This window comes from Stenella coeruleoalba (assembly GCF_951394435.1).
Source record: "Stenella coeruleoalba genome assembly, chromosome: 7".
Lineage (NCBI taxonomy): Eukaryota > Metazoa > Chordata > Mammalia > Artiodactyla > Delphinidae > Stenella > Stenella coeruleoalba.
The window spans coordinates 47,947,641-48,235,998 of NC_137153.1; the positions used below are offsets into that span (position 1 = coordinate 47,947,641).

The 288,358-nt window shown below is 42.7% G+C and overlaps 4 protein-coding genes across 13 annotated transcripts in view; 3 read left to right on the plus strand and 1 right to left on the minus strand.

Moving 5' to 3' along the window:
• Positions 1-34,137: 34,137 nt before the first annotated feature.
• On the plus strand, positions 34,138-188,201 carry MOB3B (MOB kinase activator 3B). Of its 2 annotated transcripts, none has more exons than XM_079927936.1 (3): positions 34,138-34,720; positions 126,985-127,187; positions 188,100-188,201. In XM_079927936.1, exons 1-3 carry the CDS (start codon positions 34,303-34,305, stop codon positions 188,109-188,111), a joined length of 633 nt encoding a protein of 210 aa, XP_079784062.1. In that variant the 5' UTR covers positions 34,138-34,302; the 3' UTR covers positions 188,112-188,201. The 2 variants fall into 2 exon arrangements, with proteins under 2 accessions (XP_079784062.1, XP_079784061.1); XM_079927935.1 differs by lacking the exon at positions 188,100-188,201 and adding an exon at positions 159,061-159,420.
• Positions 188,202-189,463: 1,262 nt separating this feature from the next.
• On the plus strand, positions 189,464-199,708 carry EQTN (equatorin; the record flags this gene model as incomplete). The annotated part of the gene is given in 5 exon segments (XM_079926556.1): positions 189,464-189,491; positions 193,640-193,732; positions 198,790-198,943; positions 199,421-199,566; positions 199,569-199,708. Coding segments are annotated over 5 exon segments (561 nt in total).
• A 1,194-nt stretch (positions 199,709-200,902) lies between these two features.
• On the plus strand, positions 200,903-247,389 carry LOC307188542 (uncharacterized protein). 9 transcript variants are annotated; one of them, XR_013828971.1, is made up of 14 exons: positions 200,903-201,370; positions 204,150-205,315; positions 205,743-205,832; positions 208,169-208,376; positions 208,855-208,973; positions 226,883-226,979; positions 231,896-231,996; positions 236,631-236,746; positions 239,284-239,422; positions 242,030-242,150; positions 244,204-244,424; positions 244,906-245,078; positions 245,436-245,605; positions 247,318-247,389. XR_013828971.1 is itself a non-coding variant. In XM_079925809.1 (11 exons), the coding sequence occupies exons 1-11, from the start codon at positions 201,190-201,192 to the stop codon at positions 244,278-244,280; spliced, it is 2,415 nt and encodes an 804-aa protein (XP_079781935.1). In that variant the 5' UTR covers positions 200,903-201,189; the 3' UTR covers positions 244,281-244,893. The 9 variants fall into 9 exon arrangements, 2 of the variants coding, with proteins under 2 accessions (XP_079781935.1, XP_079781936.1); XR_013828972.1 differs by having other exon boundaries at positions 244,910-245,078; XR_013828974.1 differs by lacking the exon at positions 200,903-201,370 and adding an exon at positions 202,532-202,600.
• TEK (TEK receptor tyrosine kinase) overlaps positions 245,951-288,358 on the minus strand; it is a 103,847-nt gene continuing 61,439 nt past the window's right edge. The window contains exons 8-23 of the mRNA XM_079925808.1: positions 287,495-287,646; positions 285,386-285,530; positions 280,548-280,709; positions 278,606-278,740; positions 274,597-274,884; positions 272,520-272,819; positions 264,368-264,522; positions 262,622-262,832; positions 260,212-260,322; positions 257,709-257,899; positions 257,046-257,159; positions 251,948-252,018; positions 250,946-250,986; positions 249,973-250,069; positions 248,320-248,419; positions 245,951-247,477 (exon numbers count right to left, since the gene is read on the minus strand). Coding sequence (XP_079781934.1) covers positions 247,403-247,477; positions 248,320-248,419; positions 249,973-250,069; positions 250,946-250,986; positions 251,948-252,018; positions 257,046-257,159; positions 257,709-257,899; positions 260,212-260,322; positions 262,622-262,832; positions 264,368-264,522; positions 272,520-272,819; positions 274,597-274,884; positions 278,606-278,740; positions 280,548-280,709; positions 285,386-285,530; positions 287,495-287,646 — 2,348 coding nt within the window. The 3' untranslated portion in view covers positions 245,951-247,402. The remainder of the gene's footprint in view (positions 247,478-248,319; positions 248,420-249,972; positions 250,070-250,945; positions 250,987-251,947; positions 252,019-257,045; positions 257,160-257,708; positions 257,900-260,211; positions 260,323-262,621; positions 262,833-264,367; positions 264,523-272,519; positions 272,820-274,596; positions 274,885-278,605; positions 278,741-280,547; positions 280,710-285,385; positions 285,531-287,494; positions 287,647-288,358) is intronic.

The following is a 288,358-nucleotide window of genomic DNA, read 5'->3' on the forward strand; positions in this document are numbered from 1 at the left end:
ATGAAGAAAACAATAGCAAAGATCAATAAAACTAAAAGCTGGTTCTTTGAGAAGATAAACAAAATTGGTAAACACTTAGCCAGACTCCTCAAGAAAAGATGGGAGAGGATGCAAATCAATAAAATTAGAAATGAAAAAGGAGGAATCACAACTGACACTGCAGAAACACAAAGGATTATAAGAGACTGCTACAAACAACTATATGCCAATAAAATGGACAACCACAAAGAAATGGACAAATTCTTGGAAAGGTAGAATTTTCCAAGACTGAACCAGGAAGAATTATAAAATATAAACAGACCTATCACAACTAATGAAATTGAAACTATAATTAAAAATCTACCAATAGACAGAAGTCCATGACAAGATGGCTTCACAGGCGAATTCTATCAAACATTTAGAGAAGAGTTAACACCAATCCTTCTCAGACTCTTCCAAAAATTTGCAGAGGGAGAAACACTCCCAAATTCATTCTATGAAGCCACCATCACCCTGATACCAAAACCAAAAAAAGATATCACAAAAAAAGAAAATTATAGACCAATATCACCAATGAACATAGATGCAAAAATCCTGAACAAAATACTAGCAAACAGAATCCAACAACACATTAAAAGGATCATACACCATAATCAAGTGGGATTTATCCCAAGTATGCAAGGATTCTTCAATATATGCAAATCAATCAATGTGATACACCACATTAATAAATTAAGGAATAAAAATCATGTGATCATCTCAATAGAGGCAGAAAAAGCTTTTGACAAAATTCAACACCCATTTATGATAAAAATGCTCCATTTGTTTATTTTTGTTTTTATTTCCGTTACTCTAGGAGGTGGGTCAAAAAAGATCTTGCTGTGATTTATGTCAAAGAGTGTTTTTCTTATATTTTCCTCTAAGATTTTTATAGTATCTGGTCTTACATTTAAGTCTTTAATCCATTTGGAGTTTAGTTTTGTGTATGGTGTTAGGTAGTGTTCTAATTTCATTCTTCTACATGTAGCTGTCCAGTTTTCCCAGCACCACTATTGAAGAGGCTGTCTTTTCTCCATTGTATGTTCTTGCCTCCTTTGTCGTAAATTAGGTGCCCATATGTGCATGGGTTTATCTCTGGGCATTCTATCCTGTACCATTGATCTATATTTCTGTTTTTGTTTCAGTGCCATTCTGTCTTGATTACTGTAGCTTTGTGGTATAGTTTGAAGTCAGGGAGCCTGATTCCTCCAACTTTGTTTTTCTTTCTCAAGATTGCTTTGCTATTCGGTGTCTTTTGTCTTTCCATACGAATTGTAAAATTTTTTGTTCTAATTCTGTGAAGAATGCCATTGGTAGTTTGATAGGGATTGCATTGAATCTGTGGATCCTAAATAATTTTTGAAACAGATGTGTGCCTACTTCTGTCTTTTGTTCTCTATTACATTTCAGTGAATGTGATTTCATGACTTTCTCTATCAGTCTCATCTTCCAGAGCGTAACGGGAGGTGTGTAATTTGGGGAATGCCACTGTACAATCCTCGTTTCTCATGTTTTAATTATTTATGTCTTGAAGTATTTCAAACAAACCAAAATATGCAGAAAATAATATGGTACACACCTAAATGCACACAGCCTACATCTACAGACGTAAACAGTTTGCTGCAAAAGCTTAGATCTCTCTTTTTATTAAAGAAATGAACCATTACAGATACATCTAAAGCTGCACCCCCATTCTTTATTACTCCTCTCCAGAGTAGCAACTCTTGCACTTGGTAAGCATCGATCCCCTGCATTTTTTTTTTTTTTTTTTACTTTTACTGTATATATGAATGAGTCCATAAACAACATAAAATCAAGTTTTATATATTTTTTTTAATTTTCATGATTGTTTTGGAGATACATCTGTGTTGATAGTATAGAGAATCTAGTTTGTGTATTCTTTTACAGGTGGACATTACTCTTACGATATTGAGCCTTAATGCCTTCATGGACAAAGGGGAAATAGATTCTCATCTGGTGTGGCGTTGTTCCCTCTCCAGGGCCTGTTCCCAGCTAGGGAAATGTATGCTTTTACCTGCAGCTCTGGCACCCTGCAAAGAACCCTCCAACTCCCACCCCACCCACACATGCCCTTTGCATGTATCTGCTGATTAGGGAAATCCATGCCACCTCCAACGTAAGCAGTGTTCTGTACCAGCGGCATAGTCTTTCTCCTCCCGTGGTGAGAGAAATGAGCTTAGTGTTTTTGGAAAATTTCGAGGCAAGAGTGGCCTGAGATCAAGATGAGAGAGTTAACCTCCAGCACACTTGGTTTTGACGGAAGTCCATTTTACTGCTTTTAAAAAAGAGTGAGAGCCCAGGATTAGCAGCTGCTGGGTATAGGTCTAAGGTCCAACCGAAGCCTCTGCAGGGGCACCTGTTGCTTTCAGAACTGCCTGGGAGGGAGGGAATCCCCACACACAAAAGGCTTCTGTTGGGTTTCTGTGCGTAGCTGAGAAAGCTTAAATGACAAGGGAGGAAACTCACAAGTGAAAGAGGAGGACAGACCAGGAGGAGTAAAAGGGAATACTGTTGACAAAAGGCTGTGCTAGGGCAGAAAGATACATGTGAGTGTGAAACAGCAGAGAAGAACTGAAAAACACGCCCAAGATGGCTGGAAAGAAAACCTGGTGGCAGCATCTAAATTTTCCAAAATGAAGATGGGAATCAAAATTATCTGAAATCCCCACCAGACGTTTGAAACATCATGGCTCGCCCCTTTAGTCTGTGCAAGTTACCAGTCTTTCCAGAATAAGTAGGAATGATTTTGAGCCCCTGCCATAGGATGGCTACGACCCTAGGCCAGTCCTCCTCCTAACCCTGGCGCGAGTAAGCGGACACAGGCAGCCTTGAAACGTGCGTTCTGTAAGCTGGGCTTCCCCCAGTGTGCCCACCACGATGTCATGCAGTTCTGCTGGGTATGCAAAAGAGCGCCCTGTGTGATTAAGTCAGTGCCACTCAGTGGGTGTATTATGAACTCTCTGTAGATGTGACAGCAATCTTGAATCTCTGTGTAAAAAATCATGTTTGCACGGTACCCTGATAACTGCTGGGCTGAATGTTGAGCCGAGTTAGGTGGGATGGTTAGGATCCTGTAAGAACTAAATTCAGGAAGACTTTGTCTTTATTCTACCTGATGCTCTCCCTCCTCTCCTCCCATGCTTACAACATAATAGGAAACCAGTTGGTAAGGAACTTTGGGAAAGTCATTTGCAGACTTCCAGCCCCAGGGGTGATACAGAGCAGAGTAAAGGAGGGCGGTTGTGAGGCTGAAAGACAACAGATAAATAATCATCCCCTGACTCAAGGGGAGCCAGTTTGCATATTAACAGACCTATGGACTGGCCTGGCTTGAAAATCTCTGTCCCATCAGAGACAGGTTGGCGCAAGAGGTTATTTTCCTCAGGAATTTGACCTTGGAAATGAAGATTATCAGACAGCAGTGAAAGCTGAAAGGATGCACCTAAAAGGCCATAAGCAAACCAAATCAGAGAAGACAGAAACCGTGATTTGGCAGAAACCACGTTATAAGGCAGAGAAAAGATACACAGCATCGAAGTGAGAAAGATGTACGTGGAGAACCTGTGGAAATAGTTGAGTCATCAACAGCAAACACAAGAGTGGAGATCTTCAAACTCGTGCTCCTAAGGGTCAAGAGACCAAAAAGTCCCTAAGTAGCAGACTAGAGAGGGGAGCTACTAGATCACGAGCATCTAGGTAGTTGACGACTCGTGGTCCCTCAGGCAGTGTGAACTTCCTGTTCACATGAGTTCCCCTTGCCCCTCAGGTCCCATGGGGGTGATGCGGATGTGGGCCCAGGTGGGTGCTGTGCACACAGGGGCCTATTCCCCAGCTCAGCAGCACTGAACTTAGGAAACCCCCAATTTTATAGGGGGACCCACCCATCCTCCCCTCCAGAGACAGTGCCATTATCTTTATTACCCTGGAGTGTAGACAGATCTTCTCTGGGCTGGGGTTGTTCCCCGTCTTTACTCTGCTGATCAGGAAACAAATGTGCCCTCTGATCTGCAGGGGGACACTGTCTCTAGCTTCCTAGGTCGTTTGCTAAGGGGAACATTCCAGAAGAGATAGTCTGGGGATCAGACGTGCAGAAACAACATGGAGAATTGTCTCCCTACACTGAGGACTCTCAAGCTGCCTTGGCTCTCATTCCAATTCAAACAGACCAAGTGCTACGTTTTCCTTACTGCTGTTATATTCTTAAAAGCACCACTCCCCTCTTCCACTAGCCCCGTTGGCTTTCTACTCCTCGCCTTTAGAACTGCAGAACCGGCACAAAACTGGAAAACTAGGTTGTAGTCAGAACGTGGGACCTTGAAGGCCAGGTGAAAGGTATAATCAAACATGAAACCCTGATGCTTGGATGCCAGGGGACTAGCATCAATTATGCTTGATCCAGTTCTGCTTCTGTTCCTCTGGGACGTGACTGCCCATGATACAGGAAATTATTTCTCTTCATTGCTTCCAGGATGCTTAGTGGAGCATTGACTTGGAAACCAGAGTTCTAGGCCCAGCATCTAAACTAGCCCTTGCCCCACTGTACTCTCTTGTAACACTTGCTCTGCTATTCTTAGCACACAGCACAAGTTGTAATTATATATCGTGTGTGTGTGTGTGTGTGTGTGTGTGTGTGTTTAATGGCTTTTCCCTCACCAGATTATAAGCTCCATTAAGATAAGAATTATGTTTGTTTTGTTCACCCCAGCAAACCCAGCCTGACGTAGCAGGTGCTCAAGAAATACTGATTAGACAGGTTAAGTGTAGGTTTTGGACCCTTTTATTGTAAAGAGGCTTGAATAACAGCTCAGGGAGTTTGTACTTTTATGGTTAACAATAGTTAATAATATAGAGTAAGTGATATATAGGAGTATTGACTATGGTCCTTATTGTTATTGGCATGTTATCAACATGCGGACTGGATGCCAACGAGACATCCCGCTGAAACTGTCCACCTGGCAATGGAAAATGCCAGTCTAGAGCTTGGATGAGTGTTCTGTTCAAAAACACAGCAGCAAGGCTGACTTTCCAGGGTGGTTCATGTGTTGTTAAAGGCTGAGTCAAGTTTTCATGGGCTGAGGTGTATGGTCACTGTCACTGTATGTCTCAGAGTCCCAGGCTAGCCCTTCCAAGGTGGGCACCTGGACCTGGCTGTGTGGATGTATTGATAGGGGACCACCTGGCTGGTCCCCTCGTGAGCCCAGTACCTGGATATGAGTGCCTGCAGACAAAGCCCCAGGATGCATGGGATCCTGAGTTCTGAGAGAGCAAGAGAAGAAATGTATGGACGGGGCATAGGGATTGATTTGTGCAGGTATCGAGCCCACAGGGCAGGTACAGGGCTCAGGAGGTGGGCAGGCCTGAAATGCAGCAGGAACAACCTCTGGACCAAACAAAAGGGAATCCTCCTGGGACTGCTGCAGGGGAGCCTTTAGGGTGGCCCTTTAATGTGGATGGGTTAGAGTGACTTCGAAGTTGGAGGCTGACAGCAAATAGTTTCCAAGTTCTTTATGTTTTTTATTTAAAGTAAAAATAAGCTCACAATAATGGACTTTAGTCTACTCTGTTTTCTGCTTCCCACCCATCAGCTTTGCACAGGGAGAAACATGCACTTCCTATGGTTTCCTGCCCCACCCAGGTTTTTTGTTCCACTTTGGTTTTAATATTGGTCCATTCTAACTGGAAACATGAAGGCCGCCTCCTCAGCCCGCACCTGGTAGGCAGCAGGCCTCCGTGGAAGCCCTGGGAGACCTTGTTGGATCAAGAGCTTCTCTGCTGTCTAGCCCCTCCCCCTTCTCTCTTCATTAGCTTGACTCTGAAGGTGAGCCCTTATGAAGGACGCCTGATCACTTTTATTTCCAATCTGTCTTTAGCACCAGACAATCTTGACTGGTGGCGCTTTTTCAGAAGAGCGTCCATCATGAAATGCAGGTAACATGTCTCATTGGAGCACTCCTGCCCCTCAAAGGCTTAGGGGGAACTTGGCCTGAACCCCAGTTCCTGGTACTGTGAGTTCAACATGGCCCTTCACCGCTGCTCTGGCCCCCCTTTTCCTTCTCTGCCCCCCCTCACCCCTCCTCTGCCCCCTCTTTTCCTTCTCTGCCCCCCTCACCCCTGCTCTGGCCCCCTTTTCCTTCTCTGCCCCCCTCACCCCTCCTCTGCCCCCCCTTTTCCTTCTCTGCCCCTGTTGCTGAATCATGCAGGCTCCTCACTTTTACCCAGAATCCTACCTGGATTCTGAGCCTTACCCTTGTTCCATTTCTGCAAGAAATCCAATGGAAATCAGCATTTTCCTGGGCCTGTAGTTTTATTAATGATTTCATGAGAGGTGGGGGGCAGAGGAGGGACCCACCTCAGCCATGACCAGCCCTCTGCCATGCCCCCTGCCCTGCTTCATGTCCCATCAGCCCTCCGCGTCCCTTCCAACTGTGCACGGGACCAGGTCTTCATGGCCTTCTTTCTGAGGCCCTGAGTCCTCTTCTGCCCATACACATGCCGAACATTTCAACGTGTGCCCACAGCCCACGTTAAGTGTAGTTTCTGCTGCAAGAAATGAAAAGCGTTCTTATAATTTGGCTTTTGAAGCTGACTATAATTAAGTCATTCAATTCATGATTGCTCTGATTTCTCAGGAGTTACGCATTCACGTGTTTTTAAAAAGTGAGACAATGGGGCTTCCCTGGTGGCGCAGTGGTTGAGAGTCCGCCTGCCGATGCAGGGGACACTTGTTCATGCCCTGGTCCAGGAAGATCCCACATGCCACGGAGCGGCTGGGCCCGTGAGCCATGGCCGCTGAGCCTGCGCATACAGAGCCTGTGCTCCACAAGGGGAGGGACCACAACAGTGAGGGGCCTGCGTACCGCAAAAAAAAAAAAAAAAGTGAGACAATGTAATTTACCAAATAGAATAAAGTATCTTTGAATATTTGATTTAAAAATTAACAACTAAAAATCATATATTTATAGACATTTACTTAAGCATTTGCTAATTTGTATGCTTTTCTTTTTGTATTCTCTCTTTTTTTTTATTTAGGTCTTGGTGAATTTCTATCTATCTATCTATTTTTTTTGGCTGCGTTGGGTCTTCATTGCTGCACATGGGCTTTCTCTAGTTGCAGCGAGCGGGGGCTACTCTTCGTTGTGGTGCGCAGGCTCAGTAGTTGTGGCGCACGGGCTTAGTTGCTCTGTGGCATGTGGGATCTTCCCGGACTAGGGATCGAACCCGCGTCCCCTGCATTGGCAGGCGGATTCTTAACCACTGCGCCATGAGGGAAGGCCTGTATTCTCTTCTAAGCCTTAGAATATTTAGGTACAGCCCATAGAGATTAGACCATAGGCACTGTAGCTCTGCTTTCCGGTTGGTGAGACAGCTTCAGCAGGAGGCCTGTCCACAGGCAAGAACCTCCAGGAAAAGAGTCCAGTCCCAACCGTAGCGGCATCCCTTGCTGGGAGCAGCCCCATCAGGCCAATGCATTTACCCTCAGGCCTTCTGGAATTATGATGAACACAATTGTCTTTGTCTCATTCCACATATTTTTGCAGAGCCCGACTAAGTTTAAAAATAGCCATGAGGGGCTTCCCTGGTGGTACAGTGGTTGAGAGTCCGCCTGCCGATGCAGGGGACGCGGGTTCGTGACCCGGTACGGGAGGATCCCGCATGCCGCGGGGCGGCTGGGCCCGTGAGCCATGGCCGCTGAGCCTGCGCGTCCGGAGCCTGTGCTCCGCAACGGGAGAGGCCACAGCAGTGAGAGGCCCGCGTACCGCAAAAAAAAAAAAAAAAAATAGCCATGCGATGTATTCCTCATGCAGGGATTTCATCAGGCACCTTAAGCAACCTTTAGAGAATGCTTCACTTGGGAGTGGGTTTGGTCTGATGTGTGAACGGGGAGACTACAGGAATCCTGGCAGGGGCAGCAGCCTGGGCAGAGGTGTGGAGACAGGGGCTGCAATAAGCCAGGTCTGAAAGGCCTTGGAAGCCACGCTGGACATTTGGGCCCTTACCTCACAGGCCATGGGGAAGAACTGACATTCCAGGAACTGGTTCAAATAGCAGACTCAGAGTCACATAAGGTGAACGTCCTTGATTCTTCTTTTCCCTTCTCTGCTTCCTCCTCCATCCTTTCAGGTATCTTTTAACATCACTATTTTTATTAACAGATAGATGAGCCCAGGTATCCAGTAAGCCCCAGAGGAGACTTGGTGTAAGCAGAACTGATGGAATAAACATCTAGACATTATTTGGAGTTTTCAGTCACCACTGGTGCTCCGTGTACTTTATGTTTGGATTATTCAGTGTTTTTCCCATCCTTTAATGTTAGGTCTCTTCAGCCAAATGATAAGGTTGAACAGGATGGAAATTACAGGGTGTGGATCACAGTGGGTGTTTAGTAGAAGCCATCACTTCCATTTGTGCTGCAAAGGCTTCCGGAGGTGGCCCTTTTTTTCTTTTGTTTTATGTTTTTGTTTCTTCATTTTATTTATTGTGCTTTTTCTTTGCTTGGTTGCTTGTTTCATTTTATTTCCTGTTCTTCCATTCACTGAATTAATAGGATATTCTTTTTTTTTTCAAGGATTGCTTTGTTAAAAAAGTAATAGCCTATGTTTAAAAATCAGATTTCCCATAAAACTCAGAATTTCCAGCTTTGTTTGAAAGTTGACATACATAGCACTGGGCTATATTCCCACATGGCAGCAATCCGGGAGAACAGCCTTCTTCAGACAGATATTCTCTCACCAGTTTACCGCAGGCCCTACTATACTCTGTTGTCTCCCCTGCCCTGAGGAGGTATCAGTTACCCTTTCATTTGAGCTGTGGCTTTCCTGTACCTGCTGTTTACTCATTTATGTGACTTCGCCTGCCCCAGGAGTTATTCAAATTTACCATTTTTTTAACTGGAAAATGTAATGGCCTTGCATTTGTCGTCGTTACTGATATATTTTAATTCATGTCTGCCAGAGTCTTTTGTGCTTTCTATTTGTCCCCCAAGTTCTATGTTTCTTTTCTCTTTTCCAGTCTTCTTTTGGGTTGACTGAGTTTGTTGTCTCACTCCACTTTTTTTTTTTTCTGTACCACTTTGAAAATTATACCATCTGTTTTTTATCCTTTTAGTGGTTAACCTAGTAATTATAGCTTGTATCTTTTACTTACCAAAATCTAAAGCGATCAGTACTCTGAACAACACCTTTCCCATTTCTGCCCCCTTATATGCTAGTTGTTTTGTATATTTTGAGTCTATATATTTCTTTTCTTTTAAAAATCCCACAAGGTATTGCTTCTTTTATTCTTCTATAGAGTCAATGCTTGTATCGATTTGCCTATATATTGACCACTTTCTGTCCTCTTAACTTCCTTATAGCTTGGGATCTTATATCTTGTATCTTCTTGTATCCGCTCAGTTCCTTCTTCTAGCTTCTTTTATGTCTTTCATCTGTGATCAATCTCCTTGGCTTGAACTACAGTCTTTAAATTTCCTTTAATGAGGATCTGCCCATGGCAAGTTCTTTCTGATTTTATGTATCTGTACACATCTCATATGAGTGTTCTTTTTTTTCCTTTTCCTCCCCACTTTTACTTTGGAAGTTATACATTACATTTCTTCTTCCCCATCCCCACTCTCATCTCCCCTAAAATTATAATCTGATGCTTAGCTTTAAAATCTTTTATTCTTCAAAATTGCTATTCTTCTACCAAACAACACAAGGACCTTAAAATACTTTAAGGTAACCATACTTCCATATGATTGCTATCTAATATTTTAGTTCCAAGGTGTTTATAACTTCTCTCCTCCATTAATCTTTAAAAAATTTAAATAGTATGGGTGTTTATAAATTTATTATTATTTTTATTATCTTCTTTGCTCATTGTTTATCTTACTTTGTTCTTAGTTTAATTTACTTTAAATTGAAATGTATTATTATTATTTAATATTTTCTTTCAGGGAGCCTCTGTGAATTGGATATTCTTTTCTTTGTATAGATATGTCTTTATTTCACCCCCATTTTTGAGCAGGAATTTAGTTATAGAATATTAGTTTGGTATTTATTTTCTTTTGCCACTTTGAGTATGTTATTCCAGTATCTTCTTGCTTCTGTGTCACTGATGAAAACTCCTGTGCTAATCTAATTGCCATTATTAGGTTGGTAACCTCTTTTTCTATCTGGCTGCTTTCATGACTTTCTCTTTGGTTCTGAGGTGTGTGTGTGTGTATGCGTGTGTGTGTTTCTTTTGAATCCTACCTGGGACTTGTGATGGTTCCAATGAACATCACATGTATTACTTTTTCTATTAAATTCCCAGCCATTATCTTTTTAATATTGCCTATCCTACTTCTTCTTCCTGGAACTCCAATTAAAAGGATATTTTATTTTCTCAAATAAAATGCTCTCCATGTCTTATACTCCCCATGTCTTATTACTCTCTTTCACATTTTTCTATTTCTTTTTTTTCTCTCTCTACTACATTATCAGTACTTTCCTCAGACCCATCTTCCATGATACTGGTTCTCTTTTTAGCTGTAACTAACATTCAACCTAGCAGTGTATTTTTCATTTTAAAAATTCTATTTAGGGGCTTCCCTGGTGGCGCAGTGGCTGAGAGTCCGCCTACCGATGCAGGGGACGCAGGTTCATGCCCCGGTCTGGGAAGATCCCACATGCTGCGGAGCGGCTGGGCCCGTGAGCCATGGCCACTGAGCCTGCGTGTCTGGAGCCTGGGCTCCGCAACGGGAGAGGCCACAACAGTGAGAGGCCCGTGTACCGCAAAAAAAAAAAAAAAAAAAAAAAAAAATTCTATTTAGTTCTTTTTTTTCCCCAAAGCTGTCCTTTCTTTTTTCATAGAGGCTGGTTCTTTCAGTATAGTTTTTATTCCTTCTTTTACTTTAAAAATACCTTTAAACGTATTTAGTTTATAGTTCCATCAGATTATTCTATTACCATCAGTTCTTGAGGTGCTAATCATTCTGCTTGTTATGTATGTGGCCTCTCCCTCTGACTGGTTTGTTTCTTTGTCTGGTTTGTTCATCAGGACTTGTTTATTCTGAAGGAATCTTACGAGTCCTGAGTTATGAAGACATTTCTACAGGGCAATTTGAGTTTGCTCCTGCAAAGGTTTCTCTGGTCCTGGGAACATTTTTATCGTAATTTATCAGCTCAGGATTCTTGCACGATTTAAACAGTGTATATCTGGGTAGCACACTTGTACATGGCACACGCTTGATGTTTTGTTTTTTCATGAGATATGTTTTTTTCACCCTGAGACTAGGGCAGAATACACACTTACTGGCCTCTTTCCTGAGTTACTAGGGAGTGGTGGTAGTTTTTCTGCTCCTACTTTCATGTAGAGGCAGGTTTTCAAGAATTCTGACTGTATGCAGTTATGTCGGTTCCAGTCCCTTACCTTGCTTGGGCCCAGGCCACATTACCTGTCCTCACCTGAGCATTAAAATTCCAGCCCCAGGCCCCTATGCAGCTATATCCAGATTCAGCCCCCCTATGGGTGAGTGCAGCATTTGCTCTCATGCCTCCTGCTTTGGCTTCGGATTCTCTCTTCATTTATGGCCTGTGTTTTTAAAAAGTTATATTTTATAGGTCTGTGAAGTACATTCTCAAGATGGTCGCACTAGGTTATATTTTATATATGTTTGGAACTGAAAGAAGATCTAGGTGATTTTTATATGATTTTTAAACTCTATTAATTTATCACAAACAATTTTGGCTACTATTATGAGCCTGGCTTTGTTATAGGTGTTGGGGTACAACACTAAACAAAACAAGTCTTTGTGTGGTTTACATTCTCAAGGGGAAGACAAAACAAACAATAAATAAGAAGATACAGTAAAATCAGAGGGAGCTATGAAGAAAATAAAAGCAGGATAATGAGAGAGAAAGAGAGACTGGGTTGGGTGGAGTGTGCTATATTTAGGACAGCAAAGGAAGCCTCTCTGAGGAGGTGACATTTGAGCAGAGGCTTACATGAAGTGGTAAAGAGTCATGCTGATATCTGGGGTGTCAGTCTGGGTCCTCCAAGAAGTAGACACTAACACAGGATTAGCCGTGCAAGAGATTTATTAAAGCAACCCCTGTGAACAAGACCAGTGTCCAGTACAAAGTGCAAATGTGAGTCTTCTTTTTCAAAAACTAACTGATTAAGGATTTCAAGTCAGGTACAGCAAAGCATTCAGTCAAGTTCAGGGCCTTTCTGAGCGCTCTGTTCAGACTAGGAGGGAAAATGGGGAGAGCCCTGGCAAGAATCTGGGAGCGCTGTCAGATTATGATGCAAGTCTGAGACCAGGTGTCAGATTATGATGCAAGTCTGAGACCAGGGAGGACAGAAGGTTGAGGGGAAGCCTCCTAGAGTTCTATGCTGTTCTGAGAGAGTTTGGCAAGGCTGGGGGAGAGCGCTTGATCCAAAGTCCCCTATCAGGTGAATTTTTCATCTCCCAGGAATAGGCTTGCCTTGGCAATCTTGCCCTGCCCAGTCACGGACCAGGAGTAGCTTGTGGACAGTATGACTTTATCACAAATGCAGAGATGGATTTCAGAGCATGGTAGCCATGACTCCTGGTCAGTTATGCTCCTTGTAATTTGGATGGCTGTGAAGCACGTCCTCATGGCAACCACACTGAATAAAGAGCTTTCCAGGAAAAGGGAACAGCGATTGCAAAGGCTCTTTGTTATGGGTTGAATTGTATGCTCCCAAAACTCATATGTAGAAGTTCTAAGCCCCCAGCACCTCAGAATGTGTCCTACTTTGGAAATAAAGTCATTGCTGATACAGTTGGTTAAGATGAGGTCATACTGGACTAGGGTGGGCCCCTACTTCATTAAGACTGGTGTCCTCATAAAAAGAGGAAATTTGGAGACAGACACGCCCATGACAAGAACACCATGTGAAGGTGAAGGCAGAGATCGGAGTGATGGTGTCTGCAAGCCATGGACCACCAAAGATTGCCAGCAAACCATAGAAGAAAGGAGAGGGGCATAGATGAGACCCTTCCCTAGTGCCTTCAAAAGGAGCATGGCCCTGCCAACGTCTGGATTTCAGACTTCTAGCCTCCAAACCCATGAGACAATAAATTTCTGTTATTTAAGCCATCCAGCTTGTGGTACTCTGTTATGGCAGCCCTAGCCAACTAATACAGCCCTGAAATGAACTTGGTGTGTTGTAGGAACATCAAGGATGCCAGTGGGGACCCAGCAGATAAGTGAGAGGGAGACTTGTAGAGGAAGGAGAAATATCCAGGGCCCAGATCTGTAGATCATGACTTTGTGAACCAACATAGCAACTCTGGTTTTTATTTTGACTGTGATAGGGAACTTTACAGGCTTCAGAGAGGGGAGTGGCCTAATGTCATTCATCTTTTTTAAGTATCACTCTGGCTATTATCTGGAAATAGATTGCAGAAGAGCAAGGGCTACGAGTCAGGTCCATTGCAGCTGCCTGAGAAAGAGAGGATGGTGGCTTGGATGGGAGAAGTCACTGTGGAGGTGGTGAGAAGTGTGGGAGGGGTGGAAATTTGAAGGTAAACTGTGTAATTTACTGATGGATTAGATAAGCAGTTAGAGGGAAAGAGAAGAGTCAAGAATGATCTCGCCTTTCTTTTTTGCTTTTGTTTGTTTGCCTATAGCGACTAGATAACTACAGTTGTTATTTTCTGAGATGGGAACACTGCATGAGGAGCTTGTCTGGAGATTCCAGGAATCAAAATCTAGATCTCTGCTATGTTTTAAAAGTTCCATGTTGTTTTGCAACTTGCTTTTTCCTTTTCGTGGACTTCTTTCCATTTCAATACAGATATATTGCCTCATTACATTTTGAGGGCTGCCCAGTATTTCTTGTATGGATGTTTCATTCTTGACTGAACTAGCTCCCTCAGGATGGACTTTTGGGTTGTTTCCCTTTTTTGTGTGTGATTGTAAACGGTGATGCTTAAAAGTCATATTATTTATCTCTTGCCGCGTAACAAGACACCCCATAACTTGGTGGCTTAAAAACAACTACGTATATTATCTCCCAGTATATCTGGGTCAGGAGTCAGAGCACAGCCTAGCTGAGCTCTCCAGTTCAAGATGTCTCTCAAGGCTGTAAGCAAGGTGTAGGCTGGGGCTAGTCATCTCAAGGATACACTGGGGAACGATCTGCTTCTCCGCTGACTCAGTGGTTGTGGGGAGGATTCAGTTCCTGATGGAATGTTGGCCTGAGGGCCTTCACTCCTCACTGGCTATTGACTGGAAGCCACCCTCAGTTCCTTGCCTTGTGGTCCTCTCCAAAAGAGAGCTCACAGCATGGCAGCTGGCTTCGTCAAGGTAGGCAGGCAGAAGAGAGTGGAAGAATTTGCAAGCAAGACGGAAGTCACAGTCTTTTATAACCTAATCTCAGCAGCATTCCCCATCCCTTTTGCTGTATTCTATTCACTAGAAGTAAGTCAGTAGGTCCCTTACTCAGGCAAAGAGGATTATTCAAGTGCTGTGGATACCATGAGGCTTACTTAGATCGTTGGGGGCCACCTTAGAAGTCTGCCTACCGCAACAGCCCCCATATTTGTCTTTTGAAAGATTGTTAAAGGTGGGTTTGCTGAATGAAGAAGTATGCATATTTTAAAATTCCAAGTATAGGGAGTTCCCTGGTGACCTAGTGGTTAGGATTCCAGGCTTCCACTGCCGTGGCCGGGGTCGATCCCTGGTCGGGTAATGAGATTCCTGCAAGCCGCATGGCGTGGCCAAAAATAATAATAAAAATAAAATAAAATAAAATTCCAAAACACTATAAGATTTCTTTTCAAAAGTGTTACTCCAAAGTTCATTTTGATGGGACTATTTGCTATTGCCTGAGAGGGACAGGTTGTAAATCCTCAAAGAGCCTTTGCCAGATTTTGTCAGGAGTCTCTCTTCCCTTCCTGTCTTCCTTTTTCTCACCCCTCCAAAATTTCCCACAACAGGAAATAGCTGTGTGTCTTGTCACATAAATGATAGGAAGGTTCTAACCAGCAGATACATGCCATTCTCATCATCATGGCAACTAGTCTAGGGTATGCTGACCTGGGTATGCTGCCATTGAGAAACGTCATTGCCTTCACTTGTTTGCTGGCTTGAGTGAGGTTTTTTCAGCCAGCCTTGGTGAGAGAGATGAAAGAGTGATAGACCAGGGGAGGGTAGATGGGGCCAATGAGGACTACGGAAACTCCACTTGAATCATTTCTTCTAAATCCTCTGTCCTCAGGAGTTTCTGGTAGGCCATGGAATGATGATGTGTACATTTATTTCTTCATTAGTCCGAAAGCACCTTTACTTAAAAGGACCCTCGGGCTTCCCTGGTGGCGCAGTGGTTGAGAGTCCACCTGCCGATGCAGGGGACGCGGGTTCGTTCCCTGGTCCGGGAGGATCCCACATGCCGCGGAGTGGCTGGGCCCGTGAGCCATGGCCGCTGAGCCTGCGCGTCCGGAGCCTGTGCTCCGCAACGGGAGAGGCCACAGCAGTGAGAGGCCCGCGTACCGCAAAAAAAAAAAAAAAAAAAAGGGACCCTCATGTTTACTTGGATAGGTTGGAGGGAAAGCCGATATCAGGAGAATTGCTTTATCTCCTTCCCACACAATTTTAGCTGGCTTTATAAAATTAAGTACATTCTAAATTGAGACTATTATAAAGACCAAACAAAGGTGTGCCAAGTGTGGATGGCTGCCATCAGGGCGGGTGCCCCCGCGGAAAGCTTAGGCTCTCTTGACAGCTTCCCAAATGCAGGCGCAGGTGCCTTCCTCCTGTGAGCAGGGTGGGCTTGGGTGCGGAGCTGGGGGGAGTACCAGACCTCTGATGATGTTAGGGAACATCTTGATGGGGCCGTCATTGACCTTCCCTGTTTGTGGCTAGCCCCTTGGCTGGAGAAGGGACTGGAATTCCCCATGCTCCGGCCTGATTTTCCACTTTCAGGTCCCCACAAGCCACGAGGCCCTCTTTGGATGTAGAACAGTTTAGGGGCCTAGCTCTCAGGGCAGCAACTCCACCTCTGCTTGTGCTGCCCGCTTGGAAAGCTTCTCATACTGGACAAATTGAGAGCCAAGGCCCTGCCTCCTTCCTGTCTGGGCCCTCCTGCGAGTCCGGTGCTGCATGAGCAAAGCTTAACAAACTTGGAGTGATTCCTCGTGCTGGGGCAACACTGCCCTGCCCCTCTGCCCTCCCCTCAGGCGCCTGCGCAGACTGTGATCACATTTCACAAGATCACTCCGCTAGATGAGAAAAACGTGTGGCTGACTCGGTACAGCGAGCCCAGTCCTGTGGATTGCACTCCCTGCAGAAATGAGAACCCGAGTGGAGCGGCCTTTCAAACTGCAGTAAATCAGGGCTCCTTGGCCATCCTTGCCCTGCTCTGTCAGGTTTTGTCTTTTTCTAGAAACCCTGCCGGGTTCAGGCAAATTAGGGGAGAGGAAATTCGGTCCGGCTCATTGCATAATCACTCTCAATTTCTAGGGTCTGGGACCAGCCATCTTGTGATTTAAAATATAAATACTTGCAAACGGTTTCTATCTTGATCAGTTATGTAAAAATCTGCGTTTAAGATGTGCTGAAGTGGCTATCAGATGTGTTTCCTTTTTTAATGTGACAGTCTTCTTTTTGTGGAACTCTGTTTTTCAGTCTTTGACTATATATATTTATATATATATATATTTAACATCTTTATTAGAGTATAATTGCTTTACAATGGTGTGTTACTTTCTGCTTTACAACAAAGTGAATCAGTTATACATATACATATATCCCCATATCTCTTCCCTCTTGTGTCTCCCTCCCACCCTCCCTATCCCACCCCTCTAGGTGGTCACAAAGCACCGAGCTGATCTCCCTGTGCTATGCAGCTGCTTCCCACTAGCTATCTGTTTTACATTTGGTAGTGTGTATATGTCCATGCCACTCTCTCACTTCATCCTAGCTTAACCTTCCACCTCCTCGTGTCCTCAAGTCCATTCTCTACATCTGTGTCTTTATTCCTGTCCTGCCCCTAGGTTCATCAGAACCTTTTTTTTTTAGATTCTAGATATATGTGTTAGCATATGGTATTTATTTTTCTGTTTCTGACTTACTTCACTCTGTATGACAGACTCTATGTCCATCCGCCTCACTACAAATAACTCAATTTCGTTTCTTTTTATGGCTGAGTAATATTCCATTGTATACATGTGCCACATCTTCTTTATCCATTCATCTGTGGATGGGCACTTAGGTTGCTTCCGTGTCCTGGCTATTGTAAATAGAGCTACAATGAAGATTGTGGTACATGACTCTTTTTGAATTATGGTTTTCTCAGGGTATATGCCCAGTAGTGGGATTGCTGGGTCATATGGTAGTTCTATTTTTAGTTTTTTGAGGAACCTCCATACTGTTCTCCGTAGTGACTGTATCAATTTACATTCCTACCAACAGTGCAAGAGGGTTCCCTTTTCTCCACACCCTCTCCAGCATGTATTGTTTCTAAATTTTTTGATGATGGCCGTTCTGACCAGTGTGAGATGATATCTCATTGTAGTTTTGATTTGCATTTCTCTAATGATTAATGATGTTGAGCATTCTTTCATGTGTTTGTTGGCAATCTGTATGTCTTCTTTGGAGAAATGTCTATTTAGGTCTTCTGCCCATTTTTGGATTGGGTTTTTTGTTTTTTTGGTATTGAGCTCCATGAGCTGCTTGTAAATTTTGGAGGTTAATCCTTTGTCAGTTGCTTTATTTGCAAATATTTTCTCCCATTCTGAGGGTTGTCTTTTCGTCTTGTTTTTGGTTTCCTTTGCTGTGCAAAAGCTTTGAAGTTTCATTAGGTCCCATTTGTCTTTTTTGTTTTTTTTTTTATTTCCATTTCTCTAGGAGGTGGGTCAAAAAGGATCTTGCTGTGATTTATGTCATAGGGTGTTCTGCCTATGTTTTCCTCTAAGAGTTTTATCGTGTCTGGCTTTATTTAGGTCTTTAATCCATTTTGAGTTTATTTTTGTGTAAGGTGTTAGGGAGTGTTCTAATTTCATTGTTTTACATGTAGCTGTCCAGTTTTCCCAGCACCACTTATTGAAGAGGATTCAAGACTTACTATATATTTTTTAATTGGCTAAAATTGGTGGGAGAAATGTTTGTGGTTATGCTTATCAGGGTTTTTATAGATTGCTACATCACCTTCTTCCAAAAGGAATTTGAGTCATTTAGCTCTTATGTAAAATCAAAAACTGTTTAAACTCAGGGAGTTGCTTTCGACTGTTTTTTTTTTTTTTTTCCTTAAGTATAAAACGCAGTTTAAAGAAAATAAAATGCAGTCTAAGGCAATAGTATCAAACACCTGTTTTGGTCTCTTGCAGGGCGGTAGGCGGGTGCTGTTTTTCTAGGAGTGGTGGCTGTGTTTCTGTTTTCCTCTTCTTTCTTTGAACAAATAGAGGAAATCTCTAATGGAGGGTTTCTCAACGAGACATACTGGTGAATGTAGAATCTTAAATGAAAAAGGAGTCAGTGGATGTGGCTTCTTGGCCTCTGTGCTTGGACCAGAAATAAAGCAAGTCCTCACCGCAGGCATTTGGCTGAAGGCCTTTGTTTTCCGCCGTTGGCCTGAGCAGCACACGTCTCAGAGCAAAAGTTCCCCCACGCCTTTGGAGGTTTTTAAGGGCTTTTTTTTTTTTTTTTAAATCTGCGCTTTCATTGTTTTTAAGAAGAGTGGTGTCACCCTCACTTGTCATTAAAGAATAGTGTGGGATAAATAAATAAACCTACCCAAAAAATAAAACCGGAAGAACAAAAACCACTCCCCTAAATGAATGAAAAAATTTATACCCGTCACCCTTTTGTGGGGTAAATGTTTCCATGCAAGTTGGTTTAGAAACTTCAAGAAGATTTTTTTCTTTTGAGTTTTTTTTGGGTTGTCTTCTATTTTTATATTGTTGGCAAGTCTACACATTGTGGTTACATAAGAAAGTCAGAATTAAGATATTTGGTATTGAAACAGCACCCCTGGACTCAGGATGAGTTTTTCTGGTACTGCCCTGAGAGAGTTCGAATTCCTATCATAATAGGCATAAATGTCCAATCAACACAGGCTTTCTGGCCGCTTTTCTCCATGTGGTCCCTGGAGAAGCCTCCTGAACAGGGCTCCTGCCCTCCTGAAAGGCTCCTGTGCCTAGTGAGTGGAAGGAGGTGTCAGAGCATCAGACCCGAGGAGGAAGTTCCTGCTGTTCCTCGCTTCCAGAACTGGTCGAGGTAGGTCAGCCTCTTCAACAGCCACTGCCATTACTGAGAGCCTACGGTGTGCTAGACCCACTGCCGACATCTTTTCACCTCCTGTCTTATTCCATTACCACCGCGATCCTTCGAGGTGTAATCTAGTAAGAGTGTGTTTATAAGAGAAGGAAGGTGGAAAGGCTATGGAGTTTGCTGTCCAGAAGTGGGGACACATGTCTATATGAATAAGGTCAAGAAAGCGTTATGTTAATGATAAGAATTAAAAGCTAGTACTTATTACAAACTTACCTGGTGCTGGGTCAAATGCTTTCTTTGGATAATGTCATTTAGCTCTCATAACAACACTAAGAGATAGATAATTTTATGAAACTAAAGTTTAGCAATGTTATATAATAAGTTCAAGAGCCCTGGGAGTCAAACCCAGCAGTCTGATCTCAGACTCACTGACTTCACCACCATTCTGCACCATACGGGGGCCCACAGACACAGAACACAGGAGGTGGTGAATCTAACCAGGCTCGCCATCAGTGGTGTAGCTGGTGGACCAGTCAGGGGGAGGGCCGCACTCTCCATGCTCAGTGTGATTTCAGCTAGCCCTCCTTTCCCCTAAGGACTTTTTCTGTCGTTCTTATTGCTGGACCTTCAGTGCTTCAGGTGAACACATTTCTGTCCTACCCATTCTCCTCAATAAATGGCTGTTGACCCATGTGGACTCCATGGTAAGCCAGGCCTAGTGTGTGAAACTCTCCAGTTCAGGGAGTTCTCAAACACTGAAGTGCATCAGTCAGTATATGCAAAGTGAGGGGTGGGACCCCAGGGTCTGCATTTTAAACAAGCACCCAGGGTTATTTTGGTCTTCCTGTTTTTTTTTTCCGAGGGTGCCCAGGAGGCCCAGGGAGAACTGAATAGTCAGTGGACAGACGGTTCTGGGCAAGTAGGGGTCGTATTTTCTTCTTCAGCAGTCACCCACCTCTACCAGAGTCCCCAGGGCTCAAGAGGGGAAAAATGAAAGAGAAAAAGAACAAATGGGAGGCAGTGCAGGGGGACAGTGGAGAATACAGAAAAGCCAGTCAAATCCATAAACATTTGTTGAGAATCAAGTGTTCAAAATGAGCGCAATCGAGGGGGAGGGGCAATACAGAGGGAGGGGAGTAAGAGGTACAAATTATTAGGTATAAAATAAGCTATAAGGATATATTGTACCACATGGGGAATATAGCCAATATTTTATAATAACTATAAATGGAGTATAACCCTTAAAAATTGTGAATCACTATTTTATACATCTGTAACTTATGTAATATTGTACAGCAACTTTACTTCAATAAAAAATAAATACATAAATAAAGGGAAAAAAATTCCCACAGCAAAAGAAAAAGGATGAGCAGAAACAAAAGTCAGATCTGGGAAGGGTCAGGAGAGCAGGCAAAGGGGTGGGCTGAGCCTTCCCTGGCGTGGCAGCTTGGGTTTGAAACTTGTCTTGATGAACCTGCAGGGGCTGCCAGATGGATGGGTGGGCCCTCATGGTAGATGGGCGGGGAGGTGGGGGTGAGGTGTGAGAATAAAGAATGGTCCAGACCGTTTGGCACAGAGGAACAGTTACACATTCAAAGCTTTGGGAGCAAAGGAGTTACAACAGTCAGTTCTAACAGCATAGTCAGGAGAGGCTGCTTGGAGGGGTGACAGATGTCCGGGCCTTGCAGGCTGAAGGCTGACTGCAGGTGGGCAAGCCTAGGAGAGGCCTGGGGCAGAAATTTAGTCCCTGACAAGTGCGGTGGGCCTTAGGGGTCAGGTGAGTCATCTGATTCATAGAGCCACACCTGAAGGTCCTTCAGCGCCTGTTGAGGGTGGGTAGACTAAGAGTGAGGGCCCTTTTCCCTGCTTCAGCTGAAGAAGAGAGAGTTTTTCTCTATTTTTATATAATTGTGTCCTGCATAAGACTTCATGTGGGGAAAAACGTCTATGTTGCTAAAGAAAACAAAAAAAGACTTAATAACTACCAGGGGAATTAAAAAAACTGTATAATATATACATACACATGTATATATTATATATACACACATGTATATATACTTTCTATACATAAAAGCATATACACGTGTGTGGGTATATATGTATATATAATATGTGTGTGTGTATATATATATATATATGGTTTGTGTTGAAGTGTTGAAAGAGATAGTTATTGTGAACTTGGGGGCAGTTTGGAAGGGCAGCTAGGTGTCAGGTCTGCATAAACATTTAAGAGATTCCTGCCTTAGTGGAAAGAACCCTGGCACCTTTCTGGGCATTAGGTGTGTTTGTTTCTGTTTCTGTGTTTAATACATTAAGAGGTTGAATTGAGTTAAGTGGTTTTCGAGACTTCTTCCCGCTATGAAACCTCCCAGCAGTGATCTCGCTCGCAGGCCTCCCCAGCATATGCGTGGGGTGGGTGGCAGGGTCATGGCTTGAGGAGCGTGAGTTTAAGGTATTGTGCAGGATGATCTAAGGAGACAGTTTAGGGGCCAGGATGCCTGCTTCCACGTCCCGCTGGGAAGGGCAGCAAAGGGTGGATGCAGCAGAGGCAGAAGCTTGGGGATGGTCACCAAAGTCACAGAAGTAGAGTTGGCACTAAAGGAGGTGATGTGATACGTTTTCTTCTTATATTTAAAAAAAAAAATTCCCCAAGCTGCTTGCTCTCCTCTCTTCCCCATTATTTTTCCTTTGAGGTATATTTTTTAAACTTAGTTTTTAAACAAAGCACACAGGTAAAGGACTTTGCAGCACCATGCAAAGATGGTTACAGAGATCTACAATGAGTTTTGAAACATTCTTTTAAGGCTGGGCATCCTTCCAAAGGAGCTGACTTTTCAGTAGATGCTGGAAAATGAAAACGTGGGCACAGTTTAGATTGGCCTGGGGAACTGCACATCTGGTAGCTGCTATTGATCTTCGAATGAAGTATCTGTTTTCTGAAAAGGTTTCTCATGTTGATCATCCTCTCATCATGATTCTGGGAGCGTGGCCCTCTCACCTGGAGAAGGAACTGTTGTATCTGTGCACCATTCGATTAGCAATAATTTAGACACACAGTTCAACCGCACAACTTACTGAGTTTCTGTTTGTGCCCCGTCCTGCGCTAGGTCCTCGTGCTGTGATGAAGTCTAGGGTGGGATCCCAGCCCTCCCAGACCGATGGAGGGGCCAGATGTGTGAGCACAGGGAGGCAGTGTAGTGTGAGGTTACCGTGTGAGTGTGAGAGAGAGGTGGGTACAAGATGCAGAAGTCACAGGACAGAGATGGTGAGCCGTCCCTTTCTTCCTTCCTCTCTACCTCTTTCCCTTTACTATACCAGAGGTTGAAGTTAATCCAGAGAGAAGCTTGAGGCCATGAGGCTGGACAAGGGAGAAGCCTTATCTGGGTGGAGGTGTTTAGATTCCCGGTGGAGAAGGCTGGCCGTATACTGTTCCTGGATGGTAGCCACCTTCGACCTGGGGCTGTCGCGCCGGGTACTCACTGACTGTTGTGGAATGTTTAGAAACACCTTGCAGTTGAGAGGTTCCTCTGTTAGCATTCTCACTGTCCACAGCTGTGGCTGCACAGTATGTGGGAGAGATGAGCCCTGTGATGGGTGGTCTCTTGTCTGAGTCAACCCTTGAGGAGGCTGTGGATGCCTGGTGTGCAGACACAGACCTTCTGCAGATAAATAAGGTACGTCTTAAACAGGGCCGTCCTTGAATTGATGTCGTAGTGCAGCTCTACTAAAAAACAGCTACGTTTGCATAGGCAAGCCTGTGGGCACAACATGACATTGGGATCTCCATAAGGGCCCTCGAAACAAATAATACCAGTCTTCTCTAAATGGCTTCTGCAGAAATTGATTGAAGTAACAACAGATCAGCCTTACTGCTTATAGGACGTAGCTGTAGGTCTGTTAGTGAACTTTGTTTGCTCACATCAAAACCCTAGATTTACCCCCCTTTTCCCATGCAGCACTGGAGACAAGGGGCTTTGGGGAAGCAGTAAATAGCACACTCCCTGAGGGCAGGCATCTCTCAGGAGGGAAGGCTGAGCCAGCTGAGCATGTGGCCGGTTGATTCTTCTCAAATTCACCAGTTACATGAGTTAGTACCTCCACTTCCCCTGGGGTAACGTTAGTACAAGGACAGAGAAAGGCCAGTTGTATCCTTAGGGGAACTTCTTCCTGATAAAAACCAAGAATGGGGAAATGGATCTCTCCTTCAAACTTTCCAAGATTTTGTACAGTTTTGAGGGTCACGTCTTATGGAGAAGATGTCAAAGAACAGCCCAGGTTATACTTGGGACCCCTATTGATCATGAAGCCACTTGAAATCCAATACTATGAGAAATCTGGGTTAATAAATGTAACATTTGAAATTTGTCTATCTTTACTCACACTGTCTCACTTATCCCCCAAACACACTGTGATATTGCGTTAGTACCCTCATTTAACCAAAGAAGAAATTGAAGCTCAAAGAGGGAGGGTTTAGCCCAGGAGAGTAACTCGTTAAGGGGCAGAGTCTGGACTCAAGCCCACCTCTTTCTGACTCTAAAGGTAGGGCTCTGTGCCGTCCTCCAGGTGGCCACATCGTTTACAATTACTTGTTTGATTCAGTTTTATTTCCAGCCTCTTTTTTAGCTGTGGATGTGTTCAAGAACGTAGAGAGGATAGCATCATTAATTATTTGTCTCAGTTTTATCGCAGCATTATCCTCCTGTCCATCTGTTTCCCCTCTCGAGTTGAAAAGCTCCCAGGTAGATGTTTGTCTTTTCCCTCTCGAGAGTTTCAGGGGATGCAGCCTAAATCCTCCAGCTGGATCACTGTTTGATAACAAGAGTAACGTTCTAATCAGTTGAGAAAGTTATTCTGTTACCAACACAGAGATGATAGCTGGGTTAAAACCAAACGTATTGTATTAAATGTAAAGCATTTAAAAATTTTAAATGAGAAGCTTTTATATTCCATTCAAAACAAGTGTTTGAGAGATTACTGGGAGGGCATGCAGCATGTAATTTGCCCTGGTATATCAAAATTCATGAAATAATATTGCACTAAATTTTATTACATGCAGAAATACAAGAACTTCTTCACAATATTAAGCTAAGTGTGTTATAAGTATTAGGGAATCTTTTTTTAATGTTTTATTTGTTTTATTTTTGGCTGCGTCGGGTCTCCTTAGCTGTGCACGGCTTGCTTCTAGTTGCAGCGAGCGGGGGCTGCCCTTCGTTGCGGTGCACAGTCTTCTCATTGCAGTAGCTTTTCTTGTTGCAGAGCACGGGGTCTAGGTGCGCGGGCTTCAGTAGTTGTGGCTTGGGGGCTCTAGAGCGCAGGCTCAGTAGTTGTGGTGCACAACTTTATTTTTTTTAATTTATTTTATTTATTGACTTTTGGCTGCGTTGGGTCTTCGTTGCTGTGCGCCGGCTTTCTTTAGTTGCCACGAGCGGGGGCTACTCTTTGTTGCGGCTCGCGGGCTTCTCATTGCGGTGGCTTCTCTTGTTGCGGAGAACGGGTTCTAGGCGTGCGGGCTTCAGTAGGTGCAGCGTGTGGGCTCAGTAGTTGTGGCTTGAGGGCTCTAGAGCGCAGGATCCGTAGTTGTGGTGCACAGGCTTAGTTGCTCTGTGGCATGTGGGATCTTCCCAGACCAGGGCTCGAACCCATGTCCGCTGTATTGGCAGGCGGATTCTTAACCACTGCGCCACCAGGGAAGCCCTTACCTTTATTTTTAAAGAAAACAAAACTGAGGTTCATAAAGGGTGTCTTGTCCAAAGATGTAGCCAGTCAGAGTCATTGCCAGGACCTGACTCCAGACCACAAAAGTTCAAGAAATATGTATCATTGGGGTTGGCACATGACCGTTTACATAGGGCTAGGTCTGTGTTTCTCCCATCCTCTTCCCTAACCCCTTAGATGTGCCGTAGAAGTTCCTCTGGTCTTTTTTGTGAGCTACCTGTCTAGAGAGGCAGTCTAAATTAGGGTTGAGAGTTTTGGAGTCAGCTTGGCCACTTACTGTTTCTATGACCTGGGACAAGTTTTACTCTCACTGTATCTCAAGTTTCCCTGAGTATAAAATGGGGACAATAATACCTAACTCATAATTTTCTATTTAAATAAATTGCACAATAAATAAATGTTAGTTATTGTTACTCTTACGTAATTAGGTTGAGTAGAATTTTAACCATTCTAACATTCTCATTGGCTGTTTGCTATCTCTAGAATCTGACTCTCTGTTAAAACTTGAGTCATAATATGATTCAAAGGATGATGACGATGATAGCAGCAACCACGTTACTCAGTGCCTGCTGTGTTCCAAACATTTAACTAATGTGCCCTCTGGAATTCCCACAGCAACCCTGCAGATGCTATGTTCTTAGCTACTGGGCTATATTGCCTCCAAATTTTGCCTGCAGTTGGTGTTAGTTTTACCCATCCCACCAAGCTTAAAATAGTATTCTTTTGAAAATTAGAAATGGATTTTCCAATTTCCAGTCTTCTAGCGCATTTTGTGTTCTCTAACCCCCTTCAAAGATCTCTTGCAGTGGTTCCAGATGGCATACATAAATTTCCATAGTGCCAGGGATAAAAATTTTCCAGACCCTGAGACTCAAATTCACTTAGAGTGCCTAAAAGTAAATAAGTCTGTTGATAGTTACAGGAACCAACTTCCTTGAATTTGAATGTTTTTCCTTTAAAACAAGACTTTTCCAAGAAAGAATTGGCATATCCTGTCTCAAAGAGAAAGAAGGAAATGGTAATTGACAATGACCTTTATCCCAGTATCCGATGGAGGTTCTGAGTGACATCACACCAGCTGGTATACACCTTTGCTTTACAAAGTAAAAATACATGTTTTATCTGCCTTATTTTTTTACTTCAGCAATTAAATTAACTCTATCTGTAGTTACGGCCTCATCCTCCATTTCTCTACTGCCACCTGCCTAAGTATTATGGTCTCAAATCATAAGATTTTTTTTCTAACCACAAAAGTATTCTCTAGCTAGCCGAAAGATTTGGAAATAATAGAGAGCAAGTGGTTACTAACTTGGAGAAGTTTTTTTCTTTAAAAATTATTAAAATAATTAGGATGCCTTTCATGAATATTAAATGGGTCAACTGAGCATTTATCTTGCAATAATTTTGCTTTCACTATTTATTTTTAAAACTGTGGTAAAATTGAATCAACCCTATGCAAGGTAGAACCAGAGATTTGCCATCTCCCTCATTACTGGGAATCTAAGCCAGTCTCTGCTGGGCTCAGGAAGGACTTTATTTAAGAGACCTTTATTCTCTTTAAGAAAATATATTTTTAAAAGTCTGTCTTTTCTTCAGCACAGTGTGAGTATATGGTAAATTTAACCACACCAAGTAAACCCCACCCTTTTCTTCTCTTTCTTTCTTTTTTTTTTTAAAAAACTGTGAACTAAGCAAATAGGTCTTTCTTTTTTCTTTTTTAGAAGTTTATTTATTTATTTTTGGCTGCGTTGGGTCTTAATTGCTGTGCACAGTCTTTCTCTAGCTGCAGCAAGCGGAGACTACTCTTTGTTGCAGTGCGCGGGCTTCCCATTGTGGTGGCTTCTCCTGTTGCAGCGCACGGGATCTAGGTACGCAGGCTTAAGTAGTTGTGGCGCACGGGCTTAGTTGCTCCTCAGCATGTGGGATCTTCCCGGACCAGGGCTTGAGCCCATGTCCCCTGCTTTGGCAGGTGAATTCTTAACCACTGCACCACCGGGAAATTCCCTAAATCCCACCCTTTTCTATCCTTCCACTCTTTTTACTCTTTCTTACCACCAAATGTCCTCTTCTGAATGGTGATGTTTCTGAGTCTGTGAAATGAAGAATCCTTGTGGGTCTCTGCTGTAAACACCTGTGCATTGATCAATCACTGTTGTTGCTGCCACTGCAGTATACCAGCTGCATGCAATATTTTCATCTTTGGAATATTTACTACTATTTTTAATGCTAGACTGTCCACCCTGGTGACTAAAATATGCAAATGAAACAATGAGAATGCAACTTGAATGGATATTGAAGAGCTAGAAATTGATGGGGAGTGATGGTTATGCAACAGACTTCTGTAAGGCTGCACCTGTTTGTACTGATTTCTTCTGTGTTCAGAAATAACCTGGGCATTTTAAAGCTCTGAAATCATACATGCCTTTGAAGTTTAAAATGAGGCAGCGCTATCTCTCCCAACTAGTCTAAAATGCAACAGTACGGCAGCTCAAAGTTGAGGAAGTAGATTAGTTGGACCAAAAAAAGGAAAAAGGCAAGACGGCTTCTCAGGCAGGAATCTCTCCAATTTTTGGATTGTTTTGTGAGCAAAGACAGTACCTAATGACTAGGAAGGAGTAAAACACTACATAAAGGTTGATAGAGTCACTTTTTAGGCACAGTCCTTTTATTGGAGCCTGAGAAGGTTAGATGATATTGAATTTATTTTCACACACACACATACACACACACTCCTCTAAAATAAAAACCTAATCTACTTTTATTCAATATTTGGAGTGTGAGAGGAGGGTTCCATGGACTATTCTAGCCATAAAGAGAAAAAAATAGTGGGAAGATAATAAATCAGGTGAGTTATTCTTTAATTCTGAAGAGCTGGAATTTTAGGTAACACATGGGAAAGAACAGCCCATTTGAGAGAGAAGTTGGACAGATGTCTTGACTTTTCAGGACAGCCCAGCAGTTGGTAATATCTGACCTCAGTGCGTAGGCAGTGAACTTACAGTTTGAGGTGGAGTCCCCAAATAATGAAAGGTAGGAGGTCCAATGTGGTTTCACTTTGTCCTTTCACTTTGATGCAAAGGGTTCTTCATTCACTGTCATTTATTCATTCATTCAGCAAACATTCAGTGAAGTCGGCTCTGTTCCAGGCACCATCCTAGCTCCTGGGACCCCAGCAATGAAGATGGCATGGACTGCCTCATGTGGGGTCCTTCTGGGGCCCCCATTTTCCTCATGGCCTTCCTGTAGTGAATTGCCCTGCCAGGAGGAGTGCTTCATCCCACAGAGGAGACATTAAACCTCCTTTCCCCCACTAATATCTCTCTGGGCCCTCTACTTTCTGTCCTGCCTGCCCTTCTGTACCTCCAACGTCTCTAGAGGTGGTCACAGCTGAAGAGGACGCACCTCTCAGGAGTGGATGGGAGAGCTGTTTCATTTCTTCCTTATCCTTGGTGAGGAGTCTTTGATTTTTCAACTAATAAGTCAGAAGACATCAGTAGGAAAAGAAAAATAAGAACTTTTCTTGCCAGTGTTGCTTAGTTACCTTGTCAACATTCCCTTGCAGCCCAGCTGAATGCTTTCTGCATATTTTTATAGTGCACATGTTTTATTGCTATAATTGATCTATTTAGCAGAAAATATGGAGAACACATGGAGCGCCTGTCAATTTTATGCTGTTTATTTGAATAAATGTATGCTGTTTACTTGAAATCTAAGAGAATTTTTCTCTTCACTGTCTTTTTCATTCCTAACCTGAGTAATACCGTGAAGGAATCCCATCATGATCCATGTTGGGGCATTTAATTTTGCAGCTAAAAAAGCAAAAGCCCATGAACTGACCTCAAAACTAGACAGCAAGCTGTGGGCTTTTCAAAGGCAGGGCCCAAGTTTTAATTAACTTTGTGTCCTTGGTGCCTGGCCCTTTAGTGAAGGTTTATTGGTTGAATGAGCAGTTAGCTTCAAACATTTCTTAAGAACCAGCATTGTAGTGGGTGTTATTCATAACATAGAATTTGCTATAGTTTTTAGCCACAGGGCAAAGCTGGTGACTTGTTCTTTTCTTTCTGGAGACTGGACAAAGACAGAGAATAACGACAGTGCCGTTGCTAGTCCCACGTTTTCTTTAGCCAAAGCAGCTTTTGTGCCTGAGGCTGCCATGGCAGGAGCAGCAGCCACAGTTCACCTGGCATTTATGACAAGGTCTTCGCTGGGAAGCTCCTGGGTTCTGGGGCTGTGCTCTCCAAATCAATGCAGATCAAGAGACCTGGTCACTGTCACTATCTGTCAAGGCAATTGTATTCAAAACACTGAGTCTCTCATTGTTTTTGTCACATACACGCAGGCACACTCAGCTGATAACTAGGTTTATGAAGCAAACTGTTGACAAAACAACAAACGGAAGTTTATTTAGTCATCCCCTTTCCCAGCCAGTAGGGCAGCCCACTAACCCAGTACTCCTTAAAGCATATACTTCTGAGATTTTGTTGAAATTCAGGTTCAGATGTACTAGGTTTCGGGAGAAGCCTGAGAGTCTGCATTTCTAGCAAGCTCTCTTAGTTAGATCAGGCCTTGATACTTAAAGTGTCATCCGTGGGCCAATAGATTTGGCATCACTTGGGAACTTGTTAGGCCCGCAGACTCTTAGGCGCCACTCCAGACCTACTGGACCAGAACCTGCATTTTAACAAGATCCCATGTTCACATTTGAGAAGCACTGCTCTAACCATGTAATAAGCCTACAGTGTCAATTATGGGCAAGGGTCCTGCTGGGGCTCTGGGTTGAAAGTAAGGTTAGATGGATTTCTTTTTTTTTTTTAAACATCTTTATTGGAATATAATTGCTTTACAATGTTGTGTTAGTTTCTGTTGTATGACAAAGTGAATCAGCTATATGTATACGTATATATCCCCGTATAGATGGATTTCTTGTTGCCTTTTTACTTCAAAACTCTTTTGTGTACCTGCCTCAGTAGAGCATCTGACGCTCAGATAAAGACATGGACAGATGCCTCTTTGTTCAGTCATTCAGTGGTGTGATGAATTTGTTTTTATCCATCCTGGAGTGCCATTGTCTTTAAACACAGGGGCCCACTGACCAACCTATCCCTTCTCCAGAAAACTTTATTCTAGACAGAAAAGTTTGACCGGGAGAGACGTGTCTGAGCATGTTAGAATGATGAACACATTGGGGACAGCGTTAGGAGATGGGAGTTTCTGTTTCCTCATCTGTAAAATGCAGATAATAATACCACCTGTTCTAGCTTCCTTTACAGGCTTGTGAGGGGCTTTGAAAACATAAGGATGTTCATGAGATTTTAAAGCAACTTTAGTGAGAAAAAAATCATATATATTTCAGTACTGGAGAGGTCTGGATTCAACACTTAGCCTTACCATCTACTAATTTTGTGATTTCTGCAAAATTATTTCATATGATTGAGCCTCAATTTCTTTTTATATAAAACGGTCATAAAATCATCCGTCATGCAAAGTTGTAGTGAGGATTAAAATGTTAATAATATACGTAAAAATCTGGTGCATAGTAGAGTTTAATAAATGGTAGCCAAGAGCAGCACATTAAGGGACTTTGTTGAGAAGTAAACTTACAAAGATAACTGTTCCCTCAGGTAAGCCTGTTATACAGGAGCAAAAAGGAAGAGTGACTTTAAAGCTGGTTAAAAGTTTGAATAAACACCCATCCATCTCAAGAGATTGATGTCTTGAAGTTTGTTTTCTAAGTATCTCTGGAAGAAAAATTCCCAAAGCTCAAACAAGGTTTTTTTTACATTTAAATATTAGTGAGTACCAGCCACTGGTGGGTTTTGGGATTAGGGGGATTTGCTATGATTATCTGTCTCATTCACACGCTCTCAACAGAGGTGCCAGAGGGACTTGGTAGTGTCCATGAGAGCCTGGCACTGGTACAGAGGAAGGTTTCCACTTTGGTGTCTGTGCACCCAGACATGCCAGGTCCCGGGGAAACAGCAGAATTAGTGATAACGAGGGTCATGTAAGGTGATGAGATTGCTCTGAGCACCGTGGGAATTGATTGATGGTACCCTCATTATCAGAATAACAGAACAGCAAGTCTTATTTACTGGAGACATGAGGGGGTGGCTGTTGGGTAATTAAACATTTGCGATACAGAGGGACTTGTCTCTTTTAAAAGAAAATAAACGTTCTCGTCCTCCTTTCCCTATCTTCCCAACCTCTAGCTTATATTTTTATTTTGGAAATGCTCTTTGAAGGCCCTCGGCTTTCTTAAGTCTCTTTTCAGGCAGGCTAAGGCTTTGGGATGGTATTCTTTTTTTTTTTTTTTTTTTTGCGGTACGCGGGCCTCTCACTGTTGTGGCCTCTCCTGTTGCGGAGCACAGGCTCCGGACGCGCAGGCTCAGTGGCCATGGCTCACGGGCCCAGCCGCTTCTCGGCATGTGGGATCTTCCCGGACCGAGGCACGAACCCGTGTCCCCTGGATCGGCAGGCGGACTCTCAACCACTGCGCCACCAGGGAAGCCCCTGGGATGGTATTCTTTTGAAGAAGAGATTGCTACAGTGTGCAGAGTTTGTGTGGTGATAACCTTCCTGGTGATCTTCTGAAGTACCATGAATGTGATTTCACAGACAGCCAAAGGCAGGGTGTCACATGACCCGCTTTTCCGATCTCTTTGAGAGGGTGTGTACACTCGAGGCCAGGTGAGGAGGGACAAGAACACCTCACTGATAATATGGCCTTGCAGTGAAAACCTAATAGGAAGAAGGGTGGGCTTAAGAGGGAGGGAGGGAGCCGACCAAGGCTGCCGGGAGTGGCCAGAAGAGGCATTCAGCTGAATAATCAGCAGTTCTGAGTGAAGCGCAGAGCCTGTGAGAGGCAGTCGGAATGTCTTAGCTGGTTTTGGTTTTTGTTTTGCCGGAATAACTTAAGGTTGAATGCGTCACTGAGCCGTGTCTGAGTGTGGCGTAGCAGAGGAGTGGATCAGTGGATCCTGCTTCAAGTCCATTTTAACTGATGCCACGATGGACTCTTCTGACTCCGGCCACAGCTGTTGGCTCATTTTGCTAGGGTTTGACCCATGAATGGATCAGTGATCTCCTCTCTGTTTCCAGGCCACAGGACATCGTCTGCACTTCCAGCCAGTCGATAATTGTGGTCTTTGGGGAATACGTGGATGGAAGCTGTAGGTAAAGGGGCTTCATGAACCAGCAGGAGGGACAGGTTGAAGAGCATCACTTTTTAGAACGTAAGGCTATGTGGAAAGAGCATTTGCTAGCAATCAAAAAGTGAATTTCGATCCTAGCCGTGTCCCTACTCACTATGGGACCTTGTTCAGCAAGTAATTTTATCTCTTGGAGACCCAGGGATAATGATACCTACTACAAATCTACTACACCTATTCTGAATCTGCTATAAATCACACCAGAATTTTAAAAGGGTCAAATGAGGTGATGGAGAAGAGAGCACTGAAGACTTCAAAGCTGCCCTGTCCAGTATAGTAGCCACTAGCTGCATGTGGCTTTTTGGATTATTAATTAATTAAGTCAATCAATTATTTAATTAATTAGAATGAAATAAAATGAAAAATTCAGTTTCTCAGTCACACTAGCCACCCTTTAAGTACTCAGTAGCCACATGTGGCTAGCGGGTACCATACTGGACAAAAAAGATGCAGAACATTTGCGTTATCACAGAAAGTTGTATCAGATAGTGCCTCAAAGCACTATTTAGGATGTAAAGGATGGCACGTTGTAAGGGTGATAAGTGCTGTCATAGTTAGGGGTTCTTAGAAAGAAACAACCCACTCAAGTTAGCTGGAGTAAAATGAGATATTTGACTAATTCAAGAAAAATGTATATGTCCCAAGGGTTGGAAACACATCTAGGCTTCAAGAGGAAATGGAACCAGTTCCTATAAGGCTATCAAGAATAAAAGAAGCTACTCTCTCCCCACTGTCTCTCTTTCTCTTGTCTTCCTCTGCCTGTGGTCACTTGTGCCCTTGGCTCTGTTCCTCTGTCTGTGCATACGGCATCTTTCTTTCTCTCCTCTTCCTCCTTCACTTCTTCCCCCTCTTCTCCTCAACACCTCCCCCTTTCCTCCCTCCCCTCTCTGCAGACCAGCTTTCTCAACTGTACTACACATGGTCCAAATAGGGCTCAAGCAGACCCAATTTTGTAAAAAATTTGTTTAAGTATCATTGATTTACAATGTTGTATTAGTTTCTGGTGTACAGCAAAGTGATTCAGTTATACATGTATAATAGTTAGCATTTGTTAATCCCAAACTCCCAATCCCATCCCTCCTCCCCCTTGGCAACCACAAGTCTGCTGTCTATGTCTGTGAGTCTGTTTCTGTTTTGTAAATAAGTTCATTTGTGTCATATTTTAGATTCCACATATAAGTGATATCATATGGTATTTGTCTTTCTCTGTCTGACTGACTTCCGTTGGTACAATAAACTCCAGGTCCATCCATGTTGCTGCAAATGGCATTATTTCATTCTTTTTTATGGCTGAGTAATATTCCATTGTATATATGTGTATATGTGTATATCACATTTTCTTTATCCATTCATCTGTCGATAGACATTTAGGTTGTTTCCGTGTCTCCATGTCTTGGCTATTGCAAATAGCGTCAGGCAGACCCAGTTTTCATCACTTCTCAGGGATAAAGCCTAACAAAGGCTGGATCCTGATTTGAAATTCCCGGGGAAGCCTGCTGGGTGTGATAGCCACCCCTGCTCCAATCAGCTGTATCCAGGAGGATGGGGGTAGTGTCCTTATGCTTACTCAATAGGGGCAAGTGGCAGGGTGGGGCAGATGCTCTAAAAAGGAGCATATGGGGATGTGTCATTGACTAACATGCTCATCCTTAACACCTTGGAGCAGTCCATTGAAACTATGATCACACAGGGAAAAGTTCCAGAGATTTGATCAAGGCCATGAAGAAAAAGGGTGTGATACTTTTCCTCCTTTGGCTATTTGGTCATATGATTTGATCACCAATCGGATTCTCAGGGGTTTGGCTTCACTTCCATGTCCTTATACCTGGATGGAAGTGGGCACAGCCAGAAGTGAGATGGAAGTCAGGTCTAAGCCTTTGTCATTTCTTAAATGCAAACGGGACACTAATGAGACCCTTTTCTCTCCTGCCTTTAGGAAGAAACATGAGGTTCCCCTGGAAATCATTCAAGAGGAAGATGGAAGGGGCTGTCTAAAAAGAGATTGAAAGCTGCAGACCGCAAGACTGGGGCCAGAGGGCTGGCAGTGGAAAACCCTGTTGGGTTGTGATCTCTCATTGAAAAGTCCCAGTTGCCTTTTTGCTTCCTGCAGGGGGAAGGAAGAGAAGGAGAAGGCCATGTCCATAGCCTTGAAGCAGGTGTTCAACAAGGACAAGACCTTCCGGCCGAAGAGGAAATTTGAACCTGGCACGCAGAGGTTTGAACTCCACAAACGGGCTCAGGCATCCCTCAACTCAGGCGTGGACCTGAGGGCAGCTGTGCAGCTGCCCAGCGGGGAGGACCAGAATGACTGGGTGGCGGTGCACGTGGTGGACTTCTTCAATCGGATCAACCTCATCTACGGTACCATCTGTGAGTTCTGCACTGAGCGGACCTGCCCTGTGATGTCAGGGGGCCCCAAATACGAGTATCGGTGGCAGGATGACCTCAAGTACAAGAAGCCGACTGCACTGCCAGCCCCCCAGTACATGAACCTTCTCATGGATTGGATTGAAGTCCAGATCAACAATGAGGACATATTTCCAACGTGTGTGGGTAAGTCCATGACCAGCTTCCTGGTTATTTTGTCACTTCCCACCCAAGCTTGGAAGGTTTGCAGGGGCTTCTTCTGGGACTGCCTTTGAATGCCGGATAGCACCTATATCAGTGTTTCCCTAAATTCCATCACTCACATAGCAGCAATTTCCTTTTCTGGATCTAAGGACCTTATTGAAAAAAAAAAATCATTCGTAGACCACTTAGAATTATTTTGTAGACCTAAATAGTGGGAAACACTGGCTTGATGAAAAGTTGGATTTGATCTTATTGGCTTCATTAGGATTAGACTCCAAACCCACCCAGAGCTCCTGGTAAAATTTTTAATTTGGAGCTAATTAACTAGCTAGTTACATTAACTCTGGTGCAATTATTGGTACTCGTCTCTCAGGGTAAGAAATCCCAGTGTGAGAATCCATGGATTTGTTTGGGAATCAAGCAAACAGGCAGTTAGCATTTTGGAGAAATAAGATCCTGGCATTCTTTTCTCCCCTCTCCTGATCATAGGTATTAATTTCAGTCTGTACTATTAACTCTGGACCCTTGTGTAGCTGATAGACCAACCCGGACACCTGAAATGCAAATGCTTTTGTTTGCTTTGTGCTCTGAGCCATAAAATTCTTCAAGGGGAGAGACCAGACCTTTCCTATCTCTTATATTTCTTTATGCTGCTGATCATTGAATCTGCAAGCCTGGCAGGTTGAATTCAGAATTCAGTTTTTAGGGCCTTAGGTTCACTAAGGGTGAGCATTCTCTTCTTTGCACTGATGTACCTGTGATACCTAGCATGGTGCCCTGGAACCTTCTAGGCACTCAGGAACTATTTGTGGAATGGTTGAAAAAATACTTATGCTGCTGGAAAATATTATTGAAAAGCTCTGAGATAGTTGGGGTATTAAAAGAAAGAAGCGTTTGAAACACATTGGTGAAATCACCTTTAGATGGGGCATGTGTGTCCCCATGTGGCATATGGAAAGTTGAAGTGGGCTGTATGGAAGTAATTATGTTTATACCAGAAAAAAAATGTATATAAATTGATTAGGGCAGTAAGTCCATCTTGAAACATTCAGCACACAAACCAATCTGCTCAGAATCCTCGTGTTGACTTGTCCAGTTTCCTCACATACTTTCTGCTGCCCTTGTTAGGGCAGGGACTGGGGTGTATGGCCGCACAACCCCCCTTGGTTGGCTCACCAGCATATGAGGAAGAAGGAAGGTTTCAGAAACTCCCCTGGCTGTATAATTGGCGCCTTGGAGGAGTAGCAGTTTCCTAGGTTCATGTCTTTTTGCACTTTCATTGACTGTCAGAGGCTTCTTCTGGAGCTGGGAGGAATTTGTCTTTTCCAAAAGCATTACAGGCAACTGCCAATGACTCTGCAGAACATACGACGGCAGTAAAGGTAAATAAATGTGGGCAAGGATCCCTCCTTGCTGCCCTTCCCCTTCTGTTTCTTTGACGCTTTGAACTCTGGGCACTTCTGTTCTCTCTGGCAGTTGTGGTTACCACATAGAGTTGCTGACCAGAAATAACATCACAGAGCCTGGTGTGTTACTTAAGAGTGAGGAAGCTTCTGGCCATCTCCCTGGAAAATAGAACATCATAGGTGATTTTAGACTTCGCTTGGAGGAAATCACGGGATGCCGCCAGATCCCCCAGAGCGATTGACTTTGCTTTCTTTTTCTAGGTGGTTTCCTTAGCCATTCAGCGTGCTTGGGGAACACTCACCTGATCAGAATCCTCTATTTCAGCTCTTCCCAATCTGTGCCGCACAGTACAAAAGTGTTTTGGGAGCTCTTACTAGGTGCACTGTGATTTTCTTTTTTCTCCCATGGAAAAATAAATTTGGGAAATGCAGAGTGAAATTGATTTCTTTACTGCAGGACTTTAAATATACTAACGTGCATTATACATCTCCAAGAAAAGAATATGTTAGTAAGTAGTGTATCTTAATTTGAACCTGGTACCTTCTTCTTCTGTTCTTTTTTAATGGAACACTATTAGCATCTTTTGGGAAATGTTCATCTATATAGAGTTGTCAAACTTTTCTTTGTATCGGAATTACTTGGACCTTCTTCTTAAAATGCAGATTCCTTGGTCCTCCCCCTCAACAACTAAATCAGAATCTCTTAGGTGAGGCCTAAGAATCTGTACTTTTGGTAAGCTCCTCCCACCCCTCTTGTTTATTGTAACCACCCAGAATGCTTTTCATCCTCCCCAGGAACAGTTTGTTTCTTACCTCTCCGGTTTTATCCATGTCATTCTCTCCTTTGGAAGCCCCTTCTAGTGAATTCTTATGCGTGCTTTATACCATCTCAGACTTCCCTGGTGGTCCTGTGGTTAAGACTCCTCCGTGCTTCCAATGCAGGAGGCGCGAGTTCGATCCCTGGTTAGGGAACTAAGATCCCACATGCTGTGTGGCATGACCAAAAATTTTTTTTAAAAAATGAACTTTATACCATCTCCTCTGTGAAGACTGTCATCTTTTAGAATATAAGCCCCTTCAAATTATAGAATATGTCTTATGCATTTGAATATCCCAGCACTAAGTCCAGTCCTGGTGCCTTATAAGTTGTTGGATGGATGGATGGATGGATGGATGGATGGATGGAAAAATAATCTTTATAAAGTGTATGGTGCTGGTGATCAAAGTGAAGTTAAACAAATGTCTCTGAATCTCTTTATCACCATTCCTGGGTATTTCCCGTACCTTGCCTTCCACAGGGTTTAATTTTGTCTGTTTAACTTTTCCAAGGTTAAAATGTTAGGGGTCAGTAAAAACCACCACCATCCACCATCACCCTGAGGGTCTTCATTCGTATCCTGCTCACCTCTGCTATTCGTCCTCAGACAATAATACTGTTGCTGTCTTTGCAAGAACTTGCCTTGTAGGAGCCGCTTTCTCTATGAGAATTCATTTCCTCCTCTTCTTCCTCCCCCTGATTCCAGCCTACTTTCCTTCTTTTTGATCTTCCTGCTGCCATGAGTCATTATCATGGAAATGATCAAGATGTCTGTCAGGATAAAGTAAAAGAGGAATTCCCAGCCAACAGCAGACCCTGGGTGGATGAGAAATTTGGGAGTTCTGCTTCACATTACGGCGTTGAATCCTGGGCATATTTCTGTCTTCTTGCCTGGGAATTGGGAGGGTTTGAAACTTCCCCTCCTCCCCACTGTGATCCGAGGAACTAGAACCGGAAAATACAGACAGATGTGAAGGCTTCACCCTTAGTTAGGTATTAAAGGATATAAACAGCTGTTGATCTCTACCATTGAAACATGGAGGAAAGAAAAACTTTCATCTGTTTCTGGATTCTGGTTTAACTCGGATACCCGGGCTATTTCAGAAGTCGAGCCTTCTCAGTTGGGAGAATACCAAACAGATGTGGCTCCCTCGTGAACCAGAGTCTCCTCCAGTCTCCCTTGATCCTTCCCAGCTTCCTTTGTTAAAAAGCCAACAGATGTTCCTGCAAAAGCTCCCAAGACAGCAGTAACTTCAGAAGCAAGGGCCACCTCCTCTTTGATTGTATCTCTTTAGCCACTTTTAGAGGTAACGTTTGAAAAATAGAAAGCACAGCCACCCACTTTTTCAAATTCCATTGCCTGTCTAATTACAATAATTTTTATGTTCTAGCCCCCAGGTTCCCTGTTTTTCTGTTATATAATAGGACTTAAATCTCACATCTGACAGAAAAAAAGGAGTGGAAAACTTAGCGCTCCTCCAACTCATGTTTTTAAAAAGTCTTTGAGCAGGAGGAATTTAAAAAATAATGACATGATCTCACCTACCTCTATGGTTTTAGAATAAATGGGTGTCAGGGAAGGGGAGAGCAAGCAGAGGAAGCAAAGGAAGGGAGAGAAGCCAGGAGGGAACTCACATGTATTGAGTTTGCTAAGTGCCAGGCGCTATACATGCTACTGTTAATCTTTCTTAATTCTTATAATAACTGAATGAATTAAATATGCCATTTTACCAGTTAGGAAGCTGACATTTAAACAAGCAAAGCATTTCCCAAGGTTGTACAGCTAATCAGTCATTTAGAAGTCAGGGTTTGAGCTCAAGTGGCCAAAAATCTATGCCCTTGTCACCCACTACCATTTATAGCATGAATCGGTATTCTGCAAATTTCCTTCACGTGGTGAAAGGCTTCTCAATCATGGTTTTAGGAGGTTGTCTAGGGTGGGAAAAAATTCAGAAAAGCTGATTTTCGGTATAAATTTTAAAGAACTGATTCTTTTCTTTGTTTCTGTTTGTCCCTATTTTATTATTTTTTTTAAATAAGATTCTTTTTTAAAATAAATTTATTTATTTATTTATTTTTGGCTGTGTTGGGTCTTTGTTGCTGTACGTGGGCTTTCTCTAGTTGCGGTGAGCGGGGGCTACTCTTCGTTGTGGTACGCACGCTTCTCATTGCGGTGGCTTCTCTTGTTGTGGAGCACGGGCTCTAGGGGCATGGGCTTCAGTAGTTGCGGCACGTGGGCTTCAGTAGTTGTGGCTCGCGGGCTCTAGAGTGCAGGCTCAGCAGTTGTGGCGCACGGGCTTAGTTGCTCTGCAGCATGTAGGATCTTCTGGGACCAGGGCTTGAACCCTTGTCCCCTGCATTGGCAGGCGGATTCTTAACCACTGGGCCACCAGGGAAGCCCTGCCCCTATTTTAAATAATCACCCCTGAAATGCCTGAGGAGTGTGTCCATGAGACTACAGCTGAGTTTCATCCTCTCAAAATATTGTGGCAGGAAACATAAGGCTATAAAAATGTCCATAGGGATGAGCTTTTCAGACATGGGATGTTGGGGAACCGAGTCTATAATTAGCCTTTAAATTTTAACTTTTTTTTTCTATTGTCTCCCTCCTGGTTTTTTATTTTTATATAAATCTATGTAACACTGGTAAGGCAGCATGTACGTCAACAAAATATATTTACAGTGTGGTAGGACTAGCCCTGGGCTTGTAGACAGAGACTAGCTCTGCTATTACAAGATACTGTGTGACATTGGTAAACACGTAACCTCTGAGCTTGCGTTTCTCTGTGTAAAGATTCTGATCTCACAGGACTGTTGTAAAGATTAAATGAGGCAGTGTGAGTAAAAACACCCAGCCCAGAGCCATAAGCCCCTATAAGAGGTGCTAAAAAACAAACGTGTGTCAGCTGCCTCTCTCTGCATACGTTTCTACTTAACTGTCAACCAAAACTCTTGGATCCCACTAGATGATTTCTGAACGGTATCCCCAGAAAAAAGCAAGACACATTGTAAGAGAATCAACATGATTTTTAAAAAATCGTTGCTGAATTGCTCTCTGAGGGGGGTCATAAATACCTTCCAAGACTTTGGGAAATTTCAGTGTTTCTCTAGGAGCTAGACCAACTCCTGGTGTCAGGGATGAACACTTAACCCTTTAGACAGAAAGCTACTGGGAAGGATCGTTTTGCTTGGTTTTCAGAAGACTGCGTACTGAATGTGCCCACGTCCAGTGTCAGTCCGGCAAACCTCAGCAGAGACTGGGTGCAGGTTAGCTGGGGAAGAGGGGAGAGAGCTTACTAGTCACATCTGACACAAGCCATTCATTAAAATCAGTGCTGGGTGAGCTGCCCTGGATTTGACCTCTCAAGAGGTTGGGGAAATAGTTCTCAGTGCCCAGGAATGAAGCCTCCAAGATCGCCTTTTGAACTGGCAAGTTTTTCTAAGACTCTGGAAACATGTTTTGCCTTTGGGATCTGATAAACTGGCCCCCTAAGAATTTACTCGTTGGGAAGGCATCATAATAAAGCTACAATTTTCTGAATACATACTACCCTCCACGCTTTACCTGCATCATATCGTTTAATCTGTAAGATAACCCCGTAAGGCAGGTATTATGAGGTCCATTTCGCAGATGAAAAAGATGAAGTAACGTGCCTAGGGTCACACAAGCAGAGCTAGGGTTCAGACCCAAAGTAGCCCAACTCTACAGGCTGTGCTCTCAGCTACTCCAACATCTTGTGTCTGTGATGTTCTTCGCTCAGAATCAACAATACCCTTGATTTACCCCTACCTGTTGCATCACATGTTAAATCTTCTTTAGGAAATGTCCTACGATAAACCCAGCATTCACAGGGAAGGATGTGAAAACAGGGCGGTGCATCCGATGCAAACTGGGTCCTTACTGATGGGAACTCTTTTTTTGTTTGTTTGTTTTTTGTTTTTTGCGGTACGTGGGCTTCTCACTGTTGTGGCCTCTCCCGTTGCGGAGCACAGCCTCCGGACGCGCAGGCTCAGCGGCCATGGCTCACGGGCCCAGCCGCTCTGCGGCATGTGGGATCCTCCCGGACCGAGGCACGAACCCGTGTCCCCTGCATCGGCAGGCGGACTCCCAACCACTGCGCCACCAGGGAAGCCCTGATGGGAACTCTTAAAGTTCTGCTCGCGGTAAGAACTTGCCTTCTCTAGATTCTGATGCTACCCTAGTGTATTCAGTCGTCTATTCATGGAAACCATGCAGAAACAGCTGATTCCACTCTTCCTCAGCCCCGCTGGCCGCCGGCGAATTGATGGTCTTGTGGAGGGACACAGTTCCCTACTTCCGCCTTGTTAACCCAATACTGCAGTGACTTGGTGGCTGAGTTAATAAGAACACTGGTAAATAACCACCCCACTCAACAAATCCCAAGAGGTACCTCTGGAAAATGGTGAGGGCCACCAGTGTGCTAAGAAGCAGTAGAGAAAAGGAGTGGAGAGGGGAGCCCAGAGGGCCTAGAGACTGCCCTGTAAGTTAAGGCTAGTTACCTGCTGTCCCCACCTGCACTGAGGTCTCCATTACTCGTGCTGTGTAATTTTAATGAGCCATATCTCAAATGACAAGTCGTTACATCTCAGCATCAGCTGGGAAGGGAACTGGGCTATATGATACTCAGTGGAAAACAGAGATGAAAAATAAAGGCTGTAATGGGGGTTGGGGGGTATATGCTGCTTTCTCTCGGTTGGTGCTTGTGGACATGGTGCCCTACCTTAGTCAACGAAGGCTGCCTTGCGGAGGTCAGTGCTGCGTGGATAGGCAAGCCTTAGGGGATGTGGAAACGCATCCGGCAATGCAGTGGGATGGAGAAAAATGAGTTAACCAGAACTGTTGTCCAGAACAGACATGGAGTTGGAAGGAACAGTTGCATAAGCCACTTGAAGTGAGGATGAGATGCCCAAGATCACTGACGTGCCAGCTGACATTTAAAGAGCACAGGTTTTTGTTTATCTGAGTAGGGCGTATCAGCACGGCCCTGACACCAGAGGCCTTCTCTCTCTGCCCTCCCCACCAGTCTCTGCCTCTCCTCTAGATAGAGAAGGTACCCTTAAACAGTGTCATTTTGAAGAGAGGTTGAGTTTTTGTCCTGCCCTAGATCTCCACGTGTGGAGAGTGAATCTCAAGCTTTTCTTTTAAAAGACCTTTGTAGGTTTTAGGACATGTAGTATCTGTTAAGGCCTCTGCCTATAAGAACGTTTTGGTGTTTCATCTTAAAAAAACTCATGCTAAATTCATATTCTGAATGATAATTCTATCCATGTTTTCCTTCATGTAATCATGTCTTTCTCTTAAGTCTTCTGGTGAAATGGATGCTGTGGGAAGATGAGCCAGTTTGGGAAGGTGGGGTGTTGGTAAAAAGGATCAAAAGCATTAGTCTCTGTTAGACCTGAGTTTGAATCCCAGTTATCAACTTTTAGTAGAAAATTTTCACTCTCTGGGCCCGTTTGCTCACCTGTACAATGCATATAAAAGGATCTACTTCATAGGACTGTTGAGATAATTAAATAACGTGCTACATTTAAAATACTTAGCACAGTGTGGAGACAGAGACTAGGTATGCTTTCGATGTTATCCCCTCAGTATCACATGGTATCAGTGTGATGAATTAGACTCGTCAGGTGAATTAAGGTAAGAAAGGAAAGAAGGTAGGATGAAAACCCATACTTCTTTCAAGTATTTGGCTGTGGAGTCGATTCACATGCCCTTCATCTTCTGCTATATCTTATGGAACCTTTAGAAGAAATAGTAAACATTCATGGGATGTTTAGCTTGGCCTTGACGGCTGGAACCAGGTGGGTCCCGGATGGAACTTGAGAAGATGTTCACATGAACAGCATATGAGGCCTGCACAAAGCCAATCCCACCTTCTTGTTTCTGCTACGGGGTGCAGCACCCGGCATAACGCTCTGCATCAAGTAGACACATGCTGAACTAATTACTACTACGTAAGTGTAAATTGATTGACTCATGCTGTATAGTTCATATTACAGAACAGAAGCTTCCTGAAAATTGTGAGGCAGTTGAATTTCTGTCATTTGGCTGATATTTTCATTTCTCAGAATTTTAAAGACAGCTTGGCAAAGAATCCTTTTAGTGTGTGAATACCTCCTTAGTGATATGTCTAATTGATCTTTAGAGCAGGCCTTTGGAAGTTAAAATGTTTGTCTTCATGGAGAGACGAACTGGAGTTGTTAGTTCTCTCTCAGGGAAAGGAAACATTCTTCACATTAAGCAATAGGTTTTCAGTGTTTCTATATTGTCTGGCCCGGGATCCTAGGACTGGAGAGCAGTGGTGAATTAAGGGAGAATCTCCAGTTGATAGTCAAGCGTTCATTCTGCCGTCACCCCCGGGATTCTGCCAGCAACAGCTGGCTCCTGCCTGGTTTCTGGGCCAGCTGAAGCGAGAGAGCCCTAATGCCTGGTGTGGCAGTGCAATGGAACCTCAGCATCTTAGGACCACCAAGAATTACTTGTGGGTGACTTCCTTCAACATTTCTGGGTCGCCTGGCCCAGCCAGGGAATCCTACCATGGCCTCCGGGAACAGAGGGAAGGAAGTTGTTGAACATTGGGGATTTACCAGTTTCAGCCTTCAGATAAACCATTCATATTTCACCATCCCGAAGTGGGGGGTGGGGGCAAGCCTACAGCTGAGGGCATCTGTCTTTCTGTGTCTTTGAAAAGAAGTGTGAGCAAATATGTTAATGATATGTACCAGAGTCCCTGTGAGCAGTAACTGTCACAACACATGGACTGTGTTACGATGGCTTTATTTTGCTTTCTAAAAATAGTATACAGGTAAGGTTTCATCATCAGCCTGGGTTCAAATCTGTTCCTCTCATGGCTTTGGGACCTTGGGAAGCCCTGACCCTCTCTGAGCCTGTCTCCTCATGTGGAAAGTAGGGGTATTAATAGTTATACCCACTTTGTAATGTTGTGAGAATTAAGTGTCATAATGCACACAAGGCTCTTAGTGAGTTCCTGGTCGAGAATTAAGTGCTGAATACATTTGGGCTTTATTACTTTTCATGGTGATATAAAAAGGGAAGACCACTGATTTATTGCAGTTTGTAATGCTTCATGACATAGGAGAATTTCTCCTGCAGTATTCGCTGTAAATTTCTTTTCCAACTGGAATAAAAATTGAGAAAAGCTATTGATCATGTCATAATTACAGTAGTTATCTTGGAAAAAGAATAATCTTTCACATCCATTAGAATGCCAGTTAATAATCAAGACTTGAATACCTCGCTGAGATCAACAGATTCCATATTTTATGTCAGGCAGTAATTCCGAAGTTTAAGTACAGTAATAATAATAACATTAGCTAACGTTTATTACCTATTCTGGGCCCAACAGCATGCGAGGTCTTTTATGTGTTTTTCTTTTTTTTTGGCCGCACTGTGCAGCTTGCGGGATCTTAGTTCCCCGACCAGGGACTGAACCTGGGCCCTGGAAGTGAAAGCACCGATTCCTAACCACTGGACTCTGAGGGCATTCCCTGTGTGTATGTTATTTCTAATCCCCAAAGCAGCCCCAGTCGACATTATCATTTTCCCTATTTTCAAATGAAGAAACTGAGGTAAGTTCCTTTCCCCAAAGTGTGGGGAGAGCTGAAATGTCAAAGTGGGATGGTGAGGTACCAGTGTAATCGCAAGAGCTGCAAGCTCCTACTCCCTAGGATTGGACAGACCAAGTGAGGGGAGGAGATGACTAGCACCTGGGAGCTGGGGCTGTGCCGCAGGAGCTGGGAGCATGGCCTGTTCAGCAGAATTGGAACCAAGGAGAAGATGCAGCACTGCTGGAGGCCAAGGAGGACCATGGGAGAAATACCTGGGTGTCTGCTTCCCTCCTCCAGTCTCCTGCCGGGGTAAAGGGGCCTGGGAAACCTATGTAGGGAATGGATCTGAGAGCAAATAAGTGAATGACTGGCATATGGAGAAAACAGATAAATAACAAACGTATGAAATAATTTTAGGTAGTGATGAGTTCTGTAAAGACAACGTTGGGAAAGGGAATTGGGATGCTGTAAGATTTAAGTAAGATAGATGTAGAATAGTGGCCTCAAATTTTTTTGGCCTTTGAACTCCTTCATACTCTTAAACATTATTGAAAATTCTAAAGATCTTTTGTTTTATGTGGGTTATAGCTATCAATTGTTATCATATTAGAAATTAAAACTAGGGAAGTTTTAAAATATTTATTAATTCATTAAAAAATAATAAATGCACCACATATTAACATAAATAACATTTTAATGAGAAATAACTGTTTCCCAAAACAAACAAAAAAATGAGTAAGAAGAGTGGCATTGTTTTACTCTTTGCAAATCTCTTTATTTATTTATTTATTTTTAAAATTAATTAATTTGTTTTTTTGGCTGCGTTGGGTCTTCATTGCTGCGTGCGGGCTTTCTCTAGTTGCGGTGAGCGGGGACTGCTCTTCGTTGCGGTGCAAGAGCTTCTCATCATGGTGGCTTCTCTTGTTGCGGAGCACAGGCTCTAGGCACGTGGGCTTCAGTAGTTATGACATGTGGGCTCGGTGGTTGTGGCATATGGGCCTAGTTGCTCCGCGGCACGTGGGATCTAAGTAATAATGTAAGGTAGCTGTTACGAAAAACAAAGCAAATAAATGATTTAGACAGTAGTTGCTCTTTTGGATTATCTGTGATTCTGCTCTTTCCATCAGTGTGAATAATTGAATTCAGCATTAACTGAGCTCCATGACAAGGGACACTGATGGAGATGACCACCCGTCAGCTTTAGATGGACATGGCCACATTGCTTCGACCCCCAATGGACAGATATAATTACCCTCCGTGGACAGACTAGTTTTTGAATGGGGTTTATACAACATCTTAGGCCAAATGAAATGTGTTTTTATTGCTGATTGTCAGAGGCAAATCTCATACCTGCCTTTCTGAGCAAATTATATCGTATCCTGCTTTGATATTATGCAGTTGATGTAATAATGATGTCTACCATTTACTGAGTATCTATAATATGTTAGGTGCATTACAACCACTTTAGAAAGGTGTTTTTTGCCTCTTTTCCAAAGGAGGAAACTGAGTCTCAGAGAGGTCCAGGTCATATAGCTTATAAAGACCTGTAGCAAGTCTTTCTGACTCCACTGTGTTTTTTCCCTACACCAGGGACCTCTGAGATATCACATTCTAGGCATGTGCATGCATGTCTTTGCATAAACACAAAGACAAATATATTCAAAGACTGAGTGAGAGAGGAGAAAAACAAAAGGATAAATTGGAAGAAGGAAAACGTTTGACTTCTGTATGACACCAATGCATGAGACCTTTGCAGAAGAAATCCTGGCTGGATGAAATAAGATATTTCAAGTCATGGCTTTGTTCCTTTCTCATTGTGCCTTAAATATGTGGGTTTGACTCATGGTCTGCTGAAACTAGGGAGGCTGTCACTGGGACAAACACTCCCATTAATAAGGTGAGACAGGGACTTCCCTGGTGGCGCAGTGGTTAAGAATCCGCCTGCCAATGCAGGGGACATGGGTTTGAGCCCATGGTCCGGGAAGATCCCACATGCCCCAGAGTAACTAGGCCCATGCACCTACTACTGAGCCTGTGCTCTAGAGCCCGCGAGCCACAGCTACGGAGCCTGCGTGCCACAACTACTGAAGCCCACGCGCCTAGAGCCTGTGCTCCGCAACAAGAGAAGCCACCACAATGAGAAGCCTGTGCACTGCAATGAAGAGTAGCCCCTGCTTGCCACAATTAGAGAAAGCCCATGTGTAGCCAAAAAAAATGAAATAAGGTGAGACAGATAAGGTGGTTCAATAATTTTCATGTGTGTAGTGAGGACTGATTGTGTGTGTGTGTGTGTGTGTGTGCGCCCAAGGTGAAAATCTCACTGGTTAGGAAGAAAAGAAGGAAAAAATAAAAGAATATGAGGGTATGCCTGCTAGCTACCTATAATGCCCTACGGTTCCACATTGAGAAAATGAGCAGAACAATATAATTGTCTTCAACTTTTACCTTTCAGTCCAGTGTGCAGTCCCTCTGACCCTTTTTACTGCCTTCCCTTTCCACTCCTTGGTCTGTTAACCCTATTTCTCTCCTGTAACACCACGAGACCTAGGTCATAAGGTTGCTGTGAGGACTCAGTAATACATGGGGCTCGGCATGTCGAAAACGTTTGATTAATATCAGCTAACATGATTACTAACAATATTGTCAATACTGTATTTCTGCATAGTAGTTACTATGTTTTTTCTCCCATATGAGAAGCTGCACATACCAGTAAGTGACTGAGGTTCTCAGAAATTAGGACCCTGGAGGCCCTGAGCCCTCGACAGGCAGGGTCAGAGGCAGGTTTCTGGACTTGCTGCAGGGGTGGACTTTTCAGCCATGGTTTCTCTGCCATCCCTCAGACAGTTGACACTTTGGGGCCCATGAAATTGTTTTAGCTGTAAAACATGTTGACTCTTAAAATAGTCATGGAATCTGGCTGCCCTTATCAGTCTGTGATGACTCACAGGGTTGACTGGGCTCAATGTTGTTTCAGGTGCCACAGGTGTACATTTCACCTCTTCCCCGCCGTGTTCCCCAGCAGCTGGCCTTTGAGGAAGGCCCATGGGGCACTGTCGGCTCGCGAGAAATACGGCCAAATGTGGGGCTCAAGTTTTTCAGATAAAACAGTGTCACCTTTTCCAGGACAGTTTGAAAAGGGGATGTTATCAAAGTGAACCTTTTTTTTTTTTTTTTTTTTTTTTTTTTTTTTTTTTTTTGCGGTACGCGGGCCTCTCACTGCTGTGGCCTCTCCCGTTGCGGAGCACAGGCTCCGGACGCGCAGGCTCAGCAGCCATGGCTCACAGGCCCAGCCGCTCTGCGGCATGTGGGATCTTCCCGGACCGGGGCACGAACCCATGTCCCCTGCATCGGCAGGCGAACTCTCAACCACTGCGCCACCAGGGAAGCCCCAAAGTGAACCTTTTTAATGACCCAATAAATAGATTCATAAGGATGAGTTTCTTGAAAAAGCTACGTTTCAGAACTAAGTTCGGGCTTATAATGCAATAACTACTTATTAAGCATCTGCCTATTCCAAGTACTGTATTAAGGGGTGGGATACAAAGACTGGTCTGCCTGGTCCTTGTGCCTGCCCCTTGGGGGCCCCTCCACACCCCTCAGAGTGCTCTGCTCCCACAGCTGGAGTGTTTAACCCCATCCACAGGCTCGGACCCACCAGAGGCTCTGACCTTCTTCACAGGTTTTAGTGGCAAGATGGACTCTCCCAGTATTATTTATTGGGCCAACCCCATACCCCGAATTCCAAGACTGGGAAGTGGATTCTTACCTAGGGCTCTGCCTGGTATCCCAATATTTGTAAACTGGTGTCCCACGTTGTCGCCCAGCTGTGCCGTATTAGAGTCTTACTTCTGGTGTCCAGACCAGGAACAGCGTCCCCACTATTTGATCCTAGCCCCTTCCATGCAGACCATTTGCCAGCCCCTAATTCCTCTTGCAGTCCCCCTCTTGCCCCAGCACCCTGCCATCTGCCAGGGCTCCCTGGGTTACCTCCTCCTGAGTTTGCCTCAAGCGCCTGCCTCGTCTCCGTGGGTCTATCAGTGCTCCTCAACCTCCTGCCACTGAAGAGGGCCTCCTCCCACCAACGCAGCAGCAGAAGTTCTGCAGCTGCAGCCTCCGGCTGGGAGGCTTTTAGCAGGGAGCAAGTGAGGGCTCCCAGACTCCAGCAGGAAGAGGGCTTTGAATCCCATTCCCTTCTAGCCACTAATGCCCTGAACTTACTGCTTAGGTGTTTTCTAAGGTTAATGGCCTGCTCCTTTGCCCAAACTGAAGCGGAGTCAAAAGGCTGAGGGACTAAGAGTTGGTGCCTTAAAAGCACCAACTTAAAAGAATTTTCAGTGCTCTTGGCTATGTACTCAGTTACTGCTAACTGCTGTCTATGGATGTGGCTTCTAGAAGGTAAACTGACTTGCATCACAATGTCTTAATGGTGTTGCAACTAAATAAGAAAAGGAGAATGCATCTGGTATATCTTTCATCTTATCAAGAGGCCCCTATTCATCTGGTCCAGCAGGCCATCTCCTTAATTTAAGAAACAGACTTGTGACTTCTGTTCTTCCATAGCTTCTAGATGTGTTTTTATTTCCAGTAGGATTTAGCAGAGTCATTATCCCACGCTTTAAGAAGGCTCCGGACTAAAACTACCTCAATACATTTTTTTTAATGACATAAGAAAACAGAAATCTTCTTTTTCCTTGGAGAGAAGCAGTTTCAAATATAAGACTGGCAGATGTGTCCCTAAGGATGACTCTCACTTCTATTGCATAGATCACTGCTCATAAATAATGAGTGTGACAAATGTCAGATGCATCGGTGAATTTCAGAAGGAAGGCTCTGGTGACAATATTACGTACTTTGTAGCCGTTGAAGGGAGATGTTTATCAGAAATGAGCCTACTGTTTTTTTTTTTCTTTTTAAGTGTCCATCAAACGGATCATATTTATCAATGATTAGTAAATAAATAGATCTCATGTTAATAAACAAACAGACTTGATAAGAGTTATGGCCCCTTAACTGGCTAATGTCCAGTAAAATGAGAGACTTGTCCCCTTGCTGGAGGTGAGGACTTGAAACTCACCAAAAAGGACTAAAGTCAACATATACCTTTTAAATTATGTAATAATCCCAAATGAAGTCAGATTTGTGAACAGCAAAACAATTTTATTTTTTCCTATAGTGGTCTTTGGTCTTCTAAGAGGTCTTAATGCCAAGAGGGCCAAAAGTATTTGGCCTGTTTTTCACATAGCAGAGGGTCATTTTCTCAAAAACCATAAATCAGATCATGTTTATTGTCTGCTTTAAAAACCCCGATATTGGGCTTCCCTGGTGGCGCAGTGGTTGAGAGTCCACCTGCCGATGCAGGGGACGCGGGTTCGTGCCCCGGTCCAGGAAGATCCCACATGCCACAGAGCGGCTGGGCCCGTGAGCCATGGCTGCTGAGCCTGCGCGTCCGGACCCTGTGCTCCGCAACGGGAGAGGCCACAACAGTGAGAGGCCCGCGTACCACAAAACAAACATACAAACAAACAAAAACCCCGGATATCTCCCCACTGAAACCACAAAAAAGTCCTAAATCATTGCTTTGTGAGCAGGCTTCTGACCACCTCCTCTTGCACCATTTACCCTGCCCACTGGACTCCAGCCATCCTAGCTTTTCTTAACTTTATTTTCATTCTGAAATAATTTGTCTTATTCATTTATTCATTTATGTTGGTTAACAGGAATAAGAGAACCAATAATTTTTTACTAAAAATAAAATGATACAATGAAAACCATCACGATAAATCTGAAATATTACCTTTTTCTGTGGACATGATTGCTTGAATGAACTTGTCTGATTCAACATGTATTTGTTTACTATGTGCCCAGTAGTATCTTCAGTAAGCCAATCCGACAGTTGGCTAATGTCTACTGAATATTCACATGACAGTGTGCTAGTGTGCTGAACACTGGAACATAGCGGCCAGCAAAACAAGCATGACCTTCTCCTGGAGGAACTAAAACTCACATAGTGGAGGGAAACATTACAAAGGATGGAAGCTCCCTGAGTGCAGGAATCCCTCCCATTCTATGCTGCAACCCCAGTGCCTACAACAGTGCCTGGCACAAGCAGGGACGCTGTGTAAGTTGATGAATGAACGAGTGAAATGAATCATTACAAGTGTGAAAGTTTGGCAGAGGGAAATGCAGTGTGCCAAATATACAAAATACGAAGGCATACAAATACTCTCGAACACACATACGGCATCTCTAACGGGGGAGCTGTTAGAGGGAGGGGGCATTTAAGATGGGACTGGAGGGGTGAGTGGGACTCAGCAAGGTGGAAAGGGCAGGGTAGGGAGGTGGTGTGGGCAGAAGGAGAGAGCAACACGTGCAAAGGCTCTGAGGTGAGAAAAGCCTGGTATCTCTGAAGAACTGAAAGAAGGGAAATGTGAGGGCTGCCCAGTGAGTGAGGCAGGAGTGACACGTGATGAGTTCACATAGGTAGTGGGGCCTTGGAGACCATGCAAGAAATCATGGAGGTCCCGAGAAGAACTCTGGACTTCATTTTACTGATGTAGGAAGCCTCTGAAGTCAGCTGAGTGACGTGGTAAGACTCAAAATTTCAAAGTAGTGAACGAGGGAGGGGCAGAATGGATGTAGAGAAACCGGCCAGGAGCTCATTGCAGCGGTCCAGATAAGAGATGGTGAGGGCTTAAACGCAAGTGTGAGGTTATATGGATTGGAGAGGTGTAGGAGGGAGAATGGGTGATGGAGGCAAAGCAGGGAACAGGAGCAATAGAGGGTAACTCCTAGGTTTCTGGCTTGAACAACTAAGTAGAGCCGTTTTCTGAGTGGAGAATGTTGGACGAGGAGTTTTGAGGGGCTGGGAAGTTTGGCTGAGTTGATTCTGAGGTGCCTCTGAGACATCCAAGTAGGAATATGGACCAGGCAAGTTGGATGTACAGGTCTGGAACTTAGGAAAGAGGTGAAGCAAGTAAAGGGCACTGAAGCTGTAGGTGTGGCTGAGATCACTTAGGGCGGGGAGTCTAAAGTCTAAAGAGCAAAGGTCTAGGACAGTGCCCTGAGGGACATCACACTCAGTGGGGGGGCATGTTGATAAAGGAGTCTGGGGAGAAGTCAGCGTTAGGAGGGAAATCCGGAGAGAGTGGTGTCACAGGAGCAGAGGAAAGAGAGTGCTGCAGAGAGTAGGGTGTTGAAAGGCTAAGTGAGTTCAGCACAGAAAAGACAAACACTTCGTAGATCAACGTAGTGAGAGGCGCAGGCCACAGTCCAGGGGAGTCAGAAACACTTGTAAGGCAGCATTGTCCTCCCACAGACATTCAGATCTACGTCTGGGCCCACGGAGCCCAGCCAGCTCCCATGATTCCTAGTTCCCAAAGCAGAGAAGGTCGGAGTCGACAAAAATTTAATCAGTCGATCTAAGAAAGAAATAGAAAATTGTATTGGAGCCCAATTGGGGATTATAACCCAGGAACAGCTTCTCAGAAAGCCCCGAGAACTGTTCTGCCTGTTAGAGGTCAAAGCACAGTTAGCTACATAGGTTTTTGAGACAGAGGGCTGTGCATTAAATGACACAGATAGTTTGCACAATCCAGGTCTATGTGTACAAAGTAAGTAGTGAGTCTTGGGTCATCGTGGCTCCTTACTAGATTATGAAAGGTTCCCTTCTAAGGAGTTATCTTGGTGGTGCTACGAGAAGGTTGTTCTTTATGGCTGAGCAGGTGTTTCTGCCAGTGGGGGGGGGTCCGGTCAATGCATAATGCAGACACACATGGCACAGTTGAGGGGAGAGAGGAGGCCAAAGGGCAGAGAAAAATTTTTATGTTTTACATTTTCCTGGACTCGCCTTAGAATAGGAATTTTTATTTCATCATCCGTCTACAGAAGGAGAAGGAGCGAGCAGACGGGAAGCTACCATGCGTCTTCAGAGAGGGTGGATCAATCTTACGGGCCTTGGGCTTCCCTGGTGGCGCGGTGGTTAAGAATCCGCCTGCCAATGCATGGGACATGGGTTCGAGCCCTGGTCCGGGAAGATCCCACATGCCGCGGAGCAACTAAGCCTGTGCGCCACAACTACTGCGCCTGCGCTCTAGAGCCCGTGAGCCACAACTACTGAGCCCACGTGCCGCAACTACTGAAGCGTGCGCGCCTAGAGCCGGTGCTCTGCAACAAGAGAAGCCACCGCAATGAGAAGCCGGCGCACCTCAACAAAGAGTAGCCCCCGCTCCCTGCAATTAGAGGAAGCCCGCGTGCAGCAACGAAGACCCAACGCAGCCAAAAGCAAATAAATAAATTTATTTACAAAAGAAAACACTATGGGCTTTGACTTGCCAGTTCCATTGCCGTTCCCTCGTGATGCTGGATGACATTTCCTGCCCTTGTTTCCTTCCATCAAACTGCCTGCATTAGTTTGTGCTCATTCAAGTGGTTTTCTTTTGTGTTCAACGAAAAGAGCCTTGGGAAGCCAAGAACTCTTTGCCTCGCAGAGAAAAGACTGCCTGACCTCTGGAGGCTCCAGTAAAGGTCACCTTTGGCAGTGATTCAGTAGCGTAGTAGGCTTACTGCTGTAGTACAGCCTGCAACTCCTAAACCATAAATTAAGAACCCCGTGCACCTTCAACATGCGCAGAACGGCTTCATTCTCCCCTGTAAATCACAGGAATTCTAAAGCCCTTGACAATTCATAGTGCAACCTCCCTTAGTTGTTCTGCTTCCAGGAATTTTTTCAGACTTGATTAACTGGAAGGGTGGAGATGGGGCTTTGCAGGCTTTTTTTGGTATCCTTGGCTGTATGATGAAGTGAGAGGAATGATTCTCTTTTTTTAAGGCAGAAGGCATAAGGTTGGTTTTTCTGAGAGACTTTTCGCATCTCTGACTTCTGTGACAGTCAGTGGGCTTTGCACCCCCATTCCCACTGAACAGCTGACAGAGATTTCACCGCTATGTGTCCAGATGTATGGCTGCCTCTCAGTTTAAAATCATCTTGCCGCTCAAGACAGGTGAGGGGCACAGCAATGGGATAGACGTGGGTGGAAAATGCGTTTAGAGCTAGAAAAGAAGGGAGCGAGGGACTGGAACCATTTCTGATTTAAAATTTTGGAGAAGCCTGGTTGAAAAATCAGCAAATCTGATTTTTTTTTAATTTTATTTATCTATTTTTTTATTGAAGTGTAGTTGATTTACAATGATGTGTTAGTTTCAGGTGTGCAGCAAAGTGATTCAGTTATACATATATATATATATTTTTTTTTCAGATTCTTTTCCCTTATAGGTTATTACAAAATATTCAGTGTAGTTCCCTGTGCTATACAGTAGGTCCTTATTGTTTATCTATTTTATATATAGTAGTGTATATATGTTAATCCCAAACCCTTTGGTAACCATCGCTTTGTTTTCTATGTCTGTAGAGCAAATGTGACTTAGAAAAAAAAATTCTGAAAGGAAAGGAAAGTGTTGATTTTTCTTAAAGGAAAGATAATATTCTCAGAGAAGAGAAAAGGATGTCCCTGGTCCTGTTCCCTAGCATTATTCTCTGTCTCCCAGATGAATTGAGCATTCGTTATAATCGGGAATTTTTTTTGCGTTTTGGGCACAGGTTGGAAACTAGCCTCCTTTCTCCTTTTCCTCCCTCATCTCCTTGAAGCCTTAATTGGAGATACCCCCTTTTCCTGCACAAAAGAGTATAAAGTCAAGAGGGCGGAGGAAGGTTATCCTCCAGGGACAACAGTTAATGCATAGCTTAGAATTGAATCCCACCCTTATTTAAAAGTTGGGAACTCTGCATTTTTCTCAGTATTGTTAGGTAGAAAGGGATGAAACTAGACGACTTCCAGGGTCCTCTCAAGTGCTGACATTCGATTATGGAAAAGGATTGCCAATCACAGTGCCTGCTCTGAGGGCATGACAAGGGTCAGGGGTGTGCAACCCTGGCTGGGATTCAGTTCATTTCAAAAGAGGCATTGAATGCCTACGATGGGCCGGGCCCGGGTGAGGCATTGCAGGGCACAGACAGAACTGCCCCAAGCGCTCCCTGCCCTTGAACTTAACCACCTCAAAGTGAAAATTAAAAATAAAAGCTGTACCAATATGACAATACTAAATAGAACTCTTCGGTGTACAGGTTATTCTAGTATATCATGAGGCAACAATCCTGTTATGCAATTATGACTCCCTCTGCATTACAGGGGAAGAAATTCAGTTCACAGAGAGAAAGAAATCTTATAGAATTGCAACGGAAGGAGGGCTCCTATCTGGCTGGTTGATCAAAATAAGTTTTACAGAAATGACTGGGAGTAAAAACTTCGTTCCACTGCTTTCTTCTGGGACCGGTTTTTATGAATAGACTGCCTTCCACCCTTAATTAATTTCTCTCTTAGCTGTGCAAGTCCTAGCATTATTTTTCTGAAAACGGCAGCTGATTGCCTGATGTCTTTTGCTTTTGTGAAGCACATTACCTAAAGGATGTTGGACTGTTCCTAATGTTACCTTTTCTTTCCAGTCTAGGGCTCATTTATTCCAGTCCTAAAAAACTGATTTAGCTCGGTTTTAAACTGCCCTGCACTATGATGCCCAAAGACTCATCTCTTCTGTGTGTGTGACACATGCCTGGTACCCTAGAGAGTTGGGGGGAATTTTGTGCATGTTTTGGGTCTCTTGGTACATGGAACTGTGTTTCTCTCTCATGTTGATCGGTTGTGTACAGTTTTGAATGGGAAAAGCCTGACTTTACTGACCTTTTCCGAGCAAATAAATTGACTTCAGGCTGCTTGGTGTCATTTGGAAAAGAATGTTCTTTCTCTTCCTCTGGGGCTGCCTCAAGAGTTTTGCATTTCAAAATCACTACATTTCCAGCTTCACACCTCCCCCAGTCACCGCCACGAATGTCACCAGACTAGAAGGGGGCCCGAGAGAAGACGCGAGTGGGGAGGAGAGGCCCAGGGGCTGTGTGGCTGTCAGTCATTGGTGTTGCACTTTGGTGTGCAAGGAAGATTTACATCACTAGCCCTCATGTTCTCTCCACAGTAGTCAGCTCCTGTTGCCACTCGAGGTCAAGCTTTCCTTCCCAAGGGAAGTCTTGTCTTTCTAGAAAGTACTGTCCTCTTTACGGGGTTGCACTCCCTCTGAATTCTGTGAAGCCTGGGGAAGGAGCGGCCAGGAGGATTAATCTGTCCCCTTCCCCGTCTCCATGTTCTTTCTGGGATCTCTCTGCAAACGTGGTGATTAAATCACTTAGATCTCTAAGGAGATCAGGAGTTCGATTTCACAACTGAAATAAAACCACAAATCTCTAGTAAAGTGAGGAAAATAATGTTGTTTGTTTAACTTTTGATTCTTTGGACGTGATTCCTGGCATTTGTTTGTTTATCTTCTCATTGTTGGGTGATCCAGCATCTCCTCCTTTGGGAATATAGAGAATGTCCTTTCCGGGGTGGAAAAGTCATCTTAAAAAATGAAAATTTCTCTCTTTAAAAAAAAAGTTGAATTTTCCCCTTATCCCGGAAGTCAGTTTTGCTAGCCATGCACAAAATCCCAGCCATTTTCAACTGGAGGAACCTATTGAAGAAATGACTGCTGAATTAGCAGGGGCCAAATTCTTGGGGCCTAAGAGTCTCAGGTGAAATCTGATCTTTGGGAAATTTTTTTTTCTGGCAGGCAGGACGGCAGCTTAACAAACTGTGGGACAGAACCCATGTGGTTACTGTTCTGAAGTGGGGAGGGGTTCCGAAAGCTAACATTATCGTGGCAGGAACCAGGAGTCATTGTGCCTACTTTCACACAAAATACTTAAGAACAGCTACCACAAAACCCCTCACTTAATAGGCAAAATCATTGGTCCAATGAGCTTTTGTAATTAGTGATGACCTCTTGTAGACATTTTCCATCTCCTTTGAATTCCACCTTGGACCCACTTTGCTTTTGTCTTGACTTCAACCCTTTAGTTGTTGTAACTACAAAACATATGGTGTGATGTTACTGATAGGGACACACCGTTTTCTTGGTTTCAAGCCTTTTTATATTTTTCAAACCAACCAACAAAAGGCCTTGAACCTTAAATAAGATGAGTAAAATTGGATCTGCGTTGGCTGCCGTGGTGGGTGAAAGGCTCAGAGTCTCACCCCCACTCCTCCAAGATGAAGTAGCTTCTTTCACTCATGAAGTGGAACCTTAAAGCTTCAAGAAACACAGTTTGAAATGCTCCGTAAACACTTGCCGCCTATAATTTCCCCTAGGGCCTGCTTTCCTTCTTGTTGTTTGGGAGTCAGGAAGGAGTCACAGACCAAGAGAGGCTGCTTGAGAAGGAAAGAAGAGGCCGGGGGTGGGGGGGGGCTCAGATCCAGCCCTTCATGGTCTGTGGTCTCAGCACGTTCTCCAAGCCTCACCATCTACCCTGAGAAGGTGTGCCTGGCTGAAGATGAGGATGGTGAGGGTACCTAGTCAGGGAGTAAGTAGGGATGTTTCCCTACAGCCAGAAAGGTTGATCAGGTGGGGTAGTTTAAGGAACAGCTCTGCAGAGCTCCTACAAGTCAAGTGACACTCTTGGGGCCCCGCAGGGAATCCTGTTGCAGCGAAGGGGCAACACTGGTGAGCTGGCTTAAGCTTGAATCCATGAAACAGACACCACATCCATCTGAGTGCACCTTTTCCCAGAGTCCTAACCCTCCAGAGCCAGCCCTCTCCTGCCCTTAACAGACTGCCACGGCGGACTGAGAAAACGGATCATGTTCTGGCTGCCAAGAGTATGTTTTCTGTTGGTTTTCATTGTTTTAAGATATATCGTTCTCTTAACTGTTTCCCGTTCTGAATTGCTCTGAGTGGGCTTAGAATATTACAGAAGAGTTTCCCCCCTTATTTGCCTCTCCGATGACTTCAGAGACCAGGTTTCAGCGGATGTCTACAGTGACCAGAATGACTGCTGGTCATTCTGTGTATACCACCTCCTCCCATGGGGGTATTTTCAAAGATCTCACATCTCATTGAGGGCCTATGCAGTTCATTGGTGTGTTGACCTCTGTGTCGAGCTGGACTTTCCAAGTGGTTCATTTTAGAACGTTGTTCTGAAGTTGTAAACTCAACCAAGACCTGTTAGTTGAAGGGAGTGTAGCAGAGGTGTTCCTAGGGCTGGTGAGAATCACTCAGAGTGTTACTCTGGGCCTTTCCCTTTGTGCCCTGGCATCCGTAGTGTGAACCTAAAGCCAGAGTGTCTCCTAACGGCTTATGGTGTCACCTACAGATTAAACCATTTTGAATTCCTTAAACTTCTGAAGTGTGTGTGAATCACAGACTTCAGTGTGAATGGAGTATCCATGGAATGTCATGTTTATTTTCCTTAATTTAATTATATCTGAGTACAGTCCCCGTTCTACCAGGTGGTGGGAAACCTAGCCGCAGACATTCTTGAGACTTTCTATCCTTCCTCAGAGCTTGGCAAAGCTTCCAGGATTTGACTCAGGGCCAAAGTCAGCCCAGCCAGTCCTTTATCTACCCTGCTATGCCCATTGTCCCAGCACACACAGCCCTTGAGTATGCTACATATGTGGCAATACTGGGGCACAGGAATCTTCGGCAGGGCCGGGAGCCCTGGAGCCTACGACCCAGTCATTTTAGACATGCCCCGAAGCCATTACCTTTGATAGGTTGCATCTCCCCTGACAATAAGTCATATCGATAAATCATCTTGAAACACTTCCTTCTGTTCAGCCTTTAGGACTGCAGTGAATGGAAACTGGACATTTTTACTTTATCTTTTGCCTCTGCCACCCCTCATTTCCCCACACAGACCAAACCCATCTATTTCGGGCCAACTCCTATTCATCCCCTGAATCTCAGCTGCAATATCACTGACCAAGTTAGAGGTATCCATGTGGGCACCCCCTCTGCCTGCCCATTCACTTTCCTGTTACCTTGTATTCCAAGTATGATTTGCTTTGGGGTCACGTGGGAACTCGTTAAAAATGCAGAATCTCAGACCCCATCCCATATCAAATTGCTAGAACAGAATCTTCATTTTCACAATATCCCCAGGTGGCTCCTGTGCACGTCAAAGAGTGAGAGGCACAGACCTACTGGACCATGAGCTCCTTGATCACAAGGTCACTGTTTCTCCATCATGATGTCTCCTTTCACAGTGCCTACTCTATGGCCCCCTCAATAAATAGCTGCTGAATGCATAGATAGCCCTTAAGAAGGATAGAGACCAAACGTTCAGTTTGCAGTGGCTGCTATTAAAGGATGGATTTTACCTAAAGTGTGACATGGAGCTACTAAACTGGAGGTGGGTTGGGGTACGACTCTGTGAGCCAGAAATGGTGGGCTGGGCTAAGGCTAGGTGGCCACACCCACAGATGTAATAACCAACTTATTAGGCCACATGGGGCCAGGTGGGCTAGGTTGGGAAGCCCGCTGGAGAGCCTGACCCCAGGAGGGAGGGCAAAGACTGAACCAACGAAGCAGAAGAGTGGGTAGGGCAACCTCTGTGAGTGTTCCTGAAAGGCATGACGGGAAATAAGTTTGGACAGGTAGATTGAAATTCCAGTGGCATTCATTTCCCACCCAGTGTTGGAACACAGATTCCCAACTAGATCAAAGACAAGGCAAAAAATATGAACAGAATCTTTATTGTTCTCTGCATTCCTTTTATGCATTTGAACTTGAGGGTAGAGGGATAAGAGCCAGCAAATGGATTAAATTCATCTCTCAAGTTAGCTAGGAAACCTGAGATTTTATTAGCGACTTTTTTTTTGGCTGCGTTGGGTCTTCGTTGCTGCACACGGCCTTTCTCTAGTTGTGGCTAGTGGGGGGCTACTCTTTGTTGCGTTGCGCAGGCTTCTCATTGCGGTGGCTTCTCGTGGTGGAGCATGGGCTCCTGCCCTGTGAAGCGCAGGCTTCAGTAGTTGCAGCACGTGGGCTCAGTAGTTGTGGCCTGCGGGCTCTAGAGCGCAGGCTCAGTAGTTGCATCGCACGGGCTTAGTTGCTCTGCAGCATGTGGGATCTTCCCGGACCAGGGCTCAAACCCGGGTCCCCTGCATTGGCAGGCGGATTCTTAACCACTGCACCACCAGGGAAGTCCCTATTAGTGTCTTTTACACACCTAATTATGGAAGACACGACTCCTAGACTGACGTTAAGGCACCATTTGAGGAGCTGGGGCAGAAAGGCAGCTGCCTGTGAAAAGGTCATGCTTGTCTGTGTAGACATCTCTCTTCAAATCAGTCACTCTGAGGGAATGTCTGACGCTGGCCACCTAGGAACTGTCTGGCAGGTGAGGTGTTCACTCTTACTGGCGTTTTCTTTTACCTAGGAGATAACCAGGTGCTCTTTTGGGATGCTGGCACATTGGTGCCTTATCAGTTACTGAAGTTTCTTCTTTTGTGGAACATGAAGTCTGTGGATTGTACCAAAGAGGCTTAGCTTTGGATCTAGGAAAAAAAAAAAGGAAGCAGCAATGTCTCAGGGCTGCATCAAGTGACCTTGAACTCCACCACTCCTTGCCCTACCCACTCTTCCAGATGGGCAAGAAGTCAAACCTTGGAGGCTTTCTGCTCTCCTTGCCCTGGAATGCCCAGATGTGCTTGTAGGGGAGCATGTAGCACTCACTCTGCCCTTGCTTGTGGCAAACTTGGATACTCCTCTGCTGAAATTGGCATCTAGGATAATCCAGTGTGTGCTTGCAGATTCTGTCTTGCCTACACAGGCATGGGATTCTGCAAGAAAAATCAAGTGTCCCTGCCCATTCCCCTCCACCTCTCTGAGCTTGTAATGAACTTGGAGAGCTTGTTTCCAAAGCACTCTTGGGGGAGGGGAGACTATTCTGATTGAAGCCAGGCCTCCCTTCTAGGTGTAGGAGGCTGCAGAAGAGGAAATAGTGCACGCTGGGAAATGAATCTTAGGGATCCTGGAGCAGCTCATTTTCCCCTTGAATTCTGAGTTGGGAGTGGAAAGTGTCATGTATTATTCTGAGATCGGAATTCAGCTGAGCCTGGATTTCTTTTGAAGAAGCAGCAGCTGTTGCCTAGACATGAACTAGAGGTCCGTGATGGGCAATGGCATTGATGTTCTCAAGTCAGCTTCACGAACCCCGCAGGAGTGGAATTATGTGCCCAAATGAGAGATTCACTTCACAGCATCCTGGTCACCTGCCTGGATCTCTGTGCACAAGTGCTGCCAGTATATGTGGTATCTCAACCAATGAGGGTTTGAAAAACTATTTCTCCATGAGATTCCTCCCCACCTATGAACACACACACACACACACACACACACACACACACACACACACCTTCCTGTCCTGTTCATACCAAGCAAAAATGAAAACAAAACAACAACAAAGCATATGACTCTTCTTTCCTCCCTAAGTGATGCTTGTAACTGAGGAAACTGGATTTGAGTACCCACTCAGTGTAGATGACTTTATTTACACAACATTAAACAGATGATGAGTGTGGGATCCGGTGTCCACACAGTCTAGGTTGGAATCCCAGTTCTGCCGCTTACAGGCAAGTTATTTAAACTTACTAAGTCACTGTGTCCTCACAGATCACATGGGGTAATAATAACACCTACCCCCTAAAATTTACTGAACAGATGAAATGAGACTTTATATTTAAGGGCTTAACGTGGTCCTTTGCTACGGTAAGCACTGAGTAAATATCAGACTTCTGAAAAATGTTCATAAAGAAACAGCTCAGCCTCTTCCTCCTGCTGGAGGTACCAGTGCTCTGCTGTCTAATGGACAAGTCAGTTTCCCATCAGTCTTCCTTCCTTATTCTGTGCCTTTTCTAGTCCCACATTTTGAGCTGCAGTTTGACTGATGAACAGATGGTAAGATATATGCTTGAAATCCATCAAGTTTGAGAATACCTTGGGGGGAGGATGCTGAGGAAAGGGAAATGAAGTGAGGAGAGGGCTGATGAAAAAGCCCACAGGCTTTCTGACAGACACACTGAACCCTGTCTTCCACTCCACCCTGACCACTTCCAGGTTTGTAAAGCCCACTGTATTGGACTTCGGGTTATAAATATGGGTCTACAACCCATTATCAGCCATTCTGGAATCCAGAAAAGGTCTGAAAACCACAAGTGTTTTCATCTGGCATGAGGCTACTTATATTCTTTATTTATTTAACTTAGCATGAACATTCTTATGTTTCACTGTGAAGATATTAACATGTTTGATTCCAAGATGCTGTCCCTGGCCCTGCCGGGGGTGTTATGTAACAGGCAGTATAGGTACCATGTTACCATTCTAAATTCTGAGAAATTTTGACTTCTAGGACCAAATCTGTCCCCAGTGACTTTGAATAGGGATTTTTTTTTTTTTTTTTGTAACAAGAAACACTATCCTGAAGCAGTTTAAGCCAACAAACAATAAGTTGGAGGTGGTGGGGGAGAAATTTATTTCAAGGCTGGTGAGCAGAACCTCAGGGCAGAAATGCAGCTGTAGTGAGAAGCGCGGCAGGAAGCAGGCCTGGGAAGCCTAGGATGCCCTCTCTAGAATTCTGGTTCTCATGGGCATGAACATGGATGGCTGCCATGGATATACCAGTTATAACCCTGGAGGCCCAATCTGTGGCAAGTGGTAGGAACTTAACATGTACGTATCAATTCACAGATTGGCTTTCCAGTCTGATATGTGCCTTGCTTGGTGGCCTACCCAGATTGCACGTTCTTACTAAGCCCATAATCAGAATTTGACTTTTGTAGGTTTCCATATGATGATCTTCCAAGACTCTGCTGTGCTCCCAGCCTTCTGAGCTGCAGTCCTGGGTTCCAAAGCAGTTTGTGACCAATCCCTGGTGGTTCCTTCTGTGGGTTTGGCAATGGCAGAAATCACTCGGAGTTCATCTTCCTAGAGTTGTAGGGTTTGATTCACATCAGAATCTATGAGAAATGAAGCAGAATGGGAGAAAGATGGCAAAAAGCCATTTGAAAGAAGGACTCACTCAGGACTTAACATGTTCCTCAGTATTGTTTTTGGACCTTCAGTTTAAGCTCACCCCACATTAACTGTCTTTCCCTGGCCATCATGCCCTGGGACCTGGCTTTACATGGTCATGACTGTTTGGGATGAAGCTCTAAATCAGCCTACTCATTTTCCTTTAGTCTTAGCGTCTTTGATAAGCCACAAAAACCTTTCTAAATGTTCTTTTCCCATTTTCCTTCTCTTATCTAAGAGGACATTCATACATAGACATAGGGAATGTCAAGAGGCTAAATCAATGTGGGTGATGATCAGCTGTCAGGAAGCTGGAGCTTTGAGACACATACACAGACAGTGTCCACAGACATTCACCCTGTATCAGTGCAGTGAGTAAAGCGTACAGATTCTGGAAGCAGCCTTCTAGATCTGTGTCCTAGTTCTACCACTTACTAGCTATAGGACGTTAGGAAAGTTACTTAACCTCTCTGGGTCCTCACTTCTTCACCTGTAAAGTGGCCATCCTGGCACGTACTTCATATATTTGTTGTAAGGATTAAGTGAGTTAATATATACAAAAACACTTAGAAAGTAGGTGGCATGTAGTAAGTTCTAGATTCATATTTGATACTTTCCTTTTATAAGCACAGAGTCTGAGTTAGATTCTTACTCATTCGTTAAACAAGTATTTATTGTGTGTATTTTGTGTCTACCTTGTGAAGCCCCTGTGTTTGAGCTGGTGAACAATTCACGTATCTTCTAGTCTCAGTGGTGAAGACAGATGTTAAACAAGATATTACACATGTGATGAATATTATGACCCAAGCATTATGCTTTCTAAAAAGAAGAACAGAAATCAGTAATAATAAATCCAACTTTATTGTCTTTTCTCTTTAAATATTGCGTACTAAGTACTTCATATATTCTCCAAAGATCAGGGCATAAGTAGAGGTGAGAGTGTCTTCAAGCAATAGTCAGATCAATTGTTGCTTGCTTGGAACACGAAGTGATTTAAATCTATGATAAACCAAAACAAAAAAGAAAAGAAAAAAAAATTATTGTCCTTACTATCTTATGTGTAAGAACCAAAGATATCTACAGAACAGGTGAAATTGTTGTATTTACTTGCAATCATAATAATAACAACAACAACAGCCAGAAGACTTGTCATGCTTAGCAGTTCCTTCTTCTTGATTCTCATCACTAAGATGTAGTCAGTAGAGCAGGATTTACGCCCAATCTACAGATGAGGAAACTGCCCACAGCAGTAAAATGACTGACCCCAAGTCACAGGCAGGGTCAGTGCCTGACACGTGATTAACTCCCGTAATACTTGTTGGACTGAATGGCATCCAGGCATTCTGACTCCCTATGTTGTCTCTCTGGTTCTATGCAGAACACAAGCAAGACCTCAACTCTGTAGTATTTTCAGATTTCATGCTTATTTAGTAGTATTAGGATTATTTATACTACTTCTTTGCAGATGGTAATTGAACAGCACTGTTTTCTTGACCCTGTCAACACCCAGCAGCAGTTTACCTCCATCTTTTTTCTATCTAGAGATTCAAGACATAGAAAACTAATTTTCAAGGTACATCTTTTAAAATTTTATAAGTACATTTAATAATTTTTAAAAAATCATGTACAGTGTTTCTTGACAAATTGTTTCTGTAACTGCAATTTACAGGCAAAGTAGAATTAGTGAAGTCCTCGGTTGAATCCTAGGACTTCAACCAGTCCTAGGATTATCTCTTCTAGATCCAATCTTTTCAAAGCTATTAATATTCATCAGAGGCTGATCTCACAAGGATTGTCATACAAAAAGCTTAAGAAGTGCATCACTCCCCCTGAATTTTTTGGCAAAATATAAAACTACATATTGCAAAAGCGTGAAAACAAAAAGATAAAATCTGTCTTCAGCTGTCTTGATTAAATATGATGCCTTGGTTCTATTCCACCAATATCTTTAACTTCTCAGGGTGCCCAATTTTAACCTAGGTCAGACTACATCAGCAGAATTAGAGAAACGACACCAAGATAAGTGTGCAGCGTATTTCTCATTCACCAAATACCTCTGTTGTAAAAGTCTCTATAAGTAAGTAGTAGAGTTGGACTGAATTTAATTTATGCGTGAAATGACGGGCACTTGATTTATTTTAATGCAGAAAAGATTAAATGAATGAACTCAGGAAATGTTGGGAAATGAAAGCTAAGTGTAAATCACTCAGCCAGCCGTCTATTTGGAGAGCAGGCTCAGGCTTAGGTTTTTGAAGCTGAATTGAATATTCAGTCCCACCATTTTCCATTTGTAACTTACTGCCCCGAGGAGAGGTAGCGTTCATTCACTGATTTATGCATTTATTCATTCAATCACTCGGCAGATATTGATTGAGCCCCTGTCAGGTTCCAGGCACTTTTTTGACTTTTACTGGGGATGTTACCGACCTGGGTTCTTGGACTCTTTAATCAATAGAAATTGATAAAAGGCCAAATGAGGAATTCAGACAAGGCTTTGTTGAGACTCATGCTGCAGCAGGAGGGAGTGAAAACGTGTAACGGGTTCCCTTGCTCACTCCCGGAGCTGGGGTGAGCTGGTGCCTTAAATGGGGTTGGGGGTGGCGCGGATCAATGGGTAAGACTGGAGGGGTGGCTTGGTGGTCTGCTCACCCCCCTGGTGGTGCTGTGTACAGGGATCGTGCGTGGTACCCGGCTTTTCTCCTGGCACCTCAGAAGTGGCAGTTGGATTTTGGCCTTTTTGTATCTTGTTCATAATTTGGCCCAACTGTGCATGCGTGCAGTTATTTCTATGCCCTTACAGTTTCTTTGCATTCTGTTGCTCGAGGGGACATTTATCCAGGTGCAAGCACTGCAGTAAAGGGTCCCATGAGACTTCCCCGGTGGTCTGGTGGTTAAGACTCCGCGCTTCCCAATGCAAGAGGCCTGGGTTCGATCCCCGGTCAGAAAACTAGATCTCGCATGTGACAGCGAAGATCCCTCGTGCCGTAACTAAGACCTTGGCGCAGCTAAATAAATAAATAAATATTCAGAGAATAATGAACACTAAGTTTTCACTCTCCTTGAGCTTATAGCTGAGTGGAAGAGAGAGGCACACTGTAATCACATTTATAATATGTCAGCTGGTGATCAGTGCTGTGAAGAACAGTAACTAGAGAGTGACAGAATGCTGCTTTATAATGGCAGAAGGGCCACTCCGAGAAAGTGATATTGGAACAACATCTGAATGGCATGAGAGACAGAGTCCTTGGACATTGGGGAAAGCACGCTCCAAGCAGGGGGAAGAGCAAGTGCCCAGGCCCTGAGGTGGGACCATGCTTGGAAAGTTTGAGGAACAGCAAGAAGGTGTGGCTACAGTGACGAGATGGGGAGAGTTGAAGGAAGTCAGATTATCTAAGGCCTCAGTAAGGTTTTCGAATTTTATTCTAAGGGCAATGGGGAGTCAGTGAAGGGTTTTAAGCAGAGATGTGAAGTAATCTCCCTTGATTTTTAAAAGAACCACTCCAGCTGCTGCGTGGGGAACAAGCATGTTTTGAGAGGAGCAGTGGATGTGAGCAAAAAGATGGGCGTGATTTCTGCTGCTCTCAACTAGCTCTTTGACTGCAATCTCAACTTCTCACCTATAAAATGGAGCTGAGAATACCTCTAGTTCCTGTGAAGGGAAAATGGGTGCAAGGTTACCCCTCATGTATGGTAAAGGCCTCCCAGAATAGATGAGATTATTATTGTCGTCAGGCTCTGGGTCAGTGGTGTATGTTGTTGACCTTCCTATTTTCTCTCCCCAAAGGGTCTGTGTAAGGATCACAGGAGATCATATATGCGAAGTGCCTGGCTGGAGCTCAGTACACATGGCTCCCTTCACCATCTCTTTAATAGTAAAGAGAGTCCAAAGTACTGGCTTCTTCCTTCTCACTGGGGACTCTGAGAAGGAGTCTAGAGGCTTAGAGGGTGTTTTGTAAATTCCCAAAGAAAAGAGCTATTGGGTCCTGGAGCCTGGGGTACAAGGCTTTCAGCAGAGGAGCTGCAATCAGATCAGTCAAACCTAACTTTATCATTTCATTCCAAAGAGGGTCTCTCTCTCCCTCCCTCCCTCCCTCCAACCTCCACCCACCCCTCCTTCCCTGCTTCACTCCTTCATTTCCTGCTTTTGTGTTTCAAAAGTAATATGTCCTGGTACTAATAAGTTAACCAATAGCAGTGTCTAAAGTTCCAGTAAAATTAAGTTTCTTTCTTTCTCTCCAACCCACCCCAATCCCAAACTCCAGATGTAACTGAAGATAACAATTTAGTGTATATCTTTCTTTAGTTTTCCCTTGCCTATTCAGTCAAAAACACATTTACAGATTTATGGTGGTGCTTGTCTTTTGTTTTGTTTTGCAAAAATAAAGAAAAAAAATACTCCATGGGTTCCACAAACCCCTCCAAATTATATTCAAAGTGTTTAAGAATGCACTTTCTAGGTAGAATGTCTATAGCTTTATCAGATTGTCAAAGAAGTCTAGTAACCTACACCAGCCCCAGATTTTCAGCATCCGTCATTTAAATTTCCTAAAATCCCCAAACATGGAGATTAGACCAAATGTTCTCTGAGGTCCCTCTGTTATTGCCATTTCACCAAATTTGCTTGTATTCAAGTCCAAGAAAAGCATTTTTCTCTGATATGCCACTTACTGTATTTCTCTTATTAACTGATTCTTAAGCATACCTAGAATAAGTCTTGAGGTCCTTCAGGGTCATGAAGGGAAATCTTAATTCTTAATAGAAATCTTTGATTTTTTTTCTGTGAGTACAGTTTATTAAATTTATTCAGAATCCAATAATATTTGTATATGCTACATAATAGTTTTATCTATCAGTATAGCGTATTAACACAAAATACATTTTTGTCATATAATTAGAGGATAAAAACATATTGCAAGTCCAAATATCAACCAAGTTTAAATATAGATAACTCAGTGGTGACAGCATATGAAAAGTAAATCTGATCCTATATTTGTATCATGAGTTAGCTAAATAAATAAGTGCATGAAACGGAAGATTAAAATCTTTATGAGTGATAGAATCCACTCATCTTGCGATTTAGAACCAGATGTGATGAAACTGTATTTTTCTCAGCAAGGCAGCACTTCAGCAAAGCAGACACACATCTGCTTGGTTTTCCCCAGAGGATGCAGTGGTTTTCAGATCTAAAGCCAAATCCATTGGAATCAGCCAGGACCTTTTCCATCTGAAAGTGAAAAATGAGGCTTTTTCTTACACAGTTAGCTGATGATGCTCTGCTGGCATGTTGGGTCAATTATTGCAAACTTTAGACTGACGTAAAATGTATGTGCCCACCTCATTTATTTTTTCATGATCCCGTCCAAAGATGGTCATATATAAATATATATTTACCGATGGGTTAGAATACTTTTCGAGTAAGAAGTCATAGTTGGGAAAATTCAGAGACTACAGAACCAAGTTCTAATTTTTAACATTTTGTTTTCTAATGTGAAATTACTTTAGACTTACAGATAAGTTGCAAAAATAGGACATAGAGTTTCCATATACCATTCACCCAGCTTCTCCTAATGTTGACATATTCATAACCTTAGAGCAATTTTCAAACCAAGGAAATTGACATTAGTGAAGTCATAATTTTTCTGAAAGCAAATGGTAAAATTTCACTTTTTGCCTAGGTTTGAGAAAAAACTGGTATTTTGTCTTTACAGATTGTGCGTACACATAAAGCAGTCTTATAAAAATTCCTTCATTCTAAAGGACTTAAAAACCATACTTAGAGGACTGTTCAGCCTTGGCAGTCAGACTGGTTCAGTCTCTCGCAGGTTTTTGTTGTTGTTGTTGTTGTTTTTCCTCATTTTGGTTAAGAATTTTGGAGATCTGAACAGCAGTTCCTACAAACAGATGCTTGGAAGGCCTACATGCATTTGACTTATTGAGGAGGAAGAAAACTTGTGACTAGGTCATCTCATGTTTATGTTGCTGATTTAAGTAGTGAGGCAGCACTTTGAAAATCACACCATGTGTAACTGGTTCTTTATCGCCAAATCCAAGGCCATAGGGAGTATAACCTCAGTAGAGGAGCCAAGAAAAACTGCCCTTCGTTCAAGAATGATGTTTTAAACCTAATCCCCATGTTAGCTTTGCTGAGGCTGGAGGTGGGTCTTGCCTCATGTGGGGAATCTTCAGGGTCATCCCACTGCCCAGTGCTAGATGAATGGAGGCCATGAGTGTCGGACTGGGCTCTCAGCAGCTGCAAGCATCTGTAACGATGTGGTGTTAAGATGAATGAGCCCCACGGGTTCCCAGCTGCTTGCATCCACCGAGACCTTGTAGCTTTAGACAGTTGTTTCTGCCCTGAACACTGGGAAATGAATGTACAGTTTCTCTGCCTGTTGCCAGGGATGATGGTTATTCCCAGTCATGCTCTGAGGTCCTCTGAAGCCATTAAATGATACCTGTAGATGTTGGCCTCTGTCGGCAAGCGTAAGCCAACATTTGATGCTTTGAAAAGCAAGACCTTCCCTTGGGAAGCAGCAGTGAGAGAGATCATATGTATTTCTCCATCAGAACCCAGCCCAGATTTATAGAGCAAAGCAGGGTGCAGAGATGTCACAGCATACTTTGTGGCTCCCAAGCTAAATGAAAGCTTGACTCTAGCCAACACATATGTCAGTTTTAAAAATGCATCTCAGGTTCCAGCATTGGCCTTCTGTTCATTGAGACACCTCAAAGAAACCAGAGCTCTTTGGAAGACTGTTCTAAACTAGCCTCAGCAACTTGCTAAAGTTTGGATTTATTAGGGGGCCCTCCTCTCCTTCCTTTGCCAAACCTGCTTCTCCTGCAGGGTTCTCCAGCTCACAGTTCGGCCAAGATCTTCTCCCCAGTTGCTCAGAAACCTAGACAAATCCTTGATGCCTCCCTCTCCCTTGCCCCCACTTTGAATCTATCCTCCAGTCCTACTGCTTGTACCTTCCGATGTGTGTCGGGTTTCTTTCTCTCTCCTTATTGCCATTTCTGTAATCATCTCTCAACCAGAATACTACAGTGCCCTCCAATTTTAAGTCTCCCAACTCCACTCTTGCCCCCTCTCCAATCCATTCTCTTCAAAATAGCCAAGAGTAAGTTTTTTAAAACAAACCAAAGCCATGTACATAACTGGTTCTCTAGTGGGTATAACTCATGCTGTAACCCAAATGTGACTTTATTCTTTTTCACCTTTGAAAAAAATATATTCGGTATGGTGGTCCTCCCATTGTTCCTGGATAAAATTCTTACAGGCCGTGGCTTTTCTAGTCTCTCTCAGGTGATAAGAATCTTACATCAGTTTAGATCACACACAAAAAAGTCCCAATTCTGTAATGAGAATGAGTCCAATCCAAGGTAATCATAACATGCAAAGATAAGACTCCTGCCCCTAGCTTTGCCCCCACCTCTCTGCCATGCTAAGGTAGTTACAATTGAGCTGTTTGCCTCAGGGGAGTGGATCAATAGAAATAAAGCAGGATTCCACTCCTGTTCCGGCATTTACTTCTTCTCCCACTACTGACTGCCATTTGGGACCCTGCCAGGGTCAAAGCACAGGAAGGGAACAGGAGACAGAAGATAGGAATGTTATCACTTAGTTAGAAGGCCAATAGACTCTTGCTATTTGGCCCTACAAATGGATAAGGCTAACTCTTCAGAGTGACCCTTTCAAAGGAGGAACCATGAATGGACGGTCCATCTTCGTCCACTCATGGCTGTCAACCGAAAGGAAAACACACAGTATAAGAGTTGTGAGTTTCAGTTTTATTCAGGGTCCTTGCTGAGGACAATAGCCCAGGAAACAGCCTTTCAGTAGCTTCTGAGAGAATTGCTCCAAAGAGGTAGGATGAGAAGCTAGTATATATACAATTTTTGGCCACAGAATACTTGCAGTCAAGCACGCATTTCAATAAAAGATGATTGCTAGTCACAAGGAACAGATATCTCAATTAATGATTTTAGTCCTTTTCTATGTATGGGAAGATGTAAGGATCTGGGTTCACTAAAATTCTTCCTGGGACTTCCCTGGTGGCACAGTGGTTAAGAATCTGCCTGCCCGAAAATCTCCCAGAGTTCTCCATCTCAACTCCAAGACACAGCTCCACTCAATGACCAACAAGCTACTGTGCTGGACACCCTATGCCAAACAACTAGCAAGACAGGAACACAACCCCACCCATTAGCAGAGAGGCTGCCTAAAATCATAATAAGGTCACAGACACCCCAAAACACACCACCAGATGCGGACCTGCCCACCGGAAAGGCAAGATCCAGCCTCATCCACCAGAACACAGGCACTAGTCCCTTCCACCAGGAAGCCTACACAATCCACTGAATCAACCTTAGCCACTGAGGGCAGACGCCAAAAACAACAGGAGCTACGAACCTCCAGCATGCGAAAAGGAGACCCCAAACACAGTAAGTTAAGCAAACTGAGAAGACAGAGAAACACACAGCAGATGAAAGAGCAAGGTAAAAACCCACCAGACCTAACAAATGAAGAGTAAATAGGCAGTCGACCTGAAAAATAATTCAGAGTAATGATAGTAGAGATGATCCAAAATCTTGGAAATAGAAAGAAGAAAATACAAGAAACATTTAACAAGGACCTACAAGAACTAAAGAGCAAACAAACAATGATGAACAACACAATAAATGACATTTAAAATTCTCTAGAAGGGATCAATAGCAGAATAACTGAGGCGGAAGAACGGATAAGTGACCTGGAAGATAAAATAGTGGAAATAACTACTGCAGAGCAGAATAAAGAAAAAAGAATGAAAAGAATTGAGGACAGTGTCAGAGACCTCTGGGACAACATTAAATGCACCAACCCTCAAATTATAGGGGTCCCAGAAGAAGAAGAGAAAAAGAAAGGAACTGAGAAAATACTTGAAGAGATTATAGTTGAAAACTTCCCTAATATAGGAAAGGAAATAGATAATCAAGTCCAGGAAGCACAGAGTCCCATACAGGATAAATCCAGGAGAAACACTCCAAGACACATATTAATCAAACTATCAAAAATTAAATACAAAGAAAAAATATTAACAGCAGCAAGGGAAAAACAACAAATAACATACAAAGGAACCCCATAAGGTTAACAGCTGATCTTTCAACAGAAACTCTGCAAGCCAGAAGAGAGTGGCAAGACATATTTAAAGTGATGAAAGACAAAAACCTACAACCAAGATTTCTCTACACAGCAAGGATCTCATTCACCTTTGATGGAGAAATTAAAACCTTTACAGTCAAGCAAAAGCTAAGAGAATTCAGCACCACCAAACCAGCTCTACAACAAATGCTAAAGGAACTTCTCTAGGCAGGAAACACAAGAGAAGGAAAAGACCTACAATAACAAACCCAAAACAATTAAGAAAATGGTAATAAGAATATACATATGGATAATTACCTTAAATGTAAATGGATTAAATGCTCCCACCAAAAGACATAGACTGGCTGAATGGATACAAAAACAAGAACCATATATATGCTGCCTACAAGAGACCCACTTCAGACCTAGGGACACATACAGACTGAAAGTGAGGGCATGGAAAAAGATATTCCATGCAAATGGAAATCAAAAGAAACCTGGAGTAGCAATTCTCATATCAGACAAAATAGACTTTAAAACAAAGACTATTACAAGAGACAAAGAAGGACACTACATAATGATCAAGGGATCAATCCAAGAAGAAGATATAACAATTGTAAATATTTATGCACCCAACATAGGAGCACCTCAATACATAAGGCAAATACTAACAGCTATAAAAGGGGAAATCGACAGTAACACAACCATGGTAGGGGACTTTAACACCCCACTTTCACCAATGGACAGATCATCCAAAATGAAAATAAATAAGGAAACACAAGCTTTAAATGATACATTAAACAAGATGGACTTAATTGATATTTATAGGATATTCTATCCAAAAACAACAGATTGCACTTTCTTCTCAAGTGCTCATGGAACATTCTCCAGGATAGATCATATCTTGGGTCACAAATCAAGCCTTGGTAAATTTAAGAAAATTGAAATCGTATCAAGTATATTTTCTGACCACAACGCTATGAGACTAGATATTAGTTACAGGAAAAAGTCTGTAAAAGATACAAACACATGGAGGCTAAACAATACACTACTTAATAACCAAGAGATCACTGAAGAAATCAAAGGGGAAATAAAAAAATACCTAGAAACAAATGACAATGAAAACACGACAACCCAAAACCTATGGGATGCAGCAAAAACAGTTCTAAGAGGGAAGTTTATAGCAATACAATCCTACCTTAAGAAATAAGAAACATCCCAAATAACCTAACCTTACACCTAAAGCAATTAGAGAAAGAAGAACAAAGAAACCCCAAAGTTAGCAGACGGAAAGAAATCATAAAGATCAGATCAGAAATAACTGAAAAAGAAATGAAGGAAACGAGAGCAAAGATCAATAAAACTAAAAGCTGGTTCTTTGAGAAGATAAACAAAATTGATAAACCATTTGCCAGACTCATCAAGAAAAAAAGGGAGAAGACTCAAATCAATAAAATTAGAAATTTAAAAGAAGTAACCACTAACACTGCAGAAATACAAAGGATCGTGAGAGATTACTACAAGCAACTATATGCCAATAACATGGACAACCTTGAAGAAATGGACAAATTCTTAGAAATGCACAACCTTCCGAGACTGAACCAGGAAGAAATAGAAAATATAAACAGACTGATCACAAGCTCTGAAATTGAAACTATGATTAAAAGTCTTCTAAGAAACAAAAGCCCAGGACCAGATGGCTTCACAGGCAAATTCTATCAAACATTTAGAGAAGAGCTAACACCTATCCTTCTCAAACTCTTCCAAAATGCAGCAGAGGGAGGAACACTCCCAAACTCATTCTACGAGGCCACCATCACCCTGATACCAAAACCAGACAAGGATGTCACAAAGAAAGAAAACTACAGGCCAATATCACTGATGAACATAGACGCAAAACTCCTCAACAAAATACTAGCAGACAGAATCCAAAAGCACATTAAAAGGATCATACACCATGATCAAGTGGGGTTTATCCCAGGAATGCAAGGATTCTTCAATATACGGAAATCAATCAATGTGATAAACCATATTAACAAATTGAAGGAGAAAAACCATATGATCACCTCAATAGATGCAGAGAAAGCTTTTGACAAAATTGAACACCCATTTATGATAAAAGCCCTCCAGAAAGTAGGCATAGAGGGAACTTTCCTCAACATAATAAAGGCCATATATGACAAACCCACAGCCAATATCATCCTCAATGGTGAAAACCTGAAACCATTTCCACTAAGATCAGGAACAAGACGAGGTTGTCCACTCTCACCACTCTCATTCAACATAGTTTTGGAAGTTTTAGCCACAGCAATCAGGGAAGAAAAAGAATTAAAAGGAATCCAAATAGGAAAAGAAGTAAAGCTGTCACTGTTTGCAGATGATATGATACTACACATAGAGAATCCTAAAGATGCTACCAGAAAACTACGAGAGCTAATCAATGAATCTGGTAAAGTAGCAGGATACAAAATTAATGCACAGAAATCTCTTGCATTCCTATACACTAATGATGAAAAATCTGAAAGTGAAATTAAGAAAACACTTCCATTTACTATTGCAACAAAAAGAATAAAATAACTAGGAATAAACCTACGTAAGAAGACAAAAGACCTGTATGCAGAAAACAAAAAGACACTGATGAAAAAAATTGAAGATGATACAAACAGATGGAGAGATATACGATGTTCTTTCATTGGAAGAATCAACATTGTGAAAATGACTCTACTACCCAAAGCAATCTACAGATTCAGTGCAATCCCTATCAAACTACTACTGGCATTTTTCACAGATCTAGAACAAAAAATTGTACAATTTGTATGGAAACACAAAAGACCCCGAATAGCCAAAGGAATCTTGAGAAAGAAAAACAGAGCTGGAGGAATCAGGCTCCCTGACTTCACACTATACTACAAAGCTACAGTAATCAAGACAGTATGGTCCTGGCACAAAAACAGAAATATAGATCAGTGGAACAGTATAGAAAGCCCAAGATAAACCCACACACATATGGTCAACTTATCTTTGATAAAGGAGGCAAGAATATACAATGGAGAAAAGTTAGCCTCTTCAATAAGTGGTGCTGGGAAAACTGGACAGCTACATGTAAAAAAAAAATGAAATTAGAACACTCCCTAACACCATACACAAAAATAAACTCAAAATGGATTAAAGACCTAAATGTAAGGCCAGACACTATCAAACTCTTAGAGGAAAACATAAGCAGAACGCTGTAAGACATAAATCACAGCAAGATCCTTTTTGACCCACCTCCTAAAGAAATGGAAATAAAAACAAAAATAAACAAATGGGCCCTAATGAAACTTAAAAGCTTTTGCACAGCAAAGGAAACCATAAACAAGATGAAAAGACAACCCTCAGAATGGGAGAAAATATTTGCAAATGAAGCGACTGACAAAGGATTAATCTCCAAAATTTACAAGCGGCTCATGTAGCTCAATATCAAAAAAACAAACAACCCAATCCAAAACTGGGCAGAAGACCTAAATAGACATTTCTCCAAAGAAGTTATACAGACTGCCAACAAACACACGAAAGGATGCTCAACATCACTAATCATTAGAGAAATGCAAATCAAAACTACAATGAGATATCATCTCACACTGGTCAGAATGGCCATCATCAAAAAATCTAGAAACAATAAATGCTGGAGAGGGTGTGGAGAAAAGGGAACACTCTTGCACTGCTGGTGGGAATGTAAATTGATACAGCCACTATGGAGAACGGTATGTAGGTTTTCTCAAAAAACTAAAAATAGAACTACCATAGGACCCAGCAATCCCACTACTAGGCATATGCCCTGAGAAAACCATAATTCAAATAGAGTCATGTACCCAATGTTCATTGCAGCTCTATTTACAATAGCCAGGACATGGAAGCAACCTAAGTGTCCATCATCAGATGAATGGATAAAGAAGATGTGGCACATATATACAATGGAATATTACTGAGCCATAAAAAGAAACAAAATTGAGTTATTTTTAGTGAGGTGGATGGACCTAGAGTCTATCATACAGAGCAAAGTAAGTCAGAAAGAGAAAAACAAATACCATATGCTAACACATATATGTGGAATCTAAAAAAAAAAAAAATGGTCATAAAGAACCTAGGGGCAAGATGGGAATAAAGACACAAACCTACTAGAGAATGATCTTGAGGACACCGGGAAGGGGAAGGGTAAGCTGGGACGAAGTGAGAGAGTGGCATGGACATATATACACTACCAAATGTAAAATAGAGAGCTAGTGGGAAGCAGCCGTATAGCACAGGGAGATCCACTCGGTGCTTTGTGACCACCTAGAGGGGTGGGATAGGGAGGGTGGGAGGGGGACACAAGAGGGAAGAGATATGGGGATATATGTATATGTATAGCTGATTCACTTTGTTATAAAGCAGAAACTAACACACCATTGTAAAGCAATTATACTCCAATAAAGATGTTAAATAGAAATAAAAATAAATAATAAAAAAGAATCTGCCTGCCCATGCAGGGAACACGGGTTCGAGCCCTGGTCTGGGAAGATCCCACATGCCGCGGAACAACTAAGCTGGTGCACCACAACTACTGAGCCTGTGCTCTAGAGCCCTCGAGCCACAATTGCTGAAGCCCGTGCCCCGCAACGAGAGAAGCCACCGCAGTGAGAAGCCTGCATACCACAACGAAGAGTAGCCCCCGCTTGCCGCAACTAGAGAAAGCCCGCGCACAGCAACGAAGACCCAGCACAGCCAACAATAAATAAATAAAATAAATTTATTAAAAAAACTTGTTCCTGAGATATACATACACCTGTCTGAGGGGTCTATTTTTCCAAAGCACAGATACCTCATCCTGTTCTTCATCCTGAATTCCTTTTCGGGTGCACTGTCGGTTAGTGACTGCAGTGGCTAATGACTTAATGAACTAGGTTGTGAGCAACATTCTTTGCTGTACGTGGTTCAATCAACTGTAGCCACAGAGGGGTGATTTCCCAAAAAGTAGGGCTGCCATAGAGTATATATACCAATGGGCTGTGTATGTGCGTCCTCAGAATCTAACTAAGGAATAGACAGCTGCAGGCTAATGACTTAGTGTCTGGCTGTAATAAGCTATGGTAACCTGCCAGGGTTACCGTTTCTGTTTAAAGCAGGATGGCTGTAACCCTCACTTTTATCCTGAGGTGATGCTGCATTAGCCCTCAGGACTGATCGTCCTCATTCTCTTCCTGTGACAGAAATAAAAACTTTGCCTTCCTTTTTGATTAATGGCTGTAAGTCCATAAGACTTGCTCTGGGGAAAGTGGAAGTTGGTACTTTAACTTAGAGGAAAGGAAAGAAGGAAAGGAGAGGAAACAGAGGAAGGGTAAAGAAAGAAGCCCTAAAAGCTGTAGAAACAGAAAGAAAATTGACTCGTGGTGCTGAACGTTTCCTCATGGCACTGAAGTATATAAAAAGAATACATGTCAAGAAGGGGTTGTTGTGTGGTGATAATGCTTTTAAATCTGGGAAGATGGGGGCTTCATCAGGAAGCCGTCCCCTCACTTATTAGACATTAACTAGGAGTTTTTACTTTTTTTTTTTTTTTCTTGCGGTACGCGGGCCTCTCACTGTTGTGGCCTCTCCCCTTGCGGAGCACAGGCTCTGGACGCGCAGGCTCAGCGGCCATGGCTCACGGGCCCAGCCGCTCCGCGGCATGTGGGATCTTCCTGGACCGGGGCACGAACCCGTGTCCCCTGCATCGGCAGGCGGACTCTCAACCACTGCGCCACCAGGGAAGCCCAACTAGGATTTTTTAAGACGTTGCTTTGGAAAAAGTGAGGAAAGGAACCTGGCCAAGCAGCCTGTCTCTGCTCCCTGGGATTCTGAGTTACTAGACATGGATAAGGGTTCTGCTCCTCCTTGGTTTTATTTGATTGTTTTTATTTATTTTTAATCAAAAAGGCAGATTTCAAGGCAAAGCTGACTTTTTTTCATAACCTTTACTCCATGGTATCCTGCCACATACTATCTGAATTGTTTCATATTACTTTGTTAGATTGCATAAAACACCATGAATAGTAAATTACTTGGGGCTAATAGGCAGCCTTTTCCCCCCTTAATTAATAACACTTTTTTTTTTAGAGCAGTTTTAGGCTCACAGAAAATTAAGCAGATAATACGGGGCGTTCTGGTCTGACCCTTTCCCCGCCTCACAATTTATCCCATTGTTAATATCCGGATTCGTGTGCTACATTTGTTACAATTGATGAACTAAAATTGATTTGTTACTGTTAATTAAAGTCCATAGTTTACATTGGGGTTCACTATGTTATAGTTCTATGGTTTTTGATAAAGGCATAGTGCATGTATCTACCGTTACAGTAGCAAACAGAATGGTTTCACTGCCCTGAAACTCCCCTGTAGTCTGCCTTTTCATCCTTCTCCTTTACTTACTTACTGATTTATATTTGTCACACCTCAAGTGTGAGCAAGGCCCCTCCTGTGGGTTCATTTAATACAACTGGCATGGTTTCAAACTTTCAAAAGACTCTGCCAAATCCTGAGGGCGATCAGCGAGGAAGTATACACAGACATTTTAAAAGTCTAAAAATAAGGACTTCCCTGGTGGCGCAGTGGTTTAGAACCTGCCTGCCAACTCAGGGGACATGGGTTCAATCCCTGGTCCAAGAAGATCCCACATGCCACGGAGCAACAAAGCCCGTGTGCCACAACTACTGAGCCTGCGCTCTAGAGCCCGCAAGCCACAACCGCTGAGCCCACGTGCCACAAGTACTGAAGCCCATGCACCTAGAGCCCGTGCTCCGCAACAAGAGAAGCCACTGCAGTGAGAAGCCTGTGCACCACAATGAAGAGTAGCCCCCGCTCACCACAGCTAGAGAAAGCCCGTGCGCAGCAACAAAGACCCAACACAGCCAAAATTAATAAATAAATAAATTTTTTTAAAGTCTAAAAATAGGTAAAAATAGGTACAGTGTGTACTCTGATGATGACTGTCCTGCGCCTCCAGCCTCCCTTGCCCATTCAAGGCCTCACACTGGCTTCTGATCTCCACACTTTAATCCCAAAAGTTTAGTTCAAATCTGCAAGCGCTTTGCTAGAAAAATTAGAGGGTGCTGATTTCACCACTTAAATGCTCCTTTCTAGAAATTTTGAACCTTCTTTGGGACCAAGATAGAGCTGGATTTCTCCACTGCAGTAGTATCCCTTCCTCCAAGCCAGTAGGCTTTCTTTTAAAATGAAGCTATTATGTTTCTTTCCTGGTTACAGATTAGTGATGTTCACCTTAGAAAATGTGGAAGATTTGGAAACATCTGTGTGTTATTTCTAGATGTGCCTGGCCCAGAGACCAACCAGGCAACAATGGAGGTGCAAAGCTGGGGTCAGAGTGTTAACCCCTGAGTAGTCAGCTTGCCTGTACTTATTTCCAGAAAGATGCAAAATATGCATTTATCACAAGAGCAAATGTGCTCTTAAAAAAGAAAGAATTTCCAGAAATTCAAAAATCCTCTTTTCTACGCAGTTGCCTAGCCAGGTGCCTCTAAAAACTCTTTTGAACCGGATGACTCGAATTTGCCCGTTTCCAGTATTCCCTTGCTGTCATCTTCGTCGAACTGTATTTATTACATTTGCCCTATACTGCCTGTACGTTTAGGGATAAATGGCCCCCGCTGGATAAAGGATGAGGTGAGTGAGGCCTTGCGGGAAGCTGGCATCTTTTCTTTCCTACGTGTCTTGGGGTAGAAATGTTTGTTGACTTTGAAATCAAATGACGAAATGAATAGGCATGTGCTCCAGACCCTGAGAACCCCCAATAATTGGCGGATGTCTTCTCGTTCTTAGGCTGATTTCTTTCATGATCAAAATTTTTTAAAAAATCTATTGATATTTCTTTTACTGTGGTAAAATACACATAACATAAAAATTACCATTTTCACTATTTTTAATTGTACAAATCAGTGCGTTCACTGTGTTGTGCATTCACAGTGTGGTTCAACCGTCACCACTATCCACTTCCAGAACTTTTTATCACCCCAAACATAAACCCTGTACCCATTATACATTAACTCCCCATTCCTCCCTCCCCTCAACCCCTGGTAACTTCTACTCTACTTTCTGTCTCTATGAATTGGCCAATTCTAGGTACCTCATATAAGTGGAATTATCTAATATTTGTTCCTTTGCATCTGGTATATTTCACTTAGCCTAATGTTTTCAAGCTTCTTCCATGTTGTTGTAGCATGTATCAGAATTTCATTCCTTTTTTAGGCTGAATAATAGTCCATTGCATGTAAATACCACGTTTTGTTTATCTGTTCATCTGCTGCTGGACATTTGGGTTATTTCCACCTTTGGGTTACTGCAAATAATGCTACTATGAACATTTGTGTACAGGTATCTGATGTGCAGGTATCTGTCCAAGTACCTGCTTTCAATTCTTTGAGGGATATACCTAGAAGTGGAATTGCTGGGCCATGTGATAATTCTGTCTAACTTTTTGAGGAACTGCTAAACTCTTTTCCACAATGGCTGCACCATCTTACATTTCCACCAACAGTGCACAAGGGTTCCAATTTCCCTACATCCTTGCCAACACTTGTTATTTTCCATTTTTTTGATAATAGCCATCCTAATGGGTGTGAAGTGTTATCTCATTGTGGTTATGATCAAACCTTTTAAAGCAACTCTTTCTGTGTGGTTGTGACCACCTCTGAACTAGTGTCGTGTAATTTAACCCTAGCTTGACCCCAGCTCTGGGATCAAACAGCTTTGAGCTTAAACCCCGCAGGAAATCAGTTCCGTGAGTTTTAGGCTGTTTTGTTCAATAATATATCCCTGGTCCCTACAACGGTGACTGGCACATAATAAGAGCTTAATGTTACCTGATGAATGGACGAATTCTACCTCCATCACTTACTAGCTATGTGACCTGACTGAAGTTAATAACCTAGATCTCTGTTTCCTCAACCATAATATGGGAAGAAAGATAGTGCCCTCTGCCAGGGTTATGTGAGGATTAAATGCAGCAATGCCTAGAGAGCACTTGCACGCTGCCTAGCACAAAGTAGACACTCTGTAAATGGTAGTAAGATGCTTGTTATGACTAAGCAGGGGGCTTCATACATAGGCCAGTGCTGAGCACTGCCTGCAGCATGGTGATGAGTTTCAAGAGGCAGGTAGGGTGCCATGTCTTCAGGGATCTGGGCAGCTTTGGTGCTAAGCCAAAGCTTTGTAGCAGGAAGGAAGGGGAAGCGCTGCAAAAATCCATTAAGCCCAGAGCTCCCCAGAGCAGATGCGCACCCCGGCAGCGATGCTGGGGGGCCAGGCAGAGGGAGAAGAACCGGGAGGCATCCTCTCGATGCCTCCCATCCAGCAGGACCTTAAGCCAGAACAGGCACAGAGAGTTCACAGCAGGAGGAACACTCAGTGGAGATTAATGACCCATGACTGACAGTGGGTCTTGCAGCTAGAGCTCCCACATGCTTTCACGACGCATAATAACACATTGGGAAAATGCAGCTTCATGTAACCAGATGCTAACGGAACCCTAACATCCCAGGTCCAGGAGTAAGTAGACTGAAGGAGGGGAAAGCTGGGCATTTCCCCTTTTGCTCAGGTGTTGATAGAAAATGCATCTCCATCTGGGGGCAGAAATGTAGATTCCTGGGAATTCAGGCAGGCTGGAGTCTACATCCTGTTTGTTCTGTTACGTGTCTAGTGAATGGATGCTGGCTAGTGTCAAGCAGATTTCTCTTAGGAGGAGGAGAACTTTTGCTTTCCCCCCGGCGTGGTTTGTCTTATCGACTTGGAGCCTGCTGGGATGTTTCAGAAGTGATGCATGCATTATTCCAGCGGCCGAGTCACCTCTGTATTGATCTGTACAGCTGTCGTGGGGTAGAAGGTTAACAAGTCCTACTCTGTGCTTACCACATTCTTTCAGAAGCTCAGACTCAAGCCTGCTGTGTAAACCCTGACCAGAGATCACCCGGACGCCCTGGGGCACTGGTCAGCTGTCGGCCTTCCAGGCACCATGCTCAATGCCCAGAAACAGCCTCTAGAGATGGGGAAGCCTGTGAGCACTCAGCGAGGGTACCAGCTAGGGCTGGCAGCAGCAGGGCTTGGGGCCCTGGAGCCAGAAGTAGGTATGACAGGTTGTCAAAGAATATAGAGCTCACGTTTCAGGATCAGAGCCAAGAATGGGAGAAAAGACGAGGAAAGAAGTTGAGAGGAAGCAATATTGGAAGCAAGTAAGCATCCCCAGGGTCCCAGTGTCTTGCCAGAGATAGTCCCTGGGGCCCTTCCCCACATTCCCCTTGCCCAGTCAGTCCCCATTCTGTGCATCTGAGCACTTCCGGTTTCATGCTCTGCAGGAGAGGGGAAAGTGACCAGTGCTTCTGGAGCTGAAGGAAGTCTGCCAGGGTGGGAGAGCAGCCAGGGGAGCACAAGACGTCCTTGCCTTCCCCACCCCCAGCGCTTCTCCAAGAAGAGGGAGAGGCAGGGTCCAACACTGGCCCTCCTGCCCTCCAGGATCTCAAAGCTCTCCAGGCCTCCAGGGCCCCGCTTTGGCCTGCATCCATGGACCACTGGAATTCCAGCGAGACGGGAGCGTGAGTCACTCCACACCTCTCAGGGAGTTGTTTCCTCTTCTTCTGATGGACGACTCAGACCCTCTTTATAACCAAACAAAACCCATCATTATAATCCTGTGGTAACACTTCTGTTAACAGTAGCTTGAGCTGAAAAGACCAGCTCCCGAATCCTGAGAAACAGCAACAATCCTTAACCTCATCTGGGCAGGGTTCCCTGATGTTCTGCTCTAGGCTTTCTTCTAATCTCAGATGTGAAATGCCGGGCACTTCTGTCTTCCCCAGACCTGCCAGATGACACAAAGTGCGGATCAGGCAGTAAGCGTGTTGGAGAACCTTCGAGATAACGTTGGTGTGTTTGTCTTTGTGGACCTTGGCTATTCATCACTTCTTGCCTTCTCCCCACGCTTGTGTATTTGTGGTTTCCTGAAGTTTAAATAATTGAAAGTGACTGATTTTCTTCCAAATGTAACTACATTCTACCTTTCATATATTGTTCCTCCTTTATTTGTTGTCAAAACCAGGAAGAACATTCCTCTCTTCTAAAAGTGACTTCATTCTAAAATCCAGAGATATAACTTGACATTTTAAAGGTGGATGTATGGCTGGGTGAAATCTTCTGTTTTCACTGTAACTAGTTTTCTTTTTTCTTTTCTTCCCTCTTCTTTTCCTTTTCCTTTCCTCCCCTTTTTTTCCTTTCCTTTCTTTTCTTTTCCTTTTCCTCCTTCCCTTCCCTCCTTCCTTTCTTCTCAATCAATCCAGGCTCTTTCTTGCTCTCCTGGTTGTCACTAGGGCCACACACCAGTTCTTTTCTTTTGTTTTTCTTCCCGGACTATTCTCCCTTCTAATCTGTTTTCCTCTAGAGAAGATTAAATGTTGGATGAGGGGTACAGGGAATCAACTAAGCATGTTCTTCGGACAAAAAACTGCCTTAGGTAGCATGAGCCACACAGAGTGCCTGGGTGGAGGGGCTGGGGGGCTTTCCTCTGTCTACAAAGGCTTATCGCACAACTGCGAGCTGTTGGCTGTCTCTGGGCAGACTGAAGCCAGCAGGCTTCTGGAAGCTGCACACGACGGTCCTAAACTTTCCTGCTTGTCAGGCTGCAGCTCAGCACTTTGCCTCTCTCACTGCCTGGAGGCCCAGGGGACCAAGTGAATGCTGACGGTGTCTCCACAGCACCAAACAGCCTGCTGGAAAGGTGGAAAGGAAGTCAAGGCGCTTGGTATTTTGTGACGGCCACGACCAGCACCCTGCTTCCTAGCAGTTTTACTTGATTGATAGTCTCTTTGGACTTTCTATATTTAGGCTTGAAATTCATTTGCTTGTTCGCCCATTCACTCCTTTAATGAACATTTATTGTGTCCCTACTGTTTGCCAGGCAATGGAATAAAGAACTATATTGTCCCAGATAGAGGCAGTCTTAACAATCGTCACCAATATTCATTCATTAAAAAAATAGAGATGAAACACCTACTGTCTGGCAAGTGCTTATGTGGGAAGTGAGATGGGCAGAGTCTGTGCTCTCAAAGAGCTCGTAGTTTAACGTTGGAAACATACCATTACACAATAATTATGAAAAAAGTCCTCTGAGAGAGGAAGCATATAATATCAGTTTGATCTACCAAAATGTCAACTTCATATGATTCACCATAATACTGTTTATTGATTGTTCCCTATATACCAAGCATAGGAAGATGTACTTTGTAAGTATCAACATTAATATTCAAAAGAACCCTGCAAAGTAGGTTTTATTATATCCATTGTATAGATTGTATCCATTGTATAGATTTTATTATATCCATTGTATACATTGACATAAAGAGGTTAGGTGATTTTCTCTTGGTCACAGAGAAGTGGCAGAATTCAGTCTGTCTGACTCTAGTTTTCGTGCTGTATTCTCTATGGTATAGAAATACTGTATATTGTGTGCCAGGCCATTGGAGGGGGGCGGTAGAGCATGATGCCCACCTGTTACGTGGAGGAGAGATGGAATAAAGTTTAGCCCCCAGCATCACTGTGGTTGCCATGTTTCAAAATCTGCTATCAGATAAGAGATAGATCGCTAAATTCAACGTGCGTTTTTAACTTTCGGCTTACCAGTATGTTTTTCTTTTGCTTTCCTTGCTTTGATGTTCTTTCATGGTTTTAATTCCTCATTATTGTACTAAGAGGGTTTAACTTTTTGCACCTAATTGTGCTCTGTCTGGCACTGTGGATGCTAGTAGACCGCAGGTATCGAGGATGAGGGATGAGACAGAAAGGTGTAGGGCAAGAGGGGGCCTGGGGATATATACCTTTGGAGACGGCTATAATGCCTGTGACTCTTCTCAGATCATGCATCCCTGCTCAAAGCCCCAGATGAGAGGGCATCTGCCCATGTGACTCCCATCCCTCCTTGACACAGATGATTGGACCAGGATGGACACCTGACCTGAGCCAGGCCCACCAATGGTTGGCCTGTGCTGTGTGACTTGTGTGCCTCATTTACTTAAGTCGCTTGAATAGGTTTCTCTTCCTTGTAATGGACAGATCAAAACACAAGTTCTCAAAGCAGGTAATTTGTATCACAGCTAAAGGGAACAGAGGAACCCCATGAAGTCCTACTTCTAGGCCTCAGATTCATCTGCCCTCTCCACAGAAGGCTAAGCTAGATATTTCATGTCATTCTATCCTTAAAGAAACACTGAAAGAGGGAATAGAAAGCATACAAGAAGAGCTGCCCCCGTTAAGTAATTGTCTTTCTACAGTTAATGTACCACCAGAAGAACCATCATTATGCTCAAGCCACTGGCCATCCCTTTCACCCAGCATTACATGGACCTTCTCAAACTCGGGCTCCGTGCCAGGTCCTGGGTATATGAAGATGAGCAGCACACTGTACCGTGGACAGAACAGCAAACCAATGCATCACCGTAAGATGTGGGAGTTACTATAACAGAGACATGAAAGTGTTCCTCTGAAAAGGGAATGACTAATTTCACCTGAGGATTTTGGAGAAGGTTTCACCTCGGAGGTGATTTTTGAGCTGAGTCTTGAAAGATGAGTAACTATTTGCCCGGCATTTCAGGAAGAAAGTGGGGAGGGAGGCAGGCATTCCAGGCTGAGGGAACAGAATGTGCAAATCATGGCATTGAAAACTGGTCTGTTGAGTTCATGGAACTAGAAGTCGGTACAGTTGGGGAAGTGAATGTCTTGGGTGAGCAGCAGTAATAAGATTAGGTTGGGGCCAGATTTTGAATATCTGTGTCTACAATTAACAGTGTAATTGATAATTATTATAAGTATTATTCATTATTCTCTACCAGAGACAAAGTCAGTCATCTATATGTATTATTCTCATTTAATTAAAAGCCAAGGAAACAGGAATTCCCTGGAGGTCCAGCGGTTAGGACTCTGCGTTTCCACTGCAGGGGGCATGGGTTCGACCCCTGGAACTAAGATCCACGTGCCGTGTGGAGTGACCAAAAAAAAAAAAAAAAAGCCAAGGAAACGTGTTGTGGACAACGTGCAACCAATGTAAAGTTTTTAAGGCTCATTTTTGGGGACGAGGACTCGAGTCAGTTTGGAGCAGAGGCTGGTGTGAGGGGAGATGAAGAGGGTAGGCAGGAGGCAGCCGCAGTTGTCCAGGTGAGCCGTAAGTACCTGATGCAGGGTGCTGGCTCTGGGAGCCAGAGAAGCGGCTGAGCCGAAGCCACGCTTGGGAGCAAAATTATTTAAATGTGTGCAGAGAATGAAAAAGAACCTGGAGCTCGATTTGAAATTTTTCCTCTTTAGAGGTGGAGTCAGTAGTGATAGCACTGATCAAGATAGATGATACAGGGGCAGGAATGGTCAGGAGGGCATGATTTCACCTAGGGACATATTCAGTTTCAGATCCTGATACGAGATCAAGGTGAAGATCTGCGGGCAGTCAGGTAAGGGAGTGAGGCTTGGAAAAAGGACTAGGATGGAATATACAGGTTTGCATTTCTATCACTCTGTCCTCCTGACTGGTGTGCAAGACCGTTCTCAAGGTTTGTATTACTGGAAGGGTCTCCAGACCACATCAGTCATGGTACCGTCGGCATATGCAGTACTCTCGAACAACCATCCGGTGACTTGCCTCCTTCAGCCAACTCCCTGGAGCTCTAATCCTACTTTCCAGCACTTTCTGCTCCTTCGTGGGCATCCAGGTAGGGGTGAGCTGGAGGATGGGATGCTCACTACTCCCAAACCCATAATGGTCTGAACTGCATTTCTGCCTGCCGTCGTGTGCCGTGTGACCCCTTCCCTGTCCTGCCCTAGGATAGCATACATATGCCATCTCTTTTATGTCACAGCCTAGCATTAGTTTCAGGTGAGTTCTTCCTTCTTCTTCTGATTAATTCAGAGCCTTGCTGGGATTTGGGATCAAGCACCTGCCTCTTTTATTGGAGGGTCTTTTGAAAGCTCTGTAAATTAGCCTCTTGGGTTTATGAAAGAAAGATGAAGAATAGAATGTTCACCCGTAATAATAGTACACCTCACGTGGGCTTGGCGTCTTCGGAATTTTCCAAACGTAACCAAGAATGAGTTCTTTGAGCTCCACTTGAGAACCTAACATTTTAGGTATTTGAAGTAGTCTGTTCCCCCCGCTCCAAAAATTTAGACTCATCCCTAAGAAAGTGCCATTTGGCAGATAAAAAATAGTCGAATATCAGCAATTTCCATGCGGTTCAACCTACTGGCATCAGGGATGGGGATGGCGAGGTGAAAATAAGAGAAATTTTTTTTTTCTTTCGTTTTTTCTTTTTTTTGTGGTACGCGGGGCTCTCACTGTTGTGGCCTCTCCCGTTGCAGAGCACAGGCTCCGGATGCGCAGGCTCAGTGGCCATGGCTCACGGGCCCAGCCGCTCCGCGGCATGTGGGATCTTCCCGGACCAGGACACGAACCCATGTCCCCTGCTTCGGCAGGCGGACTCTCAACCATTGCGCCACCAGGGAAGCCCAATAAGAGAAATTTTATGTGAGGTGTCTCTTTTCCTTAATTCAGATTGTACATGACTTTAAAAAGTCCTCGGAACATTTAGTGACACGCAATTATTTATTTGTAGAAAGACTTGGCAGTGTTACACAGTGAGTATTTCCGCTTCAAAGATGTCTTCTGCCTCTCAGACATGTTGAGCCTTCCAGTTCATCCAAATCCGTGGAGGGGGGCACATGTGCCCTTGCACCCAGCTCTTCTGGTCTCCATCGTGGCTTCCAGATGGGACCATGTGGTGGCCTTGGTTTGAGATTCCTCATGAATAGGGAATGAGAGACCTTGCTTTTGTCATGCACACCTATATACCAGATTCTGTGCTAAATGCTTTATGTGCACTATTTTCTTCAAGTCTGAGCAACAGCTTCGAGAACCAGGAATTACTATCTTCGTTTTTATGAACAGGAAAACTGAGGCTCTCAGAGCTGAGATAACTTGCCCCAAATTACCTAGGACTTGATTGCTGTTGTTAGTTCTTGCTCTGAACTATTAAATCCTCCGCGCACATTTTGCCTCCCCCAGGAAAGAAGGCAATAGATGAGGTGATGATCCCTCTGCCCATACTGGGAGGGAGGATGGGAAGGGAATACATTTCAGGAGACACCTCATGTCCCTGTCTCACTGTACGACTTTGGACTCTGTTTCTCAACAATGAATTGAAGATAACACACGAACTCCTCCCAGGGATGCTGTGTGATTGAATGTAAAATTGCTTTGCTTTGTACTCAGATAATCCAGGAGGGTAATCTTTTGAATAGGGAGGAGGTATGCCATAACATTTATCTTTGGATCATCTATCAAAAAATGGGGGAGGTTAGTAAGCAATAGATGAATACCCTAAAGCAGGAGTTCTCAACTGGGAGTGATTCTGCACCCCAGGGGACAGTTAGCAATGTCTAGAGACAGTTTTTGGTTGTCACATCTGGGAGGCTGCTCTGTCATTTAGTAAGTAGATTCTGCTAAATGGTCCACACAGTGCACAGGACAGCCTCTCGCGACAGTTATCCAGCCCCATGTGTGAATGGTGCCGAGTCTGAGAAACTCTGGTATAAAGTACACTTGCTGGGAAAACATTTAAACTGCTCTAAAAGAACAAGTTAATTTCATGAAATATCAAGTCTTTCGGAAGCCCTTACCTGCACATAAAGAATTACTATAAATTATAAAATATCTGGTCATAAAAAGCAATTCTCAGCAGGAGGCTTCTATTATTATTATTTTCTTCTGAGGGTTCTATAAACTTTTTAAAAAGTGTATTTTAACAAGAAAAAGGATGTAGTCAAATTTTACACACTTATACTCATCAGAGCAAGGAGAGGAGATAATCACTCAGAATTAGTGAAAATTCAAAATATTGAAGCGTTATTGGTTTATTCCCTTGTAATGTATTGCTTTACGTAATAATCAGTGGAGATCCTATTGATTTTCATTTATTTGGTTATTGCTTTCTAATGCATATATTAGCTCCAAATGTGCTGTGGTTCAATGCAAGAAAAGCCTTGAATTAAATGAGATTGTTAAGATATCAATCTTTACCTTTTGGGGTGGAGGAGGCTGAATAATCCTATAAGACTCATAATCATAGTGTCTCATCCTAGACCAGCCATGCGGGTTTTATTTCGGGGAGGATATGAAATTGGAGAGGTCAGGGGCTATGTCTTGAACAGAGGAAAAGAAATCCATTTCTGAGCTGGAAAATGTAAAAAACGATTACTCTCTCTTACTTGATGATATTTTTACTCCAGTTGTAGAGGTGGGGTTGGGTGAGATGTTATGGAAAGTGCTAGGGTAGATAATTGAAGTGTTTGGGGAGCCTCAGAGCCCAGCTGTGTACTCTTGAGAATCAGAGGAAATGAATGGCCCAGGCATTCTGCACATTTTTAGAGCCATTTGTAACTGATGCATGTGGTTCTTCATTATACATTTAGTAAGTTCATAATTAATGAACTTACTAAATAACAACTATGGAAATTCCAGCTACTGAATAAGCAGGCATGAGTACCAGCGTAGTTTAACAGAGAAATGGTAAGTAGGATTCTTTGTGTTTCCCTGTTCGCTATGGCTGTTTGTTCTACTGTGTTGAGAAGATTCTGGGACTCTGGCTTAAGTGGAAATGAGCACTGCGGTCAGTTGGTGATGTCTGCTTTGGAAGTGTGGTGGGAGCCTGGTGACATGTCTTTGACAGCCAGCCTGGTTTATGTGTTTAACAGTTAACCACATCTCTCAAAGCCCTGAATTTAGAAGTTCTCTGAGTTAGATCCTATAACAAAAAAATTCAGAGAGCTGTATCTGCCCTACCTTTTGTCAATTACAACTGTCTTGTACAGACATTTAATTTTATGGTTGAAGTCAAGTGTACAGATCTAATTTCATTCATTTTTAGGCTAATTAATACACTAGATGCTATGATGACCAACACTTCTGTCTAGAAAATAGTTGCAACAGAACAGATTTTTAGATCATAGAAATTTAAAGACACATATCATTTCCATGTGCCTTCAGTGGTCACACTTGGGGATAATGACATTTCTATAGTGTTAGCAACAAACAATTTGGGGAACTATGCATGTGTTATGCACAGCATTTCTAAAGCCTGTGTATATCCCTTCCCACTTCCTTCACTTGATCATTCAGGGAGTTTTCAGAGACTATGATTTTTTGTTCCTTGGGGATAAAAGAAAATTAAATACTTTTCATATATGAATTTAAAATAAAGAACTCTTTGATTGGTTCATTGCTCTGGGTCAATTATCCAATGCTTACTTTTGTGTGTGCAGAGAACCCTCAAATTTAAAACAGCTCACTGCACATAAAAGTTCACTATGTGTTGGCTGGCAGACAACTTGGAGTGATTCCGTTTTGGAGGATCCTGCGTCTCCCTGTAGAAGAAATAGTATCAGGCGTTTTTCCTTAACACCCCTCTCCCTTCTTCCTGCATTCCTTTCTTCCCTACCTGCCGTTTCTTTTGAACCATTCTTAGACGTCTTTATTATGAGACTGGTTTGTAGATGTTATTGTCCTGTGACAAAGGCCTTTTCTACTTCACAAAGAACATTTATTTGGATTGGGTCCAAAATAGTATTTCCTTATAGGTGGCCCAATAAGATGACGACAGCACCTTACCAAGTATCGGGAGACTGCATTCTCATCTGTCCTCTCTCTGGTAGTTTGGCCTTGGACAAAAGGCTCTCCTCCTTTTCTGCCACTATAAAATGAATAGAGCAGCTGACGGCTACTTCTCCTTGTGCATTACCATGTTAAGTTGATAATAGTTACATCTTAGCGTGCTTAGGATGCCAACATTAACATCTTGTGCAGCAAAAACTCAGGTTTGCTTGAGGGTAACTGAACTTCATGGAGCCACTGTGCTAGTTAAGAGGAAGGCTGAACTTACTAGAAGAGGGGTGATGTCACCCTTATCACTGTATGGATTAAATGCTGCCATGTTCGGCACGGAAGGAGATTAAGTTGGTTGGTAGATGGTCAAGGAGACATATGGGAAACCATCCATGAAGTAGAAAGGAAACCTGAGTAGAAAGGAAGGAACAAGATAGCTATCAGTTAGGGCCCTTTAGTTACAAGCCACAGAAACGGACTCTGATGAACCAGAGTAGGAAAAAGGATTTATTAGGAAACAGGTAACCTTAGTGCGAAATGATGATCCTGCGTATATGACAATTGGGGTGGGTAGGCATGGGGTTGGGGGGTCACAGATTGACAGACTCACCAGAACCCCAGTAACTGAGGGGAGAGCAGTTCTCCCCGGGAGGAAAGCTATGAAAAGAGGAAGAGAGAAAGGAATGCTGCTTCTCAAAACTAATATAAGAAAGATAAATACTTCTAGAACAAGTAAGAAAATAAAAGAATTGGACAGCCTCAACTAGCTGTCAACAATACAGCTGCTTGAATCAAGGGAAAACGTGATTTACTATTTTGGAAAAGAAAAAAATAGGGAGACTATACCAGGAAATGAAAGTGAACTAAATCAAACCGAATTCACTCCTGCTTGAGCCTAAGTCCTCCACCTCCCATGCCCGCCTTGGGTGCCCGTCACCTGGTGCTCAGGAACTGAAATACGAGACATGACCCCTGTGCTCCAAGAGCTCCCATTTCAGCCACGCAATGTGGTGAACCCCTCATTTACTGAATGCTCACTGGGTCCCAAGCTGCTTGCTGAGAGCTTTAAAAGCGTATCTCCTTGAACTGTCCAAGTGCACTTTGAGGCCAGTCCTATCATTACCTCCACTGTGTAGGTGCTACTAAGAGAAGCAGGAGAACCAGCCTGAAGTCAGGAAGCAGGTAGGGCAGAGCAGGAGTCGGCTCTGCTCAATTTGGCTGCAGGGCCTGGAGTCCTGTTACTGGTCTATGTTACCTGTCTTAGCAAATAAGAGAGAAGAAAGAAAACAGAGTAAGACAAATGGGAAGGATCAGCTCAGCCCTTTGGTATCTCCGGTTATTGACTAGTTCCCTGAGCTGTCGTAATGTTTAGGAAATTGACTCCCGTTCACTCCCTATTGAAACCTGTCATAAAATATTAAGGACAGCCACCTACAGTCTGTGCACGAGAGCAGACTGGCTGCCACTCCGAAGCAGGACAGAACCTGCCCCTCACTCTGGGGCGACTAGCAAATCGACGGTCTTCTTGTGCTGAGCTTCTACAAGATGACGCCCTGACTTACTGACTCCACGGATGACCTTTTCCCCCCAAACCGAGTTCAGATTCCAAGTCTAAAATTTCCTAAGCCAGGATAAAAATATTATTGTCTCCTCTGGGCCTGGCCCTGTTCATCAGCTGTAAATGGAATGCTTGATGATGGTTAATATTTCTAGACTAGGAGAACCACTGACTCTTGGTCATCCCAAATGTCAAAGCATGGCTCCCAAAACATAAAATGTGAAACTTTTAACATGACATGATTATTGCTCCTTTTTAATTTTTTTTAGTATTTTCATTTAAAAGTATGTTTACTTTTATAATAGAAAAAAGCATTTATTAAGAAAAATGCCTGATATGCTAGGGTTAATCTAAAATTCATCACTTTTCTGTCACTTACACCATTACTTATAAAGGAGTCTATCGTAGGTGCCGGAAATGTAAGTAAATCTGGCTGTTAGATGCCCCACGCACTGAATCTAAATAACGAAGGAAAGGAAAGTCCCCTCTTGTGAGATCAAGCCTGGGATGTCCTGCTTTCCTTCCTTGTCATTATCCCCACCACCCTTTGCTGGCTTTGGAACCTTTTCATCGAGACACCTTCTGGGCAGAGTTTATTCAATGGCCAATGTAGCGTGGAGATGTCGGCCTTTACGGTCCATTTGGGGCCACTTCTTTTGGTAGTTCTGTCTTTTGGAACTCGACGCCTCTGCCTCTGTTTTCTTTTCCTTTCAAAAGTCATTGAAGTCCAGAGTGTTGGCAGTGACCTTTGGAAATGTTTTTACAGCTTACAGGGACTTCCTGACATGTTTTATTAGCTCTTGGTGGTAGCTCATAAAGTGAGTCTTAGCAAAGCTGCATACGGTGACAGATTAGAGCCACTTCCACAAGGACCACGCACCAGCGTTGCCCTGGAGGACGCTTGACGACAGGATATTTGGCTACTGCCCTCTGTCCAGTTCAGCAGGGCAGGAGCGATTACTTCTTGAAGAAAGAGAGGTCATCCCTTTAGGAAATACAATGACTAACTTATTCTGAGAGAGCCTCAAGTACGAAAGGCCCCTGCACGGAAAACAGAGACATCATTGCTCTGGGGACTGAGGAACGAGCTATTCCAAAAAGCTTTTGTTAGAGTGATAATACCAGACATAGACAAGAGCACAGAAAAATGGGTGCACTGTTGTGGGAAATATAAATTGGTACACTCTGCTATAATTACAGCTGACATGTGTTAAATGCTCACTAATTACCTAAAAAAAAAACAACCAAAAAGCTTTTGTTTTCTGTGTTCATGGAGGTAAACCATAAGCCAAAGCTGACCAACTGCTTTTTATTTACTTACTTACTTATTTATTTATTTTTGGCTACGTTGGGTCTTTGTTGCTGTGCACGGGCGGCGAGCAGGGGCTACTCTTCATTGTGGTGTGCGGGCTTCTCTTGTTGTGGAGCACGGGCTCTAGGCACATGGGCTTCATTAGTTGTGGCATGTGGGCTCAGTAGTTGTGGCTCGTGGGCTCTAGAGCGAAGGCTCAGTAGTTGTGGCGCACGGGCTTAGTTGCTCCGTGGCATGTGGGATCTTTCCGGCCCAGGGCTCGAACCCGTGTCCCCGGCATTGGCAGGCGGATTCTTAACCACTGTGCCACCAGGGAAGCCCTGGCCAACTGCTTTTTAACAGGAAGGAAAGAAGAGGAAACAACCCTCCTTTCAGATTTGCAAGTTTTAAACAAGATCTCCGTTCTCTGTTTTCTCCTGCTTGGAGGGGTGGTTTAGCAAACTGGTATGGAGTTTAAGCTCTGGATTTCCAGACATGGACTCCATTTCTTCCTCTGCCATTGACCAGCTAATTGGGTGATCGTAGGCAGGAGACCACTTAAGACTTGGTCTCCTCACAGAGAAAGTGGGGATCATAATCACAGGGTTATCGTGAGGGATAAAATGTGATAGTGCAGGTCAAGTGTTTAGCACAATGCTTGGTACGAAAGCACTCAAAAAGCGTTAGCTATGAAACTATTTTACTAAATCCTTTGGAGGGCTGTGTTTGAGCTGTTGGTGGAGTAATATTTATCTGTGTGTGTCCCCCTGCCTGGGTCCATCATTTTGTACAACCCCTTGGGACGTGATTGACAATGGGACATCATTTATAGAGGATACAGTGTGACTGGGGTCCTGGAGTCATGCAGCACATCAGCCCTCCTTCTCACCCTCCACTTCTCTCTGTCTCTCTCTCTGTCTCTCTCTCTGTCTCTCTCTCTCTCGCTCTCGCTGTCTCTCAGCACACACACCTCTGCACACTTTCTAGATAGACACAGAGACTGTATTTGCTTTGGAGAAATAATTTACTCATAAATAGGCATAACAGAAACAAAAAAGGAAAAAGACACTTCAGAGATGTTTGGCAGGGATTTACTTGCATCCCTTGCATTTTGTGACAAACCAAGCAGAGAACTGCAGTTTCAGATTGTTGGTAACAGTCAAGTAACAGAGCATCTGTCTAATGTGAAATTCCGTCATAATCGAAAGCAAGAGAAGCTAAAAAAGAAAAAAGGGACATAAAAGCTGGGAACAATTAATGAAGCAGCCCTTTTTCCTCCTTTTTATCTCAAGCAAGTCTTTATCTCAAGTCTTTTTATCTCACATCCAACAGGCTTCTTGGTAGATTGCAAAGCCATAGGAAGAGAAATCCAAGGGAGGAGGGCAGCTTTGAGTCCCTTCCATCCTTTCCATGCGGCAGCTGATTAATCCATGTTAGGTCAGCAATGGTCACAATGATGTTCATCCTTGTTTTATAGATGAACAAACAAAGACAAAAGACAAATTGGTCATGCACATGATGCCCAAATCACAGTTAGCAAGGGGCAGAGCTTAGCACTGGTATTTGTCTTTATGAAACCCTGGTCTCTCCACTACCTGAGAGCTTCCCAAATGTCAGTGCCAGAGTCAGTGTTCTCTGTGACAAAATGAGAATGAAGAAAATAAGGACATCGTATCAAATGCCTCATGCTGTCCTTTGTTCTGAGATTACGTCTTTCCTGCTTATTTCTTTTTTGGTGTTAAAAGCGCCTTTTCTTTTATGAAATTATAGAGTTGGTGGGGCTTTTCAAATTGCTCTTGTTGACAAAATAAAGGAGACAATTTATGTTGATTTCCCCTTGCCCAATTTTTACAATTTTGCTGGATTTTGACACCCAGAAGTTTAGCTACACCATTTTGCTTCCCTTAAAGTAAAACGTGCAAATATTTTAAATGCCCCTGTTTGCACCCTGTTATACTCCTCATAGGCTATGGGCCATTAGGCCGTATGTGATTACGGCCTTTATTTCTCATCAGGCTGTAATGATGCTCCCATGACGTGCTCCCAGATATGATAAAGGAATATTTCCTGTTTCTTTGTTCAGATTCCACCAGAAATGGTTTCTATTAAGAATTCTTTGGGAAACATTAAAATTGCAGATTCCAGAGCCCTGCCCCGAAAGATTGACTCAGTAGTGCTGGATAGGACCCAAATTTGAGTTTTTAGCAGCCTTTGAGGGGACGCTGATTCTACTCATCTGGGAATAATACTTGCAGGAACTCTCATATAAAGGCACTGGATCATATGAAATTATCTCTTCTCCGCGCTGAGAATTCTTTGTTCTTTCCATAGAGACATGGCATCCTGTCAAGCTCAATTTTGTGAATTATATGAGATTTCTACATCCATTTCTGATTACAGTGTTGGAAAAGAACCATCTGATTTGCTTCAAGCACTTCCTTCCAAAATCAATTTAAGTAAAATTAATCTTAAAAAAAAAGACTCATTTCCTAAATTTGAAATCACTTTTATGCTTAACTAAACATATGATACGTCCAAAGCTGAATCCTGGGCCCATCGGGGAAGTCTCCATCCTGTATGTGACATCAGTCAGTTACCATGGAACTAAAAGTTGTGCTATAAATTCTACTTCGATGCAGGTTTCCCTTCAGTGCAAATCAGCTGAGAAACTCTCTCTCTCTCTCTTTTTTTTTTTTTTTGGATCACACTCAGAGAGGATATTTAGTATAAACTTACTTTTCTCAAAATACTTTAATAATTTATGGTTTCCAAACGTTTTCTTGCCATCCCATTTTTCATATGAACTCAGACTTCTTAACAGTAACCTAGCTCATTACATGAAGCGATTACTGACCCAGGAGAGATGAATCAGATTAGCTGGGGCTCGAGTGTAGCTAAAAGAGCCCTGCCTCCTTCCCCAGGAGAATTTATAAGCACTGCCCACCACACTCCAGTAGGCATGTGTACAAATAAACTTTCCAGAGAGCACGTATCCTGTCAATAGTCAAAACAGATTATTGTTGAAGAATTGGCTGAGATGAGAGAGGATAGCAGCAGCAGCTCTGAACAGAACATGCTCAGCTGAACGTCTTCCTGTGATCTGAGCACATTTCACTGGAGTCCTTCTCTTCCCAGCTCAGACATCTTCTAGGAAAGGAGTAAGTGAGAACAGGGTGAGTCTTTGCTTCCCTGCTTCTTTGTTTTCCACACCTTTGACTCACCCATGCCTCAGAAGTCCCCCTGGACCCCCTTTGACACCTTTACCTTAACCTGGCTGCAGTGCTTGCCCTCAGTCCTGTATGGTATATCATGCCCTGTACCATCTATTATGCTCACCGTAGGGAAAGGATTCCGCAATGAGTTCAGGTGTCACAATCAGACCGTCCTGTGTTTAAAGCCTCTCTTTACCACTTACTGTGGGAACTTGGGCACATGACGTTATCTTACAACTCAATTTTCTCGTCTGTAAGTGGGAATAATAATTATTCTACGTAGTGTTCATGTGACTTAAGATAGTGCTTGTGAAATGTTAGTGCAGTGTCTGGTACATAAATAATACTAGTAATTAAATTATTTGAAATATTGTTTAGAGATTTGATATACTTGTCTCTTCCACTTCTATTGAAAGTAACAACTTTGATTTTTTTTTTTTTTTTACTGGATGCTTAGAGTAAGGTATCATAAAAAATTCTGAGGCCATATCCAGGTGTAAGAGGGAAAAACTCTGGAGACCACATAGCCATGTCTGCCTCATTCAGATGGTGGAGTGAGGACAGATGCCACATATTTTCTTTTCCTGTACTCTGCTGGAAAGACCTTAAGGGTGGTAATGCGTGAATTCAAGCCTCTAACATATCGATCATCTACTATGTACCAAGCACTATAGTATCCACTGTGTATACATTAACAAACAAAACAGACATGCCCTGTCCTCGTGGTGGTTACAACTAGTGGAGGAGCCAAATAAAAACAAGTAAACCAGGGCACTTCCCCAGCGGTCCAGTGCTTAGGACTCCACGCTTCCACTGCAGGGGACACAGGTTCGATCCCTGGTCGGGGAACTAAGATCCCACAGGCCATGGGATGCAGCCAAAAACAAAAAACAACCAAAAAACAAAAACAAGTAAACCAGGAAATAAAAATAGGAAACAACTAGTGATAGGGAGTACTGGGAAGAAAACCATTAGGTCTGAGCCACAGAGAATTAAAGGTGGAAACAGAAATCTGCATTAGAAAGAGGAAGTCAGAGGAAGTACCCGAGTAGGAGATATGAAAAGAGGGATGGGAAATGTGTTCCAGGCAGCAAGAGCAGGCTATGTAAGGACCTGAAGGAGAAAAGACCTTGGCACGGTCAAGGAATTGACAAGATGCCCATTTGACAGAGTGTAATCAGGAAGGAGGAAAGCGAACGAGATGAGGTGGGAGACGTAGGCAGGAGCCGGATCACATAGAGCAATGATTCTCAAACTCCAGCACGCATCCCAGTCCCCCAGAGAGCTTGTTAAAACCCTGATCGCTGGGCCCCACCCCCAGAGTTTCTGATCCAGTAGGTCTGGGGTGGCACCTGGGAATGTGCGTTTCCAAACAAGTTCCAGGTGCCGATGCTGCTGGTCTGGGGACCACTCTTTGAGAACCCCTCCTATAAGGCTTTTTCAGGCCATGGTCAGGGGTTTGAATTTTATTTGAAGCATTAGTGATAAGCTATCAAAGGATGTCAAGAGTCATAGCCCTTAATTATTATTTTTTAAGTGATTACTCAGGCCATTGTATGGAGGATTAATTAGAAATTGTCAAGGATGAAAATGGGGAGGCCATGTAGGGAGTTATTCACAGTGGTCAGGCAAGGGCAGTGGCAGTCAAGAGGCGAGGAAGCGTTCAAGGTCTGTATCGAGGTGGCAGCAGTGGGATCTGCCTGAAGATTGAATGGATGGGCGAGGGAAAGAGAAGTGAAGGATGTTGTTGGAGTTTCTCTTTTGAGAGGCAGGGAAGGTGGTCAAGGCATTTACGAAAATGGGGAGGATTGGGGCAGGAGCATGTTTGGGAGGGAGAGAAAAGGAATTAGTTGGACATGCTTTAGACATGTTAAATTTGAAGAAGAACCATCTCTGAAGGCTCAGGACTTACTACGTGCAGATGCTTCAGTGCTTGAACTAAAATGACTGAAGGCCACAGCCTCCTGGTCGGTGCTGAAATGAAAACTCTCTAGGTGCTCAGGAACGCAGCCCACTCCTCAGCCTTCTCTCTCCGGGAACCCGGAGTGCTTGGTAATAAATTACTCCTGCACTATAGGAGCACCATCCCCTGTAAACCATTTTAAAGTAGGTCAGGTGCCTTTGGAAACTAGACTACCTCTTGGGTAGCTGGAGGTTCATAGTATATCCAACCAAGATGGAAGCTTCTGGGCGGCCAAGGTGCTTTTCGATCCAAGATCTACCAAAGTTTAGGGTTTCTCAACTTTGGCACTATTGACATTCGGGTAGGATAACTTTTTGCTGGGGCTACGGGGCTGTCCTGAGCACTGTAGAGAGTTAGGCAGCATCTCTGGCCTCGCAATGGTGACAACCAAAAATACCTTCAGACATTGCCAGATGTCACCCCGGGTGTAAAATCATCCTCAGTTGAGAAGCACTCCCCTAAGAAGACCCTCCTTCAACATATTAACCACTTTGTGGTTCCTCTTGCCACAGGACAAACTGTATTCCTAATTGAATAGGACTTTTTTCTATCCCAGCCTCTCAGAACTCCCTGTCTTTCCAGGTGACTTTCAATCAATCTGAAATGTTAATACAGGTCATTGGTTAAGGAGCTGCTGTAATGATCTTCTGGAGAGGACGCCTCTGGCCTGAAAATGTTCCTGTAAATGTTGCTGACGTAGGGAACTTTAGGGCAGCCTGTAGGAGGAAGGATGGGAGAATCTGATGGAAATTATGATAATGATAAATATAATGGTAATAGCAGCTAACTTATATACAGAAATGTGCCATACACACAGATCTATAGATTTTAAAAATATTAACTCACTTAATCCTCACAGCAACACTGTGACTTTGGCAGTATTATTATCATCCCCATTTTATAGATGAGGAAACTGAGGTGTAAAGGTTTAGCCAAGATCACACAGATAGTTAAGTAACAGCTGGGTTCAGACCCAGGAACTCTAACCCCCACCCAAGTCCATCCTCATAACTTGACTGTTTTTCCAAAGGAATGGGGATGGGGGATCTGATGGGAGAGAACACGGGGTCAGGTGGGTGTAAAATGATCTGCCTGCTAAGATGCATCATCTTTAATATTTATTATTAATTAGACTTTTAAATTTACAAAGTCTCTTTGGTAGAAAATTCCCATAGTTTCAAGTATTTGAGAAATTATAATTTCCACCAATGATAAATACCGCAAGTAAACAGTCATTCATTTATTCATCCATTTACCCCCTTTCGTTCTGTTTAAAGAAGGCATCTAACTTCAATTTTCTTAGCAAACACACCTTTAAGCCACAGATTTCATTAAGTCACAGGGATTCATTTTCACAGGCTTGTAACTTTATTTTTGGTACCCAGAAGTAACTCCTCCACTTTTTGCTGCTATTTCCAAACTGCCTGGAGAGGCCAACACAAACATTTCCGTCACTGTAGCAACTGCAGGCAGCTGTGAAATTACAGGTGTGCTGAGTTTTCGTGATGTAGTAGGGATGAATGCTCACACTCTTTCCCAAAACTCCTCCAGGAGCACGTCAATAGCAGAGGGAAATGCACTTAGATGAAGGATGTAACACGAGTCATGAGCGGATTCTTTCACTGCTGCCTTGGTCCCTGGAAAGATAAGCTCATGACATTTCCCTTCAAAACATGTTCTGAAATGCAATTCCTGTAACTAATAAAACATCAGTGAAACTCGGGCTGACTGGGCCTTCGGGGCCATCAAGAATGTGATGACAGTTTGTGATGACAGTTGATACAGGGTTAACACCTGACCCCGTTTGTGCTACATTGATAGATTCTGAAATTCCTTGGGAAAGAACTTCCATCTGGTGAATTTCTCTAAGGAGAGGAGTTTCTTGCATTTATGCATCTTAGGATCAGAAAAAAAAAAAATCTTCATGCTGTTCTTGAGAAGACAGAGAATTCCCATCAACACAGCAGTTGCTTCAATCTGCTTTCGTTTTCATTTTGACAAGCATTGCTTGCGGATCCTGTCCATCAAATGGGCTATGGCTGTGAAGGGACATTTCCTTGGGCGTTGTTGAGCTGTTCCTCTCAGATGTGTCAATGATAATGATAATAATACTAAAAATGTCCAAGATGTATCGGGTACTTAGCTACTATGTTATCACTTTACATGGATAATCTAACACCTAGATCCCATGAGATGGGAACAATCACTGCCCCCTGATTTACGGTTGAGAAAATACAGGCTTAAAGAGAGAAGTCACCTGCCCCAGGTCACAAGTGAGGCACTAGCGGGGCCAGGACTTGAATTTCCCACACTCTGCTGGGCACCTAACGCCCGCTACGTGCTGTCTTCCGCCCGTGACCATCACGTGCCTAAGGAAACGCAGCGGCAGGATGGACTGTCCGTGTACTTACTTCTTGCGCTTGTCTGTACAGCAGTTAGGTGTCTGGAGCTTGCAAGGTTGAAAACCTTACTAGGCCCGAGACACCCTTCATTAAATGATTGACACCAGAAGCACCCAAACCTCACGGTGCCCTGGGGCTTATCCCAACAGCTGCCACAGCAGACTGTCTAGGGAAGCAATTAGGTGCTTAAGGCCGTGCCAGGCCTGGCCAGCCAGCACTTGAGCTTGCTCCTAGCTCAGCAAACCCTGAACCATAAGTATGTTTCCTCTGCCAGAAACCCCTTAGGGCAATCAACATTGGCATCTGTCTTTGCATGCTTAATAAGAGTCTGGTCCCGGACTGGTCCTGCAGGAAGGGCCTTCACATATTCCCAAGGGCTTCTAAACATCAGGAAATGAGGTCTCCCAACAGCTCTCCCTGCAAAGAAACGTAGAGAACAGATCAAAGTAGAGCTACCTAATTTGATGGGGAGAGGATGAATGAGGCCAGAGGGCGGGTGAGCCCGAGAGGACCCTGCTTCTCAGCATCTTACCACCCCACACCCCATTGCGGCCCCTCAGGCACCTTTGTAACACTTGCAGAATACAGTTTCAAAACCATGTCAGTCCTGGCCTACCTTCTTCATCTTATTGTCACTGTCTCACGGTCCTTAACGCAGAGCCTGACACTCTGGAAGTGATGAGTACATTTTTTATTGAGTTAACATGAACTGGGAAAAAAATAATCACTGTCCTTTTGTATGTCCTACTTTGCTTTAAAAAAATGTTATGTGAGGGACTTCCCTGGCAGTCCAGTGGTTAACCCAGGGGCCTGGGTTCGTTCCCTGGTCAGGGAACTAAGATCCCACGTGCCAAGTGTCATGGCGAAAAAATTTTTTTAAAAAAGTAAAAAATGTAATGTGAACGTAAGAATTCAGAGGAGTGTGGTAAACCCCATGGACGAAACTCAGCTAGAAAACACCTTCAGGGAAACATATTCTAAAGACTCTCCCTTTTCTCCCTTCTCCTCCCCTTCACGTCCTGCTTCCTGCCCTGTGGCAGGTCTGTGCAGCAGAAATTAAACGGTCTTGGCTTGATGGTAATTTCTAGGGCAAGATGCCTGTCTCCATCCCTTAGCGGTCCACAGATGCTCATCCCGCTTGCTCTTAACAGGGGCTGCCTGATTAACCTTCGTATCTTGTGACACATCATCTGGCAGAGGGGCTGGAGGCTGGGGGCTGCTAGCTGAGGACCAGGGTCAGCTTCCCTCCTTCACCAAAGCTCCCCTTCCCGGGCACAGGCTGTGCAGTATGGCCCGAAGGACTCACCTCTGTTTCAGACGCTACTTCTGGGCAGAATTCTGGGGTGGGACTCTGCTAGGAGGAACTTGGCAGGCCTGGGGGAGGCTTCTGTCCCACGCTCAGCTGTGCCAGGGAAATGCTGGAGGGAGGTGTTGATGGAGAGAGCGTTGCTGTGGGTGAGTTCCAGTGCTAAAGCACGTTGGCTTCCACTGTTTTTTCCTATGGAAGAAGGCAGAACAATCGTTTTAATGAGGATGATTTTATTACCCAATGACCAGATTTTTTTTCATCAGTCCAGTGTGAGCAGCTGATTGCCAGGAAGAATGGACTGATATCATCTGTGCTGTTGAACTCTGAAAGGACAGGATCTCCCAGTTCCATTCCTGGAACTAACCCTGAATGCCAGCATGTCAGCTGCTGGTCCATGTCTTAGCTCAGGCAGGGGTGCACTCAAACCATTCATGGCAACTGATGGTAGCTTGTTTCTATGTTTAGAGATTTTTAAGAAGTTAGCAAACGTAGGCGTAGTCCCTTTTCCACTCCTAAGCAGCTCTGTGGTTTTGGCCAAGTCACTTATTTCTAACATTAAGTTTTACCTATAGACTTAAAAAATGAAAAGCAAAAGACATGGTGTCTGGGATGGTGACTTTTCCAGTGTGGTGTTTTGGAAATGTGAGTGTTCTTATTTTAGAGACAAAGACTTGGGCTTGTGTCAGTGGCTCTGCCACCCACTGGATGAGTTTCTGTTTCCTTACCTGGAAAGTGAGAATAATTATCCCCTGCTTGCAGGAAAGTCAAAATTCAGTTGAGCAATTTCAGTATTCCCCAAATCTTCTATTATCTAGGAAAGGGTTCTGTGGCCAAGTAGGTTTAGGAAACCCTGCATTAAAAAGAGCAGGTTTCTTTAGTGTTGAATTTCTCAGAGCCTTTATGGTGCTTATGTACACTGGAAATTTTCCTGGAAAGGGATAGAATACACAGCATTTCCTTTAACTTTGGTGTCCTGTAAATCAGCGGTCCCCAACCTTTTTGGCACCAGGGACCGCTTTCGTGGAAGGCAATTTTTCCATGGAGCGGCAGGGGTGACGGTGGGGGGAATGGTTCACGCAGTAATGTGATGGGCAGCAATGGGGAGCGGCTGTAAATACAGATGAAGCTTTGCTCGCTCGCCTGCCACTCACCTCCTGCTGTGCGTCCCCGGGTCCTAACAGGCCGCGGACAGGTACCGGTCCTCGGCCCGGGGGTTGGGGACCCCTGCTTTACATTATCGTTTTAAGGAGCATCTAACCCCATGAGGACAAACTTTAAGGAAGGCTGGGCAGTACATGTAAATTTAAGCTCAGGCCAGCATAAGGTAACAAATATGGGTAATCATAACAATTTGCTAGATGCCCACTATGTTTGGGGTAGAGTACAGTATAAATATTGGGTTGGCCGAAAAGTTCCATTACGGAAAAACCCGAACGAACTTTTCGGCCAACCCAATAGCAAATCAAGAATGCAGTCCGCCAGCACCTGAGCAAGAGAGGTACCTAGGTACCTATTTCCCAGATACTCTTTAAAGGTACCAGCTTACTAGCTTTACAGAGGTGCTCTGTCCTGATTAAAAAGGAGAATAATCGGCTTCCACGGTTAGGTGTCCTTCTACACCCCCACCCACATGTAAATGACCTGCTTGCCTTTCTGGACCTGACTCTGGAGACTCCGCGGCCCATTGTGTCCACCCCTTTGACAGGCTGTCTCACTTCTGTCACAAAACCCTCGTCAATCACTGTTGTTTGTCTAAGGGACTTGGAATCATTGGAGCCCGAGTTTGAATTCGCAAACCTCCACTTACTGCCCCGTGACCCTAGATACATTATTTGTGTTCCAGTTTCTCCAACTGTAAAATTTGGACCCCGCCGGCCTCATGAAGATCAAAATGAGATGGAGAGATGAAACAAGAAAGCTTACCCACCAGGCTCTGTAGTGAGAGCGCCAGCATATATGAATTTGTTTCATCCTCATGAAGTCCTGTGGGAGAGGTTCTTTTATTACCTCCGAAGCGCCGAGAGATCACATAACTCGTCCAAGTGACCATGTGCTGGGATGTGAATGTGGGCAGGCTGGGTCCCAGATCCACACTCTTACGGCTTCACCTTCCCGCCTTTCCTGTAAAGCAGGGGTCCCCAACCCCCAGGCCACGGACAGGTAGCGGTCTGTGGCCTGTTAGGAACTGGGCCACACAGCAGGAGGTGAACGAGCGCCGGCAAGCAAAGCTTCATCTGTATTTACAGCCGTTCCCCATCACTTGCATCACCGCCTGAGCTCCGCCTCCTGTCAGATCAGCGGCGGCATTAGATTCTCATAGGAGCTCGAACCCTACTGTGTACCGTGCACGCGAGGGATCTAGGTTGCGCGCTCCTTATGAGAATCTAATGCCTGATGATCTGAGGTAGAGCTGAGGGGTGATGCTAGCGCTGGGGAGCGGCTGCAAATACAGATTATCATCAGCAGAGAGGCTTGACTGCACAGACACCATAATAAATCAATTGCTCGCAGACTCATATCACAGCCCTATCAGTGAGTGGCAAGTGAAAACAAGCTCAGGGTTCCCACTGCTTCTGCATTATGGTGAGTTGTATAGTTATTTTCTTATATATTACAATGTAATAATAATAGACATAAAGTGCACCATAAACGTGATGCCCATGAATCTTCCCGAAACCAACCCTCCCCTCGCCCACCCACCCCCCTTCCGTGGAAAAATTGTCTTCCGCGAAACCGGTCCCTGGTGCCAAAAAGGTTGAGGATCGCTGCTGTAAAGGACCTGAATGGTTCCGGGCACATGTAGGTGAAATTGATGGACGTTTTCTTCTCCCTCCACATCTGTTCCATCTGCTCCACTGTTCTCTTATTGTCTTATTCATCAATGTATTCTCCCCTCCCCCAGTACCTTCCTTACTAAAGTTTTACCCGTTTAATTGTATGTTTAACGCATAAAGACCACACAGCACCAAGCCCTAGAAGTCTATGATATTGTTTGGGGGCTTTGAATAGGTTTGGGGGGTGATAGGGTCACTGGTCATGTCACATCCCTGGGGAACGTCAGGAAGCACCCTTCTTTCTGCCAGTTCTGCCCTGTAGTGAATAACATTATGAGTGGTCCCTTCATCCCTCATGGCACACTGGAGAACCACAGATCACGGCAAGTTCTCACGTGTCAGGTTTTTATCACGTCCTGGGAGGGCAAGGTCCAGGGAATTCTCAGTCTTGTCTTTTCTCTGCCCAGGTAGGAGCCAAGGAGCTATGTGCGTGAATCAGCTTGAAGGAGCTCATAACGGGCCTTGATTTATTAGGCGGTTGTCTCGCCCTGAGTCACAGGAGTGAGGGTGGGGGACTTGGGGGATGGTTAGTCTTGATCTTCTGAACAATACACACGCTTTCCAGTTTCTGGGTGCAAAGAGTGAATCAGGCCCCTGGGAATAGCTAGAAACATTTGAATCTGTGTCACGTGTTATGGGGAGCCCGGGACTTTAGGCAGAGAAGCCCACGTAGAAAGAGAATTGATCTGATACCTTAAGCAATGGGTATCCATCCACACAGCTGGGTAACTTTGAGCCCCTTAATTTTTTGGCTTATTTTATTAGTCATCACATTTTAAGGCAGCCCAGGCATTGACCTGGTAAGAACATTTACAGTGCCAGACACTGTGCCAAACTGTCTCATTGTCCATTGGACCTATGAAAAAGCTGAGGTTCAGAAGGATGAAATCATGTGCTCAAGGCCACAGAGCTGGAATGAGGGGCATCAGAATTATGAACTCAGAGCTTTCTGACTCCAAGGCTTCAGACTAGAGAACATCCACTCTTATCAGGTTATGCCCAGCCCTCACCAATTTCACATGACCTTCTCATGGGCTTGGAACATTCTGGGGCCATGGCTGAAATTTTGGAAAACGTCTTTAATTCCATCACAAATCAGCCAGTGCCCTGAGGCGCCCAGCCTGGGGTATGCTGCTTGAAGTGGCTTTTCCACCCAGACCCCAGCTGTCTGCATCTGGCTTGGGTTTCATAGGCACTTGGCAGAATTCCAGGGACTTTGAGGGTCCCGTGTGATGCCAGGATGTGCAGAAAATGAGGCATCTTCCTAGTCACTTGGCAGGGACAGACTTATACCCCCAGGACTCCAGGGAAGAGGTGTCCACCCTTTAGCAGTCCTCAGATCAGCATGGGCTGGGGAGACAGCTGTCTATTTCAGTGGGAAATAGAGTCTCAGAATGATAGAATGTTAGGTCTGGAAGGGACTTTGAAAGTCACCCAATTTTGTCCAGTGAAATCCTACATAGAATTTGAACATCGACAGGGATGGATAGGTGGGAGAAGAGATCTCTTATTCCTTCCGCTAGCTCGGCAGCACCTCAGTGCCCGCAGTGAAGAGTTTGAGACACACTGATCTCAGCCACACCTCGTGGATGTCAGCTGAGGAGCCTCTCCAAAGGTCACCCCAATTGAGCAGGAGCCTGGTGAGAGGTTGTGACTTGGTTTCCCAGGTGATTTCTGGGTCTGAAAAGGTGACCTCGGCTCTGCCTCTTCCCAGCCCCAGGATAAATTGAGCTTCCTTAGGCAGAGGGGAAAGTCCCAGACGTCTCGACCGGTTGACTCCATTCAAGCTGTTACAACTCTTTCCAGTGAGTTTTAACCTTTCTCACAAAGCGCTAGGAACTTTGAGAGAGAGGATCATTAAAAAGCAAGAATAGGGGCTTCCCTGGTGGCGCAGTGGTTGAGAATCCGCCTGCCGATGCAGGGGACGCGGGTTCGTGCCCCGGTCTGGGAGGATCCCACATGCCTCGGAGCGGCTGGGCCCGTGAGCCATGGCCGCTGAGCCTGCGCGTCCGGAGCCTGTGCTCCGCAATAGGAGAGGCCACAACAGTGAGAGGCCCGCGTACCACAAAGAAAAATAAAAAAAAAAAGCAAGAATAGCTTAAGGACCTTAGGCTGGAAGCAAGAACAAGGGTAATTAGCCATGCTGCGGGGAGAGGAGCTTGGCAGTAAGAAGACCTCCTCTGTTCCTCCCAAAGTTTTGCCCAGAGTCAACTTTAATGAGAGGGTTAGTTTAATAGGGCATGTAACCTGGAAAGTCCCCTGTGAGTTCAGCACTCAGAGTATAGACATCACATCTCCTTTTTTTGCCCTTGACTCTCCTAAGACTGAGATGACCCTGAGGGAGGAAATAGAACATATTTGGTTGAGAAAGTCCCTGCACTAAAGTCGCACTCCTGGTGCTAAAGCTGGCCTCCAGGCCACGTGGTGGGTGAGGATTTGGCCAAGGTACAGCAGGTGACCCAGCTTTTCCCAGAAAGGCTTGGGCAGGCTCTGTTGAATTAGCACATCAGGAGTTTCACTAGGGTTAATGTTTTAACCGTGTCAATATACTTAATGTCATTTTGTTTGAACATTCCAGGACCCAATAAAACCATTTTTAAGGAGCACGTTTTGTTTTTGAGTGAAGGAATAGCAGTAGGAATTACTGGGGTGCACTCGTGCTGTGTTGAAAAGTTTAAATGTTAAAAGTCGAATACAACACCAAAGACCAAAGAAATGCCTATCATTTATACGTTGAGAGTTTTGCAACACTTTTAGCTGTTATAGTCATTTCATAGTCTGAGAGTCTATTTCACTCTCTTGGTCATTTCTGTGCTGTGGAACTTTTGTGATTTGGGAGATTAGCTGCTGGTGGGTTTTATTCAGAACCTGCGGACTGGATGGAACCTGTGGACTGGATGGCTTTGGATCAGGTCACCTTTGGTGCCTTCCCCTCCTCTGATTAAGAGGAGAAGATCTAGAGCCAGCCTGCCTGAACTCACAGCCCAGCTCCTCCACCCACTTGTGGTGTGACCTTGGGCAGGAAACTTAATCTTCCTGATCTGTGAAATGGGCATGAAGGTAGTGCCTGCCTCGTGGGGTATTTAATGAAGTAATGCACCAGCCCTGGACCAGAGTCAACACTCAACACTTAGCTAGTATAGTTGTCGCCGTTAACACCAGCACTGACACCTCACAGCTGGCCCTCTCTTAGACCACGGTCACTATGGTCATAGTATCTCAGAGTTGAAGGAGACCCCAACGATTCCCAAAAGCTGCATTGGAGTCCCCAAAGGTGCTTTGAAAAATTAGCTATAACTGAGCTGCACCTGAGACCCAGGGGACTAGACGGGGGACTGGGAATCTGGCCTATTAACAAACACAGGTGATTGTCATATGCAACCAGTAGTGGAAACCACCTTCTCTTAACCTGGATCCCCTCTAACAACACGAGCAAGTGGCCTCTACTTGAACATCTCCCTGAGTGGGGAACTCACCACCACCCCAGGCAATGAATCCCCCTTTTGGACACCTCTGGCAGTACAACAGTGTGTCTTCCTGTTGATCTTAAGAAGGAAGGGAAGAAGAAAGGGACTGCCTTCAGCCATCAAAAGAGAATAGAGTAGTGGAAAGAGAACAGACTTTGAAGTCGGAAAGAAATGGGCTTGAATTCCTCTCCCGCACTTGTTAGCTTTGTGGCCCTGGGTGAGTGGCTTGCTGTTTTCTTCTCCTATTCATTTTCCAAATGACAGCCTTTCAGTGTTTGAACCTGATCTTTCCAGTTTTCTCCTGGCCTCCCGATATGATAAGACCTCAGTTTCCCTTATCACTTTATGACCAGGCTCCGTCCCTACCCTATCATATAATCCCCAAAGACGCACGTGGGTCCCCAGGTGTGGTTCTGGGTCAGAGAGTGAATCAGGACTGGCAGCGGCTGGAGGAATGGACCAGAAAACCAGGGAGTGAGCCAGCAGGGTGAGAGGGGAAGAGACTCTGGCACACCAGATCCCCAGCCCTCATCCCCCTAGTCATTCACCTAAGCTGACCCGTGGTTCTGATGCTCCTGGAACTAAACCCTGGCAGTGTCCCTTTGGAGATGGCACTGGGGATGGATGTTATCATCCTAGCCACATCCTTGAGGGTAGTGTGTGAGGAACTGGATGGGGTCAAGGCCACCTCTCCCTCCTGTTCAGTTTTCCAGAGGCTGCGACCAGAGCTTGCTGGAGGGCAGGTGAGCAGGAATCTAGGCTGTGCACCCTTTACCCACTTCCTGATGCTAAGTCCATTCCCATGACCTCAGCCCCACTCCAGCTCAGATCCAACAATGCCTGGTTCGTTCCCAACCGTGCACGTGGTTTTCAGCCTACAAGCAAGGACTCTTCTACCCATTGTGTGGGTCAGAAAGAGAAAAGCAAAGGTTTTTAGATTTGAGTTCTGAAAATCTTTAGTACTGTGTGTGTTCAGAACATTTAACCTCTCTCTCTTTTTTTAAAAAATTTATTTATTTTATTTATTTTTGGCTGCATTATTTTGGGTCTTCGTCGCTGCGCGTGGGCTTTCTCTAGTTGCAGCAAGCGGGGGCTACTCTTTGTTGCAGTGCTCAGGCTTCTCATTGTGTTGGCTTCTCTTGTTGTGGAGCACGGGCTCTAGGTGCTCAGGCTTCAGTAGTTGCAGCATGCAGGCTCAGTAGTTGTGGCTTGTGGGCTCTAGAACACAGGTTCGGTAGTTGTGGCTCACGGGCTTAGTTGCTCCGTGACATGTGGGATCTTCCTGGACCAGGGCTCGAATTTGTGTCCCGTGCATTGGCATGTGGATTCTTAACCACTGCGCCACCAGGGAAGTCCAACATTTAACTTCTCTTGAGCTTCAGTTCCTCATCTGTAAAACTGAGATACAAGTAATACCTACCTCACGGGATTGGAGAAAGGACTAGATGACATGTGCATACAAGCACTTAGTATATACTAAGTGATTAATATGTGTCGGCTTCTTGGGAGGAGGAGGTACAACTGAATGATTGATTTTTCACCCTCCCACTGCCTATGAGGGTGGACCAAAGGCTGAGGCTGCCCGTGCATCCACCTCTCCAATCCCCTGCGAAGGACCTAGCGTTCAAATGAAAACGTGGCCATCAGCATGTCTGTAAAGTTGTCCGAGGCAAATCTAAATAGTACATCAGGGGAGTTTAAATTTTACAGAGGAAATGTGAAAGTCTTGGAGAACATTACTTCCTTTCTTAAACTTTTATAGGGCAGAGTTCAGTGTTGCCTTTCACTTCCATTAGGTTTCAATTTAGCTGTGAAGGTGTGGTCCGACCAGCTGCATGACCATCACCGGGAAACTTATTAGAAGCACGAAACCTCGGACTCCACTCCAAACACGCTGAAACTCTGGGGTGCAGCCCAGCAATGTGTGTTTTAACAAGCCCTTCAGATGCTTTTATGGCTGCCATTTGAAAACATTGCTTAGGTGGTGGCGGGGTCCCCTTCCTGTGCCCCTCCTCCCACCCCTGGCAGTTTTCAGGTCCACAAGCCCATGTCTCTAGCCATATATCTTCAGCACTTCCACGGTTTGAAGACATCTCCTGGGAGAATGATTTATTGTCTCATCTTGGGAGACTCATCTGTTCACACCAACAGCTGGTGTGATCTAAATCCAAGACTGTACTAGAGAAAAGTCGGGGAATAAACATCTGTTTTGGATGGTCAACCTCCAGATCATTTGGCTTCCTCTACCTCCAAAGCTGCCTTCCTGACCTCCTGAAAACTATCATGGTATTTCTGATGGGCAATGATCATAGCAAATATTTATCAAGCTGTACCTATGTTGGAAAACACCTTTCTTTTTTTTTTTTTTCCCCCGATTTAATCCTCACAACAACCTAATGAGGTGAGACTGAGCCTCAGAGAGGCTAATTCCCTTGCCCAAAATCACGTAGCTAGCAAGTGGCAGGCAAGAGACTTAGACTCCAGTCTGAAACCAGATTCTGTGACTCTTCAGCGAGCCTCCCTGTTTGGTTAAGCAGGCTGTGTATCCTTGAGCCAGGAATATGCACAAAGGAATATTCTAGGCTAGTGCTCTTTAAACATCGGCACAGATCAGGATTATCTGGATGGCATCTTAAAACACAGATGGCTGGGCCCTAGTCCCAAAGATTCAGATTTAGTGTCTCTAACTTGGGGTCTGGGAATGTGCATTTCTAACAAGTTCCCAGTGACTGCCGGTGCTGCTGGTCCAGGGACCACAATTATTTTTTTGCGGTACGCGGGCCTCTCGCTGCTGTGGCCTCTCCCGTTGCGGAGCACAGGCTCCGGATGCGCAGGCTCAGCGGCCATGGCTCACGGGCCCAGCCGCTCTGCGGCATGTGGGATCTTTCCGGACCGGGGCACGAACCCGCGTCCCCTGCATCGGCAAGCGGACTCTCAACCACTGTGCCACCAGGGAAGCCCTAATCTTACTTTTTAAAAACTATATATTATATATATGCAAAGAGACAAGAATGGAAGGTTACATACCAAATATTACCAGTGGTTATTTCTTGGTGGGATTATGGGTTGTAATGGTATCTTTACTTGACAGCATTTTCTAAATTTTCTTAAACATTACTCATATGATTAGAGCAAAAGAAATGAGGCAGTCACCTACTTTTATAAATTTATGTTCCCAAATACCTGTCTGAAACACAAACCATAGGTTTATAAGTTAGGAGATTTTTTCAGAGAACTCGAAAACATATAAGAATTGCTAATTACAGTCCCAAAGAGTGCTAATGCCTTTGGGGCCAGGACATGTGAGAACCTTCCTAGGAATGGGGAGAGGTGCCGTTGGACAAGGGGACACTTGCTCTGCAAGGTTGTCATGGGGATGGGCAGCGGTGGTCGGGCGGGGGGAGCTTCTAGGATCCTCTCAGGATGCATGGGGTGGGGCTTTTGTTCTCTCCTCCAGTGACAGCTGGCTGACAGTGTTTCTGTGTGACATCACCAAGGTACCACAGTAGGTAGTAAATGTAGAATAGACCAAATGTGCCATGCCAAGGGGGTTTAGCGGTGTCCATGTATTGTGTAAATATGCAGGCAGTAAGAAAGTCAAGCCTGCATAATTTGAGGACCACCTAGGAAGGTTACCAAAGAAAAGATGTAGGGTTGCAAAACACAAACCCATTTGCTTCCATCACCCCCAGGAGTCTGTCTATCAATGTGCCCAGTGGTGTTGCCTTCAGAAAAAAAGCAAATGATACCTTCTGCACATTTGTGTCAAATGGAGCACTTTAGAAAGAGGACGGTCCCACTGCAGGGCTCAGAGGGGCCTGGAAGGAAGATGGAATCTGAAAGTATTACGTACTCAGGGACGTATTACGTACCCTAGGACGGTGTACGTAAGTATTATGTACCCTAGGATGGTGTTCCTAGGGTAATGGTTTTCTAGTATAGCCAATAGATATTTTCTATGCAACCAAGCCTCACCTGGCCTCACAAAACAAAACAAAGTGTATTAACTACCTGCTTCCACATAGAGAAACACAATGTTTTCTTTAAAGGGTCTAGGCTGGCAAAGTAAATGAATGAAATGAATGGAGCTGCCCAGGGAAGTACAGCATCTCCAGTTTACAGGGAGCAGACATCACTTAGTTATTGCCGTGTGAGAATTTCAGTCCACTAGTGCCAGGTCTTTCGAGTTTTTCCAAGAGAAGCCAGACTTCTTAATATTTGCATCATAGTTCCCAATTTCTAAATGTTGGCAGCATTTCAAAAATACTATGTAGTCCAAAGAAAACATGCCTTCTGGCTAAGGTTGGCCTGCAGCCGACAGTTTCTCACCTCTGCTTCAGAATCTCAAGTCCAAGAGAGGCAATTGCTTTAGTCACCTGCATCCTCTTCCTGTCCACCTCCACCAAATTCCAAAAGACAAATGTCCTGAACTCTCAGACTTTTCTTCTCAAAAGTCATGTTTCATTAAGGACCTTAAAATTGGCTAATGGCCTTACAGTAATTTATTTCAGTTGAGGATTTGTAAAACTATTCAGAGGTACGTTCTTGAAGGTGAGGTTAATTTTTTAAAATAATTTTAAAGGAATTATGAAGGTAGAGGGTGTATTAGTTGTATTATTTGAGGGTGTGTTATATGCTTTGCAGTGGGACGGATCTGGGTTGAGATTCCAGCTCCATCACCTAGTACCTGTGTCACTTGGCTACAGGTGATTCCCATTTTCTCATCTGCAAAGTAGGGGAAACAACTCCTGAGTTTGTTGGCTTGTTTGATTGGTAATGAATGATGTTAACATATGTTAATATCTGGTGCCGTTAGGTGCTCAGGAAATTAAGTTTCTCTCAGGAGCCAACTTACTGGAAACTTTTAATTGCAAATGTTATAAAATAACCTCATGAAGCTTTTCCACATTTTTATAATTTTAAAAATGCACTTTCTTCAGAAGTCCCATTATAGTAAATAGTGTTGCAGTTGAAACAGGAGAAATTAGAGAGAGTGAGGGGAGGAACCTCAAGAGTGTCCGATCAGTGCCAGGGTTCACTTATATTATAAGGGGACCTTATAATTTATCAGTCTAATTTAGCTCCTCTGATTATTGCTAAATTTCTAATATCTAGCACATCCCCAAATATATGTGTTTGTTAATTTTTAACATCAGTTAATGGACAAATAGAGTACGTGCTGGGAGTTTTATCTGGCAAGGATAACTACTAACTGGATAGCTCTGTTTGGGCTATGCTGTGTATCAGAAATGGTTGGCTTCCCAGACATGGAACCTGTATGGTCACACAGGACCTGCCCTCAGAAGAGCCCCATGCTTGGTTTAATATTTGCTGTCGCCATCTTGAAATTCTTTATAATTTTTGAAAAAGGGCCTCCGCAAATTATGTAGCCAGTTCTGATCGGAGAGTGTTATCAGGAAACGTAGAATTGTCAGTGCATAAACCAAAGGGTACAAACTCATGGCCCCTGGACCCTATTGAATATTTTTTGGCCCACAGAGTGGTTATCTTTTTTTAATATAAATAAACTTTGTATTTAGAAGAGTTTTATATTTGCAGAAAAGTTGCAAAGATAAGACAGAGTTCCACATATAACTCATCCAGTTTCCCTTGTCAGGAACATCTTATGTTACATGTATAAGACATTTGTCACAAATGAGGAACTAACATCAGTGCATTTTCATTAACTAAACTCCACACAGTATTCAGATTTTAGAAGTTTTTCCCTAATGCCCTTTTCCTGTTCCTGGATTCCATCTAGGATACCACATTACATTTCGTTGTCAGGTCTCCTTACACCCTTCTGAGCTGACGTTTTCTCAAACTTTACTTGTTTTTGAGGACTTCAACAATTTAAAGGAGTGCTGGTAAATGTTTTGTAGAACGTCCCTGAATTTAGGTTTGTCTAATATTTTTCTCATGGTTCCATTGGGGTTATGGGTTTTGGGTCAGAAGTCCACAGAGCCGAAGTGACATTTTCCTCACATCATATCAAAGGTATATGCCAAGAAACTAATCAGTGATGGCATTGACCTTAGTTACCTGGCCAACGTTGTGTCTGCCAGGTTTCTCCATTTTAAAGTTACTCTTCCCACCTCCCTTTCCAAACTGCACTCTTTGGAAGCAAGTCACCTGGCATACCCCACAGTCAAGGCTACGGAAAGGAGTTCCACCTTCTTCAGGGGAAAGTAACTACGTAAATTTTTCGGAATTCCGCTGCAATTTGTCTGTTCCCCACTTATTTATTCAATCATTTATTTCTATCAGTCTGGACTCGTGGGTATTTATTTTATACCTCCGGTTATAATCTAGTACTACTCCATTTATTTTCTTGCTCAGATTCCAGCTTTGGCCTTGCAGGAGCTCTTTCAGGTTGCCTCCAGGGTCCCTTGGACACACCTCCATTGTTGTGTTTTTATCGAGGACTCCCTTTCTTTCTGGCGCTACAAAGTGTTCTGTTGCATTTCCTGCCCCAGCCCTAGAATCAGCTGTTTCTCCAAGGGGCCCTGATTCCCCTTTTTGAAGAATGGTATTGGACACTAAGATCTGGAGGTTGCAGGTGCGCGTTCCTACCAAGACATTTTTTAATTTAAAAATTTTTTAAATTAAAAAAAATTTAATGTAAATTAAAAATGTAATGTAAAATTTAAAAATTTTTAAACGTAAAATTTAAAAATTAAGCTGTCATAGACAGTCAACTTTTCCAGGCTGAGTTAACTATGTAAAAATAAATTACACTAAAAATAAAATGTTTTTTAAAAATTTTTCATGTTTTTAAACTACCAACATTTAACTATGAAGAGAGTTCACATTAGAATCTAGACTTCCGATTCTCTTGAAAGACCAGAAGTTCTGGCAATCCTGGGCCCATATTCCTGCTCAACACAGTTAGCTGAGGCTGAGACACTTTTTCTTTCCTGCATAAAGCACTGTCCAGGTTGTCACAGTCTGTGCCATTCCCTATTGTATTACAGCCAGCCTACTTGACGCTTTTATGTCCCTTTCTGACCCTTGAAGGCATTTGAATAAGTGATTTCTGGTTAAGACCATATTCAAGTAAGTACTTTACAGATATACAGTTCAGACCATGAATTTAGCTCTACTTTGACGCAGTGATCAGATTTAAAAGCTACGTTTCTGGTTTCATCCCTAACCCACTAACGTAACTTCATTGGGTCTTACATGCAAATGCGATGACTCACCAATTTTTCTCAGTCCCTGCCAGAACCCTTCGAGCTCAGATGCAAAGAGTCATCTGCATCCACTTTCATCCCCTTCAGCCTCATGCAGGGTGGGTCTTTGCATCCAGAGTCTGCTCTGAACTTCTTTGGCAAGTTTTCCTTTCTTACACCTTTTCTGTCTGGAGAAGATCCCCCAACAGTTACATCCCTGCCTCAGATCAATTTCTTCCTGTTCCCTTTTGGCTCTGCAAAGCACCCCTCAAGTTGGATCCAATCATTGTTCTTTCTGGATCCGGCGTTTCTCAAAAGGATGGATTACTTTTGCTATCTTTTTCGTCTCCCCTGCCTTCCCCAATCATGTATCCCAGGATTGTTTGTTTCTCAATCAATCCTGGCTTATTTCAAACTTTAGTAACTCTGGAAAATGACCTACCTGATAGTTTTTTATTTATATGAAAATAGGCGCTTCGATATAAACATAAAATACAATTTGAGGAGGTGTTCTTTCCCAGTATGGGTGAAAAGTTAATAGAAAGATGCATCTGAGATCTGCTAGGTGTGAAGAGTTAAATGGGTATTAATTTTCACTGCAGCCTTATGGCCTTGGACTTGACAAGGTTAAACGTGGGCCAATAGCAGTTCCCTGGGGGATCTTTCCATAGCACAGTGGTTTTCAGAGGCCACTGCCTGGGGACAGGAGAAGAAATCCAAGAGTAAAGAAAGGAAGCTCCATTAAGGGGGAGCCACAGCCAACCAGGCAGGAGGTGATGGTGGCTTGAGCTAGGGAAGCGGCAGTGGGGCTGGAGAGAAGTTTATAGATTAGAAACTATTTGGACAAGACTTGGTATTCTGTGTGTGTGTGTGTGTGTATTTTTTGTGTGTATTTTTCTGTATTTAAAAAAAATTAACCTGAGTTGATTTACAATATTGTGTTAGTTTCAGGTGTACAGCTTCAGATTCTTTTCCATTATAGGTTATTAGAAGATACTGAATATAGTTCCCTGGGCTATATTCAATATAAATAAATAAATCCTTGTTGTAAATCCTTGTTGTCTATTATACATATAGTGGTGTGTATCTGTTAATCCCGTACTCCTAATTTATCCCTCCCCTGCTTTCCCCTTTAGTAACCATAAGTTTATTTCCTATGTCTGAGTCTATTTCTGTTTTGTAAGTAAGTTGACTTGTATTATTTTTTAGATTCCACATATAAGTGATGTCATATGGTATTTGTCTTTGTCTGACTTACTTAGGATGATAATCTCTAGGTCCATCCATGTTGCTGCAAATGGCATTATTTCATTCTTTTTCATGGCTGAGTAATATTCCATTGTGTATACATATGTGTATATACACGTACATATATACATATACACCACATCTCAGACAAGGCTGGGTTTTCATTGCCCTGCACATAATGGAAGAAAGATTCTGCTGGTGAATAAAGAAAAGTTTTATTTGTGAAAATACTCACAACAGATCATCCACGACCAGGAGGCTGAGTCATTTGCAAGCTCTGACTGGGGCTCATGATCAAAGTGCTGGTGCTTCTGTCTGACTTTCCAGTTCTAATGAGGTTCATGAATACCATGTTCTCAGCTCACTCTGTCTCATTTGGGCCATTTGATTTTCAGCAAACGCGGCAGGTCTGAACTAGCTAGAGTTCATCTTTAATGGCTTTTATTGCCAATCCATAGTGAATGAATGCCTTTCTCAGGTCTTCTTGGGTCTCTCTTGATGTACTTCCACCTCCACGCCAGGACAGAGCGAGGGAAGGCAGCCAGCAAACCTGGAGATGGGGATGCGAATAAGAAGGAGCTTCCAGGGCTTCCCTGGTGGCGCAGTGGTTGAGAGTTCGCCTGCCAATGCAGGGGACGTGGGTTCGTGCCCCGGTCCGGGAGGATCCCACATGCCGCGGAGCGGCTGGGCCCGTGAGCCATGGCCGCTGAGCCTGCGCGTCCGGAGCCTGTGCTCCGCAACGGGAGAGGCCACAACAGTGAGAGGCCCGCGTACCGCAAAAAAAAAAAAAAAAAAATGAAGGAGCTTCCAGCAGCAGAGAAGTGGCACTGGGGACAAGAAGGGGCAGGTGACAGGCAGGCTCCTTTGGCTGGCTGAAACAGCACTTCCTCCGCCTCGCAAATGGCACGTCTGAAAGAATTAACAGTCTGTTTAGAACGTATCATCACTTGCTATTCTGTTTTCCCTCCTTTTGGTCCAGCCAGTGTGATAATGGGTCCGAGGGTAACTCGGGGTTGGGGCGAGGGGCAGCTGGGACTGGGCAGACGGAGCTGGGGAAGAGAGTAGTAGCCAGTTTATTTCTAACCATTTGCAGCTGTCAGCTTGTTTGGGGACTTTTTTTTTTTTTCAGGCAGAGGAACAAAGTCTTGCTACACAGGATTGTTTTCCTTGGCATGGTGTACAGACACTTTCTTGAGGAATGCACTGAGATAACACAAAACATCTGCTTAGAAGGATCGGTCCTCCAAAGCTGAATTTTCATCAGCAAGAGTATGAGGCTTCTTTAGATAAATATATATATATACGTTTTGCAGGAGGCAGGAGACTGTGGATGGAATGGTCGAGAGAATAAACTATGAGCAGAGGATTTTTAAGAAATGGGTCTATGTTGTTAAGGTTTCTTTTCTTTCTTTTTCTTTCTTCATTGTGATCCAATTGTGTTTTGTTTTGCAAGTATTTTGGAAATGGTATGTTCTCAGCCACGCTGCCGGAGGAGGCCTGTTTTCTTTTCCCACGTGTGTGGGATGTTGTTTTTATTCATGAGCTATTGAGAATGAGTGGTTTTTATGACTTGTAGAGGGATTTTCACATGCACACTCCTGGTACTGGCGTCCAAAGACCAAAAGGACAGCACACATGCTCTCAGACAGGAGTGACAGTGTGAAGGAGCTCAAGATAGGCATTTCTGGTTGTTGTTACTGACATGCCATTGAGGTCCCCAAGGGATTAGATTAGCCAAGGCATTAGGCTTCATCCCGTGTCACGTGGAAGCTCCTCGGACAGTTCACACGTTGTTTCCATATATCACCTTGGGTCCAAATCTGCTTTCCAGGAAGAGTTTGTCCTTTAGAGAAAAGGCAGCTCCATCTGTGCCGTTTCATTAGCCCTCCCCCACCCTGGACTCTAATGAGGAAGAGTCTCACCTTTTAAAGCAGTAATAACATCAGCGGCCTTTTGCCGAATGCCTCTGAAAGCCTGCTGGCCCTGGGCTTCGTGTTTAATCCTCCCAGTCTCACCAAATACCAGGTATAATTATCCTCATTCCTCAGATAAGGAAACCGAGCCTTTTAGAAGTTAGCAAACTCACTCCCGGGCAAGTATCAGGGGAGTTCCACAGCTGGAATCTGAAACCAGTGATTGACACCAGAGCCAGACGCTTAACCAGTGTCCACGAATGACACATGCCCTTGGGGAAGTAAGAGCCAATATGCCCTTTTCCACCTTCGTCTTTTAACAGATTTGGCTTCTCCGATTCTGCCGATTGGATTGGCAAGAGATGAAACGAGCCGTAAGAATCCCATCCAGTTTCCTGGCAGAGTGGAAAGAGCATAGGCTCTGGAATCAGACAGACTTGAATTCAGACCCCTTTTCATCACAGACTAGCTCTAAACCCCGGGCCAGTCAGTCCCCGCACCTTTCTGAGCTTTGATTTTGGTGTATCTCCGCTCTGGGCACTAAGCCTCCTTCTGGGAGGAGCATGGATGCACTCCCTGCCCTCGGGGAGCGTACAGTCTGGAGGGGGTGGCAGACCTGAGCCGGTACCCACACACATCAGTGTGCAGTTGCCGTCAGGAGAGTTACAGGAGCAGATGGCACATGCCAGGCAACCTGAGTCTGGGGATGATGGGAGGCTTTCAGCTGAGCTGTACAGAAGGAAGAGGCGTTAGCTAGGTGAACGACAGGCGGGAATGTCTGCCAGCTGCTTGTGGAACCTGGGATGTTCTGGGGCCGGTCCTCTGGTGTCCCTGTAGACAGGCTTTGAGGCCATGCTCTCCAGAGCTCCACAGCCCAGGTTCAACCCAGTGTCGTCAGAGACCAGGTGCTCAGCCCTAAGCATCTGGCTTTCTCTGCAGAAGAAAACAGAGAAAAACCATGAAAACAAGAATGGGCAGCAGCTAGCTTGGAAACTGCCGCCTGGGTCTTGTTTGACTTTGGGACCTCCATCTCCCAACTGTGGCCCTGTCATAGCATCTCTGCATTCTCTGAGAGACTCTCTCCTTTTGCAGCTTCCATAACAGGATAAAAGAAAAAAACACAAGCCATTTAGACAACTTCTTGTTGTTTTTTTTTTCCAGAGGTGCCTGAAAAGGAAGGATTGAATGGGGCATTTGGGGGCTAAGTGAAAGGGAGGGGAGGGGAGGGGATGAGGAAGAAAGAAAATGGATTGAAGCTCAGAAATTACTGGAATTTTTATTCAGTTCTGTTTGGGAGAAAGGATAGTTACCGAGTCAGAGATGAAAGGCAAATCCGCATGGGGCCCCAGAGAAATGATTATATTCCATGCTCAATTTAGCTCTCGCACTCAATGTGGCTTGGAGATGAGAAAGTTTGTGGTTAGACACATTCATAAACTCAGCAGGGCTCTGTCAGATGCTGGTTCCCGGCTGAGTACCAGGTCCTCCCCAGCAGCAGAAACAGAGCCGTGAAGCTGCCTGGTCGGGCCTTCAAGAGGGGCTCCAAGCCCCACAGGCTCACTGCACCCTCCGCCTTCACCCCAACTCTCTGGCTGGCCTCCTCCTTGGCCCGATAACTTAGCAAACTCTAGTCTTGCTTTGAGTCTAATTGTTGAGCAAATTCCTGCTGGAACATGTGAGTGATTGGTTTGGGATTCTGACCTCTGCCCAGGCATCTTCCCTGGGCTCATTCTGGAATCTGAGTTCAGCCTGGTCCCGTTTTCAGCACACTGATCCCATTTGCAGAGACCAAGCCACACAGCCTGCCCCGAGCCATCCAGATCTATCCTTGAGCACCCAGATGTCTATCACCTCTTTGTGAAGCTCATCTGAACACCTCTTCTCATCTCGAGCCAGCTTGTTGGAGTCTGAAATTTCCCAGCTTGAATCTGAGAGTCAGGGGCTGTGGCTCAGGGTAGGGTAGAGGAAGGGGAGGCTCTGAGATCAATTGTGCTTGCAGATCATGTCGAGACCTTCTGTTCAAAGGTTGTTTTCTATAGGGATTTCCCTGGCGGTCCAGTGGTTAAGACTCCACGCTTCCATGGAGGGGGCACGGGTTCGATCCCTAGTCTGGCAAGTTCCGCATGCTGCATGGCATGGCCAAAAAAAAAAAAAAAGCCTCTCTAACCTATTCTAAAGGTTGTTTTCTATATGATCAATACATATCTGTCTGAGATTATTGTCGGAAGGTTTGTCTGGGTTATTATAAGACTAGTCAAAGTTTAACTCCAAACCCTTCAGATATGCCATCTATTTCAGTTATGACTCTGGTTAATATTGTCTGGCATTAACTTTCTAATTGAGTACAGTGACTGAAAATTAACTCTCACCCCCCCGAAGAACTATATTGAAAGGTAAAAAAGGGAGGTTTTAATGATAAAAAAAGGAGTTTCAGATTCTTTCATCCCGCCCCCTAGGCTAGATGAAAATGTTCTTCATCTCAGAGCTCCCCTCCATAGAAGAGCATTGTGTAGCCTTGCAAGCCAGGACCATATCAAGACTCTGGCAAAAGCTATCATTTCTGCTGTAGGCTTTTCTCCTCCCCCAAATAGGCGATGATGGATTCACATCTTGACTAAATAAGATCACTGCTCTCTTATGATTCAACTTTGAATGATGAGTGTTCCCTACCTAGCCCTGTGCCAGGTGCTTTTAAAGATAGAATCAAAGTATAAAACAGTCCCTTTGTTCGGGGAACTTACAGTAATACAAGACATAAATATGAGAAATTTGTAGAAAATAATGCAAAGCAAAATATCATCCAGGGCTTAATTGAGTACCTACCACTCTAAATTCTTTGCACGTTCAGGACTGATGGATTAATACCAAGACTGCCCTCCTGAAGAAAAATATGCAGGAGGAATTTAATCCCAAAGTATGTTACAAAGAACATTTGGTCAATGAGATACTAAAACTAACAGTGCACCGGAGTGCTTCCTATCTGCAAAGTATTAGCAAAGCCTTTTACGTGTGTGTAGTTAATCCTCACGACAACCCCCTGAGCTACAGATAACATAAATATCCCTGTTTCTTTCCAGTTGCGGAAACTGCAGCTTAGAGATACTAAGCCGTTTGCCTATGGTTACCTTGTTAATAGGTAGTAGAGCCAGAAATGAAACCTGGGAAGTCTGATTACAGACTCTTTTAAACCAATAGCTATTACAGGAAAAAGGAGCTTCCAGAGTTAAATAGGACTTTTGGCTACAGGAATGCTCAGATCCTTTACTATGCTTAGGTGTATTGCAAACATTTATAAAAGCAGCATTTTGACAAGTATACCTGACCTCATGATCCTCTTTTTCTTAGCTAAGGACCTCCCAGAATTAGTCACTTTTAACACAGACCTTGGGAAGTACAAAAGTGGAGGGTCCCCAGTGTCTTATGTATTCAAAGAAACAGGAGGGACAAAAGGACGGGGTTGGATACAGTCCTGAGCTGCGTCATTGGTGCCCCTTGGAACACATAGGCTGCCCCCTGCCCAGAGCCTTGCATGTTCTCCTCAGGTTCAGGCTGCCGTGATAACAAGTCCAGTGTCCATTTGAGATGGTTCATCAGCCTATCGTTCTTCCTACCGTTAGCCTGGATTTATCGAAAACAAGCAAACATTTTTTCTGAGCTTCTTCTGCAAGCCAGGTACTGAGCTCAGTGGAGGTCAAAAAATGGTCATCTTAACAGTGAGGTTTGCTGTGCCATGGAGCTGTAACTGCAGGACACCAAAGAAAGGACCTGAGTTGTCGGAGCCAAACCTCTACCCTACATCCTTTTATCTGTGGGGACAGGCAAACACTTTAGCTGAACTAAGCCACAGTTACATTAAATAAATAAATAAATAAAATAATAACATCACTGCTCAGGATTTCACTGGGAATAAATGACATCACACATACACATATCTGGCCTCTCTCGGGGTTCATTTTTCTGTGGCTATTTAATGGAGATTAGATACTTCTTACCGGCACCATGAAGACAAGAAACCCTCAGATAAATTAATTTTCATGAACTGGTCCCTCTGGAGCCTGTCAGGGAAAGGAGTAGATCAGCACTGAGTCTTACCCTGTCTTGCTTCCGTGAGGCCAGTTACACAGGATGAGAGTTCCAGGGTCCACCAAAGTGGTGGACATCCAGAGGGGTGATCTCTTCCACTTCCCACCTTCTGACGGTTTATTTAAAGTTTTCACACACACACACAAATCTGAACACTTGGAAGGCAGGAGAGAAAGGGAGAAAAGGGCTAAGATAGTATACAAACTGTAGAATTGGACCCTGAACCATCAATAATATTGAATGAATTTCCCAAATGCCACATAGCTGTCTTATTCTTAACCCCACACTCTATGAGCTGCGATTTTATCTCTGGCTTAGCAGAGAACCCACCAGGGTTCTTAGGCTCCCTGCGAATCCAGCCTAGGACTTCTCAGCTTCCCAAGTTGGCCTGGGGGTGACTGTGGTGCATGCTGAGCACGTCCTTACTTGAACCATTTGCAATGTTCACTTTTTTTTTTTTTTGCGGTACGCGGACCTCTCACTGTTGTGGCCTCTCCCGTTGCGGAGCACAGGCTCCGGACGCGCAGGCTCAGCGGCCATGGCTCACGGGCCCAGCCGCTCTGCAGCATGTGGGATCTTCCCGGACCGGGGCACGAACTGGTGTCCCCTGCATTGGCAGGTGGACTCTCAACCACTGCGCCACCAGGGAAGCCCTGCAATGTTCACCTTTGAAGAATGAATTACATGTAAGGAAGGGGATGGTGGAAGAGTCAGGGCCAACTTAACAGCCAGAGACAAGAGATCTGAGGCTGGGGTCCTACCTACCCAAGGAGTTCAAGTGGGAAATAACAAAAGTAGGACTTCATCTCAAAAGTTCCCACCACGTGCCAGACACATTACAGATACTATTATAAGAACCCTAGAGAGTAAATGTTTTTCTCCATTTTGTAATGAAATAGAGTGATCAAGTCACTTGCCTACACAGCTAGTAAGTTACAGGGCTAGGATTTTAATCTAGGTCTTCCAGACTCTAAAACCAGCTCTTCTCTATACGGTGAAGATCATTCCCAGCCAGAGCCCAAATGCGAGGGGCAAGAGCAAACCAAGTTCAAGGTCAAAGGCAAGGCCAGAGACCAGGTGTGGAATGGAGGGCAGAGCCAAGAGCTCAAAGCTGGTCAGACGTAGGGACTTGAGGGGTGTGGGGGGATGCAGATTGGGGACACTCTAGAGGGACCCAACAAGTGCCATGAACATCCTTGGTGTGTCCAAGATCTTGCCTTACCTTCAGTCAGTGTGTGTGGGGTGTGGGCACCGGCTTTAAAGGTCAAGCAGACGAAAGGGCACAGCTGAAACCCCCCACCCCGGTGTCCCCTAGCAGCTGGTGACGTGAAAGGTGAACGCCCCTGGGGGGATTCAGGCCACCCAGGAAGGAAGGGCTTGGGAGCTGGAAGTGTGTGCAGAGTCCCAGAGCAACATCTCCAGATTTCAGAGTAGCGGGTACTCATGGGCTTTGGAGTTAGACAATCCTGGGTCCAAACCCCTCCACCATTTGCCAGCTGCGTGACCCGGGTAAGCTACTTAATTTTCTGAGTCTGTTTCCTCATTTATGAGATGGAAACAATAATAGTACCTAGACTTGTTACGCGCTCAGTAAATGTTGGCTTTTACTCTCAGTCCCAGGCCCATGGTCTAAGGCACCAGCAGAGAAAACACATCTCTCCTTGGGGTCTCAGAGTATTAGCTGACCGCTTAGTACCTCGCATCTGTGGCTCCCAAGGGTTTGGACTTTTCTCACCCTTCTCTCCTCACCCCTTTCCTTTTTTAAAATTATGTTTCTGTGCCACCAAAGAGTAATCTTTAGATGCCTCGTTGCATTTAGCAATTAAGCTGTGCTTTTATCCTTGGCAGAGAGAGTCACACTCCAAACATAACCAGATCTGTTAGATTTTAGAATCAGGCTGACTTGGTCCAAATCCCAGCCCTGCCACTGTTTACCTAAGTGGCCTGGAGCGAGTTAATCTGTGCTTGGTGTTAATTCATCTGTGATACAGGACTAGTAAAACCTACATCACGGACAGGTTGCAAAAGTAACACATGTCAACCTCTGCTGTTGTGTCCGTGTGGTTCCAGGACTCCCCTTCTGATGGGAACATAATCAACACTTGAATATGGATAATGGGGGATTCCATCACCTCTGGATCTCAGGCTTCTTTGAAGCCTCTAGACCATCTCCCAGGCTGGCAGCAGTGGTTTTCACTGGCCCCTCCTTCAGCAGAGAAAACACCTATCCGCTCTGGGGGGAGCTGCCCTCCACCTTTGGCCAGCTTTACATCACCCCACCCCCAACCCCCAGCATCTGTTGCCCAGACAGCCAGCTGCCAAGCTGTGCCCAAGTCTCTCCCTGGGTTCATTTGATATGTTGCCACTTTGTTTTGGAAGAAAAGCCAATATCAGTGCCGGACCCTGGGGAGGCAGATTCCTGCCTCTGCCAGCTGCCAGCTGTGTTCCGTCGCTCATCCTGTCCTCGGTGTCCCAGGTGATCCCGTTACAGAGTGTCTCTCACCAGACAGCTGCCACTGGGACCCTGTGGAGGCACGGACAGCAAAACTCCAGGCTTGCTGGGGACCAGGGACATGCCCTGAGCGCAGCTCTGCAATTCTGCCAAGAGGCTGGTGGTCATGTCTGCCTTTTCCTGATAAGGGTAATTACTTGCCTTATAACAACGGCTAGATGTTCCAGATCTACAAAGCAGAGAGCGGGGGCCGGGGAGGTGTCATTCCCTTTAGCAAGCGCTTACTCTGTCCTGGGCGCTGTAGGAGGGTTTTAGTCATGCTGACACTCCTGGCCATGCAAAAAAGGCCTTGTTTTGACTCCTCCTTAACTGACAAAAAAACAAAAGTTACAGGGGTGTCACTTCTAATCCTCAGGACAATTGGCAATTTTACTTGCATCCTACATATGGAGAAACTGAAGCTCAGAGAGGGTAAATAACTTGTCTGTGGTCCTACGGCTGGAAAAGGAGCGGAATAGGAATTCAAAGGTATTTAACTTTGGAATCCATGACGTCACTACTTAAGAACAGAGTAAAGACCAGGAGTTTAAGCCGTGTCTGAGAGGCAGAAAGGAAGTGGGCTTGGGATTCTCCTATTTGTTGCTCTGACCAAGCTGGGAGTAGTGGTCATCAGACAGGAAATCTGGGAGCTTCCTCTGCCCCCTCACCCAGTCTGTGTTATGAAAAACAACCCCCAACTCTTACCTTCCCTCAAGGAGATGAGGGGACAATAAGTATAATGCAAAGTTTCCATGAAGTTTTGTTGCATTTGCGCACCTCAGAAACAGTGTATCTCAGAAAACGTTTGGATCCGAATTTGCAAACTGGTAGTCTGCAGGCCGAGTTATCCTAGCAAGATGTTTTGTTTTGACCTGCTGTATTTTTTCTTTTTTAAATGTCAGGTTAATTGCTATCATTTTAAAAATAGAACTCCAGGGCTTCCCTGGTGGCACAGTGGTTGAGAGTCCGCCTGCCGATGCAGGGGACACGGGTTCGTGCCCCGGTCCGGGAAGATCCCATGTGACGTGGAGCGGCTGGGCCCGTGAGCCATAGCCGCTGAGCCTGCGCGTCCGGAGCCTGTGCTCCGCAACGGGAGAGGCCACAACAGTGAGAGGCCCGTGTACTGCAAAAAAAAAAAAAAAAAAGAACTCCAGATAGTTCATATAGAACCCCAGATTTCTGAATCATCTTGCAAAACCAGATCTCGTAGCCCCGGACCTCTGTCGCCATCTGGCCACCACTGACTGAGTTGTGCAGCGGCTGCTTCCTTTGATGAGAAACGGCTTTCTAATTTGCTGCAGTCCTCACTGCTCCCTATTACTCTGTGTCAAGGAGTGCCAGTCTCCCTGGATCATTGCCCTCCTTCTACCAGTTTTCTTACATTAGAGATAAGAGGAAAAGGAACTTCCCTGGGCTCTAAAAAGTGGGAAAAGTAAAAAAGCAAGAAGCGAGAGTGCCTGTTTCTATCTAAAAATAAATATTTCTGTGCGTTTATCTGCACCAAAAAAGATATAACCAAAGAAACAAACCTGGCCCTCTTTGTTCATTTTTTTGGTCTTTTCGTGGTTGTTGGTGTTTGAATTTAACACCATTTTAGCCACTTTTTCAGACAATGTCCAATGCAGCTGGGCATTTGCAGGCTGGCCCAGAAGCCCGGGTCCAGGACTGTTCTCCAGCCTCACACGTGTGCTCGGGGCCTGCCAGAGCTTCCCCATCATGGTTTTGTTCCCTTTTTCCCTTTCTCTAGGTGTTCCCTTCCCAAAGAACTTCCTGCAGATCTGCAAGAAGATCCTGTGTCGCCTCTTCCGGGTCTTCGTACACGTCTACATCCACCACTTCGACCGGGTCATTGTGATGGGCGCGGAGGCCCACGTCAACACCTGCTACAAACACTTCTATTACTTCGTCACTGAGATGAACCTCATAGACCGCAAGGAGCTGGAGCCCTTGGTAAGTGTCACTGTGCAGTGGCGGCACCCAGGTCACCCCAGGAGCTCAGCCACTTGTCACAGAACACTGCCTCGCCCGTGCAAACTGATGGCCAGCTCCTAACCAGAGGATTGCAGAATTGGACAGGAGTTAGAGGCCAGCTAAAGGGCAGGAGATGCCAAGATGTGCGCGGCCATCAAACGGAGGTCTTACATTTCTCCCTGGGGTTGTCATGGTTTGGGCCGGAGGAAGTAGCTTTAATTCTCAGCTCCAAAACCAGTCACCTATTCACTTAACCCCTTAAATGGGCATCTTTGAGCTCTATGTCATCTCTTACACTGTTTTCCAAAGAAAGTAAGAAACGTTTCTTCAGTCAGTGAATAAATATTCAGTACCTACTGGGAGGCACCTTCTAGATACATAAAGTCAAGTTAAACTATTTTTGAGTAGCTTTTACTCCAGAGATATAGAGAGAGGTGAGCCCGAGATGAGAATACAGTATCATGGGGACTTTGCTTTTCATACTGAAACTCCTGCAATGCAGTTTTAATGGAATATATGAGAATCTAGAACACTTGGTTAAAAAAACTTTACTATTATTGTTTAAGTGAGTGGGGAGTCCTTTCATTTTCTTTATAGACTATCTTTACAGTAGGACTCAAACTGTGCTTTGGAAGTCAAGGGCCCCTAGAAACCCTACATCTTTTGTGACATATATCATACTATGGTACCCTCATCACAGCTCTCCCTAGCAACTCTATCTAGTACCGTCTTATCCAGTATAATCAGTGCTTTATCGTAAAATCATGCTTTTTTCCTGAAACAGTTAAAAGTGGCAGTTTTGCTAAATATAACTGACAGAACAACTAAATTTCATCCAACTCCATTTGAACAACGGCCTGAGCACAGGGTCCAAACCGGTCTTTTGCTAGCCTGTCTTCCTTTCTCTTGAAGTACATGTTTTTAAAATATAGGTTTTCTAAATTGTTTATGTATGGTGAGGCCAACAGGTCAAGAGATGACTGCCAAAGCAGCTCTACTCAATAAAAACTAATTAAAAAAAAAAAAAAAGACATGACTGCCATTGAAAAGATAGTTTGTTTTACTGACAGATCCCAAGAGAAGGGGGTATATACCACGGTATGAGGACCACATGGGGAAGGACGCAGACTAGTCAGGGACAACACGGGCAGGAGCCTTTCTTGTGGTTTCCCTGGGAAGGAATGGGCGAGGCAGGGTAAGAAGGCTAAACATGGACTAATTTGAGTAATTTCAGCAGGTTCTGGGGCAGGGGGGCTACCCCTAGCTGATCACCTGGTGCTATGGTGATTAGGCCAAAGGGATTTTAGCCCTAAGAGGCCATAGCAGAGGTGGTTGGGAAAGTGGGTTCTGGATTGGTTGGTTTGTGTTGATTGGTGAGTAAACAGCTCAAGGATGAGTTGTCTACTATCTCTAGAAATTGGTTAGCCCTGGAAGGGGCATTCAAGAATCAAAACGCAAAAACCAAAAGACATGTTTAATACAGTAGAGTGCCTGTATCTGGCAAAGAAGATGTTGGGGAATTTTACATATCACCTTTAGAGTTTCTCAACTTGAGATCTATAATTACGCTTTGCGAATACATGGCAAAAAACCCATTTTTTCTGTGTGTCACTCAAGAGTTGTGGAACAAAGCAAGACTCGCTGGGTACAAGTGAGATATATCATTGGCTAAAGCATTTATTTTCTTCATTTTCTTTCACAACCACTTTCTAGCAAGCTCTTGGCAAGAACTAAGTTGTCTCTGAATTCAGTTGGACGAGTAGTGTGGAAAGAAACTAGAACATAATCATGGTGAGGTTTTGCTCATTTGTCTTGTATAAAGGCTGTTGTGGGTAAACAGAAAAGGTTGTGCAAACAGCAAAAGGGAGTTAAAGGCCTGAAAGGAGTTGATAAAGCTAATTTCAGAAAATGTTAAGGACAGGGTGGATAGGGGCAGGTGAATGAAGAGGGTGGAGCAAACACTCTGATCTCCAGGAGAACATGGGTCTCCTTCTGGGGAGTTTGGTTCAGTTGCTTTCAGTTGACATGTTCAGGTGGAGGGGGGACACCTTCCCTAAAGGTCCACTGGAAGGAAGAGGCTCTCCTCAGCACTCAAGTTTGGGTTTCTCTGAGTTAAAGGAGCAGAAACATCTGATGGAGAGAGCTGAATGTTAATTTCTTATCTACGTACGGAAGCAAGAAGGCCATTGGAGGACAAAGCCGAGTGTAAGTTAACAAGTAGATAAAGCCTTCCTTTGCCATCAGAGCACTCTCAGTTACAGCGGACCCTTGAACAACATGGGCTTGAACTGCACAGGTCCACTTATACGCTGTATACTGCATCCAAGGTTAGTTGAATCTGTGGATGCGGACCCATAGATACAGAGGAAACTCAGTCATGGAGGGCCCAGCTATAAATTATACTCAGATTGTCAATGGCATGGGGGTTCGGGGCCCCTTACCCCCACGTTGTTCAAGGGTCAACTGTATTCTCTACAACTGAAGAAGGGCCCCAGGGATTCTAACACCTGGCAGTGCCGGGAACTGACTTGAAGTCTGAGTCACAGAAAGGGCTGGAACAACCCATTTACTCTATCAAGAGATAAGAGCCTATTTTGGGGAATGGGGAACAAACTATGATTGGATTAACCAGGAATTATTAACAGTAGGTGTGAGCAAGAAGGGATATCAATTTTTTTCCCAGAAGCTTATAGTTCTTTAAATTTTGCTTGAAACAGCCTACTTTTATGTTTTGTTCATTTTAATTACAGGGAGATTCATTTCAATGCTTGTACATATTAATAACAAGTGCTTTTAATGCTTAACTGTCTGAAATTATGTATTCATTTTACACAAATCAATGCCTATAAAGTAACAGAAAAAGATTGAGAATGTTTCCGAAGACAGTCATTATCTTACCACAGTTCAATGTCCACTAAGAATATTGAAAGTGCTGGAATACCTAACTTCCAAGTCTACTATTGCAATGCTGTAGTATTAAAATCAGTCCTGTTATATCAAATCAATACATATGTATTTGATTTGCATATATCAAGTACCCTATATATGCAAGGCAAGTTGCTCAGATGTTCTAATTGTATAAGAAGGATAAGCTTTTGAGAATTGACAAATGCAGTCTAAAAAAATATAAAATAATGACTGTCACTCATCTTTGGTCCTTGAAGGATGATGAAAGTCAGGCATTTGGCTTCATGTTCTAGTACCTTCTTTAGAATCTAATGCAGCTAGGGGTCAGAAGGGCAGCACTTGTCAGGCCAGTTTCCTCAGCAGCTCCAGAGTCGCCACACCTCCAGTGGGACATTCCCGATGTCATGCCTCGGGATTCCGCAGTGTAGGATGCAGAAGCCCCCCCTCATGTTTCCCTCCGCCATGTTCCGGCCACGCACAGCCATGCTCCTCAGCCGGCCCTGTTACTTTTGTCTGATGTTGGCTGAGTGCCCAACGCACTGGTTGTGTTGAGGGTACAGCACCCCACAGGGGTCGGAGATTCAGTGTCAGACAGTGCTTACCACAAGGCTCAGACTCTCTGGGTTCAAACCCTGGACCCTTCATTCACTAACTCGCAGTTTCGAGCACGGTTTTTCAAAGCCTCATTTTACTCATTTGTAGAATAGGTATAATAATAGAATTGTAAAAACTAAATGGGTTAGTCACACGATAGGTGCTTAAGAAGTGTTGGCTGTTAAATGAGATAACGCATGTACAGTGGCTGTCATATAGTAAGCAGAGGTACCCTAATTCTCCCTTCCCCAGCTCCCATGGCCTTTTGCCATCTTGGGGATCCCCTAGGTAGTCTTGTAGCAGATATAGTTCATTGTATTTGTATTAGTGTCTCCCACAGGATTGTCAACTCTTTGAGGGCTGGGAGTAAACGGGACATACGCTTGTATTGCCTGTGTTGCCAAGCACCTAATAAATGCTTAGGTGTTTTTGAATCCGGAAGAGTACTTTGAGGATGATCCCCGTTCAAAGGGATTACACACTAGTCATTCCTTCTTTGGTGCCACCCTCATCTCAGAACATGCCTGCAGACCTCCACGTATCCACAGTTGGAAATAAAGCTTCGTGCTAGCGGATTAGCAGTAGAGATTAAAAGCAAAATAAGGTGCAGAGCAGTAAAGGAGTGCAGCTTCAGGCCTGACAGAGAAAGCTGGGACCCCAGCTCCGTCAGTTCCCTGATCCAGATTCCAACTATATCACCTAGGAGGATGTTGGATGCTCTCACACTGTGTCCTGGTGGACCAGGTGTACAGTGACCAAGCCTCCCAGATTTAGCACAAAAGAATCCCATGTCTTGGGAAAACTCTGTCCCTGGCAAAGGGGGACAGTTGGTCACCCTATCAGGCCTCTGAGGGGAAATACAGCTTGGAATTCAGAAGCTGGGAAGAGGTCACCCTGGCAGCCCAGTGAGGAAGGCCAGCACGTCCATCTGTCCACAGGGTTTGCCTCATGGCTCCCGTTGGGACCTGCTGGTCAGCAGCAGCCTGGGAACCCAGAGAAATACATGATTTCATTTGGTCTCCAACAGCGAGGGGGAGGCTGGAGCATTGACAGGCATAGACGTGACAAATGATCTATTTTTCATGTAAATGCAACAGCTGAAGATGACTTGAACTCGAGCAAGTTCACAGTTGGAGAAAAGGAGCCCAAATGATAATTAGCAAATGGGCCAGGCCCTGATTGAATAAGCAGGCTGCTGTTGGCCCTGGGCAGCCTGGGAGTCAGCTGACAGAATGGAGCTAATCAGGATTATCATTAGCAAGCACAGAGAGCAGCAGTATTTTGTTAGCCTTTCACTGAAAACAAAAGCAGATTCAGAGGGCTGTTAGCGACACAGAAGCTGGCAAATACAGAGCAGATGAGGGAGGAGGAAGACGAGAGAGCCTGGCGAGGCAGCGGGGGAAAGACAGGAGAGTCCTTGTTCACCCTAAGGCACCTGCTGACCCCTGGGTGACCTTGGTCCAGCAGTTTCACCTTCTCTCTCCAGGGATCCATTTCCTTATTTCTAACAATGAAAGTGATTATACCATCACCTAGCTTGAGAGGTGCTGCAGCACAGGGCTGTTCGGTTACCCTGTAGCAGGGCACTTGGGCCATAGGAGCTTTTTAATTAAGTCAGTGTTTCTCATTAGGGGTCCACACACCAAGCTGCATCAGAATGTCCTGGAAGTGGTATTTTAAAATGTGCTTACCCGGGCCTCACCCTGGATACCCCAAATCAGAATTATTGAGGTTAGTGCCCAGTACCAAGCACCCTCGGTCTGCATCACAAACTTCAGTGTGCGTATGAATCACCTCGGCATCTCGCCAAACTGCAGATTCTGATCCGGTACCCCTGATTGCAGCGCAATTCATTTTGCTCCCAGGTGATGTCAGTGTTGCTGGTTCCCAGACCACTCTCTGAAGGGCGCGACTCTAGATGACAATTACTCTCAAATTTGAAAATTACTATTGTTAGCACATCATCCCTTCTTAGTCTCTAGGATGGGGGGTGGGGTCAGCTCAGTGAGGTGGGAAAGTAAAGCAAAGAAGAAAGATCTAAGGACCAGCACTGGCCAAGAGTATTCCTCAAAATGTCAGTCCCGAGTAATAACCAGTGAAAACAAGTTTTTCTTTTCCTGATCAAATGAGTTTTCGAAATGCTACATCATCTCCACCCCTAAAGACTCACGACGGACAATCGTAGATCAAAGGCCTTGCGAAGTCATCCAGTGAAGAAACTGGTTCGGTTTTGTGTAGCGCCCCCTGCCCCCCATTTAGCTGCTGAAATCTTTTTTTCTTTTGTCATCACTCATTGACATCTTATGGAGACTGTGATCTGTGGAACAAAGCGGGGACAACACTGTTCAGCTCTGTGATGTGTTTCTGGATTTTGAGTTTTCCCTCCGTGCCTCCACCCTGGCCCCAGCCGTACACTCCCCACTGCTGCATGGGGTAAGGAAGAAAGAAGCCTTGGAGAGGGAGATGGGAAGGAAGTGAGACTCCTCATACGGGAGGGCTTCACGGAAAGAAAAGTAACTCAGCCTCATTCATCTTCACTCCTCAGCCCTCCCACTTCCCTGTATGACACCCCATCACTGAGTTTTTACCATGTGGCTGTGGAAATAAACGATAGCTCCATTTCTTGAGTTCCAGGTGTTCCCTTACATTCTCCACGTAAATTGTTTCCTCTGTTCCCCACACCTATTACCTTTACTTCAAACAGGTGTGGTGGGCAGTTTCTCAACCTCCCTCGTTATTCTCGTTACTGCCATGTTATCACGCCCAAGCTTCCCCCCCCCCCAGTTTGTAGGCAGTGCCTGCTGGCTAATGACTGAGGTTCACCCACCAAATGATCTTAGGCTTCAGCACCAAAACCACTGCTTCAAAAATGGGTACTTCAGGGCCAGATGGATGAACAACAGTTTGCAGACCAAAGACTTGGAAAGCCTTGTCTCATAAAGACCCAGCACAGCCCACCTAAGCCCAGGCATGTGATGACCTTGTGTTCCCGTATGAGGTGGCCAGGTCGTGCCCACGCTTCCCTTGGAGCTGCTTGGGTGACTGCAGTAGCCAGGATTGGCCAGATCAGGTCAGGACGGTGAAAAGAAGCAGAGCTTGTCACATGAGCCAGAGCTGCTCCCCCAAATAGCCAGCAATGAAGAGCCATTGTGGGGCTTTTGAAAGGATCTTTTCTTTTGAAACACCATCTGTGCAAAGGCCTCTGGGCTGCTTCTTGTCAGGCGGGTTCTTTCACTTTCAGCCAGATGGTTCCAACATGGACCCAGGCATTGAAGAAGAAAGAGCTTCAGCCTGGGAGTCTGAAGCCTGGCAGTTTGGCCTTTGCAAGGATGCTTCCACTATTATGTTACCACATTCGTTGTCTGATGCTGAGCAAGGCACTTAATATCTCTGGACCTCAGTCTTCCACATATGAACGAGATCGTATCAAGAGTCCCCCCCGGCTTGACTTACTGAGACTATGATCTTTGACACGGGATGTCAACAGCCTTATTGTCTTTGGTCCAAGGTGACTTTCCTTTTTGCTTAGTGAAGTTTCATGAATGAAAGCCCGCCACGCCAGCAGAGTGGGTATACCTGGCACAGAGGGTCGCTGGACTTGAGTTTGCATTCGTGGGACTTTGTCAAGTGAGGTGGTGCGTGTGTGTGTATCTGTCTGTCTGTCTCCAGCATGGCATCAGCTGGGGGTGTTGTTCAGGGCAACCGAAACGCCCAGAGCTGAATGGGAGAGCCTGCCAGAGACCATTTTAGGAGCTTTGGCAGACATATTTTAAAGCGTCAGTTTGAAAAATAGCAAAGGAATGTGGGATTATTTTCAATGAACGGCATTGTGCTGCCTTAGCGGGAATGGAGCAATGTCAGCTGCATGTCTTTGTGAGTTCTACTTATTCATCTTTTGCTGATGTCCAGTGAGCTTTCGCTTCTGGTTTGTACGATGGGAGATGGTTGGTTTTGGGGTTTTGGTTTTTGGTTTGGGTTTGTTTTTTAACTGGGTCAGGGGTGAGATGTGGTCTGCTTTATTTCAGGGCCTAAAATATAATCAGAGTTGAATACGATGCCCATGGGAAAATCACAACACATAATATTAAGTAATAAAAACAAGATTCAAAACCGTATTGGAAAATCACTCTAATCATATGTCTGTCTATTAGTATGTCTACTAGAATCATCTAATCATAGAGAAAGGAAATATGGCAAAAAGAGTCAAGAGTACTCTCTTGGGTGATACTTTTGTATATGTGTCTACTAGGACTTTTCAAGTTTTCTGTAACAAACATGCATCACTTTTATAATAATCAGAAAAATCAAACCTTATGCTTTAAAAGGCCTTACCAACAAAGACCAAAGCTAAACGTGACAAGTGGCCTGTGTGCCCAGGACCAAGGGTTCTGAGTGAGCTCTTTCCTGTCTCTGGCCGTGCCCTCTCCTCCCACTTCTCAGAGCTGTGGTGACAGAGATGCTCAGAGGAGCAAGGTGGTCCGCAGGTGACAGAGATGCTCAGAGGAACAAGGTGGTCCGCAGGTGACAGAGATGCTCAGAGGAACAAGGTGGTCCACAGGTGACAGAGATGCTCAGAGGAGTAAGGTGGTCCGCAGGTGACAGAGATGGTCAGCGGAACAGGCTAGCGTTGGTGCATCCCTTTTGTGAATGTAGTTGGAGGCGGATGTGCACAATCACATGGGCTAAACAATTAAGCTTTCCCTGGATGTGGGGTGATCGCTCCTGGAGTGGGGAGTTCAGCATCTTTGTAAACACTGAGGTGACGTTATCTTTATAATAGGTACACTTTTTTCATTTTGAAGCCTCTGTTTTAAGTGGGCAGATCTAAAGCACATGACGAAGTCTGTGGATCACACACATGGAACGCATCCAGCCTTGCAGGGACAGGCTTTGTCTGGGCACCTCACTGCAGAGGGTACCATGATCTTGACTGACGGTTTTGGTTGGAGTTTCTCCCATCTAGATTCCTTTACCTAACTAGATCTGAAGAGATTCTTGTTTTTTTCTAACTTCAAGTTTCAAAAGAGAATAGGAAGGATTTATTGAAAAGAGATTAACCCATACCATAAGAATGGTCTATATACAGTGTTTTTTTAAAAAAAAAAATTATTATTTATTTATTTATTTTTGGCTGCGTTGGGTCTTCGTTGCTGCGCGCAGTCTTTCTCTAGTTGCAGCGTGCAGGGGCTACTCTTAGTTGCAGTGCACGAAATTCTCATTGTGGTGGCTTCTCTTGTTGCGGAGCATGGGCGCTAGGCACGCAGGCTTCAGTAGTTGCAGCACATGGGCTCAGTAGTTGTGGCTCACAGGCTGTAGAGCTCAGGGTCAGTAGTTGTGGCACACGGTCTTACTTGCTCCGCGGCATGTGGGATCTTCCGGACCAGGGCTCGAACCCGTGTCCCCTGCATTGGCAGGCGGATTCTTAACCACTGCGCCACCAGGGAAGCCCTATATATAATTTATTAAACTTAAGCGTAAGTGTATGTACAATAACTACAAATAATTTTTAGCTGAAACTATGGTGTGGGTCTAGAGTTAATTCCAATCCCTTCTTACTAAGGCAGTAGCAAAACTAAAGACCAGAAGTGACTAAGGAAAATGTTTCTGTCCTGGTCTCAGTCAGGTTCTTGTTTTATCATTGTTCTTCTCAGAGAGGACCATTCTCTTCTCCTATCCCCAGGGACCCATGCTTCATCCTCGTTTACACCACCTGTATCTCTGGATTGGTCATTCCTTTCTATGGGGGTTGATATTCTAATCACAACAAATTCTCAGTGTTTAGCTGCTTGGTTTAAATTTTTAAAGTACAGGATCTTAAAATATTAGTATATTTCAATAACTCTTATTATTTCTGTTCCAATTTGCTATTACATACCCCTAATTCATACATGTCAGATTATCTTCTAGTTCGGCAGGTACCCAATACGGCCGCCTGAGAATACCTAGGTTTGCCAGCCACACTCTGCCTTCTTTCTTTACCTTTGCTGAGCGGGAATGGTTTGTAGACTGCTTCTGATTTTGATTGGAAGTGAGACATTTCTAGACCATTCAATAAATATTTATTATCTGCTGACCATGTGCTAGAAATCGGGGTCCCTACTTTTCAAGGAATTCATTGGAAGTCTTCCTCTTACCCTGTCATTATTTCAGCATCCTCCAAAGTATTTTTCCCAGAATCTACTAGTTCTAGGGGATGTCAAAGGTATTATGTGAAAACGGGGTTTCATGGTCAAATGACTAGGGGAAACAGTGAGTTAATAAAGCTATTCCAGTTTCTTTTTTTTTTTTTTTTCCGGTACGCGGGCCTCTCACTGTTGTGACCTCTCCCGTTGCGGAGTGCAGGCTCAGCGGCCATGGCTCATGGGCCCAGCCGCTCCGCGGCATGTGGGATCTTCCCGGACCAGGACACGAACCCGTGTCCCCTGCTTCGGCAGGCGGACTCTCAACCACTGCGCCACCAGGGAAGCCCTCCAGTTTCTTTAGTACCCTGTCATGTATCCTAATCCCCCAAGCAAGATATAGAACATACAGATACATTTGATCAGGGAGTTGTTTCTTTCCAGAGCATTTTGTGGGTCTAAGCCTTTGAAATACCCTTTGGGAAATACTAACTAAACAGTCTTAAACAATCTACGTTCCGTATTATAAAGGCAGCCCTCTTCTAGCTACTGAGGGTCTGTTAATAGGCATTTATTGAAAACCTACTATATGTCAGACATGTGCTGAGCACCAGTGTAAGATACATCTCCATTCTTCAAGAAGCTCCTGGTTTTAAAGAATCCATGAAACCACATTCATTAGAGCTGCACTGTCCAATACAGTAGTCACTGGTCACCTGTGGCTATTTACATTTAAATTAATTAAAATTAAATAAAAACTAAAATTAGTTTCTTAATCTTACTAGTCACTTTTCAAGAGCTCGAAAGCCACGTATGTCTAGTGGGTATTGTATTGGATAGTGAGCCTCTCCATCATCATGGAATGTTCTGTCGGACACCACTGACTAAGAGGTTCCAGCCTCACGTGTTACCTCCTACAATACTCTGTTAATACCCTGTCCCACCAGTGGCTGCCAGATGTGTTCAGAATTGTCCCCCTGCTGCCTCAATGAGGCATTGCCATTTAGCTCTTTAAGCGTTGATTATGGTCTGCTTCTCTTTGCTAGACCACTTCTCTCCCAGTTTACAGATGAAAAACAGATAAAACTCAAAACGGTATGCTCAATGTTTCTCACTAGGTCTCATGTCGGAGTCTCCATCTCGGGCTGCTCAGCGCCTCAGGAACGCTCGTAAATTACAAATCAATTACAAATCGTAATTACATTTCACTGTGTCTGCATTTTTGGAAATTGCTGCAGAATGTCAGTCACAGCAGGAATTAATTTATCTTCGTGAGCATTTGAATAAACGTGTGAACAGTCAGTATGGCTTGATGCCCATATATAAATAAGCCTGCCAAATTTTGTCTGCTATGTGTGGTCTAGACTAGTTCAAATTTCCCGGCAGACAAGAGTAGATTCTTTGTCAAATGAGTATTAGCTTGGGATTTGAATTCAGGAAGGTTTTACTTACTGAAATATAACAATATATCTTCTCTTACCACAATAAAAGCATGAGGATAAGGTTATAAGCAGTCCTTATCCTAAGGACTTCTGTAGTCACTGTGTGGTCTTCAGGACATCTCTTACCATGAGATAATTTTGCGCATAAAGGTTAGCTATCCAAGCCACCAACAAGGCCAGTTAGGCCATAATGTCAAACTAGAACACGGTACTAATCAGTATGAGTTTCATGAGGTTAGTGCTAGTAGATTCCTACTGTGTTGTGAATCTGAGTGTAACTGGACCAGTAATTTAGAATAAATGCATACAGGTAGATCTGGATGAAGAGAGAGACACAGATGGCTTCAAAAGGGAGCTTCCTAGAGTTCCCTGAAAGAGCCATGTCCCTTCACCTCCAGGTTATAAGTACATGCCAGTCTCTCGGCCTCCACATCTCCTAAGTCCTGCTCGTCCTGCAAGCCTCCTCTCCTTGAGAGATGATGTCCCTTCACTATTCACCACGTTAGGTCCCTGCCAGTTGCTCCCAGAGCTCCCTGACCCCAAAGAGGGCAACCACGATGGAAGCTACAGTATCTCTAAGGCTTAGTGTCAAAAGTGACAAACCACCCTTCCACCACTTGCCATTCATCAGAAGTGAGTCACTAAGTCCAGCCCACACTGAAAGGGGAAGAAAATTAAGTTTTCTCTCTCTTGAAAAGAGGAATATCTAAGAATTTATGGGACTTCCCTGGTGACGCAGTGGTTAAGAATCTGCCTGCCAATGCAGGGAACACAGGTTCCAGGCCTGGTCGGGGAAGATACCACATGCCACGGAGCAACTAAGCCTGTGCGCCACAACTACTGAGCCTGCACTCTAGAGCCTGCGAGCCACAACTACTGAGCCTGCATACCTAGAGCGCATGCTCTGCAACACAAGAAGCCACCGCAATGAGAAGCCCGCGCACCGCAACAAAGAGTATCCCCTGCTCACCACAACTAGAGAAAGCTTGCGTGCAGCAACGAAGACCCAACGCAGCCAATAAATTTATTTATTTATTTATTTATTTATTTTAAAAAGAAAAGAATTTGTGGGCATACTACTATGTATAAAATAGATAACCAATGAGAACCTACTGTATAGCACAGGGAACTCTACTCAATGCTCTATGGTGACCTAAATGGGTAGGAAATCTAAAAAACAGGGAATATATATATACGTATAGCTGATTCACTTTTCTGTGCAGCAGAAACTAACACAACAGTGTAAAGCAACTATACTCCAATAAAAATTTTTTTAAAAATGGACATATTTTTAAACCACCACAGAGACCAACATTTTTTTTAACTGGTGATGTTTGTCTTTGACACTTGAGTTCATTTCCCTTTCTTCTCTCATTTCCCACATCCTGCAGCTCAGGACTGCCACCTCCCCCACATGCTCCTTCCTCCAGACATCACCTGCCCAGGTGAAAACTCCCCTTACTTCAGTGTGGTCATTTCCTCCTCGCCTTCCTGGCCAAGCTCCTTGAAGAAGGCGATCTAGCCAATGGTCTTTACTTTCATTTATCTTTGGCTGCATTGGGTCTTCTTTGCTGCACACGGGCTTCCTCTAGTTGCGGCGAGCGGGGGCTACTCTTCGTTGCGGTGCGCGGGCTTCTCATTGTGGTGGCTTCTCTTGTTGCGGAGCACGGGCTGTAGGCGCACAGGCTTCAGTAGTTGTGGCTCTCGGGCTTTAGAGCACAGGCTCAGTAGTTGTGGCGCACAGGCTTAGTTGCTCCGCGGCATGTGGGATCTTCCCGGACCAGGGGTCAAACCCGTGTCCCCTGCATTGGCAGGTGGATTCTTAACCACTGTGCCACCAGGGAAGCCCATGGTCTTTACTTTCTCACTTCCCTTTCAATTTGTTCCGGAAACCTGCTCTTTCTCTGGAAGTAGTACCCAGAAGCCCTATGCACTTATTTTTAAAACAGAGAAGAAACAATGAACAATATAATTCACTAATAATTCATGTTATGGATGAATCTTAAAAACATTGTGCTGAGCAAAAGAAACCCAGCATAAAGTACATACTGTTTGATGCCATTTATATCAAATTCTAGAACAGTCGAAACTAATCCAGTGTTAGAAAGCAGATCATTGGTTGCCTGGGCCAAGGGTGGGGTTGGGAGATTGATCGCAAAGGAGTAAAGAGGGAATTTTCTCGGAGGTGGTAGAAATATTACGTATCTTAATTGAGGTGGTACCTGGAAGCATATATCCATCAAAACTCATCAAACTGTGCATTTAAATAAAGCATTTTATTAAAAACAAAATATACCTTGATAAACTTTAAAGTATGCTTGGTAAATGCATCCCCAGCATATTTTAAAAGCAACTTCAGTGTTTGTGAGAGCAATGTTTTGACAGGTCTTTGCTGAAAACTTTTGTCTTCCTGCTGCCTGAGTGGTTAAAGAGACAAACCGAAGGGAAAAGTAGCAACTTATCTCTAAGGGCCAATTAGAATATCGGCAATTTTCAGTTGGTTGTAATAACGGAAGTGATTCATGTCACGGAGACAGGAGGCTCTCCCTCCCCTCTGGCAATCAGTTGTGAATGATTATAAACCACTCTGCCCTACAACCCAGGGGCGGGGTGGGGGGAAGGTGGATTTCAGAAAGCACCTCAATTCTCAGGCCCCACCTCAGACCTATTAAATCCGAATCTCCAAGGGTAGGGCCCAAGCAGAGTAGAGCTCTCCCGATGGCTCTCGGTGACACCGTGGCGGAGCCCCAGTGAGATGGAGTATGGTGCTTCTCAAACATTTTTTTTTGCACAAGAACATCTGGGAAGCTCGTGGAGGATGTAAATGCATGGATTCTACTACTGGAAATTCTGATGGAGTAATTCTTCTTGGGGGTCACGAATTTGCATTTTTAATAAGCTTCCAGGCGGTTCTGATGCAAGTGGTCCAGGCATCACACTTTGAAACGAACATTATCTGTTCCCAGATTTCTGGGCAGGATTGGAGTTCAACAAGATGCTTGGCTGAAAAGGGGCTCCTTCATCTTGGGTTTTTTAGATGGCATCTAGCCCTGCTACTTTTGTTTACTTAAGTCAGGCTTACTTATTCCCCACCCCATTCCTTCCCCCAGAATCAACCCCACACCCGGTACCCTGTCTAGACCACAGTGGCGTTTTTGTCACCCCGTACTGGCAGCAATCATCACCGTACCCTAGAAGCCTATCCCTCCAGACTTCACCTTTTCAGCCTGGCACCTCACCTGTGTTAGAGCCCCCATCACGCAAGCCTTAGTGCTACTAGGGTCCTGTGCTCCAGGCACGTGGCTAGGTGCTGGGGATACAGTCACAGGCCAGTCTTGGTCTCAGAGCTGCCACACTGCTCTCATTAATGGCTTCGGTGTGAGACTGCATTTGAAGAAATGGTTTCTGCTGCTAAAAGAAGTTGTTAATCCACTGGTTTAGGGAAGGCTTAGCTTTCCTTCCAGTTCTGGCACATTGTGGATCCAGAATGACATAGATTGTCACGGCCCTTCCCTTTACTTCATTTATTTCTAATAGTATAATTATTTTAAAACAGAGATTTACGGTAGTGATTTATGTCTATGTCTTATGAAAGTATTTCAGCGTAGAAGAATGCTGTAATGGTCTGTAATAACTATATACTTTTAAAATTTGGTATGTTCAGCTTCTGAAGGTATAATAGTAGGGAAATATTTTGGGTAAAGCTATGACCCAGGTGCTGTAGGAGATATGTTTATATATTACCTCGTTTAATCTGCACACAGTCCTATGAGATAAATACTGTTTTTATCTCCACTCAAGAGAGAAGGAACGTCAGGCAAGGAGGTGAAGCAACTTGTCCAATGTCACACAGGTCTGGGGAGGCAGGGGTTGAACGTATGCAGTCTGACTTCCAATCCCAGACACAGCCTCTGCTGAGGAAATCCTTTCGAGGTGGATTTTTGCTTAAGGAGGTCTCACTGACTCAAATGGGTTCTGATGATCTGCAGCAGCGGGATGATTCCCAAGCTTCTGTCCATCTTTCAACAGCATCCAGCTGTGAGACCAATGTCATGATACCTCAGCTCTCTGAGCCCGAGGAACGTGCTTTGCTGAATGACTCAAATGAGATGACAGTGCATGAAGAGCTGGTGCGGAGTGTTGGCGCAGCTCAAAAGACACCACCCTTGCCTCAGGAAGTTTCATATCTCTAGATGACCCAAACCCAAAGCCTTCAGAGGCCAGGCAGGTAGCAAAGATGAGTTAACAAGCAGGTAGTGAGAAAAAGCAAGTTGTGGGAGGAGCCACCACGCAACGCCAGCTAATGGTTTCCCTGGAGAGTACGGGGTGTGTGGAGGGTAAAAACCCGTTGTTTCCAAATCAAAAGAACCTAGTGAACTCGCCAGAATTTTATTTATTTATTTATTTATTTATTTATTTATTTATTTATTTATTTATGGCTGTGTTGGGTCTTGTTGCTGCACATGGGCTTTCTCTAGTTGCGGCGAGCGGGGGCTACTCTTCATTGAGGCGTGTAGGCTTCTCATTGCGGTGGCTTCTCTTGTTGCGGAGCATGGGCTCTAAGCATCTGGGCTTCAGTAGTTGTGGCTCACGAGCTCAGTAGTTGTGGCTCGCGGACTCTAGAACGCAAGCTCAGTAGTTGGCGGCACGTGGGCTTAGTTGCTCCGCGGCATGTGGAATCTTCCCGGACCGGGGCTCGAACCCGTGTCCCCTGCATTGGCAGGCGGATTCTTAACCACTGCACCACGAGGGAAGTCCCTCACCAGGATTTTAAACGGTGGCAACTGATTCAAACAGTTCTTGTATTTTATTTAATTTATTTATTTATTTATTTTGCGGTACGCGGGCCTCTCACTGTTGTGGCCTCTCCCGTTGTGCAGCAACAGTCTCCGGACGTGCAGCCTCAGCAGCCATGGCTCACGGGCCCAGCCGCTCCGCGGCGTGTGGGATCCCCGTGGACCGGGGCACGAACCCGTGTCCCCTGCATCGGCAGGCGGACCCTCAACCACTGCGCCACCAGGGAAGCCCCTATTTTATTTATTTTTATATCTACAGACCTAACAAGCTCTTTCTACGAGTGCCATTTGCCTAGGCGCCATCTTTTTGCCTTCCTGCCTTATATAGATTCTGCAGTGGGCAGGAGGGGTCTGGCGCATTACAACCTGGCCACACACACATCGGCAGTATCTGCACTTACAGAGTTATTTTTAGAGTTTTCCCTTATCTTGAAAGCCCAGCACTTCCAACCATAGGAAGTGAAGCATCAGTGCGTGCGTGCGTGTGCGTGCGTGTGTGCGTGCATGCGTGTGTGTGTGTGTGTGTTGGGGGGTGTACAGGGTTTGTCTGAAGCAGACGAGACAGTGGGCATCTGACTGAGTTGGTGTCAGCATCACACCATGCTGCTCTGAGCTCCATCACGATGGCTGGTTTGCAGCAACTGCACTGCAGCAGGCAGCAAGGACACAGAGCACATCTGTCCCTTTGTCGCTGGCTTCACTTGACGTGACCAGTGTCATCTCCAGTTGGCATTTAGCTCATTGACTCTGTCGCTGCCAGGCCCGGGCCGTAAGCAGCTATTGTTATTGTATGTGCTTCCTCCAAACAGTGGAGCCTTCAGAAACTCCGCCACACACCACCTCAGCGTGGGGAACTGGCAGAAAGTCCCACAGTACTCACAGCACACGCTCAAAGGATTTTATCTTATTAATCTTTGAAAAACATTGGCAAATGCACAGGAGTCAAATACGAAGTTTGCCCACATCTAACATAGGCTGGTTTTAGTTTTACGACCTAATGATTGAAGAGGAAGACTTTTTTATTAAGGTTGGCACTCCTACTCAGATCTCAATTCCATTTTTAGGATAAGGTTTCTGTTGTGGTTTGCTGTTTTTCTGGAGCTCACTCTCTCCCTGGCGGGTACAACAGCCTTTGTACATACACGACAGGAGAATCTTAATAGGTGTTCACTGGGTGTGGTTTCTTTCCTTTGGTGTCACTGGTGAAAGATGTTAGAGCTCTAAGAGGTTCCCAGACATAGTTACTCCTTATTCTGATTTCTGTTTCTGGTGCAAGGGTGCTTGGTATTTTGCATTAATAGATTGAGATTATTCTACATAGAAGGACTCTTGAAAACATTTTGATTTCCAATATTGATAGCAATAACAGAGGGAATATAATTAATTGGACATAAATGTTTTCTTTTTTTTAGTTTAGTTTTTATTGAAGTATAGTTGATTTTCAATGTTGTGTTAGTTCCTGGTGTACAGCAAAGTGATTCGGTTATATATATATATAATATATGTATATTATATATATATTGATATATTCTTTTCCATTATGGTTTATTGCAGGATATTAAATATAGTTCCCTGTGCTATACAGTAGGACCTTGTTGTTTATCTATTTTATATATAGTGATTTATATCTGCTAATCCCAAACTCCTAATTTATACCCCTCCCCCCCTTCCCCTTGGGTAACCATAGGTTCGTTTTCTATATCTGTGTGTCTGTTTCTGTTTCGTAAATAAGTTCATTTGTGGCATATTTTAGATCCCACATAGAAGTGATATCATATGGTATTTGTCTTTCTCTGTCCGGCTGACTTCACTTAGGATGATAATCTCTAGGTCCATCCATGTTGCTGCAAATGGCATTATTTTATTCTTTTTTTATGGCTGAGTAGTATTCCAGTGTGTGTGTGTGTGTGTGTGTGTGTGTGTGTGTGTGTGTGTGTGTGTATACCACATCTTCTTTATTCAGTGATCTGTTGATGAACACTTAGGTTGCTTCCACATCTTGGCTATTGTAAGTAGTACTGCTATTAACACTGGGGTGCATGTATCCTTTCAAATTATAGTTTTCTCCACATATATGCCCAAGAGTTGGGTTGCTGGATATGAAAACTCTATTTTTAGTTTTTTGAGGAACCGTCAGACTGTTTTCCATAGTGGCTGCACCAATTTATATTCCTACCAACAGTGCAGGAGGGTTCCCTTTTCTCCACACCCTCTCCAGTATTTATTGTTTGTAGATTTCTTGATGATGGCCATTCTGACTGGTGTGAAGTGGTACCTCACTGTAGTTTTGCTTTGCATTTCTCTAATAACTAATGATGTTGAGCATCTTTTGACATGAATGTTTTCTTGAAAGCACACACACACAAGCATAAGTGTGCAATCACACACACACTAATGCTCATTTTTTCCTGAAAAAGCTTCAAATCTTTCAAAACTCCTTCCCTGGGGATTTTTTATTTTCCATTTTCTTAATGGAATTGTCTAGAAAAATCTTCCTTGAAGCTTTTGAAATTGTTTTTTTCTAAAACTGATATCTGTGGGGTCTTTTTTGTTGTTGTTTGGTTGGTTTTTAAATTATGGTAAAATACACATAATATAAAGTTTACCGTCGTAACTGTCTTCGAGCGTATAGTTCATGGGCACTAAGTAACCCACTTTGTTGTGCGACCCTCACCACCGTCCATCCCCAGAAATCTTCATCTTGATAGGTATGGTTTTTCATTTTTGTTTTATTTTATTTTGTTTTCACATATAAGCCAGGTCTTTAGTATGTGCAACAGAGGCCAGAAAGGGGAACAAAAAGTATGCAAAGGAAGAAGATATCTGCTTTCATTTCTCCTCAGCTGAAGCAGTGGTACTACCTACCACCTTTCAATACATTGGGCAACTTCCTCTTATACTGAGAGCAAAACACATTGGGAGGACAATAGCACATCATGACCTCTGTTGCTAAAATGTCTAAAATTGCAGCTTCATAATCAAATATCAAGACCAAGTGAGGAAGGAGGCCTAACAAGTAAAAATTACTTTATTCCTATAAGGCACATTCCCTTTATGTAAAATTCATGTTGTTTTCATGGTTCATTAATTGGGAATCTGAGAATAAGAAAAAAAGCCCTTTTCCTCCTCTCATACGCTGATAGCTATTGAAGTTTAGTTATCAGGGAGTCAGGCACGTGCAGAGTTTACTCCATTCTTATCTCACGTGCGTTTTCTTTTTTTTTTAATTTTTATTGGAGTATAGTTGATTTACAGTGTTGTGTTACTTTCTACTGTACAGCAAAGTGAATCAGTTATGCATATACCTATATACACTCTTTTTTAGATTCTTTTCCCATACAGGTCATTATGGAGTATTGAGAAGAGTTCCCTGTGTTATACTTATTAGTTATCTATTTTATATATTGTCTTACTGATGTTCCATCACTGCTGTCCCAGGATAGGAGAGGTATTTATGACCAGGTCGATTTTGGAAAGGCAGCTGGGGGACCGTTTATAACCACATGGGCTTTAAAACAATAGAGTCCCACTGCTCGAGGTACCCATGGGGTGCAGACCAGTGCTAGCAAACTTTTTCTGAAAAGATCCAGATATCGAGTGTTTTGGCCTGTGGGCCACATCTACTCAGCTCCGCCATTGACATGGGAAAGCAGCCCTGGACAACACATAAACAGAGGGTGTCGCTGGGTTCCAACTTCACCTTTATTGATGAGGATTGAAATTTAAATGTCATGTAATGTTCATGCATCAGGAAGTATTACTCTTCTTTTGATTTTTTTTCAACTGTTTAAAAGTGTAAAAGTCATTCTTAGCTTATGGACCATACATAACAGGTGTGGATTGGATTGGGGCCAAGGACTGCAATTTCCAGGTCCCTGAAGTAGAGGAAAAACAGGATTCCAAGGCCCATGGACAAGATGTCAATGACAGATACTGGTTTAAGTTCCCGCTCTGCCAGGTATTAACCATGTAACCTCGGGCACGTCACTAACCTCTGCAAGTTTCGGTTTCTCCATAGGGGAAGCACAATGACCACTCCATAGAGACGAAAGTTACAAAGTGGGGCACAAAATGGCGATCAGGCCCTAAAGCTCTGGGGAGGCTACATTTCTCTCTTTGGGAGCTTGAGAACATGTTCCAGTTGGTGGTAGTCAAACTCCTAGCAATAGGTCTTATTCTATTAAAATGAAAATTAAGTTTGTTTCATGTCTATTTACCCCGTCCACATAATACTTTGTTTCTACCAAAAGTATGAGATTGCTAAGAAACTACAAATTTCCTAAATTACAGGCTGACTGAGGAAGAAAAATCTCCGTATGTTTTCATCAGACACACAGTAGAGGTCTTATTAAGCGATGGCAAGCTCTGTCCTGTGGTGAATTCAGCCAGGCTGACCCTCTTCTATGGAATCCTTTGTTTTCCCCAGGGGCGGTACATTCTTCCTCCCGGGACTCATGCCCTTGAACTTCAGGTTACACCCGAAATGACAAATGATGCTTCGTCAGGGCGTTTTGAATGTCGTCCAGAGCTGGACGCGCTCAGCTTCTCTCAGGATAACTAAAGTCTGTGCCTGCAACCTAACCTAGACTGGGAATGCTTTCCCAGCCTGTGTTCTTCCCTCCCCACCCCTGCCTCCCATGAAAAGGCCAAGTGACAGAAGCAAAGCGGGGGGAGTTCCTTACCTGCCTTCCCACAAACAGTCCTCAGAGAACCGGGCAACCCGAGAGGTGGGCACTGGGCCACGCTGAAATCTGTCCCATCCCTCCAAGGGCGTGCGTGCATTGAGTTACCCGTGGCTCATCCCAAAACAAGGGGCTACCAGCATCTACCAGAAACCAGTCCAGCTGTGCTGACAGATGCAGGGCATGGGAGGCAGGGAGGCAGACCCCAAGCCAGGCTGTGGAGGAGGTGGGCAGGCAGAGATGGAAAGGAGGAGGGAGAAGCAGCAGACCACCAGAGAGGGCCAATACTGTGCCTTGTTGGGCTATAGGTAGCATCGCTTTGAGCAGAAATCAGGCTGGATCCATGCACTGCCATGGTCAAGTGTTAACTAACACTGCACCAGCGAGAGGGATGGGATGGGACGGGATGGGATGGGGGAAGACGTGGTTGGTAGATCTGCAGAGAAATCAGGATGTTAAAAAGCACGGAGTGGCAGATCGGGGGCTGGCAGCAGTCTGCCGAGTTGATCTTGAGAAATGCAGTGATGACGAAACGTTTTCAGTTCATTCTCTTGCTTTCATGATACGCCATGAGGCAGCCCGCCGTGCGTCCGTATCCCATCTCCTGTGGTTAAAGGAGAGAACTCCAAAACTGTGCAGCTCTGCCCTTGTAAGAACAAGTGTAAATCAAGAGACTGAATGTGTTTACATAATGTGACTTATTTTTAATGTTTGCAGGATTTGGGGAAAGAAGAGCAGTTTGATTCTTGCATGAGTATGAATAAATATTCTCTGTGGGTGGCAGGTCTTTGTGTTTATCCATCCATACATGTGTATACATGTATGTGGGGGCGTGCATACGTGTGCACACACACCCCCGCGTGGGGTCCGCCCTCTGTGGCAGTGATGTGGGCTGCTGTTTAGGAACAGAATTAATCAAATAAATATTTTTCTTTCCTGTGTAGGGTGGTCTGGCCTGCCATGTTTCTATTTTTATTTCTTTTGGCTTACGTGCCACCCACATTCCTAAGAGAATGCAGAAGGCACATTTTTAATTTCTGTGTGATGGTTGGATCACGTGTATACTTGAATCGGGGAGAATTTTTTTAAACGTTTGCAGTCTGGCTGCCCTGCCTGCCTTAAAGGACTTCAGACCTGGGGATGCCAGCAAGGGAAGTCCGCAGCCCTGGCCGTGGGCCTCCCACGGACGGCTCTACCGGTCATGGCCCCGGCCCGTCCACACTGCCCTCCGCCACCCCGGCGGCAGGGGCTGGTTTTAGAAGGCTGCCAACCCGAAGACTCAGCTGAAAGCACACGCAGATACGAGTGAAGATCCGTTCAGGGCGATGCCTTGGGTCATAGCAGACTGGTTAGGAAGACAGGTTTGCAAGTTTCAACCTTGGCTACCCTAATGAATGATGTGACTTTGACCAAAGTACTTAACCCCAGTTCTGTCGTCTGTAAAATGAGGATAGTACCACTCACCCCATGAGACTGCTGTAGGGACTGAATGAAGTCGTGAGTATAAAGCGTTGAGCACAGTTTGGCGCATAGAAAGAAGGGCCGGAAGTGTAGCTACTGCTCTGTGAGCTGCACAGTACACTTTCGTTGATTCATTAAGGCTGGGATACTACTGCCCCATCTTTGGTGACCTGGCACTACTTCATTTATTCATTCATCAAGTTATTCATATGTATAAAGCCTTGTTCCAAAAATCGTTTAAGGTGGCTGGTGTCAGTCTCCCCCTGGAATTCTTTCTCCGTCTAACAGACACAACGACGTTAAGAAAAAAAGTTTTTAAAAATGTTCAGGCCAGGTGCGCAACTCTCGCCCGAGGCACCTGGTCTTTGCTCCGTGCTCTGTCTGTTCTTAGGAACAGAAGCTTCCGGGCCCAGAAGCCTGGCCCACAGGATCACAGGGGAGAACAGCACCCTCAGGGCTTCGAGGCCCTGAGGGCAGAAGGAAGTGCTCTGCACCCAGGGGTGGGACCACGCAGACTCCTGGGCAGCTCACAAGCTAAGACCCTCAGCGATCTCGATCTCTGGAACCAGCTCTGAACGGTCCAGTTCACCCAAGGAGACTGCACTGGGCTCGCGTTTCTGGGGAGCGTGTTGGGTGGCCCTGCTGTAGGCAAAGGCTTAATCATCCTCACTGGCTCTGCCCCACAGTGTGGGCGGAACCGAGGGCTCCTTACAGAGTCCTGCCCTGGGAGGCCCCACCCATGGAATTACCTGCTCTCCCCCCCACCCCCCCACCCCACCCCGCAATTGTCAAGGCACTTGGGAAAAGGTCAATGTCATAGGTGCAGCTTTGTGGATTCTAGAAAGCGAGAGGAGAAACACTGCAGCAGGGGAGAGCTGGCCTCCTCTGGGTGGGTGAGATGCATGGCCGCCCTGTGCCCAAGGGTGGCAGGAGCTGCCCCCCTGTTTCTACCTTCTGAAGACTAGCTGTCCCACAGGGATTGGGCAGGAGAGTGGCTGGGGATGTTTTGTACCTGCTTGTTTGCTTTTCTTTTCTCCTCCTCTCTCTTGTTCCAGGGATTTCCCTGCAGCAAACAGCCTGGTATTTTACTGGGCTCCCCCTTGAAGTGAAATACTGCCCTTCAGAGCTAAGGCAGACGCTCTCTGAGGGAGAGCTAACCACCAGGCCACATTCTTAGCACCCAGCCCTGGGGCCGTCTGGGATCGTCTTTCTCTTTCCTTTTCCCCTGAGGCCTGTTCCCTTTCCCTGAGTTCTCTGTCTCCCATCCGGAGACACTTACACAGGGCGTGAAAGGATGAACAGGTGTGTTCTGGGCAGGCTAAGGAAACGGGGCTCTCGTGCAGAAACAAACAGAAGCAAGGTGTGTGCAAGGCTGGAGGGGGGCAGGTCCCAGAGTCCTGCAGTCACTTAATTTGCTGAGACTTTTTCTGGTAGGAGATGGAGGGAAGTGGAAACAAGTTTTGTGCGTTTCTGGATGTTCAGCAGCAGCTTTCCAGCCTGCGCTGCTGATGATACCAGCAGAGATTAGAGAGTGTAGGCCTTTGGCCTTGTCTACACGTTGGAATCACAAGACAGCGTGGTATCATGGGAAATTCTGAGTCCTCCAAACTGGATGATTCGAAGACAACAACTGATTTTGATCCCCGTCATCAAGTACCTTGCACAGCATCACTTCCTCCCTAAAGCCACCCGTGCCGGTTCCTCGAGTCCTTCTGACACTGGTGTGGCCCTGCTTCTCACAGCGTCATGATGCTAGAAGAGTCCTCGTTGAACCCTGGTCCCTGCCTGCACTCAGGAATCACCCCACGTTGCCCCATGAGGCTCAGCTGACCATCATAGCGTCCTTGCTGATGCCAGCTCGCTTTTCTTTTGGTTCTCATCCTCCCTGCTCCTCCAGGAAAACTGCCGTTTCCAAAGGGACTTGCTTTGCTACCCGTGGGTTAGATCCCGAGATAAGGAAATAGCAAAATATCTGCTTGACCTCTGGTGTAGAAAGATGGCCAGAGGGAAATGGGTATGGTCAGGAGCTGAGGACCCCAGGGGGCGGGTGGGTTAGGGGTAGTTCTGGTGAAATCCTAGCATGGGCATCGGCAGCTCTTTGTTTGGAATGGGGTGGTGGGGAGAGCAGACCCTTGAGAAATGGAATTTTCAAGATGGTCAACATTTTCCATCCACACACTTGTTAGGGGAGGGGAAAAGAGCCAATAGCAAAAGAAACAAATGGATAATATGGATACAACTTGGAGGTTTTAAAGTCTTTAAGAAGTGGAATCTGTAGGATGCAAGGCTGCGCAGAAAGTCATTTTGCTGACCTGGCTGCCAACCCCCCCGGGGGCCTAACCAAGTTGTCGGGAATGAAGACGTCTTCTCAGTTACAGGGTTTACTCATATCCCATCCCCCCAGCCCAGACAGAAATGTGGTCCCTGTAATTCACGCTGCAGTTCAAACCCACTTTCCCAAATCTGTCTTCATCTGAGAGGAGGCTGAGGAGAGGTGAGGGGTGGCCGTGCTCCAGCTTAGGGGGCTGCCGGGAACTGGGGGGCCCTGAGGCTGTGCTGCTGGTTGGTCACGAGGAAGCACATTAGAAAAGGAGCACCCCTCCCCCCGGCCCCCCTCTCCCTGCCCCGCACCTTGGCCCTTTTTGGTGGACTCACCGTTTTCCTTTGTCTTTTTGGCAACTATCACCTTAACATAGTGCCTTTAAAATGTGTTGGTGGAGCTCCATTACTGGAGAAGGAAAGTGTGTGTGTGTGTGTGTGTGTGTGTGTGTGTGTGTGTGTGTGTGTGTGTGTGTGTGTGTACCTATGTTCTGTTAGATGAGAGGCTGTTGATTGAATACTTCCCCCTTTCTGCCACATCTAACGATATGCTGTGTGTTTCAAGCTACCCTGTTTTCATGGTGGCTGGTGGTGGGAAGGACCCGCTTACACAAAGGTCATTTTCACGAAGCGCTGGGCCCAGTGTTCTCATTCTTAATCACACTGCTGCGCCTTCTATACCCACCTTCCTTTCGTCCCTTTGTGTCCTGTTCTTCCTAAATCATTGCTTTATTTCCAATATTTCTTCCTCCCCTTTCTCCTTCTTGTTTCTCAGAATTAGCAGAAAGTTGGTGAATTAAAAACAAGAAATTGGCTTTAAAATGCTGTTGCTGTAGCACTTCTGTGCCCAATATATGTTAAAACACTAGAAAAACTAAGAACCTCAGTCCTTTCTTTATTTCTCCTCCCAGTGGAGTAATAGAAACAGGATGTATTTAGTCTGCTTACTCGTTTTTGTTTTTGAGGCAACCAGATCTGACCCTTATCCTTCCACTTGGCTAGCCGCGTGAACTTGGACACGTTACTTCAGTTCTCTGAGCCTGTTTCCTCATCTGTAAATTTGAAGGAGCAATGCCTACTTCACAGAGTTTTGAGCAAGAAGTACACACAATAAATATAGGTGCCTCCGCCGTAGTAGGTATTCAGTTTGTATTTTCCTCTACCTCTCGTTTTACTGGGCCTTTAAGACCTAATAATTGTTCATCTTCATTGGATTTTTGTCTAATTAGCAAATATTTTTACAGCCCCTTGTATGTGGCAGGCCTTGTGCACCAGGGTCCAAACAGAAACAAGATATGGTTCATCTCTTCCAGAGCAATCTCTTGCTGGAACCAGGAATTGATAAAGTGTCATAGAACAATGTGAGAGGTACTATGGGCACAAAGGGAAAGCAGAAGAGGACTACCTGAGACTTCTTGGGGACGGGGTGGGGAGAGTAGGAGATGGTGTTCCTGAGGGGGGAAAATGGTCAAGGGTCTCGAAGGATGCTGGAGTTGGGAGAAGGGTGTTTTGGGAAGAGAGGAGCAAAGGAAAGCGTATAGAGGGGCATTGCTGTGGGCTCAACGGTAGAGAAGGAGAGTTGGGGAGTGACGGCCGGGTGGTTGAGTAGTCTACACCAAGGCTAGATGCTAGAGTTGGGACTTAGTTTGAAAGCTGTGGAGAGCCATTTGGGTTTTAGGTCTACGTGGAGGAGAGCCAGTAATGCAAGAGGGATTTTCCTGAAGCACACTGAGGTGACTCTTAAGAAATCCTTGTGTACACAGGTTGCCTCTCTGAAATCAACATGGAGTGCAGGGTCCACAGGTCGGGAGTCCTGGCGCCGCCATTTATCAGTGGTCCCACCCTCGGCAAGTCACTTCCTCCCTCACAGCCGGGTCTTCACATCTCTGGAATGAAGGTGTTGGACTAGATCACATCCAGGTGTCCTCCCAGCTTGAACAGTATAGTCCGTGATCCTGTGATCTTGTCACTCCTTTTTGGAGCTCATTTTATCATTCCTAATGTTAACTTATTCATATGGTTATGCCAGCATGATGACTGACACCTAGCAGACATCACATTTCTTTCTTTCTTCCATGTGAAAATTCGATTACTGGGATGTGTGATGGTATGGTGTAGTAAGCTAAGTCAGTTGGTTTCTTTGTAGTCTTGGTCGGGTCAGAAATTATTTGCGTGACACGGAATAAATCATTTTACTTCTCTGGACGGTTTATTCCCTCCGTGGCCAGTTCTCAAAATGGCTACACTGAGAGATAAGAGGAAGATTTGACTCGTAGAATTCACACAAGTTTGTTCCATGTATATTAAAACAAACAAACGAACAAATAAAACTTTCAAATGCTAGCAAAGATCTCTATTTTAATTTTAAATGTTTTAGATCAGAAGTGGCTGAGTATCTTATGCAGAAGATATGCTGATTTCATCCACCACCACCGTTCCCCACAAAGACTAGGCAAAATCATTTTAACTTCATTTCCAAAACTATGATTTCAATGTGGAGATTTGGTCTACTTCTCTTTTTTTTTTTTTTTTTTTGCGGTACGCGGGCCTCTCACTGTTGTGGCCTCTCCCGTTGCGGAGCAACAGGCTCTGGACGCGCAGGCTCACGGGCGCAGCCGCTCCGCGGCATGTGGGATCTTCCCGGACCGGGGCACGAACCCGTGTCCCCTGCATCGGCAGGCGGACTCTCAACCACTGCGCCACCAGGGAAGCCCCTACTTCCCTCTTTTTTTTTAAATGACTGAAGCTTATTTTTTAGGAAAAATTACATGTATATTAAAAATATCTAAAAAGCTAGAGAATATGTAAAAGGCAAATGTCAGAAATAGAAAACATATATTATTCCATTCACCCAGAGGTAAACTTATCATGCTGGACTCATACTTTATATTTTTTCCTAATATAATTGGATCAAACCATACATACTGTTATGTGACTTGACCAACATATCCCTCATCGTATATTACTATATAACAAAGTTTTAAGGGTCTGTTCAGATTCAGGCAAGATGAAATGGTGAGTTCCTGTGCTGGTAGAAAGCAGTGTGATGCAGGTGTGTGCAAAGTGATGGAGGAACTCGGGAAGGGAGCTAATTAACCCTTTCTGACCTTGAAGGATATCAAAGTTTGCCAGGCATAGAAGGGCAGAAAACATTTGCCAGATGGAAGAAACAGCCGATGAGAAGCTACTAGAAACGTTACAGACCGGAGCTGTTGGAGAACGGGGAGGAGTCTAGTTTGCCTGATGGGTGTGGTGAGTGGGCCGGGCTTCAACAGGAGGTGAGCAGGGTGGGTGGATCCAGTTAAGAACAGCTTTGTTTGCCAGGCTGCAGAGTGTGGACTTTGTTCTGCTGAGAGTCGGGAATCAGGGACTTTGCAGAATCGAGTTCTGCCGCAATGGTACCGACTGAGCACAACCAAAACCTGACCTTACTCTTTCCTTAAGAATGGATTTTTAAAAATCTGGGTGCTTGAAAAGTCTTCACGTACAAGCCAAATACAGCCTTTAGGAACATTTCTCAGAAAATTCACACTACCTCTGCAGAAACCTCTTAAGCGCCTGCTGGAGTTCTTTAGTGGACTTAATACATGGTGGGTTCAGATAACTCCTGCAATGGCAAATTCATCCCTACAGAGCAAACTGCATAGGAGTTGTTTAAGCCACTCTCCCCGATAGGAAGGAACGTGTGTTGGCACTGCTGGATGCCTGCGATGAAGAGGAAAGCCATGGAACCCAATATTGTCTGGTTTTTGTTTGGTTTTGGGTTTTATTACGGTACGCGGGCCTCTCACTGTTGCGGCCTCTCCCGTTGTGGAGCGCAGGCTCAGCGGCCATGGCTCACGGGCCCAGCCGCTCCGCGGCATGTGGGAGCTTCCGGGACCGGGGCACGAAGCCGTGTCCCCTGCATCGGCAGGCGGACTCCCAACCACTGCGCCACCAGGGAAGTCCTGTCTGGTTTTTTTTTTTTGGTTTGGGTTTTTTCCCTCAGAACCAGTTGGTTTTTAGCCAGCCCATTGGCGCCACCCAGTGGGAAATCGCTAGAATACAGCTGTGAAGGCTTGTGGGCTTTTGCAGGGCGGATCCAACTGAGCCGTCCTTCCTCAAGTTTCAGACCTATTTCAACCATTCATTCCCTGTAAGAATGTTAAGAGGCCTCATAGTAAACAGTTTTTCTCCTGCATTTGAGGCTGCACGGTGTGGTGAGGAAAGCACTGGTCCTGGCTTTTCACAGACTAACTCAGTGGCTTTGCTTAAGTCCCATATCCTCTCTCAATCTTTTCCCTCTTCTGCTTTCCTTAAAAAAAAAAAAAAAAAAAAGCCTTCCATATTTCTTGTGTCTATAGTCTTTTAGTGGCATAATTGTTTTAGTATTTACCGATTGCACTTGTAACTCAAAGTGGCATCAGTCTGGATAAAGAAAACCTATCTCTTTGGCATTTTGAAAATTCAGGAACGATTGCAATTAATTGTTAATTAATATAAGTCAATATCACTCAGATGCATATTCATAAGAATGCCTCAGAGGCTTAAACCATGGTCATGTGGTGCAGTGGAAAGAGCTGGCCTTTGCATCCAGATAGATCTGAATTTAAATCTCTACTTCTGCCACTTTCTGTGTGACTTTGATAAGTTATTCTCTGTCTCTGTGCCTGTTTCCTCATCAGACCAATGGGGATGGCAAAGCTTACTTCACGGGATCAGGTAAGGGTTACATGAAGTGTTATCTGTAGAGCCATGAGGGACACCGAGACTAAACAACAGCAAACCTTGGTTTGATGGAAGCGACTGTTACCATTTAAGCTCGGCAGCTCACTGTCCACCATACCTGTTCACCCTGAGCACATCACTTCTGCTCTGAGGCCTGAATTCCTCTTCTGTCAAAGTTTTACAGAGGCAATGATAGTAATATAACCACCTGAAGCACCTGCAACTCATAGGGGCTTAACAAATGCTAGTTCCTTTCTTTCTGTAATCCTGACCCATTGCAAATAATGATGAGAATTAGTTATGAAGGCAAAGTTGTCTTCATCCCATGATCTCTCCTTCACTCTCTTGCTCTCACTCTTTCAAACACACCCACACACCCCCGCGCGCACACACACACACACACACACACACACTTTGTATTCCCACCTAATTCCCACCTAATTTTTCCCATCTCTGTCACAAAAAGTTAACCAAAAACACAAGAACCTTTGGAAGCTTAACAGAGGAACAGCAAATTCCTTTTCAGGTTGTCATCATCTATTTCCATCCCCCCACACCAGGTGCGTGGGTCCTTTTTCAAATAGTTGTGCGCTTACCTGTCTCCCCACCCCTGCGTCCCCATCCTGCCCCGGCCCCCCTGCTCCAGCCACAGCAGCATCAGATCCCTGGCGGGCTCCACCTCGACTGTGCTTCCCTCCAGCCACAACCCCTGTTCTCCAGTCCCCCTTCTCCCACCCTCACCTGTCAGACTCTTCCTCCTCTAGGTTGTGGAGTCCATCTCAGTGGGTACGTTATCAGAGAAGTCTTCTCAAGGCTCTGTCTTCCCAGCACACAGTGGCTGCTGCCATGTTTGTGCTTCTGGAGAGATCAGGAAAGGGAATGAATGCATACTCTGTCCATGAATACTTTTTAACCTTCCCACTCACCTCAAGTAGGCATCACTGGTCTGCTTCACAGATGAGGACACTGGGAGCCCATTCATTGCTGGATTGCACAAACATTTTATCCATCATCACTTGCCAGGCACTGGGGACACAGCACAGACCACAGACACAGCCCTTTTCTCCGTGGGTCTTACAGGCTCTTACAAGGGATGAATCCAGGAGGCAGGAGTGAAACAGAAAGACTATCCTGGTTGTGGAGAAGGGTGCTATGGAAGAGCAGAAGAGGAGGTGATGCCCTATCCTGGAGGTTCGGAAGGGTATCCCTAGAAAGGGGCCACTTCAGCTAAGACCCAAAGGCTCAGGGAGGTCACGCAGGGTGGTAGTGAGGGCAGAGTGGGATGGGTGGATTGGGTTCTACCATGCCTCATCTCCTCCTCTAGATATTAACATTTATGTCATTGTATTTTATACTGTTTTCTCCCTGATAGACTGTAGTTCCTTGAGAACAGTGACCTCATCTCCCAGGCACCTGGTCCATAGCACAAGTACGGAGCATAAGTAAATGGTCACTTAATTTTTCAATATACGTATCTCTACATAATTGCCTTGCTTAATATTATAAGGGTGCAAAAGTACCTAGATTCTGTTCTGTATATTTGGTTATTTTTTTAGCCAGCACATTGGTATCGTTTTCTAATCGAGTCTCTGAGCAGCTGGCCCGCCTATTCTCAAGCTCCTGTTACTCAGATGTTTCCTATTTGATAGGGGGCGCTGGAGGGTGAGCTGGGGTCAGCGTGCAAGAGAGGTAGCAGCTGGCGTCAGCTCTGCAGCAGGTGGACCTCAGAAGCGGCTCATTCATCTAACTAAAATATATGAAACGTGTCCTCCTAAATGCCACAAGGCACAAGTCTCCTTCCCAGCCTGCGATCCAGGACATTCTTAAGGATGAAAGAGGAGCTGCTGCCCTGTGCCAGGCACTATGCTAGTGAGGGTTTCTTCTTCCTGACACCTTGGAGCTCACAAGTAGAGCTAACCCACATGCCCGTCGCCCATGTGTGTGCACGCGCACACACACACACACACACACGTGTACAAACTGGCTTCTTGCATGCAGGCCTCCAGGTGGGCACAGGTGGGGGGCGTGGCTGATGCACGGTGGGAGGGGCGGGAGTGCCTGAAGGCCTCCCAGGCAGATCAGAGTCATCTTGCTGGAGTTGGGAAAATGAATGGCAATTAGCCAAGAGAGCAGGGCGTGATAGGAGCAGGCCACGGGCAAGGGTCTCGCCTGTGCAGAGCCCCAGAGAAGGAGAACAGATGGCACATTTGGGATCTATAAATGCCCACAAGAGCATTTATAGAAAGGCCAGCTGGTTGTGGTTGACTGTCAGACACATTGGGATAGTCTTCATTTCTATTAAGAAATGTCCTTCCTCCCACTTTTCTTGACTTGTACCTATCCTTCATTTTTTCATCTTTGACTGAAACTTACGTAAAGAGAAATTGTGCTCTACTGTAAGAAAAACAGCCGTCTAAATCCAATGATCATATCAACCAGTAAGTGATACTTCACTCCTGATGGGGAGACTGCTGGGAGTGGTGGAGACTAGGGCAAACTGGAGAGTGTATTCTGCATCTGAAGAGGACAGCAATTCTCAACTCAGCTGCCCAGTGGCTCCAGATCTTGCAATTTTTCCAAAACACAGAGCAACCTGGAATTTTGGCAAGTTAGCTGAGGTTTTTAAAACATTGCTTTGATTTAAAAAAAAAAAAAAAGCCTGCAGCCAGTGGAACACATCTGTATGCAGAGCCTTATTCCTGGGCCATGCTTGCAACCTCTGGCTTAAAGGCTCCAGAGGTTGCCAGGGTATTTTCAGAATCCTTCAACAAGTCATTGCTCTGCTTATAGTTACTCCTAACCATCCTTCTCCCCCTGCTTTCCAGAAAGAGATGACGAGCAGGATGTGTCACTAACGCCCCATCTTACCCTACGGAAGAAAGAGGAAAAGCTGTTTCCTCCTGGAGTCCCGGGCCGGCAGGAGGGAGACCTCCCTGGCTGAAAAGGCGCACCTACTTCCGGGAGCAGGCATGCTGGAGACCGGCGGTGACTCCTGAGAGATGTTCCCCGCTCACCTCGTGTGCTCTTAACCGTCTGAGCGCTGCTAGCCGTGACCTGTGGACCTGGCCAGGAGAGAAGGACGGCCCCTCACCCATCCTGGAGGAAGGAAGCCTCTGCACTTACATGCGTGTCGCAGTTCTGCCTGTGACCTGCCACCTAAGCTTTACTGGAATTCAGGTTTTGAGACTGAGATACTTACCTGTACTTTTCCACTTACCTGTCTCGTCAGCCGGCTGCCTTTTCTGTAACGTGTTTTCTGAGTACCCAGTGAATTTTGGAGCTCTGGACGCACAGCCAGTTTTTCTCTAACAAGCCTTCCTGTGCGGTCCCTGCAGGCTCTGGCCCTGATGCCGTGGTCTTGGCTGGGAGGTCCGTCCCACAGCATCAGTGCAGTTTCCCCCATAAGCAGTTTGACCAGGGACCACTCCACGGGGCGGCTTGTCTTGCCCCAGATAGGGTCTGCACACTTTCATTGCAGGGAGGAGACTGGTCTCTAGCCTAAGGCTAACTAGTTACCAGTTCACCCTCAACAGAATGTGCTTTTTATAACCACACCATTCCTTGTCTCTTCCGTTCAAGATATTTTTTTTTCCCTGATTTCCCCGAAGAGAGAAATAAAAGGAAGTTATAAATGACCAAGAATGATCAGCAGACGCCCTGAGCCAAATTAGTGCAGTGTTTGTTCATTATTAAAGGGTGTGGTGGCTATCTTCGAACAATACTGAAATTTCAGTGGAAAAAAAAAAACCCAACAAAAGTACAATGGGTCATTTGATGCCTGTAGCTCAAATGCCCCGCCCACTGATTCTTAATCGCCCCAGACGGCCCTCTGAGCTTCTAGATCCAGCCGATGTTTTCTTCCTCTTCCTCTGCGCTCTCCCTTCCTCTGCCTTATGATATTATGGCACAAAGTTAATTTCTGCCCGGAGGATGCTGGGGCCACAGTTGCCAAGGTAACGGTGGAGCTGGAGCCAACTTCCTTCTCCCATCCTTCCCAGTGTTTCTATCCCAGTAGACAGAATCATTCTCTGCTACATCCTGCCTTTTGAAAGCTAAGTGACTTTTAGCTGAAGCAATGTTGCCTTCTCTGATTCATTCGCAAAACCGTGGTGGTCATGAGAGCCTATGACTAGGGGGTGATGATACTTCCAGTGAGCATTTGAATTCGACAAAATAGCAGTTGGTGGAGGGATGTAGATAAGAATGTATTAGGGCATTTCAATGTAATACTGATTAAAGAATAACTCAACAGCTCTGATTTTGTTTCATTGCATGTAATGTGTTAAAACCATTTGGAGCTGCTGCGAGAGCCTAGAAAGGCATGACGTCTTTCTTGGTCCAAACAGAAAGGGTGAACTGTCTGGGCACCGTGGCATTCTGTGTTGACCTAACCCGGCAAACCGACCCTTGCTTTGTATCTCGTCAAAGTTGTCTCATGGAATCCAAGTGCTGCTACCTCTCTCCATATTGTTGCGCTCTGATCAACAACAAACGTACCTTTTTTGCTTTTTGTTTTTTTGCTTCCTAAGTAACTTCGAGAGGACAAGATAGGCGAAGATTTTTCTCAGCATCATTTTTGGCTGAAAGGATATCTGACTGTCCTAAGCATCTGGAGATCAGACAAATGAGCCCGTCTTCCCGACCCGTGCACGATGCAGTTAGTGCCACGTGGGAGTGTTGAGCAGTGAGACAGAGAAATGACAGCATGGAGCCCAGGCCCTGGGAGGAACTCTGAAGCTCTGCACAATGGAAAACACAGGAGTTTTGCATTAAAAAGTTGACTAAGTTGGGCTTCTCTGGTGGCACAGTGGTTGAGAGTCCGCCTGCCGATGCAGGGCACACGGGCTCGTGCCCCGGTCCGGGAAGATCCCACATGCCGCGGAGCGGCTGGGCCCGTGAACCATGGCCGCTGAGCCTGCCCGTCCGGAGCCTGTGCTCCGCAACGGGAGAGGCCACAACAGTGAGAGGCCCGCGTACCGCAAAAAAAAAAAAAAAAAAAAAAAAAAAGTGGACTAAGTTCCGGTATTTCAATAATGCCTGATCAAGTAGGATGCTGGACTCTGAAGACTTCTGTTATGAAGTCTTTTGAAGGTTATTTTCTGTTAACTGTTTGTGCATATGCAATTTCCACTCAATTAAAAAAAAATTCAGAGTTTTTTAAAACTTCTTGGAACAATTTCCCCCTGGTTGTATTGCTCGCTGCGCTAATCGGCACTGCTAGGGTAAGTGCTGGCAAACCACTCTTAGGTTTTAATTACAGACTGTTCCTATTCCCGTAGAACTTTGTTTGGCAAATTCTGAAGAAAATCATTACAGACGATCTTTTATCTCTTTGGCCTGACTACATCCTAAGTACCTCTCCTGGCAAATGGAGATCTGAGCTCCTGGCATCTCTTCAGGCATCTCCTACTCTCTGGGTCTGAGACTGACATCTTGCTTCTTCCTCCTAACCTGGCTCGCTCTCCCTCATTTCCCACTTTTTTTTTTTTAGTTGAGTAATACATGTATCGATGATTTTCTTTTTTTTTTTTTTGAGAAATGTCAAAGTGGAAATTTCAAAAAGGAAAGATTACAATGACATCCATATACCCGTAGTTGTCATTCTCTTTAGTTAATGGATTAGAGTCCTTCTTTTATGTATGTGTGAGGTGTGTGTGTACGTTGTGTGTGTGTGTGCGCGTGCGCGTATGTGCGTCTTTTATGACACTGACGTTAGTAAAGAGTTCTGGCTGGTTTGTTTGTAGAATGTTCCCCAATCTGGCATTTTTTTCTGATTGTTTCCTCATTGTTAGATTCAGGTTAAACATTTTTTAGCATGAATACTATGTAAGTGATGTGTTTCTTTCCTTTTGCATCATATCAGGAAGCATATAATGTCTAGTTGTCTCTTTTTATGATAAATATTAAGCTTGATCAGTGGGTTGAGGTGTTGTCTGCCTGATCTATTCATTATAAAGTCCCATAATTCATTATAAAGATCTGAAGTTCCGTGTGCATACATTTTATAGAGTGTGAGACTGTACGTATGTGCTTTCCTTTCCTAACATTCACAAAGAGGTCCAGGATCTCCAAAAGATTACAGCCATTGCAGTTAGATGATATCAGTGACAGAGAATTCATCTTTTCCCATTTAACAGAAGAGGACACAAAAAGTTTCCCTCTGCAGGTAATGCATGAGTATGCTGACTAATGAGAATTTGTGCGGTCCCTGAAGCCAGAGTTAAGACATATATAACTTTTTTTTCTCCCATCCTCAGTGACCTCCCATTCAGACCGATGGTTTATTTTAGAGAGCGTGCATTTTCATTGATGGTGATTGCCCAAGGGTGCAACAATTGATTTGGGTGGGGAGGAAATCTTATATATTACACTGGGTCATGGCCTGACCATAGTACATATACAGATGTGAAGTATATATGTCGTATTAAATTTCCGTAGGGATAGGGAGATGATTAGGAATAAAATGTCTAAAAAGGCTCTGTAGGAGGATGATAATTTTAAAAAATTGAGAAATACCCATCTGGAGTCAGTTTCTACTTCTGAGATTTCTCATTTTCTCTTCCTGGGGTGTTTGCTCATTTCTGAGCGCCAGGATGAATGGAAGCAACTTCGAGAGATTTCCTAAGCTATTCCTTCTACCCTCCCAAACCGCATCAATAATATTCCAGGTGAAAAACCAATTCTCCTCTCAACGATCTTCAGGCACAGAAATTCTGCAGCATCCTCTGGTATAACCCACAGACCAGATTCAATCTGAAATCCTTCCATTCAACTTGAGTTAAACTATTATCTATGCGTTTCAGCTCACCTTTTTTAGTATCCCACATTAAGATCCAAAGACTGTATAAGTAAAAACATACTAAATGAGAGCTTTATTTGCATGGCCACTAAATATTTGAAGACTGTTACCAGTTGTCTTTCAGCCTTCCTCCATTTATCATCTCCCAATGGTGGAATTCTCTTGGAAGTCTCGTTGCCCCACTGCTAACATTGCTGTACTTGAGCCTGAAACCTTCCCAAAGCTCTCCATGTCACTGTGCATTATGGATGTACCTAGCAGTGAACATTAAGAAATTACTGCACGCTGTCTCCAAACTATGTTGTGTCTTTGCTAACTCTTGACTTGATTTTATACACTTATAAATGTTCTTTTCTATTGTATTTGCCCGCACTAAATCCTTATCTATATTCTGTTCCGCCATTTTGCTTTTCTTCTTTAGCTTCCTTCCTTCCTACCTTTAGCGTTCCCTGTAAGATCACACTGAGTTATTTTGTTTTAATCCCCTCTTTAATTGGCAAAGCATTAGGGGACGTGGATAGAATTTCTCTTATCTTTTTGTGGTGATTATGTCATTCTGGTCATTAATGGAAGCACATCACTTCCTATGGTCTCTAACCTTACACCGCTTCCACACCCTATGGGTATCACACTGTGAGAACAAGAAATATCATAGGAAAAGTACAGCCACCAAGGAATGTGTACAAAGGCAAAATCACTAAAAGGAATCTGATGTGTCACTTGGTTAATACTGTTGTCCTTTGTGCTTTGATCATTTTCGTTCTTAATGAAATAGGTGATTCTTTCCTAGAATTAGTGAAACAAAGCGTGTTTTGGAACTAATGGGGTTTTTTTCCCTGCTTTTAAAAATATATCAACAAAAAAACTTATAACACGTTGTTTCCCTCTGGGCAGTTATTAATTCTGGGTAAGCAGTTTTCAATGAATAAATAAGGATTTTTGTAACTTTTAGAGGGAAGAGTCCATTTCTAATCTGACAGTTAAGCTGTTTTACTAGCTTTTAATGTTCTAATTTCAAAGTTTTTCAGTATCTTTTCTAATTGCATCAGAAAAAAGATTTAGCATATTTTTAGTTCCATTTGTGATTAAATTAAGGGTTTGGTTCTAAGAACAGACTAACAATGAAAAACAATTAAAATGCAAGATAAAACTAAAGGATATTTATGAAATCAGTTTTATGTGAGCTTAGGAATTCAAATGTTACAAATAAAAGACACATAACCATCTTCTATTTTGTCTTTTTTATGTGTTTGTTTTATTTCTTTAACAAGCATATTCTTCATCCTGCAATGATCCTGGAACAAATAAGTGAAAAGAAAGGTTCACTCTACACAAAACTAATTCAAAATTTATTTTAGAACACATGCCCATATTCGTATTTTAGCAGAAGTTCCTTTATTCTATTACAAATTTTCCCGGGAGGGTGTCATGCCTATTGTGTAGCTTCTCAACAGATTAATGTTGTACATCTTTTTTCTGGCAGTAGGATTCAGTATTAAGTTTGGTAACAGCCTGACATATAAAGGTAATAAGTCTAGATTATAGAAAAAACTCATCAAGCAGAGTAAACAGACCTCAGGTTTAATCTCAGGTTTGCCACTACCTTATCTGTATGACCTTGGGTAGTATATTGAATTGTTATGAACTGCAACTGGGGTCCTAGATTTGTTCCTACGTAGCTTATAATTATTTTTGGACACTGATGTACGATTAAAATATTAACATATTTGGAAAAGCAGAAACATGTAAATTCTATATACTTCTATATTATTGATATTAGTACATTTACAGTCACTGTGTAATCATTGTAAATGAGTCCAAAAGTAGCCCCTGTTCCTAATAGCAACAATAGAATACTATGTCTGACGAAAGCTGTTTGTGACGAGGTGATTTCTAGACACAGGGCAGTGAGGAACGAGATTTCTGGAACTCAATCACACACATAAGGGTTTCTCTGTTTCTCAGTTCCACTGTCTGAAATGTATCCCAAGAAGTGACAGAGAGGCGGGCTATGGATGGAATTTGTCCTGCAGGCGTGTTTTGTTGGACCTACGAAGATTGTAGTTGTTGTTGTTGTTTAACTAGTACCGACGTTTAAAAATCGGAAAATTTGGGCTTCCCTGGTGGCGCAGTGGTTGAGAGTCCGCCTGCCGATGCAGGCGATACGGGTTCATGCCCCGGTCTGGGAAGATCCCACATGCCGCGGAGTGGCTGGGCCCGTGAGCCATGGCTGCTGAGCCTGCGTGTACGGAGCCTGTGCTCCGCAAAGGGAGAGGCCACAACAGTGAGAGGCCCGCGTACCACAAAAAAAAAAAAAAAAAAAAAAAAATCGGAAAATTTGACACATGAAAATTTCTGGCTTCTCTCACAAAATCAGAAAATCTGGCCACACAAGGCTTTTGTTTTCAGGAATCGGCTGCGAAGTGGCGGACCCATTTTGATGGAGTTTCTCTCTAATGTACCACTGTCCTCTTACACTGGGATGCTTCACTCATGTACATTTCTTGCCACTCCCCTAAGGCATGTCAGGTCACAGCCCCTGCTTTACCATGTCTAGAGAGGCCCCTGAGGAAACCACTATTTTAATTTTCAAATGTGTCCCCATACACATTGAATACCTGGTGTATTATCATATTCTCCCTAGTAACCTACATTGTATTAATGATAATAAATGGAAAACTGTCTTAGAAGACAATAAATTCAAACCAGATGCCTTCAGTCCTTCCACCCAACAACAGCAAAATTGATACTCCCATAAGAAGTTTGCTTCCCGTGGACGCTAAGCTGATCATTAAATCTATGCAATCTTTCAATATCCTAAATTCTTAAATTTCAACTTTGCTTCCAAGCAGACTTCATTGCTACAGTGACCAAAATGATAAAGAACTGTCATTGGGAAGCAATCGTAGTGTCATTTATAACAACTACATATTTTATCTGAGTTTTCTATTTCGTGGTGAAGTAGATTTTAACAGAACACATTATTTTAACGGAAACTTCTTATTTTAATGCAGCATTCATCATCTAACTGAGTTTTAAGGAAGACAAAAAAAAAATCCCAGTACTTAATAAACTAAAACCCAAATGAGGACATCCAATTCAATCTAATTAAACTTTGATTGAGCTTATAAATATTACTGCATAGTAGATTAAGTTGAATAACTGCTCCGGAGGAAATCGTATCATATCACTGAGCTGTGACCTCACCTATAACCAAATCAGCAAAGGATAAGAGTGTAAGCATTTTCAAGAAATATATAGAACATAGAGGCACAAAGGTATCAGCAGAATCCTGCTTATTAACCCAGAAACAATATTTTGGATAACTGTTTCTCCATAACTGTGCATATAACGTCTCTACAATGATATATTTAGTATTGCTAAAAACTACATGCGGACATCCATCCATAAGAGGCAGCAGCATTTAGAAAAATCGTACATTGTGGCTTGTTTATTTATCTAAAGGCTAATTATTTCACTTAGGGCAAAGATGCTGAGGTCTTTTAGACAGGATGAAGTTTGGTGGGAGAAGTTAACATTGGCTGGACATGAGGAACTGGGCCGCCCACCCCTGCCCGGTCTGTGGATGAGAATATAGTCCCTTCTTTGCTCAAAGCCTCGGATTAAAAGCCTTCAGTTCCCCTCTCTCCCTCCACTCCTTGCTGGTGTCACACATGCTGGTCACATTCATACTTATGGCCTCTGCGCTGGCCATTCCCCTGCCTAGATGCTCTGCCCTCAAATACCCTCATGTCTAATTCCTTCTCCCCTCAAGTCTTTGCTTGAATGTCACCTTCTCACTGGGGCCTCTGCTGGTCACACCTGCCCACCAAGACTCACAGTCCCCCTTTCTCTGGGCAAATTTTCTTTTTCCCATAGCATCTATGTTGTGTAATTTATTTACTAGGTTTATTGTGTATTGTCTGTCTCCCCCAACTAGAGTACAAATTCCATGTCATCAGGGATCTCTGTTTTGTTGATTCATGTATACCTAGCACCTAGAGGAGAGTGTCTGGCACATAGTAGATGCTCAATAGACCTTTGATGAATGAATGAATGAATGAATGAATTCACATGGAAGACAAGTGCCTAATTAAGATCTGATGTCAGAGGGAGATTAATTAACAGCAATGTATAATAATGATAATATTAGATGCTACTAACACCAAACGTATACATTTGAGTGCATACTCTTAGCACACGCTAAGCGTTTTACTTGGATTATTTCATTTAATGGTCATGATGAGGTGGGTTATGATGAGCTATGCCACCATGAGGTGGGTTATCTATGTGTATCCCCATTTTAAAGTCAGAGTTACCTAAGTAATTTGCTTGAGATCACAAGCAAGAGAGTGACGTCACACAGGGCTGCTCCAGAGCCCACACTCTGCACTAAAGGAGTCACCCCCCCCCCCCCACCGTGAGGCATCATGGTCTTCCTCTCTATAGATACCGTGGCCACTTCATATAGCACTTCAGCCTTCAGTTTCTTTCCTGGCCATTTGTTAATGTGATTGTAGCAGTGCTTCTGTGACCAGTCCAGCTGTGGTCAGAAAGCATTTGTATTCACAAGATGTTCATTCACACGTACAGAGTGGACCCTTAGTCAGAGATCAGGTGGGACAACAGATCTAACGGGGACACCAAGAAGATCAGAATAACTGGTCCACAGAGTGTTGAGTGGTGTGAGGCCAAGACCAGAGGCCACGATGAGGTCCCTGAGTGGGCAGGGGACACAAGTCCAGGAGGAATCACCCAGGTTGGGAGCAGGGTGTTCCTATGATCAATTGAAATGGTACATAAGAAACTTCTAGGTCTTGCTCCCTGCTGTGAAATGGGAAGAATAAAAGCATGCATTTCACTCATCCTTAGAGGAAAACAAAAAGACTTTTAAGAATTAATAAACAGGACTTCCCTGGTGGCTCAGTGGTTGGGAATCCGCCTGCCAGTGCAGGGGATGCCGGTTTGAACCCTGGTCCGGGAAGATCCCACGTGCCACAGGGCAACTGGGCCGGTGCGCCACAACTACTGAAGTCCGCGCGCCTAGAGCCCGTGCTCCGCAACAAGAGAAGCCACCGCAGTGAGAAGCCCGCGCACTGCAACGAAGAGTAGCCCCCGCTCGCCGCAACTAGAGAAAGCCTGCGTGCAGCAACAAAGACCCAACACAGCCAAAAATAAATAAATTTTAAAAAAGAGTTAATAAACAGAAACACCCAACGCAGAAGATTAGCTTTGACAATAAGAAATTTGAGAAACTATCACAGTTAATTTTTGCTTTTTCTTCTCTATGAAAAAAATTAATGCATTAATTCTCCAGCCATAATGTAAAATATGTGGTTACAGGAACTATTAGAAATATACAGCCGAGAGGCTAGAGCAAAGAGCGGCTGAGGGATTTATTTATGCATGTATTCCATGGGCTAATTTAGAAATGAATAGGAAACACACTGAATTTGAAAAGCAGCCTCCATTCCATCCACCTGACTTATGCAGCTTCCTCTGAGGTCACCAGGAGTCGTGCAGAGCATAAATGTTTACAAGTTCCTGGTTCCACCGGGAGATCTTTAATATGTCAGGACATAATGCTGGCCTATGTTTTAAGGCTGGATGAAATTAGTATGCTGCGATGAGATGAATGACGTTTACCTTGCCGTTCCTAGGGCTCCGTGGATATTATCCGTGAAATGATTCAACCTCCAAACATAGCAGCATTTGTCAAAAGAGTGAGTAGTGGGAGTATTTTTTTTTAATAGTAAATCATTAGATTCAGCAATAATTGAACCAAGAAAGTTAAAGAAAATTCATTCAAAAGGTGAACCCCATTTCACACTCCTAGGAAGAATTTTTAACACATTTCCAACCTTAGCGTGGGCTTCCTGAGGTTGTGCAGAAAACACCGGGTGTAGCTTTGGTATTAAGTACTAACAGGGCATTATCTAGACATTGAATTCAGTAAAACCCTGTAAGCATATGGATTTGAAATATAAGAAATAAACAATTGCAAGTCCAGAAAGTTCCTAAGAGCTGTAAGCTGTAAGTTATTGCCACGTTAACATTCAGGAAAAAAGATTGTGCTGCCCTTGGGCTCGTGGCATTGCATTGAAATTTGCGTTCTCTCTCCTAAGTGACTGAAAAAGGACTTCGGAGCGACTCAGATAGAGACACGTGAAGGGAAGGTACCCAAGCCCCTCACCCACTGCCGAGAGGAAGAGAAAATAAACAAGGGAATTTTTACATGAACATTCTCTGGTGCTCATAGATTCCTGTTACGTGTGGGAAAGGACTAGAAACAAATGGGTGTGCTGAGTGCTTTCAAGGGAGTTAGGAGGACATTTTGGGGGGAAGAAGGGCTAGGAATTAATTTACTGAGAATCTACTTTGTGCCAAGCACTGTGTTTGGTACTTGACATATCTCCTCCCATCCCCTTCTCACAACTGTTCCCTGAGGGAACTATTGGTGACAACAGCTATCCGTAATCTGTTGCAGATGTGGTGACCGAGCGAGCGCAGTGGCTGGGGAGCTGGGATGAGGCCTTGCTCTCATCCAGTGCTAGGCATCGTGCCAAGCATTTTACTCTGATTATCTGAATTAATCCTCACTCCAGTCCTTGGGGTAGATACTATTGTTATTATTCCCATTTTACAGATGAGGAAACTGAGGTTGAGGGGCAAGAATCTTTTTCAAGGTCATGCAGCTAGTTAGTGGTGGAGCTGGGATTTGAAACCAGGCAGTCTGTCTCCAGACCCCCGGCTCTTCATCACTAGGTTACATCGCTCCAACACACACACTTCAGCTATTAAAAAGTTATTCCTCCTTTTCCCTTGTTCACTTGCTACCCTGGTGACAAAGCTTCTTTCACCATGAGGGTCAAAACATGAGTCACCCCTGAAAAGCCCAGAGGAATCTGGGGAAGCAGCGATGAGGAAGTTACACAGGTGAGATGAATGCCTGCTGCACAGAACAGAAAGGGTGAATCTGATGAAAATGCCCCTGAAAGTTAAGATCGTCAAACCGATGGGTCAAAGGGAGGAAACAAGTGGGCTTAATGCCCAAGCGGCTGCCGATGCGCAGCCAGCTGCTGCCTGGGGAAGAAAACCTGGCTTCGGAAGCCCAGCCTCTGCCAGCTTCAGAAGAGCAGCCAGGGGTACAATCGCCCCTCTGATCCAGAGGGGTTCACACCTTCCAGTTGTCCCCCAAACAGTTTCCTTTCTGATCAGACTTAGTCTTGCAGGGATGACTAGTACATACCAAGGAACAGGCAAGACTGGAAAATAGGGAAATTCAGCCCAAGTCATCAGGCGAGCACCTCCCTGCTAGTGCTGAGCGCTCTCAAGGGCCCTTCGTCAACCTAGTAACGGACTCACGGATGCTGTCATTTTGCAGATTTCACTGGGGCAGGAGAACGGAAGCCTCAGCTCCTTTGCTTTGGGCTGGGTGCCCTCATCTGTCTTTGCTTTTTCCCATCCCTGGGTTCAGAAGCCCTTAGAGAAGAAATAATTTTCCCCATTTATGTGCACTTCTTCAGCATCCATCCTTGTACCAATCGCGTCTGATAACTACTAAGATGTGATTTGCCTTAAGGCCAGCTGGGAGAGATCTATGGACACGAAGGAGACATCTGATAACTGCTAGAGTTCAAATACAGCCGATCCGTGAATACGGAGTGGACAAAGCAGCTAGTTCCAATGGAAAGCTTTTGCCAAAACAGACTATGTAGTCTGGCTAGCAGAAACGGCAAGTGTTCATTCAGAAAAATTGGAAACCAAACTGTGCCCTTTTCTCTACCACGCTTAGATTGCCCTGAAGGGGAGATTTATTTCAATGAGATTATGGAAAGACAAAATAGCAGATAAGATTCAGCAACTTAGGGGAAAGATTTGACCAAACTCTTATTAGAAAATTAGGGACTTCCCTGGCTGTCCAGTGGTTGAGAATCCGTGCTTCCACTGCAGGGGGCGCGGGTTTGATCGTTGGTCAGGGAACTAAGATCCCGCATGCAGCTCAGCACAGCCTAAATTAATTAATTAATCAATTAATTAAAAAAAGAAAATTAGCCTCAGAGTCACAGAGGCCCCTCTTCCTCCACTGGCACGGCCTCTGCCTGTCCCTAGGCTCCCCTTCCTCGTGCCCCAAACACTACAAAAGCCAGGAGACACTCTCCTTGCCTCCAAATCCCCTCTCCCCTCCCACTCTTCACAAACTGAAGCCAGGCTGCTCTTTCTAAATCCCAGACCTGTGGCCCTTCCCCCCACCCCTCAGTGCTCTTCCCTGGCAGCCCACCACCACCAGCAGGAACCAGACTCTTTAGCGAGGCCCCGAGGCAGTCTTCTCACAAGTTAGAAAGAATGGCCAACAACCCTTGCACTCATCCTCCGTTTTTTGGATTTCGTAGCCTAGAAAGTTTAATATGAAACAACAGAGTGATTTAGGGATGCTCTCCTCACCATCTCTCCTCACCCTTATTTCATAGAAGAAAGAACATTTCAACACCCAAAGAGGAGAAAGAGTAGATCTGGGAATAAAAGCCCATCCTTCAGGTTTCCCTAGCGTAGTGAAAGCGTTTACACCTGCAGCGGCATGCTGGCTGATGCGCTGGGGTTGTAACGCAGGTGTTTGAAATAGCCACGTGCTGTTTTTGTGAGTTTGTTTGGTGCTGATGGTGGCAGGTTTTCCTGGCGAGACCTGAATGCCTAGAGGCACTTGATTGCTTGGGTAGCACAACCTTTCAATGCCTGGCCACTCCGCCTGTGATCCTGCCGGCCTGACCATCTGTAAGAAGAAGTACAGGGAGCCTGCCTTCCAGGACAGCCTGGGGACGAGCACACAGCCCGCCCTACCTGCTACCACTGCTTCCACGTGACCTGAAGGACAGAACTGCTGTGGCCGCCCCCAGAGGTGGGAAATGGCTCCCTTTACCTGAGACCCTCAAGATTACTGAGATTGCCTCACCCTCCCTTCCCTGCCACTAGCCCACCCCTGCCTAGAGGACCAAGAACTGGAATCAAGCCTCCTCTATGGCTAAGGAGCCTCCGTACGCCCCACCCACACCCCTAGGTGATCTCAGGTAGGAGACAGGCAGCAATAAAGGTAGTTTGGGGGCTTCCCTGGTGGCGCAGTGGTTAAGAATCTGCCTGCCAATGGAGGGGATACAGGTTCGAGCCCTGCTCCGGGAAGATCTCACATGCCGCGGAGCAACTAAGCCCGTGCGCCACAACTACTGAGCCTGCGCACTAGAGCCCGCAAGCCACAACTACTGATCCCATGTGCCACAACTACTGAAGCCCGCCCGCCTAGAGCCCGTGCTCTGCAACAAGAGAAGCCACCATTATGGGAAGCCGGCGCACCGCAACGAAGAGCAGCCCCCGCTCGCCGCAACTAGAGAAAGCCTGTGCGCAGCAACGAAGACCCAACGCAGTCAAAAATAAATAAATAAATAAGTTTATTTTAAAAAAGGATAGTTTGCATGCTAGCCAGAGTCTGGGTCTGGGTTTCTCTCTAAATGTTTCCAGAGGAACTATTATTGGCTCCATCCCTGGAACTGAATCCTTGATCAGAATAAAACTCATAGGATCTAAGCTGGATATTGAAGAAGTTGAGAGGGTAGAGGGCTGCCAGATACAGAGGAAGCAGAGAGGACAGGAAATGAGAGAGTCCCATCGGGTGGAAGAACAAGGAGGGCGGGAGCATTTGAATTAGAGCATGGCCGGGAGAAAAGGTTGTGCTCAGAGAGTGATCTCTTTGAATTTAAGGTTCCAATTTTATTTATTGGAATATTTAGTTACTGAATAACTAAATACACCAACACAGTGATGTAAAAGCAACACCTCTCTTATCCTGTCTCATGATTTTGTGGGTCATGGACTCAGGCAGGGCCCAGCTGGGCAATTCTGCTCCACTGATGGCAGTCACGTGATGAGGTTCAGCTGGTGGCTGGGCTGATGGGTAGAGCCAAGGTGGTGTCACTCAGGTGCCTGATGCTTTGCAGGGACGGCCAGAAGACTGGGCTCAGCCGGGCCCCTCTCCTTCCGCATGTAGTCTCAGGTCCTCACCGTGGGTTGTCTCCAGTAAGGTACCCCTTATGTGGCAGCTCCGGGCTTCAGAGCTAATATTCCAAGAGACAGGAGTGAAACTGCCAGCCCCTTAAGGCCTGGGTCAAATTTTCTTCTTAGTTCTAATACTGAGTAGACTCTTAAATTTTCTGAGTAAACCATCTTGCCACCTGTGAATAATGACAGTTTTGTTTCTTCCTTCCCAATCCTTACGTTTTCTATTTTGTTTTCTTGCCTTATTGCACTAAACAGCACCTCTGGTACAGGTTTAGTAAAAGCACCTACATATTTACTGTTTGGTCTTTACAGAATATTTACCAATCTATGCTTTAGACCATAGGTTTAAGTGTGAAAAAAAGAATCGTGAAAGAACTAGGACAAAAAGGTTTATTTTTAAAATAACCTCAGAGTGGGGAGGGATAAACTAATTTAAATAAGAAATGGCATGGTACTTCTTACAAAAAAATAAATAGGTATGAATTGAGGGGAGGGAGGGAAGGTGGAAGGGGAAATAAACTAAAGAGTGGAGGAAGGCTGATTGGATGCAGCTTGTGGGATGATAAAGAAGAGAGTTATTTTAGGAAACACTAAAGGAGTGTTGGGGAGAAATTTGGATAAAGAATATTTTAAGGAAGTTTTACACTGTATCGTATTATGTAGTATTTTGTATTCCCTTTTCGTGGTCTCTTTATGAGACCTCTCTCAAGGCACATCTTACTTTACAAACTTCTAATAAGACATTAGACTTTACAACTAAGCTTTGTTTACTGTGTGCCAGTCACTGTGCCAAGGGATTGACATGCCACATCTCATTCAATGATTATAATAACTCCATGGGGTGAGTGCCATCATTTCCCCCACTTTACTGATGAAAAAACTGAGTCTCAAAGAGATGAAATATTTTGCTCAAGGTCCAACTGATAGTAAGTAAAGGAGCAGAGATGTGAACCCAGATCACCAGACTCAATGCCAGGACTCTTAACCACTATATATTTCTCCTGGTATTGGCCTTTTCATGGTATCAGAGAAAGGATATGGCAGCTTGTGAGTAGATAGATGCTCATTCTGAGCTCCTGGAATGGAACCAGGACAAGGTAAGTGTTGGCCAGGCTTTCCTGGAGGCAGCTGGCACACTATTCTGCAGTATTCATCTGGAGGAAGGGAATGCATTAATGTTAGTAGGAGTAATAAAGTAAATTAATTCAGAGGCATGAGTGTTTGTCATCAGGACACAGGAGAAAAGAACAGGAAACTGCAGAATATTGACCTCCTTGCAACCACACAAGTGAGGTGAGCCAAGAGCAAGCAGGAATCTAAGTCACAGTAGAGCCTGAACTGAGCAAGTGCTCCCCTTGGTTGCCCTGACAATGGGACCTCCTTCCATTAAAATGTTATTATGATGTGGAAAGACACATGCATACAAAGTAAACAGTAATTCGGTGCAGAGCAAAAGTGTCAGGGAGGAGTTTGGGAGGAGTTTGTGTAACAGATAGAGGATCAGACCTTAAGGGAAAGAATTTCACTTATGTATTAAAAAGTTGATGTTTCTCAGGATGGCTTGGGTTCTGCAGACCTTATTGTCCACGTAAACAATAAGCTATACACCTGCAGTTTTGTGCTGCCTCACCTCTCCTGCCTGATGCCCTCACTGTACGGAAGGACAACCCTAGGAAGCAGAGTGGGCAGGTCTGTAAGAACCATGCACCAGGGTCCATTTCCAGGCTCTCTTTGTTCCATTGGACAAAGGACAGGGCAGCACAATCCTACCGGGCCTGTAGCACGTTCTCCATGAGTTTTTATTAGGATGGCCTTTTGCCAATATCCCCAACTTAGTCTCCAAATCACTCAGTCCTTCAGCTTATAAAATGGTTTGTTATAAGAAACAGTCCTATGAAATTCATTAATGAGCCTCACAGAAGTTTTTTTTCAGCATTTATTTTAGCACCTACTATGTGCAAGGGTCTGCAGATACAGCAGTAAATAAGATACACTGGGTCTCACAGAGCTTATATTCTAGCAAGGGGAGATTATCAGGAAACATTATTTGCATGCAAATAACTCCTTATCATCAGGATGAATCCTCCAAGGGTAAGCTCAAGGCATTATATAAGAACAGGAGAACCTGGATTTGGCTCAAGATGGTGGAGTAGAAGAACGTGTGCTCACTCCCTCTTGCGAGAGAACTGGAATCACAACTAACTGCTGAATAATCATGACAGGAAGACACTGGAACTCACCAAAAAAGATGCCCCACATCCAAAGACAAAGGAGACGCCACAATGAGACAGTAGGAGGGATGCAATCACAATAAAATCAAATCCCATAACTGCTGGGTGGGTGACTCACGAACTGGAGAACAATTATACCACAGAAGTCCACCCACTGGAGTGAAGGTTCTGAGCCCCACGTCAGGGTTCCCAAACTGGGGTCCAGCAACGGGAAGAGGAATCCCCAGAGAATCAGACGTTGAAGGCAAGTGGGATTTGATTGCAGGACTTTGACAGGACTGGGGGAAACAGAGACTCCACTCTTGGAGGGCACACACAAAGTAGTGTGCACATTAGGACCGAGGGGAAAGGAGCAGTGACCCCATAGAGACTGAACCAGACCTACCTGCTAGTGTTGGAGGGTCTCCTGCAGAGGCAGGGGATGGCTGTGGCTCACCATGGAGACAAGGAAACTGACAGCAGAAGTTCTGGGAAGTACTCCTTGGCATGAGCCCTCCTGGAGTCCACCATTAGCCCCACCAAAGAGCCTCTAGCCTCCAGTGCTGAGTCACCTCAGGCCAAACAGCCAACAGGGAGGGAACTCAGCCCCACCCATCAGCAGACAAGTGGATTAAAGTTTTACTGAGCTCTGCCCACGAGAGCAACACCCAGCTCTACCCACCACCAGTTCCTCCTATCAGGAAGCATGCACAAGCCTCTTAGATAGCCTCATCCACCAGAGGGCAGACAGCAGAAGCAAGAAGAACTACAGTCCTGCAGACTGTGGAATTAAAACCACATTCACAGAAAGATAGACAAAATGAAAAGGCAGAGGACTGTGTACCAGATGAAGGGACAATATAAAACCCCAGAAAAAAAAAATAAATGAAGTGGAGATAGGCAACCTTCCAGAAAAAGAATTCAGAATAATGATAGTGAAGATGATCCAGAGCCTTGGAAAAAGAATGGAGGCAAAGATTGAAAAGATGGAAGAAATGTTTGACAAAGACCTAGAAGAAATAAAGAACAAAGAGAGATGAACAATACAATAACTGAAATGAAAAATACACTAGAAGGAATCAATAGCAGAATAACTGAGGCAGAAGAATGAATAAGTGACCTGGAAGACAGAATGGTGGGAGTCACTGCCATGGAACAGAATAAAGAAAAAAGAATGAAAAGAAATGAAGACAGCCTAAGAGACATCTGGGACAACATTAAGTGCACCAACATTTGCATTGTAGGGGTCCCAGAAGGAGAAGATAGAGAGAAAGGACCTGAAAAATATTTGAAGAGATTATAGTCAAAAACTTTCCTAACATGAGAAAGGAAATAGCCACCCAAGTCCAGGAAGCACAGAAAGTCTCAAACAGGATAAACCCAAGGAGAAACATACCAAGACACATAGTAATCAAATTGACAAAAATTAAAGACAAAGAAAAATTATTAAAACCAACAAGGGAAAAACAACAAATAACATAAAGAGGAATTCCCATAAGGTTAACAGCTGATTTCTCAGCAGAAACTCTACAAGCCAGAAGGGAGTGGCATGATATATTTAAAGTGATGAAAGGGAAGAAACTACAACCAAGATTACTCTACCCGGCAAGGGTCTCATTCAGATTTGATGGAAAAATATAAAGCTTTACAAATAAGCAAAAGCTAAGAGAATTCAGCACCACCAAACCAGCTCTACAACAAATGCTAAAGGAACTTCTCTAAGTGGGAAACACAAGAGAAGAAAAGGACCCACCAAAACCCAAAGCAATTAAGAAAATGGTAATAGGAACATACATATTGATAATTACCTTAAATGTGAATGGATTAAATACTCCAACCAAAAGACACAGGCTCGCTGAATGGATACAAAAACAAGACCCATATATTTGCTGTCTACAAGAGACCCATTTCAGACCTAGGGACACATACAGACTGAAAGTGAGGAGATGGAAAAAGATATTCTATGCAAATGGAAATCAAAAGAAAGTTGGAGTAGCAATACTCATAGCAGATAAAATAGATTTTAAAATAAAGAATGTTACAAGAGACAAGGAAGGACACTCTATAATGATCAAAGAATCAATCCAAGAAGAAGATATAACAACTATAAATATATATGCACCCAACATAGGAGCACCTCAATACATAAGGCAAGTGCTAACAGCTATAAAAGCGGAAATCAACAGTAACACAATAATAGTGTGGGACTTTAACACCTCATTTACACCAATGGGCAGATCATCCAGACAGAAAATAAGGAAACACAAGCTTTAAATGACACAGAGACCAGATAGATTTAATTGATATTTATAGGACATTCCATCTGAAAACAGCAGATTACACTTTCTTCTCAAGTGCACATGGAACATTCTCCAGGATAGATCACATCTTGGGTCACAAATCAAACCTCTGTAAATTTAAGAAAATTGAAGTTGTATCAAACATCTTTTCTGACCCCAATGCTATGAGACTGGAAATCAATTACAGGAAAAAAAATGTAAAAAACACAAATACATGGAGACTAAACAGTGCACTACTAAATAACCAAGAGATCACTGAAGAAATCAAAGAAGTAAAAAAAAAAAAACATAGAAACAAATGACAACGAAAGCATGATGACCCAAAACCTATGGGACACAGCAAAAGCAGTTCTAAGAGGGAAGTTTATAGCAATACAATCCTACCTCAAGAAACAAGAAAAATCTCAAATAAACAACCTAACCTTAAATCTAAAGAAACTAGAGAAAGAAGAAGAAGAACAACAAAAACCCAAAGTTAGTAGAAGGAAAGAAATCATAAAGATCAGAGCAGAAATAAATGAAATAGAAACAAAGAAAGCAATAGCAAAGATCAGTAAAACTAAAAGCTGGTTCTTTGAGAAGATAAACATAATTGGTAAACCTTTAGCCAGATTCATCAAGAAAAAGAGGGAGAAGACTCAAATCAATAAAATTAGAAATGAAAAACGAGAAGTTACAACGGACACCGCAGAAATACAAAGCATCATAAGAGACTACTACAAGCAATTCTATGCCAATAAAATGGACAACCTGGAAGAAATGGACAAATCTTAGAAAGGTGTAACCTTCCGAGACTGAACCAGGAAGAAATAGAAAATATGAGCAGACCAGTCACAAGGGATGAAATTAAAACTGTGATTAAAAATCTTCCAACAAACAAAAGCCCAGGACCAGATGGCTTCACAGGTGAATTCTATCAAACATTTAGAGAAGAGTTAACACCCATCCTTTTCAAACTCTTCCAAAAAATTGCAGAGGAAGGAACACTCACAAGCTCATTCTACAAGGCCACCATCACCCTGATACCCAAACCAGGCAAAGATACTACAAAAAAAGAAAGTTACAGAACAATATCACTGATGAATATAGATGCAAAAATCCTCAGCAAAATACTAGCAAACAGAATCCAACAACACATTAAAAGGATCATGCACCATGATCAAGTGGGATTTATCCCAGAGATGCAAGGATCCTTCAATATATGCAAATCAATCAATGTGATACACTATATTAACAAATTGAAGAATAAAAACCATATGATCCCAATAGATGCAGAAAAAGCTTTTGACAAAATTCAACACCCATTTATGATAAAAACTCTCCAGAAAGTGGGCATAGAGGGAACCTACCTCAACATAATAAAGGCCATATATGACAAGCCCACAGCAAACATCATTCTCAATGCTGAAAAACTGAAAGCATTTCCTCTAAGATCAGGAACAATACAAGGATGTCCACTCTCACTACTATTTTTCAACATAGTTCTGGAAGTCACAGCCATGGCCATCAGAGAAGAAAAAGAAATAAAAGGAATACAAATTGGAAAAGAAGAAGTAAAACTGTCACTGTTTGCAGATGACATGATACTATACATAGAGAATCCTAAATATGCCACCATAAAACTACTAGAGCTAATCAGTGAATTTGATAAAGTTACAGGATACAAAATTAATGCACAGAAATCTATTGCATTCCTATACACTAACAATGAAAGATCAGAAAGAGAAATTAAGGAAACAATCTCATTCACCACTGCAACAAAAAGAATAAAAAACCTAGGAATATACCTACCTATGGATGTAAAAGACCTGTACTCAGAAAACTATAAGACACTGATGAAAGAAATCAAAGATGACACAAACAGATGGAGAGATATACCATGTTCTTGGATTGGAAGAATCAATATTGTCAAAATGACTATACTACCCAAAGCAATCTACAGATTCAATGCAATCTTGATCAAATTACCAATGGCATTTTTTACAGAACTAGAACAAAAAATCTTAAAATTTGTATGGAGACACAAAAGACCCCGAATAGCCAAAACAATCTTGAGAAAGAAAAACAAAGTTGGAGGAATCAGGCTCCCTGACTTCAGACTATACTACAAAGCTACAGTAATCAAGATAGTATGGTACTGGCACAAAAACAGAAATTAGATCAATGGAACAGGATAGAAACCCCAGAAATAAACCCACGTACACATGGTCACCTTATCTTTGATAAAGGAGGCAAGGATATACAATGGAGAAAAGACAGTCTCTTCAATAAGTGGTGCTGGGAAAACTGGACAGCTACATGTAAAAGAATAAAATTAGAACACTCCCTAACACCATACACAAAAATAAACTCAAAATGGATTAAAGACCTTAATGTAAGACCAGACACTACAAAACTCTTAGAGGAAAATATAGGCAGAACACTCTTTGACATAAATCACAGTAAGATCTTTTTTGACCCACCTCCTTGAGTAATGGAAATAAAAACAAAAATAAGAAAATGGGACCTAATGAAACTTAAAAGCTTTTGACAGCAAAGGAAACTATAAACAGGGCAAAAAGACAACCCTCAGAATGGGAGAAATTATTTTCAAACAAATCAACCGACAAAGGCTTATCTGGAGCCAGCCAAGCAAATAGAAGGAAAAGAGCCCTCCAAGCAAAAGGGCCTGGTGGAAAAAGACCCTCGGGCAGGAACAGGTTCTTTGAAGTACTGAAGGAACACTAGGGTGCCTGGGGCCCCGGGAGGGAGGTGGTGGGTGGCACAGACACAGCCAGAGAAGTAAACAGGGGCCAGATCACACAGAAAATGAGCCTGTCTGATTCCAACACCAAGAATAGGGGTCCACTCTCTGAGAAATAGTTTCTTATTTCTCTCAACACCATGGGTCATATAATTGACAAGATTCTCTTTTTTGTATTATCTCTTTCTATGAAGGATAGACCCAATTCTATGCCAACCTTGAACATGGTCATGGGACTTTACAGTTGCCTTTTAAAGCTGATTCCTGCTTAACTGAGTCCCTGAACTTGCTTTTCTATCTCCCCCACCCCATATTTTATTATTTTTATGTTATGCCGTTATTTTCTGTACCTCTTATAAACTTTCTAAAATCCTTTCTGGGATAAGATGCGCTGAAGTTCACATAAAATAAGTGTAAATATCATGGTAACTTGTTCATTGAGTCAGGCTTGGTCACTGCTCAAATTCCCGTTGCATTTGAAGGTGAACTTCACATTCTCACTTTTGTGGAGGGCAGATCATTTAACTTCAGTGTATGTTTAGAGGCCCCCAAGTTTTCATTCATTCTGGTGTCTTTATTTATTTATTTTTGGCTGTGTTGGGTCTTTGTTGCGGTGCGCAGGCTTCTCATTGCGGTGGTTTCTCTTGTTGCAGAGTACAGGCTCTAGACGCACGGCTTCCATAGTTGTGGCTCATGGGCTTCAGTAGTTGTGGTTCGTGTGCTCTAGAGCGCAGGCTCAGTAGTTGTGGCACATGGTCTTAGTTGCTCCGTGGCATGTGGGATCTTCCTGAACAAGGGCTCGAACCCGTGTTCCCTGCATTGGCAGGCGGGTTCTCAACCACTGCACCACCAGGAAAACCCTATTCTGGTGTCTTTAATCTTTTTACTGTGTAAATTTCCCTTTTGAAGATGTGAACATGGATCATCACTTCAAGTTGAATGAGAAGATATAAGATCAGAGAGAAAGGAATTAGAGCAGGATTTGGGGCAAGGGTGACCATTGAGAAGAAAGAAAAAACAACAGTGTTCAGTAGTTCTGAATGTTTCTGAGTCAACTAAATTTGAAAGTAGGTACATTGTCACTTCCCCCTTCACCTTCCTGAAAATTACTATCCCAAAGCCTTAGGTAGGGTCACTCACAGTAGGATATGTGCCAGGGTGGGGTGGAGGGAGCCATGTGGCCCAGAATGGGGTGTCAGAGCTCAAGCAGGATGAGAAGGGCATCTGAGTAGGAGGAGGGATGCTCGGTATGGAATACTGGAACCGAATCAGGATCGGGAGGGAATCCATGCAGGGGTGAGGTGGGAGGTAGCCTGGCATGGTGTATTAGAGCCCAGGTGAAATGAGGCAGGCATGTATGTAGGAGGGCTGCCTACCATGAGGTGGCAGAGGCCAGTGGGGTGAGGAGGTCATCTATCTGGGAGAGCAGCCTGGCAGAGGGTGTCAGAGCCTGTGTGGGTTGTGAAGGGCATCTAGGCAGCGGGAGGGAGGTAGCAGCAATGGAAGGTTGATTCTCTACCACAGGGAGGAGGGAGAAGTTAAACAAGTAAATATACTCCATTAAGTATAATGGAAGCCAGGTTTCTCACCATCAAAGAAGGGGGTTATAAATATGTAAACAGGTGTTGGTCTGAAATTAAAGTAACTGTTTGAACCCATGTTTTTGCTATAGATAGATATAGAAATAAATATAGATGTAAGTATATGTATGTATATATATGCGTATATTACATACACATATACACTTGTACATACACTGTATTCCTGTCTCTGTCCACTGAGAGGACCTGACCACAGTGGTGTTCTGATTCAATGAACACATCTAGTGTCCAGATCTTGGCAGGTGGATACTATTGTCCCCTGAAAGGAACCAGGAATTCTTAGAGATGACGTTTTGGTTCCATGGCTGGGGCTGGGAAAATCCAAGATGAGTGTGGAACAGTGAGTATCAAGAGCCTGGAAATGTTCATATGCTTTAAGGTAGAAATTCCTCATTTAGGAAACAATCTAAATGATATCATTATAAATGCTGAAAAAAATTTAGCTATAAATATGCTCATTACTTTACTGTGTGTAATAAGGAAAACTGGAAACAACCTAACCAACGATAAGGTAAATGACCCAAAAAAGTAATAAATATTCACTGAATTGGATGTTATACAGATATTAAAATTAAGTGTGTCAGAATGCTTATATTATAATGTTAAATTATAAATACAACATCTAGATTCAGTATGAGTACAACTTCTCACCGAGATCTGGTTCTTCCCTGCAGCCTTCTAGAACCCCTTCTCCTATATCTCATGTACCCCAGTGTATATCAGTGCCTTGAGGTGTGGTTGGCATTCCTGCTCTTCAATATCTTGACCTTTGTGCTCTCAAAACCACCTATCCTCCCAGGTTTATGCCATTTAACAATACCACTCTCTACCACCCTACCCACCACCATCATCTCTTGTCATTCTCTACACCAGTCTCATTCACGAAAGACCAAGGTACCACTTTCCCACAGTTCCTCTCATTTCCAAGTCTTACACGTCCTAGGGAGCTTCATTGGCCCCAGACAACACATCATGGTCTCTCATTTTACTTAATTTACATCCCAATGCCGATGTTCTTCTTCCCCTCTAATCTAATTTAGCAATCTGAAGCCAGGCCCTTCAGGGGCCTGAATCTGAAGCCAGGACTTCGTTATTACACAGCACTGTTGAGCTTTGAAGTGTTAAACTTCCAGACCTCACTGTAAATCAGTTTTTCCACTCTTTGCTTAGCAGCCTCAATGTTCTTGTCCCTCTGTCCTAATGCATCCACCCTGTTATCCTGAATCTTTGGATAGCTATTAATTAGCAACCTCCTTAAGACTTAGGTTAAGTGGCAGTTTTTAAATAGCAACCTAATTAAACAACTTCAGCCTGGCCAGATTCCATGCAGTCTTCCCTTGCCTCTTCTATTAAGTTGTGAATGAAGGATCTGGTTTTAAACCCAACGTTTTAATATCAGCAGATATTTCTCTTTTACTACATGAGTCACCATGTTAGTAAAATACCATTACTTCAATATTTCTATTTATCTAGAAGCTAAAAAAGAGCTTTACATAAATAAAAATAATAATATAAATAAAAAGGATCTGGACCTGGGGAAAAGAAGCTCAGATACTCAAAATGATACACAAAAGTACACATTGATAATCAAGGTTCTCACTTAACCCAGAGGGCACTGTAAATTCTTGACAGTCCCACAAAGAGAGAAAAGAGATTACATTCTGTTCAAAAGAACTTTCTTATATTTTATTGAAAGATTCTAGTTCTTTGAAAATTAGCAATCCTGAATGAAATGGTAACTTCTGTTTAGTTTGAGAGTCTGTTAAAAAGAACCTCAGTTCCCTAACCATTCTGATGAAGCAGAGTTCATTGTTCTTGGTTTTACAAAATTACAATGATATATCCAATCATTTATTTTATTTTATGTTGTGTGTAAACTTACTATTTAGATTTAAGGAAAGTAATATTCAAATTAATATTTTAAGCGAGGTTGGAGGTTTATGTTCATGGATTGCAACAACTAATGTACGTTTTGTGGAACTACCTGCGTTTAATGGAGTCTCTCGAAGATTAGGGTGACTCAACTGACAGTCTTTAAAATACGTTTGGGGTCATTTTACAACATGGTCTCATTTCTTAATGTTTGTGTGTCTTCTATTACATCACTTTTTCTACTTGTATTTACTTTCCTAGTAGGGTACTGGTGTGTCATGCCTCTTAAAAAGCTGTGTATATGAAAATCTCACCAGCGCTAATCCTTTTAGGCATGAAAAACAATTATCTGTATAGAAAGTAAATAAATTCTTTATGAAGTAAATAAATTCAGGAAATAAATTCAACCCAGTAAATGCCTCAAATATCTACTTGGTATGATATCTAATTTACTTATTTTCCAGATGAGGAAATTCAGGGTTAGAGAGATGATTTGCTCATGATCACATAGGTAGTAAGTGATGGAGCTAAGACCCAAATATATTCCTTCTTGCTCCTGGCCCAGTGCTCTTGTTGGAGAAGACACCGAAATGGAAGGGGCTTATGATCCAGACATGGTCAAGAAACAGGAAATAAAATAAAATCATAGATTAGAAAGTATATCTAATGACATCCTTAGTATTAGCAATGGATCCTTCTTAGGGCATTCTTCAAAGGCATAAAATATAGTTTAATATATAGAAAGTAAACATACACTTTTTTTAAAGATAAGTTTTTACTCTATTGAGTAATAGAATATTTACATTCATGGAAATGATAACTACAGCCTAAACTGATGATATACAGTGAGGAGACATTCAATTTTAGTTTCCATAATCTCTTCCCAAGAACCCAAAGAGTTTATCTAGTGTTTGTTTGCTAGGGCTGCCATAAAGAAGTACCACAAACTGAGTGGCTTAAACAACAGAAATTTGCTGACTCACAGTTCTGGAGTCTAGACATCTGAGACCAAGGTGTTAGTAGGGTTGGTTCCTTCTGAGGGCTGTAAGGGAAAATCTGTCCTGTGACTCTCTTCTAGCTTTTGGTAGTTTCTTGGCAGTCTTCAGTGTTCCTCGATTTTTGCTGCATCATCCCCATCTCTGCTTCATCTTCACATGGCATTCTCCCTGTGTGTGTGTGTGTGTGTGTGTGTGTGTGTGTCTGTCTGTCTGTCTGTCTGACTGTCTGTCTGTGTTCAACTTTCCCCTTTTTATAAGAATAGCAGTCATGTTGTATTAGGGGCCCACCCTACTTTAGTATGACTTCATCTTAACTAATTACATCTGCAGTGACCCCATCTCACACAGGGTCATGTTCTGAGGTACTGGAGGGTTAGGACTTCAACATATGAACTTGGGGGTGGGGAGCCACAGTTCAACCCATAACACTAGTGATATACTCTAGAAAGAGTACTGGTCATGGGACAAAGGAAAATTAGAATCAATTTTTCAACAAACTTAGTTTCATAAAATCGAATGTTTAAAAAAAAATCTACCAATTCACTCTACCAGTTCCATTACACGTAGAGAGGGTTTGTCCCATCTGAAAATAAGCATAACTATTCTAGGAATATAAGAGGATTCTGCAGAGAGAACAACTGGTAATTCCACTGGATGCCACCTCCTCCCCAACCCTGGAACTTCTGACTTTTGCTGTTTCATCATGGCTGAGCTCCATCAGCCAAAGCTGTGCAGTGGTTCAGGGCAACCAGGGGCATGCTTGCTCCAAGTACCTCCCCTTTTCTATGTTGCACCCTGTTAGGGAGATGCCAAAGTAACGGACTCCAGAAGCCTGCTAGCTCTTTACTCACATCTCTTCTCCACTTCCCAGCACCCACGGAAGAATGGGCAGGAGGACCTAAAAGAAAAACAGTACTACACACAGGACCACCTCGCTTTGGTTGACTGAGGACTGAGGCTGTGATCCTAACCATCTTTTCCTTTAGGACAAGTCCACTCTGCTTCCTCTCACCCTCTTAAGCAATTAGACTCCTGCTGAGTTTCCTCTTTAGTACCTCAGGTATGCCCAGTCAGTGCCACACTGGCTGGACTTCATTTGTGAGCCTTCATTATACTGAAAAAACGTTCAAGTCTTTTTAAACTTGTGCGCTTTTTCTCCTGATGCTTGTGTCATTTTAATTATGAATATTGTCTAGAGCTGAGAGACTCCATCAATAATAATTACAATTGAGGAAGGGGATGTTAGGTGATCCTTTAATATGAAGAGCAATATTGGTGGTATTGTCCATTTGATTTCTTGCCTTTATTGCTTATTATATGAGTTATTATATGAAAAATGTATGGATAATATTATCCAGGCCTAAGTCCTCTTCTGACTGTTAGATAATTTTCTCAATCTGTATGATGTGAGGTAAAAGATGGGTTTCACTGATAAAATGTTTTTAGCAAAACAAATATTTTATATTCTATAAAGAATATAGGTCTTAAACCCCCCCAAAAGGATGTTTCAAAAAACTTTCCCCTAAAGAATTACAGTTAAGGGCTTCCCTGGTGGCGCAGTGGTTGAGAGTCCACCTGCCGATGCAGGGGACACGGGTTCGCGCCCTGGTCCGGGAGGATCCCACATGCTGTGGAGCGGCTGGGCCCGTGAGCCATGGCCGCTGAGCCTGCGCGTCCGGAGCCTGTGCTCCGCAATGGGGAGGCCACAACAGTGAGAGGCCCGCGTACCGCAAAAAAAAAAAAAAAGAATTACAGTTAAGATAGACCATGAACCAGAATTTGCAGGGCATTTGGATTGCATTTTGGTATGTGATTAGTTTTTTAGGAGATACTTTGTGGTTATCCAAAAGAGCATACGGTATTGTAAATGCTTTGAAAACCAAAAAGGTCTGTTCTCATCTTTCTATCAGCAATATTAATTGTTCTTTAAAATCCAGGAACCAAAAATTTACATTACCTCATGAAAACATAACTCTTAATTTTCAAAGAAAATCTTATAGTGGTTTATTAAAAAAAAAAAACAAACACCTAAAAACTATGTAGGACCAAAGATAAAGACATCAGACTGAATCACAAAGCTTTTGGAAATTCCTCCCCAGCATTCTGATCTCCATTTGGCAGTGACATCATAATGTCCCTGCTAGTTATAGGACCTGCTGGGCAACAGAAAGGAAACTCTGAGACACAGTAGATCACTGGATAAATCACGTCATTTTCCCAATGAATTTTATATTGTTTATTATTTTATGCGGGGCTTTTCACCCAGAGATTAGTGGTACGGATCCCACCGATGAAGGTGAGCATATAAAACTTTCGTCAAAATAGCAGATAAGAAACATGATCCATTATCCTAGAAAATTAGTCCGTAGCAATTTTTTTTTTAAATTTATTGAAGTATAGTTGATTTACAATGTGGTGTTAATTTCTGCTGTACAGCAAAGTGACTCAGTTATACACATATATATTCTTTTTCATATTCTTTTCCATTATGGTTTATCATAGGATATTAAATATAGTTCCCTGTGCTATACAGTAGGACCTTGTTGTTTATCCATCCTATATACACTAGTTTGCATCTGCTAATCCCAAACTCCCAATCCTTTCCTCTCCACCCACTTGGCAACCACAGTCTGTTCTCTATGTCTGTGAGTCTGTTTCTATTTCATAGATATGTTAATTTGTGGCATATTTTAGATTCCACATGTCAGTGATATCATCTGGTACTTGTCTTTCTCTGTCTGACTTACTTCACTTAGTATGATAATCTCTAGGTCCATCCATGTTGCTGCAAATGGCATTATTTCATGCTTTTTTATGGCTGAGTAATATTCTATTGTATACATATATACCACATCTTCTTTATCCATTCATATGTCAGTGGACATTTAGGTTGTTTACATGTCTTGGCTATTGTAAATAGTGCTGCTGTGAACATAGGGGTGCATTCATCTTTTTGAATTATAGTTTTCTCTGGGTATATGCCCAGGAGTGGGATTGCTGGATCATATGGCAACTCTATTTTTAGTTTTTTGAGGAACCTCCATACTGTTCTCCATAGCAGTTTCACCAATTTACATTCCCACCAACAGTGTAGGAGGGTTCCCTCTTCTCCACACCCTCTCCAACAATCCGCGGCAATTTCCTATAGGATAATATAAAGGTGATTGTTAGAAATATGGTATAACTTAGATTTTAAATCTCTGACTCAAATCCTTTGTGAAAAAATGCAGTTAGAAAAAGAAAGTGGTCAAAGAAATCAACATATTTCTGATCTCTGGTCATACTTTTTTTCAGGGCCTGAGATGACGCCCTTACCTGAGCAGCCTGTGGCTGAACAACCACATAAAGTGGAAGAAGAAAATAAGGAGAATGTTCCTGCTAATGAGAAAACTGACAATTATTATAAAGGTATAAAACAATGTAAGCTTTTCAAGTTAATAGCAATACATATACAAAAGCTGATTGGACTGGTTTGATTTATTTTTGATTAGATTGGTTGGATTTATTTTAACTCTAAAACTCCTATAATCATTTTATTTCCTACTTAAATTTTAACTTACCGTATAGACGTTTCAGCGTATGAGATGAAATCCTTATCTCCTACAACTTTTTCCATGAGGTGTTATGAAGTTTAATAAGATTCTCTTGGTAATTGTCTATAATTAACATAGGGTTTATCATTAGCAGTATGGTTATTTGTTCACATTAGTAACAATTGACCTAATTTTATGGTGAGTTAACCAAAATTTATTTGGAGGTGTGTGTCAGCTTTCTAGGGCTTCTTGAAACAAAATACCACAAACTGGGGCTCAAAGCAAAAGAAATTTGTTCTCTCACAGTTCTCACAGAAGCCAGAAATGCAAAATCAAAGCTTTGGCCATGCCAGCCTCTCTCCAAAGCCTCTAGGAGACTATCTTCCCTTGCATCTTCCAGCTTCTGGTAGCCCCAGGAGTTCCTTGGCTTGTAGCAGCAGAACTCCAATCGCTGCATCTGTCTTCACAAGTTCTTTCTGTGTTTCCATGTCCAAATTTCCCTCTTCTCAATAATGACACCGTTTTGGATTAGGAGCCCACCTACTCGCATGTGACTTTGTCTTAACTAATAAAATCTTCAATGACTTAAATTCCAAATTAGGTCACATTCTGAGGTACTGAAAGTTAAGACTTCAACATAGTTTTTTGGGGCAAACAAAATTCAACCCATAACAAGATGACTTTGAGATGTTTGGAAGGTCCACTGAACTTCAATTTATTCACCGTTCATCGTATGGGGCTTTCTTTCCATGTCCTTACAAGGTCCACCATTGTAAAATGTGAAAAATTCATAAGAAACTCTTGTTAAAAATTAAATATAATTGAGATTAAATCTAATTATCCTGGAATCTTTAATAATATTAATCAAAGAAAAAAATAGAAATATGATTAAGATATACACATACACTCAAGTACTTTGAAAATTATAATATGTAAGTTGTATTTCTGTATGTTCTTTGGTGAATCACTGTCCTCTTTTGTAGGTTAAAAAAATCCCTGATGCTCAGAGAGGTCAATTGCCAGGTTTCATAGCTACGAAGAAGCAGAGTCAGGAGTGGTATCCAGTCTGTTCACCACAGGCTGCCTCTACTGTATGCAAAATGATGCAGTTATTTCCTTTTCAGGATGTACCTCTATTTTGAATTACCAGAGGGTAAATAAATCAAGAGCCTGATGATTATTTTGATTAAAGAAAAAAATCTTTCTTACACACACACACATATATTTACACTAAAGGATTATATTATGACTTGCTTTTTTCATTTAACAACTCCAGAGCTCTTTTCACATCTACCTCATTATTTTTAATGGATATATACTATTCCATAAAATATGTTCCATAATTTATCCACTATCTTATTAAAGAATTAGATTATGTGCAGTTTTTTCCCTCGTACATTCTTCTCATGTACACTTGGATGTATCTCTCTTTGGATAGATACCTAATACTGGAATTTTTGAATCAAGGATAAATCTTTTAAAATATTGATAGATACCACAAATTGTACTCCAAAACTTATCTACCAATTTACATCCCCCAAGAATGCGCCACAATATCACATCACATACGATGAATATTGTTAATCGTATTTTGTGAATAAGTGAGAATTTTTCATTACTGTTTTAATTTGCACTCTGATTACTTTTGAACCTGAGAATTTTTCTCTGTATTTATTGGGCATTTTTATTTCTACTTCTGTGATTTACCTGTTCATATCCTTGGCCCATTTTTCTATTAGGTTGTATTTTCATTTGTTTGTAGGGGCTCTTTTTATATTTAGTATATTAATCTTTTCTCTATGGTAAAAGTAACAAGTATTTTCTCCCAAGCTGTTGCTTATCTTTAAACTTATTTAGGTATCTTAATCACAGAGAAAATTTTATGAGATCAATTCTTGATTAATTTCTTCTTCATTTTGTATCTTATTTAGGTAGGCCTTATCCAATCCAAGATATTAAATTATTTCCCAATTTTTGGATAATTTTATATTTTGGTTAAAACTCTTAGGTCTTTTTTTTTTTTTTGAGGTACGTGGGCCTCTCACTGTTGTGGCCTCTCCCGTTGCGGAGCACAGGGTCCGGACGTGCAGGCTCAGCGGCCATGGCTCATGGGCCCAGCTGCTCTGCGGCATGTGGGATCTTCCCGGACCAGGGCATGAACCCATGTACCCTGCATCGGCAGGCGGACTCTCAACTACTGCGCCACGAGGGAAGCCCAACTCTTAGGTCTTAAATCCAATTATTTTTGTATATGGCATAAAATATGCATAAAATTTTACATTTTTCAAGGAGGATTGCCAGTTGTCTAACACTAGTTCCCTACTGATATGAAACTCACATTTAATATAATCTAAATTCCATTTGAAATTGGTCAGTTGCTACCTTTTTATTGTTTCTTTGATCTGTCTTTCCCTACAAAAATACCATAGTGTTTTAATTTTTATACTTTCGTAACTCATAACATGAATATTGAGCTGTGATTTCCTTTTATTTCTCCATAGATCTAGCCCAGAAATTCTTCAAAATTAATGGCAGTGTGTGTGTGTGTGTGTGTGTGTGTGTGTGTGTGTGTGTGTGTGTTGGGGAAATGAATATATTTATTTATATACTAAACACACATATACATTCATGTGTGTAAAATTTTCTGTCATTTCACGAGATTTTAGAAAGGGGAGACATGCATATGAATGTTCAGTCTGGCATCTTGATCCAATTTACTTTGACTCTGGTTGGGTGGGTATGTCCATTATTTTTGAATTACAACCAGCCTCACTGACACCTCTTAAGAGCAGGATTCTTTATGTGCATATGTAAATGTGAATGTATTGGGGAGATCTTGATTGTTATTGAAGTATGTGCTTTTTAAGCTGAACTATTACAGTCTAACAGAAGGTTCAAGGGCAAGTGAGTGCTTCTTACTTGGCTAAAATTTGACAATGTTAATACAAACAGTGATAATATTACACATCTACAAATCCTTTGGGACCTATTATACATCTATATATGTTTTTTTGTAATTTCCTTAATAATTTCTTTTCAGAAAGAGTCAGTTAGCATAAGGATACTAGTTTGGCTTTTTTCCCCATGAATTTTATTTTTGACCCTTGCCCCACTTGTTATTTTGTAGCTGAAGAATGTCTCAAATACTTTTATTATTCTTTTCTTGGAATTAGTTAGTGCATACGTTTTAAGAAAAAAAAATCTGGTAAGGAAAAATGTAAAAGGAACAAGAAGTGACTTAGCAAGCTGCTGATAATTTTTGATCGTATGTTTTTAGATGTGTTTACAACACAAAATCCAAATGACACACGGTCTGAAATATCTGTGAGAGCAGCAACTGACCTGAATTTCTCTCTAAGAAACTGTATGTACTGAAAGGTACCATTGCAAATATGAAGCACCCTTAAAGCAAGATTTCAAAATAGCACTACAGAGTATTGGGTAGGAAAAAGATCTTAGTGGAGCTAATGTCGTCAGGGAGTCTTAGTTCCTAAAATAGGGAGACTCCACCATAGCCATTGCATTGATAAATTCAGAAGGCAAGGATGTTCTTATATTTCTTAGCCTCATATTTTTGGTTTGTGTGGAAAGAAAAATGAAATAACTAAATTTAGGACTCTAGAAAATTGTTTTTTCTTAAACCCACATTTTTACTTCTTTCTGCTTTGCACTTTCAGCTTCAAATGTTATTTCTTTTTTGCATCTTTCCACCAAGTGTAACTATTGATCGATAAAACTGTTGCCAGCATGTGACTCTGGAGGCCATTAAAAGTCTCTAAAGTACCTATACCACATCTTTCACCTTGAAGTGTCAATAGCTCATATCTATGAAAGACAAGAAGACAAGGAAAAGGGGATGAAAATAAATAAGGCAAGAGAGCATATTTCTGGCTATGACAATATTCAATATTGGGAAAAGCCAGACTCAGCAATGCCTAATTATTAATAAAGCTACTTGACAATAACGAAATATTTTGAGCAATTCCAAAATTTGGGGCATAAATGGATAGGGACATTTCAAGGGCATACATTAATTAGACAAACCTCTCATGGGAATTTTGCTTGCACACAGCAGACAACATCTTGAGCCATTTGGGATAAGACATACAGAGCCAATTCTTAAACAGACCAGGTACCTCAAATTCCCTTAGGAAATGGATTATTGAAGACCACAGGACCCATGGAAAAGATTCCAAAACCCTAACTTGTCTTCCTATAATTCAGGTCCCCAAAGGATTGTCAAAGTTGTACTGGGATAAGAAATTTTGGCCATTTTAAAAGGGGCCCTAACAGAGGGAGACATGTTGACATGGTGGGGACATTCTGGAGGAGCAAGCTCCCCAAGGAGATGGAAATCTCCAGAAAAATTTTGACTAACAATTCTTTTAGTCCCTAAAACGATGAGAGCAAGGCAGTAGTGAGACAATCCAGACATTTTTCTCCAAAATCAAGTCTGAAGGTTGCATAGCAGAGTTAAAGGTTTACTTACCAATTGTTCCAGCCCTGCCTGAATCTGTGTCAACTCTGGTAACGGATTCTTTTTTCCATCCTTCCTTGCCAACAAGATACCTGTGCTGTTTGTCGGCTCAGTAGAAATCTTCCTAGAAGTGGGGTTGCCTGTACTTCATATGGAACTTTATCGACTCCTGTATGAAGCAATTTAACTGAAAGTGCCAACTTCGTGGGGAGAACAATGGTCCTTCAGTCACAATTGTTCCCAAATACACTCTTGCTGACATACCTCCAGATGGAAACATTGTAGACTGAGATATATACTAAATCAGGCCTGAAAATCCTTGATTTGTAGCCCCAAATCTTTAGGGCCAAAACTCTGTTTTGAGTAGTTAACATGCATGTGTTTCCAGTTTGCAAGGACATTTATGTTACAACTCTTTCACGTCACCACCCTGACCAGCAACCAACTTGTCCTGAAGTGACAGTATCACTTCAAGGCCTGTTCAGGGAGCCATGTGAAGCCAATGTCTCTCATCCAATAGATCTTCCATACTGTCAAAGGAAGCCTGTGGCTCCACGCTCCCAGTTTTTCCTCACTCTTGCAAATTGGAGGCATATTAATCCCACCTCAAGCAACCCATTATCATACAAACATCATTCTTCAAAGCCTTCTTTTTTCCCCTCCTTTAAGGTATCTCAGGAAAATGTCAACATCTTTCTCTTTGTTTTTTTTGTTTTGATATTTTTTGTCTCCTTTTCTTCTATTTTTTTAGCTTAAAAATTGCCTAATCACAAATGTTGAGTCATTATTTTTATATGCTGATAATCCATTATGCCTTTTCGTAGATGAACTCGTCAATGAAGCAACGACATTACCACCTCCTGAAACAGTCAGCAATGAAGAAGAAAGTAAAGAACCTATTGAAAAAACTATTCACGGTATTAAAGTTACAATACTGTAGTCAGACCTGGAGCTTATCATTATATGACTTAAAAATTTAACTTTCATTAATCTGAGTATTTCGTAAAGTAATAACATGCTTAAAGAATTTGTACTACTACAATTTAAAGTCACTCTAAAATCTTTTAAATGGTAAAAAAATCTAAGACTCAATTTTCAGATTTACTTGACAAGTGATAGGAAGTGAGCTCTTTTTAAAATACAACTTTATTTTAGTAAAATGTATTACATTTATATTTATATTAAATATATATTTATCTAAAATATCATGTGTGTATAAATATATATTTATATAAATATATTTAATACATTTTAATATAATTTTAAAATAATGATATAACAATCACATGCTTGAGAAGTAAACTTGCCTCTGCTTAGCGTCAATTGTTGGTGTTTCCTAAGATTATTAATGGGGGAAAGTTCAGAGTGAGAGTTTACAAAATCAAAATTATCATTTTACTTTTTCTGACAAGAAAATTGTTCCTTATAAAATACTTGTGAAAAAATAACAACCCAGGATGGCTCTCCTCTCAGGTCTTGAAAGAGGAGTGGTCTAATTGAAGACAGTGGACTGTTATTACATGAAACCCTATGTTCTCCAGTTCATGCAATCCAAGTATGTTTCTCATATGATTACTCTAATATTATTCACTTTCTTGATATATTTAAATATAGAAATCTGATCATCCTGGTTGGCCCCTTCTTAAATATCTTCAGTAATTTTCTACTAGGTTTGGGGTCATATTATAAGTTCTTAACCAGGCATTCAAGTCTGAAATGATCTGACCATTGAAGAACTTGCCAGTATCATCTCTGGTCACATTCCTCACCCACATTCTCCACTCCAGAATACCTGAAGCTCTCAGAGCTTACCGAACCTGCTTATGACACCTGAGTTTGCTCACAGTGGAATGACCTCTCTCTTACATAGTTTGTCTGGCAAACAATTTCTAGTCCTCTGAGCCTATACAGGAGCATCGTCTCCCTCTCAAAGTGTTTCTGGCTTTTGGAAGTTGAATTAGATCCCTCTGTGCATACCACCTGTGCATCTCTATGAAAGCCCTCATTACCCTGCAACATAATTAACAGTGATTCTTGTCTGTCTCCCAAATTGAGAGTGTGCATAAGACCTTGTTCATTTCTGTAACTTTAATGCCAACCACAGGGTCTGGCACATGATAGGAACTCAAGGTATAACTTTTAGATGACTAAAGTAACAAACGAATGAATGTTCTATCAAAAATTTACTGAAGCCAAATTACCTTATTTTGTTATCATGTTCTATTTTGTTTTTTAAACAGAACCAATCCAGAGTCCAAATGAGCCTGCATTTTGGACAATGTTAGCTAAAGGTAAACTCATAGTAGTTAGGTAGCTGGGAAAATGTTTTGGTTTTCTAAAGTCTTCTGTAAGAAAGCCAAGATCAGTGTAAATTGTTCTAATACTAAGAATTAATAAGTCAACATTTTGCTGCCATCATCACATGTAATAGCAAATGCAAAACAAACCCAGAAATCTGATCAGTGTCACACATTTTCTGATTCTCTCCCCCAAACTCTTATTTTCCTACAAATGTTGCAATCTAGTCATTTACTTTATGATTAAAAATGTTAAATAAGGCTCTTGCTCAGTATAATCCCTCTTTGTATTTGGAGCAGTATGCACATGGAGAGGCATGAATGAATGCAAGGTATATATCAAAATATATGCATGCATAAAAGTAATATATAAACCATAAAGGTACAATCATGCATGTATAAATGTAACATGCATAGCATTTGTATGTATGCATGTATAAATGTAACATGCATATCATCTATATATACATACATGTATAAATAGAATTCATTTATCACACACATATATGCATGTGTTATAAACGTGAAATATATACCATATTCAGTGGATTCTAACTTGCAGATTCTGTATTTGTGAATTTACCTGTATCTAAAATTTATCTGGAACCCTCCACTTGCAGAACTTTCACAGTCATTTGTGGACACACACAGAGTAGCAAAAAAAATTTAATTGCCTGATGCTCTTGTTCCGAGCTGAGGTAGAACAAAGGACTTCTTTTTTCAGCTCTCATGCTTTAAACAAGTTCCTTTTTTGCGGTCTACTTAGTGCTGGGTGTTTCGCATTTTTGTGCTTTCTGTTGGCGATTTTGCTATTTTAAATGCCCCCCAAGTATAGTAGTACAATGCTGTTTAATGTTCCTAAACACAAGAAGGCTGTGATGTACCTTAGGAGAAAAGTGTGTGTATTATATAAGCTTCATGTAGGTGTGAGTTATAATGCTGTTGATTGTGAGCTCAGTGTTGATGAGTCAGCAGTATATACTAAATAAAGTGTCTCTAAACAGAAACACACACATAAAACAAGGTTAGATATTGATTGGTTGATGAAAAGTAGTGACCAGAGGCTCACAGGAACCTAACCCTGTATTTCCCTTAGGAACAATGATGGTTCAGTATTCACTAATTCAGTGCTCACATAGCTTAACCATGACTACCATGAACAATGAGAATAAGCTGTATACACACACACATATTCACACACAAAAGTAAGTGAAGTTTGTTTACCGTAACACCAATTTATTGTTTTAACAGCTATAAATGCAACCACCAATGAGGACAACCAACGAGATCAATTTTCTCACCCAATTCCAAGTGAGAACAAAATACTTCAATTAAAGGGATACATAAATACTTTCACACATTTTAGTGTCTACATGGTGATACTGTTTTCCTCAGTAAGGTATAGAATATGTAACAAGGTAGCATGGTGGCTGACATCATACCAGAGAGGACATTTACAGTTTTAGGAAAGTTATGGTTCCTAAACAGTGTTCTTCAATGACCACATTGCAGATGACTATTTCCATCTTCCTGTTTTGTAACTTATATTCCTGAAACAGTAAACCAAATGAAGGAGTAGGCAAGTGAACAATATTTAGGATGCAGTTGTCTTAAATTGACAGACTTTTTTAGAGCAGTTTTAGGCTTATAGAAACATTGAGTAGAAAGTACAGAGTTCTCATATATTCCCCCTGCTCAGTTTCCCCTGTTATTGATATCTTCCATTGGTGTTCCATTTCATAACAAGGCAATATATTAATTTTCCCCAAACCTCTGTCCTACAAAAAGACATTGAAAAAGAAATAGCATCTGATAATACATCTAAGGCCTGTCACCTCAACTCTGTACTGGATTATTTGACAAGTACAGCCACTTGCCTTTCAGTGCATCAAGAAAACAGAGTCAGTCTTCTTTGTTTAGAAAAGTGATATACAGTAATGACAAATGCTTTAGAAATATTTTGTCTTTTCAAGTAATTAAAATGAGCATCGCTGATTTTCTATTACGTATTGAGCACATACTACACTATACATACATTATTATGTCAGCCCTCACAGCATGAAAGTTGGTATTATCTCCATTTTACTGATGAGGAAACTGAGGCTTAGAGGAAAAAAAAAAAAAAGCTGTCCAAACTTGTAATTCGCTTTTCTATAATTTCCAGTGGTTAGGAATTTCAAACCCTTCTCTAGTTTTGACCACCACCTTGATAAACAAAATGTACTATAAGTACACCTGTTTACAAACACCCTTTTAAGGAATAGCAAAGCAATTCAGGAGCACAGTCCATTTTAACCTAATTTGTTTATTCCCAAAATAATCTCCCTCAAAGTCAAGATATCAGTCATTGACAACTGTGTACATTTCACTCCCCTTGGCCTAGGATTGCACTTGGACAATTACAAGTTTTTTAAATATCAGAGAGTTAGACATGGGAGCTTGTCATTGCTTATTACCAAAATATCATTACCTAGAAAATCATGAAAACCGTTGGAACTTTTGGGTGGTAGGAGGTTGGGGGAAAGGAGAGAAATAGCAACATGGTTATTTAAAGTCACCATTAAATGCCTATTAAGTCAGACATATATTTAGGAAGATATAAAATTTGGCAGTAAAGATATATTTTCATTACTTTAGTAAAAAGACTTTTGACGTTTCTGGATCCAGACATGATTTTTATTATATAATGTATTTTAGAAATTTAACTAAATTTCCATTTCTTTAACATCAAGTACACTAGATTTGATCACAGTAATAAAATGGCAAATTCAGTTCATTTTTTTTATAAACTTATTTATTTTTGGCTGTGTTGGGTCTTTGTTGCTGCATGCGGGCTTACTCTAGTTGCGGTGAGTGGGGGCTACTCTTCGTTGTGGTGCGCGGGCTTCTCACTGCAGTGGCTTCTGTTGTGGAGCACGGGCTCTAGGCGCGTGGGCTTCAGTAGCTGTGGCATGCGGGCTCAGTAGTTGTGGCTCGCGGACTCTAGAGCTCAGGCTCAGTAGTTGTGGTGCACGGGCTTAGTGGCTCCATGGCATGTGGGATCTTCTGGGACCAGGGCTTGAACCCATGTCCCCTGTGTTGGCAGGCAGAGTCTTAACCACTGCGCCACCAGGGAAGCCCGCAAATTCAGTTCTTAAGCCTTGTGGAGAAAGCATTGTAGTACATCATCCTTTTAGCTTAAAAGAAAGTCAACGTATGTCCCAACAGTAGAATTGCATCTTCCTCTCTTGAAGGACTAATCCCTTGTGTGTAATTTCATCACATTTTTAATAGCAATCTCTTCAGAGTCTTGAATTGTTTTTCTTTTATATTATTCAGGGAGGAAGTCTGATACATATTTTAACATCTGGTAACCTGGGTTTGATACCAAATTTTGCCACTTATTAGCTATGTACCAAGGGCAAATCCATAAACTTCTGTGATCCTGGAAAATGGAGCAAAGGACAGCTCCCCCAAGATTGCTGTGAAGGGGAAAGGTAAAAAAGTTAAGAGTACTTGGCCGTAGGGAGTGGCCTATAGCCTTCTCCTTTGCATTGCATGAGGGTAGCGGGGAGAATTCAGTGAAGACTCCGGGTGGTGAAGGCTTCTCTTCAGTTGCTTTGCGATCCTTATTCCTCCAGGAAAACGTGCCGAACAGAGTCACTCTTTCCCATTGCATTTTCTTTCTTTCCTCTCAGACTCTGATGTGAATGCTACAGATGAAGACTACCTGGCAGAACTACAGGAAGCCAAATTAAAGTTAATGCTGGGCCTCTTGTTGATGACTCTCTTCCTTTTTGTCATCCTCTTGGCAATCTGTAGTGCCGTGATGTACAAAATGAAGACAATGAAGTAAGTCTACAGACCTCTGGAGTCTTTAAAACACATGAGAGGAAACACCCAACCTGCTCTCTTTAGTAGAGTGCTAGGCAAACGTGACTCCCAAGTTCATAAGGTATTCATTTTGGCTCCATTTCCCCTATTTGGAAAGGAGCATGGGGCTGTCTCTCAGGGAATATCCCACTTGGACTTTTTCCCAATATTTTAAATAGTCATCTAGAGATAGAAACAACCCTAGTCAATTGGAAAGGATATAGAGAATCTAGAAATGCATTCTCTTTTAATAGCCTTGAAACAAAAGGGCTATGACCTCTGTTCTAAATAGCACATCTGTGTAGGGTCTAACATTTTTCATTCATTTATATAGTGTTATAATAAATAGCTAATACATTGGATAGAATTCATATATCACTTTAAGATGCTTTTCTAAGCCAAGCTGCAAACGTACACAATTAAAAACAATTTTTGATGTATGTATTTTTTTTTCAGATATAAAAAAGCTTATCAGAGTGGTGAATACTCTATCAACCCAGAGCTGGCAACTCTTTCTTACTTTCATCCATTAGAAGGCGTATCAGGCACATCTTTCTCTAAGACTGCTGAGAGCAGCACATTTTGGGGCACCACTTCTTCAGAATTAGGAAATCAGACACAAGGTCAAAATCTAGGACAATGGACATGTTATCCACAGGCTCCGATGAGACAGGCATGAATGATGAGTCAGACTTCAGAGTGAGGAACAGAGAGAGGAACCCACTGATGAATAGACAACTTTAATTTTTTTGTCATAAAAAATAGCTTGGTGACACTCATGTTATGATTTGGAAACTCTGCTGAGACCTTCGAACTTTCTGGTGTTTTAAAAGGAGGGCATATTCAATAAAAAATCTCTCAGCTATAAAAACTATTTAATGGAAAGAAATAGAAGGAAATAAGGTGTGGAAAACTTCATCAAGTAAAACTGATCCTGGAAAGTGACTTAAGGAAAGTATTCATTCTAGGCTGGTTGTTTTTAAAATGAGAACATTTAGTTTTTTACCTTACTTGGGGGCATTTTGAGGACTTTCAGGCTAATCACTACTAACTATGCCCCTCCCCACCACCAAAGCAAAAAAAACACACCTGTTCATGTTTTACTGGCAAAACAGGTGCGCCGTATCAAGAGACAAAACTAGTACTAGAGACTCTTAGCATTCTTCAATTGTTTCCAAGTCATCAGGGTCCTCTCATAGGACAGTAAGATTTAGGACCTTCTAAAGTATCCATAACCATTTGAGATAACATTGTTTTTCAGAAGAAAAGAAAGGAAGGAGGGATCCCAGCCTGTAATTTCCTAGAGGGGGATCCATGGACCCTGAATTTTTTAGAACTGGAGGACCCTTCCTTCTCTCTTCCCCCAAGCACCCAGGCTCAGTATGTGCTATTGAAAGAAAAGCAAACATCTCAAAGACTAATTGAAGTCATCAGTGACTTATGAGCCTATCTATCCTAGGAGTATTTCAGTTTACAAAGAAGAACAATGGAATAGGGAACTGTTTCCCTTTTAGGAATCAGTTTCAACTGGAAGGATTTTAGGGACATGTACCAGGTCCTTTGTGGATATGTGTTGATGATGGGAAGGGAAAGAATTTGTCCTCCTAAATTCTCACCTACTTTATGCTAGGCACTTTGGTACACTACAGCACACTGAATTCTACTACCCTATGAAAGACAAGTTTATTTTACAGATCAAGAAAGGAGAACTCGGGTAAGTCAGATACCTTGCCTAAGATCACCTGCTAGAGAGAGGCAAAGTTTAGATGTGCTTCACAGCTGAGGTTCTCTCCATGATCCATGAAGGTTAATAGCCAAACTTATTATAAGTCAAAGGATGTTGTTTAGGAACAAGGTAGGCATCCACAAGGCAGGAGATTCCTTAATCCAAGGGTCCTTTCAGCTCTTGGGAAATTGTTTTCTCTACCTGTAGGTTAGGTCTTTATGAACCTTCTTCCCCATGGAGGACAGACACACACTACACCCACCTGATGCGGCCCTACCATCTGTTCTCTAGGTCATTATTATTTTCTCCCCTGACGCCAGCCCCAACCTCCCCATTGGCTGGGAAAGCTACGAAGCTCCGCCTTCGAGTAGCAACGGACTATATAAGGCGGTACCCTGGCTGGAGAAGAGGCAGCAGGGTGTGTGTTAAGCTTTGCGTGCTTTTGCCGTCAGTGCACACAATTTTCGAAGCCAGAGGAGGTGGCCTTGAGCAGTAGCCCATGCTGCCCTCCGTGGGTTACTTTTGCCATTTTCCATGCCCTTTTGACAGCCCCGGGGGTCGGTGCCAGCGTTTGTGCTGCCAGTTCAGGCACCGGGAAATGCGGTGGGAACTGAGTGAGGCAGCTCGTGGCAGCAGCTTGGAGGTGCTCGGAGCGCAGCGGAGCCATGTTGAATCCATAGGTGAGAAAAGGCTTGTGGGTAGAATGTCAGGTGGGCTTGGGGAGGGGTTGGCTACGAACCGTTCCCACCTTTTTACTCCACCCACCCTTGGAAGGGACCACGAATTTTCTTGCTTGGAAAGAGGTGTAAGGGTTGCTGTTGTCTCCAGTACTAATGTACTGTACCTTGAGAAAATTACTCAATATGGCTTTACTATGCCTAAAAGGGCCAAAAGGGATGTTAACTATATATATTTTTTAAATTGGTATCTCATCCTCAGTTGGCGTTACTCGCACATACCATTGTAGGTAGCATTGTAAAGTGCAGTCATGGTGTTGGGGGCAGGGCATGAAGAATGTCAGGTAGTCCTTACTGAAGTTCGCTTTCTTCTGCCCCCTCCCCTAGCCTAGAAGCGAGGAGAGGGTCATACAGCCCAGGCTGGTGTGTATGTGTGCTGGGAGGAGGAGTGTCTTTTCATTTGTCCCCTGCTGACCCTCCATCCCATGACTAAACCTGGATTTCCTAAACAGGTTGTCTGGACCTCTGATGTGTTTGTTTCCTCTTAAAGGACAAAATAAAACCAGTTCCTTTTTAACTCGTTTCCCCCCATTCCGAAACACCCTTGCATTTCCTTTCTCTGATGCCCATAATCTGTCTCTTCCCCAGCCCTCAAAAAGGGCTGTTTACTCCCACCTACCTACTTAAGGGCAATTCCTATAGAGTGGCTATTATGGGCAAGAGGAAAACAAGCACTTGCCTTCGAACGAGGAACCAAGTTGTTAAGAGTTCCCCAGAGTAAATCTTCCCAGCATCGCACACCCAGGTTCAGGAGCCTTAAGGGCTAGTCCTTAGTCCCTCTTACTTCGCCCCTCCCACGTCAAGTGTGTTCGACATATACCGAGCAGTGAGGGTGCTATGCAAGATCCTGTTTGAGGACGTTCTTCGAGAGCCTTTTGGGTGGTCACACAGTTCCTGAAACCGTGGAGCAGGGGCGTCCCAGGGACATTCGGGAAGATGGTTGGCTTAGGCGGGTCATCCGCAGAGAATCTCCGCCCCAGTAACAGAGAGCTCAGCTTCTAGGCCGGCTCTACGTGGGTGGCCACCCCGCCCCCAAGGCTCCGGAGGGGGGGAGCGGGGCGGGGCCAAAGTCACGTGGCCAGGGAGGCAGGGCGAGGAGTGTGCTGTGGACCGGCGTGTGCGGACCGGTGATGCCAGCTCCTGGGAACGCGGGATCCTAGAAAGGCATGCACAGTAAGATGCACGTGCGTGGTCTTGTGTGGTTTTATCCTCGCTTCCTGTCACCCATCCGCAGTATGGAATTACTCTAAGGAGCTTCCTGGGCTCTGGGGAAAGGTGATGGGTGGGGTGGGACCCCGGTTGTGGCGAAGAGGATTTACAAGTCAGAAGGAGCTGTTTCCAATCACCTGTAGCCTGAGCGAAGGTTGTAAGTGTGCCTCAGACTTCAAAATTTGCCCTCCAAATCTAGCTTCTGATGGAGCAAAAAAGTTTAAACTTCTGACATGGAGGGAAAGTACAGCTTTTTGTTTGTTTTTTCAATAGCATCCCAACTCACTGCTTAAATAGCCTTTCCTGAATCATGGCAACCAGATAAAACCCAGCTTATGCCAAAATGCAGTTCTAGCTGGTTACCCAGAGTTTACTCCCCTTTCCAAGTTTATTTAAAAAGCAATTCGCGCCATTTGTTTATGTTTGGAACATAGAATAGTCCTCATTCTTGTGCCGGCTCTTCGCCTTTTTCCTACGCCATCAAAATGCCCCGCACCTTTGTTACACACGTTGTTTTGGATTGCAATAGAGTTGATTTCTTAATAGAAAACAAATGGTAAATTGAAACGCTAGCGAGCCAGGAGAAAGCTCATTGTGTAAAGAGGAAGCACATGTGTGTTATCAAAACATGTAGGTTATCTAAAATAAATTCAGAGTTTTAACGAGTGTAATTTGGACATCTCATATCTGAAATTTCTTGTTTGGGCGAAGAGAGAAGTATGTAAATTATCCCATAATTTCCATAGGAAAGTATATCTTGGAGAGAGGGAAGAGGTGGGGATTTCCTTAGTGAAAAGTCAGGAAAGGAGCTGCCAGGTATTGTGAAGAGCCGTGACTAGCAGCCTGATCTCTTGTCGCTATCCTGGGTTTCCTCAGGAGTGTGGATCCAACTGGCCTGGAGTTCTATTTTTTTGATTTTGTTTAAGGTTTTTTTAACGGTTGGTTGGTTGTGGAAGGGTGTGTTTTGCTTAATTTGGTGTTTGAGGCATTCTGTAGAATATCAGGGACCTTAGTGAGAATGTTAAGAACCACTAAATTAAGAAAACTAATGTTTTTAAAAAACTTTCTTGTGACAGAGGAGATATATTGGTGTGTGAGACTATGTACAGTTCTGTGTAAGAGGCATTGAACTATTTGAACTATTACCAAATTGTCACTGCTTGGTAAATAATAAGGTGAATCGTGTATATCCAAACCGTGTCATGTTTGACACAGTTTAATATGTATACACGTGGCCTATCTCACAGATGTATAGTTACTCTAGTAATGAGACACGAATGTACTTTAATGTCATGGGAATGAGCTAGACATTTGAAAGACTTAATCAGTGATAGCCGTTGACATTCTCATTCCAGGAACTGACCTGTTAGTCAACAATTCCCTGCATTTAAGGCTGGGTTTGGAAAAGTTAATGTCCTTGTGATAGGAAACTCATTGTCCAGGATATTCTGGAGTCCACATTTCATCTTAAGTGATGTTTAAAGATAAACTCATCTTCCATTAACAACACTAGGCACAACTATGGAAGAATTGGAAAGAATCAACAAAGAAATCGAGTCAGTCAAGGCTGAGGTTGCAGAAAAGCGGAAGAGGCTCTCCAGGTTTACTTTAGCGCTTGAAGAGCTATCGCAAAGCCCCGTGGCCTCCTTGAGTGACACAATTGTGAGACAAGGTTTTCCTGAAAATAGCCTGCTCCCAAAAGAACAGTGGAATGAACCGTCAAAGAGCAAAGAGAGTCAGCCTAGAAAGTACGTGATGGACCACAGATGTCCAGCAACTGACCTTGAATATGATCCCTTGCTCAATTATTCTGCAGGGCTGCTTGGGGCATCTAAAGCAAAGCAGGGTGAGACTGACAGGCAGCACTTCTGGAAGAAATCTGTGGGTGGAAATTGCCACAAGTCCCTGGAGAGCCAAAGACCTTATGTTTCACCAATACGAATTAAAATAAATCTTCAAGATTCTGATGAAGATGACCTTGTAATGGATGTACCTCCAATCATTCCTACTTCTAAGAAATCTAAACCATTTAGAGGCTTTAAATATCAGAATATGGATGAAAAGATACAAGTATCGCCCCTGGAGGAGAGAAATCTTCAGATCAGTGGTATAGAAGAGGAAAAAATAGATGAAACCCAGCTAACCACACAAACAGATGATGACAGTAACAAGTTCGAACCACCAAAATCACACCTGAAAACCTCACTAGATACTAAAACTAACATAAACTTGTGGGGTGTCAAAGACCACATTTCTAAGATGGAAAGCTTCGGTGGTGAGGAAAAGCATGTCTGTATTTCAGGAGGAAGTATAACTTGTGCACCTCTCAGTGACAAAGAAATACAGAAGGAAAGTCATAATGAAAGTTATCCAAAGAGCAGAAGACATGTAAATACAATTGATGATACTCAGAAAGAAGAAACTGAATGGCGATACTCACCAAGCCAACTCCAGTTCTCTTATTCAGACAATCATGTGAAAGACAAAGTTCTGAGAGTACAAGACGACAGTCAAGACTTCACTACTTTTGAAGACAAGAGATTAGTTGAATTTGATTTTGGTAAGGAATGTACTGAAGATGACACTCCCTCTGAGGCTGATGACACTGTGAAGGAATGTCTTCGAATTTTCAATAAGTTCACACGAAGCAAAGCTCGTAAGGGAGAGACTGCTAAGCAGGTTGGTCACTTTTTAAAAAATCCTTTTCCTAAATCTAAAGGAGTTTCCCTTAAATATATATTCTCTATATTCTAAACTCTATAGAATATATATAACATCTATTATATATATTTCTAATACTTATGATTAATAATGTATTAAAATAAGGCAAAACCTTGGTAATTGGCCAGCCATCATGTCTTGCAGACTTGACATTTTCCAGAGACCCTGGTATTATGTACAGTAACTTACAGTTGATTTCCCAAATTAGAGGTATCTTTTATAGGAATCTATGCATGTCAGATTATCCAAATTAAATTATTTTTTCTGAATTATTTTTTAATAATTTGCCTGGCATTTTGTAGCTTGGATTCCTGTGGCTCTTCAGGAAACATATCTTTGCTTTTACTACCCTGAAATTGGATAAGTCTTATCTTTTTCCCATTAGCCTTCAGGAAAGCAAATGGAATTAGATATGCAATATTACCAAAACATTTCTGGACCGAAAAGGAGGATTGCACACACTGCCAAGTTTGATGTGAGTCACTTTGTTTCTCTTTCTCTCCCACTTCCCACCCTCCCGGTCTCTCTCAGTAGTTTATGAACTACCTACCTTGTCATTTCAAGCTTTAAGTATATTCCAGTACTTGTTATCCTATTATCCACTAGGGGGCGCAAGTGGGCAGTCAATAAATTTCTTGCCTACTTGTAAGCATTTTCTGAAACCTTCATTTTTCTCCCCCATTATCTAACGTTTTCATTAAGAGAAGGTATGTTGTTTTTGTATAACCTTTTAACTATAAATTAATATGGTCAAACCTTATTATTTTCAGATTCTGTATTTGCAAATTTGCCTCTTCAGTAAAATTAATTTGTAACTTTAAAATCAAGACTCATGCTTTTGTGGTCCTCTGTACACAGGCGCAGTGGCCAAAAAAACTGAATTGAATCGCCTAACATGCACGTTCCCAACTAAGTTTGAACAAGGCAACACTGACTTCTTGTTCAGCTGTCATACTGTTAACCAAGGTCCTTACCTGCGTCTGTCTGGTGCCATGTTTTCTGCATTATTGTGTGTTTTGTTGGTGATTTTGTTATTTAAAATGGTCCCCAAGTATAGTGCTGTCTAGTGTTCCTTGGTGCAAGAAGGCTGTGCTGTGCCTTACAGAGAAAATGTATGTGTGTTAAACAACTTTGTTCAGGCACGAGTTATTAGTGCTGTTGACCACAAATTCAGTGTTGATGAATCAGCATTATATACTAAATGAAGTATCTTTAAACAGAAACACGCATATAACAAGGTTATGAAACATTGGTTGATGAAACTGCTGTGACCAGATACTCACCTGTAATGGTTCAGTATTTGCTAATTCATTGTTTGCGGGACTCTATAGAACTTAACTAGCGTGAGTAAGGGGAATTGATGGTAGTTTTTCAAAGCAATTTGAACCTCTTGTAAATTTATATTATAAATGCTGAAGTTCTTTTATGACATGTAAAGAAACTGTATAAACACTGCAGCGAGTATTATTCCTTTAACACTTTTGTGTTAAAAAGTGCTATTTAACACAAACTTTATTTCTCTGCTCTAGTGTCTGTATTATTTTTACTTGGTACATACTGACAGCAGAATCTTCTGCATGGCATAAAAAGACTTTATGCTTCCAAGTCAGTCCAAGACCCTGAATTCCAGTTCTTGACAGAATAGTTGAACATGCTTGAGCAAATTATTTAATTTCTCTATTTCATTTTCCATATCTGTGAAATGGAGATAGTGAATACCTGCGCATCCCGGGGTCAGATACTATATTTACTAAACTAGTTTCTCTCCCCTTCTCTCTTATAAAACAGGTTTTTAGGAGGGTAACCTTGGTTCTCTTTAATTGCAAGTGATGTGGTGGTTAGTTTTCACATTACTGTGCTATATAACTTCCCCCCAAATTCTTATATTTAAATGATTGTCGGTTTCATCAGCAATTTTTTAAGAATACTTTCTCACAACTAGAATTAACTGGGCAAAAGAAGATAAAGATTTTTATGATTTTAAAAATATGTTACCGGGCTTCCCTGGTGGCGCAGTGGTTGAGACTCCGCCTGCCGATGCAGGGGACACGGGTTCGTGCCCCGGTTCGGGAAGATCCCACATGCCGCGGAGCGGCTGGGCCCGTGAACCATGGCCGCTGAGCCTGCGCGTCCGGAGCCTGTGCTCCGCAATGGGAGAGGCCACAAGAGTGAGAGGCCCGCGTACCGAAAAAAAAAAAAACAAAAATGTTACCATATTGCCTTCTAGAAGAGTTGTGACAATTTACAGTCCTACACAGTGTTCCAGGGTTCCCTTCCCACAAACCTTACAAAAAATGGGTATTATCATTTTTTAAACCTGTAAATCTGAGTGAAATTTTATTTCCTTAGTTTATATTACATTTCTTTGATTACTAGTGAAGCTGAACATTTTTTCATATGTTCCCTTCTTTTCTCATAATGAACGTTGCTGTGGAGAAGTCTGATGCTAGCCTGCTATTTCTCCCTGTATGGGTCACCTGATACGCCTGCCAGGTTACCTAATGGATTCTTTTCTTAACTTTGAATTTCAATAACTTCATTAGGATATGTCTTATTACCACTTTTACCTGCATACAAAGTGTCATTTTCTTATAAGATTTAATTTTCTGTTATTTCAAGAAAAAAATGTCTTAAATTATATGCTTAAATTGTTCAGTTTTTTTATTTCTGGGAATATTCCAATTATGTGTGTATCGGACTACATGTAGTATTGTGAATGTAGTCAATTCCAAAGAGCTTTTGTGCAAAAGGAAAGTGAAATTATCCATTTTTAAAATCAGGATTTTTTTGTTTTATGTTGATGCTCTATAGGTTCCAACCAGTAAAGAGATCACTAGCCCATCCAGGGGACCAGTCCCACCATTAATTAGTCACACTGGAATCCTTCAGGCCCAGCAACAGGCAGTGCAGATAATGGCTGCCATTAAGGGTGGGCAGGCTTTTGTTGCTGCTACTTCAGAACAGGAAAAAAATACATTTGCATGTCCAGCCTCTCAGACCCAAAGGAAAGCCTCAGGAGGTATGAGAAAATCTTCTTTTTTTTAACTCACTTATTTAATAAATGAGGTTTTACCTTATTTTAAAAATGTTTCTTATGAAGTCCATATATTCCCCATTATAGTTAAGTCAATCACCTAGAGCTTTACGTGAAATAATACGATTAGCTTGATATCTAAATCATTTATATTGTTTATCTCTGTACGCTAGGCAATAAAAGGTAGTATTTTGCATGCATTCTTACATGGAGCAAGTTGCTTTATAAATTATTTAAATTTGTTCTAGGTTATACTGGAGGTGATTATTGGGACCCTTTTGTGTTTGCATTTTGTTTTCTTCAAGAAAAAAAAATATATATAGAGAGAGAGAGAGAGAGATCAAGCCTATAAATGAAGCATTGTGAAACTTTGAGTTGATGATTGAAATAAACTCATCATCTGAGACTAATGACATTAAAATTTACCTTTTCCTTTTTCTCTCATTCATTTTAAACTTCTTAGAAAATTCATGTACATCAGACAGCCTTCATGGGGATGTAGCTCTTTCAAAGGAAAATCCAACTGCAAAGCCAAACAGATCACACATTCCTGTGGAAAGTATTGCTTCTTTTCCTGTAAAGGTACTATAAACTAAGTCTGAAGATAAGAATTTTATTTCTAATTACCATCATATACCTGTATATAGAGCCCCTTGGAGAGTGGGTATATTCTTCTCTCCGAAGACCCCTAATTCAGATAAATGCCAAACCTATTGAAGAGAAATTTCAACCTTTTTTGGTTACCCTTAGATATAGTTATTTTCATATTATCATGGGATGTGTGCCTGTGTGTCACTTTTGGTTAATTTGGTTTTCCTATCCTTGGAAACATTAGGCATTTTTTCAGACCTAAAATATCTGTAGCTATGATTAATTTAAGCTGCCTCAGAGTTTTTCAGAGAAAAGTTTTACATTGGAATATGCCTTTCAAGCCACATCCAGTGAGGGGTGTATATGTGTACATATGTGAGAGAGACAAGGAGACAGAGAGACAGACCTTTAGAAAATAATGCCCACTAGTAATATGATAATACAACCTTTCCTCTTTAGTCAATTTTCCCCTACTTGTGGCAATGATTTTTTTTTCTTTTTACCAAATATTCTTTAGCAGAAAACTACCGGTCAGTTTTAAGGCTTTGTCCCTCCTAAAAGTGAGGTAGATTAACTCATCCTAGAATTCTTAGTCTTTTTAAGTCCGTCAAAAGGAATGCTCACCTTCTTTCTAGCTGGGATCGTTTTAATATTGAACATGCAAAGATTGTCATAAATTTAAGTCCAAACATTTCTCTTAATGAAAAGGTAACTGAAAGGCATTGGGACATATATTTGTTTTAAGAATAGTAAACTGGGACTTCCCTGGTGGTGCAGTGGTTAAGAATCCGCCTGCCAATGCAGGGAACACGGGTTCGAGCCCTAGTCCAGGAAGATCCCACATGCTGCGGAGCAACTAGGCCCGTGCGCCACAACTACTGAGCCCGCGTGCCTAGAGCCCGTGCTTCACAACGAGAGAAGCCACCGCAATCAGAAGCCTGCGCACCACAACAAAGAGTAGCCCCCGCTCGCCGCAACTAGAGAAAGCCCTCGCGCAGCAACGAAGACCCAATGCAGCCAAAAATAAATAAATAAATTTATTAAAAAAAAGAATAGTAAACTGCACACCTTCTTATACGCTGATCAGAGGACCAAACCATGGTTCTAAGAATCTGGATATGGAAACAGCAAAGGGATTAGATGAGTAATCAGATCAGCCTTAATAATGGTGGACATACAGGCAGCTGTCCCCCTTCTCCCTTTTGTGAGTATAGATAATTTATGCCTTGCATTTACTCTAATTCTGATGAATTTAAAACTTGAAATTATTTTTAAATTTAATTTTGGATATAAAACTTAGCTAAGATAGTTATACTTTCATACACATAGTAGGAATGTTAAACAGAACACACATGTATTCTTCTTTTCTCTAATCAATTTTATATTTAACAAGATGTTGAAACATAAAGTGGCTCATCAGAAAAGGGCCATAGGAGAATCAGAATCCTCGTCCAAAGTACCTGATGAAGTAAGACAATGCTATGTCAACCTCTTTTTTGAGAAGTATTTGGGAGTTTATAAAACAGGATGAGGCTTTTAACAAGGTCAATACTAAACAATGTAATTTATCAGAAAACACACACACACACACACACACACACACACACTCTTAGTAACTATTACTTTGACTAAAGAACTCATGAGGCACAACTAGCAAACAATTTTATTCAGTTTCTCTCCACTACTTTTTTGAAGCCAGACTGTGGACCTAGTTTTTTTCTCCCTCTTGAATTACTTTTCTGGTCTTGGTAATTTGTAAAAAGTACTCTGGTTACTTTTTTTTTTTTTTAATAATTAAACTCTTTATGTTGGAGATTCATCAGGTTTTTTTAAAAATTAATTTATTTATTTTTGGTTGCATTGGGTCTTTGTTGCTATGTGCAGGCTTTCTCTAGTTGCAGCGAGCAGTGGCTACTCTTTGTTGCGGTGCGCGGGCTTCTCATTGTGGTGGCTTCTCTTGTGGAGCATGGACTCTAGGTGCACAGGCTTCAGTAGTTGTGACACATGGGCTCAGTAGTTGTGGCTCGTGGACTCTAGAGCACAGGCTCAGTAGTTGTGGTGCACGGGCTTAGTTGCTCCGCAGCATGTGGGATCTTCCCAGCCCAGGGATTGAACCCATGTCCCCTGCATTGGCAGGCAGATTCTTAACCACTGTGCCATCAGGGAAGCCCCTGGTTACTTTTAGTGGTAAAACTGTCTTAGTCCTGAGATTTCATATCAAAGCAAGTAGTTTATTAATCTGAGTTGTGTCTCCCCCTTTATGTACTGTCTAGTGAGCCACAGTCCCCACCACTCCCTATTAGGCATACCTGCTACACTCATTTATAAGCCATGCCTGGTTTCTTGGCAGCACCTGTATTTGCAGTTCCTACTCAAAACCTTTTTCCCAAATTGAAACCTTTCAGATCAGTGGCAATAGCTGTAGCTCTCACCCCATGCATATTTTCAAAATCCAATGTGGAGTGGTGAGGATGGTGGCTTAGTAGATAGAATAAGTTCCATCTAAAGGTGGGCAGATACCTCTCGGCTCCATCTGATTATTGCAGTTTGGAAATTCAAGTTCAAAATGTACAGATTTCTAATCTTCCAATAATTTTTATCTTAAAATCTCTACTTAAAACACTGTTAGACAAATACATGTCTGAGCACTAGATTTGGGCTTTGTGCTGCCCTTCCTCTGACTGAGGTGAATTCAGATGACTCTGGAGGTTATTTTAAAAGACCATGGGTGGATGAAACAAGAGGCAGATTTCAGATCGACATGAAAAAGACCTTTGTAACTGATATGCTGTCCATAAAACAGATTCACAAAACAGTGAGCTGCCAGTTGCTAAAAGTGTTTGGGATATAAGCTAACTTGTCATCACAACAGGAGATTCATGCATTAGGAGTGAGGAAGGGTCAATTTAAGGATTCTTTTGATTAACAGCTTTATTGAGATATGATTCACATACCCTACAATTCATCCATTTAACATATATAGTTCAGTAACTTCAGTATATTCACAGGGTTGTGCGATCACTGCCACAATTAATTTAAATACATTTCCATCGCCCCCAAAAGACACCGTTTACCCTTCATCTGCCATTCCCCCACTCCTCCATATCTCCCAGCCCTAGGAAACTACTAATTTACTCTCTATTTCTATTTATTTGCCTATTCTAGACATTTCATGGAAATGGAATCATATAATATGTGGTTCTTTTGTGACTGGCGTAATGTTTTCCCCTAGCATAATGTTGTCAAGGGTCATCCACGTTATAGCATGTGTCATTGCTGAGTAATATTCTGTTTTATGGATATACACATTTTATTTCTCCATTCACTAGTTGATGGACATTGGGATTATTTCCATTTGGGGCTATTATGAATAACAAACATTTGTACAGAATGTTTATTTGTATTTGTGTACAAGTTTTTGTGTGGACAAACAGTAACATTACCCTTAAGCATATTTCTAGGAGTAAAATTGCTGGGTTATATGCTAGTTCTACATTTAGCTTTTTGTGGAACTAACAAACTGTTTTCCAAAGTGACTATATCACTACATTCCCACCAACAACATACAGGGGTTCTGGTTTCTCCACATCCTTGCCAGCACTTGTTATTATCTGTCTTCTTTCTAGCTATCCTAGTGTGTATGAAGTGGTAGCTCATTTGTAGTTTTGAATTGCATTTCCCTACCAACTAACGATGTTGAACATACTTTCATATACCTGTTGGCCATTTGTATATCTTCTTGCAGAAATGTCTATTCAAATCCTTTGCCCATATTTTGCGTTATTTGTCTTCTTACTGTTGAGTTATAAGAGTTGTTTATGTATTCTGGATACAAGTCTCTTAGATAAAACATTGGCAAATATTTTTTCTTTTCTGTGGGTTGTCTTCTCACTTTCTTGATGGTATCAGTTGCAGCACAAAGTTTTTCACCATGATGTATTCCAATTTATTTTTCTTCTGTTGCTTGTGCTTTTGGTATCATATGTAAGAAAACTAGGTCACAAAGAGTTATTTCTTTTTTTTTCCTAAGAGATGGAAAGTTTTAGTTTTTACACTTAGGTGTATGATCTGTTTTGAGTTGAGTTTTGCATAATGTGTGAGGTAGTGGGTCCAACTTCATTCTTTTGAATGTGGATATCCAGTTATACCACCATTTGTTGAAAAGACTATTTTTCCTTATTAAATTTTTGTGTCATTTTTGTTAGAAATCAGTTGTAAATATAAGAGTAACTGACCATAAATTCTGAGCTCTGGTTCTCTTGCTTTGATCTCTATTTCTGTCCTCATGCCAGTACTACACAGTCTTAATTACTGTAGCTTTGTAGTAAGTATTGAAATTAGAAGTGTGAGTTCTTAAAATTTGTTGTTCTTTTTCAAGAACGTTTTGGTCCCTGGCATATCCATATAACTTTTAGGATCAGCTTGTATTTTCTGCAAAAATATCAAGTTAGGATTTTGATAGAGGTTGTTCTGAATCAGTAGATCAATTTGTGGAGTATTACCATTTAACAATATTAGGTCTTGTGAGCCATGAACATGGGATGTCTTTGCATTTATTTAGATCTTTAGATCCTTTCAACAGTTTTTGTAGTTTTTCAGAGTACAAGTCTTGAACTGCTTTTGTTAAACTTATTCCTAGGTGTTTTAATCTTTTTAATGCTATTGTAAATGGAATTGTTTTTGTAATTTTATTTTCAAATTATTCATTACAAGTGTGTAAAAATACAATTGATTTCTGATCTTGTATCTTGCAACTTTGCTGTACTTGTTTATTAGTTCTAATCATTTTTATTGAGTTCCTTGGAAGTTTCTTTATAAAAGATTATATCTTCTATAAATAGAGTTTTATTTTTTTCTTTCCAATGTGGGTACTTTTATCTCATTTTCTTGGCTAATTTCTCTAGGCATAAACTCCAGTATTGTATTGAATAGAAGTGATAAGAGGAGCCATGCTTATCTCTTTCCTCATTCTAGGAGAAAAACTTTCAGTCTTTCTTCATTAAGTGCAATAGTAACTGTGGGTTTTTTATACGTGTCCCTTCTGTTTCATCTAAATTTTCTAATTTATTGGCATATAGTTGTTCATAGTATTCCTTTATAATTCTTTTTATTTCTGAAAGTTCTATAATGATGTCTTCTTTCATTATTGATTTTATTATTTATTTATTTTTTTTTATGGCTGCATTGGGTCTTCATTGCTGTGTGTGGGCTTTCTCTAGTTGCAGTGAGCAGGGGCTACTCTTCATTGTGGTGCACAGCCTTCTCATTGCGGTGACATCTCTTGTTGTAGAGCACAAGCTCTAGGGCATGCGGGCTTCAGTAGCTGTGGCACATGGGCTTAGTTGCTCTGCAGCATGTGTGATCTTCCCAGAACAGGGCTTGAACCCATGTCTCCTGCATTGGCAGGTGGATTCTTAACCACTGCGCCACCAGGAAAGCCCTCATTTATTTTAATAATTTGAGCCTTCTCTTTTCTTGGTCAATCTAGCTAAAGTTTTATCTATTTGGTTGATCTTTTCAAAGAATGAACTTTTAGTTTTTATGATTATCTCATTTTTAATTCTTTATTTTACTTATTTCCACTCTAATCTTTATTATTTGATTCCTTTTGCATTCTTTGGGTTTAGTTTCCCATTAAAATTCTAGTTGCTTAAGGTGGAAGGCAAATTTACTGATTTGAGATCTTTTTAATATAGCGATTTACAATATTAATTTTACTCTAAGCACTATAGGTGCATCCTATATGTTTCATTATGTTGTGTTTCCATTTTCATTCATCTCAAAGAACTTTTAAGTTTCCCTTTTATTTTTTTATACATCTTTATTGGAGTATAATTGCTTCACAATGTTGTGTTAGTCTCTGCCGTACAACAAAGTGAATCAGCTATATGCACACACATATCCCCATATCCCCTCCCTCTTGAGCCTCCCTCCCACCCTCCCTATCCCACCCCTCTAGGTGGTCAGAAAGCACCAAGCTGATCTCCCTGTGCTATGCAGCAGCTTCCCACCAGCCATCCGTTTTACATTTGGTAGTGTATTTATGTCAGTGATACTCTCACTACATCCCAACCACCCATTCCCCCCGTCTCCTCAAGTCTGTTCTCAACGTCTGCATTGTTATCCCTGCCCTACCACTAGGTTCATCAGTACCATTTTTCTAGATTCCATATATATGCATTAGCATATGGTATTTGTTTTTCTCTTTTTGACTTACTTCACTCTGTATGGCAGAGTCTAGGTCCATCCACCTCACTACAAATAATTCAGTTTCATTCCTTTTTATGGCAGAGCGATATTCCATTGTATATATGTGCCACATCTTCTTCATCCATTTGTCTGTCGATGGACATTTGGGTTGCTTCCATGTCCTGGCTATTGTAAATAGTGCTGCAGTGAACATTGTGGTACATGTCTCTTTTAGAATTATGGTTCTCTCAGGGTATATGCCCAGTAGTAGGATATGGTCCTACTGGGTCATATGGTACTTCTATTTTTAGTTTTTTAAGGAATCACCATACTGATCTCCATAGTGGCAGTATCAATTTATATTCCCACCAGCAGTGCAGGAGGGTTCCCTTTTCTCCACACCCTCTCCAGCATTTCTTGTTTCTAGATTTTTTGATGATGGCCATTCTGACTGGTGTGAGGTGATACCTCATTGTAGTTTTGATTTGCATTTCTCTAATGATTAGTGATGTTGAGCATCTTTTCATGTATTTGTTAGCCATCTGTATGTCTTCTTTGGAGAAATATCTATTTAGGTCTTCTGCCCATTTTTGGATTGGATTGTTTTTCTGATATTGAGCTGCATGAGCTGCTTGTATATTTTGGAGATTAACCCTTTGTCCATTGCTTTATTTGCAAATATTTTCTCCCATTCTGAGGGTTGTCTTTTCTCTTGTTTATGGTTTCCTTTGCTGTGAAAAAGCTTTTAAGTTTCATTAGGTCCCATTTGTTTATTTTTATTTCCATTTCTCTAGGAGGTGGGTCAAAAAGGATCTTGCTGTGATTTATGTCATAGAATGTTCTGCCTATGTTTTCCTCTAAGAGTTTTATAGTGTCTGGCCTTATATTTAGGTCTTTAATCCATTTTGAGTTTATTTTTGTGTATGATGTTAGGGAGTGTTCTAATTTCATTCTTTTACATGTAACTGTTCAGTTTTCTCAGCACCACTTATTGAAGAGACTGTCTTTTCTCCATTGTATAGTCTTGCCTCCTTTATCAAATATAAGGTGACCATATGTGTGTGGATTTATTTCTGGGCTTTCTATCCTGTTCCATTGATCTATATTTCTGTTTTTGTGCCAGTACCATATTGTCTTGATTACTGTAGCTTTGTAGTATAGTCTGAAGTCTGGGAGCCTGATTACTCCAGCTCCGTTTTTTTCCCTCAAGATTGATTTGGCTATTTGGGGTCTTTTGTGTTTCCATACAAATTGTAAAATTTTTTGTTCTAGTTCTGTGAAAAATGTCATTGGTAATTTGATAGGGATTGCATTGAATCTGTAGATTGCTTTGGGTAGTGGGGTCATTTTCACAATGTGGATTCTTCTAATCCAAGAACATGGTATATATCTCCATCTGTTTGTATCATCTTTGATTTCTTCTGTCTTGTAGTTTTCTGAGTAAAGGTTTTTTGCACCTTAGGTAGGTTTATGCCTACTTATTTTATTCTTTTTGTTGCAGTGGTAAATGGGAGTGTCTCCTTAATTTCTCTTTCTCATTTTCCATTGTTAGTGTGTAGGAATGCAAGAGATTTCTGTGCATTTTGTGTCTTGCTACTTTACCAATTCATCAGTTAGCTCGAATAGTTTTCTGCTGGCACCTTTAGGATTTTCTATGTATAGTATCATGTCATCTGCAAACAGTGACAGCTTTATACTTCTTTTCCATTTTGGATTCCTTTTATTTCTTTTTCTTTTCTGATGGCCATGGCTAAAACTTCCAAAACTATGTTGAATAATGGTGAGAGTGGAAATCCTTGTCTTCTTCCTGATCTTAGAGAAAATGGTTTCAGTTTTCCACCATTGAGAATGATGTTGGCTTTGGGTTTGTCATATTTGGCCTTTAGTATGTTGAGGTAGGTTCCCTCTATGTGCACTTTCTGGAGAGTTTTTATCATAAATGGGTGTTGAAATTTGTCAGAAGGTTTTTCTGCATCTATTGAGATGATCATATGGATTTTATTCTGCAGTTTGTTAATATGGTGTATCACATTGATTGATTTGCATATATTGAAGAATCCTTGCATTCCTGGGATAAACCCCACTTGATCATGGTGCATGATCCTTTTAATGTGCTGTTGGATTCTGTTTGCAGGTATTTTGTTGAGGATTTTTGCATCCATATTCATCAGTGATATTGGCCTGTAATTTTCTTTTTTTTTCTTTCTTTTTTTTTTTTTTTCGTTACACGGGCCTCTCATTGTTGTGGCCTCTCCCGTTGCGGAGCACAGGCTCTGAACACCCAGGCTCAGTGGCCATGGCTCACGGGCCCAGCCGCTCCGTGGCATGTAGGATCTTCCCGGACCGGGGCACGAACCCACGTCCCCTGCATCGCCAGGCAGACTCTCAACAACTGCACCACCAGGGAAGCCCCTGTAATTTTCTTTTTTTGTGACATCATTGTCTGGTTTTGGTATCAGGGTGATGGTGGCCTCATAGAATGAGTTTGGGAGCATTCCTCCCTCTGCTATATTTTGGAAGAGTTTGAGAAGGATAGGTGTTAGCTCTTTAAATATTTGATAGAATTCACCTGTGAAGCCATCTGGCCCTGAGCTTGTTTGTTGGAAGATTTTTTTTTTTTTTTTTTTTTTTTTTTTTTTTTTTTTGTTGGAAGATTTTTAATCACAGTTTCAATTTCAGTGCTTGTGATCAGTCTGTTCATATTTGCTATTTCTTCCTGGTTCAGTCTCAGAAGGTTGTACTTTTCTAAGACTTTGTCCATGTCTTCCAGGTTGTCCATTTTATTGGCATAGAGTTGCTTGTAGTAGTCTCTCTCATGAGCCTTTGTATTTCTGCAATGTCAGTTGTTACTTCTCCTTTTTTGTTTCTAATTCTGTTGATTTGAGTCTTCTCCCTTTTTTTCCTGATGAGTCTGGCTAGTGGTTTATCAATTTTGTTTATCTTCTCAAAGAACCAGCCAGCTTTTAGTTTTATTGATCTTTGCTGTTGTTTCCTTCATTTCTTTTTCATTTATTTCTGATCCGATCTTTATGATTTCTTTCTTTCTGCTAACTTTGGGGTATTTTTGGTTCTTTAATTGCTTTAGGTTTAAGGTTAGGTTGTTTATTTGAGATTTTTCTTGTTTCTTGAGGTAGGATTGTATTGCTATACATTTCCCTCTTAGAACTGCTTTTGCTGCATCCCATAGGTTTTGGGTCATCATGTTTTCATTGTCATTTGTTTCTAGATATTTTTTGATTTCCTCTTTGATGTCATCAGTGGTCTCTTGGTTATTTAGTAATGTATTGTTTAGCCTCCATGTGTTTGTGTTTTTTACGGGTTTTTTTTCCCTGTAATTAATTTCTAATCTCACAGCATTGTGGTCAGAAAAGATGCTTGATATGATTTCAGTTTTCTTAAATTTACTGAGGCTTGATTTGTGACCCAAGATGTGAACTATCCTGGAGAATGTTCCATGCACACTTGAGAAGAAAGTGTAATCTGATGTTTTTGGATGGAATGTCCTATAAATATCAATTAAATCTATCTGATCTCTTGTGTCTGATTTAAAGCTATCTGATTTAAAACTTGTGTTCCCTTATTAATTTTATGTTTGGATGATCTGTCCATTGGTGTAAGTGAGGTGTTAAAGTCCCCCACTATTATTATGTTACTGCCTATTTCCTCTTTTGTAGCTGTTAACAGTTGCCTTATGTATTGAGGTGCTCCTATGTTGGGTGCATATATATTTATAATTGTTATATCTTCTTCTTGGATTGATCCCTTGATCATTATGTAGTGTCCCTCCTTTTCTCTTGTAGCTTTCTTTATTTTAAAGTCTATTTTATCTGATAGCTCCTCCAGCTTTCATTTGATTTCCATTTGAATGGAATATCTTTTTCCATCCACTCACTGTCAGTCAGTACGTGTCCCTAGGTCTGAAGTGGGTTTCTTGTAGACAGCATATATATGAGTCTTGTTTTTGTATCCATTCAGCAAGCCTGTGTCTTTTGGTTGGAGCATTTACTCCATTCACATTTAAGGTAATTATTGATATGTATGTTCCTATTACCATTTTCTTAATTGTTTTGGGTTTGTTTTTGTAGGTCCTTTTCTTCTCTTGTGTTTCCCACTTAGAGAAGTTCCTTTAGCATTTGTTGTAGAGCTGGTTTGGTGGTGCTGAATTCTCTTAGCTTTTGCTTGTCTGTAAAGCTTTTGATTTCTCCTTCAAATCTGAATGAGATCCTTGCTAAGTAGAGTAATCTTGGTTGTAGGTTATTCCCTTTCATCACTTTAAGTATATCATGCCACTCCCTTCTGGTTTGTAGAGTTTCTGCTGAAAAATCAGCTGATAACCTTATGGGGATTCCCTTGTATGTTATTTGTTGCCTTTCCCTTGCTGCTTTTAATATTTTTTCTTTGTATTTAATTTTTGATAGTTTGATTAATATGTGTCTCAGTGTGTTTCTCCTTGGGTTTATCCTGTATGGGACTCTCTGCACTTCCTGGACTTGATTGACTATTTCCTTCCCCATGTTAGGGAAGTTTTCAACTCTAATCTCTTCAAATATTTTCTCAGACCCCTTCTTTTTCTCTTCTTCTTCTGGGACCTCTACAATTGTAATGTTGGTGCATTTACTGTTGTCCCAGAGGTCTCTGAGACTTTACTCAATTCTTTTCATTCTTCTTTCTTTATTCTGCTCTGCAGCAGTTATTTCCATCATTCTGTCTTCCAGGTTACTTATCTGTTCTTCTGCCTCAGTTATTCTGCTATTGATTCCTTCTAGAGTATTTTAAATTTCAGTTATTGTGTTGTTCATCACTGCTTGTTTGTTCTTTAGTTCTTCTAGGTCCTTGTTAAATATATCTTGTATTTTCTCCATTCTGTTTCCAAGATTTTGGATCATCTTTACTGTCCTCACTCTGAATTCTTTTTCTGGTCAACTGCCTATCTCCTCTTCATTTGTTTGGTCTTGTGGGTTTTTACCTTGCTCCTTCATCTGCTGCATATTTCTGTGTCTTATTTTAACTTACTGTGTTTGGGGTCTCCTTTCTAAAGGCTGCAGGGTCATATTTCCTCTTACTTCTGTTGTCTGTGCCTAGTGGGTGAGTTTGGTTCAGTGGCTTGTGTAGACTCCCTGGTTGGGGGGACTGGAGCCTATGTTCTGGTGGGTGAAGCTGGATCTTGTTCCTCTGATGGGCAGGGCTGCATCTTGTGGTGTGTTTTGCAGTGTCTTTGAGCTTAGTATGACTTTAGGTAGACTGTCTGCTAATGGGTGGGGTTGTGTTCCTGTTTTGCTAGTTGTTTGCTGTGAGGCATCCAGCACTGGAGCTTGCTGGCCGTTGGGTGGAGCTGGGTCTTTGTATTGAGACAGAGACCTCTGGGAGAGCACTCACTGATTAATATTCCATGGGGCTGGGAATTCTCTGGTGGTCTGACATCCTGGATTCGGCTCTCCCACCCCCAAGGCTCTGGCCTGATCCCCAGCCAGACCACCAAGACCCTGCAAGCCACACAGTGTGGAAGAAAAGGAAGAAGAAAAACAAAATCATAAAGAAAAACCAAAAAAGAACCCAAACAGACAAACAGACAAAAGCCCAAGACAAATGGTAAAAGCAAAGCTAAACAGACAAAATCACACAAAGAAACATACACACAGGCACTCACAAAAAGAAAAACAAAAGAAGAGAAAACAAAGAAGAGAGCAACCAAACCAATAAACAAATCCAAAACCAAAACAAACACTAAAAACTAACAAAAACATAAAAGCAGAAACAAATCAAATGCAGAAAGCAAACTAAAAAAAGCCACTGAAAACATAAAACAAATACAAAAATGATAAAATGTAAAGACGAAAGATGAAAACAAAAGGAAAAAATACAAAATGACAGAGTAGTAAAGGAAAAATAGAAAAATATAAAATACAGTTAAAAAAGAAAACAAAGCAAAAGAAAGAAAATAACAAACACAAGCAAAAAACACAATATAATATAAAAGTACAGTAGAATTAGGTAAAACAATTAAGTAAAATATATTTTAAAAAGAAAAGTAAATTAAAAAGTTAAATTAAAAAAATAATAATAAAAAAAAGAACAGAACCGAAAAAAAAAGTAGTGATATTTTCCTGTGGCCTTAGTTGTCAGTGTCCTTGGCCGCATAGTGAGCCACAGACAATCCCTGCTTCCCCAGGAAGCCCTCTGGTACCTCTAGGTGGGTCTCTGGACCTGCTGTGGGCACTGTGGGGCCAGCTCAGACTCTGACCTGGCCTTAGTCCTGCGTGTACTTGCCCCCAAAGTCCACAGTTGTCCCCAAAGTCCACAGCCTCAATTGTGGGAACACTCATTGTCTATTCAGGTATTCCACAGATGCAGCGTTTACCCAGCTGATTGCGGGGATTTGATCACTGCTCCTGAGCTGCCTGGGGAGACTTCCCTTTCTCTTCTTTGGTCGCACTGCCCCTGGGGTTCAGCTTTGGTTTTGGCCCCGCCTCTGCATGTAGCTGCCCTTAGGCGTCTGTTCCCCATCCAGGCAAGAGGGGGTGAAAGCAGCAGCTGATTAGGGCTCACTTGCTCAGGCTGCGGGGAGAGGGATATAGCAGTCATAATTGGGATGTGTGGGGAGTGCCTGCAGTGGCAGAGGCTGGTGTGAAGTTGCAAGAGCCTAAGGAGGTGCGCCACGCATTCTCCCGGGGACGTTGGCCCTGGTTCGCAGGACCCTCAGCAGTGGCAGGCTGCACCGGCTGCCGGGAAGTTGTGGGCAGGTACCTGCCTTGCACACAGGACCCTTGGTGGCAGTGGCAGCAGCCTCTGGGGTCCGAGATAACAGCCACAGCTCACGCTTGTGCCCATGTAGGCTTTGCCCTACCATCTGTGAGCACACAGAGAGAGAAGCTCTTCTGACAGGGCTGCCCCTCTCCTCACACACCCCACAACAAAGGTCTCCTGCCTCTCTGGCAGGCCTAGGTTTTTTCCCAGACTCCTTCCCAGCTAGCTGTGGTGCACCAGCCCCCCCAAGGCTGTCCTCACGCAGCCAACCCCAGTCCTCTCCCAGGGGTCTGACCTCCGAAGCCCAAGCCTCAGCACCTAGCTCCCACGTTCCCCTGCAAGTGAGCTGACAAGTGTCTCAGGCTGGTGAGTGCTGGTCAGCACTGATTCTCCCTCGGCACTCCACACCTCTGTTGTTGCCTCTCCTCCGAGGCTCTGAAGCTCCCCCGTCCCGTCCCCACCAGTGAGGGGGCTTCCTAGTGTGTGGAAACTTTTCATCCTTCACAGCTCCCTTCCAGAGGGGCAGGTCCTGTCCCAATTTCATTGTCTCTTTTTTTCTTTTTTCTTTTGCCCTACCCAGTTACATGGGGATTTTCTCACCTTTTTGGAAGTCTAATGTCCCCTACCAGGATTCATGTAGATGTATTTTTGATGTATTTGTGGGGAGGAAGGTGATCTCCATATCTTACTCCTCCACCATCTGGCAGGTCTCTCCCCTAAGTTTCCCTTTTATTCCTCCTTTGACCTGTTCATTATTTAGGAATGTGTAATTCAATTTTCACATATTAATGAATTTCCAAAATATCCTGCTGTTGATTTATAATATAGTACCATTGTGGTCAGAGAACATACGTTGTATGATTTCAGTCCTTTTAAATTTATTGAGGATTGTTTTATGACCTAACATAGGATCTGCCCTAGAAAATGTCCCATGTGTACTTGAAAAGTATATGTATTCTGTTCTCGTTGTGTGGCGTATTCAATAGATGTCTATTAGGTATAATTGCTTCATAGTTTTGTTGAAGTATTCCATTTTTTTCTTGATATTCTGACTTGTATCCATTATTGAAAGTGTGGCATTGAAGTTTCTGATTGTTGAATTGTTGTTTCTCCAATTCTATCAGTTTTTGTTTTGTGTATTTTGGTGCTCTGGTATAAGATGCATATTTGTTTATAGTCATTATGTCTTTCTGATAGATTAACACTCTTCTCATTATAAAATGTCTCTCTTTGTCTCTAGTGACAATTTCTCTTTTAAAGATTATACTGTCTGACGTTAGTGCAGCCACTCCAGCTATCTTTAATTAGTGCTTACAAAGTATCTCTCTTTTCTTCCTTTTGCTTTCAACCTATTTGGTCTTTGAATTTAGTGTGTGTCTTGTAGACAGCATACAGTTGACCCATATTTCCCCCCATTCTTCCAAATGTAAATGGAGTGTTTAATCCATTCACATTTAATGCAGTGACTCATAACTAATAAAGTAGGATTTATTGATACATCATCCATTTTGCAATGCCATTTTTATGTCTTGTGTCTTTCTATTTCCTCTACAATTATTGCTTTGTTTTGGGTTAAATATTTTCTAGTATACCATTTAAATGCCCATGTCATTTCTTTGACTATATCTTTTGAATTATTTTCTTAATGTTTATAGTAAGGATTACAATTACCATCTTAATTTGTGACAATCTGGTTCAAACTAAAACTAACTTAATTTCAATAGTATTCAAAAATTTACTCCAGTATATTTCTTTCTACCCCTCCTTTATACCATTACTGTCATATAAATTACATCGTTATATATTATAAAACCTGTAATTCAATTTTGTAATTCTTGCTTTATGTTATTGTCTCTTAAAATAGATGAAGAAGAAATAGATTACAAACAAATACATATTTATTCTCATATATTTTCCTGTGAAGTTACATTTACCAGTGTTCTTTATTTCTTCATGTGGATTCAAATTACCATCTAGTGTCCTTCTCAGACTGAAGGAATCCCTTTAGCAATTCTTGCAGGATAGATCTGCTAATGACAAATTCCCTGAGAGTTTATCTGGGAATGTCTTCATTTCTCCTCCATTGTAAGGAAGAGTTTAGTTGAGTACAGAATTCTTAGTTAACAGTCTTTTTCTTTCAACACTTTGAGATGTCATTCCACTGCTTCCATGGTTTCTGATGAGAAATCAGCTTTAATCTTATTAAAGATCCTTTGTACATAATGTCATTTTTCTCTTACTATTGATATTTTCAAGATTTTCTTTTTGTCTTTGACTTTCATCAGTTTGACTGTGACATGTCTAAGTGTGGCTCTCTGTGAATAAGTTCTACTTGGAGTTTGTTGAGCTTCATGGATGTATGGGTTAATATTTTACATAATATTGGGGACGTTTTTGGCAATTATTTCTTCAATATTTTTTCTGCTCCTTTCTCCTTTTCCTGTGGAACTCACATTATGTGAATATAGGTATGTTTGTTTGATGGTGTCCCACAGGCATCTGAGGCTTTGTTCATTTTATCTTGTTCTTTTTTCTTCTCCTGAAGCTGAATAATCTCTATTGGTCTATCTTTAGGTTCACTGATTATTTCTTCTTCTAGCTCATATCTGTGGTTGAGCCCCTATGGTGAATTGTTCATGTAATTTTTGTACTTTTTAACTCCAGAACTTCAATTTTTTTTCTATTTTTATTTCTCTTTATTGGTACTATTTGATGAAACATCATTTTCACACTTTCCTTTAATTCTCTAGACATCATTCCATTAATTTTTTAAACATATTTACAATAGCTAATTTAAAGTCTGTGTCTACTGAGTCCCAAATCTCGGCTTTCTCAGGAGCATTTTCTCTTGACTGCTTTTTTGCTTCCTGTTAGTGGCATACTTTCCTGTTTCTTTACATGTCTCATGACTTTTTGTAGAAAACTATACAGTTAAATAATGTATCATAATAACTCTAGGGTCAGATAGGTATTTATTTTGTTGCTAGGTTTTTGTAATTGTTTTTCTTGTTGCTACTTACTTGCTTACTGACTTTTCTGAACTAATTCTGTAGATTCTGTATTGCTTCCAGTGTATGGACACTTAAGTCCTCTGGTGGCATTTTTTTTTCAGTTCTTTTATTATTTATTTTAGGAGTCATCCTGTGTCAGTACAATTTAGTGGTCAGCCAATGACTGGTTAGAAGAGTTTCTTAAATGCCTTGTCTGTATGTCTTCCACCCTTTTTATCCCTTCCCACTAGAGGATCTATGTGAGAAGGCATGCCTTCAAACTTGTTGCAGTTTATAAGACAGCCTTAGCTTTTACTTCCTGTAAACCTGCAGGGTTTCAAGGTCAGCCACTAGTGAGTTATTGGGAGCTTCTCTTTTCCCAGATCTTTCTTGGGTCACCTTTGACACCCTAAGAATATGTCAGAGCTTTTCAAAGTTTCAAAATCTAGTTCTCCAAGATTTCCTTTTAAATTCCTAGGCAGGTTCTTGTTTACCCACCTGAAATCATAGCCTTAGGTAGCTGCCATATTGCCACCCATTTACTATTGTTTTGATAGTACTCTGGGGATAGGTTTTTTTTTTCTTCCTCCCATGAGCTGAGCTCTGAGTCCAATCAAATACCCACGGCACTCTGGGGATAGAGATTTTTCCAGGAAGCTGCTTGTTCGGACAAAATACTGACTGTGCTCTGGGGATGATGCCTTTAATGTAGCTCTAAAAGAGTTCTGTCCTTTCTGTTGGCTATCAGGCTGCCAATTTTTTGCAGCTATGATGCCACTAAGCTGGGGAGAAAGGCGGGTGGGAATAGCCTCAAGCTAAAATGTTAGAGACACCACTGTCTTACCGAGGTTCAGTAGTTTCTCTTAGACAATTTTCAGTTTTTTTTTTCTGTGGCTTTGGTTAATTTTCCGAGTTTTGAAATGGTTGGTTTTAGTTGTTTTGCCAGTATTTGTATTGTTTTTGTGGGACAGTTTGTGAAGGTTCTTGTCCTACCATTCCGGAAGTCTGTCTCCTCTAGGATTCTGTATAAGTTACAGAATAATGGCAAAGCAAAGAAACAAAAAAGGAGCCTCTTAAAGAGAAATGTTACCCTTTTTCTTCCAGCTTTGTCTTTTTCTGTATCCCTGTCTTGTCTTCTGTACTGTCTTCCAACCTCCCTATGGTGTTCTCTCTGTGCTGGTTTAGTGTAGTGAGGAGAGTCTTGGCTTCGGAACTTGAGCACACCCGGATTCCATTTCTAGCCCTGCAACGGTAAGCAAGATACTGACTTTCCTTCGGTCTCAGTTTCCTCATATAAATTGGTGATACTTATAGAATCACCATAAAGATTAAATGAGAAAACTTTGAACGAGCTTATTCCAGACCTGTACATACTAGGTGTACAGTAAATTAGTAATATAATACGTATTATTTATTCAGTTCTCTCATTTCATCCCTTTTTACTGACCTATCTTAATGAGTTTTGGTGTAAAAATAGTAGTTAATGGGTTTAGGAAAGTAACTTATAGAAGAAAGATAATGAAAAGAGAATCATGTCTTTTCTTTGTTCTGTGATCTTAAGCAAATTATTTAGCCACTTTGAGCCTTAGCGTCCTCACCTTTTAAATGAGAATACTAGTATGTGCCTCTGATATGTTAGGGCCTTGCTTTGAGAATCAAATGAGTTCATGACACTGTAGGCTTGTGGAGGCTTTGCACCATGCACTGTCTGCAAACATACAGTGGTCTCTAGTTTGTGAAGATAAGTGTCTGGTTCTTGGATTACATTCATGGGATTAAGTTTGCTTTTTTTTTCTTCTCAAAAAACATAAACGTAGAATGTAAAATAAGTTGCTTATTATTTGTGGCACCATTTCCCCCCGTCTTTTGAGTTAGATAAGTATTTTGCCATATTTATCCATTATGTAGCAAATGAAATTTATTGTTCATAGACTTTGGATTTAATATTTTCATTTAATTGTTCACTTTGTGATTTAGGCTAAAATAGAAGAAAAGGCCATTTATGAATGCTGTAGCCGTCGAAATATGTATGTGAACATAGCAAGAAATACTCTGAAGAAGCTGAGAGACCAAGGTAATGTCTTTTCAATTAAGTGATAAGATAAAAAGTTGTGATTAACACCTGACACTGAATTTGTTTTCTTCATTAACAGCGTTGTTTTTAGATATTCAATGAGATGTATGTTTTAAATATTCTGTTGAGTCGAACGTGCAGGTGGCATTTTTTTGTTGAAAGTAACAAGTTAGCCTTGAACTTAGTTGTGAATATAACCTCACTGAAGGAGGTTATCAGTGATATATTTAAATTTGATTTCTGGTTATAAAAGTAATTCACCTCCATGTGGAACAGTATCAGTACTTCTCAACCTTTTAAAAATCAGTATTGTCCCCCTAATAAACCTATTTTTTCTACCTCCTTCACCCCCAGTAAAATGAAGTACTGAGGGATAATATTTTATCAGTTAAATTGGGTTTTTGTAGAGCCACATACTATAGTAATATCTAAGATTTTTTTCACTCCTCAAAAGCCAACTTTACTCCTCTGGGGGCAGTACCACCCCAGTTGAGAATACGTGGCATGAGTTCAAATAATACGGAAAAACATCTTTTTTTTTTTTTTTTTTTTTTTTTTTTGCGGTACGCGGGCTTCTCACTGCTGTGGCCTCTGCTGTTGCGGAGCACAGGCTTCGGACACACAGGCTCAGTGGCCATGGCTCACGGGCCCAGCCGCACCGCGGCATGTGGGATCTTCCCGGACCGGGGCATGAACCTGTGTCCCCTGTATCGGCAGGCGGACTCTCAACCACTGCGCCACCAGGGAAGCCCCAGAAAAACATCTTTTAAAAAAACAGTCAAAGACAGCTATCTTCCAGATCTCTTATATAGACCCTCCTTTACATGACTACAGAGATATATATAATATTCATGAATACAATCATTTTATATACAGTGTGTCTAACTTTTTTTACTCAGTAAGGTATCACAGAAGTCTTTTGTCAGTTAACGTGGAATCCACATTCATATCTAGATCTGTATGGTACTTTTTAAAGACTGCATGAAATTCTGTTGTATAGAACCTATACTATACATATTCCATTATATGGAATCTATAATGTAGATGAACTAAATGCCTTTGGGTATTTAGATTGCTTACATTTTTTTTGAGTATAAATTCTGTGATAAATATGTGTGAGGATGTTAACACGTTGACATTTACTTAAACCCGAGCGTATGTATCTTTAGCATAAATTCCTATACACAGAGAAGCTAGCAGAAAGGGTCTGCATGTTTAAAATTGGTAAATATTGTGGTTTTTTCCAATTTGTTTATTTATTTATTTTTGGCTGCATTGGGTCTTCATTGCTGCGCGAGGGCTTTTCTCTAGTTGCGGCAAGTGGGGGCTACTCTTCGTTGCAGTGCGTGGGCTTCTTATCGCGGTGGCTTCTCTTGTTGCAGAGCACAGGCCCCAGGTGCATGGGCTTCAATAATTGTGGCACGCGGGCTCAGTAGTTGTGGCTCACGGGCTCTAGAGCACAGGCTTAGTAATTGTGGCGCATGGGCTTAGTTGCTCCACGGCATGTGGGATCTTCCCGGACCAGGGCTCGAACCCGTGTCCCCTGCATTGGCAGGCAGTTTCTTAACCACTGCGCCACCAGGGAAGCCCTGGTAAATATTGTTAACTACCCCAGAAAGGGTTTGTCCATTTACATCGCCCACTAATGGTGGAGTGTGTGGTTTTCCTCACACCCTGCCAAACTTTCTTATTTATCCTATTTCAGAGTGTGAAGGTATATTAAAAAAAATAAAGTTAATTTAATATATTTTATTACTACGAAGTTGAAGATGTTTATTTCTCTCTCTTTTTAAATTTGCTCTTTGTATCCTTCTGCCCTCCCTTTATAAATTGTCCTATTCATTTGTCCTATTCATATTCTCTTTTAATAATACTGCAGATATTTTCTTTAGTTTGTCACTTGTGCATCAGCCTTATTTATACTTTTTTTTTATAATATAGAGGTTATTTTCAAAGTGTAATCAATCTCTTTTTTATTGGTTTCTGGGTTTTGTGTCGTGTTTTGAAAGTCTGTTCCATTCTCAAGAATGTAAAAACTGTTCATCTGTAATTCCTTTATGGCATTTTTTTAATGTACAGCACTTTAAGTAGACTTAAATACATGTATTAAAATATATGAGATCTCTTAGATTAGTATTTTCATGGCATTCTAGCTTCCCCCCACTTTTTCTCATATTAAATATAGCACATAGAAACAGAACATGCAGGGGCTTCCCTGGTGGCGCAGTGGTTGAGAGTCCGCCTGCCGATGCAGGTGACGCGGGTTTGTGCCCCATTCCGGGAGGATCCCACATAACGCGGAGCGGCTGGGCCCATGCGCCATGGCCGCTGAGCCTGCGCATCCGGAGCCTGTGCTCCGCAACGGGAGAGGCCACAACAGTGAGAGGCCCGTGTACCGAAAAAAAAAAAAAAGCCTCATGTAAGAATTGAAACAACGTAGATGCTTTTAGAATCTCTTAATACTTCTCATAACACAGTTTTTCATTTTACAAAAGAGTTTGCTAAAGCATGTCTAGTAAATTCTGCTAAAGTAATAAATTAGAGAAACTTTCTCGAGAGCTCATTAGAGTGAGGGGATCTGGGACTGGGTTACTGGTGTTGGGAAGAGATCCTTGAGCTATCTTGCCTTTGTGAGAGTCGTCAGGGTTCCCATTGTCTCCTGCTTGTAAGCTTTTGTACTTTTCTTATCTGAGTGAGTATTAAGAACTGTTACGCAAGATTTCGAGCCAGAAGGCCTGGGTTTATGTATCAACTGTGCTGTGTGACTTTGGTCATATGTCCTTACTTTTCTGAGCCTCATCTAACTCATCTGTAAAAATGAAGTCAGTTCACTTGCCATTCTGGCTTGATGTAAAGTTTAAATCAACATGCTTAGAACAGGTTTCGGCCTGCTTAATATGCACCAGCTATTACTGATATAATTTTAACTTTCCCATCTCTCACCCAAAACTTAGGACATCACGTGGTCCAGGGAACAATATTGATTTGTTGTGGCTGTTACTGAAGGACACGAAGACTTGGATTCTTTTAGACTACTGTCTTACTTAATGTTAATCAGAATCCTAGCATTTCATAAAAGGGTTAGTAGACTCTAACCCTACCACTACTTAAAAAGGGAAAAAAAGCAATTTAAATTTTATTGGACAGCTTTTCTTTTTCTCTTAGCGCTCACAGGAATTATTCTTTACAGACATCTTAAAGGCTCCCTTCTAACTGAAGCACAGTTCTGTGAAAATAACTACCCCCAACCCAACGCTGACAAACCAGGAAATATTCTTTTAAACCCAGGCATGACAAAAACTCTTGTAAATGATCATAAGCATATGGGTCCAAAAATTATCCTTTCTACACGCTGAGACTGGAGCCCTAAAAGTCCCAATGTTCTGGGACTTCCCTGGTGGTCCAGTGGCTAAGACTCTGCGCTTCCAATGCAGGGGGTCCAGGTTTGATCCCTGGTCAGGGAACTAGAGCCCATGTGCCACAACTAAGTCCCATGCTGTAACTGAAGATGCTGCATGCGACAATGAAGATCCCATGTGCCACAACTAAGACCCAGCACAGCCAAATAAATAAATATGAAAAATAAAAGTCCCAGTGTTCTGACATTTTCTAATCTAAACAAGATTTGTGGCCAGCCATGGCCACAAATGATGGCCGCATCATTAGGCTACAGGTAAAAACATGGTTGCATCTCACTTTCTTTCCCTTTCCGTTTCATTTTAGTCCCAGTATCTAAGTGCTTTATTTATGTAATCAGTTTTATTAAATCTTAGCAGCCATTTCAGGTAAGTACTGTTACCACCTCCATTTATACAAATGAAGAAACTAAGGTTCAGAGAGGTCAAATAATTTATCAAAGGTCACTCAGAAAATAAGTGGTAGAGCCAGGATTTGAACCCAAGGAGTCTGACTCTGGAGCTTCTGCGTTTACCCCTAGACATATGTAGGCAGTGCTGTGTTCCGTATACTTCATACCCTTTCACTAGGAATTCTTATAAAAAGACTTCCAATTAGTCTTACTATTTTGCATTTTCTCCAAATACTGGGCATAGTTAGTTAATATATTTATCCCACTCCCTCTCCCCCCAGAAAAGAGATAGCAAGAGAATATTTAACATTAACACAACTGTCAAATGTTAGGTCCATCAGAGTTTGAAATGCAGTTATAGAAATATTTTTCATTGGCCTTTCTTTAAATCCTCTCATTGGAAGGCAGTACACTTAACAGTTAAGAAACCGGGGCTCTGAAGGAGAAAGGCGAATGTGGGTCTGGGTGCTGGGTAAGTCATGAGCCGCTCTCCCAGTGTCGGCTTCCCCACTCTGAACAATGAGATTATGGTAGCTGCCCCATCAGTAGCTATGAGAATCCATTAAAATAGTGCATCTGAAGTGCCTGGTGCAGTGCCTGCCTCGTCATCGCATAACAGACACCCAAATAAAAGAGTTGCTGTCATCATCGTCATCAGAGCCAGTTTGAGGGTCATTAATAAAAACAAGTATTCATAAACGGGTCTAGTGAAAAGCCTAGATACACTCTCAGTGACAATAAACAGATCACTATGTGTCTAAAAGGAAGACATGGGTCCTAATTCAGGAGTTACTATGTACTAGAGTTGATGACAGATCAAGTTGGTGACAGTCAACTTGTGGTGCTAAAACCACAATCCCCTGGCGTTGGGCTGACTCTGGAAGCAGGTGGGAGAATGCCTGTTTGAGCAGTGGCAGCCCGGATGCGGAAGCAGCTCACCTGCACGTACCCCTTTGCATAATTCTGTTCCTTTTCCTGTTACTTGGAGATCACACTGAGTCTGTGCTCACGACAGGATCAGGAATGCAAAGGCAAGTCTCTGCATGCAGGTCCTCATTTCCCGCCCCGAATCTATTCATGAATAACTCTACTTCACGTTCTGTTTTAGCTTCTAGGAGGATGTGCTGTCGATGTGGGAAGATCTATGGCGTGAGTCCTGCAGGCAAACACAGCAGCGTAGAGGAATGTCACTACCACTTTGGCCGACTGGTGAGTCATAAAGGCAGGTGTCTGGTCGTTCCATTTCATTTACCTGATGAGCCGGTGCCAAAGCGATGGGGAGAAAAGTGGAATAAAGTATTCAGTTCAATGTGTATTTGTTAAATACAGTCCAGTAAAGAGAAACTGTATTGATTCAAAAGTTTCCATTACAAACATTTACTCCCGACCATCACTTCTTAACTTTGGAGCTCGCTGGCTCAAGAGTATGGCTGTGATGATTCTTCTGCCTGTTTAAGACCTCAGGTCAATCAACTACCTCCTGACTTCACCTGCTTTTCACGGGCCAGCGTTAGAATAATTGCTTACGGCTTCAGTTCCTTGGCCCCTGCCCTGCACTGAGTGAGGATGAACAACTGCTTCCTCTTCCCCAGCCCAGCCCCCATTTCTTCTCCAGCACAGTAAATTCCCTACAGTCAACTCAGATGTTTTTTTCCCTACTCAGACCAAAAAACCTGGGTGCAGTCATCACTGTCTCCCCTCGGTGCACACCCCCCCATTCAAGGCCTTTGTTTTGTTTTTCCCTTTTTCTTTTTTTCTGCCTATGCCAGCGCCCTTAGTTCCCCCACCAAGGATTGAATCCGGGCCACGGCATTGAGGGCACCGAGTCCTAACCACTGGACCGCCAGGGAACTCCCTGGTGCGCCCTTTCATCTCAGCAGTTTCCAGGTCCCATTTGTTCTGTTACCTCCAAAGTGTCTCTTCTCCACCTCTGCTGCCCCCCACCAGGGCCACAAGACCCTCATCTCCTTCCCAAGCTACTGCAGCATCCTCCCAGTCTTAACACTCCCCCGCCCCAAGCTACTTCTCACCCAACAACCCCCAGAATAATTTTTAAATCACAGTTCTGTTTACATCACTCCCCTGCTTTAATGAAAATTCTTCAATAACTTTGTCAACCCTGCCGAATTTGGCCTCTGCCCGCTATCTTGTACCCTTTCCACAGTTTCTTTCCTATCACACTGGCCAACTTTCTGGAGCCTTCTAACCTGCTGTCTCCTTTTCACGCAGCTGGTTCCTTCTCATCTTTTGGGTCTCTGCTTAAATGTGACCTACTCAAGGTTCTTTCGTGACCCCATGACCTAAAATAGGTCCTCCCTCTTCTATCACAACCTTTGAGGGCCTTTGACTGTCACTGCCTTTGACAGCACCCAACTGCATTTTGTAATGATTTAGTGATTTATCTGCCATCTTCAAAAGACTGCAAGCTCTTGGAGGGACCGAATGTCTCCCCAGCACTTAGCATGGTACCTAACGCATACAGGCTGTCAGTATCTGCGTGGATAGATGGGTGAACAGATGAATTATTTATGTAGATATGGAAATGAATATGAAAGCTATTATAATAAATGCTATGAAGAAAATAAAGCAGGGCAGAGGAAGTAGAGAGGAACAGTGGATGTGATTGAATTATAGAATCAATATAAGAATAATGGATCAATAGTAAAGTAAATCAGACAAGTTTGACTTAAGTGTTTAGGGCTTAGTTTTAGTGGGTGGGGAGACTGTAAATTCCAAAAAGGAAGAAAAATAGGAAGACACTGAAGGAGAATAAAAGTAGCAGATTAACTACTGTGTGGAATAACTAGACAACACAGCATAATGAACAGAATGGGACTTTGGAGCCGGCGGACCTGAGATTTTGGGCTGTTTCACCACTTACTTTCTCTGAGACCTTGAGCAGGTTTCGGAAGCTCTCTGAGCTTTTGTTTCCACATTCATAGAATGAGCTTTGTGTGCAGTTTAGTGAGCTGACATGTCCAATTCCTGGCTTCTAACAGATGCTCTGTTAATACTGGTTCTCAGCCTCCCTTTCTCATCACAGGAGAAGGTAAGATAAAGGCGTGAGATGTCAAGATTGGATGGGTAATAGAAGGTTGGTTAAGCAAGAGTCTTCAGTGCCAGCCTGAGAAATCTGCATTTGATTAGCAATGTAGAAGTGAAGCATTCGAGGAAAGTGATGTAATGAAAAATGTGCTTGAGGAAGATTAATCTAACCACATTTTATGGGAAAACTGGTGCAAAACCTGCTGTAGGCAGAGGGGATTTTAGGGAACAGTTGGGAGAACATTACCTTGGGCCAGAGGGAGGAAGGGCTTGGGGTAGGTAAGGGTACGGGTGAGATGGAAGATGTGAGAGAGATAAAAGAGAGATGAAGGCTTAGGCTTGTTGCTGTGAAAATGTGCGAAGTGTCTGGCCAAGGCAGTGGAAGAAGAGGGTGTCGGGATTTCAGAGGTCCAGCCAAGGTTGGAGACAACATCTTTGTTACGGTCTCAGTCTATGTAACTGGGTGATGTCCTCGGGTCAGATGCAGGAAGGGAGAGGATGGTAGCCGGAGCCCATCATCCAGGGGCTTCAGCACAGAGGGCAGGTCAGGGAGGAGAATATTTTGAAAGGATGGTTGAGGTAGAGTTAAAGCAGGATAAAGAAGTGATATCAGGAGAGGAGCTGAGGGGCCCGGCCACGTTATGGGGAAGCAAAGGGAGGAAGGGGAGAAAGGCATTCAAGACACTGGTAATTATAATTCACCTTCAAAGTGCAGCCTCTGAGAACTCGGCTTCTAGGAGTCAGTGTTTCCTGTTTGTTACATAATAGCTAGAAAAGCAACCATGCAGAGTTTTAGACTTTACATCAGATCGCTTGCATGGTGCAGTCTTAAAGATCCTTGTGCGTGAGACGCTCTGGGAGTTAACCACTCCGCCTTGTCAAGCTTGCTTGTTTTGATTTTTACTTTTCGTGTGGTTTGCAGTTCTTGGTAGCTCAGAAAGGCGGTACAGCTGTTGTGAAGGTGTCCTTCGATCCCCCCGGTGTCAGGTCGCCAAGGTAGGGCTTGTTCCCCAGAATGCTGCTTGTTTCAGAACCAGAGTTGCTGCCTCCTGCTCAGACCTTGGGAAACCATAAGCATTTGGTATAATCCACTAATTTTCAGTTGATGAAATTTTTATGAGCTTAGTTGCTCTTGCCAAAACATACAGTAACTTATTTGGCAGTGTTCGTTTCAGCTTCATGTTCAGGACCAAAAAGCAAACCTAGAAGGCTTTGTGAAGACTTTTGTCAAGTTCCCACCCCGCAGCGTGAATCACGTTGTATTTGCCGTGAATTGTGAGGTGGTACGTTGGTGGTATGTTTTGCCTTATTTATGCACGTGTAAGGAACGTTCCCAGGCTCTCTCTCTCAGTCCCACACAGTGCTGCGATGTTGTTCACACGTTTTCAGATGAAGCAACTGAAGCTGAAAAGAGTTAAGTGACTTGGTGGGATACCTGCACTTGGTGATGGAGCCAGGAGTTGGCCCATGATCCTCTTTCTTTTACTTATTAATTTTTATTTATATATAATCACTGCTTGTCCTACTCATTACGTTGCTGAAATTACAGGGGTGGAAAATGTTATGAATACTACTGTTATCCCCCAAATCAGCATAAAAGCTTTAATTTTTAAAAAGCTATTGTTTTTATAGAGACAGTAAAATGTTTATAGGGAGTTACCTTCTTCCATATGAGAATCAATACTAAACAGTAGGGGAAAAACAGAACTTGGAATCATGAGACCTCAGAAGCTCCACTGCTTATCAGGCAAGTCTCCCGGATGCTCCAATATGTAAATTATGAGGTTAATAATAACCCAACAGTGATGGTGAGAATCAGATACACTAATATATGGCAAAGTGCTTTGTATGTGTCAAACATCATGTGAACAGTCATCTTTAACAAAACATAAAATTAAATTTTTGTTCCCTGTGACATATTTGGAAAGCAGATTTGTGGAGTTTAATTTTAATAGATATAGAAGGGAAGTGTTCACTTTTTAAGCTTAGATTTTTGTTGTTGTTTTGTTTTGTTTTTTTGTTTTTTGCGGTACACGGGCCTCTCACTGGCGCCACCAGGTAAGCCCTAAGCTTCGATTTTTAATTGCAGACAATGAAAGCTGTTTCTGGCTTAGAAATCAAATGTTTTTTTTTCATTCAACAAGGTTTATAACTGCATTGTTCAATATGGTATCCACTAGCAAACAAACGTGTCAGTATAGAGAACAGAGTAGCAGTTACCAGAGGGGAAGCGGGGGAGGGCAAAATGGGTAAAGGGGGTCAACTGTATGGTGATGAATGAAAACAAAATTTTTGGTGGTGCAGCGTGCTGTAGTGTTTATAGAAGTCAAAATATAATGTTGTACACATGAAACTTATATGATGTTATAAAACAATGTTACCTCAATAAAAAATTAAATTAAAAATTTAGTTCGTCAGTCATACTAGCCATATTTCAAATACTCAATCCCCACTTGTGGCTGGTGGCTACCATATTGGACAGGACAGAAATAGAACATTTCATCTTCACAGAAGGTTCTTTTGGATAGCACTGATCTCTAATGAAAATAATTGTAAAGCCTATGCCAAGAAAATGAAATTATTTTTATTAGCAGAAATATTACCAACATTAAGGAAAAAATTAAAGCTTGGAACATCTTTTATATGACCGTCAGATCCACACACTGGCTTTTGTTACCAAAACTGAATGATTGGGTTAGATTGTATATTCCAGTTAGAAATATTCCTTTAAGATATCTAAGATGTTAAAATATGTTTGCCCAATATGATGTTTAAATTTGATATTTCCGTCTTTATAGCGCTATACAGCCAAAGGTTTGGAACTTACTCAAGTGACAGTGGTTGATCCCAGCCTCCAGGTGGGCTATGATACATCTGTGAAACCAGATGAAGAAGTCATTGACTATAACACTAGGTATGCATTATACACAGGGGTTTGTTTTTGAAATTATAGAACATTCAACATGTACTTTGAGTTTTAGCCTAGGTACTTTTATTTGATTCAACTTCAGAGCATGAGTTAACACTGTTTTCTTTTAATTAATTTGTTTATTCAAAACTATTCATGTTCTGTTGAGTACCTTGCTAAAATTATGCAGACCCTGTATCAGGCCCTGGGTAACAACCCGAAATGAGAGATACGGCCTCAGCACTCACGGTGTTTACATGTTGGAATGGTAGGTAGGAGGCTAGAGAGACAGACAAAAATATTGAACAAGTTATTTATTCATTCATTTATTCATTCAATCATTAATCAGTTTCTTCTGAAAATACCATACTATTCCCATTAGATGAAAATTTCTATAATCCTGTAGACGTGTCACTGAGTATACATAGCTTTGATACAGCATACAGAACACTGGTTCAGTGCAAATTCTATTTTATTATTATTATTCAAGTAGGACATGTTTCTGATCCAAATGCAATGCTAACTTGAGATAGTATGATACAGATGTGCCTTTTATTTTTAAAAACCTCGTATAAAATACCCAACAATATCATTGATTAATTGAATTGGATTTCCTAAAGGCACATAAGCCATATGACGTGACATATTTATATATTTATTTAAATATATCTATTTAAATATAAAATAGAAGACATTGATCTTATTGTACAATGAAAATTTAGAAGTGTTAATTACTGGTGTGATTGTATTTATTCAATTTTCTTTAACAAATTCTCCAATGGTACTTAATATGACGTGTGTGTGTGTGTGTGTATACATGCCCACATATATACATACATTTGTATATGTATAGATGAACAAATATGACTTGATACACATATACACGTGTATATTATATGCATTATATACTATAGTACGTAGTTTATAGTATTATAGTATATATAGTATGCATAATATATATTATATATGTGTACGTCCATAATGTTGGAGCACAGTAAGGCAAGGTGGTCAAGTGAATTAAAAGTTGTTGTGATAAATTTTGAGAATAATTATAAAGAATTCTGCTAACAAGTATTTTTTAACCTAAATTTCCTCATGGTTCATAAAAATGGTTGTATACATAAAAACTCAGTAAAAGTTGCTGTTATCAGAAAATGCATTTTGTTACTAATCTCTCTCCTGACCTCATTTGATTTTTTTTCCTACTCATTTTGGCCATTTCCTAATAGCCCCATCTATTTTATATTTTACTTTTTTTTTTTTACTTTATTGAGCTATAACTGACAAACAAAATTGTACTATATTTAAAGTTACTGTACTCTTATTGGTTCTCGTTCTTCCATGGGTTTAGCGGAATCTTTTCTAACTCCTTTTTGGAACAAGTCAGGAAATGCTTTGCTAATTACTGATACTCATAGCAGCAAAATGAGAACTGAAGGTCTTGCTTTAAAATTAAAAACTTGAATCTTAAAAGAAAAAGTCAAAAGGGGGCTTCCCTTGTGGCGCAGTGGTTGAGAGTCCACCTGCCGATGCACGGGGACACGGGTTTGTGCCCCGGTCCGGGAAGATCCCACATGCCGCGGAGCGGCTGGGCCCGTGAGCCATGGCTGCTGAGCCTGCGCGTCTGGAGCCTGTGCTCCGCAATGGGAGAGGCTACGACAGTGAGAGGCCCGCGTACCGCACACACACAAAAAAAAGTCAAAAGGATTCAATGCATTGCATTCTTTTAAAATGAACCCAAGTACTCCATCCATGATAATGTCCTCTTAATTCAAATATTTGATTATGCATCACATTCCTTAACTAAGCCAGATGATGGAGCCAGGTATCTTTTGTTCAGGAGACAGTACTATGAACATACAGCTTACATTGAAAATACGTTTGCAGTATTTTTATCTCTTTTCTCCTAATTTGCAGTAAAGCACAGCAGTAGCCACATTTCTGAACACTTACTTTTAGTATGTGCTTCATGAAAACCACTAGGATAGTCCATTTTCTGCATGTATTTTCACTGTTTGCATGTATTTTCATTGGGTCCTTATAAGCCATTAAGATTGGTAATTGACCCTACTTTACAGATGAGAAGACTGAAACCAGAAGGCTAAGCAACTTGTTGAAAATCAACTATAATAAGTAAATGGCATAGTCATAGCATAGCTCAAACTCAGGTTGTCTAGACTCTGCTTAGGGCTCCTTCTGCTTTTCCACGCTTCTCACATTTCATCTTTAGCTTTGCCTTAATGGGAGATAGACTACTTAACTGTAACTGACAAAACTCAGATTATACAGAGATGAGAGTTCACAAAGGAACTTTATGAACTTGTAATAATGTCTCCCCCTGCCTTACATGATTGATCCAAATTATAAATTTTACTAGGTTTTATCAATATAACCTAGTAAAGGGATAGTTGGCAGACATACAATAAGACCTTTGTTCTGTTCATCAAATGTTTGTCACGTTGAGTCAGTAATGTGTTCTAACTATAACGGATGAAATCTACTTAGTTGTACTCTTACATGCACTGTGTGTCTTCTTGGGATAGGTTTTCTGGTGTGGTTGAAGATGACTCGAAGGACACGAAAACCTCAATCCGTGATGTGCAAGCCACCTTGTTGAACCTGTTCAGCACTGACACTGTACTAATTGGACATAGCTTTGAAGGTAGTCTCTATGCACTTAAGGTAAAGAGTTAAAGGCTCATGTTCTTATAAAACTGTATGTGTTAATGTGGTAGTCATTATCATTGTGTTATCACTGATGCTTGATTTGCCCTTTTAGACAAAACAAGATAAGAATCACTATGCTGATGACTTTGTCCAACTCTTACAAACCAGAAGAAGTATAAGATGCCCAAGTCATCTGGCTAAACAAGATCAGAACGAAAGTCCATTATCAATTGTGATGAAACCAAAATCGTTCTTTTGACGTGGTCTTAGATCATTGTCTTTAATATTCAAGTGGGTAAAGCTACGTTTATCTAATAGGTTATTATAGTCACGTCCTGGAAGATACTTTTTCATATTAGGTCAGGTAGATTTATAAAGCCTACCTGTAAGGTAGGCTCAAAATCAAATGGCATGTTCATTTTTCTTGGCATGATAGACTTGAAAATCTCCCCCTTAATACTCCAGGTTAAAATGGTCTGTTCTTTGCTCCATGTTCTAGAACAGGTGTCAGCACACTATGGTCCATGTTAGCCACCTGTTCTTGCAAATACTTTTATTGGAACAGAGCCACCACACCCACTCATGGATGTATTTTCTGTCGCTGCTTTCATACTACAGTGGCATTGTTGAGTAGTTATAACAGAAGTGGTATGGCCTGCAAGCCTAAACTATTTAGAACTCGGAAGAGAGAGTTTGGTGGCCACCCCCGATCTAGAACAGTGCTCTGCAACAGAACTCTCCGTTCTACGTGTTCACTCACCGATATGGTAGACACTAGTCGCATGTGGCCAGTGAGCACTTAAAATGTGTCTAATATGACCGAGAAAACGATTTTTTCATTTTGTTTACTTAATTTTAATAGTTACGTGTGGCCGGTGGCTACCACATTGCACAGCGCAACTCTAGAACTTTGGGGACCTTGACTATTTGTTTCAGCCACCCCTAGGACTTACCTTCATGCCGAGAAGGGCTAGTTCTTCTTTAGTGTAAGAATGTCAGTAAGGCCATTTAATTTTCCTGAGTATCCACCTCTTTCCCTGCAAAGCTGGTACCCTAGTATAGATAGTTGTTTCACACAGCACTGTTGTCTCTGCATGTGACAGATGAGACTGGAATGTGCTTGCACCAGACCCCACCCAAGTGTGAGCAAAGAGAGTTGGGGACGTAAGCTTTTTGTAAGAAAGCTCTTCACAGGGATGGCCTTCTGTCACCTCAGCGACAGCTTGTCTCAGACTCAGTTTCTCACCATGACTTTCCTTCTCCCATTTTCCAGGAACCGTTCTATTTCACTTGTCTCCCAGACCAGAAAATTTGAAACCACTGTGTTTTTTTATTCCTTGTAATCAGTCTGTTTCTTTCACCCAGATTACTCGTAGATTTCTCTATTTTTCTCTATTTCCCCCACCACCTTCTTTCATGTGCTCAGTATTCTGCAGCCAGGAACCAGTGTCCAGGAGGTGGCTGACACATTAAAAGTGAGAATTTAAAGCGTTTATGGATGGGGGGTAGTAGGTGCTAAACATTAAACTTCCATTCTTCTTCTTTTTTTTTAATAAATTTATTTTTTATTCATTTATTTAATTTTTGGCTGCATTGGGCCTTTGTTGCTGCGCACGGGCTTTCTCTAGTTGCTGAGATCGGGGGCTACTCTTCATTGCGATGCGTGGCCTTCTTGTTGCGGTGGCTTCTCTTGTTGCGGAGCATGGGCTCTAGGTGCGCGGGCTTCAGTAGTTGTGGCTTGCAGGCTCAGTAGTTGTGGCGCACAGGCCCATTTGCTCGGTGGCGTGTGGGATCTGCCCGGACCAGGGCTTGAACCCGTGTCCCCTACATTGGCAGGCAGACTCCCAACCAGTGCGCCCCCAGGGAAGCCCCAACCCCTCTCTTCTTGATCAGTCTTTAAATTACTCTTGTCCTGAGGCTAATCTTCTTCAACGCTTTTTCAAAGTACAGCTCTTCTAACAAGGAATCCAAGCTGGTACCTGACAGTCTAGGCTCTCAGTTATCTGACCCTTCTCTTATTGTATCACTACTTCCTACTTTATTAAATATCAGGAAAAATTTATTCACCTTTTTCCATGTGTAAGCAGAGGGGATTTGGACCTAGATGGGACTAATCCTTGTCCATGCTCCCTCCCCAGGGACAGAGAAACCACTGAAATGGGACTTGCACTAGAGTGAGGTGTCCCCGTGCCTCCGCTGAGTCACAAGGTGGGAGGGGCCTGGCTCACCCTTTACCGCCCCTCACCCTGCCAGTAATTATTGGAACACCTCTGAGCTCATGCTTCCCCCTGGTGGTGCTCTCTTGGTAGGAACGTGGACTTGGAAGTCAGGCTGCTGAGACTGGATTTCCTTCTACCCTGCTGACTCAGCTTAGGCAACTTTCTTAACCTCTCGAAGCCTCAGTTTCCTTGGCTGTAAAAAGGGACAATAACATACCTACCTTGCTAGGTTACTCTGCAGGTTGTAGTGAAATAATCCAAGTTAAGTGCCTAGTGACTGGCCTGTTGTAACTGCTCATGTCACTTGGTTTTGTAGCATAGTTACTGCTGCTACAGTTACTGCCATCAGTTTCCTTATTCCTTGGGAAGAACGTCTAAAGAGTTTTCCTCTTTCATTTGACAGTTAATTCATACTTCAGCTGTGGACACGACAGTTATGTTTCCTCATCGGCTAGGCTCGCCTCACAAAAGATCCCTTAAAAGTCTAGTGGCCGACTACCTGTGGAGAATCATTCAGGATGATGGTAAGAGCCTGCTTGTTCGTGATAAAAATCGGGATCCTAAGTCTGACTAGAGTAAATCAGGAGGTTCATGGTAAAGGTCTGCTGTTTGAAATGCTGCCCTGTGGGTTCTCTTCTTGGGTAGAGAATCCTAAAGCTTCTGCTTAAGTAAAAAGTGTTCCATGCTCACTGCCTGGTATGGTCCTAGATGTTCCACAGGCATCAAAACAGCAATTAAACTGAGACTGGTGACTGCATCATGGTTCACCAAGTTGCCTGACCTTGGAATTCATGCATAAAACTTTTGTTGGGGCTTCCCTGGTGGCGCAGTGGTTGAGAGCCTGCCTGCCGATGCAGGGGACACGGGTTCGTGCCCCGGTCCGGGAAGGTCCCACATGCCGTGGAATGGCTGGGCCCGTGAGCCATGGCCGCTGAGCCTGCGCGTCCAGAGCCTGTGCTCCGCAACGGGAGAGGCCACAACAGTGAGAGGCCTGCGTACCACAAAAAAAAACACTTTTGTTGGTGTAGAGATCTAATTCCATTCTAAATTTTGCTCTGTACCTCCTTTCATATGTGATTTTCGTTAAGCCTAAAGAGATTCTAAAATTGATTGGGTCCAAGTTATCTCACCCAGGGTAAATAGCGTGCGTTGCGTAAGAAGTACAGCTCAAATTCAATAGATTCATGCGTGCACTTGCTCTGTAGTGGATCGGTACAGAGGTTTTGCTCTCAGAACTTTTTTCCTTTTTGGTTTTTCTGATGAAAAATACCCAACATTGAACAAGTTAATCAAATACAACAAGTACAGCCACCAACTATCCTGTTAGTGGCATTGTGATATGCACGAGATACATGTCTGGCTTGGAATGGAGGTTAGTTACTCTGTACATTTCATGTATACCCACATAGGCCCCACTTTTGCACAAGAGGGAGAAGGAAGTTAATTTTGAGTATGTTAAAATTATGTTATAATGCTGTATGTTTCTACAGATGCTCCGCTCATCATGTCATTTATTGTACAAAATACAGATTTTACTTTATGGTCTTTACTCTTTCATTCTTTGTCTATTAGACACTAACCAAAACCATCTTGCAGAGAATCTTTAATTTACATTATCTGCTTTGTTAAAAATATTCGTATCTCAAATTCCCAGAAAATGCTCTTATAAAATTTGTAGTGTGTTCTACTGAAAACAGTCTGGAACCATGGACACAAAAATATTTCACCTAACAACAAAAAATACCCTATGTAAAACAAAATCTTCGAAAAGTTATATAATAGCACCGTTCTCTCAGAATAACACAAATAAACAATAATACACCATTTTAGAAGTGTGGTCCATATGATTTTTCTCATTTAATCTCAGACGTCATTTACTATTTTCACCAGAACTGTAGGCTTGATATTTTGGCTAGATTTCATCTACTTTTTTTTTTTTTATTGCAGTACGCGGGCCTCTCACTGTTGTGGCCTCTCCTGTTGCGGAGCACAGGTTCCGGACGCGCAGGCTCAGCGGCCATGGCTCACGGGCCCAGCCGCTCCGCGGCATGTGGGATCTTCCCAGACCGGGGCATGAACCCGTTACCCCTGCATCGGCAGGCGGACTCTCAACCACTGTGCCACCAGGGAAGTCCCACCTACTTTTTAAAACCATGTCATTTTGTATCTAAGGTCACTCTTTGTCTAGAGAGGTGTACTTTTTCTAGCATCTCTTATTTCTGGCTTCTTGTCAGATCGCTGTCGTTCAGTGGTACCTGTCACTTTGTTGGTGTATCTCCCTGGAAACGAGGTTCATGGAGAAGGTACTGATGTGCTATCCAGTCATAGCAATGTAGTGACCACATGACTGAGGACAGGTCACATAGAAAAAGGGAGATGCTTGTTCATCTGGATTTATGTAAAACATTTCTAAAGCAACCAGTAGGGGTTGTTCTAGGTATGAAATAATGAAATATTGATAAGTGGCCAGTGGTAATTTTGTTTCAAACTCAAGACTTCGTTTTGAGACTATCCGTGGGTAACATCACAGAGTTGTCTATGTCTAATGTGCTATTTTATATTCTATACTATTTGGAGGTCACAATTCAAGTGAAAATGCAACCGCCTGCATGGAACTCTGGAAGGTAAAAGACGACCTGAAAGGAAAGAAGTAACCACTTTGCCCAAGAATATCTTAAACCTCTGCATTGCGTCCGTGACTACTTGGCCTTCACTGCTGGCAGTAGAGTTTGGTCTACAATAACATGAGGTTTCTCCACACTTTCAAAGAGAAGAGGAGAAGGAAAAGCACTGTTGAGGTCTATTTATTACATTTTAAAGGTTAAATTTCCACAGTGATTTCTAAAGTTGTGACTGGGGAAGAGCGGGGGAAGGAATTAGGTTTTTTTGGAATTTGACTCATCTTCGTAGGCAGTGTACAAATAACAGTGGAAGATGGTTTGAAGTTGAAGTAATGGGTCCAGGACTTTCACAAAGGTCGTTTCTCAGGTTACTTAAATTCCTTTTTCTCTCTAAATACTTAGAACCATTATACTGCTCGGAGATAGAAACATCTTTACCTAACAAAATTGTAAGTTTTCTTTAGATCATCTATATAGAAATAGAAGTGGAGATTTTCCTCACAAAAGCTATGAAAGTAAATGTAAGCTTTTCAGTGTACTATTAACATGAAAGCTCTGGTCATTTGGCTATTGTGTAATGTGTTTTTAATCTAACTGTTGTATTCTTACTTGATTTTGATATCAACAACTCACTGAGTGAGTTTTTTTTTTTTTTAAGGCAGTGTCCTACGGCTCTTCTAAACACACGGAAATCTAATCGATATACCCAGTACTGGAATTGTCTAATTTCCTTTAAGCGTTGGTTCTTTCCTTCTTAATTGCTTTTTGATAATGTGGAAACTGGCCCATGGAAATGACATGAGTTTATTCAGTTTGACTACTGACCTTTGAGTAAGTATGAATCTTTAATATCAATGCCGTTAACATGCTACAAAGGTTTCTCTGCCAAGGGTAGGGATGAGACCCAGAGCTGTCAATCGTATGGTCTCTGGGCCAGGAGTAAATTCAAGTTGATGGTGATGACGTGCCCTCAGTAAACACCTCAGGTTTGCTGCTCTGGTACTTTGAATTTACAAGTAAATCTTAAGTATCACTGAATTCCTTTCTCTTTTTTCTTTTTAATTATCTACTTCTGACTGCATTGGGTCTTTGTTGCTGTGCGCGGGTTTTCTTTAGTTGCAGCGAGCGGGGGCTACTCTTCGTTGTTTGCGGTGTGCGGGCTTCTCATTGCGGCTTCTCTTGTTGCAGAGCATGGGCTCTAGGCACGCGGGCTTCAGTAGTTGTTGCGCATGGGCTTAGTTGCTCCACAGCATGTGGGATCTTCCCAGACCAGGGCTCGAACCCGTGTCCCCTGCATTGGCAGGCATGTTCTTATCCACTGTGCCACCAGGGAAGTCCAGTTCCTTTTTCTTGATACCGTAAGTACTTCCTTAGTCATCTCTTACACCTGACGTGAAGTAAATTTGTAATGATGTAAATTTAAAGTATTTTCAATATATGTAATCAAGAAGGTCAGGCTGTTATAGAAAAAGCAGCTGTTATTGTGTATTCCAAAGCCACATGCAAAATTTGAAGACATTATCTACATTTTTCAGATCATCCTTGTTCTTGTTCAGTTCCATGTACCTGCAAACCAAGAGATGTCAGGAGTATCTCCACAACATTTGGGTAAAAAGCAAAAAGGAACTATTTATGTATATATACATATATATATACATATATATATACACATATATACGTATATATATATATACATATATATATAAATAGTATATATATGTATATATTTGGACCTACTTTCAATGGCTCTTCATTTGAGCCCCTACTTAGTTGATGAAATAAATGCTGCGACAGCAGTCTTGCTTTTGTTGTGTCTCCACTGCATATGCTGTTGTGGATGAAGAGCGTTTGGGACAAATACAGTTTCCTGGTCATTGTTTCTGATGCATAAAGTTGAGCAGATGGCAGGAATATGGACCATTATGCGGTATGGTGAACTATTAACATTGCAGCACAATTAAAAGGGATTCTAGTTCTAAGCCCTCAGTTCACATTGGCATACTACCAGAGGTGCAAGAAAACAGATTAGACAGTAGGATACTTCTGGAAGACGTTTCTAATCTTGTGAGCTTGAGATATGTCTGGTGGCATATACCCACCAACTGCTCTCTGCATATTACCAACAAGGTAGAGGATGATAATTTAAGGTGTTTAAGGTGTTTTTCTCAAAAGTATAATACAGACGTTTGGCAATACCTATGAGACACATTCCTGGACAAAATGGGTAGGCAAGACATTTATTCACTTACTATATGATCTCCGTGTAGCATGTGCCTACAGTATAAACGGTAAACTCACAAATGATCAAAACTAAAACTTTTTACAATGTGCAATACAGGTAGGGATGTTAATCTGATATGATGTCACATGTCTCCCAAATATAACTAACTCCAAGCTTCCTATTTTAATTTCTTAATAAACACATCAATGTTATCAAAGAAACTAAAACTAAATCCTATTAATTTATCAAACTTATACTTCTCTCAAAGTTCTTAGGCTTCTAAGGAACGAGATTTAAATCTGTTTTTCAGTGTTAGCATTCTGGACTGACTTGTGGGCTCTGGAAACACCTGACAAAGTTGTCAAATCATGGAATGAAATTGGGGTGGCTTCTACAGGTGAGGGGGAAAATTTAGAGATAGAAGAAGCTCTTTTATATCGCTTAGGTACAGACTTAAATCCATGTCCTGTAAGAACTCATACGTTTCCCCTACTTTTCTCACCTGTGCTATCAGGGTCAGGTTTACAATATTTTCTTCTACACAGCAAAACATAACATCCAATATATAGGTAAATATCAAAAATATCAAAAATATCTGGGACAATGAGTTATGCACTACAGTAATTGTACTCTCACACCTTCCTGTAAAGTCCATGTTTTTAGAAAAATATATTATTGCATATGAAACCACAAACAGGCATTCTGATTCCAGCACATTCTTACTCAACACAGTATATACAGTCCTAATAGAGGGTACTATAGATTCACACACAGGGATCTTACGGTGAATGTCCCAGACAGACAGCAATCTATATACACGTCCATATTCCATGTCACCTCCCTTGACAGAGGCTTGCCTGCTTGGCATCAAGGTCTCAAGGGTCTCTCATGCCGGTGAAGCGGAAACAGAATATACAGCTGAAGATGGTCTGTCCTAGGCTGCTTCTTCGGCAGAACAGTCGATTCCCGCGTAGGTAAACTTCTCATAAAGCGTGGTATTCACATAGGTCTAGAAGAACAAGAGTGGTTCAGAGACACAAACTGGCTCAGTCCTGCCTCCGCCAGGGGCAGTTACAGTAATACCCCGGTTTCCTTAGCTTGTTTCAACACAAATGCAGATACTTGGAGGGGTAGTTTTCTGTCCTCATTCCCTCTGTTGTGTTTAACAACTTTCTTCCTGAAAAGCATCCCTTGCCTTCTGCAAGTAAGATTGCTTCCTCTCACTTGTTTCAGTCTCCGGCTTCTCTTTCTCATGGTCTCTCACTGGTCCCTCCTGACATGCCCCACATCCTCTAAGGCCCCTTTCTCTGTCTGCTTCTCATCTCCTGCTGTGTGACCTCACCCACATCTTTGGTTTAATTACCAACTGGGTTTTGATGACGTTCAACATCTACTTCCCTAACCTAGATTTGTCTTTCGAACCTGAGATCTGTATAGACAACTACTTTCTAGAAATTTTGATAGAATTCCTGACCCTCCCCGTAGTAACCTGTAGACCACGCTCTGTTGTCTACCTGCTGTTTGTCCTTGGGCAAGTCACTTTTCACCCTTCTAAGTCTGTTTCTTCCTCTATAAAATTAAAGGGTCAGGCTGTATGACTGATGAGATTTAAGATTCCTTCTAGCTCGAATAAGCCAGTTCTATATGTTGTTCTACTGTGTGTGACTGTATCTTATATAGGAATCTTATTTCCTCCAAAACTGTAACTTCCTCAAAGTTGGGTCCACATCTTTTATGTCCCTATAGCACCTAGGGTCATGCTCAGGGGAACCTGTTGACTTGTATCAACTTTTTATTAACCACAGTGGACACATGAATTCTACTTATGTAGAATTTGATCTCCATACTCACCTTTCGTTCTTCTAACATCCTGTTTAAGGACACCAGGATCTGGGCAAATGAGGGCCTTTCATAAGGCTTCTCCCGCCAGCATTGTCTCATGAGATCATACCTTTGAAAACAGTGAAAGGGTTAAGTCTACAACTGTGCTTCAGGCCTAGGCACAGCCAGGTGCAGGTGTAGGGTATGGCAAAAAAGAGAATGTAGCCACCCAACGCATGGTCATCATGCTTAGCCAGTAAAAGACAAAAGTACGGCACCTAGGAAGGTTCTGTTAGGCCTCCCATCTCCCCATCCAAGTCCCCTTTCTTCTCCCAGTAGATCTAGTGCCTGCTTTAGGTACCATTCCCACAGGATCTTGGTCTCAGCTATTCTGATTATCTGGAAAGAACTGAGTTACATGTCTAGGGCAGCATGTCCCTTGGAATACCACACCTCTCAAAATGTCAGTGTTTTATTTTTTTAAATGGCCCCGTGCTCAAGTAAATTTGCAAAATGCCACCCATTGCATCTTCCTCTTAGGGATCGACCCAGGAAAATCGTGAGAAGTCATCCATTAAAAACAAACAACCTTTTTAACCAGGTTTAACCTAGAAGCTTCCCAGACATAACTGATCACAGAACTCTTGTGTCATTTATTTACGTCTCACACTTTCCACATAGTTTAGGGAGTGCTGGTCTAAGTCAGTACTTTCTCAAATGTGGCCAGAACTACTTGTACTGTTAAAATGCAGATTCCTGGGACCCACCCTAGATGTACAGAATCACGTCTGGCAATGGGGCTCAAGATTTCACATGCTGACCAAGTGACTGAGGGGAACTGTAGTGCACAGAGCGCTATCAGCCATCAGCCTGGGGTGTGAGAGATTCTATCAATAGAACAGTTTGTACTTTAACAGAAGTTTCATAAGGGCTGAAAATATCACTCCTTAGGGAATGAATCTCAAAAGGTGGGATTTTAGGGACTTTGTCCAATGATGGTTCAAATACATGCAGGTTTTCCCAGGATGGTCTAGTTTTATATCTCTTGTACCATAACAATAATAACACCCTATTTCACTCTTAGAAGAGGCTTGGTCTGGATGGTAAATGATTTGCTCAGCCTAGAGCCTTGCACTCTTCAAATCATGCCAGTTAGGCAGCAACTACATTGGTTAGCTCTGGGAATGGCAACATCACTAAAGATAATCATTATTCCCCTGAGAAGAATACTTATTCCTGGAAAATAATCCTCATAGAAGTAAGATTTTATGAAGAAAAATCTGTCTTCCTTAATATAACAGCTCTGAAATCTCTGTCCCCAAAGTTAGTCTCAAGGTTTCATACATTTATTCGTGGATAATTTTATGAATTTATTTCAGATCTTTTCTGTCTTTGTTGCCCTTTCTCATTTCAACCTTAAGATTCAACCAAGAATCATCACCTTAAATTCCTCCTGGACTTCTATGCCTAGAAAGCTGTTATTCCCTGCCCATTGCATCACAGTCTTCATTTCAAGAACCCCCTTGTTTCTGACTCTCTGGGGTGTGCGTGTGTGCGTGCCTGTGTGTACATATAGGTAAACATATGTACATGTATCAGATATAGCTCCTTCATTAGAGTTAGTCCAAGAAAGGTACAGGGGGAAAGTTAGGATAAAATGGCCCCGGGCGAGGCCTGACTTACACCTCATCATCACAGTTTAGGGGCTTCTCCAATCTGTAGCCCTGGGGCAGCTTCTCGTAGAGTTCTGCACACGTCATCCCACAGTAAGGGGTGCCACCTGGAAGACAGGAAACGGTGCGCCCTAAGCCCCCTCGGATGCAGAAGGCAGCATCTCCTGCCCTGAGGCTATACAGCCAAGGGGCTGGGAGAAAGACGGGGTGTGTCAAGCAATGCGGAGCGCCCGGTGTGATCTTCCTCCGGGGCAAGCCTACCGCACGTCACAGCTGGACTTCGGCTACAGACCGTGCTCCCGGGCGGCGTCTCCTTCGTGCAGAGGATCCACCACAGTCTCCTTCCTTCCCGTGCTATTCCTCTTCCCCAAGTCTGTCTACACATAGCACATCTACTGTACCAATGACATGGATCTTTTTCCTAATTGGAAGTCTGTATTTATGTTATGCAATTCCTATTTTATCTATCAGTGTTAATTAGAAAAGCAATACATGTTTATTGTGGAAAATACAAAAAATAATGCAGAAAACTACATTTTTTAAATCCTGTGTAGTCCTCCCAGTTTTTTTCATGTGTAATATTCATAAAACGGATTATGGGAATTTTTTCTGGTTTTGGGCATGCACTTTCACATGGTATTAAATGGCCTTAGAAAATGTCTTTTCATAATATACTGTCTTCAAGTTGTAGAAGGAAACTTATGACAGCTCTGTGACATCTGTGCACAAGCAGAGACAACTCAGAATGAAGTTCTTGACCACCAGGTTATTAGTATTAAATATGACATTAGACACAGGGCTTTCATAAAGAGAACCACGGGAATAAACACACTCAAACATGGAAACCCTTAAGGTTCTTTTCCCAAGTGGCGTCTGTTGGCACCGCGTACACGATATCCATGAAAGTATATGGTAAAGGAGTCCGGGAGGGGCCCACTCCCTTTGCCTAGAGCCTCACGTGGTAGGTAGACATGGATACTCACCTAAGCTAACAATCTCCCAGAGTAACACGCCATAGGACCATCTGCAGAGGGACAAAAGGGAAACCAATAATCAGCGCGCATGTTGCCCAGTCAACTTTCTGCCCAGAAAGCCAGGGCAACTAAGCCTAGGTCAGAAAAGGAAAAGTTACACGTCCGTTTCCTAGGCTAGGGCCTTGCACACAGCATGCATGTATCTCCTCTTCGGCCAATGGAAGGATTATAACAGGGAAACAGTGTTAGCTCTGCCGGAGCTCCCACTCGCTTTAGGTAGAGAACGCAAGGTGGGAAGCAGGAGATTCTAAGCCAGACAGACCTGTGTCGGATCCCATCGCTGCCACCTGATACTCGTGTGACCTGAGACAAGTGACTAGAACTCCTGAGGCCTCTTAGTGTATTCTTCCAAAAGTGGGGACACCCATTTCTTAAAGTTATGCAGAGATGATGTGAGAGAACATATAAAGGCACACACTGAAGACACAGTAACACTCTGGGCCTCAGTTCTTCCTCCTGAAAAGGGGAAACCTGAGCAAGAGGGCTCAGGCCTCAATCCCAACCCTTCCGTCCCCCGCCAGCCTGAGACTTGTCACGCAGGCTGCAAGCAGAGATGGTGCCCACTGTGTCTGTCTGCTTTCCATCCCTGCCACCTCTGACCCCCAGCAGCTACTGTGGGCCGCCACCTCTGATCTAGGTCCTTGTGTTGAGGCCAGTCTGGGGAGTGGAGCCATGGGAAGGCTGGGATGCCCCTTGCTCCTCTGGAGGTGAGGAATTCACCACTTGAGGTCACTCCTCGACATGCAGAAAGAAACCCAAAGCCTGCCACCAGGGAAAACTGTCCCCTCTGTGGCTTCATTTAGTCTGGGATTTCCTGGGATTAGTGATTAGCTTTATTCCCCAGACGGATACGATATTCCTGCTTCTCTTTAAAACCTCTGTCGAATGGGTATTTTTCTGGGACAAAAAAAAAAAAAAAAAAATCCCTCAGCAGTGAGAGGCTTTACTTACACGTCACTGTTGGTTGTATACACGCTGTAATTTAATGACTCGATCGCCATCCAGCGCACGGGGAGCCGTCCCTGGAGAGAACGAGGTGAGATGCCGCTTAGGCTGGACAGGGCCCCTTCCCAAGGCTCGCCACTGGCCTGAAGCTGGGGCTCACCCAAGTCCACGGGGAGGCCCCCAGACAGAAGGCGTGGCAGACTCAGGAACTGTTTTGCCCATGTCCCACCCACAAGTGTGCTTTTAAATTCAAAGACCTGCAAATTGTGTGAGTGTCCCACTTACCTCAAGGGGCCAATACCACAGTTTCATATAAAGAAAAATAACGATGTGTGCACCCTTTTTTTTGCGGTACGCGGGCCTCTCACTGTTGTGGCCTCTCCCATTGCAGAGCACAGGCTCCGGACGCACAGGCTCAGCGGCCATGGCTCACAGGCCCAGCTGCTCCGTGGCATGTGGGATCTTCCCGGACCGGGGCACGAACCCATGTCCCCTGCATTGGCAAGCAGACTCTCAACCACTGCACCACCAGGGAAGCCAGTGTGTGTCCTTTTGCTAGTCACTCAGTTATTCCCTTTGTGGCTGTCAGAGGCACTCAGAGGTCTGAAAGGAGAGACGGGCCTAGGAACTGAGAAGTAAGCTATAACGCAGGAAAGGCTAAAGTGATGCCAGGAGACCGCGTGTGCCTGGAGGGGATTGTGCAGGAGTTTCCCGAGGAGGGGACACATGAGTTCGGTTCTGTAAGATGTGTAGGCACCATCAGGTGGATGGGCGAGGAAAGAGCATTTCAGGCCAAAGGGAAGAGTGTACCTGTGACTCACAGAGGAGGTGATGACTTCTAGCCAGTGCCACGTGCACTGGGTTTGGAGACAGGGTGAGAGACACTTGCCCACCCTTTGGGTGCCTGGCCCCGACTCCCTCCAGGTTTGCCCCCTTTCTTGGCTTACTGAGTCCAGGCTGGGGAAAATGAGATGTGGACTGGAAAATGTGAAGTTTGACTTCTGAGTTTTATTCCTGGTTTCCTCAAATTTGCTATGAATTTGAGTTCCTTTCCTCTCGACCCACCCCAGGAATATATGAACCCTACTGAGAGATGGATCCCTCCCTCCCAGAGATCTGTCCAAGCTCTAACAGTGGCATTTCAGCTTACATTAGCCAGTGGGTGGGGCAAAATCAGGAGTATTTAGGGGATCTTAGCCCCCCTCAAAACCAGAGCAGGCATTCTCCCAGACTCCCCTTCCATGAGACCAGCCCTGACCTGGATCCCAAGGATTACTCCTGAATGTGAAATTCTCTCCCAGTTCTTTATTTACTGGCACTATTTTGAAGCTCTTTCTGACCATAAATCCCAAATGGTTGTCCTGTACTTTAAGGTTTACATATAAAGGTATCCTTTCTCAAAAAAAGATCCATGGTTGCTAGGGGTGGGGTCGGGTTTGGGGTGTGAATAGGCAGAAAACAGGATTTTTAGGGCAGTGAAAATGTGTAAGATGCCGTCATTAAAGACATATGTCGTTATAAATTTCTCCAAACCCATAGAATGTACAACACCGGGAGTGAGCTTTGCTGTAAACTATACACTTCGGGTGATTATGGCGCGGCAGTGCAGGTCCACTGGCTGTAACAAAGGTACCGCTGTGGCAGAGAATGTTGATGATGGGGGAGGGTATGCATGTGTGGGGTAGGGAGTATATGGGAAATCGCTGTACCTCTTTCTCTCCATTTTGTTGTGAACCTAAAACTGCTCTTTTTTTAAAAAAGGATCCTTTCTCACATCTACATCTTCAGTGTTCTCCTCAACATCCACGCCTCCCTTCTCTCTATGTCCACCCCACCCCATCTGTCACCTGGTTTTCTCCCTTCCCCTTCACAGCTATGGAATGGAAAGAGTTGTCTCCATTTCCTGTTTGGTCTTTGCTCTCATTTACTCCCAACCAGCTGACCTCAGACCCCGGACCTCCTAATGACTGATTTCCATGCACACTTCTTCCTTTTTTTTTTATTTGACTGCTTTTGGATCTGCCCACATGTGTCTGTCCCTACTGCTATCACCTTGGTGCCGGCCACCATCATCTCCTGCCTGATGAAACCACCTCTCCACAGACCTCCCAGCCTCTAGTTTCACCCCCTAATGACCTGTTCTCCACACCACAATCACTCTAAATGGTAAGTACAACCATGTGGTTCCTTTCCTTAAAGTTCTTTAATGTCCCTGTTGTCACAAGATCCCCGATGCTTAGGTGAGTCCCCAAGTCCTTAGCTGGCATCCAAAGCTCTTCAGGACCTTATCCCCACTTGCGTTTTAACTCCAACCTTGCATTTTAGTTTTTACTTATTGCCTTCCACAAGCATACACTCTTTTCCATAGTTACAATCACAGTGAACCTAACCGTTTTGGAACTTTCCACTCCCTTGGAAACTTCCAGCCTAGCATTTTAACTCTTCCTCTTTTCTGCATCACACTCCAGCCATATTGAATTACTTAATGGCCCAAGGTTCCATGCTTTCCTTTGCCTCTCGATTTTTGTATATACCACGTCCTCCAGGTCACCCACCTCATTCTTACATCTCCGATATCTATTTGACATTTACTGTAAAGCTTCAGTGTGCTTCCTCTGAGTTCCCATGGCACCTGCACTTTCCTCAGCCTCATCCACTGTTACGATTGTTCATTATGTGTCTCTGAGCTCTTTGAAGGAGAACACTGTGTCTGAATATTATCCCCAAACCCAGCACAAGCATGAAACATTATAGTAATAGATAAATCCATGCTGACGGCATCGATAATATTAATCAACGATAGTAAAACCCCAAATCACTTAAGTACATTAGTTTGCAACACTTCCAGTATTAGCATCGCCTGGGGGAATTAAAAAAAAAAAAACTGATGCAGGATGCCCTCCCCAGAATAATTGAATCAGCATACCTAAGCCGTAGGACTCAGCATCTGTATTTTTTTTTATTTCCCCAGACGACTCTAGGCGCAATAGGAATTGAAAATCTCTGACTTAAGTAATAGGCCAGGGCTTCCCTGGTAGCGCAGTGGTTGAGAGTCCGCCTGCCGATGCAGGGGACACGGGTTCGTGCCCCGGTCCGGGAAGATACCACATGCCGCGGAGCGGCTGGGCCCGTGAGCCATGGCCGCTGAGCCTGCGCGTCCGGAGCCTCTGCTCCGCAACGGGAGAGGCCACAACAGTGAGAGGCCCGCGTACCGGAAAAAAAAAAAAAAAAAAAAAAAAAGCCCGAGAAAGTGGCTCCTCTGCCCTCAGGTGGTATCTTGCTATACTGCACCCTTCTTGCAGGGAGGTTGCTCCTCTCCAATCCCTTCTCTTTCCTTCCCCTACCCTCACCCTCTCCTTTTCCTCCCCAGACCCCATGCTGCCACTGCACACTTTGCCCTTCCACTGGGAGATAGACTTGAGCCCTACCAGTGCTCTGCCCCTCTAAGCACTCCTCCTAAGCTCCCCAAGATACAGAAATCCCTACCCTTGATGAAATGCCGAGAAAACCAACCTTAGCTTTGGGGGCCTAAGGAAAGCAACCAAATAAGATGCGTGGATTACGGGGCTAAACTGTGTTAACCTCTCTTTCCCCTCATCTGGGGCAAACCCCCGCCCCACCCACGCCAGAGTGAAGGAAGGAGAGGGATTCTGTGATGGAGGTAAGAGGATTCTAAGGAGGAGTGGGGAGAGCCAGAGTAGATGGGTGAGTGGTGGTAGGTCCTGCTTCTTTAAGACCAGCCCAGCTCCTTCCCAGAGAAAAGTCTGCTTTGAGTGGGGCAAATCTGAAGAGTTTAGGGAAAAAAAAATATTTCCTGGAAACCAGCCCTCAGGGAGGCATCTCTGGCTTCCAAAAAGTGCTGATGTTAATAAGTATACAGGACCAGGGGCATGGTGGTCTCTAAGAACCAAAGAAGACTACCTTTGAAACCTCATCCAAAAAGGGAATGGAAAGTTCCAAAGTGGTTAGGTTCACTGTGATTGTAACTATGGAGAAGAATGTATGCCTGTGGAAGGCAATAGGTAAAGAATAAAATAAATTAATCGTGTCCAGGTTGTGAACTGTGGACCATTTCCTCTCGAAAGCATTCTTGAGTATTATTTCTGTGTTATCTTGTCAGTAACTAAGATAAGGATATTGAAGAGAAAGGAAACCTGAGCTTGAGGATAAACACAGAAGCCTGAGCCTTGCTAGGAGGCAACTTGGTACCCACAAAAGTAAAAGGACCCTCTATATGTTATAAGAACTGGAGTCATCCCAAGAAAGCTGAGCCCGGGTAATGCTGGGAGAGCCAGGCCAGTGGACTGGACCTACCCAACACGTGCAAAGACTACAGGGTGTGCCACCCCCAACACCCTGCATTGCCCACCCGCTCAGGGCAAGCAGAGGGTGGTGGCATGTTGTCGGCACAGCACTAATGTCCAGGAATGTGGCACGTCCAGGGCTTTATGATTCTAGGGTGGACAAAAGTAGCAGAATGAGTCCAGCTTCTCTCTTCTAACACTGTGGTGAGGTTCTCCCGGGAGCTCGTATTTGAAGATAAAATATGAATGTTTAGGAGACTAGGTATCATTAGGTGAAAGTGGATCTGATCGGGGCTTGAAAAGTGAGCAGAGAACTTTTGGCAAAGAGGGAAATCTTATATGAGCCTTTAGAAGTTACGAGTTTCTCTCTAGAGCATCCTTGGGATTTAGGAACCTCATTCATTGATTTCCTTGATGTTTTAGAAGGTATATTAAGTGTCTTTTTCCCCCTCCTACGTTTGCTGTGCAAAAGGGGACTGTGGGAACTCTCCAGAGGTTTCTGAGTGAGACCAGACCTCAGGGTCTGGGCTGGATGTAGACCTGGGTCCCTGCAGCACTAGGCTTGCACGTTCAATTACTTGGCCACATGTGACAGGGCCTTCTTCATTGGTAAATGTGGACCCTCCATATTTTAGGAATCAAAAATGAGAAAGGATGTTTGCTGGGCCAGGGCATTATCCAATGGGGAAAACGGTCAGAGGCCTCAGTCGTCACAGAAAGATGGTATTCTAAGAGAAACGACATCAGGAGAGGGAGGGGTGATCCGGAAAGGATCTCATCGGCGTCTGTTCTGAACTTACCATCGTCTTTTTCACATACACTTCTTGACCTCGGGACAATCCAAAATCGGCTATTTTGGCTACGTAGTTTTCACCAACTAAAATGTTCCTGGCAGCCAGGTCCCTGTGAATAAACTGAAATTTAAAAAAAAAAAATCATGTATTTTCAGCATCGCATTTGCTTTTTCACTCCATTTTGTTTCTTGCCTAGGGGCAAGAGCTTTGGGAAACAGAGAGGTCAGTGTGAAAAGGGGTTTTCAAAAGTCACCAGAATCCAGTTCCCTTAAAGTTCCTCTCCTAAATGCTCAGTGAGTGGATTCTGCCGAATGACCCACACGTCTCTGGAGGAGCAACCTGGGAGAAAAACCAGGTCATGAAATCTTCCAGCTGCCACGAATGGCCTCTGCTACTGTGCGTTATTTAGAGCCATGCCAAGCTAAGATCGGTGAAGGCACCTCACCAAATATACATGATGAGAGTCACTAGATAAACATACCGTCAGTGTTGGGCATGAACTTCTACATAAACAGATGGAATATTAGCAAAGATATGAAAGTTAGAAGATTGTAAGAAGGAATTAAGGAAGAGAGAGCGACCAAAAACAAATATACAAACTTATCTAAACTCTGATTCCAGAGAGAATTTCAGAGGAAAGATGTCCAAAGCAAGGTCCTCAGGACGAACCTGTTTTTGGCTCAAGTAGTCCATTCCCCGGGCCACATCTGCTGCAAAGTGGAGGAGCTGCTGGGAGGACAGCGTGGAGGCGGTGCTGTTAGCGATGGCGAACGCGGGGTCCGTCTCCAGCACTCGGCTCTTGCGCAGGAAGTCAAGGAGGTTGCCGTGGGGGGCATACTCGATGGCCAGGTACAGGTAGCCTGTGCGGGAAGGGAGAGAGCACCACTTTATCGGTAACCCTAAGCTGCTGTGATATTTCTAAGATGTGCTATGATTCTCGGGAAACGCTTATAAACCTCTGTTTTATCGTAAAGTTACACATCTAGTGGTACCAACCTCAGTAATGCTGGGGCCAGGAGGAAGACAAGTGACATCATTCCTGCAATACTTAAAGTGCTTGCTCTCGGGGTTCCCCTCCCCACCTCTACCAAACATAGAGGGCTTCCTGTCACCTACTCGGTGACACTAGTAGAATGAAATCAAAGCATTTGCTTCCAGACGATCGAAGACAGCTAGTCCACATCACCTTTCATTTTTTTATTCAATCGATATTGAATATCAAGAACCTAATATGAGCCAGGCATGTATTCCAATATGAATCTAGCTTTTCCTGACGTTTTGTTGTTGTTGTTTTGCGGTACGCGGGCCTCTCATCGCTGCGGCCTCTCGCTTTGTGGAGCATAGGCTCCAGACGCGCAGGCTCAGCGGCCACGGCTCACGGGCCCAGCCGCTCCGCGGCACGAGGGATCTTCCCGGACCGGGGCGCGAACCCGTGTCCCCTGCATCGGCAGGCAGGCGGACTCGCAACCACTGCGCCACCAGGGAAGCCCGAGGTTATTTTTTTTTTAATCAAAAAACAATGATTCAATATCCATAGCAGGTAATTTCTCTCTCTCCTGCCTTCTGCTCCTCCCTAAAATCTGGAATAAGTCACTATATTGCTGAGTAGGTCACTAGTCAGCAGAGTCTAGTGTCAGGGATTGCATGTTTGCTTACAGAAACCAGAAAACTCAACCTTTTAGGAAAAAAATAAAACAAAATAGTTCCTAGAGGAAACTATGGTGCGGTGTCTTATCTTTATTCCAAATTGCTTTCTCCTTTTTCCTTTTTAATAAAATGTAAGCTGCTTTGATAAAAACATTGATCTTTGGAGCCCATGAAAAGTAAAGTGGTTTTACTGTCTTTTAAAGGTGAATTATTTTGTTTTTTTTTTTAATGTTGAATGAATTTAAACTTCAAAGATATTCTAAGAAAGTGAAATTCTCAACAACAAAATAATCTAGCACTGAATCTTGTTGTACTATAAGGAAAGATATACTTCAATTCTGGTGTGAATGCGCTTTCTCACTTCTTTACTGAATTATAAATTTTAAGAGCCAACCAATAATGTGACGAGAGAGCAAAATTTTAAAAGATGTACATTCTTCTGTTGTTGTCGGTTTCTTTTTCTTTTTTTTTTAACTTTCATTTACTGCTGTCCCATGCTGATTACTGTTCTCAGGAAATAGCTCAAAAATAAATGACATTACTTCATTATTTAACCTAAGAGACATGATCTGGCTTTCAGAATTACACCCTTATTGGATCACAGAATGATATATTGTTTGAAGTACCAGTATTTTTAGTTTAATAAATTGAGGAAAAGGAAGTAGTCTCTTTTCCATTGTTGGTATTTGTGCTGCAAAGTCAACAAGAGGTTGTCAAGTTTGTAAATAATTACTGTGTGGAGCTTTTTTGTTGGAGCAAATTTTTCCATGAGAAATTAAGATTAAGCATAGATTTAGACCTACAAACCCAGGTAGCAAGCAGAGGTAAAGCCATGAAAGATTTCTTGTTACCTACTCACTCACAGCTAATTACACGCATTACAATAGGAAATACTCAGTAAATACTTGAATTAATCATATAAGTTGGACTTAAGAGTATGTGTGACATAGGACAGTTGTAAAACTTCAGTGTTATTGCACAGGACATTGTTTTGGATAAAAACAAAGTATTGATCCTATTAGATATAAGCTTATTATTATTTTAACCTAAGCATCACCAGTGCTTTCACGTTACAGTAGATTAACGGCATTCACAGATTTAACATTCAGAATATCAGTTCCTTGGGTTTGGAGGGAAAATGAAAAGGTAGGCAACTAACAAGAACCAATCGACTTCACTCTTCCTGGTGCTGAGGGCTGCCTCCATCCACTTAGTAGTAGCTGAGAAAACCTCTGGATTAGCAAAGGTAGAGGCATGTAGGAGCCATGGATCTTTTGGGGCAGTAATAGCTGAACCACATCAGAGGCCAAAAGATTCAGCCTTGGGATCTACCTTCAAAAAGATACTAAATCTCAGCACGATCTATTAATGGGACCAGACATTCAGACTGAAACTGCAACTTAAAAAAAAAATAGATAACAATCTTACATGACTGTCTTTCCTAATTTCAATATGGAATGTGCCTGTTTTTTTTTTTTTTAAAAAAAAACAATCTGGCAGGAAAGACAGGAAAAGAGCATCTTACCACGATGTTCACACGCTCCTAAGAGATTGATGATGTTTGGGTGGTGTCCAAGTTTACAAAGCACCTCCAGTTCCCCAGCGAAGTCCCTGTGGTCATCTTTGGAAGCATATTCTGGGAAGAAAGTAAAGAGTAGTGATCCCTTTCTGTTACACCTCTTCAGAAACAACTGTCCCCCCTCTGCTTCCCAGAACCTTCAGGTACACTCAGCCACCATTAGGTCTGGAAAACTGTATAGAAATCAGAGATGACTATAATGCAGATGCTTCTTTATTGTTGGGGGCTGTCCTGTACAAAGTAGGATGTTTAGCTGCACCTCTGACCTGACCCACTAGATACCAGTAGCCCAACTGAAAATGTATCCGGAAATCACCAAATGTCCCCCCCGGGGGCAAAATCACCCCTGCTTGAGAACCACTGCTCTGAAGTTTTCCTGTTGAAGCTCTCAAATACCCAGGGAAATGATCTGGCTCTTAGACTCTGGCTCTCCCAGCTAACTCTACCGTCCAGAGACAAATATGCTCAGGGATTAAAAACAAAGTTGTAGTGAAACATCACCAGTAGTGTACGCACCTTGCTTTATTATGATAACTTTACTTTTTTCATAAACCAGTCCTACTGAAAAAACTCAAATCTCAATGACATTTTCATAGAAGTTGCTTGGTAGTCAGGAAACGGTTGCATTTATTTCTGTTCCTTTCATTCCATCTGTCCGCTAGCACTTTGATCAGAGGGAGAACCACCAGTCAGGCTGAAGAGAAAGCTCTTTGGCCAGTGCACAACTGGCTGATCAGCCTTGAGTCGGTGACAGTATGCTATTATGGCTTTTTGAAGAAATAACATTGGGGGAAAGGGTGAGAAGGGAGCTGGTAGCCATGTGCATCCCTGAACATGCTTGGAAATGATGGGATTGTTTCATATGGGCTAAGGGTACCCGTAAGGCTGACAAGTAGGCAATTCCAAGTCAAGGACCCTGTTTATACCACAGGGACCTGAGGGTCAATACCTTGGAAGCATTTAAAACACAAAGCTCTTTATAATAAGGTTGTCAGTAGCTGCCCTCTTTGCATGCATGACTTTTCCTGCAAAAAGTGTCTGCCCTGGTGCCCTGTTAAGCTATTCTACCTCTTCACATGGGCATGAGATAGACAATCAGCTCAGGTCAGATGCCAATAAACACTGATGCTACCAAGTTCTGCACCCTCTCTCCTCTCACTATTTTTACTGCTTCCTAAAGCTCCCTGTAACTAAAGTAGCAAAATGAAAAAGGGATTTCTGGGTGCTAAGCAAGAGGTGTGTGTGTGGGCGGGGGGGGTTAGAAACATTATTGTCTCTAAGCATAAATGATACTGTGTTTATTCTGTTTTGTTCATTTTCTGACATAGTGTTTTCCAGCAATGTGGAAAACAACGATGATTTGAAAAGATTTAGGGTTAATTGTCATCTTAGGCTTAATATTGCCGTCAAAAAGAAGGAAAACCCATCAGCAACCTCAGAGAGTCCTTACTATGGAGCTGCCCAATGAAACTAGTAACTACATTGCTGGCTCTAATACGCCACTTTTCAAGCCTGTGTGCTGTAAAAGCAACAGTGCAGCTTCGCAGTCGTTTCACCCGGAAGAGAAGACAGCTAGTATTGCCAGGGAACAAGTCTTTCTGCTTTCTCAGAAGATCTGATGAAATGGATAGGCCCCAAGCAGTCTTTTTTTTTTTTTTCCTTCCCCCAAGCAGTCTTGAACACAACTGGAAAAGATCTAGTTCCTGTGACCATACATCAAGGGTTTTCAAACTCGAGTGTGCAGAAGAGCCACTGAGCAAGCTTAAAAACACAGATTTTTCATGCGCCATCCCAGAAATTAGAATACGGTAGAACCATGAGGGGGAGAAACCCAAGTAGATGCATTTCTAACCATATTTCTAGGAATGTTGATGCAGATAAACCATGAAGATAGTGGTTTGCCAAGTGTGGTCTCCCAGGCCTCAGAATCAGCATCACATGGGAACTAATTAGAAATCCAAGTTCTGTGGCCCTGCGCCAGACTTGCTGTATCAGAAACTGTGGGGTGGAGCTGAAGAATCTGGTTTTTTAACAAGCCTTCCAGGTGATTCGGATGTTTTGAGAACCACTGGATTAAGAAAAATAATGCTCCCCCAGAGTCAGCAGGGTATGACAGAGAATCTGTATTCTCACATCCCAAGGAATCATGACAGTGGTATCCAAATAGCTTATGCCTTCATGTTTACATCCTGACCCTCAAAGGAAACATCACCTTCAGTTGCACATAACAGCTCTACCTGACACCACGCCAATTTTTTGTTTAAAGAGTGTAAGACCTTAGAGGAAAGATTCAACAGGAAGTCAAGCTGTCCCCCCACCCTAGTAAAATGCTGACTCGAGCAGTCCAAGCACTGACCTTTCATTCTCTTTATGGCAGCGTCCATCCGTAACCCATCCTTCTTGATGCGAGCTTTCAGAACCTGGCCAAAATTACCCTCCCCAATCACATCTTGAAATTTGATGTCATTCCAGTCAAGCACTGGATAAATTGTAGGATCTGGGTTGTTTTTGGCCTTCCTGTTCAGGGCCAGAGTTCCTGAGTTGAATTGCACAGCTGGTTCTTCCCGCTAGAAAAATAATGGTTTTGTGTCAGGACTTTTCATAATTTTAAGATACATAATACCTCCTGATTGGTACCCACACTGGGTGAAAAAAGAAATACTGTATCCAATTCTAGAATGAAAACGGAAATAGGGTTCATTGAACAGGCCCACTCGGATGAAGTGGCTGCCTATAGAGCTGCATGGGCACGACCACAGGCCTCAGTGGCAAAGCACGCCACAATCAATTAGTTATGTCTGCAGAGGTGAGGGAGGGGAGGAGAACAGCATGTATGCCACGAAATAGCACATCCCTGAGTTAGTCACACTTGAGTTTCTACTCTGCTGTGGAATGAGCCGGTGTTGAGTTCTGATCTGGAAAAGAGCTCAGAGACCTATCTGGGTCAGTCACAGCACACACCTCTGTGAGAGCTTTGTTTCCTAGCGTCATCTTGGTCTATTCTTGGCTCTTACTCACTCTCTCCAACTTTTCCTAAAGCTCAGAATCTCTCAAGCCCACTCTGGCGCAGACACTGGCCCCAAGATGACTGATGCTTAGAGCAAAACCCAACAGGGTGTCTCCTTTTCTCCTGAGTTTCAGTGGCTGCTGATGGTATCAGGACAAAGCATCAGTACCATGATGCGCTCTAGCACTCTCTACCCCCTTGCTGGTCCTTCCTCTACAGGGACAGCCTGAGTTGAGCCAGCTCTGGCAAGGAGTCGGATTACAGAGCCTCCCTTGTTCTGTACTGAAGGGAATCTCAGGGACTCACGTACAGGAAGGTATACCTCATTTGGAATATGTAATTGTACTCAATGTTTCATATACAGAATCAATAAAGTTGGGTACAGATTAATTTTACAGAGCTTGAAACCACGAACTAGAGAAATGTTCAGGCTGTAGTAGAGCCAAGGACTCAACTAGGGTGCCTATAGGTAAAGTAGGATTTTCTAAACTTTTTACTGGTCAAAATTCCTAGATGAAAGAAAGAGGCCATGCCAAGCACCACGAACTATGGCTGCAGACCGAAGGGTGCACAGGAATGGAGATACACACGTATATGTAATCCATACATATAGGAGGGATAATAGAATTGAAAGAGGTATTAGAGGTACAAAATGGAAACTGGAAACAGGGAAATGTGGGGAAAACTGGTCTAGTGCAAATCTTCATCACCTATCACTCTGAGGTCTGGTTACCCTTATGCCCTTCATTACCAAAAATGTTCAGTTCCTTCTATTACAAGATTACCCTCGCTGGTGACTTATTACTAGTATGACTGTATTCTCTTTCTGATGGGGCAGTAGTCCTGCTTTAGGCTTGGTCTCCTGCATGCTTATTAAGAGCAACCTTTTCATTCTTAGAATTGTTCTGATTTGGACAAGAAATCATATAGTCATGCTATTTATCTCCCATTTCATAATGGAAGACAAAGAAAAGATGAAACTTGCCTAAGGGAAATATTTGCTTTACAGGTAAAATTTTTGACCCACATCTTTAAAATGAAGGTTCTGCATATATGTGGGCTTGCACTTATTACTATTAGGAAGATGAGACATACCACGTTTTGGAAGGCTTGGGCCATTCTTCTTTGGACGTTTGCCCTCTTCAACTGCAACATGATCAGAAAGGCCAACAGCACCGTCAGGCAGGTCATTCCCGCTGAGCCAAGGATGGCGATCAGCAGCATCTTCCCACCTCCGAGGTCTGCTGGGGCTGTGCCGGAGAACACAGGAGAAGGAGCAGGTTAGTCTAGGTAGAGAGAGAGGCCAAGACCATCTGCGGGAGAAGTCACAGTGTAATGGGAGTGTAATGGCAGCCTGAGCCCAGCCTGAGCCCTGCTAGGTGACCTTGGGCTACTCGTTTATTTTCTGGAACTCAATGGAGATGACTCACAGGGCTGTTCTAAGTTCAAAGAAATGTGCAAAAGGCATTTTTTTAAAATGGCAACATGCTAATCACTAATTGTTGTCCTTTGTTCAACTTTCACTTCCAAGTACAGGCCCAAGCAGATGAACATTACCGAGCAAGAGTGAGAATGGCTAATTAGATCTATGACTTTGGGTAAGTGACTAAACCTCCCTGCACAATTTAACCACCTAGAAAAGCTTTAAAGCTCTGCAACTCTAAAGAGCATAGTGTCTGCTTTGGCTTGTTTCTTGTTTTAAGGAGCTGATGGAGATTTTCTTACTACGCACTCTGATCTGAAGTGCCGGATGCAAGGCCTCTGCATGAAGCACCCTGTGAAAAACTGAAACTAGACGAAGCACAAAGGAAAACAAACAAACAAAAACAATCTGCAAAACCTCTGAAAAAAAAGCCTCTGCACCTGTTGCTCTTGTGGAGCTTGGCATCTTCAGTGGAGGCTCCTATTGCAGGGGGACCTTCAAGATGGTGGAGGAGTAAGACCCAGAGATCACCTTCCTCCCCACAAATACATCAAAAATACATATACATGTGGAACAGCCCCTACAGAACACCTACTGAACGCTGGCAGAAGACCTCAGACTTCCCAAAAGGCAAGAAACTCCCCCCCGCATACCTGGCCACATGGCTGACAGGGTCTTGGTGCTCTGGCCTGGTGTCAGGCCTGAGCCTCTGAGGTGGGAGAGCTGAGTTCAGGACATTGGACCACCAGAGACTGCCCGGCCCCACATAATATCAATTGACAAGAGCTCTCCCAGAGATCTCCATCTCAACACTAAAACCCAGCTCCACCCAACAGCCAGCAAGCTCCAGTGCTGGACGCCCCATGCCAAACAACTAGCAAGACAGGAACACAACCCCACCCATTAGCAGAGAGGCTGCCTAAAATCATAATAAGTTCACAGACAACACAAAACAAACTGCTGGACATGGCCCTGCCCAACAGAAAGACAAGATCCAGTCTCATCCACCAGAACACAGGCACCAGTCCCCTACACCAGGAAGCCTACACAAGCCACTGACCCAACCCACCCACTGGGGGCAGACACCAAAAAAAAAAGGGAACTACAAACCTGCAGCCTGTGAAAAGGAGACCCCAAACACAGTAAGTTAAGCAAAATGAGAAGACAGAGAAATATGCAGCAGATGTAGGAGCAAGACAGAAACCCACCAGACCAAACAAATGAAGAAGAAATAGGCAGTCTATCTGAAAAAGAAGTCAGAATAGTGATAGTAAAGATGATCCAAAATCTTGGAAATAGAATGGAGAAAATACAAGAAATGTTTAACAAGGACCTAGAAGAACTAAAGGGCAAACAAACAATACTGAACAACACAATAAATGAAATTAAAAATACTCTAGAAGAAATCAATAGCAGAATAACTGAGGCAGAAGAATGGATAAGTGACCTGGAAGATAAAATAGTGGAAATAACTACCACAGAGCAGAATAAAGAAAAAAAAATGAAAAGAATTGAGGACAGTCTCAGAGACCTCTGGGATAACATTAAATGCACCAACATTTGAATTATAGGGGTCCCAGAAGAAGGAGAGAGAAAGAAAGGGTCTGAGAAAATATTTGAAAAGATTACAGTTGAAAACTTCCCTAACATGGGAAAGGAAATAAGTCCAGGAAGTGCAGAGAGTCCCATACAGGATAAATCCAAGGAGAAACATGCCAAGACACATACTAATCAAACTATCATAAGTTAAATACAAAGAAAAATTATTAAAAGCAGCAAGGGAAAAGCAAAAAATAACATACGAGGGAATCCCCATAAGGTTAACAGCTGATCTTTCAGCAGAAACTCTGCAGGCCAGCAGGGAGTGGCAAGACATATTTAAAGTGATGAAAGGGAAAAACCTACAACCAAGATTATTCTACCCAGCAAGGATCTCATTCAGATTCGACAGAGAAATTAAAACCTTTACAGACAAGCAAAAGCTAAGAGAATTCAGAACCAGCAAACCAGCTTTGCAACAAATGCTAAAGGAACTTCTCTAGGCAGGAAATACAGGAGAAAGAAAGACCTACAAAAACAAACTCAAAACAATTAAGAAAATGGTAATAGGAACTTACATATCAATAATTACCTTAAATGTAAATGGATTAAATGCTCCAACCAAAACACATAGACTGGCTGAATGGATACAAAAACAAGACCCGTATGTATGCTGTCTACAAGAGACCTACTTCAGACCTAGGGACACATACAGACTGAAAGTGAAGGGATGAAAAAAGATATTCCATGCGAATGGAAATCAAAAGAAAGCCAGAGAAGCAATTCTCATATCAGACAAAATAGACTTTAAAATAAAGACTATTACAAGAGACCAAGAAGGACACTACATAATGATCAAGGGATCAATCCAAATAGAAGATATAACAATTGTAAATATTTATGCATCCAACATAGGAGCACCTCAATACATAAGGCAAACGCTAACAGCCATAAAAGGGGAAATGGACAGTCACACAATAATAGTAGTGGACTTTAACACCCCACTTTCACCAATGGAGAGGTCATCCAAAATGAAAATAAATAAGGAAACACAAGCTTTAAATGACATATTAGACAAGATGGACTTAATTCATATTTATAAGAGATTCCATCCAAAAAAAACAGAATACACTTTCTTTTCAAGGGCTCATGGAACATTCTCCAGGATAGATCATATCTTGGGTCACAAATCGAGCCTTGGTAAATTTAAGAAAACTGAAATCCTATCAAGTATCTTTTCTGACCACAACGCTATGATATCAATTACAGGGAAAAAACTGTAAAAAATACAAACATATGGAGGCTAAACAATACACTACTAAATAACCAAGACATCACTGAAGAAATCAAAGAGGAAATCAAAAAATACCTAGAAACAAATGACAATGAAAACACGATGACACAAAACCTATGGGATTCAGCAAAAGCAGTTCTAAGAGGGAAGTTTATAGCAATACAATACTACCTGAAGAAACAAAAAAAATCTCAAATAAACAACCTAATCTTACAACTAAAGCAATGAGAGAAAGAAGAACAAGAAAACCTCAAAGTTAGCAGAGGGAAGGAAATCATAAAGATCAGATCAGAAATAAATGAAAAAGAAATGAAGGAAACGAGAGCAAAGATCAATAAAACTAAAAGCTGGTTCTTTGAGAAGATAAACAAAATCAATAAACCATTAGCCAGACTCATCAAGAAAAAAAGGGAGAAGACTCAAATGAACAGAATTAGAAATGAAAAAGAAGTAACAACTGACACTGCAGAAATACAAAGGATCATGAGAGATTACTACAAGCAACTATGTGAATAAAATGGACAACCTGGAAGAAATGGACAAATTCTTAGAAAAGCACAATCTTCCGAGACTGAACCAGGAAGAAATAGAAAATATAAACAGACAAATCACAAGCACTGAAATTGAAAATGTGATTAAAAATCTTCCAACAAACAAATGCCCAGGACCAGATGGCTTCACAGGCGAATTCTATCAAACATTTAGAGAAGAGCTAACACCTATCCTTCTCAAACTATTCCAAAATATAGCAGAGGGAGGAACACTCTGAAACTCATTCTATGAGGCCACCATCACCCTGATACCAAAGCCAGACAAAGATGTCACAAAAAAAGAAAACTACAAGCCAATATCACTGATGAAAATAGATGCAAAACTCCTCAACAAAATACTAGCAAACAGAATCCAACAGCACATTAAAAGGATCATACACCATGATCAAGTGGGGTTTATCCCAGGAATGCAAGGATTCTTCAATATATGCAAATCAATCAATGTGATACACCATATTAACAAATTGAAGGAGAAAAACCATATGATCATCTCAATTGATGCAGAAAAAGCTTTCAACAAAATTCAACACCTATTTATGATAAAAACTCTCCATAAAGTAGGCATAGAGGGAACCTACCTCAACATAATAAAGGCCATATATGACAAACCCACAGCCAACATCGTCCTCAATGGTGAAAAATTGAAACCATTTCCACTAAGATCAGGAAAAAGACAAGGTTGCCCACTCTCACCACTATTATTCAACATAGTTTTGGAAGTTTTAGCCACAGCAATCCGAGAAGAAAAAGAAATTAAAGGAATCCAAATCAGAAAAGAAGTAAAGCTGTCACTGTTTGCAGATGACATGATACTATACATAGAGAATCCTAAAGATGCTACCAGAAAACTACTAGAGCTAATCAATGAATTTGGTAAAGTTGCAGGATACAAAATTAATGCACAGAAATCTCTTGGACTCCTATACACTAATGATGAAAAATCTGAAAGGGAAATTAAGGAAGCACTTCCATTTACCATTGCAACAAAAAGAATAAAATAACTAGGAATAAACCTACTTAAGAAGACAAAAGACCTGTATGCAGAAAACAATAAGACACTGATGAAAGAAATTCAAGATGATATAAACAGATGGAGAGATATACGATGTTCTTTCATTGGAAAAATCAACATTGTGAAAATGACTATACTACCCAAAGCAATCTACAGATTCAGTGCAATCCCTATCAAACTACTACTGGCATTTTTCACAGATCTAGAACAAAAAATTGTACAATTTGTATGTAACCACAAAAGACCCCTAACAGCCAAAGCCATCTTGAGAAAGGAAAAAAGGAGCTGGAGTAATCAGGCTCCCTGATTTCAGACTATATTACAAAGCTACAGTAATCAAGTCAGTATGGTACTGGCACAAAAACAGAAATATAGATCAATGGAACAGGATAGAAAGCCCAGAGAGTAACCCATGCACATATGGTCACCTTATCTTTAATAAAGGAAGCAAGAGTATAAAATGGAGAAAAGATACCCTCTTCAATAAGTGGCACTGGGAAAACTGGACAGGTACACGTAAAAGAATGAAATTAGAACACCATACACAAAAATAAACTCAAAATGGATTAAAGACCTACATGTAAGGCCAGACACTATAAAACTCTTAGGGGAAAACATAGGTAGAACACTCTATGACATAAATCACAGCAAGATCCTTTTTGACCCACCTCCTAGAGAAATGGAAATAAAAACAAAAATAAACAAATGGGACCTAATGAAACTTAAAAGCTTTTGCACAGCAAAGGAAACCATAAACAAGACATAAAGACAACCCTCAGAATGGGAGAAAATATTTGCAGATGAAGCAACTGACAAAGGATTCATCTCCAAAATATACAAGCAGCTCATGTAGCTCAATATCAAAAAAAAACAAACAACCCAGTCCAAAAATGGGCAGAAGACCTAAGTAGACATTTCTCCAAAGAAGATATACAGATTGCCAATAAATACATGAAAGGATGCTCAACATCACTAATCATTAGAGAAATGCAAATCAAAACTGCAATGAGGTATCACCTCACACTGGTCAGAATAGCCATCATCAAAAAATCTAGAAACAAGAAATGCTGGAGAGGGTGTGGAGAAAAGGGAACCCTCTTGCACTGTTGATGGGAATGTAAATTGATACAGCCACTATGGAGAATAGTATGGAAGTTCCTTAAAAAATGAAAAATAGAACTACCATATGACCTGGCAATACCACTACTGGGCATATACCCTGAGAAAACCATAATTCAAAAAGAGTCATGTACCACAATGTTCACTGAAACACTATTTACAATAGCCAGGACATGGAAGCAACCTAAGTGTCCATCAACAGATGAGTGGATAAAGAAGATGTGGCACATATATGCAATGGAATGTTACTCAGCCATAAAAACCAACAAACTAGAGTCTGTCATACAGAGTGAAGTAAGTCAGAAAGAGAAAAACAAATACCATATGCTAACGCATATATATGGAATCTAAAAACAAAATTGTTTTGATGAACCTAGGAGCAGGACAGGAATAAAGATGTAGAGGTAGAGAATGGACTTGAGGACACGGGGAGGGGGAAGGGTAAGCTGGGGCGAAATGAGAGAGTAGCCTTGACATATATACACTACCAAATGTAAAACAGATAGCTAGTGGGAAGCAGCTGCATAGCACAGGGAGATCAGCTTGGTGCTTTGTGACCACCTAGAGGGGTGGGATAGGGAGGGTGGAGGGAGACACAAGAGGGAGGCGATATGGAGATATATATATACATATAGCTGATTCACTTTGTTATACAGCAGAAACTAACACAACATTGTAAAGCAATTATACTACAATAAAGATGTTAAAAAAAAAAGCTGATAGAGAAAACCTGAGGATACCAATGGGACAAAGAAAGAAGGAAGGAAAGAAGAGAGAGAGAGGAAAAACCATTAAGTTTTGGGCTCAGGTCAAAATAAACTATTAAAGACTATGGTATAACCCCTCCACTTCTTTCCCTTATTTAAATTCAAATAAAGATAAATTCAATGTATTTTTATGAGAAACAGCATGTAGAGCATGATCCTATCTTTTAACAATTATTCTTTTGTGATTAGCTACCTTTCCTTCTATCTCTGTTTTATACGTGCATAAAGAGATGTCTGAAATGGGATGATGAGGGTTGTTTAGTTTTGTTACATCTTGTCCTAAAATTTTTCTTAGTATTTTATTTATAACTTGGATTTAGGGCCTGTACATGTTTTACCAAAACACAAGTAACTATTGAAATTATGCATTTATTAGGAGTGTCAGGTGAAAACTATTGAATACAATTCTCTATAATTGGCAGACCCATCATTCCTTGCATATTTCAAACATGTTCCAAAGAATCAGCACTGAGAACAGGGCTTGCTTGATTTTATTTCTTAAGCCCTAGGTAGGCCCCAAGAGAACCAAGAAGTTTTTAGTGCTATAACATTTTCTGTAAAAATACTCTGGTCTGAATTATAAATTTGCAGAAATCACCATTTCCCTCTAATGTCCCTCTAGCTACATTCCCTTGCACAAGCTGTATAGCACAGAGGGCAAGGAAGTGCAATTTCAGACAGACCTCAGACGGAAGGCTCTCCAGGAGCTGCAGTTCTTCCCACCCCCGGGGTCCTTTTTCACTAATTACATTCAACAGGTTTTACCAATCACAAACACTGGAGAGGATTAAGAGGTACAACCCTCCAGTTATGAAATAAATAAGCCACGGGGATGTAATATACAGCATATGGAATGTAGTCAATATTATTGTAATCACTTTGTGTGGAGACAGATGATTACTAGCCTTATTGTGGTGATCATTTCATAATATATGCAAATGTCAAATCACTATGTAGTGCTCTTGAAACTAACATAATATTGTACATTACATCAACCATATTTCAATTTCAAAAAGTCTCAAACACTGGGCCTCGTGTGCTTGGCACTCTGAGCGATCTCTATCTCAAAGGGCTTATTCTCTCTGGCGTGGGGGTTAACGGTGGATGTGGAGACATCATAACCTGGATCTGAAAAGTAAACTCGGACTACCATAGTGTCATCCAAGCTAAAAGAGGGTTCGTTCTGAGAAAGAGTGGAGTGTGGTTCCTGGAGCGCCCACTGCACCACGCAGGGCTGTCTCCACTAAGCTGGGTCCTCTGTCTTCCTTCTGCATGGAATCACATTCATATCCCTCAGAGCTTCAGTTGCTGGATGGGGAGTGCTGATGGGCTAAGTTCACCTAAGTTTTCATGATAGATAACAGATCAACGGGTTATCCTTCCAAGGGGCATTTTCATTCCAAGGACCTCTTTAGAGATGGTGACGCCTACCAGCCCATTATGTCACATGATGCGAATATGGGGTAAATATCGTAAGACAGTGGGGCTTTTCTGATACTCTCTAGAAATAATTCTATGTAAATACCTGTCCACTCTACCAACCTTGAGATTCAGAAAGAGTCATCAGTTCATGAGAAAAGGTTGGATTGCTTGACCCTATGTTGTTCTCTGCAAAGATGTCCACCTGGTAAGCTGTTTGGGGCTCCAGGCCCTTGAGCTGATACTGGGTGATGGTGGCATTCTTGATCTTCACATCAATGTGCTGGTCTTCATTCTTGCCCTGAACCTTGTAACGGATGATAATAGAAGAAATAGAATAGCCATCCAGGATTGTCCAAGAGATCACAGCTGAGGAGTCTGTGATGTTGGAAATCTTGATGTTTTCTGGTTGAGGAGGGAGAACTAGAAATTTAAAACAAACAAACAACATATTACTTAAGATACATTACCGTCTCTTTGATTATTATGCTTCTGAGAGAGAGTTAATATCAGCTCATAAACCATGAATGGCTAGTAAGTGTTATCTCAGAGGGTAACTCCAATCAGTTGGTAGTGGACTCGACGCAGACTTGACAAGTGGCTGCAGACAGGAAAATGGCAACACACACACATCACATATTTGCCATCCTTAAACTAAATTAAGACCTCGGAAATTCTGTTACTCCACAAACTGCTATTACACTGTTTTTGATACTGAGGAAAACAGAAAAATGTTGATAGCTGACATTTATATAGGCCCTTCCATATAGTAACTCATTGACTCCTCATAACAATCTTACTGTAAGTATTGAGGCTCAGAGAGGTTACGTGACTTGGCTGAGGTCACACAGCTTTTAAGAAATAGATTCAAGTAGAAGAAATAAGATTCCTATTAGTCTGTAGTTAGCCACTGGTCCATAGGGCCTATCCGTATTAAGCACTTGTTAGAAAATATGTTAAGCACTTAGCAGACATATTCAAAAAGCAAGATGGAGACTATATATGCATGTGCACACTTATGGATGTACTTAATGTATTAAAATTATACAACATTGAATGGAAAGATACATAATAAACTCATAATTTTGGTTGTCTCTGGGGAGAGGGGGAGAGAATTAGATTGGGGATGATGGTCAAAGAGGATTTTGATATATCTGTATTGTGGAATTACTTCCACAAAAAGGCTGAAAGCAAATATGACAAAATGTTAAGAGTTGTTAATTCTGTGTGGTAGAAATGTAGGTTTTTGTTGTATTATTCTCTGCATTGTCCTATAACTTCTAAATGTCAGAATTTTTTAAAGATGAAGAAGACATCCCTAAACACAGACAAAACCGTTGAGACTTCCACATGTTATGGATACAAGAAGAGAGTGCCTGGAAAACCAAGAGCCAGTTTACACACCTGTTACTGGGGAGGTAGCAACTCAGCTGCAGAAAAGAACCTCAGACTTTGGGATTTGGCAAGAGACCACAGGATCCTAGCATAAGTGACGGTTGGTGTGACCCAGAAACACCTAGTCTTTCCAAGGACTCCAAAATGCACAGACAGTTCTAATGCAGTGAATCAAAATAGAACTCTCTGGCTCATGACGAAAAAGCTTTCAATTCTACAAAGAAACCCTAGAAGTTCCAACTCATTTTTAATGACCAATATGAGATTGAGAGAAGCCTGAACTGAAGAATATTTTGAAAGAAAAGTTGTTTTATTACTCTCAAATATATATTACTCTCAAGTATATATATATATATATATATATATATATATACTGTAATGCCAAGAATTGTCTGTTTTGAAGATTTTTCAAGCAGAGTTCTTTGGCTTTTAAGATTAGATGAATTAGATGAATCATCATCTGTGTGCAACAATCCTAAAAACTGTCATATAACAGATTCAACAAGCCCTAGAAAACCTTATTCATGTTATTAATTTACTTAATAAGTAACTCTATAGAAAGGAAAGGTAAATTTTAGCACAGTCCTGCCTGAATTATCACAAATCCAAACACATGAAGCGTTCGTATATATTACAGGTTGCTAAAATGATTTGATGTGTTGGTGGGGGGCGCTAATGAGCCTCCATTCACAGCTAACTACCTTTTCTGGTTTCTAAGAAGCAGACTTGAAGTGACGGGAGTTAAGTCTAAATGGCAGCAGCCAAGTGTCATTCAGGCAAGGCTGGGGCATCATGAGGTACTTACTGTCGCTGAGGGTCCAAGCGATGAGATTTTCGCTCCATTCCCCCTGGGCCTTGGTGTTGACTCTGGCTCGGACTATGTACTGCTCCCTGGGCTGTAAATTGTTAAGGAGCACTGAAGTCAGGTTGCCTGGCACTTTAATATTCTGCTGATCACTATTCATGAGCACAGACCTCCTCTCAACTTCAACGTAAAAGTCATCTTCTGAGCTTGGAAATATGGGTTGCCAGGTCAAATTTAGAGTGGTCTGACTTTTTGGTAGGAGACTGAGACCTCTTGGAGGAGGAAGACCTAGGAGAAACCAGAATAATCATTGTTTTTATATAGGGTGAAGGTAACAACAGCCCCAAAGGACAGCATTATAGGATAACCCTGGCTCCTAGAATAATATACACTTTCACAAGCTATCAAAGAAACACATGCTAGCAGCCATGTAATACTTTTCCTTTTTCCTACCAGAATAGCAAAGCTTTAAAATATTCTAGTATGTAGCTTGAGTAATTGTAAGACAGGAATACAACCCCTTTGAAGGACAACTTGGAAATATTTTTCAAGAGCTCTAGAAATGATCATATACTTTGGGAGTATAGTCTGACTACCAAGGATTTATCCTGAAGAAACAACTCAAAGGAAGCGAAAAGCTAGGTGCATGAAGATGTCCATTACAACATTATTTATAATAACAGACAATCATAAGAAACCAAAATGCTCAAAATAGGAAAATGTTTTAATAAATTATGATATAGCCATCCAAGGGATTAAAAGTTTATTGGAAAAAGTACAAAAGCCCCTCCAAAACTTAAAACACACGAGAAAAAACTCTGCTTACCACTTGGTAAAAACCATGTCTACAGTTGGCGAAAAAGGAAGGAAACTGATAAAAATGGAAACACTGGATTTGCCAATGTTCTGGGGTTGTAGGTTCAGTGTTTCTGTTCCCATTTTGAGTAATATATTTTAAAGCAATTTCAGGGTTACTTCCCCTTAGCAAGGACAATTTCAGACATGACAACACTGTGATGGCTGGGCCAGGCCTCGCACTGCTCTGATCACGTCAAGGTTTGACTCTGACCACACGCCAACTCTGACCCCAAGAACCTGGGCTACCAGAGAGGTAACTGAATAGAAACAATATGGGTTTTGAAATCAAAGAGGCAGGAGCATGCCCCTTTAGTTTTGTGACCTTGGGAAAATTCATAACCTCTCCGAGTTCACATGTAGCATGAAATGAAAATACTCATCTTCCAGACTCAGGAGGAGAAATGAGATAGTGAAGGTGAAAATGCTTGGAAGGTGTTAGGGGCTCTGTAAATGTTTTCTCTCTCTCTTCCTTCCTTCCTTCATAAAATATATTGGGCCAATGGACAGTGGAGGAATCTGTAAATTTTCAGTTAATAATAGTATATTGATATTTTAAACTTCAGATATAAAGTATTTTCAAAACATAGAATAGTGATCCTCTATTCATGCATTCTTGGTGGGGACATTATTGCCCCTAAGGGGGCAAAAATTGGTTCTTGGGGTATGAGAAAATTTTAGATAATGACAATTGTTTATGAAGGGCCACAATATATAAACAGATCTGTGGTATTACAATCCATGGCAGAAGAGACATTACGACAAAACAGAGATTTTGTCTTAAGGACAAAACTATCTAAGAAGTTCTTTAGAGGGTGATAATTTAAAAAATTACAATAAGATAAAGAATCTGGAAAAGAATGAATATACGTATAACAATCACTTTGCTGTACACCTGAAACTAACACAACATTGTATATCAACTATATTCCAATAAAATGAAAAAAAAGTTTAAAAAAATTAAAAAATAAAATAAAAAGGTTGAGAAACTTGGTTAGAGGTGAGAGGAAGGGTCTGTTTCCACCCAATGGGAGAGGGACTCTCACTGGTCAGTTCTGACCACCCTTAGATGAGGGAGAACCAGAAATCAGGTCCTGCCACCTGCTGGGCATTATGCTCCAGGTCTTATTGGTCTTTTCTCCATAACCTTTGCAAATTGAGAGAGGTGATGTCACCTCCTTTTGCTCTTCTCTAAAGTTTAAGTTCCGAAATAAGCCACCTGGAGTGGGTAGATAGGCTTACGATGACAGCAGACAGAGGGAGGACTGATGGTGTGCAGCAAACATGTAAACCTTCTAAGCCTGTGCCTGGTACAGAGGAGCAACCCCATAAATGGTCCTTTCCCTCCCTTTGGGAGCATGACTTACCCTTCACCCCTCCCAACCTGCCCTCTCTCTGCCGTGTGTTCAGAGTATCTTCTCTCCCCTCCCCTCCCGGCCTTCCCAGCCTTTATCACTCAACCAACACACTTATAAATAGTGCAGCTGCCAAATGAATTTAAAAACAAACATCAGCAAAATTCAAATGCTGGGAAAAGATGAACCTTCAAGAATTCCCTTCCCGCCCACCCCTGAGAACTACTTTGAAATAGATTCCAAGACATCTCTAAATACATCCTGGCTGGAACATATTCTGAGAGCTGAAGACAGCACAGTACGGGTCTGTGCAGTGTTTTATGTTCTGTTCCATAAATACTTTCCATCTGAGTCAGATTATGGCCTTCCCCTTTTGATTCATCAGCACCGCTCTAAGAGAGAATTAACTACCATTCGCCTTTTAGCAGCAACCTGATGACATATGAGGGGCCCCTTGGATCACAGTCATGGAGATTCCTTTATCCTCTAAGTCATATGTAGTCTCCAGTGTTATTTTTGGTATTTACTACCTGGTGGGTTCCCAGGAAGCCATTCCTTACTTGTGCAATGTTTCTACAAGCATCAGAGTAGCTACTGAGTTTCATTTGGTTCTTTAAGGATGCTGCTGGTCAGATGAACACTAGGTGGGGAGTGTGGAGGGGAGAGTCTCTGTTAGGGATGCACAACCCCTGCAGAAGAGCCTGATGTTCTTCCTAGCTTCTCACTAAATCATTCCATATCCTTCTGCTTTTAGTAAATGGACGAAAAATAGGAAAACTCATCAACTGGGATAAGGACATCGTGCCTTTGGACTCCCAGGTAAAAAATACCTGGATATTTTGCTTCTCCCAGGAGAAACAAAAAGATATCAAGTCTGAAGATCTAGTATGGCAATGTACCTGACGCATTACCATGGGCAAGTTATTAACCACTCTGGGACTCTACTTTCTCCAGTTGCGGCGAGGGGGGGAGCTACTCTTCATTGCGGTGTGTGGGCTTCTCATTGCGGTGGCTTCTCTTGTTGCGGAACGCGGGCTCTAGGTGCATGGGCTTCAGTAGTTGTGGCATGTGGGCTCAGGAGATGTGGCACGTGGGCTCAGGATTTGTGGCACACAGGCTTCAGTAGTTGTGGCTTGCAGGCTCTAGAGCGCAGGCTCAGCAGTTGTGGCACACGGGCTTAGTTGTTCCACAGCATGTGGGATCTTCCAGGACCAGGGCTCAAAGCTGTGATCCCTGCATTGGCAGGTGGATTCTTAACTACTGCGCCATCAGGGAAGCCCAGAACTGCTGTTCTATAGGTAAAAGCCTTTCATTCTATTTGATGTTTTCACTATGTGCGTGAATGACTTCGAAAAACTAGAAATTACTTTCGAAAGTAAATAAACTGGGATTTCTGGAGTACATATGCGGCAAGAGCCTGTCTTGGGCCCTTAAGATGGAAACAGGAAGCTGGTGGTAAAACTCGGGAGCCAAGACGGAGCACAGTTGCTGCTAAGTAAATCCCAACTCCTAAGGGATGTCCCTGCCTTCCTGAAGGGTCATCTGCTTCCTTCTCTGTCCCGGTGGATTGCTGCAGACTCCCTCCCCCAGGGAGACAGACCAGGAGTGCAGCCCAAATAAAGGACCAGTTTGGCTCCAAGTTGCTAGCCTTCCTGTCACTTTCCCACCCATTCAAAAGCAAACCCCTTTCCACCACCATCCCACTCACCCACCACCACCCTTCCTGGTCTTCCTTCCTCTTTCCCCTTCCTCCCCCACCCACCCAGCTCCTGAATAAATGCCTGTTTGCTTCAACTGACCGATAGAAGCTGTTGTGAACCGCCTCACGGGTCCAGGATGCCCTTCCCCGCCCTCTCCACGCCGGACCAGCTGCACGCAGAGCTCGTATTCTGTCCGAGGTTCCAAATAGTTGAGGGTAACAATCTCATTTGTCACTGAGAAGAGGGAAAGTTCAGGAAACTTAAGTTGGCAATCTTTTACATTCTTTAAACTGGAATGTTGTTATTGTGAGGTGAACTAATGTTTGGTTTTTAAAAATACAATGTCTGAGGAGAACAGAGAGGCAATCCCACCTTCAGGGCCTCAGTGTTCCTAATAGAAGGAAAATAAGGCTTTTTCATGTAAGTATCTCTGTGCCACTTACACATCTCTGCTCTAGTGTGTTTGTCTTTTCATTTGTAGAGTAAAACCACGCAAATCTTCAGCTATATGGAATACCCATCAGATTTAGGGGAAAAACTCAATTAGAATAATATAAAATAACCTCTGTTTTCAAGTACCTAGAGTGATGGCAATCAACCTATCAAGAGAAGAGACTCTTTGAGGGTATGCTTACAATGACTAGACAGTGAACTTGTGATGGTCATGTCCTAACAAATGAAGCATTCTGAAGTACTTGAAAATAGATCCCGTAAGCAAATGACACATGCTTCTTTTCTCCTTAGCTATTCTATTTTGCCATTCTGTTTCTCCGTGGATATTGCAAAGGTAGATTTTTGCCTTACCATATGATAAATTCCTAGTCGGTAAGAAAACGTATTGGACTGTGTTTAAGGGTTTTTAGAAGACCACTTCGTAGATGTCCACAAAGAGAGGATGGATTATGAACACCATGTTTTTTTAAAAAGCTGCTTTTTAAAAATACCTAGCCATCCACAACAGAAACAGCAGTCCAGCAAATCAGCCTTATGTTGCTGGGATTCTGAATTTTGGCTGAATCTTCAAAAGAATGTGAAGAGCTCAGTAATGATACCAAGACATTATTCAATATACCCAAATCAGCTAGTATAATTAAGCCCAAACCCCTCTTTTTCTTCTCCTTTTCTGTAACTTTGATTATCGACATCTCATGGGTAGAGGGCGCTTTTTAGGAAATCACAGCCATGGTGAGACTAAAGTATTGGTGGCGGGCTGCACATTCCCTACAAGCATGACCGCGGCAGGTCTCGCTATAAGATGGTGCGATTAAAGCAGCTGGCTCAATAGATGACGCTCAGCTTTCTTTTTTTAAAAAATGTGATTTTTGCATCATCATGCAACAAACAGAATTGTCATTTGTGTTTCAAAATAAATTTAATTTACAAATAAATACATTTAACTGTTTTCATGAACTTTTGACATTTTATTACATTTTGGGTTTTTTTCCCCAAAAGTTGGGGGAGGGGCGTGTACCTCTCTTTGCCCACATCCCCTCCTCTTCCTGCCACAGCCCAAACTTTCTGGTCCAAATTCCTCTCAAAACCTCTGTGAGTTAGGAGCCTGCAGGCAGGGCAAGACTCAAATACGAAAAAGAAGAAACAACTTGATACAGCAGCAACAATCACCCCTCAGATGTAAGCAAATTAAGTCTCTGCCTTTCCAGCAGGCCCTGGACTTTCCTGTTACCCTATTCATGGCATAAACTTGTATCTTTCACCATGACTAAGCAAGATAGAGTCAAAAAGGGATTAGAGATCCAGAGAAGCCTGGAAAGGAAATATTGATGCAGATAGTAACTCCTGACACAGGTGTGTTGTGTGTCCCATTTTACATCATGACTTCCAAAAAGATAGCCCCAGAACTCAGAGGACCACCCCCCGCCCCCCAACTCCTTCTTGAATACTCTGAAATGGAATCCACTGCTACAGCCCCTAACTGGGGGTAGAGGGTTGGGACTGGGAGAGAGGATTTCTATATTTGGGGAAAAATTTTTTTTTCCTGGTGCCCCATCTCCAGCTGGAGCCTTTCCTTTCCAAACCTTACCTTGAATATGCCGCCAAGCCTCATAATGATTAACAGGTTTGTAGAGAAGCTTCTTGGATTTGATTGGTCCATCCCCAAAGTAAGGCTCAGAGCTGATGTTGATGACAGCAAAGTTATGTCCGGTGTCAATCACGTTTGGGGCATTCAAGGGCTTTGGAAGAACTAAATAAAGTGTCAAGAATCAGATCAGTCCTTACACTTTGGGGTTTTACTGCTGTTCTGAGATGGGGGTAGAGGATGAGTGCCTTTACACTCCCAACAAAGCCCTCTTAGAGTTCTCTGCTCAGATTCCATGCAGTTGCCGTCTCTGTGATCTCCTGGTTTGCTCTTGCCCCTCCAACTCACTATCCACAAAGTACTTTCTTAAAATACAAGCACTCCTCTGCTCAAGACCTTTCAATGGGTTCCCACTACGTTTCGAATAAAATCTAAAATTCATACCATGACCTGCCAGGGATGATAGAGCCCCTGCCTCCTCTCCAACTTCCTCGTTCCCTCACCTAATACCCTCCAGTCCTAGTGACCTTTCAGTTCATTCAACTAACAATGCACCAGGCTCCTTTCTGTCTCTGGTTCTTTGTTGAGGCTGTTCTCCTGCAAGGAATGCTGTAGACCTCCCATGATTCTGCAGTTAATTCTTACTCATCATTCATCTCTCAGCTCTCATGTGAGTTCCTCACAGGGGCTATCCCAGAACCTTGGTTAGGCTCACGTGTCATACCCTTCCACAGAACATTTTCCTTCACTGCAATTTTCAGAATTTATTATTCTTAGTAATTTGGTGTGATTATTGAATACCAGTCTTCCTACTAGACCACCAGACTAAGTCTGTCTTTCTGTCTGTCTGTCTCTCGGGTCTCACCGGGCTAAGATTAAGGTGTTAACAAGGGCTGTGTTCCTTTCTGGAGGTTCTAAGGGCGAATTTGTTTCCTTCTTTTCAGCTTCTAAAAAACATCTGTATTCCTTGACTCATGGTCCCTTCCTCCAACTTCAAAGACAACAGAGTCATGTGTCTCTGACCCTTCTTCCATTGTAATATCTCTTTCTGACAGTCTTTAAAGACTCCTGGGATTAGAGTGGGTTCGCCCAGATAATCCAGAATAATCTCCCCATGTCAAAGACGATGTATTCCTAATGGGACTGAAAGAGCACTCCCAACAAGGTGAAAATTGGTTCTTGGGGAAAGAAAAATTCTTGGATATTACAATGGTTTGTGGCCTTCCTAAGGGCCACAGTATATAAACAGATTTATAGTATGTCCACAATATTAAGCAAGTTCTGGTTTGAAAGGAAAGGACATCTTGTCAGGCTGTCAGTACCCCCATTTATTCAACTGTAGAAGTAGCCCAACTTGCTTTGAGTCTTACTGAGCTCCCGTGAGTCAGAGGTCCACCAGAATCCTGGGCCCTGGGTCATCGAGAGCACTTATGGGAATGGGGTGGCCAAGAAAGAAGACAGAGAGTGAGTCTATCTCTTCTGCTCATGCGCACGCTCCATTGTGTCACCGGACTTCACTTACGAAATTCAAAGATAAAATTTCAAGTTGAAGACAACAGAACATTAAACCAAGTGCAGGGCCCTGTGTGGACAGGTCATAAACCCATGAAGCCAGCCCTGCACATCACTTTTCCTGTATGAGAGGAGGGTTGCTGGGTCCAGCTCACATGCAACGGGAAGGGATTACACAAGGTCATGAATTCCACAAGGCAGGGATCATGAAGGGACACGTTAGATACTTCCTACCTCATCCAATATCATTTGTCTCTTTTGACTTGTTCCTTTCTCCCTTGCACTCTATAAACAGTACCTGTATTTGGAGATAGGGTCTTTAAAGAAGAAATTAAGTTACAATGAGGTCTACAGTCATTCCTAATCCAATATGACTGTTGTCCTTATAAGGAGATTAAATTAGGACACACACACAGAAGGAAGACCATGAGAAGATACAGGGAGAAAACAGCTGTCTACAAGCTAAGGAGCAAGGCCTCAGAAGAAACTAACTCTGCCAACACCTTGATCTCAGATCAAGGTGAGATTACCTTGATCATCTAGCCTCCAGAACATCGAGAAAATTAATTTCTGTTGTTTGAGCCACTCAGTCTAGGGTACTTTGCTACAGCAGCCCTAGCAAACTATTACATATGAATATAACACAATTTACTTATCCTTTCTAATGGTGATGGATATTTGGACTATTAGGAATAAAACTCCTCAGAACATTACTGAAGATTATTTGTTTTTAACATATGAACTCATTTCTTTTGAGCATAAACCTAGGCGTAGAATTATCAGGTCACAGGGTAGGTGTATGCTTAGCTTTAATATATATTGCCAGTTTTCCAAAGTGGTTGCTCCAGTATGTACTCTGGTAGTAAAGTCTAGTACAGTCAGCCTTCTGTATGCAGGTTCTGCATCTGCAGATTCAACCAAGAGCAGATCAACATTCGGGGGAAAATTTTTAAAAACTCCAGAAAGTTCTAAAAAGCAAAACTTGAAATTTGCCATGTGCCAGCAACTATTAACAAAGTATTCACATTATAGTTACTATTTACATAGTATTTACATTGTATTAGGTGTTACAATAGTCCCCCTTATCTTCAGGTGATACATTCAAAGACCCCAGTGGATGCCTGAAACTGCAGACAGTACCAAACCCTATATACACTATGCTTTTTCCTGTACATACATACCTATGGTAAAATTTAATTTATAAATTAGGCACAGTAAGGGAATATTCAAATTGCCAGCATCACATTACTAAGTTAAATAAAGGTTACTTGAACGTAAGCACTGTGATACCGTGACAGAGGATATGGTAACTTAGACATCGTCTAAGTGACTAATGGGTGGTATGCACGAGACAAAGGGAGGATTCACATCCCCGGCAGGATGGAGTGGGACAGTGTGAGATTTCATTATGCTGCTCAGAACAGTACACAATTTAAAACCTATGAATTGTTTATTTCTGGAATTTTCCATTTAATTTTTTTGGCTGCAGTTGACCGTGGGTAACTTAAACCTTGGAAAGTGAAACCACAGATAAGGGGGGATTATTGTTTAAGTAATCTAGAGATGATTCAAAGTATACAGGAGGATGCGCGTAGGTTGAATGCAAATACTATGCCGTTTTATATAAGGGACTTGAGCATCAATGGAGTTTGGTATCCAGGGAGGTCCTAGAACCAATCCCCTACAGATACTGAAGGGCAACTGTATCTCTGTATCTATTTTTTTTTAAATACTATGATTAAAGACACTGCTTAATTTACCTAATGGCTATTTCCATCTTATATCTGTCAATATGACCGTGAAGAGGCACCAGTGACTTAGAACTAGAGAGGTTTCTGTGCACTGATGTTGTGTGCTGTGTCTTTTATTTAAAAAATAAAAATTAGAATCAGTAACTCTTCTGAATCTTGGCAACATGGTTTTTTACTTATAATTATTTACTTCCCATGGGCAGCAAACATTTCAAGAAGCTTAAAAATAACATAATTTGTCTTGTCTGTATACCATTTCCTTTCTTCCAAGAACATGTATGATGTAAGAAATTATTTTGATCGTGTTAATGTCCTACTGAATAAAATAGATCTGGGATTTTCCAGTAATCCAAAAAAACATTAAAGATTCTGAGGTGTTTTATATGGGTTCTCAGGGCAGAGAATCCAACTCTGTGGGGCTGTATTTATGCTCGTACTGTTCTTGCCCTTTTTTAAAAATATATATATTCTGGGTAATTACATTCAGTTCATTTACAGAAATTACCTCTGGGAACAACCAAAGCTTCCTAATCAGGTAGTGAAGTAGTTTACATACTAATCAGCTTCTGTTATCTTGCTTCCTTATCTGTAACACAAGAGTCTCAGAAAGCAAAATGATCTACAAAAGATGATGCAGGGTTTGGAGTCAAGACCAGGTTCAAAACTAAGATTGGCTGTTTGCCAGATGTGTTACCTTAGACGAGTTACCTAAACCTTCTGAACCTGTTTCTTGAATGATAAAGTGGGGATAACAATACTACTGTACATTGTACTCATAAAATTTAAATAAGATGAATGAGCACTTAGCTCAGTGCCTTTCTAGAATATACACCACAGAGTTGTTAGGTGTTTTTGTCTAAATGAATTAAAAAGTAACTTCCAAATTTAAAATTCCCTGTTGTATCTCTGTACACCAACCAAGCTAACTTGGATTTACTTCCACTTTATTTCTTCCCTGCAAGCCTCAAAGGTACACACATCCACTTAACTCTGAATTTTGAAATACTAATTCATAGTAGGAAGAATATTCAGAACTCTGAATATGGGAGAAAATCATTCATGTTAATTGTATAGCATAGCCTGGGCTTCATATTAAGTGAGTAGTCCTCAAAATGAAAATTCTCCAAATTATTCTCTACAGTGAATAGGAAGTCACGAGAATGATAAAGTTAAACTTTTTACAAAATAAACTCACTACCAGACACTTTATGCCAGACACAATTCCACTATTTAACAAATCTTCGCAATAACCCTGAGTGGTAGATAAACTAAGCTGTGTTTACAAATAAAGAAAGGCTCAGAGAGGTCAGATTCATTTGCTCAGGGCCACACCCAAGTTTACTAGCTGTTAGCAATGAAAACCAAACCCAGGGCTATGTAACTCCAAAGGTCATAAACTTAATCCCTCCTTTCCATTGTAATGCACGTAATTTTTTTTTTTAAGGCTTAGGGTCCTGGAGAACATCCAAAAGGTATTTTAGTGGTCAGAGAGCATTTCTATTTAGAAGCAGCACCCAGTGATACATAAACACAGCACCATCAAGGTTACAAGCTCTTTCCCTGGAAAATGGACCTTACCTTTAACAGAAACGTTGAAAGGCTTTTCCACCATCCCAGCCACTGTGTTCACACTGCAAACCCAGACTCCTGAGTCAGGGGGCAGGATCCGGTGGATTGTGAAGGTGGCCACTGAGAGATGACCCGTGTGGTTAAAGTCTTTTGGCTGGAAAGGTCAAAAAAAAAAAAAGCTTCTAGATAGGTATAAACACAAAGGTTCTGAACACTGACCCCATCGCATTGTTAAATAAGGAGTTTTCTAGGGGAGATTAAGAAGATCATTGCAATGCTTGTATAAGCATTGGCTTATTTCCAAAGCTATTGTAGTAGCCCTGAAAGTTTATGTTGGATTGATGCCCTCGCAGATCCTGCTGTTGTATTTGTGTGTTTGGGAGAGTGGGGCAAACACTTCCAAGCAAAGAGTCAAAGTCCTTCTAAACTGCTTCTGGTAACATTTGTTCCTTTCTGGTCCAATACAGAGATGGCTGGGTGAGAAGACAAAATGGCTTCCTAAAGTGTTTGAGGGGCTGCCGAGTATGGTATTGTGGAAAAAGTCAGGGCTCCGAAGACACGTGGACCTGAGTTCACATCCCAGCTCTGCCACTTTTGACCAATTCCTTAGTTACTTAACTTCACGCAGCCAGTTTCCACTTCTGCAAAAAGGGGACAGGTAATGTAAAGTAAGATGTGTATAGTATGGTCAGCCCTCACTAGATGGTAGCTGTGACTTGCACTAACTCATGGATACTCCAACAAGATTTTGGAAGCGGTCAGTTGGCTTCTGCTACCGAAAGGATTGTTGGAGTGGAATCAGGGACATCTGACGTGTGAACATTCTACATATCCTGCCCCCAAGAGGTCATTTGGACCTGCCTTCTGGTCAAGTTGATTTTCAGTCACCTTTGAGAGAAAAATAAGATAACTATTTCAAAATCTTAGGTAAGAAAATACATCAATTTCCCAAAGACCACTTGTGACACAGAGAAATTTGAGGTAGTTCCTGTCTCTGTTGCATTTGGGATTGTTGGAACAGGGAAGGGAAACATATCGGAAAAGTAGCTTATTCCTTTCCAGCAAAGAAGAACGTTGTGATAGCACCCTACCCAGTGGTAGACACCAACAGTGAGGACAAAGTGCAGAGGCAGAGACCCAAGGTATGTATTCAGACCTAAGGGATTCCGTGGATCACAGTTTCTGGATTGGAGGTGTGGGATCAGGTCTATCTAGAGTCAAACGGGTTATGCTGAACTCTCCTCTGCTTTTTGTCAAAGCTAACAACACCCTAGCTTAGGAGGATGCAAGCCATGAATGGAATCCAGCCTTTAGCAGGGTGAGTGCTACACTGAAAATATCTAGTAGTATCAGGAGGTCAGATTAAGAATACAGCCACTATGGAGAACAGTATGGAGGTTCCTTAGAAAACTAAAAACAGAGCTACTATATGATCCTGCAATCTTACTCCTGGGCATATATCTGGAGAAAACTACAATTCGAAAAGATACATGCACCCCAATGTTCATTGCAGCACTATTTACAGTAGCCAAGACATGGAAGCAACCTACATGTCCATTGACAGATGAATGGTAAAGAAGATGTGGTATATTTATACAATGGAATATTACTCAGCCATAAAAAATGAAATAATGCCATTTGCAGAAACATGGATGGACCTAGAGATTATCATACTAAGTGAAGTAAATCAGAGAAATACAAATATCGTATGATATCCCTTATATGTGGAATCTAAAATATGACACAAATGAACTTATGTATGAAGCAGAAACAGAATCATAGACATAGAAAACAAACTTATGGTTTAGAAAGCAAACTTATGGTTACCAAAGGGAAAAGGGGGAAGGGGAGGGATAAATAAGGAGTTTGGGACTAGCAGATACAAACTACTATATATAAAATAGATAAACAACAAGGATTTGTTGTTGTTGGGAACTACATTCAATACCTTGTAATAACTTATAATGGAAAAGAATCTGAAAGAAATATATATGTATAACTGAATTAGTTTGCTGTACACCTGAAACTAACACAACATTGTAAACCAACTATACTTCAATTTTTAAAAAGGCTATAATTTGTTCTACAAAAAAAAAAAAGAAAAAGAATAACTCTTACATGGAGCACTGTCCCATCTGGCTTCACCAGGGTCATTTCTTCATTAGCAGGTAGCGGCCAGCCAGATGCTTTGCAGATGGGGTTAAATTTACCACTGTTTACTTCTATGTGATCTGGCAAATCCTCTATCTTTGGGGTCATCCTTGGCATGCCTGAATGAAGGAAAGAGCACTGTGAAATCTAATCTTTAACACAGCAGAAATAGAAATAATAAAAGTAGCTACCGTTTAGTAAGCCATGCACTGGGCAAGAACTTGGCAAATATTATATTGTTTTATCATCACGTAATAAACTTGTGGGGTGGGTGCTATTGTGGTTCCCATTTTAAAGATGAGGAGACTGAGGCTCTGAGTTCAGGTTGAAGCTCAGATCTTTTTTTTTTTTTTTTTTTTTTTGCGGTGCACGGGCCTCTCACTGTTGTGGCCTCTCCCGTTGTGGAGCACAGGCTCCGGACACGCAGGCTCAGCTGCCATGGCTCACGGGCCCAGCCGCTTTGCGGCATGTGGGATCTTCCTGGACCGGGGCACGAACCCATGTCTCCTGCATCGGCAGGCGGACTCTCAACCACTGCGCCACCAAGGAAGCCCAAGCTCAGATCTTTATGACTCCAGAATTCACACTCTTTGGCCATAATGATGTACTTTCTCAGTGGACCTAGGAGATACAGTCTCAATATTGAAAAGGTCATCAGCACCACATCTCTGCAGATCTTACTGTCCACTCCCTCTCTTGCTTTATAAGGGAATTTTTTTTACAAAAACAAAAGTTCTTCTTTCACTCTGCAAGCCCCCAATACTGCCGATCAACAGTATGTCAAGTTTTGATATCTGAGAGATGTCTCATTAATTGGGAAGTCTGCAAGTG

What these genes read in the sequence shown, in the direction of transcription:
- MOB3B (XM_079927935.1), top strand. Translation starts at nt 34,303, where the DNA reads ATGTCCATAGCCTTGAAGCAGGTGTTCAACAAGGACAAGACCTTCCGG. An exon ending in CATATTTCCAACGTGTGTGG is followed by an intron (nt 34,721 to 126,984) that starts GTAAGTCCATGA and finishes CCCTTTCTCTAG; the next exon opens with GTGTTCCCTTCCCAAAGAAC. An exon ending in GCAAGGAGCTGGAGCCCTTG is followed by an intron (nt 127,188 to 159,060) that starts GTAAGTGTCACT and finishes CCTGCTTTCCAG; the next exon opens with AAAGAGATGACGAGCAGGAT.
- LOC307188542 (XM_079925809.1), top strand. Translation starts at nt 201,190, where the DNA reads ATGCTGCCCTCCGTGGGTTACTTTTGCCATTTTCCATGCCCTTTTGAC. An exon ending in GAAGAAGCTGAGAGACCAAG is followed by an intron (nt 226,980 to 231,895) that starts GTAATGTCTTTT and finishes GTTCTGTTTTAG; the next exon opens with CTTCTAGGAGGATGTGCTGT. An exon ending in GAGAATCATTCAGGATGATG is followed by an intron (nt 242,151 to 244,203) that starts GTAAGAGCCTGC and finishes TACTATTTGGAG; the next exon opens with GTCACAATTCAAGTGAAAAT.